This window comes from Zootoca vivipara, chromosome 5 (assembly GCF_965207765.1).
Source record: "Zootoca vivipara chromosome 5, rZooViv2.hap1.1, whole genome shotgun sequence".
In the NCBI taxonomy this organism is placed as follows: Eukaryota; Metazoa; Chordata; class Lepidosauria; order Squamata; family Lacertidae; genus Zootoca; species Zootoca vivipara.
Window position 1 is genome coordinate 15562070 of NC_142588.1, and position 288358 is coordinate 15850427.

The 288358-nt window shown below is 43.7% G+C and overlaps 7 protein-coding genes and 1 pseudogene across 16 annotated transcripts; 1 reads left to right on the forward strand and 7 right to left on the reverse strand.

The window, feature by feature from the left end:
- Positions 1–289: 289 nt before the first annotated feature.
- Positions 290–25626, reverse strand: LOC118096549 (uncharacterized). Its single transcript, XM_088669774.1, is given in 12 exon segments — positions 290–528; positions 6714–6817; positions 8196–8305; positions 9887–10014; positions 11329–11385; positions 19253–19271; positions 20485–20797; positions 21512–21720; positions 23793–23976; positions 24826–24906; positions 24908–24993; positions 25621–25626. Coding segments are annotated over 12 exon segments (1395 nt in total). The 3' UTR covers positions 290–430.
- LOC148685577 (disks large homolog 5-like) lies at positions 12000–18887 on the reverse strand. Its single transcript, XM_088670125.1, has 3 exons — positions 18702–18887; positions 14912–15082; positions 12000–13716 (listed from the first exon to the last, which is right to left on the reverse strand). Exons 1-3 carry the CDS (start codon positions 18734–18736, stop codon positions 13506–13508), a joined length of 417 nt encoding a protein of 138 aa, XP_088526251.1. The 5' UTR covers positions 18737–18887; the 3' UTR covers positions 12000–13505.
- On the reverse strand, positions 24826–33788 carry LOC118096620 (calcium-activated potassium channel subunit alpha-1-like). 2 transcript variants are annotated; one of them, XM_088670128.1, is made up of 3 exons: positions 33269–33788; positions 25647–25806; positions 24826–24993 (listed from the first exon to the last, which is right to left on the reverse strand). In XM_088670128.1, the coding sequence occupies exons 1-2, from the start codon at positions 33635–33637 to the stop codon at positions 25759–25761; spliced, it is 417 nt and encodes a 138-aa protein (XP_088526254.1). In that variant the 5' UTR covers positions 33638–33788; the 3' UTR covers positions 24826–24993; positions 25647–25758. The 2 variants fall into 2 exon arrangements, with proteins under 2 accessions (XP_088526254.1, XP_088526253.1); XM_088670127.1 differs by having other exon boundaries at positions 24844–25033.
- Positions 33789–37103: 3315 nt separating this feature from the next.
- On the reverse strand, positions 37104–38217 carry LOC148685578 (chromatin accessibility complex protein 1 pseudogene; annotated as a pseudogene). Its single transcript, XR_015950143.1, has one exon. The product of XR_015950143.1 is annotated as a chromatin accessibility complex protein 1 pseudogene (transcript).
- On the reverse strand, positions 37104–60781 carry LOC118096437 (calcium-activated potassium channel subunit alpha-1-like). Of its 4 annotated transcripts, XM_088670121.1 has the most exons (6): positions 59117–59903; positions 47574–47733; positions 46410–46671; positions 40627–40735; positions 39534–39630; positions 37104–38239 (listed from the first exon to the last, which is right to left on the reverse strand). In XM_088670121.1, exons 2-6 carry the CDS (start codon positions 47726–47728, stop codon positions 38227–38229), a joined length of 636 nt encoding a protein of 211 aa, XP_088526247.1. In that variant the 5' UTR covers positions 47729–47733; positions 59117–59903; the 3' UTR covers positions 37104–38226. The 4 variants fall into 4 exon arrangements, with proteins under 4 accessions (XP_088526247.1, XP_088526248.1, XP_088526249.1 ...); XM_088670122.1 differs by lacking the exon at positions 59117–59903 and having other exon boundaries at positions 47574–48866; XM_088670123.1 differs by lacking the exons at positions 37104–38239; positions 39534–39630; positions 40627–40735; positions 46410–46671; positions 47574–47733 and adding an exon at positions 52844–53852 and having other exon boundaries at positions 59117–60781.
- Positions 60782–61750: 969 nt separating this feature from the next.
- Positions 61751–167576, reverse strand: LOC118096142 (disks large homolog 5). Of its 4 annotated transcripts, none has more exons than XM_060275016.2 (33): positions 165735–167576; positions 120407–120475; positions 115565–115733; positions 114968–115111; positions 113931–114114; positions 104640–104899; positions 103431–103743; positions 102772–103002; positions 100861–101045; positions 99365–99490; positions 98259–98391; positions 97694–97821; positions 95207–95382; positions 94946–95049; positions 93359–93451; positions 92121–93146; positions 89077–89215; positions 88779–88923; positions 87964–88085; positions 86096–86188; positions 85006–85174; positions 79854–80016; positions 78390–78523; positions 77462–77626; positions 76430–76613; positions 75897–76045; positions 73184–73354; positions 72647–72843; positions 71933–72076; positions 70495–70622; positions 68547–68656; positions 65374–65483; positions 61751–63494 (listed from the first exon to the last, which is right to left on the reverse strand). In XM_060275016.2, exons 1-33 carry the CDS (start codon positions 166087–166089, stop codon positions 63391–63393), a joined length of 6123 nt encoding a protein of 2040 aa, XP_060130999.2. In that variant the 5' UTR covers positions 166090–167576; the 3' UTR covers positions 61751–63390. The 4 variants fall into 4 exon arrangements, with proteins under 4 accessions (XP_060130999.2, XP_060130998.2, XP_060130997.2 ...); XM_060275015.2 differs by having other exon boundaries at positions 86096–86185; positions 114968–115144; positions 165735–166234; XM_060275014.2 differs by having other exon boundaries at positions 114968–115144; positions 165735–166234.
- Positions 167577–175636: 8060 nt separating this feature from the next.
- Positions 175637–222452, reverse strand: POLR3A (RNA polymerase III subunit A). 2 transcript variants are annotated; one of them, XM_035137922.3, is made up of 32 exons: positions 221502–222452; positions 219267–219402; positions 218360–218497; positions 217612–217783; positions 216834–216988; positions 211566–211805; positions 210570–210732; positions 209817–209953; positions 208947–209050; positions 207759–207900; positions 205778–205918; positions 205211–205280; positions 204366–204493; positions 203129–203267; positions 200836–201000; positions 199420–199592; positions 198861–198972; positions 197593–197711; positions 195972–196109; positions 194751–194921; positions 194137–194250; positions 193667–193702; positions 188984–189070; positions 188436–188518; positions 184645–184815; positions 183634–183727; positions 183429–183521; positions 182008–182172; positions 180029–180193; positions 179012–179143; positions 177988–178120; positions 175637–177664 (listed from the first exon to the last, which is right to left on the reverse strand). In XM_035137922.3, exons 1-32 carry the CDS (start codon positions 221543–221545, stop codon positions 177516–177518), a joined length of 4209 nt encoding a protein of 1402 aa, XP_034993813.1. In that variant the 5' UTR covers positions 221546–222452; the 3' UTR covers positions 175637–177515. The 2 variants fall into 2 exon arrangements, with proteins under 2 accessions (XP_034993813.1, XP_034993814.1); XM_035137923.3 differs by lacking the exon at positions 193667–193702.
- A 196-nt stretch (positions 222453–222648) lies between these two features.
- RPS24 (ribosomal protein S24) lies at positions 222649–228600 on the forward strand. Its single transcript, XM_035138320.3, has 6 exons — positions 222649–222675; positions 223457–223522; positions 224021–224230; positions 225164–225274; positions 227992–228015; positions 228517–228600. Exons 1-5 carry the CDS (start codon positions 222673–222675, stop codon positions 227992–227994), a joined length of 393 nt encoding a protein of 130 aa, XP_034994211.1. The 5' UTR covers positions 222649–222672; the 3' UTR covers positions 227995–228015; positions 228517–228600.
- Positions 228601–288358: the final 59758 nt, after the last annotated feature.

Consider the following 288358-nt stretch of genomic DNA (forward strand, 5'->3'; position numbering starts at 1 on the left):
ATGTCTGTGAATTTGTTTTAATTCTGTAACCTGGTTGATAGTAGTAAACTGAAAACGGAGTCAGAGAAGGATTTATGCAACACTTCCATACAAGTCAAGTTATAGAAATTGACCTTTATTTTAACACAATACTCAGTGACTTTCTTTTAGTTCAGAAAATATATTGTAACAAAAAATAAAAAACAAAACAAAACAGACACACATTACATTTATTGACAGTAGCAAAACCAACAAGTTACAGGACCACACTAGAGGTTGTCAGATCCCTATAATAGAGATTGCAATTCTAATTAAATAAAAATTCCTATGGCTATATTACACACCAAAAGAACAAAGCTTGAGCAATGTAAGCTTCCAATTACATAGACTACCTAAATGTGATAAAAAAAGACTGGGGTAGGGGAACCTGAACAGGTTGCTTGCAGCAGTCTTATGAAAAAGGAATCCACAGGACCTTGTTTTGTTCTTGATCAACTGTTGTCATGATCTGAGTGCAAATGATCGAGAGAGGGCCTCCCTGGACAATCCCTGTGAAAAGAAGGATAACACACACCAATCCATCAGCATGCTTGTTTGCCAGGGTTGTGGGCTGAATTCGCACTAGTGCCAAGAAATCAAAACACAGAGAAGCAACAAAAAGGAAGGGGGATTAATACCCCCTTTCTTGGTGGTGATGATTATTATTTTCCGCCCTTTCTCCTAAGAGCTCAAGGTGGTCATATTGCCTCTTTGGCAACAGGAACCGATGCTGCAAAAAGAGGGAGTGTAATAGCACCTGCACTGCCTGTTTCCCTAAAAGCATCTCTACCAGTGGGTATATGAACTAGGCCTCACTCTTGATGTGGCCCAGGAATCAGGAAAATGAAGGGAGGGGCATACAGAGTGAACCTCTCTATGCGTTCTCACTGTATAGACTTTGGGTGTTGATGGGGCAATTTGTAGGACCCAACTCTTAGCATCTTTAATGGCATTCAGGCTTGCTCAGCTATGGTTCTCATAGGCCACGGTATCAGTTTGTCACTGAAGCACTTACGCAGATACAGCCACAAGAGATCACAAACAGGACATCAGGGAGGTGGGTGGGGAAGAGGGAGGCTTCAGCAATGGCAACTGGCTTCTTAGAAGAGAGACAAAACAGCAAGGCAGAGACACACACAGAGACACTTAAGATGTAAATTTTTCAGGACACTGAAACTGCATGTTGTTCCTTTCAGGGGAATAGCTTGAGAGTGACACGGGGAGAGGCCTAAAATAAGGGGGCATCTCTTTTTGTAACCCCCATTGAGCTTTGGGAAAGGAGAAAGGAACAACGGACTGGGCTTTCTGGCTTTCACTTTTCTTTACCGTTTGTGGAAGCAGAGTTCTTTTTGTGGTGAGCAAAATAAATCAGTGTTGAAGTAGCCAAGCTTCTGAGAACCTTCATTCCTGCTAAGAAAGCCTTTGCTGTTGCAATACAGCTAACAAAAACATGGCAAGAGGAGAAAGCAGCCAGGCCCCACGAGTATGATCCTCTAAGACAACTGTTTTGTTACTGAGCCCTCCGAAAGCTATTTTCAGTGGCATCAGGTGACAAAGTTTACACATTAAATCTAAATATGGTTAGAGGGACCCCTGTTATAGCATAATAAACCTTCATGGCTGAACAGAAGGCTAAGTTTAGTAGCAAGGCAGAAATATACAGAGAGGCGATGGCCGTAGCAACAAGCCACTATTTAAAAATATAAGATGTTTGTTTAAGGGTTTCGTTAATAAAACAGGCATGACTGGTTAATAATAATAATAGTAATAAAAAAAGAACTGGCAGGCTTATTCAAGGGATCAAGTTAACAGAAAATACAACACACTGGTGCTCAGCTAGATCCCATTAAATGCTTTTAGGGACATTCAAGTTGGATTTGCAAGGCAAAGGATCCAAAGCACAAGGGGAAATTGCCAGGAATTCCTACCACCCCATTCTGGGGGATTCAGAGTTAAACACTTAAAACTGCATTTATGATCAAAGCCTGTCATAGTTGCTTTGTTGTTCTACCACAGCAATATCAGTGGAGAAAAATACCAACACAGCAAGAGTCTATCATAAGGATACATTAGCCTATTGCAAAGCCTGCTTCTCAAACAAAGTGTTGCAGGGTATTGCCCCATCCAATTATGGTATCTTGCTGCACTCCAAAAAACCTGATTATTTAGCATTTCTCCACTGCACAAATCCCACTGATTCCCATAGATCTGCATGCATAAATGAAGTTCTCTGTTTCTCCCTCAGTTTATCTCTAATTCTACCAGGAAACTGAACTTTCTGTACTTATGGAGGGAAGGGGGGCAGCTAGTTCTTGGGCTTCCCCATAAACCTCCAGAAGCATGTGAACAGACAGCCATAAAGCAGAGGGGAAAAACAATCTTTGAGTGAAGGGCAAATAGAAAATGGAACCTCCTCCAGGGGAAAAATTTAAAATCATACTTATTGCAAAATTGTTTTGAGCTCTGGGAGGTGAAGTATTACTTTTGTGAGACCAACTGGACTCCAGTGTCTCTGGGTGTTCTTACGTCTACTGAGAATTCTGGCAAAATGGGACACCCAAGACCCTGAACTTGCTTATTTCCTTCTCCCAATCTCCCTCCCTCCCGACCCCTTTTCCTTTTGTGACATGTCCTTTAAGATTGTAAGCTTGAGGGCAGGAACTACATCCTTTTTTAAAAAAATAGTGATTTGTACTGTGCATATGAACCAACCACACAGTCCCAAGCACTCAGAAAAACCAGGATATAGACCAACAGACAGAATGGCTTCATTCTTCACACACAAACTAAAATTCTTCACACACAAACTAAATGCACACACCAATCAAAACAAGATCAACAACATTGTCAATCTTTCACAGCAAACACTCAGCCCAGCTGAGGAATCCGTCCTTTCACGGGGGCTATCATTCTGCCCTGCCAAATCCCAACACATGATTCAGTTCTGCGGGGACCTGGAAGCATTTTTCCGCCGCTTACGCCTGAAGGAGTATTTTCATCACACCCAAGAACAAGACAAAGTAGAACAAACTACATCCCCACAACACCTCTTAACTTACTGGGGAACAACCATCACCCTCCAAACGCATCAATGAACAGAACATTGACCACCAACTACCACCGAAAAGAAGTTACACAAAAGGGACTCCACGTGGACCCCTCCTGATGGACGCAATACCACACTAGATCTGTACATCGAATGCTTCCGCCACAGAATCCAAACGGATGTGACCAGAAAACAGCATCGCTTACAACAAAATCTAAACCATGCTGAAAGGAGAGCCATAGAAAATCTCAGGAACAACCCAGACATTATAATTAAAGAGGCAGACAAGGGTGGAGCTGTCGTCATCATGAACAAAACTGATTACATCCAGGAGGCCCACAGACAACTTTCCAATACTGCCTTTTACATGAAATTGGACTCAGACCCCACACAAGCATACAAAAAAGAACTGAACAAGATTGTCAAGGAGCTACCCCTACACATCCAAGAACAGATCCTCACAAACACACCAGCGGAACCTCGGCCAGGAACTTTCTATCTTCTACCCAAAATACACAAACCAGGAAATCCAGGACGCCCCATCATCTCAGGTATTGGCACCATTACAGTGGGTGTTTCCGGCTATATGGACTCTGTTCTGAAACCATATGCTATCAGTGCTCCCAGCTACGTACGTGACACCACAGATTTTCTGAGGAAAATACAATCTTTGAACAATCTTCCTAACAATACTATAATAGCCACTATGGATGTGGAATCTTTATATACCAACATCCCACACAATGATGGTTTACAAGCCATAAGGAACACCATTTCAGATAAAACCACAGCGGACTTTGCTACCAAACTCTGCCACTTTGTCCTTACCCACAACCACTTCAAATTTGGTGATGACCTGTTCCTCCAGATCAGCGGCACAGCCATGGGCACCCGCATGGCCCCACAGTATGCCAACATCTTCATGGCAGATTTAGAACATCGTTTCCTAGACTCCTACCCACTCAAACCTCTCTTGTACCTACGATACATTGACGATATTTTTATTATCTGGACACATGGACAACAGACCCTGGAAACCTTCCACCAGACATTCAATGACTTTCACCCCACCATCAACCTTACAATGAACCAATCTATGCAAGAAATACATTTTTTGGACACTACTATAAAAATACAGGATGGACGTATAGACACCACCTTATACAGAAAACCAACTGACCGACAAACATATCTACATGCTTCTAGCTACTATCCCAAACATACCAAACAATCCATCGTATACAGCCAGGCCCTACGTTACAACCGCATCTGTTCCAACTCTACAGACAGAGAATCTCACCTAAGAGATCTACAGCAAACCTTTTTAGAACTAAAATATCCACCTGATGAAGTTAAACAACAGATCAACAGAGCCAGACTGATACCTAGAGAGAACCTGCTGCAAGACAGACCCAAAAAAGAAAATAACAGAACACCACTAGTCATCACATACAGCTCCCAAGTTAAAACAGTACAACGCATCATCAGAGATCTACAGCCTCTCCTGGACAATGACAGCTCCCTTTCTCAAGCTCTGGGAGGAAGACCTTTCATTGCCTACAGACAGCCACCCAATCTTAAACAACTCCTCACCCACAATAATACAACCACCAGACTTAACATGGACACTGGTACCAGAGCCTGCAATAAACCCAGATGCCAACTTTGCTGCCACATACACCCGGACAACATCATTACTGGCCCCAACAACATCCAACATACCATCTCAGGACTATTTAATTGCTCATCTTCTAACATTGTGTATGCCATCAAATGCCAACAGTGCCCTTCAGCTCTCTATATTGGACAAACAGGCCAAACCCTACGCCAAAGGATAAATGGACATAAATCTGACATCAGGAACCAGAAGACAGAAAAACCAGTAGGAGAACACTTCAATCTCCCAGGACATTCTATACAAGATCTCAAAGTAGCTGTCTTACTACAAAAGAATTTCAGAAATAGACTGGAAAGAGAAGTTGCTGAATTACAACTTATCACCAAGCTCAAAACCATGGAGGGACCTGGTTTGAACAGAGATATCGGATTCTTATCTCATTATACATGATAAGCGATCTTCAGCCATCTCAACCCTTGCTTTTTCATGCAAAACCATTTGCAGTCGTTTTCGGTCATCAACAGCTATCAGTCAGTCAATCACCCACTTCCACCACCCTTCTGAGTGATCCCCCCTCCCCTCCCCATCCCCACCCCTCCCCACCCCTTCTCTACATAAGTGCCTGGGGACTTCTATTTCACTGTATCTGAAGAAGTGTGCATGCACACGAAAGCTCATACCAAAATAAAAACTTAGTTGGTCTTTAAGATGCTACTGAAGGAATTTTTTTATTTTACTTCGACCCAGACCAACACGGCTACCTACCTGTAACCAAAACTAAAATGCTATTCGCCATTCTCCAGTGTCTTCCGCAATCTGCTTGCAGTCGTTACTTGCTAATACAGTTGTACCTTGGAAGTCGAACGGAATCCATTTCAGAAGTCTGTTCGACTTCCAAAACATTTGGAAACCAAAGTGTGGCCTCTGATTGTCTGCAGGAAGCTCCTGCAGCCAATCAGAAGCCCCCTCAGACGTTCGGCTTACAAAAATAGTTCGCAAACCAGAACAGTCACTTCCGGGTTTGCAGCGTTTGGGAGCCAAAACGTTCAGGAACTAAGCTGCTTGAAAACAAAGGTACAACTATATTGGAAAAGGGTCTTGCATTAAAATGTTGCAGAGGCTGTATCTTGGGCATGTTGAGATATTCCGTTCCACCTTAAGTTACAGACATGTAGCTGTTGTATGTCACATGTCTGTGAACTTCCATTGTGTATAGCTTTCGCTTCTGCATGACCACGAAGGAGAGCAGACATGTTTTCTCTCTCCTGAGATATGCTTAAATAAACGCTTGTAAAGAATGCCACTACTACCACCTCTCGCCTGTCATTTCTGCTGGATAGTGGATCCTGCTACCACAGCGTGCTCTGGCTTCTCACGCTGCACCAGAGGTTGGAGATCGCCCGGCAGCTGGCTGGGAGGGCACACAGCCCTTGCGTCTCCCATGGTGCTTGTGAACAGGACATAGTCAAGTGCCTAAGTGACTGAGCAGGGGGCGGCAGGACCAGTTTGCAGCAGCAACCTATGTAGTTGGAAACAGTTATGGCATCATTCTCCCAAATGTAGCATCACTGCAGCTTACCTGGATCGGACTGGGCAGCTGCAAGCTCTGCCCCCCACTCCTCCCAGATGCTTTTGCCAGCCTTTAGCACCTGACATTGCTGGGTTTCCTATCCCTTGAGTTGACCATTTGGGAAAACCTAGCACGTAATACAGACCTATTGGTTGTTCCCTTTCTTTGAAGTAGAACATGCTTAGTGCTAAAAGGGAAGATTTATAATTCTTCTGGTTGTCATGAGGAACCATGTGCTATGCTGTGATCTAAAGGGGGGGGGGGATGCTGTTGCAAAAAAATATACACACACATAAACACAACCAGCCAGAGGAATCAGAAGCTAGCCTTCCACTTTGCTATTGTTTCCTTTGGCCATAGCTGTCAAGTTCTCCCTTTTTTTAAGGGAAATTCCTGTATGCTGAATAGGCTTCCTCGTGAGAAAAGGGAAAACTTGACAGCCATGCCTTTGTCATACAAACCTGTGAAGTACTTGTTATATTCCTGTTCTATCTTCTGAGCAGTCTCAAACTGTTCTTTGGAATGTTTCTGCGTATCTTTGTCTCTCAGAAAGTCTTTTTGCTCTCTAACAGAGAAATGTAGAAAAAGCTTGTTAAATGCTTAATTTTTCAGGGGGCACAAGGCAAACAATTAGGGAGCTAAACAGATTTGCAGCCCATTTTAATCAACATAGATATACAATGGTGTGTGCAGAGCGCCACCTGGTGTCCAGTATAGGAAGGCCGCTTGACACACAAACTGCAGCAGGAGGAGCAGCTAACCTTTCATCTGCTGCAACCAGCAAGGCAATCTGCCATGATCATCAGGCACCTGCACAGAGGCAGTGATGTCAACTGTGACCGGAAAGCACCCTTAGGGTGCTGGCTGGCTTTCGAAAACTTTTATATATAGGAAACATTGTATATGAATGTTGCTGAAAGTCCTAAATTTCAGTTATCCTTTATGAACCATAATTGTAAAGAAGCAAGCATTGAAAAATGTTGTGCAAGGCGGATACAGCTTATACACAGTGTGAGTGCAGCTGGCCACACAAAGCCCAGTGGTTGCTACTTGGCTCCCAAAGCTGGCTTGCCTCTGTTACTCCACCTGGGCCTGGATTCCTGTTTTCTTATCAGAGCCACTTTTCAAGTTACTTCTTCTGTACAGAGATCTCTTCCCTCTCTTCTCCCTCTCCTCCACTGGCAGTTTCATCTTGCCAAAACCTTGGGGTACTTGTCCAATTTTCACATCTTCATTCTCTCTCCAATGTCTCGTGACTTTTGCACCTCTCCCTCCTTGCAAGGGTTTTAAATATCATGCTGGCAGGGAACATCTGACGGGCACCTTGCTGGCTACCCCTGGTTTAAACAGCTTCTATGGAGCTGACCCGGCTTCTCCCTGTTCCCTTCCTAACTGGCTTACTTTTCTTTGCAAATCCCGCAGGCCTTTCCTTAATGCAATTATTGAACAGTACACCTTGCCCTCGAGGCATTTTAAAAGCATTATAAATATTAGCCACAAATGACTATATATGAATATAATCCAATGCAAATCTGTAGCCCACATATGGGAAAAAAACCACCCTTTACCAAGCATATATTATTTATATAGCATAACCAATGCACAGAAATCAGTTGTTCAAAGAAGGCACTTTGCCCAACATGTGCATAACTGGAAGCACAACAGTTGATCTGATTAAAAAAAATCAAGCCTTTGATAATGCAATGCAGTGCAGTCCCCATACACAAAATTTATAGAATTTCGAAGTGCAACCCACACACATCTACTCGGAAGTTACCCCTGAATGGGGCTTACTCTGAGGTAAGCAGATATAAGATTGCAGTTTAAATGGCATATCGAAGTAAAAGTAGATTTCCTGTTGCGCACAAGCACTGGAAGCACGCCACCCTCCAAGCACTACCTGAATCCCTACAGCCACCACCCAGCCCACATCTCACACTTACTTGATCTGCTTGGCATTCTTGTAACGGACAAAAATGACGATTGAGTAGATGTGAATGCTGTGGAGCCGCTCGATGGCATGAGGAGCAATGTCCAAGAGGCAGTGACAGTCCTATAAAGAATAATCGATTAATGGTATACAGCTCGTTTGAGTGTTCAAAGCATTTCACGTGCATTCACTCAGCAACCCTTACAAACAGCTAGGCAAGGCAGCTCAGTTTGCAGAGGAGGGGGCTGGACAATAACAGCTCACTTAAGACTATGGAGGAAATTCACAAGTGTTCCTGCAGCTTGCCTGCTCTCTCTGAGACAGTGCTCGAAACTCCCATTGTTCCAGGTGCATTTTGTGACAGGGAATTTCATTATCGTTAGTAGTTTCTGAGCTTGGCACAGTACTGCGCCTAAGATTTCAGATTAAAACTGCAGTGGAAGGAATGGGGGACCCTTTTTCTGATTTCCCACTTCCAGCTACTCTCTGAAGACTGGAGAAGAGACCCTCTTAAGAATATTAGGGGGGCGGGCAGGGGAAGGACTAGACCATGTGAAAAATGAACAGAATATTTTAGCTGCAGTTCATTCATTTTCAGCGCACCTAGACATTCCATTGTTGCGCCCATAACCTGGATTTAAGGTGCCATTTAGCTTCTAGCTTTCATATCTCAGTTTCTAGCACTGCTCTGAGACACCATTTTGGTTGCATTCCTATTCTTTCTCTGTATTTCTGTACTTTTTGCTTTCCCCATGCTACTTCTCACTCTCTTGCTTGGCTATCCTTCAATTTCCACTCCTCCCTCTCTCTCTCTCTCTCTCTCCCTCCCTCCCTCCCTCCCTCCCTCTTACTGTTCTTGTACTATTTAAATATACCAACAAAAGGAGCCAGGATGTGCAAACACCTGACTTACAACTTATCACCGACCTAATATTCTCAAACCTGCCTCTCCCGAAGCCATCTTTCCTATCAGTCCAGTGAACAACAGAAGGGGAGCCTGCTGGACCAAAGGCCCAGCATCTCACAGTGGCCAGCCAGATGCTTTTGGGATGTCCAAATGCAGAACCTGAACACCATAGCAAATTTACTGAGGCCCAAGCTAGTTGTGATGGAGGCAAGCTGCATGTTCTAATTTAAACATATGTCTCCATTAGCGGGGCAGGCAGGGCACGCTTTTTTTACCATGGAAGTTGTGGTCAGGAGAGGAGACCTGAAACTTCCAAATGTCCTAAAAGCACTTTTCTCATCAGCTTGGTATACTTCCAGTAGCAGAGGTGGCCTGAGATAAAAGTTCCTGTAGCAATGGGACATGGGGAGAGGAGGTAGGGAACTCAGATGGGTGCTCTTCCTGATAGAAGAAGCAGAAACTTCCCATTCCTCACCATAGATTAATAGTCTACAACCTTTTTAATTGTATCTGTGGGAAGGGGGGTATTGTTTTGCTGTTTTTACCTACTTATTTACTTGTTTTAGTCTGTATTTTATTCTTTGAACCACTGTACAAGAATGTAAATGTAATTGGGAAAGGGCCGCATTTCTATCTCCTTGTGCGCTGCCTCTTCTCCAAAGAGTTCAGATAAGTTTTTGTGTGGTTCCAGACAGTCTCCCACTTGAGAAGCTGGCAGGCCCAAACTACTTTAGCTACAGCAGGAAACATATAACCGATGGTAAAGCTACCATAAAAAAAGAGAAAGAGAGAAGCACCTTCTCTGTTATCTCCTATATTGAGGCAACAGTTGTCACATCGAAATGTCCACTCCTACGTTTATAATCTATGAATAAACAGTCTTTCACACCCCGCTTGATGGCTTGTTGAGAAGCTTTCATCACCTCTGTTTCGGGAGAACAAAAACAAAGAATGGTTTGTTCATTTTTACTTTCACAGGAAAGTGGCATTCGGATGCTTCACAACCAAATTTTCCTTTGCACACGAACAGTATATATATATAAAGCACACTCACATTTAAACCAGTTAAAAGCAATCATTTGGCCTTACGTCTACTGAAGGGCTTAACTGGATCATCAAGGAATATGCACCCACAGCTGCACATTCCCTACAATGCAATATTCGCACAAGCTAATACCATGATGTTTTCCCCCTTCTAGAATGGGGCAAGGTAGAGGGATGTTTACATTGCGGCAGGGAGAAAGCAGAGAAAATTGCAGGGGTGGGTGGGTGGGGAGGAGGAGCACTGTTGGCGTCTCTCCTGCCTCATTCAAAGTAGGACCACACACAGAGTCTTGGGGGAAAGCAAGGAGGCTGTTGCAGCAGCTGCCCAGTTGGCTCCGTAGCATGACAACTGCTTCATAAACCCATGCTTTAGTAAATCCAGGCCGGGGCAACTGTTTAATAAGTCCATGCTGTCAAATGAGGATTTCCAGGCTGCATGCATAGTTGTCAGGAAGCGCTCTCCCCAAAGGAGCAAGCAGATAAAAAGTTTAATAAATTGCACAGGAGGGAAGGGGGACCGTGATGCTAAACTTGGTACTTCTGCTTAACCAGGAGTGTTAAGCAGCACCTGTACCTTGGCTGATGATTGCCATTGTGGCTTGTATTTACTTTCCTTTTGAATTGAAAACAAGGTAATGGCGTTGTTCACAACTCATATTTAGCGATTTCCCACAATTGAGTCTTTCTGGCCTGTCTCTTCCCTATACACACTGGAAAGAAACAAAATGCGACTCTTGGATCAACTGTTCAATCCAAAACAAGGGATCATTGTTTGTTTCTCTCCCAAAAATACATAGCCCATATTTGTTCTTGATCCTAGTTTTTTGGGAGTTAAAAAAACCCCAATAATCTCTGGTTCGGAGATAACAGTAAACCGGGTATTGTGGTCTGTTTCCTCTGTGTGCTGGAGGGGAGAAGATGAAAGTACAGTAAGGAGAAGAGACTTAGAGGAAAGAGAGCAGAGGGAGAATTGTAAGCTGAACAGGGAGAGGAGGAAAGAGTACCTGAGAACGCAGAGCAGCATGATGGCCAAATAGGCAAAGAAAAATAGGTATTTTAGAAGGCAATTCTTGCCGATAGAGGGTTTGTGTCACCTGAATTACCCACAACACCTAAGCAACTATTGTTTTTCTACTGCTCCCTCTGGAGACCAACTTTTTGTTGCTAGGCGACCTTCAAGTGCTGGCATACTTACCTAGAGGACACCGGCAAAATTTTCCTGGAGATTCCTTGAATAGTACCGTGTTTCCCCCTTTTTAAGACGTAGCCATAATATAAGACATAGCAGGATTTCTAAGCAGTTGCGCGATATAAGCCATAACCCGAAAATAAGACATAGTGATAGATCCTTCCCCCCTCCCGCCAGCCAACTCCCCCCCCCATAAAAATCTCTCCCCATTTTACTGTCGCTCCAAAAACACGTATTTCTTTTAAAAGCTTGTAAAAATGCACCGTAGAGCCGTTCCTGCAGCCTCGTGATTCCCCCTCCCGTTTCTGTAAGCATTTTTTAAAATACCTGTAAAAGGATTCCAAAATATTTTTTTTTAGCTAGGCTGTGTGAGCTCTGCTTGCTTGAAGAGGAGAAAAGTGGCATTTGCGGTGGGGAGAAGATGAAAGCACGAGGGAAAAAAGAGGGGCGATTGAAGACGCTGCCTTCCCCTTTAGGGAGAGACTCTGTGTGCGCGTCTCTCTCTCTCCCCCCCCCCCGCCTCTCTCTCTCTCTCTCTCTCTCTCTCTCTCACACACACACACACACACACACACACACACACACACACACACAGCCCACCTCTCGCTTCCCCCCACCTTTCCCCCTTTTAATAGCCTTTTAAAAAGTGAGGATTCTTTTTTCTTTCTATTGCTTGTCTGTAGAGCTTCCCCTTTAAGGATTTGTACCGGTACCGGGATCGCTGCCGGTGGCGCAGTCCTTGCCTTGGGGATTAAGGACTTTCCCCTTCTCGCTGTTTAGGAGCTGCTAAACACTGCCCTACACCCTACACAAAAGTTAACATTTTGTGGGTAAGAGAAACACGGACGGGTTGTTAGGACCAGCAGATTATCTCACCCCGCTTTCTGCTGGCTCAATTGCTACTTAATTGCTACCATTTACCATCTTAATTGCTGCTCAGCTGCCTTCTTTGTTTTCTACAGTATCTCAGCCGGTAGCCTCTTTGCTATCAGTGCTACAAAGTGCTACATTGTTGGAACTTTCGCTCTTAAGTCTTGGGCAGTTGGCTGGCTGGTAGAGATCCTTATTTGCTTTAGTATAGGCTACTGCTATGACTGCATCACACAGATAGATTCCATTATACTGTACTGGTTTAAATTTAAGAAGCTCCAGTGTAGCAGATTGCTATTAAGTGAGTCCCCACCTGGGAGGGGAGAGAGAGAGAGCAGCCCTTCGGAGGAGCTCCCTCCCTCCCTCACGAACATCCCAGGGCCGGGGAGAGAGGGCTGGGCCAGAGATGCACACACCTCCCTTCCCTCAGACTCCCTCTCATGGAGCTTGGTGGTGGCTGTTGCCCGTCATTTTCTTTCAGTCAAGAGTCCTGCCCCGCAGGGAGACAGGGAGCAAGAGGGGCACTGCTCCTGATGTAATAAAAATACCGGTAAGACATTCCCTGAAAATAAGCCACCCAGTGTTTTTTTGAGGAAAAAAAGTTATAAGACGGTGTCTTAAAATGTGGGAAAGACGGTATGTCCTTCACAACATCAAGTAATGGCCCTAGAATAGGCACAGGCCTGGGAGATGTGCAGTCCACTTTCTGGACTCGTTGATAAGCAAGGTTTACAGAATTTGGAGAGAAATGGAGAGCTGCTTACATGATCAGGAAAATAAATAAATAAATAAATAAAAGAATACAACAGTTCAAGGGTCCATGATAGTGAAGGTAACTGAGATGTGGGACAGTCACTGTCTGAAAATTGTGAATCTGAATTCTCTAACAATACAAAATCTGAATTAAAAAAAACACCAAAGTGTGAACAGGCAATACTGAAAAAGTTCATTGGGAACAGCTGGAGAAACTCAACATTCTATATTTATAATCCAAATCCATACTTCTTAGCTTCTGTGAAGAGCAGATCTATGGGGACATGTGGAAATATACTTTAAGAAGGGTTATGGGACATGCTAATCAGTCTTGTATGTAAAAGATTAAATGCGTGAGAGAGTGGGACATGGGATACATGGCATTTGGGTAGCACCGAACAGCTTTGAACATGCAGTGGATATGGCAGGCTGACTCTCCCCTGCTCACCCTTGCCTCAACTGCTCTGTTTTGTTTTGTTCTGAAATCCAAAGTCAAAGGCCCTCCTTTACCAATGTGCAAATAAACCTAGATAATTTTGTTGTGGGCTAAGCAAATTCAGTTAAAGACACTTGCCATCCAAAAAAGGGATGGAGTCTGTGCTGATGGTGTCAAGGGCTAGCAGTTCCTTTCCATCTTTGGACCCGCTGTGTTTGTGCTTGTGCTTCCTCCTAAAGAATGACCTCCGAGCTGCTGCTGACGATGTCTTTGCAGAGCTGTTTTCATCTTTAGCTTCGGACATGCTATGCCTCCTGTAGAACTCCTGCTCCATCCTGCAAAGAGATTGTGGGCTTAATCAGGCAAAATCTGAAACGCTCTCGAACAGAATACAGGTAGCAGTAAAACCAACGATGGATCTTGAGACAGGCCTCACTATGGGGTCATTTGTAGTTGACTTGAGGGTGTAGGTTCGGGTTTTGAGCTAAACCAAACCAAACCAAACCGTGACTTACCATGATCGAGCAAACACAAGGGTTCCTGGGGTAAAGACTGTGGCCTCTGCACCCAACCCAGGCTTGTGGCATGTCTCACTACAAACAAACCATGAGCTGTAATTAAGACTCCCAACTCACGGTTTGTCTGGAGCAAGACAAACCATGAGCCCAACCTCAGATGCCCAACCTAAGTCACCTGTTCAGTGTGTGTTGGTCATCTAAGTGGGTAGGTATAGAAACTTTAAGCACAAAGTGAAGAATTTAAAAATAATAAGAATAATTGAGTCCCACGGGTCATGTTATACAAAAGAGGAGAGCAGGTATGGCCACACAAGAACCCCATGATTCTACAGTTCCAAGGTAAGATGGAGGGAAATAAAGTGAGAAGGTTGGTGAAATGCTATTGCAAAAGAGGGAGAAAGAGAATGATATGATCAAGCAAAAGACCTGAGAGTGAGTGAAAACCAAAAAAATACAGTATAAGCTGGCAGCCAAAATGAGGGACACCCCCCTCCCCCAATTGGCTGCATATACACCATTACATCAGGATATTAGCTGAGGCAGCAGTGCCCAATTCTGCCCCTTGATCTTGATCTCCTTGATCTTTATTAAAAAGCAAGCATTAATTTAGTGGATTAAAGGGGAAAATGTGGTGTTCTCTTATGTTCCAGCCCATGGACCAAAATTAAATATGGATGCCATCCATCCCTATCTAAAAGTGCTATGGCATGACAACAGGAAGCCACTTAGGCTGTCCCGGAATAAAAGCACAAAAACAAAGTCCTTTCCATTTTTAGGAAGTAGGCAACCATTGGCAGCACTAAAAATGACTTGACAGAATAGTTTCTTTAATTGAGAGTTATTAAAACATGCCACCTCTCTCAAGTAACTTTACTGGGAAACTCAATACCCCCTCCAACATTAACAGCAAGGCTTTGAAGAACGAAATGCTTGGCTTTTGTTCATACTTCATCATAACTGCCTGCTTTTAGCAATGAGGCAAATGCCATTTGTATCTCAGAGATTTAATTACATGTATTTGCTGGGAATCTGTCCTCTTTCCAGCTTTTGGCCATTTTCATCCAGCTGCCACGCCATCCAGCAGCCAAAGTTCCCCTGCGGCAGAGTGTCATTGACGTACAAAATGTCATCCTTCTTGAAGCTCAAATCCTGCTCCACTTCAGACATCCAGTCATAAAGTGCCCTGCAAAAAGAGAGATGAAGACACCCTTTATTTTATTTTATTTATTTTTGTTTTTTTTTGACAAAGTAATAATCATAAAAAAGAAAGAATAAAAACGTGCACCTTGTTAGAATCTCCTACTCACGAGTAGCACCTTGGCAGAGACACATGCCCGACTGGCATGTTCCCTCCCTCCTGGTCGATCGTTTGGGAGCTTCAAAAGCTTTCTCCAGCCCAAACATCACAGCGACTGATGCCTTGGAGACATCAGCACACTTAGGGATCCGCAGCATTTGGCTAATCTACATTTATTTACATAAAATACACTCGGAGCTGACGTTCCACCTTAAATTTTGTACATTTTCCAACTGAGACCTAATAGATTTCCTGCTTATCTCAAGCTTGCAGATTGGGGTCAAAGGCAAGTCCCAGCTTGAAAAAAGGCTGAAGGCTACTGGTCTAAAAGGCAGCAGTTTCTGTACTTAGCACATTTTCCCCACCCCCTTCCTTTTCTATTTTTTCCATTTACATATTTAACTGCTATTTCAACTAGCCCTACCTAAGACATTTACAGAATAATTTACTTGTCTTTTTAATGTTGCCCTACAGACACTGGGCTCACCTGGGCAGGGTGGAAAGCGAGTTCTGCAACTGGCTACTGGCAAAGGACGAGGTCTCCAGGTTAAGCGGCGACTGTGGTGGGGTGACCAGGCTGGGGCTGCTACATTCGGAATGATACAGTGAACCTGTATAGAACAGCACAGGAGCAGCCATGGCAGTTGGATGTGTTGCAAAGGTTATCAGGGAAGTCATACCATCCCTTTACGTTGGCTTCCAAGTGTTTTAATAGCGGGCTTCCAATAAGAACAACACCTAAATGTTCAGTTACGTGTGCTATTTTAAGACTACCCCACCACTAGGATATCATGGAAAATTGCATACAAAAACTGAGAGGTAGAGGGGGTAGAGAGAATGTTTTTAATACACATGCACTAAAAATATGGGATGGGGACATGTCCTTGCTCAAAACATGGACTGCCCAATGTGCCCCGTGGTACCTTCAGACTCCCCCTTGAGCCTCCCCTTCCTAACCCTCTCAATTAAAAAATAAATAAATCAGGGTCTGGTTTGTTTTTAATTTGGGGGTCGCCTCTCTTTGTCCCTGTGTTGCATTTGTTAAGGGCATGGGTGTTTTAGCTGGTGCTTCGGGGAGGAGGCTTTTTTCATCCCATTATTGTGTTTTTCTTCTGCAAAAGAGCTATGTTGTGCTGTCCATGCTAGTTTCTTAGATTTCCAAATGTGACCCCCCCCCCCCGCCGAGAAGGGAGGGTTCCTTGCTCAGTCTAAACATTGACAAAAATCTACTAGCGTGTTTCCCCTTTTTAAATCCGTAGTCAGAAAGTAAGCCATAGCAGGCTTTTAAAGCATTTGTTCAATATTAAACACCCCCTGAAAATAAGCCATACCTTCACGCAGCAGCGCCGCTCGCCTTGAGGCAGCGGGACCCAGCAGCAGCGCTGTCCTTGTCCTCCCGCTGCTGTTGCTGTTGCTGTTGGGCCAGGTGGAGGCGAGGCCGCTGCTCGCCCCTGGGGGCTGCATGGCCCAAGGCTGAGCGGCGGCGGGAGGCCCGCGGGCGCTTCTGCACGGCTGGAGTGACGGGCGGCGGCGGGAGCGCTGCTGGCCCCTTCCGCGCCGCCGGAGCGTCGTGGGCTGCATGGCCCAAGGCAGAGCGGTGTTGCGCCACCAGGGCAACAGGCGGCGGCGGGAGCACTGCTGGCCCCTTCTGCGCCGCCGGAGCACCCGGCAAGGAGGCCTGCCTCCCCAGCGCCCGGTACCGGCGGCTGCAGAGCGGAGCGCTCTGCCGCGCCGAGCGCTCGGAGCGCCCAGCAGCGCCTTGCAGAGCGCCGAACGCTCAGAGCGCCGCAGCAGCCTGGCCTCTTCCTGCCTGCCACCCCACCGCCCGGAACCGGCAAGGAGGAGGAGAAAGGGGCGCCTGGGAAGGAGTCGGGAGGGCCCTTGCTGCATGATCCATGGGCACCCGGCTCCTTCCAAGCGCAGTGAACGCCGTGCCTCGCTTTGAGCAAGAGGCATGAAAGGGACGCGGCGGCGAGGGTGTGGGCTGCGCGGGCGGCGGCTGCGTCACGTCTCCCGGCGGCCGTGGGGGCTCTCGGTGCTGCCTTGCCCGGGCCCCGCATTCCCCGGAGGCCGGCCTCATGCGGTGGGTGGAAGGCGCGCGGGTGGCCTGCCTAAGGCCGGGCGGGATCCCTCAGCCCTCCTCATCCTCATGCGTTTATTTCGCGAAACACCCCCCCCCCAAATAAAGCAGCAGGAACCTCGGAGCGGTTGGCAGGGGGTGGGGTGGGATTAAAAAAACCACGACAAAGGCATCACCGGGCGGAGCGCCGAGCCAGCGGCCTGGCCTCTTCCTGGCCATGCCGAGGAAGCCTGCCGCCCCACTGCCCGGAACCATAGGTACCATAAAAACATAATAAAACTAAGACACCCCCTGAAAATAAGACACCATGTGGTTTTTTGAGGGGAAAAAGTTATAAGACGGTGTCTTAAAAAGGGGGAAACACGGTAGCTAGAACGCAGAACTCTCCATTCATGTAGTAATTCCCAAGAAAGAAATAATATAAATATATATTAACCCTACTGGAGCCAATGAAGGTCCTCTGGTACTTTGGTGTCCATTGTATTTTTAATCCTTCTGTCCTATACTGCAAGTTGCTGGAAGAACCTACCTTTCTTTAAAAAAGGTCAAAACTTGCTATTATTTTAGTCAAATGGCAACATTTTTTCCCCTTTAAACTGCCAGTGTACCCACAACTTACAGATCCTTTTTTAAAAATAAGACTTGCTTGGGAATGGGAATATTATAGTTTTCCTCATTCAAACAGATGAAATAATCCCCCACTTTTATTCCAACTAGAAATTAAGTATTCCATTCCAACAAATAGTAAGAATACATGAATTTACAGCCAGACAGACAGTTGACAGCCATGGAGTCTTCAACAGTTTATTAGAAATAATGTAGACATTAAAAAATCCCCACTGCTTTGAACACAAATTGAGGTTTTTAGGCTTATCATACACTGGTCAAAAAACAACAACCAACAACCCCAAAAGAAGATCCTATAGTATATTAACATTTTGTCACTCGCTTTCACACCAATGGTGCAAATACAATTTGATCTAAATGTACAGATCCACAAGCAACAACTTCTAGGCTCTAATCCCTCCCTAGTGAGATGTAAGAGCTTTGAGGATCAAACATCCAAATGTATGGGCTTCACTCATTTAAAGTTTCAAAAGGAATTGCTAGTTTTAGCTAGGATATCTTGAACACTAACTAGTGATTTAAAACAACAAAGTGAAGAGCATTAAAAATTAGTGGAACATACCCTGAAGACACGCTTTTCTTCTTTTCATAAATAACATGTGACAGATCTGTCTGTTCTTTTATGCTTGGTTTCTTTTGGATCAATTGAAATATAAAGATCAATTTCATTTAAATGCTTGAAGTTATCATTTCCTCCAAGGCAACTGAATGAAAGTTTGGATTTCTCAAAATTTACATTAACATCTTTACTGTCTTCAACACAAAAATTCAATAAAGATGTAGTCCCTTCAGTCATACCACTTCGCAGAAGCAGGCTGCATGGCAGAAGGCATTGGTGGCGGTGGCGGCGCAGGTCCTCTTCCTCCTCTCTGAAGGGCTCGGCCAGAAAACAAAGGAGGCGGAGCAGGAAGGCCCTCAGGTAAAGGTGAGGAGGAGGCAGTGGTGCCTGGGACTCCTTCTCGGACTCCTTCTCAGGCTCAAAGGCTCAGGCCTGTTAACCACAGAGCACTGCACGCATGCGTTGGAAGAGCCTGCTTTTAAAGTACAAAAGGAAAAACAGCCTTAAAAAGAAATAAGAAATTAGGCCCTGAACTTCACAAGAGATCTGAAAGATTTCTGCTGTAAGCAATATAAAGTGGTCCTCCAGAACAAGTTTTATTATTACAGAGAAAAATCTAACTGCATTCCCTGGTAGTTATATGGAGATATATGAATCACATGGGGGACATTTTTAAAAAATTAAAATTAAAATTAAGAAACCCAAAGGGGTAGGTGGGTAAGGAGTGGGGCACCATTGTCCCCTCCTTGCTATTCTTCTCCCGAATGCTTTCCTCCTCAGCTGAGCTCACGTGTTGGAACGGTGCTCAGCTGGAAGGGAGAAAAACATTTGAAGAAAGGGTTCTGCACTCCTTACTCCATATAGCCTTTTTGTTCTTAAAAATAGGACCCTTCCCATCCCTGTAGTATCGAGAATTTGCGGTCTTTAGTTACAAACACACACCACTAATACATGCATGGCGCACACATGAATCACCATTAGCTAATGTGGCCCTTATCTTCATATTGCAGTTGCACTATTTTCCCTCTTAAAAACAAAGCCAACATTACTGGCTATTGTTTTCTTCCCATAGTTCAGGACTGCCATCCTGAGAACAGTTTCAACTGAATGCAGCAGGGCTGCAGTCCCTAGCAAATAAGTGGGCATCTCAACTGTACACTATCATTCCATGATCTCACCCTATCTGGATGATGGCTTCTGTTCTTTACTTCCTAGCCACATCTCTCTCTTCCTTCACAGAGTTCAGCTTCTGAAATAAAATAAAAATCCATCATTGGAGGTATATTAAGTGTACAAGAAAGTCTTTCTCTTAATGAAAACACACTGAATTTTTGAAAGCCTGTGCCATGCATAAGAAGGAATAATACAGCACACTGCATGCATTAGATGCAACTGGCAAATATCTTTAAAGCTGCAACACATATTTGCTTGCATCAAAAGTTGAAACACTGTGCAACCCCGAAAAAATACAGGTGAAACTTGGAAAATTAGAATATTGTCGAAAAGTGCATTTATTTCAGTAATGCAACTTATTATTATTATTATTATTATTTTTACAAATGCTTCATTTTGGAAATTCCACAGTAATAAAACAAATAGTTACAATAATACAAAAATAAACATCGCTATTACATTTTATTAATTACATTCCAATTATAACTGACTCGCATAACAACAAATAATTACAACACATAAAGGCTTGACATGTCTTGCTTTGCATGTCATGCATCTATCTCCTATATTGGTTTCGCCTTTTAAGTTGCGTTACTGAAATAAATGCACTTTTCAACGATATTCTAATTTTCCGAGTTTCACCTGTAATAGAGAAATCAGAGAAGTTAATCCTGACTAAGGGATGATTGGCATGGAGGGCAATACTTGAGACTATCGTTTTGCCAGCTGTAGTTCTAAATATCTGGAGGGCACCAGGATGAGGAAGGCTGGTCTAGAAACTTGCACAGGCAACACTACTAGGTTTGAACAACTCTTTCTGGCCAGAGCAAGTGCCTTACAATACCACACCTGTCTTAAGGCTTCCATTTCCTCACTAGCCACTCTTTTCTTCGAGGACATGTTTTTCAATTTGGATTCGGCAAGTTCCAACTCTGTATCCAGCCTATCCATTTCATTGAGGACTTCATCCCTCTCGCTCATGATGAGACAATACTCGTTGAAAACGGCGTCCCTCTCTTCCTTGTACTTCTCTGCATCCTTCACAGCTTTCAGCTGCACTGTTTTAAACCTCGTCACTTCTGCCTGCAACCGCTCCATCTCTCTCTGTAGCTCCTTGTTTTGGGCAGTGGCTTTGCTCAGTTCCTGCTGCACAGTCTCAAACCTAAAGAGTGGTGGGAGGGGAGTCACAGCAAGTCCTTTCACCACTTGTAAGGGAAAGGGGGCCCTATGAAAGCTTCCTTCCTCTTTTATACACCACACTAAACTGTGTAAAGGACTAAATAAGAAGTGGCAGAGTCAGCCATGTTTCCTTTGTCACATGACTGCCCTGCTCACATGTTCAGGGGGGAGAGAAGCAGTGATTCTCATCTCATTATAAAAGATATGTTGGTGAAAGGAGATGAGCTCCTTTCACTTCACAAACCATAGTGCAGGGGAGGGGAATAGTTCACCCACGTATGATGTTTTTACTTAGACATGGGACACACAAAATTATATTGAATGCTGTACAAGCAGAAATCCACTGCTGCAGCAGGACTTCAGTTTCCTCTCTATCTCCACATCTCTCCCCCAAATATGCTCCAGAGGAGAAAGAGAAGGTGTCACTGTGTGCACAAAAGTTTTTTGCATCATGGGATACAGCCCTCACACAGGCACACACACACTGCACTTTATATGTGGCTGGAGCAAACACATGAACAAAATGTGGCTACTCAGTCAGGTCTACTTTGTTTGTTCAATTTTTGGTCACTAGGGAGGCAAACAGAAAAACAATGACTAGAGCCAGGAAAGTTCAGAGAGAGAGGTAACTTGAGTGTCATTTGTTCTAGTAAAAAACAAAAACATGAAATGACTTTCTGGCAAAAGCATCTTCTACCTTCTGTTCAGCTTGTCAATCTGCTTCTGGAGTCGCCTGTTCTCGCCTTCCTTCTGCTCTAATCGGCTCAGATCAGTGTTGTAGCTCGCCATCTTCTCATTGTACCGCTTCCTCAGAGCGTCGTAATCCTTCTTCACGCCCTCCAGCTTGCCCATTGCTTTATTGTAGAGTTTATTGAGTGTCTCCGATGACCCATTCTGCTTCATCACCTGGAATAACAGAAGATATTATGAATAAGAATTCCTGGCAGATAAACTTCAGTCATATTGTAAACAGGAGGGGGGAAACCCAGGGAGATTTTATTTTCTGCTCACTAGGGCCCTCAAAAGAGCTGATGAGGTAACATATTTAAAAAATCTCAACTTGGTTAGAACCAAAGAACTGTGAGAAGGAAAATAGCTGTTAGGGCTGTGTTCCAAAGAGAATGTACAGAATCCTCAGGGCCCTGGAAAGCTGGTTTCATGGCACAACACATGGTTCTGCTCATGTAAAAAATTAAATAAGTTCTTGGACAATCGGAGTAACTTTTTAAGATTTAATTTCAGTTTTTTCCTTAAAAAAAAACCTCTAGTACAGAATGGAAGGAGAGGAATTCAAGGAATGAAAAAGGCCCATAACATCCGGGAAGGAACACAAACAGCAGTAACAGTACCCAGACTTTGTGCAGCATATTCCCTCCCTTTCTGAAAAGAAATCTCTCCATATGTATACAAGTGGCTGCTCTTAAGAGATTTAGCCTTTCATGATCACTGGGATTTATACTCAATTTATGAACATGGATCTTCTCCCACTCTGTCCTTTTAAGTCTGAATGGCAAAATCATCCCCCCCCCCCCGGCCCCAAGCTCCTCCTTTCTTTGATCTACTGTCCACTATGCAACTGCAGTTCCATTTAAGTCTACCACAAGGTGGCACACCAGTTACAAATCCCACCACAAAAGAGGAAGAGTCTGGAACTGCCTCTTATCAAGAATGGACTGCTTGTCTGGAAGAGGGTAGATGTACCATATGCCTAGGATTGGAATCATACACAAGGAATGTATGAAAAGGCACAAATATAAGCAGTTGCTGTTTGATCTGTGATAACATAGCTACTGCAAGTATACACATACCGTGTTTCTCATATTATAAGACATGTCTTATATTTATTTTTTCCTCAAAAAAACACACTATGGCTTATTTTCAAGGGATGTCTTATTTTTTTCCTCCTCCTCCTGCCGCGTCCGGCATTGCTGCTGCGCCTATCACTATGTCTTATTTTCGGGGTATGGCTTATATTCCTTGAATGCTTAAAAATCCTGCTATGGCTTATTTTATGGGTATGTCTTAAAATATGAGAAACAGGGTACACACACACACACACACACACACACACACACAAACAAACAAAATGCTTATAAAATTCACAGGTAGGTAGCCGTGTTAGTCTGATGCAGTCAAAAAAAATTAAAAAAAATCCTTCCAGTAGCACCTTAGAGACCAACTAAGTTTGTCATAGGTATGAGCTTTCGTGTGCATGCACACTTCTTCAGATACTGGGGCAGAGCTGGGGCAGGAACATTTGCATTTCTCATATTGAAAAAATTGTTAATTATCTGGTTCTAGCCAACAAGGTACGTAGGAGTAGGAGGTGGGCTACGAATTCTCTAGTTTTTCACCTTGTAACCTAAGGTGAGGGGAACTGGCAGAGACTAAGTGACTAAACCCAAAGTCCGCACCCCATTTAGAATGCCGAGTGCTGATTAATATCTGAACAAGCCCTTGAAACTATGTGGGTTGACAAAGAGACAGCTCCACGTGTTGACAAATGGATGTTATACAAGGACAGCAAGGTTAAAGAAGAAATGAATAAGCCTAGGCTCTCTTAAAGATACCTGTAGGCTGCATTCAAAATACTTTTTCAAGGCTGTGAAAGGAGAGGGATTTCAAGGACTCAAGCTGCCCACACCTCACTTAGAAAACACCCCTATGTAGTAGGGGCCGTCAATGTGGCACCCTCTAGATATTGTTGGATAACAGCTCCCATCATCCTTCACATCTCTGATATGAAACCAGCAATATTCCCTTTTTGCCTTCTACATGCAGTTGACATCACAGATAGTGGATTTTTTTTTGTCATCTATGGAAATTAAAGAAAAGAAATAAGCACTGCGTATTAAAGAAATGGAATGGAAGAGACACTCTCCTGAAGTGCCCCCTGAAACACTTGAGAAATCAGTGGGAGCGGGAAGAGAATAGAATGAGAAGCTGAACTCAGCAGGCAAAAACAGAGCAAAGGCTACCTGCTGCAGCTGACTGTGCAGGTCTGTTATCTCCTTCAGATCCTCATCATGAAGTTTCTTCATTTCCTCACATAACTGCTGGAGGTGATCGCGCTCTCGTACCAACTGGTTGTTCTTCTGCTTCAAATTGTCCATGTCCTCCTTCAACTGTGACTGGTCGCTCAGAGGACAACTGTGCAGTGTACTGTTCAGATATTAGAAACATACACAGGAAATGCTCGTAAAAATGCTCCAATGGCAATGAAAAAGCAATTTCAGAAAACGCGGAACAGCAACGTTGCTTTATCGAGTAAGCATCCCCATAAAAGAACCACCACAAATACAGCAAATCCGCCAGACTCAGAGGGGTTTATTAATTCTATACAGCTGTGTCTCTCCAGATGTTGGGCTCCCCATCAGCCCAGCCAGAATGCCAATCATCAGTTGTGTTCCAAGACTCTCTGGAGGACCATAGTTTAGTCACCACCATTATACACCATCAAACACAGAAATTAGCATGTGTAGTGTCATCTCCTCCATTTGATAAAGAAGTTAAATTAAGAAATATCCACCATTAGAAACCACCAGATTTTGCACTGTTGCTTGGTGTGGTGCATTTTGTTGATGTCTAGTTGCCCTTAAGAGAATTCTTCTTAGCAGTGTCATTTACTGCACTGGACTCCACCCTGGAACTAGTGAAAGCAGGGTTCTGAAAGGGGGAAGCAGGGGACAAGTATCATCAATTCACTGAAGTGAGAAGGTCATCCACACCAAGCTAAGCCTATACTCCTCACCATAATTTTCAGAAACTGGCTCTCCATCTTCAAAGATTTTTTTTAAACCAATCCTAAATCTGCAGCCCAAAGTTTTGAACATTATCTCTCTACTGATGTTAAAATGATGCCATTTTAAAAGTTGACTGAAGCTGGAGAAAAGAAAAAGCTTACGAAGGACCTTTGAACATTAAGTTCTAAAGGCAGCTTAACAGACACGTAGTCATGGTAAAAGAAAACCAAAATGGATTCCTGTGCATATGCTGTGAGCCTTTACTTACTGATAGAAATCAGCCTCTTCACATCTTTTTAGAGCTTTGGTGTGTTGGTTCTGTAGAGACTGCAGTTCAGGCATTGCCTTCACACTGAATCTTCAGCCTTTCATATTCATGGTTTGGCTTGTGGTTAGGTGCATAGCTGTCAACTTTCCCCTTTTCTCGCAAGGAATCCTATTCGGAATAAGGGAATTTCCCTTAAAAAAAGGGAAAACTTGACAGCTATGGTTAGACAGCCCACCAGGATAGATTTCAGATGAGCACAACCTTAGCATAAAATTCTCATGTATACACATCAAACATTTTAAGTACAGTGCAACCTCGGTTGCCAAACATAATCCATTCCAGAAGCCCGTTCAGCTTCTGAAATGTTCGACAATTGAGGCTCAATGGGGAGGTAGGCAAGCCCCATTGAGAAAAGAGAGAAATGCACCTTGGAAGCCGTTCGGCTTCAGAGGCATGTTCGAAAATGGAAGGTTATTTCATATGAAACAAAAATGATGCATTAAGCATACTCTATATCCACATGGAACAGAGTTGGCCCCTGGTGGTGTAAGTAATTTGCAAAGATAACATCACTAGCTAACAAAGACCGGGTCATCTAGTTCAACCCGCTGCAATTCAGGAATCTTTTGCCAAGCATAGGGCTGTAACCCACAACCCTGAGATTAAGCATCTCATGCTCTCTGACTGAGCCATCCTAGGCACCCTTAACTACCCCTGCCCAACTCAAACAGCTGTGCCGTGGAAAAAGCCAGAGACCCAAGCCCAAGTGCACATGCGTTAGACCTGGGAATATACCCTCATGTGACCATTCAGTCTTTTACCTGCAGTCATCAAAGGTTGATCCAGGAGACGACAGTGCAAGACGCTTCCTCAACTCATCCTGCTCCTGGCATGGCTGAAACAAAAGGGTCTCTGGTTTCTCATTTATCTGCATCACATTGGTGACTGCAGGGGGTGGTGATGATGGTTTATCTGTTGTACCTGTTGCCAAACACAAACAAGCATGGAGTTCGAGGGGTTAGACAAGAGCATTTTCAAACCAAGCAATACATTTGCCAGAAAAGGTGGGAATGTGAAAAGGTATTCCAACGGAAAAGACTGATACATTTGCCAGGGCCATGCATGGCTGCAATGAAGACAGACTTGTGGTCAAGTGCACACATTTGGGGTGCTATCCACAATGCTTCCACAAACAATTGGTTTTGTTGATTTATTATCTTCTAAAATCAGTTATCTAAACACAACATACTCAGAACTGCTGTCAGGTTTCTAGGCTAGTTTCCACTCTAGCCACCAAAGTAAGCTCACTCATCTAACTGTGGTGTGTCTCATCAACATAGTGAAAAAAGTAGGTAGTCTACCACCTCCCATTGCAACTCCCATTGCAAAGCAGATTTATTATCAAAATATACATACTTCCAGCTGTTTGCAATGAGCAATTCAAACCAAAGCAATTGAAATAGCTCAACGCATCAGATGCTTCAAGCAGTTTATCCAAATTCAGCTGAAAAAGCAACTTATACTGCCTTCTCCAGTCTCACTATTATTCAAACCCCTGAATGGAATTGCTCACAACAGCACAAATACAACAGGTTTTGAAATAAGGAGAACCCTTTTTCGGAAGACATATTTGCATGTGACAGTTTATATGCAAGGCCCTCTTCCACTGGAAAAATTCAGCCGACTTGTAACCTGAGCTTCTGTGACTGTAATCTGTGTCACTGTGATTACAGTTCATGTGCATTTGTGGTGTCTGCCTCAACCTTGTATCCCTATTGAGAGGGGGAAGATATATGCATAAAAGTAAAATAATTGCTCTTCACATCTCATTGGCATCTCTAAAAGCGCATGATTCAAGAGAGTAAAACTTAGAAAAAGGCACAGTGAACCAGGCCTATGCTCTTTGTGAACCACTAATCTGCAGGGAATAGCTCAACTGCTACCAAGTTCATCTAAAGCCTCTTGTTTTTGGTTCTTAGGTTATCAGGTGCAGGAAACTCCCATTTTCCATACGTTCAAAGCATGCGCGACTGTGCACGCAGGTGCCGCTTTCGGACCTGGAAGAGGGGAGGAATGGGATGCGGCGTAACGGGGTGGGCTTATATGCAATGATCTGGACCTCAACCCCCGTGCAAACTGGGGCCTTAAGAATTAAAGTTCAGTCTTGTTCGAATACAAAAAGGATGAATAAAAATATAAAAGGAATAAAAGTACAATTTCACTCTCAAATGTAACAGAAACCTTTGCCTCTGGTCTTGCACAGAATTAGAGAAGGTGAACTACTTGGATTTAGTTACAGGTAGGTAGCCGTGTTGGTCTGGTATAGTCGAAACAAAATAAAAGATTTCCTTAGAGACCAACTAAGTTTGTCATTGGTATGAGCTTTCGTGTGCATGCACACTTCTTCAGATACTTATCTGATAATTATCCTACTGGAAGGGATTTTTTTATTTTACTTGGATTTAGTCACAGTGGTTGGTGTAAAATAACATTTCCCCTTTTCAGGATAAGTACAGGGCAAAACTAACAAGGCAGCTGAATTTAAGTTTCCTAATTCACAAAGGAAGCACACAGCATTTTGTTTAGGCTGATACCGAGGGAAATATTGTACAAAGTACTTCTGACCAAACCATATGAATCAAATGTCCGCATTCTTGTTATTTATTAGTTCTGTATGCTGAAGGGTATGTGCACATGTGCATCCCAAAGCAAGCCTTCCTAAATTAGGATACTAAAAATTCAACCAAGTCTATAATCGTGTGCAGTGCTACCTGGATCACCTGTGATATACCTGTGTATGAATGTCATCATACCCCTTAACATATTCAATACAAGGGTACACCTTTTCTTTGCTGAAGCTCTCAGAAAAACGCTGGTTCTATTAGCAGGGCTGGGGAATCTCTGGCCCATAGGCACAGCTTAAATCCTGATTGGTGCAGTTGGAAAGCTCTGCTTGCAAAGGAGCAATCAGCTGACAGGAAGACCCATGGGGATTGACTGCATTAGGGCTGTGTTTTGAAGTAGTTTACATTGAAATTTCATGCTAAAAGAGCACACGCACACCCCAGTTTAGCCTGCGGTTCCTTTTTTTTCAATTTTTTTTTAAATTAAACACAAACAAAACAAAATATACAGACAAACAAAAATTTCATAATCTCAACTTCGTCTCTAATCATTGTGTTTGACTTCCTCGGTTCCTCCTTACTGCGATTCATAACATATTAATCAGTTAGCAATTTCTACTTCATATTCCTTTTTAACTTTGATTCCATGTTAGCATGCGATTTCAATGCAAGCTACTTTGGGCTAACGAAGCAACCCTCTCCTTTGAAAGTGGGTGTTCTCTGTCGCTCTCTCTGCCAGTGAGCTGATTGATACTGGAAGCACACCTTCAAAGAGGGTCACTATAATTGCCCATGAGCTGTCCAACTGTTGCAGCAAGACACACACCCCTTTGAACTCTGACAGGTGTCAGTCACCTGACATCTTTACAACATTGTGTGATGGACAGGGGGTGGCCCTGCCTTCAGGTCAAAGCTGGCCTGTGGCAGGCTGGGGACCGAGGAATCCAATTTGTTGAGCAGATCCAACTCCCCCACCCTTGTTCTATAGTATATAATGAAAATAAGCTTTTGGAAGGAAAAAAAATGACTGTGATATCACTGAGGCATAGGCAGCCCCTAATCTCAGTTTTTAAAAGGTTTTAGGTTTTAGGCATGGGAGATGGGCATGTAAAACAAGTAGCACTTAAAATATAAAAAGGAGGGCAGCTCACCTGAAGGTCTGGTTGCTGAACCAGCCTTTCTACATAACTGAGTGGAGGTCTGTTCTGCAGGTTGTGCAGGTGGATGGAGACCATGCACACACTGTGGATCAAGTCCCTGTTGTGTCTCCTCATCAAAGAAATGCACCGATTTACCTCTATCTGAACACGTTACTGTAGCTTTGGTACCACCACGCCTCAAACTGAGAGAAAGACCCATTTTCAGTAGAAAACTTCACCCTGTGTTCCGTACCAGCTGATCCTTCATTCCTGGAATCCAGCAAATTAACAAAACAAAGCTTAGACTGCAGTCCTAGACACAAGGACCTGGGATATTCTCTCACTCTAGTTAATTCAGATTGTTCTCTGCAACACAGTGACTGAACAACACAAACCCATTTATTATTTCTAGAGTGACCTTGACCTAGCTCACCTGGTTACTCCAAACAGCAGCAGGCTAGACTGGGGTAGGGGTGTCAATGAATGTGTAATCCTATTGTCAATCAAAGCACCATCTCCTTTATCCCTAATGATATTTAACATTCTCACAGAGCCACCGGGAATGGTGATTAGGAGTTTTGGGGCAAGGTCCCATCCCTATGCTGATGACACACAGCCCTATTTCTTCACAACATCTGAATCAGGAGAGGCAGTGCAAAACCTGGGCCAGAGCCTAGAGGTAGTGGTGGGATGGACGACGAAAAATAAGCTGAACTTGAATTCTGGCAAGACAGGGGTAATGTGGGTGACAGTTTCCTGCATCTGAAAAGCTGGTCAATTCCCTGCCCTGTATAGGATTACACTCTACTTGAAGGAGCAGGTACACAGTCTGGGGGGTGCTCTACCTGTCACTGGAGGCCCAGATAGCTTCAGTGGCATTGGTGATTTCAAGGTGGGATTAGTCTGCAATGCCTGTGTAATCTGGCAGTGCCTACCCCCTTCTGAAAGCAACATATCATGTGAACACAGCACCATTAAAACTGGTTCATAAGAGGCATGATTCTTTTTCTCAATGGGCATCCCAGCCCTACTCAGATGAGAGTCTTGGGTCTCTAACACCTAGCCCAGTGTTTCTCAAACTTGGGTCTCCAACTGTTGTTGGACTACAACTCCCATCTATGCTAGCTGGCAGGACCAGTGTCGCCCCAAGTTTGAGAAATGCGGACCTAGTCATTTGAAACCGTCACCTCCAAGCAACCAGCCCACCCACAGTATTATTAATTCTGTAACAGCACCTACAGTTACTAAGCAGTGGTCTTAACACTATATTAGAGGTTACACAGACCTCACCAACAGGTGGTTGCCTACAAAAAGGACTTGTCCTTTGGATTGGTTCTGGCCTAGTTGGTTTTACAGCTCTCGGTTTTTGGTTTTCTTTTTTTTAAAAAAGATTTTATGCTTATGTGATTTTTATTTATCTGACCTCTTTCATTACCTAACCTTTCAATTTCCTTAGATCGCAAGCCTGTTTGGGACAGAACAATTACATTTGGGGGGGGGGGGGGAGAACTGCTGCGAGTTGTCTTGAGTCCATAGGACAGAACAGAAAATTAAATTAATATGTGACAGATCATTTGCACACCATGCCAGCTGCTGCTAAATGACATAATACCAAAAAAGGGAGAAAGGAATGGGTCACGAACAGGAGAGCAAGTACCAACCTCTTTCATCTGTTATGGGATGAACAAGTGAAATAGTCGTTGAAGAACGCTGTGGAAAGGGGAGGAGCCAAATGGCTGTTGGTTCCAACAGTCATTGAAGGTTCCGTTAGCAAGGGGCCAAAGCTTGCTGTTGTCTTTTAAAAACATTTGAGTTTTAACAGCTAGCTTTCAATTCTACTCACAGCACAATCTGTCACTGGCTGCGAGGTTGGGAAACTCTGAAGCAAGAATACATACAAGGGAAACCTTTGGCAAACTACTGGGGGAAAAACACATAGGCACACACCTCATCTTTCTTCCCTCTTTTGGGAAACATTTATTAATTTTCCTTTGTGGAATGTGAGCCATTTAATTTAGAAATCAAGGGAGGTGATTAACGACTGAGCAACAAAATCCACCGTTAGGATGCAGACAATGAGGCGCTAATCGTAACTGTATGTGAATTGTGCCTCTTCTTCTTCCCCAGATTGGGATAGACTATGGCAAACAAATTTCCTCACCACACAGGCAGTCAACTACTCCAGGTGTCGAATTTCTATAGGGATCACTTTTTGATAACCGGCAACTTATTCAGAGTGGCAGGATTAAAATATATTTATGCTTTCTAGCATTAGAGGTGAGGTGGTGGGCCGGAGTGTGCACACACACTATTTCCGGCGCTCTTCCAGGTTGGAGGAACGGCCGTACATGTGCGCACACACTATTTCAATCACCCCCCTGCCAGTCTCCCCTCCATGAAGGTGGCATCTCCCTCCCTCACCCCAGTGTCCCCTGCCTGAAGCCAAGACCTCCCCTCAGCCACACACCCGAGTCTTCCTTACATGAAGCTGGGATCCCCCTCCCTCAGCCCCCCGTCTTCCCTGTGTGAAGGTAGCATCTCTTTCAGCCACATACCCCATCTTCCTTCCGTGAAGGTAGCATTTATTATTCCAAAAATGATACCTTCATTTGGTTGTAAAAATTAAGATTATACCAGCCAGCAAGAATAAGTCTTTTTGTAAAAAAAGTGATTTAAATCAAGTCTTACTGACTAGTGATTTAAATCATTATTATATTGATTTGATTCTTTGGCCTACCCTGTGATAGTCAATAAACCTGAAAAAACGGATATTTGTTGGCATTTTGACTTGTCCAGCCTCCTAGTGTTCAACCTATTCTGGATCAGGTTATACCACCCTGGCCAAAAGGGATCAGGTTTGTTATCTGAGAGTGCTTTTGGATCTAGCATTGTCACTGGAGGACCAAGTGGCCTCCATGATTAACAGCATTTTAAAACAAAACAAAAATCCTAGCTTATGCAAAGAAATCAATTGCAACTCTTATCTGGACAGAGATACCCCGAACCCTTGCTTCTGCCAGAAACCCCACAAAAGTCCATTGATTTAATTTCCTCCCCCTTCAATTATGTGTTTTCAAGAGACGTGGGAATACATTTTTTATGAGTAGCAAAGACCTGCCTCTGGAAAACAACAGCCTACAATTAATAAAAACAGTGCCCCCCCCACTTCCTTATCCCTCCTCTCTTGGCTTGGGTTCTGCTGGCTTCTTAGATGTTACCACAAGAAGCTCTGAAGGCTCCAGCAGCATCCAATAGAAAGGCAGATCGCACCCTGCTGCCTCCAAAGGGAGGGGGGAAACACATAGCCATTGGGAGGGGGAAGGACCCTGAGTCAGCCAAAGCAGTGGGGGGGGGGGGTTTGGGACAGGGAAAACTGAGTAGGCCGCAACATTGCCCAGTAAGCCACAGGCAAAAACAAACAGAATACAGTGGTACCTCGGTTTACAAACACAATTGGTTCCAGGAGTCTGTACTTAAACTGAAGCGTACTTAACCTGAAGCGAACTTTTCCATTGAAAGTAATGGAAAGTGGATTAATCTGTTCCAGACGAGTCCGCGGAGTACTCAACCTGAAGCGTACTTAACCCGAGGTATGAGTGTAATTGGTTCCGGAAGTCCGTACTTAACCTGAAGCAAACTTTCCCATTGAAAGTAATGGAAAGTGGATTAATCCGTTCCAGATGGTCTGCGGAGTACTTAAACTGAAGCGTTCATAAACTGAAGCGAACTTTCCCATTGAAAGTAATGGAAAATGGATTAATCCGTTCCAGATGGGTCAGCGGAGTACTTAAACTGAAAATACTCAAACCGAGGCATACTTAAACCGAGGTATGGCTGTATGGGGCCTTTCACAGGGTGGGGGAATCACAGGGATGAGGCACAACAAAGGGAGGGGGGAAACACATAGCCATGGGGGGGGGGAGGTAGGACCCTGAGTCAGCCAAAGCAGTGGGGGGTGGGGACATTTTCAGGAACAAGCGTGGGTGGGGGAGTCTTATTTTTGAAACTTACAGTAGGGGAGTCAGGGTTGGGACAGGGCAGGTGAGGGGACTCTAAAGCGAGACTCTGAAGGTCCATTTAACAGAAAAAGGTCAATTTAACACAAAAACCCACAGCAATGTGTGGCCGGGCCAGCTAGTTTTAAATAAAAGGACGCATTCTACTCATGTAAAAACACGCTGATTCCCCGGACCGTCCGCGGGCCGGTTTGAGAAGGCAATTGGGCCGCATCCAACACACAGGCCTTAGATTGGCTACCCTTGTAATAGATAGAGCAACTTGGCTAGCAAGTTTATTATTGTGACGGTGTGTTTCCTTGTCAGCCTGTTTGTGTGAGGTAGGGGGGGGGGAGTATCTGAAGCCATCATTCAACAAGATAAAGAGGAGCCGCCGCCACTGTTCTGAAGACTCCCTGTCCACTTCAGACATTTCTTCCAAAAGAAGTCTCAACCTTTGAATCTCAGCTCACCCATAACCACTATAATAAATAATACAGACATTCTGCAGGTGTCAAACCCTCGCCTTCCCCCCACTCCACGGCCATTCGCAACTCCCTGAGGAAGGCACCTTTAAGACACGCGAGTGTCCGCACTTCGCCCGACCTCAGCTTCCCGCCCCGCGCTAGGCAACGTGGAAGCGGCCCTCATGCGGGAGAATCCGGGAAAGAAGATAAACCCTTACCTTCTCCTTGCCCCCACAGTGGCAGCAGATGGTCCACAGGTACTTGAGGGTCCTCCAGAGCAGGATAAGAAAGAGTCCCCCGAAAAAGGTGACCATGGACGAGGCCAGGAAGGCCCACCACATGCGCTGGCCGCGGTCGCAGGGGACCTCCATGGTCATGGGGATGACGACCGTGTCGATCGCCGAGGAGACCGCGTTCAGGTTGCTGCTGGCGCTGATCATCTCGCTGGCGGCGCCGCCTCCTCCCGAGTAGTACCTACTGCTGCCGCCTCCGTCATTTGCCATGGCTAACAGCGAGCAGGCCGGGGCTCCGAGGAGCTCCCGCTGCTGCCGCCGCCAGCGCCCTCGGCCACGCCCATCCCCAGCCATAGCGCTGCTCTTCGGCGGGGAGGCGCGCAAGCCGAGCCTCAGCGCACGTCCAGGCAGGCGGCCGCCCCGGCCTCGGCACCTCTCGCTCTGGCGCCCTCGCCGCCGCCACGCGCCTTTCCTCCCAAGATTCCGGCGGGAAATCAAGGCGGCGGCGCCAAATCAGAGAGGCTGCCCCCTTCCCCCCATCCCAAAATCATGCCAGCAGCCACCGCTCGCGCAGGCACCTCACGACGCCCGCCACGAATGGGAGAAGGCGGGCGGGCAGGGAGAAGCGCCAGCAACAGGTCCCGACCAAGATCCGGCGCTGCGTCCCTTGGCCGCCTCACGATTTGACCCCTCGTCAGTTGCGCTAGCTCGGCGTCTCCCTCAGGCAAGTCCAGCTCCTTCCTCTCAAGCTGCTGCCTCCTCTCGGGTCTCTGCCCAGGCTCCCCCTCGCCTCCTCCCAAACGGCCCTGCGCGCTTCTCCGAGGCTGCCTTGAACAGATGGAGGCGAGCGAGAGAGCGACGCGCTTTACAGGTAGCGGCGCAACGGCGGCGGGAGGAGGAGCCAAAACCCAGGCGGCCCACGTGACCTGCCGATTCAACAAGTCCTTCTCGCGTCACAGAGGAGGGACACGATCCCCGCCGATTAAAGGCTGCTCTTGAAACCCAGCGTTCGGCTGGGATGATTGCCGTTGTTATTATTCTTTATCGCGGCCCAGATCTGAAAGCAATCTTTGGCTGAGGGCAGGGAAGGAGGCCGTGGGTTCTGGGAAAATGAACGAAAGCAGCGCGCCGGATCTTGTGCCAGAGTTGGGTTCCAGAAACAGGTGCTTCGCGATGCGAGGGGGGTTGATGTTTTGTTTTGTGCGGGCTTTTGTCGCTTTCGCTTTTAAAGCGAAACACCCACCAGGATTTTATTTTATTTTACAAAAAAATCTCCGCGAATACGGCTCATGGTTTTAAAATTGGCACAGATAACGGGAATGCAACATGACAGGAAGGGGGAAGGGAGAATTCCAGGAGAAAGTAAAGCGCATTGTCAACGTCACAGTGACTAGATTCAGCCCGAGCTTACCCTTGCGCGCAATTCTCAAGGCGCAAAAGCAGCACTTGATTTCACTAATGGAAAGTGATGATAGGTCTTCTGTCCCTTTGGCAGCTCTTAATGGGGACAGATGCCAAAATGGAAACCACCTGTGTTATAGGTTAAGTAACGATTTTTTTTTATAATGGTGGCTTTATGCAGATGCTACAAACATTTGACGCGGGTTAAACCACAGAGTCTAGGGCTTGCCAATCGTGTCGGTGGTTCGAATTCCCGCGACGGGGTGAGCTCCCGTTGCTCGGTCCCAGCTCCTGCCAACCTACCGGTAGCACTTCAAAAGCACGCCAAAGTGCAAGTAGATAAATAGGTACCGTACAGCTACAGCGGGACGGTAAACGGCGTTTCCGTGTGCTGCTCTGATTCGCCAGAAGCTTAGTCATGCTGGCCACATGACCTGGAAGCTGTACGCCGGCTCCCTTAGCCAATAACGCGACATGAGCGCCGCAACCCCAGAGTCGGTCACGACTGGACCTAATGGTCAGGGGTCCTTTTACCTTTACCTATAAACATTTGACGAACAGGAGGGCATGTCTGTCAGTGCACAGCCAGACTTGGCTGTGTTTACCGCTGCAGAGGGAGCATTAAAAGGAAAACAGTAACAAGGTATGCTGTAGCAAGCATAGGAATATGCTCGCACAGGATTTTGTGAAGCATGCCTCCCCGTTGCTGAAAGTGGGGATGTCCCCACGAGTGGGTTTTGATGGTCCTGGCCAGGAAGTAAGAATGGAAGGCTCACAGTGTAAGGCAGGATTCTTTGTACTTTCGCAGGCAGGGCCTTCTAGGAAGCGATGAAGACTAGCAGTGCCAATTCCTTTGGTCTTGTAGATGGGCAATAGCCTTTCTTGCATTGAATGAAGGGGTGGAGCTAACCCCTTTCCCTCCCAGTTCCATCATGTAGGAGCTGAACTTGGGACGCCCTTGCCAGGATATGTAATGGCATAAATCACCCACCTGAATAGGAAAAGTTACAGATAATCAACTATTTCCATCTTTATGTGCCCCAAGAATCCCCAATCATTGCCCAGACTAGCTGAGACTGACAGGAATTCTACGGTAAAAATACCTGGAAGGCACCTCATTAGCTAATCTTACTGGAATTACTTAATTATTTTATTCAATCTGAATTTAAGAAGAGCTGCAAAGAAATCAGGCAATAATACTAACGCTAGGACTGCTGACTACAAAGAAATGAAAAAAAAATTACAGAGGAAGTTTATTCAATAATATTTTGAATATCCCTGTAAAGAACAATATAATATAGAGAAGATTAAAATATGGATGTGTGAATTCCTTAATCTGATCTTAAAGCTGTGGAGGAAAAATAAATCCAAAATGTATCAGAGCCTCCAGCTACATCAGTTTTAGCTAAACTATTATGCAACTCACTGCAGTGTCGATCATGGTTCTGTCATTTTGTCAAGTCAAAATATAGAATTATAAAAACCACCTCATTCCTTGAGGTAACCGCATGCCCCATATAATAGCAGAAAATATTTCACTTAGCTGTTATGTAGAACATATGGCCATCTTTCAGTGTGATCACCAAAACAAAATCATGCAGATTATTAACCAGGGAGAGGAGGGAGACAGCTATTAAAATATTTCAGTAGCTGAAGGAATGCTAGCTTGCTTCATGAAGTGTGCATTCATTTGTATTAATAAAATGTTATTTCTTTTCCAAGACATCTGAACTCAGGTCCAATTAAGCCCTTGCACTGTCCAAAATTTGTATCCCCCATCCCACCCCATGGCTTTGCCATTTTAAGCCTTCTCTTAACTTTAGATTTTATTCCTTTATTTTTCCCAATCAGCAATCTGAAAGACCAAAATCTTTTGACCATTTAACCACTTCCTTAACTTCTTCCTCTTTTACTTCCCAATCTAGCAGGAGTCTGTACATTTTAGATAATATTTTTTTTTTGTATGAATAATAAATTTTTGTATGAATAATAAAATTTTGTATTTCCAGCCTCAATACTTCTGTCGCAAACCCTTTTCTTCTATCTAGTTTAAAAATATCATTTAGTTGATGATAATGCAACCAATCTGTAAGATGGTGTCTAATTTCTTCAAACCTTCTCAATTTTAGTTGGATTTCCTCCTCTAGTATTTCTTTACAGGTTTCCCTGTCCCCCCCCCCCACATTTTTCCTCTTTACAGAGATAGCCTCTAAAGGGGGGGATAACCACCAGGGTGTTTTTTGTTCTAATGGGTTTCTAAACCTATCCCACACAATGTATAATGATTTTCTTATTATGTGATTCAAAACCCCCGTGTACTTTGACTTTTTCATGGCCTAAAATAGGCGTGCCACCCAAATCTGTTGTCCCATCCCTCCAAATCTGTATTCTGTGAAATTATCCACTCTTTTATCCAACATAGGCTTTAAAAAAATAATCTTTTATTTAAAACATTAATTAGAACAAGTATTCTACAAATGTTGCTACTGTTTAAAAAATAAAGTACATCTCTTACTCAAAATGGGAAAGAGCCCTGCTGTGGAAATGTTACTTCTATATCATCTTTTCAAAATATACATATTAACAGGAGGCAGCAGAGCAGTTTTTTTTCTTTTAACAATATACATAACATCACTGCAAGTAGTAATTAGAAAAACCAAAAACCTGAAAAGAGTTTTCCCATTTGTTCCCAACTAGACAGTACATTTTGCATTATGAAAGAAGTTAGTTTGGTTTCTATGAAGCTGTTAAATGAATTGTTTCCTATTAAGAGGTCCATTGTCACTGCTGAGCTGCCCAATGTGGGCAGGAGGAAGAAACCTCTGTATTGGAGATACAGTATCCACAAGATAAGAATGTTTGATATGTAGTTAGTAAGCTTTTAATGAAGAGATGTATTCTGTAGGAGAAAAAAAAATCTTTTCACAAGTTCAGTTCCACACTTACGCCTCTTGCATATTTTGTAAAACAAACTGGAAATCCAGTTGTTCAAATTTTCAACCAATGCAGAGGTAACAGGACTTGAACACAAGTCATCTAAAAAAGTTAATGTGTAACAGGGATGTGTGTAAGTAGTCATTTGTCACCCTCAAGATACTTCTTCTTCTTCTTCTTCCTCCTCTTCACATTCTTCATCTTCCTCTTCCACCTCCGCCTCCTCCCTCTTTTTCTGTCTCAAGCATTTTTAGATGTTTGCTAACCAAGACCTTCTTTGGCAGGATATCTGCAAGGAACTGGAAAGTATCGTAGTTCTCTGCTGTATGGGACAAGTCACTGTAGGTTAATGTAGTTTTGTTCTTTCCCTAGCCGTGATTGTAGGAATGCATGGCTAAATATTGGACAAACAGCTCCGTGGTGTTCACCATGAGGAAAATGCTGTCCGGGTTGATGTTGGAGACCTCAGGCAAGCTCTTCATGATCACCTGGATGTGAGACAGCAGCAGCGACACCAGCTGGCTTTCTTCGCCGCCACCGATTCCACTAACCTTCCCGGACCATCTCCCTCCCACAACCGTGTGGCTGTTCTGTAGCATTCCGCAGATTTATTCCATTAAACTGTGGGAGGAGAAGGAGGAAGACACATGCACTCAGCAGCACATTCCTGCTGATGAAGTAAGTATAGATTTCCCCATTTAACTTCATATTGCTTTTTGAAACTTGATCCCTCCCCCCATTTATTGGATTTGTAGCGCAAGATATTTGTCGAGTTCAAGTCAGGGTGGATAGGAATGCCATTACTAATTCTATATTATTTAATTACCACTTTGAAGAAAAAATCAATGCCATCATAAAATCTCGACAATTTGACCTGTTCTGTAAGTGGATAATTTGCTGACCTACTGAAGTATAGAAAAGTTTTCCTAAATAGTATTTTTTTTAAATAAAAACCCCCAGCTTTTTACATAAGGAACATTTTAAACACACATAAAACGAAGTAAATGCATTTCACATTTGATTAGCTATTTTCTGAGGCTGGTGGGATACCAAAGACTAATTAACCTTAAATTTTAAGTAAATTCAAGGGCGTGTGGAACAGTAAATTCATGAAGCAAATCAACATTAGATATCTTTTGTGCAGCAAAATATGCTGGGCCACTGTTTGGAGAACAGTATAACCCCTCTGTGAATCTAGACGTTGGTCATCCCTGCCATGCCGGATACCAGAATGATGACTTTGAGTTGAAAGTGTGTGTGATTCTGAACTTTCCCCACAGGTACAGAAATGCACTCCAGAAAGTGAAAAGCATTTATAAGTTATCAGAGAAGTCACATCATCCCTTTATGTTGGCTTCCAAGTGTTTGAATAGTGGACTTCCAATAAGAACAACACCTAAATGTTCAGTTACGTGCGCTATTTAAAGTCTACCCCACCACTAGCATATCATGGAAAATGTCATGCTAACACTGAGAGGTTGAGGGGGTAGAGAGAATGTTTTTAATATGCATGCACTAGAAATATGGGATGGGGGCATGTCCTTGCTCAAAACATGGACTGCCCACTGTGCACCGTGGTACCTTCAGACTCCCCCTTGAGCCCCCCTTCCTAACCCTCTCAATTAAAAAATAAATAAATCAGTGTCTGGTTGTGTTTTAATTTGACGGTCGCCTCTCTTTGTCCCTGTGTTGTATTTGTTAAGGGCATGGGTGTTTTACCTGGTGCTTCGGGAAGGAGGCTTTTCTCATCCCATTATTGTTTTCCTTCTGCAAAAGAGCTATGTTGTGGTGCCCATGGCCTCCACAGGAGGAAGGGTGCCCTGCTCTAAACATGGACGAAAGTCTACTAGCTAGAACACAGAACTCTCCATTCATGCAGTAATTCCCAAGAAAGAAATAATATAAATATATATACCGGTATTTCCCCTTACTGGAGCCAGTCTTTGGGTACTTTGGCGTGCATGGTATTTTTATTCCTTCTCTCCTATATTGTAAGTTGATGGAAGAACCTACTTTAAAGGAAAAAAGGAAAAACAGTCAGGCTTAATAGGAAAGAGGGGGGAAACTCCTTTAGGCCCTGAATTTCACAAGAGATCTGAAAGATTTCTGCTGTAAGCAACATAAAGTGGTCCTCCAGAACAAGTTTTATTATTTCAGAGAAAAATCTAACTGCATCCTCTGGTAGTTAAATGGAGATATATCAATCACATGGGGACTTTTTTTTAAAGAATAAAAAACCAAAAGCAATGTATGGGGGTAAGGAGTGGGGCACCATTGTCCCCTCCTTGCTATCCTTCTCCTGAATACTTTCCTCCTCTGCTGAGCTCAGATATTGGAACTGTGCACAGCTGGGTGGGAGAAAAGCATTTGAAGAAAGGTTTCTACACTCCTTACTCCAGACAGCCTTTTTGTTCTTACAAACAGGACCATTCCCATCCCTGTATTATCAAGAAACTGCTGTCTTTAGCTATAAACACACACCACTCATTCTGCAATGGCCTATGGAGACTCACACCTTTCTCAGTATGAAGAATGCAATTGGGACAAACCAAAGAAAGTCATCACCAACTCCCTCAAGCACAATTAAGAGACCTTGCTCTGTTCTAGCTTTTGTAATTCTAGACAAGGATGCAAACACTCAGACAAGGAATCATGTGCAGTGGGCTTGTAATATGACATGGGCAGTGCATGGGGCCAAACACAGTCCTTATAAAGGCTGCACAAACCCAATGATTTACTCCTGTGTCTCATAGGAGGATGGTACATGAATTTGGGAGAATTCTAGAAATCTGCATGACAGCACTGCAGCAGCATTCCTGGCAGTTTTAATGGGGCTTATTACTGGGCCTTTGAAAGGCTGTCTCTGAGTGGCCAAAGCCAGAGAACAGAGTCTGAATCAAAGACTTGCAGCAACAGCTGGAGAGAAAGCAGAATATTTTCTTCTTAAATTGTGCAGACAACAGAAAGAAAGAAATGGCTTGCACTGTCCATTCCAAAATGCCACTTACCAAGTCTTATGCTAGAAGGCCGTGAATGTGAACCATGTTTTGGTGAATACATTGGCCATTCTTGCAGCTCAGGAGAAAGATGCTCTTCACTCGCTGTGCATTTTTGTACCTGCGGGGAAAGTTCAGAATCACACAAACTTTCAACTCAAAGTCATAATTGTTGTATAATAAAGGTTATTTTTAAAATTAAAAAAGAAAGTGGACTTCTGTTGTTTTGGCTTCACATTCAGTCAGTGATTCATTGCAGATAAATGGCATTGCACTAGATAATAAAAGTATGGCATATCAACCATTCAAAAGCTAGGAGTGGGTCAACACCTCGGCTGGCCGACATTCAATAAAGATAAATGCCAGGCTGCCTCAAGGCAATACCATCATGTGGTATTCACTATGCGCAACTCCTACAAACTGCAAATTAGGTATCAGACATGGGTTTCCTACCGGGTATCTGGATGACCACTATAAGAACAGGATTATTATTATTATTATTATTAATACCCCACCCATCTGGCTGAGTCTCCCCAGGCACTCTGGGCGGCTCCCAATTGAATATTAAAACAATACAGCATTAAATATTAGAAGCTTCCCTAAACAGGGCTGCCTTCAAGTGTCTTTTAAAATTAGGATAGCTGCTTATTTCCTTGACATCTGATGGAAGGGCGTTCCACAGGGTGGGTGCTGCTACTGAGAAGGCCCTCTGTCTGGTTCCCTGTAACCTCACTTCTCACAATGAGGGAACCACCAGAAGGCCCTTGGCGCTTGATCTCAGTGTCCAGGCTGAACGGTGGCGGTGGAGACACTCCTTCAGGTATACAGGACCAAGGCCGTTTAGGGCTTTAAAGGTCAGCACCAACACTTTGAATTGTGCTCGGAAACGTACTGGGAGCCAGTGTAGATCTCTCAGGACTGGTGTTATGTGGTCCCAGCGGACGCTCCCAGTCCCTAGTCTAGCTGCCGCATTCTGGATTAGTTGCAGTTTCCGGGTCACCTTCAAAGGTAGCCCCACATAGAGCACATTGCAGTAATCCAAGCAGAAGATAACCAGAGCATGCACCACTCTGGCGAGACAGTCCACGGGCAGGTAGGGTCTCAGCCTGCGTACCAGATGGAGCTGATAGACAGCCGCCCTGGACACAGAATTAACCTGCGCCTCCATGGACAGCTGTGAGTCCAAAATGACTCCCAGGCTGCGCACCTGGTCCTTCAGGGGCCTAGTTACCCCATTCAGGACCAGTGAGTCCTCCACACCTGCCCGCCTCCTGTCCCCCACAAACAGTACTTCTGTCTTGTCAGGATTCAACCTCAATCCGTTAGCCACCATCCATCCTCCAACCACCTCCAGGCACTCACACAGGACCTTCACCGCCTTCACTGGTTCTGATTTGAAAGAGAGGTAGAGCTGGGTATCATCCGCATACTAATGAACACCCAGCCCAAACCCCGATGATCTCTCCCAGCGGTTGCATGTAGATGTTAAAAAGCATGGGGGAGAGGACAGAACCCTGAGGCACCCCACAGGTGAGAGCCCAGGGGTCTGAACACTCATCCCCCACCACCACTTTCTGAACACGGCCCAGGAGGAAGGAGCAGAACCACTGTATAACAGTGCCCCCAGCTCTCAGCCCCTCTAGCTGGTCCAGAAGGATGTTGTGGTCGATGGTATCAAAGGACGCTGAGAGATCCAGCAGAACTAGGAAACAGCTCTCACCTTTGTCCCTAGCTCGCCGGAGATCATCGACCAGCATGACCAAGGTAGTTTCTGTCCCATGGTGAGGCCTGAATCCCGACTGGAAGGGATCCAAATGGTCCGCTTCTTCCAGGTGTGCCTGGAGTTGTTCAGCAACCACCCGCTCAATCACCTGGCCTTATTGGCCGGGTCTAAAGATGTTTTTTTAAAAAGCGGTTTAATGACAGCCTCTTTCAGCGGGTCTGGGAAGGCTCCCTCGCAGAGGAAAGCCTTCACCACCCCGCAGAGCCCATCACCCAGCCCTTCCCAGCTAGCTTTTACTAGCCAGGATGGGCAAGGATCAAGATGACAGGTGGTTGGTTTCACTCGTCCAAGCAGCGTGTCCACATCCTCGGAGGTAACGGATTGAAATTGATTCCATGCAACTTAACCAGACAGAGCTCCAGCACTCTCCCACCCCGGCCCTGCTCCCACAGTGGTGTCTACCTCCTTCCGAATCTGAGCGACTTTATCTGCAAAAAAACTTTGCAAAATCGTTGCAGGAGATCTTGGGGTCTTTACAATGGTGAAGGTGGTTCTGTTAAATTGCGAACCACCTGAAAGAGTCTCCTGTTACTATTTTCTGCAGATGCAATAGAGGCGGTGAAAAAAGTCTCCTTTGCCATCGCCATCGCCACTTGGTAGGCTCAACGTTGAGCTCTAGCCCGTGTCCGGTCTGATTCAGAGTGAGTTTTCCGCCACCGGCGCTCTAGCCGTCTCAGTGATTGTTTCATCACCCTCAGCTCCTGGGAAAACCACGGGGCTGTCCGGGCTCCATGCAATCGGGGAGGGCGCTTTGGAGCCAGACAGTCAATAGCCCTGGTTAACTCCATATTCCAACGGGTCACCAGGGAATCAGCTGAAAAGCCATCAACATGGGATAAAGCATCCCCTACCGCTCTCTGGAAGACATTTGGATCCATTAAGTGGTGGGGGCGGACCATCCGAATTGGTCCTACCTCTCTGCAGAGGGGAAGGGTCGCAGAGAAGTCCAGTTGCACCAGGAAGTGACCTGACCATGGCACTTCTTTTGTTTCACTTTTACTTAGTGTCAGATCACCCCCATCACTAGAGGTGAACACCAGGTCTAAGGCATGTCCATGACTATGAGTTGGGCCAAACTTATTCAAGGGCAGCCCCATGGAAGCCATGCTTTCCACAAAGTCCTGAGCGGCCCCTTGTAAGGTTGTGTTGGCATGGATGTTAAAATCCCCTAGGACATCCAAACTAGATGTCTCCAGGAGAACATCCGCTACAACCTGAAGCAGCTCAGGCAGGGAATCCTTGGTGCAGCGGGGAGGTCGGTACACCAAAAGGAATCCTGTACTGCCCCTATTGCCCAACTTCCAAAACATGCACTCAGAAAACTGGGTCTTCCCAATAGACGCCTGGTGCAAACTACTGCAATGACTTCCTAAAAATCACTGCAACCCCCCCTCCCCGCCCTGGGTTGCTGTGCGTAAGAGAAACCTGGTGGACAAGCCGCGGCAAGGACAGGCCGATCTGCTTCCTCCAACCAGGTCTCTGTCACACATGCCAGGTTAAATCCACCATCCACAATCAGGTCGTGGATGGCAGTGGTTTTATTCATCATTGAGCTGGCATTACACAGCAACACTTTCAGGTCATGTGGGTTTTCCTTGCTGATTCCAGTATCCTTCTGGCCAGACCTGGAGGCAGAGATAGTCCTCAAACAACGACAGAGCCTGCCTCCTCGGTAATTATATGGTTTGGTCTCAGCGTAACTCCTCCTCCTGCCCATGATCACTGAGATTGGGTGTCCCAGTACATCCCTCCCTGTGGAACCTGCCCCAGCCATCCTGCTGGTTGAGGCCCCCTTCCAGGCAGTCCTGGCCCTTTCCCCTTAAAAAGCAAAATACAAACTATACAATAACTTAACAAAATAATAAAATAGGAAAAAAGCAAGAAACAATTATGCTAAAATTAAACGACTCCCCACCCCAACTAAACACTTCTCCCACCCCAAACAGAAAAAATAATAAAATATCATAAAAAACACCATTCAAGGTGTAGCAAATTAAGAACACTTAAAGCATTTAAAATCATTTTTGCCACTTGCTGCAAAGAGCTGCTCAGAGTATGTGTGAGTGTGGACCCTGCCTCCTAGGCCTGATGGAGTTGGCTGGATGAGGGAGTGGGCTTCCCAAACACTCACCGGAGCAGCAACAGCAGCAGTGTCCCGGAGGCCTCTGTGGGCCTCTTGAGCTGTGGTGGTGAGCGCAGGCCCCGCCCCCTAGGCCTGACGGAGTTGGCTGGATGAGGAGCGGGCTTCCCAAACACTCACAGCAGCAGCAGCAATATTATATTATATCATAGTCTGTGTCAGGTAATCATCAGAAAAGAAACAAACTGAAAATTTGACAAATGGGGTTCAACCGCCGAGTTTAAAAAGTCTTGACTTTAGACTGTCCCTCAGATTTATTTCTGCAAAGCCTTGGATATATCATGAAACATATACCGTGTTTCCCACATTTTAAGACACCGTCTTATAATGATTTTACTCAAGAAAATAAGCCTATGGCTTATTTTCGGGGGGTGTCTTAGTGGTTCCTGCCTCCTCCTGCCGCGGCCGGCGTTGCTGAGGCTGGGCTGGCAGCACCCTGCGAAGTCAGGAGAAGCCAGCCAGACCGCTGGGGGGTTTAGAAAAAACGTCCGGAGCGCGTCCCAATGGCAGTGCTCCTCCTCACCTAATGGCAGTGCTCCTCATGTGCCGCAAAAGCCACTAAACAACTGGGGGGGGGGTAGAAAGGCAGCCGGAGCGCAGCCCGATAGCAGCGCTCCTCACGCACCACAAAAAGGACACAGAAAGCTGCCGGACAGGGGGCTAAAAAGCAGTGAAGCAACGGCCACAGCTTTAAATGGCTCGCAACGCCCCCCTCGCCGTCGCTAGGGCTGCCGAGGCTGGATCGTGCCTTTCATCCCGCGCCTGCGCTGCGCGCCGGATTTTGCCCAATCCATCGGGGAGCAGGGAGCGCTCAGAATCTGGCAAGGGGGGTCTCTCTTCCCATTCGGGCGCCTGAGCATTGCCGCTTGAAAGGCTGGAGGCTCTCGGCAAGGTGGTCTAGAGGAGCGATCGCGGAGCGCTCCTCTCTGCAGCTGCCGGTTGCGGTGGCGGGCGGCAGACAAAAAAAAAAAGAGGCCAGGCTGCTGCGCTCCGCCCAGCGCTGCAGGGCGCTCCGAGCGCTTGGCGCTGCGGAGCGCTCCTCTTTGCAGCTGCCGGTTCCGGTGGCGGGGCGGCAGGCAAAAAAGAAAAAAAAGAGGCCAGGCCGCTGCGCTCCGCCTGGCGCTGCGGAGCGCTCCGCTCTGCAGCCGCCAGTTCCGGTAGCGGGGCGGCAGGCTGCCTCGGGCAGGGAAAAAAAGAGAAGCTAGGCTGCTGGCTCGGGCGCGCGGAGCACCCCGAGCCTCTGAGAGCCAGCAGGACGAGGAGGAGGCTTGCCGGGTCGTCGCCCAGCAGCGCGCGCGGAGCGCCCCGAGCCTCCGGCAGCCAGCAGCAGCAACAACAATCCCAGAGGCTCGGGGCGCTCCGCGCGCGCTGCTGGGCGACGACCCGGCAAGCCTCCTCCTCGTTCTGCTGGCTCTCAGAGGCTCGGGGTGCTCCGCGCACACTGCTGGATGCCGACCTGGCAAGCCGCCTCCTGCTCTTGCCGGCTCCCAGAGGCTCGGGGCACTGCACCATGCCTCAGCCCCCACAGCACTGAGCGCGCCTCCTTCGCCTCCTCTTCCCTCAGCGGTCTCGCTCCTCGGAGGTATGGCTTATTTTCGGGGTATGGCTTGTATTTCCTGAACGCTTAAAATCCTGCTATGGCTTATATAATGACTACGTCTTAAAATAGGGGAAACACGGTAGTATGTCTCTTACTGGCACACAAAATTATGGTCAAGGAATCGAACTATGTTTTGGTGTGATATCCCTACAAAGTAGGGATGTAAAAACCATTGTGGCCTTATAGACTGTAGTGCCAAGCAGATGAAATTTTAAAACAGACTAGTAGCTCTTAAACCATGCATTGGCCAAATGTTTGGTGGCACAAATCACCTGTCCTAAAGCTTCCATTTTCTCACTAGCCACTCTGGACATGTTTTTCAGTTGGGATTTGGCAAGTTCCAGCTCTGATTTCAGCCTATCCATTTCATTGAGGACTTTGTCCCTCTCTTCCTTGTACTTCTCTGCATCCTTCATGGCTTTCAGCTGCATTGTTTTAAACCTTGTCAGTTCTGCCTGCATCCACTTTATCTCTCTCTGTAGCTCCTTGTTTAGGGCAGTGGCCTTGCTCACTTTCTGCTGCACACTGTCAAATCTAAAGAGAGGTGGGAGGTGTCTGCTCAGAGAAGGTCACCCAACAGTTGCTAACCCATGATTCATTCCACACCAAGCTAAGCTTATACTCCCACCATAATTTTCAGAAACTGGCTCTCCAACTTCAAAGATTTTTTTTTAACTACTGTAATCCTAAATCTGCAACCAAAAGCTCTGCACATTATCTCTCTACTGATGTTAAAATGATGCAATTTTAAAAGTTGACTGGAGATAAGAAAACAACAATGAAGGACCTGTGAACATTAAGAATTAAGGTAGCTTAGATTTGGTTTGGCTTGGGGCTAGGCAATTCCACCAGGATAGATTTCAGCCAAGAATGACCTTAACACAACATTCACATGAATACACATCAAACATTTTAAGTACAGTGGAACCTCGGTTGCTGAACACAATCCGTTCCAGAAGCCAGTTCGGCTTCCAAAACTTTCAACAACCGAGGCTCAATGGGGTGGTTGGCAAGCCCCAATGAGAAAAGAGAGAAATGCGCCTTCAAAGTCATTCAGCTTCAGAGGCATGTTCGAAAATGGAAGGTTACTTTATATGAAACAAAAATGATGCATTAAGCATACTCTGTACACACATGGAACAGAGTTGGCCCCTGGTGGTGTAAGTAATTTGCAAAGATAACATCACTAACTAACAAAGACTGGGTCATCTAGTTCAACCCCCTGCAATTCAGGAATCTTTTGCCAAGCATAGGGCTGTAACCCACAACCCTGAGATTAACCATCTCATGCTCTCTGACTGAGCCATCCTAGGCACCCTTAACTACCCCTCCCCAACTCAAACAGCTGTGCCGTGGAAAGGAGCCTAAGACCCAAGCCCAAGTGCACATGCATTAGACCTGGGAATATACCCTCATGTGATCGTTCAGTCTTTTACCTGCAGACATCAAAGGTTGACCCAGAAGACGACAGTGCAGGACGCTTCCTCAACTGATCCTGCTCCTGGCATGGCTGAAACAAAAGGGTCTCCGGTTTCTCATTTATCTGCATCACGCAAGTGACTGCAGGGGGTGGTGATGATGGTTTATCCATTGTACCTGTTGCCAAACACAAACAAGCACGGAGTTAGAGGGGTTAGACAAGAGCATTTTCAAACCAATCAATCTGTTTGCCAGAAAAGGTGGGAATGTGAAAAATCTATTCCAAAGGAAATGAATGATAAATTTGCCAGCGCCATGCATGGCTGCAATGAAGACAGACTTGTCAAGTGCACACATTTGGGGTGCTATCCACAATTCTTCCACAAACAATTGGTTTTTGTTGATTTGTTATCCCCTAAAATCAGTTATCAAAACACAACATATTGAGAACTGCAGTCAGGTTTCTAGGCTAGTTTCCACTCTACCCACCAAAGTAGGCTCACTCATCTAACTGGGATGTGTCTTATCAACATAGTGTTGTGTCCAATGTACTATACACACAAAGTCCATGAACTTTGGGGATGGAAAAAGTAGATATAGATATGGTGGCTGGGGACAAAGAGTGCAGTGTCCCCCAACTTGGCAGCCGCCAAGAAAAAAATTGTTGGCAGTTGCAGAGCCTGCTGTAGGTATAGATATAGGTATATATGTGGGAGAGACATATTTTGTTGCAGCTGGGGCAGATGAAGATGTCTGGTTGTGCTGATGCAGGTGTACCACTGTGTTTCTTCTCCTCCCCCAGCGGTCATTCCTCCTCGTCATTGCTAGGAATACACAATTTGACTGCCTGTCTCCAGGCACTTCGGTCATCTGCAAGAGATTTCCCCACGGTGGGGTTGATGTTGGTTGCCTTTGTGTCACATTTGCAGACATCTGTGTAACACAGAGATGGTCTGCCAATTGGCCTGGTGACTGAAGCCAGCTCCCCATAGAGCACAGCCTTGGAAATCCTGCCATCTTCCATTATGTGGACATGACAAAGCCAGCATAGACATCGCTGAGACAGTAGTGTGACCATGCTGGGAATATGGACATAGGAAACATCTTTGTTTGGCATTCTGTCCTGCCATGTGATACCCAAAGTCCTCCAGGCACATATGTGGAAGGAGTTGAGGCATCTCTCCTGATGGTTGCCCATGACTCACTTCCATAAAGCAGTGTGCCTAACATGCAGGCTTTGTAGACCTTCATCTTCGTATCACATTCTCCTATACCCTTCTGTGAAGGTGGGCCCTTGCCATAGCTATGTTGACAATACACTTGTCCAGCTCAGCATGAATAGAAATATTGCTGGTTATGATGGAACCCAGGTAGGCAAAATTGTCTACCATGTCAAACGTGTGGTCACCAATGCTGATGTGTGGAGTGCTGGGGACGTCCTGATCAGTTGACATGGGCACATAAATTCTTCCCAAGGAATAAACTTTGGGAACCATGACCCTTAACATATGTTTCCAGGCTCCTTAGAGGAAACTCCTTAAAATTACAGGCAATTACTGTTTTGCGCATGTTCCAACTATACATGACCGTGCATGCATGAATTAGTGACCCTGGAAGCAGCAAGAAAAGGGCTCCTCCATTGTGTGCCATGACCCAAAATGCAACCCCCAAACAATTCAGGGGTTGCCTGTACTACACAGATAGTACTGCACTCTTTGCACATGTCATAAATGCTTTGTTCCGTATCACCTAATTTTGGAGGGAGGATTGCAATAAACTTTGTAAGTATCATTTATGTTGGGCATGTCACTTGGTGCAAGATTTTTGGAATTTAATTTTGATAGAGTATTATTGAAGAAACTACTGTTGTCCAAATTTAATGTTGCTGAATATTTTGATGACAGCAATGAAAATATATTGTCAAAAGAACTGGCATTATATATTATCTTGGCAGCATAGAAAGTAATTGCAACTCATTGGGAAACAGCCCCAAATCTTAACACTGGATGCTTGGTACCACTCACTGAAATATATGGTAGCTAAAATGGAGTAAATTATGTGTAATCTGAGATTTTGACAAGGACTAGATCCTCCAGCCACTTTTATATGATTTGGCATTCCCTCATAACATATACAGTCTAACCATCATTTCCAAGACAACCCTCGTCACAAACCTGGCAAATCTGGAACTACTACTCCCATTGCAAAGCAGATTTATTATCAAAATTTACATACTTTCAGCTGTTTGCAATGAGCAAATCAAAACCAAAGCAATTGAAATAGCTCAACACAACGGATGCTTCAAGTGATTTCTCCAAATTCAGCTGAAAAAGCAACTTACACTGGCTTCTCCAGTCTCACTATTATTCAACCCCCTGAATGGAATTCCTTGCAACAGCACAAATACGACAGGTGTTGTCTCAAGCACACCTGATGCAACTCATCAAGGGCTTTGTGAGTTGCACCAGGGGTGCTTGAGGTGGAACACATGAAATAAGGACGACCATTCACTCTTCACATCTCATAGGCATCTCAAAAAGGGCATGATGCAACAGAGTAAAACTTAGAAAAAGAAACCGTAAACCAGGCCAACGCTCTTTGTGAACCACTAAGCAGCAGGGCATAGTTCAACTGCTACCAAGTTCGTCCAAAGCCTCTTGCTATTGGTGCTTGGGATATCAGGTCCAGGAAACTCCCATTTTCAGCACATTCAAAGCATGCACGAGCCACGCATGTGCTGCTTTCAGACCTGGAAGAGGGCGGAATGGGACGCGGCGTAACGTGGTGGGCTTATGTGCACTTTGCTGATGCGCGCAATAACCTGGAACTCAACCCCCATGCAAATAGAGGTCTTCAGAATAAAAGTTCAGTCTTGTTCAGCATCAGGTGTGAGGCAGGTATAAATGTGGCTACAAAGGAACAATCAGGAGATTAAATCCTGATTGGTGCTGTTTGAAAGTCCAGTTTGCAAATGAGCAATCAGCTGATTGGAACTGACAGGAAGACCCATGGGGATTGACTGCACTTAGGGCTGTTTTTTGAAGTAGTTTACATAGAAATTGTATCCTAAAAGAGTGCTGCCCCCCAATTTTAGCATGCAGTTTTGGGCTAATGGAGCAAGCCTCTCCTTTGGAAGTGCTCTCTCTCGGTCTCTCTGCCAGTGAGCTGATTGATGCTGGAAGCACACCTTCAAAGAGGGTCGCTATAATTGCCCATGAGCTGTCCAACTGTTGCAGCAAGACACACACCCCTTTGAACTCTGACAGGTGTCAATCACCTGACATATTTAGGACATTGTGTGATGGACAGGGGGTGGCCCTGCCTTCTTGTCAAAGCTGGCCTGTGGCAGGCTGGGGACCGAGGGATCCAATTTGTTGAGCAGATCCAACTCCCCCACCCCTGTTCTATAGAATACAACGAAAACAAGCTAATCTCAGTTTCTAATAGGTTTTATGTATCTTTTTTTTAAGAGGCATGACAGATGGGCATGTAAAACAAGTAGCACTTAAAATATAAAAAGGAGGGCAGCTCACCTGAAGGTCTGGTTTCTGAACCAGCTTTTCTACTTAACTGAGTGGAGGTGTGTTCTGCAGGTTGTGCAGGTGGATGGAGACCATGCACACATCGAGGATCAGGTTCTTGCTGTGACTCCTCATCAAAGAAATGCACAAATTTACCTCTCCCTGAACGCTTTGCTGTAGCTTTGGTGCCATTGCATCCCAAACTGTGACAAAGACCCATTTTCAGTAGAAAACCTCACTCTGTGTTCTGTACCAGTGTGCGTGAATACATTCACAGCTGATCCTTCAATCCTGGAATCCAGCAAATTAACAAAACAAAGTTTACACTGCAGTCCTAGGACCAGGGATATTCTCTCTCTCTCTAGTTAATTCAGATTGTTCTCTGCAATAGGGGGTGTCAATGAATGTGTAATCCTATTGTCAATCAAAGCACCATCTCCTTTATCCCTAATGATATTTAACATTCTCACAGAGCCACCAGGAATGGTGATTAGGAGTTTTGGGGCAAGGTCCCATCCGTATGCTGATGACACACAGCTCTATTTCTTCACAACATCTGAATCAGGAGAGGCAGTGCAAAACCTGGGCCAGAGCCTAGAGGCAGTGGTGGGATGGACAATGGAAAAGAAGCTGAACTTGAATTCTGGCAAGACAGGGGTAATGTGGGTGACAGTTTCCTGCATCTGAAAAGCTGGTCAACTGCCTGCCCTGTATAGGATTACACTCCACTTGAAGGAGCAGGTACACAGTCTGGGGGGTGCTTTTTGATCTACCTGTCACTGGAGGCCCAGATAGCTTCAGTGGCATTGGTGATTTCAAAGTTGGATTACTACAATGCATGTGTAATCTGGCAGCGCCTACATATAATGTGAACACAGCACCATTAAAACTGGTTCACGAGGGACATGGTTCTTTTACTTGATGGGCACCCCAGCCCTACTCAAGCATGAGTCTTAGGTCTCCTAACACCTAGCCCAGTGTTTCTTCAAACTTGGATCTTCAACTGTTGTTGGACTACAACTCCCATCATCCCTTGCTGGCAGGACCAGTGGCACCCCAAGTTTGAGAAATGCGGAAATAGTCATCATTTGAAACTGTCACCTCCAGGCAGGCAGCCCACCCACAGTATTATTAATTCTATATCAGCACCTACAGTTACTAAGCACTGGTCTTAACGCTATATTAGAGGTACATAGACCCCATCAACAGGTGGTTGCCTACAAAAAAGATTTATCCTTTGGATTGGTTCTGGACTAGTTGGTTTTGCAGCTCTTGGTTTTTTTTGTTCATGAGATTTTAATTTATCTGACCTCTCTCATTCCCCAACCATTCAATTTCCTTAGATCGCAAGCCTGTTTGGGACAGAACTATTATAAATTTATTTGGGGGGGGGGAGAGAACTGCTGCGAGTTGTCTTGAGTCCATAAGACAGAACAACAAAATTAAATTAATTCATGGCAGGTCACTTGTACACCATGCCAGCTGCTCCTAAATAATACTAAAAAAGGGGAGAAAGGAATGAGTCAGGAACAGGAAAGCAGGTACCAACCTCTTTCATCTGTTATGGGATGAAGAAGTGAAATAGTCGTTGAAGAAAGCTCTGGAAAGGGGAGGAGCCAAATGGCTGTTGGTTCCAACAGTGACCATGTAGAACAGTCATTAAAGGTTCCATTAGCAAGAGGCCAGTGCTTGTTGTTGTCTTTTAAAAGCATTTGAGCTTTAACAGGCTAATAGAGTTCTTTTGATTTTTATTGCTTTTATTTATTAAAGTAACAAGACATCCAAATACACAAATCAATGTTTGTTCATACTTAAAGAGGATACATTTGAAAATTACTACAATAAAACATATATATTTTACCGACAGTGTCTTGTCTCATTTTTGCCTCTCTTCTCATTTCTATACAGTTTCCATCTTTAACTTATTCTTTTGAACTAGACTTCCTCTTTCCTCTCTCTTGGTTTTATTCTTCCAACTTTCAGGTTTCGGTGCTTTACTTTTTCTTACCTGTCTTTCGCTTATATCAACTTCACATATACATTTTTGACAACGGCTAAACACATCCTTGTTGTATTTTATAGTTAACCTACTGGTGTTTTCCTATTTTACAATGTTCTTTTAGGATATTCCCCAAATTTGTTCCACTCTTTCTGGCTGGCTAGGCGGGTGTCCCCTTCCTCCCTCACCGCTCCATGTGCATCCCTCCCGAAGCTGCGCACTCGGTGGAAGAGGACGACCATCCCAGATAGAAGGAGTGTACCGTTCTTCAGTCAAGGGTATACGATAGCTGCGCTCCCCTGCTAGAACCTCCAAACAAACAGGCTAATAGAGTTCTGTCAAGAGAACAAGCTGGTCATCACAAACACTCTTTTCCAACAACACAAGAGACGACTCTACACATGGATATCACCAAATGGGAAGCATCGAAATCAGATTGATTATATTCTCTGCAGCCAAAGATGGAGAAGCTCTATACAGTCAGCAAAAACAAGACCTGGAGCTGACTGTAACTCAGACCATCAGCTTCTTATAGCAAAATTCCAGCTTAAACTGAAGAAAGTAGGAAAAACCACTGGGCCAGTAAGATACAATCTAAATCAAATCCCTTATGAATACACAGTGGAAGTGAGGAACAGGTTTAAGGATTTAGATTTGGTGGACAGAGTGCCTGACTGGAAAGACTCATGACATGGCAGGTCCGAGCCACAAGCAGAGTCAGGTGCACCTCAGGTCACCCTGACCTGGGTTCTGATGGTGCAGTGCAAACAGACCTGCTGGAAAGATCACAAGAAATTCAGATGATTATGGAATCAACCAGTAACCACAGACATTTCATTCCAATGCCGAAATGTCCAACTTCACATACAAATGGGCAGTGTTTTGTGGGACCTTCAACAACATGCCTGGAATGTGAGGAGGGGGCTTTCCTCCTTTCTCTCCCACCTTGAGGCCTTCCCTCTGCTGTGCTATATTAATGGGATCAGATTTATGGCTGACAACTCGTTGTGAACCTGAGCATTTAATTACTACACAGTAATGGGAAGTTGTGGCATGACAGTAGAGGCAAGTTAAACTACTGTTTTCTTATCTCTTCGATCCACCGCCATCAGTTTTCTATAAATCCTGCCAGTGCATATGTCCTTTTGGGTAAAAGTTATTTTTCTTTTAATTTACAGGTGTGTGTACGTCTGCATACCTAGGGATACCCAGGTAGAAACCACTTGCTTACTTCTGAGTAGTCCTGTTTTCCTTCCAAACAGATAATCAGGTGATCACCCAAGCTCGCAATTAGAATGATTATGGGCCATCTGATATGCTACTTCTTGCATTTATTCACTTTATATCACAATGGAATGAGCAACAACCCATGAATAAATAAGAACTCATCTAATTCCTCAAGAATTTTCCCATTTTTAGATACAAACCAGGACCCAAGTTAAGGAAAAAACATAAAATACAATACATATTTCTCCCTAGATTATACAAGCAAACAAACACTACTTCTTAAAATTGCACAGTTATACTTTTAAAAACTGACATGATTAATTCAATTCATATCTTTAATAGAGAAATCACTAGTACTCTCTCTCTATATATATTTTCAGAATCACTTAGCATGCAATTTTGACATGGATGAAGAAAAGGCAAAATTCCTACTGATTCCACAGACATAAATTTCAGCCATTTGTCTTGGCCCCTTAGGAAGATTGCCTTCTCCCAATTACCACAGACTCAGTGGGAGAGAAGGTACTGAAGCATAACCTGTAATACGGTGGAAATTATGAGTACTAGCTTAAAGTAGATTAATCAATTCTGTAGCTATGGTCTGTTTTTTAATGGGATGCCTCCATCCCCCCCTCAGTTTGGTCTACATTGGTTTCTTGAAAAATATGATTCAACAAGCCTGCAGGGTGTGTGCTGGGTTGTTGTTGTTGTTTAGTCGTTTAGTCGTGTCCGACTCTTCGTGACCCCATGGACCATAGTACGCCAGGCACTCCTGTCTTGCACTGCCTTCCGCAGTGTGTGCTGGGTAAGCAGCATAAAAAGAGAAGGAGTGGGAAAGAAGGGGTCTGTGCAAAACCATGTTCTATCACCCAACATCTTCCTGATTCGTAAACTGCACACTCTAAGAGCACCATGTAATCCTGTAGTAGAAGGTGTGTGCAGGGGGAGCACTTGCCTGCCTGCCACCCAGCAGGTAAATCACTGGTGCTTACTCAGGGCAGGGGGCAAGGGTGCGGTGAGGACGGCACAGAGCAAATGCACAAACATGAGTACTGGATTGACATGGCCAGTGCATTTGCACTGCACCAACCTCGCCACTGCCTCAAACCCATCCCACTGCAAGTAAATAGCAGCTATGCACCTGCTATGCATCTCCACCCCCACCCCCCAATGCTGCCCACTACTAATGCGATACCTCTATAGCACCCAGGGCTCTTTTGTGAAAATACAAACCAGTACAGAGGACTGACACCCATTTTTTCTGCTGACCATGGCAACCATTTTATGCACTTTAGCAAAACATATGAATATGGGCACCTCATTTTCTTACCAAAAACCAGCACTGATTGCACAGCCTCGGACTACATGAATCATGGAACTGTTGAGTTGGAAAGGACCACAAGAGTCATCTAACTCAGGGGTCAGCAAACTGTTTCAGCAAGGGGCCGGTCCACTGTCCCTCACACCTTGTTGGCTTGGCAAGTCCCCACGCGCTGCGCTAAATTGGTGTAGTGCGGTGCGGGGATTCGCTGGGCACCGCCAGAAATCGTGTCTGCGCAGAGGTTGGAAATCACGGGCTTACACCCGCCCATGATCTGGCCCACAGAAGGGGCTCTGTGGCAGTGAACCGGCCCAGGCAAGGTAAGCCTTGCCGATCCCTTCATATAAATAGAGGCGAGTGTTACAGCCCCAACAAATCTTTCTTTCCAAAAGTTCACATTTCCATTTCCCCTCCAAAAATAGAGAATCTCTTCAATGGGAAATGGCTATTGCTGTTATTTACTTAGCAAGTCAAACTGCATTTTAAAGCTTCAAATTACCCCATAGCTTTTGATAGCATCCGTTCCAGAGAAAAATTGGTTTGAAATGATGGCAATTCATCTGCTGGAAGATCACAGGCTATTTTAGGAAACTCTGACTGAACTACACCCTCCTCTTCAAAAACAACTCAGAAATTTGTAAGTAATTGCACAAGATGCAATTCATAAAACATACTTAACATAAAACATACTCCCACCCACTTTGATGGGGCTTAGATGCACCTAGCGCTCTCAAGGTTGCCTTCACAATTCTTGGCATAGCAGTGTTATTTCTGTCATCACACACACACACATTCCTACTTCATTACCACTTTCAAATTAAAATTAATAAAGGATTTCCCATTTGCAGAGCCTGCTGCTCTGGGGGTAGCAGGGAGGGTCGATATCTGAATGTCAAATCATTATAGCAACCTAGCAACCATATATATTTAAAATTTCTGGGTGCTTTTTGTGTAGGTGGGTGCCAGGAATAGCTGAAGCAGATCTATTCTTTTCTTTGTAATCCAAAAAATGTGAAAAAGGGAAGGGAGAGACTCCAGCTGCTCGTCTATTTTGAAGGGTCCAAATAGTCTGTCAGATGCCACGTTAGCAAATAACAGTTTTAGCTAAAAAGTATTCTTGCAAAGACTGGGATGGGTGGGTGGGGATCCTCATTATACTCTGTTGTATAATGGCATTTTAAGCATATTCTACCTTCTGGGTAGCTATATATAAAACTGGAAGGGGAAATATAATAATAATAATAATAATAATAATAATAATAATAATAATAATTTGTTATTTGTACCCCGCCCATCCGGTTGGGTTTCCCCAGCCACTCTGGGCGGCTTCCAACAAAGATTAAAAATACATTAAAATGCCACACATAAAAAACTTCCCTAAACAGGGTTGCATTCAGATGTTTTCTAAATGCCAGGTAATTGTTTCTCTCTTTGACATCTGATGGGAGAGCATTCCACAGGGCGGGCACCACCGAGAAGGCCCTCTGCCTGGTTCCCTGTAGCTTTCCTAACAAGGCAGCTGTAAGCCACCTTGTAGTTTGGAGTACACATGTAGTTTGGAGTAATCCTACTGAGCAGGAAATGGTTGTTTGCTTCACTGTTCACCTTGACAAGAATCTCAAATCCACAGTGGAGAAATATATTTATTAGGACCTACCCAAGCCTGACAAAATAACAATCAAGGTTTTGAGTTCTCCAGAACTCTTCATCAGGCAAAGGGGGAGTGGGACGGGGTTGAGAAAGAAACAGTTGGCATGAATTACAGGAAGTTGGCAGTGAAGAAGCAACACTTTGCTTCCCTGAGACGTCCCTTTTGAGCTCTTTCTTGATGGATTTTTTGTTTAAGCTGATATGCCCCAGGTCTTAGTGGGCCTCTAAAGCAGTGTTTCTCAACCAGTGTGCCTCCAGATGTTTTGGGACTACAACTCCCATCATTCCTGACCACTGGTCTTGCTAGCTAGGGATGATGGGAGTTGTAGTCCCAAAACATCTGGAGGCACACTGGTTGAGAAACACTGCTCTAAAGGTTGAGGAGGAAGCGAGATGGCAGGGTTGGCGCTGCTCACATTCACTGCCCTGATTCACACATATCTGCTCATCACTTGATGATAAAGGAGACGTTTCACATCTCAAATGCAACTGAGTCCATTCACATGCCGAGCTGCACATCTGGCAATGGCATGCATATGTGAATGGGCCCAGGGAGGGACAACCAAGAGGGAGTCACCAATGCAGAAGGATAACGATTATCCAAGTCAAAAGGTTCAAACAAATATATATGAAAAATAAGCTGCCTTGGAACAACTTTACTATCTTTTCACCTTTCAGCAGTGGTCGCCCCCATCACCCTCAGGTGTACGGGGAACAGAAGCAGCATGAAGCAAGAAATTTTGCTTATACCATGTTCCATCATTTGCCAGATTTGACTTAAGGATGGAGAACCTTTTTACTTTTACTCTCACAGCAACAGAGATGGAGTCAGGCAGCAAAACTAAGTGGCTGGCTGACTTGCTCAGTGTAGCTCATGGCTCAGTATGGCTTGTTTTGCGTAAGTGGTATGGGACTTCTTTTGCTCAAGTGGAGGGCAGAGGGCTCTAGAAGTGGTGTCTGTACATCATGGGACTAAGGCTATAATCCTGAACACAATGAGGCTGCTTAAAACCTATCAGAGTGAATGGGATAGGAGTAACTCAACTATGCACAGGATAGCCACCGACTGACCCAGTCCAGAGAAATTTACATAGCAATCCTTTGCAAGTCTACAGAAATCTAATTCTCACTGTGTTCCATGGGCTTACTCCCTAATAAGTGTGGTTTAGGACTGCAGTCCTAGCTATGCTTCCGTCCCACTGAAATCAACAGCACAAGTTAGTTGTGAGCTGCCATTTCAGTGGGTCTCAGGAGTGAGAAGCTTGCTCTGGATCAGGGACAGTACAGTATTTCCAAGACCAGCCCTGAGTCAGCTTCAGCCCAAGTCTCGGAGCCTAACACACAAATGCAGAAGAAAATTCCATTGAAATCAAAGGGTAACTGGAGAGACCTCAAAATATTTGGTCCACTAAAATCAATGAGCAAATCCTGTGGGAAGCCTTCTTGCCTAAGTGCCAGCAGGAAAAAACCCCAGCTGTGTGCTCCTCTGTAGCTCCCTGCTTCTTTCAATGGAGCATGGGAATAACTTTTCACAGGATTCTGCCCAAAATGTGTTTTCAGACAGCCCAAATCCCAAAATGTCTTGAGATAACTGAATGCAATGGGCAAGGATCCCATGGATTTCAAAGAGGGTGAGATACTCAAAATCCTGGCTCCTTCTCGATATCTGTTTGTGGATTCAGACCTGTCAAATCCTCGCCTTCCCCCCCACTCCACGGCCATTCGCAGCTCCCTGAGGAAGGCACCTTTAAGACACGCGAGTGTCCGCGCTTCGCCCGACCTCAGCTTCCCGCCCCGCGCTAGGCAACGTGGAAGCGGCCGGGAAAGAAGAGAAACCGTTACCTTCTCCTTGCCCCCACAGTGGCAGCAGACGGTCCACAGGTACTCGAGGGTCCTCCAGAGCAGGATAAGAAAGAGTCCCCCGAAAAAGGTGACCATGGACGAGGCCAGGAAGGCCCACCACATGCGCTGGCCGCGGTCGCAGGGGACCTCCATGGTCATGGGGATGACGACCGTGTTGATCGCCGAGGAGACCGCGTTCAGGATGCTGCTGGCGCTGATCATCTCGCTGGCGGCGCCGCCTCCTCCCGAGTAGTACCTACTGCTGCCGCCTCCGTCATTTGCCATGGCTAACAGCGAGCAGGCCGGGGCTCCGAGGAGCTCCCGCTGCTGCCGCCGCCAGCGCCCTCGGCCACGCCCATCCCCAGCCATAGCGCTGCTCTTCGGCGGGGAGGCGCGCAAGCCGAGCCTCTGCGCACGTCCAGGCAGGCGGCCGCCCCGGCCTCGGCACCTCTCGCTCTGGCGCCCTCGCCGCCGCCACGCGCCTTTCCTCCCAAGATTCCGGCGGGAAATCAAGGCGGCGGCGCCAAATCAGAGAGGCTGCCCCCTTCCCCCCACCCCAAAATCAAGCCAGCAGCCACCGCTCGCGCAGGCACCTCACGACGCCCGCCACGAATGGGAGAAGGCGGGCGGGCAGGGAGAAGCGCCAGCAACAGGTCCCGGCCAAGATCCGGCGCTGCGTCCCTTGGCCGCCTCACGATTTGACCCCTCGTCAGTTGCGCTAGCTCGGCGTCTCCCTCAGGCAAGTCCAGCTCCTTCCTCTCAAGCTGCTGCCTCCTCTCGGGTCTCTGCCCAGGCTCCCCCTCGCCTCCTCCCAAGCGGCCCTGCGCGCTTCTCGGAGGCTGCCTCAAACAGACGGAGGCGAGCGAGAGAGCGACGCGCTTTACAGGTAGCGGCGCAACAGCGGCGGGAGGAGGAGCCAAAGCCCAGGCGGCCCACGTGACCTGCCGCTTCAACAAGTCCTTCTCGCGTCACAGAGAAAGAGAAGGCGAAAGGTTCCGCGCGTTGCCCGGTGGCGGGGAAGGAGGCCGTGGGTTCTGGGAAAATGAACAAAGCAGCGAGCCGAATCTTGTGCCAGGGTTGAACTGCAGAAACAGGGGCTTCGCGATGCGAGGAAGGGTGCGTGTGTTTTGTGCGTGGCTTTTGTATAATGGTGGCTTTATGCAGGAGCTATAAACATATGACGAACAGGGGACATGTATGTAAGTGCACAGCCGGTGTTTACTACTGGAGAGAGGCGGCATTAAAAGGAAAACAGTAACAAGGTATGCTGTTGCAAGCATAGGAATATGCTCGCACAGGATTTTGTGAAGCATGCCTCCCCGTTGCTGAAAGTGGGGATGTCTGGCCAGGAAGTAAGAATGGAAGACTCATAGTGTAAGGCAGGATTCTTTGTACCTTCGCAGACAGGGCCTTCTAGGAAGAGATGAAGACTAGCAGTGCCAATTCCTTTGGCTTTGTAGATGGGCAATAGCCTTTCTTGCACTGAATGAAGGGGTGGAGCTAACCCCTTTCCCTCCCAGTTCCATCGTGTAGGAGCTGAACTTGGGACGCCCTTGCCAGGATATGTAATGTCATTAATCACCCACCTGAATAGGAAAAGTTACAGATAATCAAATATTTTCATCTTTATGTGCTCCAAGCTGTGGAGAAATAAATTAATCCATCTAATGTATCAGAGTCTCCAGCTACGTCAGTTTTAGCTAAACAATTATGCAACTCACTGCAGTGTCCACCATGGTTCTGTCATTTTGTCAAGATATAGAATTATAAAAACCACCTCATTCCTTGAGGTAACCGCATGCCCCATATAATAGCAGAAAATATTTCACTTAGCTATTATGTAGAACATATGGCCATCTTTCAGTGTGATCAGCAAAACAAAATCATGCAGGTTATTAACCAGAGAGAGGATGGAGACAGCTATTCAAATATGTCAGTAGCTGAAGGAATGCTAGCTTGCATTCATCTGTATTAATAAAATGTTATTTCTCTCCCAAGACATCAGAAATCAGGTCCAATGAAGCCCTTGCATGGTCCAAAATATGTACCCCCACCCCATGGCTTTGCCATTTTAATCCTTTTGTTAACTTGAGGAAATTGTTTTCTTTTTCAGCCTGATGCACATTAGCTTGAGAAAAGCTTATAAAGCACTCCCATTTCCAAACTGGTCTTTGGAAGATCATGGTTTAGGACTCCAGATCTGCAGGGTTGAGGTCGTAGAATTTTTACCTTTTGCCAAATGCCTCTTACACTGGAAAGAAAAAGGACCATCTACCAAGCCCAATTTCCATCAGGCAGATGTTTATCACTGACACTCTCAAAATGTATTATGTTTTTTGTTAAATGGGAAGGACACATAGAGTAGTATGTCAGCTAGCATCTTTTAAACTCAATGGTATCAAAACTGAAGCAAACTTTACTCTGCATTTTCTTTTGTAGTCATTAGCTCCATGGGTAATTGCAACTCTATCAACAAAATGCAATTTGGAATATCACTGTAATGGAATAACCATTACAAATGTCTGTGAATTTGTTTTAATTCTGTAACCTTTTGCTTGGTGTTCATAGTATGGTTGATAGCAGTAAATTGAACAACAGAGTCAGACAGGGAATTATGCAACACTCCCATACAAGTCAAGTTATAGAAATTGACCTTTATTTAACACAACTTTTTTGTTTTCATACAAAGTGACTTTTTTGAGTTCAGAAAATCCATGTTGCAACAGTACCGGTCTGTTTCAATCGTACCGTTGAAGTCCAACTCTGGCCTCCCTCTTTAAAAAAAATATATGTTGTCCCTCAACTTATAAACAGTATTTTAACTAAGAATTTATCAATAGCCTTTCTACATTTTTTTCCTCTCTCTCTTTCTCTCCTGTATTTTGAATTATAAAATAGTATCTGCAAAACAGAGGTTTAAATTTCCAACCAAATTTTGTCTTTGAACAACTGTGCAAGAAGAATCCCTTTCTTTTAATTAATGCAAATAGAAAGCAAAAACTAAAAAAAATGGAAGGGGAAAAAACAGATGAAAGAAAACCTATGTACATAATGAAATGTTAGGAGCAGTCATCACAAATATAGTCCTACTTAAATGATACTTGAACAATAAAGTTACATTACCTACAAAAGATGACATGCAATTCTTTACGAAGGAAAAGAAAGATAAACACACGGTTGGGAAATGAAGTCAGAAGTGCAAAAAGAAACATAGAATGGAATTTGGTACAGTGAGAAGATACATATTGTAACAAAAAACAAAACAGACACACACTACATTTATTGACAGTGGCAAAACTAACAAGTTACAGGACCACACTACAGGTTGTCAGATCCCTATAATAGAGACTGAAATTCTAATTAAATAAAAATCCCTATGGCTACTACACACCAAAAGAACAAAGCTTGAGCAATGTAAGCTTCCAATTACATAGACTACCTAAATGTGATAAAATAAAGCAGTCTCTAGACACAGCTATTAACCCTTATGATTTACTGCTTAATGTAGGCCCAGCAACCCAAAAATATTATTCTGAATACACAATGAGCACAGTTTGATCAGATACGCCATGACATTTAAATATTAACCCATGCATAAAAGAAGCCAATAACTTTTTTTAACAGACAAAGGAGTTTATGAGATACAAACAGTGGCCTCACCCATATATCGGAAGAGTGCTTCTCCCCCCTGAATTTACTCCCCAAATGGGTACCTATAAGAAAACCCATTCACAATCCACACGACCGATTGTTCTTGAAGGTAGAACAGCTGTTATGGAAGGACAGAACTTCATGAAAAAGTCATGCTCACTCAGCTGAGTAGGAACTTGACACTGTTTCGTTTGGTTTTCTTTGTATCAGAAGCAGAGGAGAAATAAGCAGGGGGTGACCAGGGAAGGGGAACCTGAACAGGTTGCTTGTTTAAAAAAAAAATTCAAGTAAACATGAACCACCAAATACTTGGGATTGGGGGGGGGAGGGTTTTGTAAACGTATCCTAAAGGTTCTCTCTTTCTCTCTCTCTTTGCAGCATCACAGTCTTATGAAAAATAAATTCTTCATTCATGCATTCATTTGTATAGGAACAAATGTGCAAGAATTCTGCCAGCGAAAGGCCTACCGCCTTCCACAAATGCCTCACAGATGTTGTCCGCGACGACCTCCAAGTTGTACCAACCATACAGGCAGCCAAGGGTGGACCAAACAACACCCACCGCAAGCAACTGTTTTATGTATGAATCTGTTGCAGAGTTTCAGTCACTTCACAGCATATGTCTATAGAGGGCCGGCTGGAATCCACAGGACCTTGTTCTGTTCTTGATCAACTGTTGTCATGATCTGAGTGCAAATGATCGAGAGAGGGCCTCCCTGGACAATCCCTGTGAAAAGAAGGATAACACACACCAATCCATCAGCGTGCTTGTTTACCGGGGTTAGGGGCTGAATTTGCACTAGGGCCAAGAAATCAAAACACAGAGAAGCAACAAAAAGGAAGGGGGATTAATACCCCCTTTCTTGGTGGTGATGATTATTATTTTCCGCCCTTTCTCCTAAGAGCTCAAGGTGGTCATATTGCCTCTTTGGCAACAGGAACCGATGCTGCAAAAAGAGGGAGTGTAATAGCACCTGCACTGCCTGTTTCCCTAAAAGCATCTCCACCAGTGGGTATATGAACTAGGCCTCACTCTTGATGTGGCCCAGGAATCAGGAAAATGAAGGGAGGGGCATACAGAGTGAACTTCTCTATGCGTTCTCACTGTATAGACTTTGGGTGTTGATGGGGCAATTTGTAGGACCCAACTCTTAGCATCTTTAATGGCATTCAGGCTTGCTCAGCTATGGTTCTCATAGGCCACGGTATCAGTTTGTCACTGAAGAACTTACGCAGATACAGCCACAAGAGATCACAAACAGGACATCAGGGAGGTGGGTGGGGAAGAGGGAGGCTTCAGCAATGGCAACTGGCTTCTTAGAAGAGAGACAAAACAGCAAGGCAGAGACACACAGAGAGACACTTAAGATGTAAATTTTTCAGGACACTGAAACTGCATGTTGTTCCTTTCAGGGGAATAGCTTGAGAGTGACACGGGGAGAGGCCTAAAATAAGGGGGCATCTCTTTTTGTAACCCCCATTGAGCTTTGGGAAAGGAGAAAGGAACAAGGGACTGGGCTTTCTGGCTTTCACTTTTCTTTACCGTTTGTGGAAGCAGAGTTCTTTTTGTGGTGAGCAAAATAAATCAGTGTTGAAGTAGCCAAGCTTCTGAGAACCTTCATTCCTGCTAAGAAAGCCTTTGCTGTTGCAATACAGCTAACAAAAACATGGCAAGAGGAGAAAGCAGCCAGGCCCCACGAGTATGATCCTCTAAGACAACTGTTTTGTTACTGAGCCCTCCGAAAGCTATTTTCAGTGGCATCAGGTGACAAAGTTTACACATTAAATCTAAATATGGTTAGAGGGACCCCTGTTATAGCATAATAAACCTTCATGGATGAACAGAAGGCTAAGTTTAGTAGCAAGGCAGAAATATACAAAGAGACGATGGCCGTAGCAACAAGCCACTATTTAAAAATATAAGAAGATGTTTGTTTAAGGGTTTTGTTAATAAAACAGGCATGACTGGTTAATAATAATAATAATAGTAATTAAAAAACCTGGCAGGCTTATTCAAGGAATCAAGTCAGCAGAAAATACAACACAAATGCAAAGGTACGACAGTAATGGAAAAGGGTCTTGCATTAAAATGTTGCACAGGCTTTATCTTGGACATAGTCAAGTGCCTAAGTGAATGAGCAGGGGCTGGCAGGACCAGTTTGCAGCAGCAACCTATGTAGCTGGAAACAGCTATGGCATCATTCTCCCAACAGTAGCATCACTGCAGCTTATCAGGATCGGACTGGGTAGCTACAAGCTCTGCCCCCCCTCCTCCCAGATGCTTCTGCCAGCCTTTAGCACCTGACATTGCTGGGGTTCCTAACCCTTGAGCTGACCATTCAGGAAATCCTAGCACATAACACAGACTTATTGGTTGTTCCCTTTCTTTGAAATAGAACATGCTTAGTGCTAAAAGGGATGATTTATAATTCTTCTGGTTGTTATGGGGAACCATGTGCTATGCTGTGATCTACACACAGCTGGCCGCTAAGGGAGGGGGGAAATGCTGTTGCAAAAAAATACACACACACACGCATAAACACAACCAGCCAGAGGAATCAGAAGCCAGCCTTCCACTTTGCTATTGTTTCCTTTGTTATACAAACCTGTGAAGTACTTGTTATATTCCTGTTCTATCTTCTGAGCAGTCTCAAACTGTTCTTTGGAATGTTTCTGTGTAACTTTGTCCCTCAGGAAGACGGGGTCTTTTTGCTCTCTAACACAGAAATGTAGAAAAAGCTCGTTAAATGCTTCATTTTTCAGGGGACACAAGGCAAACCATTAGGGAGCTAAACAGATTTGCAGCCCATTTTAATCAGCATAGATATACAATGATGTGTGCAGATATTCCAGCTGAACTATTTAAAATTTTAAAAGATGATGCTGTTAAGGTGCTACACCCAATATGCCAGCAAGTTTGGAAAACTCAGCAATGGCCAGAGGATTGGAGAAGATCAGTCTACATCCCAATTCCAAAGAAGGGCAGTGCCAAAGAATGCTCCAACTACCGCACAATTGCGCTCATTTCACACGCTAGCAAGGTTATGCTTAAAATTCTACAAGGCAGGCTTAGGCAGTATGTGGACCGAGAACTCCCAGAAGTGCAAGCTGGATTTCGAAAGGGCAGAGGAACCAGAGACCAAATAGCAAACATGCGCTGGATTATGGAGAAAGCTAGAGAGTTCCAGAAAAACGTCTACTTCTGCTTCATTGACTATGCAAAAGCCTTTGACTGTGTCGACCACAGCAAACTATGGCAAGTTCTTAAAGAAATGGGAGTGCCTGATCACCTCATCTGTCTCCTGAGAAATCTCTATGTGGGACAAGAAGCTACAGTTAGAACTGGATATGGAACAACTGAGTGGTTCAAAATTGGGAAAGGAGTACGACAAGGTTGTATATTGTCTCCCTGCTTATTTAACTTATATGCAGAATTCATCATGCGAAAGGCTGGACTAGATGAATCCCAAGCCGGAATTAAGATTGCCGGAAGAAATATCAACAACCTCAGATATGCAGATGACACAACCTTGATGGCAGAAAGCGAGGAGGAATTAAAGAACCTTTTAATGAGGGTGAAAGAGGAGAGCGCAAATTATGGTCTGAAGCTCAACATCAAAAAAACCAAGATCATGGCCACTGGTCCAATCACCTCCTGGCAAATAGAAGGGGAAGAAATGGAGGCAGTGAGAGATTTTACCTTCTTGGGCTCCTTGATCACTGCAGATGGTGACAGCAGTCACGAAATTAAAAGACGTCTGCTTCTTGGGAGAAAAGCAATGACAAACCTAGACAGCATCTTAAAAAGCAGAGACATCACCTTGCCGACAAAGGTCCGTATAGTTAAAGCTATGGTTTTCCCAGTAGTGATGTGTGGAAGTGAGAGCTGGACCATAAAGAAGGCTGATCGCCGAAGAATTGATGCTTTTGAATTATGGTGCTGGAGGAGACTCTTGAGAGTCCCATGGACTGCAAGAAGATCAAACCTATCCATTCTTAAGGAAATCAGCCCTGAGTGCTCCCTGGAAGGACAGATCGTGAAGCTGAGGCTCCAATACTTTGGCCACCTCATGAGAAGAGAAGAATCCTTGGAAAAGACCCTGATGTTGGGAAAGATGGAGGGCACTAGGAGAAGGGGACGACAGAGGACGAGATGGTTGGACAGTGTTCTTGAAGCTACCAACATGAGTTTGACCAAACTGCGGGAGGCAGTGCAAGACAGGAGTGCCTGGCGTGCTATGGTCCATGGGGTCACGAAGAGTCGGACACGACTAAACGACTAAACAACAACAACAGTGCAGAGCGCCACCTGGTGTCCAGTATAGGAAGGCCGCTTGACACACAAACTGCAGCAGCAGGAGCAGCTAACCTTTCATCTGCTGCAACTGGCAAGGCAATCTGCCATGATCAACAGGCACCTGCACAGAGGCAGTGCTGTCAACTGAGACTGGAAAGCACCCTTAGAGCGCTGGCTGGCTGTCCAAAACCTTTATATATAGCAGGCATGGCCAAACTTGGCCCTCCAGATGTTTTGGGACTACAACTCCATCCCTAGCTACCTGGACCAGTGGTCAGAGATGATGGGAATTGTAGTCCCAAAACATCTGGAGGGCCAAGTTTGGCCATGCCTGATATATAGGAAACATCATTTATAAATGTTGCTTAAAATCCTAAATTTCAGTTATCTTTTATGAACCATAATTTTAAGGAAGCAAGCAATGAACAATGTTGTGCAAGCTTATACACAGTGTGAGTGCAGCTGCCCACACAAATCCCAGTGGTTGCTACTTGGCTCCCAAAGCTGGCTTGCCTCTGTCACTCCACCTTGGCCTGTTTCCTTATCAGAGCCACTTGTCCAATTTTCACATCTTCAGTCTCTCTCCAATGCCTCCTGACCTTTGCACCTCTCCCTCCTTGCAAGGGTTTAAATACCATGCTGGCAGGGAACATCTGACGGGCACCTTGCTGGCTATCCCTGGTTTAAACAGCTTCTATGGAGCTGACCTGGCTTCTCCCTCTTCCCTTCCTAACTGCCTTACTTTTCTTTGCAAATTGCAGGGGCCTGTTCTTAATGCAATTATTGTACAGGACATCTTGGCCTTGAGGCATTTCAAAAGCATTAAAAATAATAGCCACAAAGGACTATATATGAATATAATCCAATGCAAATCTGTAGCCCTCATATGGAAAAAAGCCACCCTTTACCAAGCATATATTATTTATACAGTGGTACCTCGGTTTACGAACTAATCGGTTTAGAAACTCTGCAAAACCAGAAGTAGTGTTCCGGTTTGTGAACGTTACCTAGGTCTATGAACGGAGGCCAAACGGTGGAAAGCCACCGCCGGCGGGAGGCCTCATTAGGGAAAGTGTGCCTCGGTTTAAGAGTGGATTCAGTTTAAGAACAAACTTCCGGAATGGATGAAGTTCATAAACTGAGGTACCTCTGTATAGCATAACCAATGTACAAAAATCAGTTGTGCAGAGAAGGCAGATTTCTTCCACTTTGCCCAACGTGGGCATGACAACAGTATATGATCTGATTAAATAAAGCCTTTGATAATGCTGTGCAGTCTTCATACTCAAAATTTATAGAATTTCAAAGTGCAACCCACACACATGGGGCTTACTCCGAGGTAAGCAGATATAAGATTGCAGTTTAAATGGCATATCAAAGTGAAAGCAGATTTCCTGTTGCGCACAAGCACTGGAAGCACGCCACCCTCCAAGCACTACCTGAATCCCTACAGCCACCACCAAGCCCACATCTCACACTTACTTGATCTGCTTGGCATTCTTGTAACGGACAAAAATGACGATTGGGTAGATGTGAATGCTGTGGAGCCGCTCGATGGCATGAGGAGCAATGTCCAAGAGGCAGTGACAGTCCTAATAAAGAATATTCGATTAATGGTATACAGCTCGTTTGAGTGTTCAAAGCATTTCACGTGCATTCACTCAGCAACCCTTACAAACAGCTAGGCAAGGCAGCTCAGTTTCATTGGCCCCAGTTTGCAGAGGAGGGGGCTGGACAATAACAGCTCACTTAAGACTATGGAGGAAATTCACAAGTGTTCCTGCAGCTTGCCTGCTCTCTCCGAGACAGTGCTCGAAACTCCCTTTGTTCCAGGCGCATTTTGTGACAGGGAATTTCATTATCGTGAGCAGTTTCTGAGCTCGGCACAGTACTGCACCTAAGATTTCAGATTAAAACTGCAGTGGAAGGAATGGGGGACCCTTTTTCTGTCTTCCCACTTCCAGCTACTCTCCGAAGACTGGAAAAGAGACCCTCTTAAGAATATTAGGGGGGCGGGCAGGGGAAGGACTAGACCATGTGAAAAATGAACAGAATATTTTAGCTGCAGTTCATTTTCAGCTTTGTATTCTTGCTATTAAAAAAGTGCACCTAGACATTCCGTTTTGTGCCCATAACCTGGATTTAAGGTGACATTTAGCTTATAGCTTTCATATCTCAGTTTCTAGCACTGCTCCGAGACACCATTCTGGTTGCATTCCTATTCTTTCTCTGTATTTCCCCAAGCCATCTTTCCTATCAGTCCAGTGAACAACAGAAGGGGAGCCTGCTGGACCAAAGGCCCAGCATCTCACAGTGGCCAGCCAGATGCTTTTGGGATGTCCAAATGCAGAACCTGAACACCATAGCAAATTTACTGAGGCCCAAGCTAGTTGTGATGGAGGCAAGCTGCATGTTCTAATTTAAACATATGTCTCCATTAGCGGGGTAGGCAGGGCACGCGTTTTTTACCATGGAAGTTGTTGTCAGGAGAGGAGACCTGAAACTTCCAAATGTCCTAAAAGCACTTTTCTCATCAGCTTGGTTTACTTCCAGTAGCAGAGGTGGCCTGAGATAAAAGTTCCTGTAGCAATGGGACATGGGGACAGGAGGTGGGGAGCTCGGATGGATGCTCTTCCTGATAGAAGAAGCAGAAACTTCCCATTCCTCACCATAGATTAATATTCTACAGCCTTTTTAATTGTATCTGTGGGAAGGGGGATATTGTTTTGCTGTTTTGATTTACTTATTTACGTGTTTTTATCCTGTATTTTATTCCGTGAACCACACTGAGATCTTACGATGAAGGGCGGCATGTAAATGGCATGCGAACAACAAATGGCTTTGAGGTTTATTACGATCCCACACTATTTAAGTGTTGTTAAATAATAATAATATCAGCTGCATTGTCGCATCAAATGTGAAGTGTAAGCTGAAGAACAGGGGCAGAAAGTTCTTCATTTTGTCCAGTGTGCCATGGAAAGTTACTGCCATGTGCTCTAGAAGTCAACAACACCCGAGGTTAGACTCGAACACAAGACTTGCGGGCTCACCTACTTAGCCACTGTCATCTAGGGATTGCAGAATCAAAACTGCACATCAATCCAGGTTTTAAATACAGTGGTACCTCGACTTACGAAGGCGATCCGTTCTGCGTGTGGTGAAAAGACTTCCGGGTTTGCCGACTTCGGAAGTCGAGTCATTCGTCTGTCGGGGTACCACTGTACAAGAATGTAAATGTACTTGGGAAAGGGCCGCATTTGTATCTCCTTGTGCGCTGCCTCTTTTCCAAAGAGTTCAGATAAGTTTTCGTGTGGTTCCAGACTGTCTCCCACGTGAGAAGCTGGCAGGCCCAAACTACTTTAGCTACAGCAGGAAACATATAACCGATGGTAAAGCTACCATAAAAAGAGAAAGAGAAAGAGAGAAGCACCTTCTCTGTTATCTCCTTTATTGAGGCAACAGTTGTCACATCGAAATGTCCACTCCTACGTTTATAATCTATGAATAAACAGTCTTTCACACCCCGCTCGATGGCTTGTTGAGAAGCTTTCATCACCTCTGTTTCGGGAGAACAAAAACAAAGAATGGTTTGTTCATTTTTACTTTCATAGGAAGGTGGCATTCGGATGCTTCAGAACCAAGTTTTCCTTTGCACACGAACAGTATATATATATAAAGCACACTCACATTTAAACCAGTTAAAAGCAATCATTTGGCCTTACGTCTACTGAAGGGCTTAACTGGATCATCAAGGAATATGCACCCACAGCTGCACATTCCCTACAATGCAATATTCGCACAAGCTAATACCATGATGTTTTCCCCCTTCTAGAATGGGGCAAGGTAGAGGGATGTTACATTGCGGCAGGGAGAAAGCAGAGAAAATTGCAGGGGTGGGTGGGGAGGAGGAGCACTGTTGGCGTCTCTCCTGCCTCATTCAAAGTAGGACCACACACAGAGTCTTGGGGGAAAGCAAGGAGGCTGTTGCAGCAGCTGCCCAGTTGGCTCCGTAGCATGACAACTGCTTCATAAACCCATGCTTTAGTAAATCCAGGCTGGGGCAACTGTTTAATAAGTCCATGCTGTCAAATGAGGATTTCCAGGCTGCATGCATAGTTGTCAGGAAGCGCTCTCCCCAAAGGAGCAAGCAGATAAAGAGTTTAATAAATTGCACAGGAGGGAAGGGAGACCGTGATGCTAAACTTGGTACTTCTGCTTAACCAGGAGTGTTAAGCAGCACCTGTACCTTGCCTGATGATTGCCATTGTGGCTTGTATTTACTTTCCTTTTGAATTGAAAACAAGGTAATGGAGTTGTTCACAACTCATATTTAGCAATTTCCCACAACTGAATCTTTCTGGCCTGTCTCTTCCCTATACACACTGGAAAGAAACAAAATGTGACTCTTGGATCAACTGTTCAATCCAAAACAAGGGATCATTGTTTGTTTCTCTCCCAACAATACATAGCCCATATTTGTTCTTGATCCTAGTTTTTTGGGAGTTAAAAAACCCCCCAATAATCTCTGGTTTGGAGATAACAGTAAACCGGGTATTGTGGTCTGTTTCCTCTGTGTGCTGGAGGGGAGAAGATGAAAGTACAGTAAAGAGAAGATACTTAGAGGAAAGAGAGCAGAGGGAGAATTGTAAGCTGAAGAGGGAGAGGAGGAAAGAGTACCTGATAATGCAGAGCAGCACGATGGCCAAATGGGCAAAGAAAAATAGGTATTTTAGAAGGCAATTCTTGCTGATAGAGGGTTTGTGTCAGCTGAATTACCCACAACACCTACGCAACCATTGTTTTTCTACTGCTCCCTCTGGAGACCAACGTTTTGTTGCTAGAGGACCTTCAAGTGCTGGCATACTTACCTAGAGGACACCGGCAAAATTTTCCTGGAGATTCCTTGACTAGCATGTCCTTCACAGCATCAAGTAATGGCCCTAGAATAAGCACAGGCCTGGGAGACGTGCAGTCCACTTTCTGGACTCGTTGATAAGCAAGGTTTACAGAATCTGGAGAGAAACAGAGAGTTGCTTACATGATCAGGAAAATAAATAAATAAAAGAATGCAACAGCTCAAGGGCCCATGATAGTGAAGGTAACTGAAATGTGGGACAGTCGCTGTCTGAAAATTGTGAATCTGAATTCTCTAACAAACCAAAAAAAAAAAACCAAAGCCTGAACAGGCAATACTGAAAAAGTTCATTGGGAACAGCTGGAGAAACTCCACATTCTCTATTTATAATCCAAATCCATACTTCTTAGCTTCTGTGAAGAGCAGATCTATGGGGACATGTGGAAATATACTTTAAGAAGGGTTATGGGACATGCTAATCAGTCTTGTATGTAAAAGATTAAATGCGTGAGAAAGCGGGACATGGGATACATGGCATTTGGGTAGCACCGAACAGCTTTGAACATGCAGTGGATATGGCAGGCTGACTCTCCCCTGCACACCCTTGCCTCAACTGCTCTGTTTTGTTTTGTTCTGAAACCCAAAGTCAAAGGCCCTCCTTTACCAATGTGCAAATAAACCTAGATAATTTTGTTGTGGGCTAAGCAAATTCAGTTAAGACACTTGCCATCCAAAAAAGGGATGGAGTCTGTGCTGATGGTGTCAAGGGCTAGCAGTTCCTTTCCATCTTTGGACCCGCTGCGTTTGTGTTTGTGCTTCCTCCTAAAGAATGACCTCCGAGCTGCTGCTGACGATGTCTTTGCAGAGCTGTTTTCATCTTTAGCTTCGGACATGCTGTGCCTCCTGTAGAACTCCTGCTCCATCCTGCAAAGAGATTGTGGGCTTAATCGGGCAAAATCTGAAACACTCTCAAACAGAATACAGGTAGCTGTAAAACAAACGATAGATTTTGAGACAGGCCTTGTTATGGGGTCGTTTGTAGTTGACTTGAGGGCGTAGGTTCGGTTCTGAGCTAAACCAAACCATGACTTACCACGATTGTGCCACCTCTCTCAAGTAACTTTATTGGGAAATGAAATACCCCCTCCAGCATTAACTACAAAGTTTTGAAGAACGAAACACTTGGCTTTCGTTCATACTTCATCGTAACCGCCTGATTTTAGCAATGAAGCAAACACCATTTATATCTCAGAAATTTGATTACATGTATTTGCTGGGAATCTGTCCTCTTTCCAGCTTTTGGCCATTTTCATCCAGCTGCCACGCCATCCAGCAGCCAAAGTTCCCCTGCGGCAGAGTGTCATCGACATACAAAATGTCATCCTTCTTGAAGCTCAAGTCCTGCTCCACTTCTGCAATCCGGTCATAAAGTGCCCTGCAAAAAAAGAGACATGAAGAGACCCTTTTTATTTTATTTATTTATTTAAATTATATTTTTCTTTATTTTCTTGACATACTAATAATCATAAATAAATAAGAATAAAAATGTGCACCCCCACCACCGAAACCATTCCATTGTAACTATCCAACCTCCCAAAATTTCAACACCTCTTGCAATGGTTTGACCCCTTTTCGTTTTAACAGTGCAAATTCTGCAAACACTCTCCATATCTCCTCAGATCATTTCTCCTGCATATTCCCCGTCTCACCTTAATGGCACATGTAAATTTATCATTAATAGCAATATCCCTCACCTCTTTATACCATTCTTTCATTTTATATTCTGCTTGCCCCTTTCACTTCCTAGCTACAGTAATGTGTGCAGCTGTCAATGAATTTGTGAGCAAGTCCTTCATAGCTTGTGAACCTCCCACCCCATTGATAATAATGCTACCTCTAGACTTTCAGTCAGCTTTAACCCAGTGATTTCAGTTATCTCCTTAAAAACCCTTTCCCAAAATAATTGTACATATTTACGGTTTTTATTTTAACAATGCTTTATATCAGAGACTCCAGGGCAGGCATCCCCAAACTTCGGCCCTCCAGATGTTTTGGACTACAATTCCCATCTTCCCCGACCACTGGTCCTGTTAACTAGGGATCATGGGAGTTGTAGGCCAAAACATCTGGAGGGCCGCAGTTTGGGGATGCCTGCTCCAGGGTGTGAACCAGGAACCTCCAGATTTGAGGCTGGGACTTTGCCAAGTTGAGCTCCCTGGAATTATGCATACCTGAGCCCCAGAGGTGTCCTCAGGTTCAGGACAGAGAGGGCATGTCAGTCCTTGCAATTGGTAGACAGTAAGGAGCCTATGGAATGGCAAGGCCTGGTAGAAATAAATACTTCTTCTTCTCATGCCTGGTCAACAGAGTAGTAACTTAAAGCTCCCACTTCTCCCTCTATAGCCATTTCAAGAATCCCAAGTAGGAGGTGACCAGTTCCAGGGCTGATGTGGACATGATTGCCCAGAGCCTTTATCTACCTGGGGGTGTATATTTATATTGCTAATGGGATGGATTCAGACTAAGTTTGATGAACTTAATTCCCATTGATTTAAATGGTAGTTGAGTAGGTCATGACTAATTTTATCTCAATGGGACCCAAGTTCAACTAACAAAGTCCAGATCCACCCCAACAAGATGGATTTAGAGCTATGCTTCACCACTGTATCATTATGCTTCAGGGCATATAATACATGCTCTGGATGGCTCAGATAGTTAGAGCGTGGTGCTGGTAACATCAAGGTTGCCAGGTCAATCCCCATATGGGACAGCAGCATATACCTGCATTGCAGGGGGTTGGACTATATGATTCTTAGGGTCCCTTTTCAACTCCACAATTCTACGATTCTATTGTTTTACCCATGTGCTTCACATTAGAGCCATCTGTCAAAAGGCAGTCCAGCAAAATATCACAGATCCTTTTGGGGGCACAGATGTTGGGAATTTTACTTAGTTTATTCATTATTTTATATTATTAAATATACATTATTTCATTGTGTGCCTAAAATTACTTAAGGCTATTCAAGGAGTTCATGACTGAGATAAGCTTATCTTTTTCTCTTTTTTAAGGAAGTGCTCTCTCTGATACTTAGTCATCTTCACAAATCTCTGGGAGGTAAGGTAAAGGTAAAGGGACCCCTGACCATTAGGTCCAGTCGTGACCGACTGGGGTTGCGGCGCTCATCTCGTGTTATTGGCCGAGGGAGCTGGCGTACAGCTTCCAGGTCATGTGGCCAGCATGAAAAAGCCGCTTCTGGTGAACCAGAGCAGCGCATAGAAACACCGTTTATCTTCCCGCTGTAGCGGTACCTATTTATCTACTTACACTTTGAGGTGCTTTCGAACTGCTAGGTTGGCAGGAGCAGGGACCGAGCAACGGGAGCTCACCCCGTCACGGGGATTTGAACCGCCGACCTTCTGATTGGCAAGCCCTAGGCTCTGTGGTTTAACCCACAGCACCACCATTAATATTATTCAATTTTACAGGCTGTGGAATCATTCAAGAATCCTTAACAGCTCTGTGCTGAGCCTAAGGCCCACTCCCCTAATCATAGGATATCCACCCTTCAGGTAATTAAGGGGAGATTATTAAATTTGTGGAGAAGTAAGTATGGAATCATCATAAATACCGTTTGCCTTTTTGTGACTGAACTTTTGACGTCAATTTTGTAGGCGTGCTCTTGAGCTGTATTCATAAAAGTGGGATACATGCTTGCTTCTGTTGACTATAGCATCAAGTGACAACTTTTATGCATAAAAAAACCATTGCAGATTACCGTCACTACAGACAATGCTGTCCTATTCCCTATAGGCAGTTCAAACACAATGTACACAATGTTTTCAACACAGCCAATTTACAAATTCATCCGCAAGCCATCAAGTGCTGAAAGTTCAAGAGATGGTCGTATCTGTGTGAATTAGCCCACAGTTGTAGCAGATGAATAGTCTCCTGGTTTACCGATTGAACTTTTACATACCTGACATAGAATCCATCTCCAGGTAACTCTTTGATCCTGTTGAATTCTTCTATTCTGTACTGAGCTTTTATTCTAACATTTTCACCTGGCTTGAGCATTTCAAGATAAGCTTCTTCGGCTGTTTTGTTCCGCATGTCAACAGATCCATACTGGGGGGAGGGGGGCGCCAGAAGAAACAAAAACACTTGAAATCTCCAATCTGATGCACGCATCCAACAAACCAAACAATGAAAAGGATGTTATGTGGGACTAGAGAGTCTGACTATGCCAAAAGAGGGGAAAGGAAATACATTCACATTGCATTAAGAACACAGTGTCTTCGCTAATGGAAAAATGGGGAAATGGCAACCCAAGTCCAAAAATACAGCTGGGCAGCACAAGTTTTCAGAACAGTTTTCCCCTTTCCACTAAAAAAAACAAAGAAACCCAAGCTGCTTTCCCTTTCATGGGGGAAAATATGGATGTGTTTCGCATCCATAGATTCTGCAAGCGTTTGAACCACCAACCACCTTCATTTTATATCTACTGCTTACCTCAAGTATCATGTCTCCAAGCACCAGCCCATCAGGTCCTTTGGCAGGGCTGTCATCTTCTACATCGGACACAAAAATACCATGCAGGTTTCCACCACAGATCTGGATTCCGAGTTCCACTTGGGACTTTTTAATGGTAACTGTTCTAGGTTCAGGTGTCCTCTTGCTAGTGTCTACAGAATTCCTTTCAATGGCAAGAGACAAAGAGAAGACACCCAAGGCTTGTTTGACAAACTGATCCTCATCAGACCCTGCTCATCCATACCCTCAGCTCCAGCCAGCCCTTAACTCCTGTTCCCTTGCTAGCTCTCAGCAAGAGAGGCCCCAAAGATGTCCCAGCTGCCCCAATTTGAGTTCTCTGTGGCATTATTTGGCAGGAAGGATTCGACTCCTTTCCACCATGCGGGGCTTTTCCCCCAGCCAGAACTTGCCAGAACTCAGTACCAGCACCTCTCGGGTGTGCACCCCGCCATTATAAAAGAATAAAGGAGGCATTCATGGTGAGTTCCAGCACCTGTTTTTCTAGAAAAATAGCACTGCCACCATGGATCCAAATTCAGTGTTCCTCCTGGGAACTCCCACTCCTATTGGGTAGCGGCTTTTTATGTGGCAGAGAACGAACAGATAATTCACGAAGCAGTGAGACTAGACTTTAACAAGGTTTTATTACAGCAAGCGTAAATCAAGACAGACTTGTCTCTCTGTATACAAAGGAACGTTCCATCAGCGCTCATGACAACCAAACAGAACACGGAACTTACCAGACACAGTTCTTAAAGCTACTACACATCTTTTCTGTTTCTTTTTTTAGAATGATTCCTAACAACTCCCTCGTGCTAAATTGCTTGGCTCCAGAGAAGGGCAACGTAAGGACCAAGCTCCTTGCAGAAGTGGAGCCTTTGCTTTCAAATCTGGCGCTCAGCTTTCAACCCTATTCCCCTTGAGTCAGCCTAGAATATAGGGCAGCTGTCCAACCTCAAAGATGCAGACAGAGAGAGAATCTTCATGAAGTGAAATGAGGAAGCAGGTTACCTGATTGAATTGCGGGGACTGGTGGTTGGGGTGGTCTGCTTGGATGGAGGCGTCATGGTCCCTTCATCCTGTTCGCTCACAGTGTCAATTATGGAATGGCTGTCAGGGGTTGCAGCTCCGCTGCCTTGTGGAGTGGAATGGCTGCTCACGGGTTCTAGCCGAGAGCTAAAGTTAGAGGAAGGAAGAAGAATACCAGAAAAATTAAAAGCTGATCAACTGCATTATATCTGAACAGTTTCAGATATTTAGATATTCAAATGGGTGCTTAGATTTTCATCCCACAACCTGCTCCAAAAGCTTAAGGATGGCTGCCCCTGCTGCCTATAGAATATAGATCTATCCTGGTCCTGGCTAGCAGCTGCAGTGACTGGCATCTTGCTTATACTGGGATCAGCTGTTCTCCCCCAGCAGACAAAAGCAGCTGGTCCCAGAATGAGCAAGGCACAACTGCGGCAACCTGGACAAGGAAGGGTTGGTTGGTGTAGATGGCAGCAGCTCTGTAGAATGTACTGGATGCTGGTGGGATGGAATCTGCTCATGTGAATTGGATTCCAAAACAGGTGAGAGATACCTAAAAATACATGTGTTTCTTGTGTAACATATAAATTTGCTGTCAAGAATCCCATTCCCCTGCACACCCTTTTACTGCTTCAGACAAGTGTTGTGATTGGCTCTTGGTTTTTACACCCAATAAGGAGGTTCAACCTGGGGTTGTTGACATGGAAAACAATATGCCCTCTTCCCACCAGTCGTCCTCAGGGAGAGTATCTATTTTGCAGTGGTTCAATTCAGACATCATAGCAAACCACAACTAAGGAAGCTTAACAATTACAGCTATCTGCCAACCTCCAGATGCCTGATCCGAGAAAGCAAAAACTATCAGTTCACACGGCGTAGGCCAACCTGGATAAGGTCTAACCAATCTTACCTTGATCGTGAGTGATTGCCAAGTTGGAACATGTGTAGATTGTATTGTGCTAGAATAGTTATGGTGTCACACTGCTGTCCGATGATGAGCCGCGCTTGCTGTTCTGTAGCATTCCGCAGATTTATTCCATTAAACTGTGGGAGGAGGAGGAGGAGGAGGAAGAAGACACATGCACTCAGCAGCACATTCCCGCTGATGAAATAAGCTTCATATTTCTTTCTGAAATTTGATCCCCCCACCCCGATTTATTGGATCTGTAGCGCAAGATATTCAAGTTCAAGTCAGGGTGGATAGGAATGCCATAACTGATTCTATATTATTCAATTACCACTTTGAAGAAAAAATCAATGCCATCATAAAATCTTGACAATTTGACCTGACTGCTCTGTAAGTGGATAATTTGCTGACCTACTAAAGCAGGCATCTCCAAACTTTGGCCCTCCAGATGTTTTGGACTACAATTCCCATCTTTCCTGACCACTGGTCCTGCTAGCTAGGGATCATGGGAGTTGTAAGCCAAAACATCTGGAGGGCCGCAGTTTGGGGGTGCCTGTAATAAAGTATAGAAAAGTTTTCCTAAATAGTATTTTTAAAAAAATAAAAAACCCAGCTTTTTACATTAAGAAACATTTTAAACACACATACAAGGAAGTAAATGCGTTTCACATTTGATTAGCTATGTTCTGAGGCTGGTGGGATACCAAAGACTAACGAACCTTTAAATTTTAAGTAAATTCAATGGTGTGTGGAAACACAAGCCTTGTGGGCAATCCCTCTGATCCAAATAGGTGCTCTTTTAACATTTGCCCAGGCCGAAAAGTTTGATCCAGTAGCCAACCCCATACATTTGGAAGGCTGAATAGGCGAGTGAAAGAGGATGAGCACTACTGATGACAATTTGACTGGCTTTGTTTCCTCCTGTTGGATTACGCCAATATGAGTAACAACTTTGTGGGACCCCCATGCTCTCCTTTTAGGCATCCAAAACAGCAACGTTGTGAAATTTTATTGCAAACATGCCAGACAATTTAGCAAGGGGGTAAGTCAAAGGAAGCCCCCCCCCCGAATCTTTTAGGATTCTCACATTACAGCTTAATTCAAAAGTGCAATGTGTGAATGTGGCAATGCATATTTCTAAATGTGTGTTAACATGCAGGAATACTCATTGGGGACCCAGAGTGGGTTGCAGCTCCTCCAATGGGTGATACAGACCCAAATCCCTGTTTTCCCCAGGTTGGCTCATTTGTTTGTTTGTCATTGTGTTTGTAGGTGGCAATTTCAGGCGAATGTAGAAATAGCAACACACTAAGTATATTGTGATATCCATTCTGTTTATGAAAGCAAGTTGATCCGCAAATAAAATTGGCAGTTTGTAAATGCCAGCATCTAAACCATTCAGAGCAAGCTGCCCATGGTGTAAAAATAGCAGCATTGGTCAGCTTACAAAGGTCAGAAAACCTTTACCTCCAGTAACTGGTCACCATATTCAAGTCCAGCCTGATGGGCGATGCTGCCACCAGTCACTTTAGAGACAAAGATCCCACCATTTTCACCGCATACGATGGAGATTCCTAGTGGCTCTGAGCCCTTCTGCACTTTGACATGCCGCGGTTCTTCCATATAAGGCCTTCGAGAGGAAATGAGGAGGAGGAACCATCAAACCATGGACACCCCACACAAAACGGAACAAATTACATAAAAGACATGCACTACTCATTCCCACCCTAACCCTTAAAAGCAGAAGACCGCCTTAAAAAGAGAAATGCTGCAAGCAGCAGCATTCCCTTAACACCATCATGCAATGTATGGTGGCCAAATCAATTAAAACGAACGTTTTAAATGCATTTAGAGATAAGAACAAAAAGGGAGGGGAGGAAAATTAAAACACAAGAAGTAGAAATTAAATGATGAGTTTGAAACAAAACACATCTTTATCCATATTATATATAGGTAAGTGAACATATATAATATGCATTTTAGAAAATGTTTCAGAAGGAAGCCTTACGCCAATTTACAAAGAAATGTGAGATCCTTAAGAGGCAACAAACATAAATATAACATGGGAAGGCAAGAACAAGGAAAGCACAATACCAATATTTAATATTTGTATGCAGGGAACACAACATTAGTCAAAGAAAATTAAGCAGCTTTTTTAAAAAAAAACCATTAAAAATGGTCAAGCCATTAAAAATGGCAGCTTGCATGGTAGGATTGCAATTACCATGCAATTTTTCCTTTGGGGGGAATTATCCAAACATGTAAATAGCACAGGGAAGGTGCGCAAATACTGCTTGAGAAGGACAACCTTTATATCAAGCCAACCTCAAACTCCTTAGTGAACAGAACCTTGGCCTAGGAGCCACAGGGATTCTCAGAAAAGACCTATTACGGAACAAATATCTGAAAGATGCAGAGGGGTGCAGAAAAGAGAAGAAGAAACACTTAGAAAGAGAGATAGTAACAACAGAGACTAAATTGAGACCAGAAATCAAGCCCCATGAAAAGTGCAAGTCAAGCCCTGGTACCAATTTCCTACCAAACACAGCTCAACCCTGGTTTGTGTCAACTGTTTGACTGACAACTCCTAGAGCTGCGATGCATGCTCCATTCACCTGCATATGACACCAAGGCCCCCAACCTCTTGACTTTGGGTAGTTTCAGGCATGCAAAACCCTGGGCTAAACTTCCATTATTGGTAGGGAAGGAAGCCGCAGCTTTCTCGGCCATCTTGCTGTTTGCACAGGGAAGTGTCCACTCAGTGGGTGGTTGGGTGACAGCTCCCAGCAAATTGTTTTGCTTTTTACTCCAATTCCCCCTTCTCCCCAAGGTGCAAGATTAACCACGGACTCCTGATATCAGCTCTAAGGCACTTGTACTCTTGTGGGCACTCTTGTACGAAGAATAAACATAGTGAATAGAGTACACAATAAACACATGCATGAGCTGCGCAAGCCAGAGAAGACAGACCTGGCCTGGTTTCTGGGCAAAACAGTCTTTGCATAGGTGCTTTTTTGGCAAACAAAATGAAAAAAGAGGGGTGTGCTTTATAAACGTTATTTCCAAAGTATTATTTTTGTGAGAGTAGCAGACAGGGCTGCAATGAATGATGATGATAATATTCTTGTGACCGGTGATAGAAGCCTCTACTACAGTCAGTTGGTCTGGATGAGAGTCCATTGGCAGCCCCAAACGCTCTAGCCTCATGTACGACCCAGCCCTTGGTATATATGGCACCTTCCTCCATTATTATTGGGGGGTTGGGGAGCTGGGGAAGACGACCAGCCAACCCATTCACAGATTAATGAATATGCTCCAAAAATCCACCAATCTGTAAGCTACTTCTGTCCCTCCATGCACCTTTCAATGCTCTGAATGGGAGCTTCACAGATTTGGTCATGCATAGAAAGGGACATCAGTGCCTTTGCTCAGTGTGATGACAGGCGAGTCTCTGTGATTCCGAATTTTGTCATGTAAGAATCTTTCATATTCTCTGGAAAAGCTTTGCTCAGATGCAGTCAGCTCCTTTGGGAGTCTGTGAAACTGCCATGAGTTTACATAGCACCTGCTTAACCTTAAGTACAGAATATATATATATACTCACCACAACACTAACATCTTATCATACTTATCCCTCAAGCAGAAAGGATGGGGCAGATAGTTTGTTAAAAGGGAAACATTAAAAGAACAACTTCAGGCAATACCAATGAGACGGAAATATGGAAGGTGCCTAAAGAAGCCAGGGTGGCTATCTAAAGAACTTTTAAATGAGTTAAGATTTAAAAGGGATATGTACAAAAAAATGGGAAAAGGGGGAAACCACCAGAGAGGAATTCAAACAAATAGCCAGCACGTGTAGAGACAAAGTCAGAAAAGCTAAAGCACAGAACGAACTCAGGCTTGCTAGAGAGGTTAAAAGCAACAAAAAGGGCTTTTATGGGTATGTCCGTAACAAAAGGAAGAACAAGGAAACAGTGGGGTCACTTAGAGGAGAAGATGGTGAAATGCAAACAGGGGACAGAGAAAGGGCAGAACTCCTCAATGCCTTCTTTGCCTCAGTCTTCTCCAAAAAAGAAAACAATGCCCGACCTGAAGAATATGGAGCAGATGATTCAGCAGGAGAAACCAAGCCCAGAACAAGTAAGGAGGTAGTACAAGAAGACTTGGCTAGTTTAGATGTATTCAAGTCTCCAGGGCCAGATGAACTACATCCAAGAGTATTAAAAGAACTGGCAGAGGTGATTTCAGAACCACTGGCAATAATCTTTGAAAATTCCTGGCGAACAGGCGAAGTCCCAGCAGACTGGAGGAGGGCAAATGCTGTCCCTATATTCAAAAAGGGGGAAAGGGAGGACCCAAACAATTACCGCCCAGTCAGCCTGACATAAATACCAGGAAAGATTCTAAAGCAGATCATTAAGCAAACGGTCTGTGAGCACCTAGAAAGGAATGCTGTGATCACTAAAAGTCAGCATGGGTTTCTGAAAAATAGGTCATGTCAGACTAATCTGATCTCATTTTTTGAGAGAGTCACAAGCCTGGTAGATGAAGGGAACACTGTGGATCTTGATTTCAGCAAGGCCTTTGACAAGATGCACCATGATATTCTTGTAAAGGAGCTAGTAAAATGTGGGCTAGACAATGCTACCATTCAATGGATTTGTAACTGGCTGACTGACCGAACCCAAAGGGTGCTCATCAATGGCTCCTCTTCATCCTGGAGAGAAGTGACTAGTGGGGTGCCACAGGGTTCTGTCTTGGGCCCAGTCTTATTCAAAATCTTTATAAACAACTTGGATGATGAGCTTGAGGGCATCCTGATCAAGTTTGCAGATGACACCAAATTGGGAGGGGTGGTTAATACCCCAGAGGACAGGATCACACTTCAAAATGACCGTAACAGATTAGACAACTGGGCCAAAGCAAACAAGATGAATTTTAACAGGGAAAAATGTAAAGTACTACACTTGGGCAAATAAAAAATAAAAAATGAAAGGCACAAATACAGGATGGGTGACACCTTGGCTTGAGAGCAGTACATGTGAAAAGGATCTAGGAGTCTTGGTAGATCACAAACTTGACATGAGTCAACAGTGTGATGTAGCAGCTAAAAATGCCAATGCAATTCTGGGCTGCATCAATAGGAGTATAGCATCTAGATCAAGGGAAGTAATAGTACCACTGTATTCTGCTCTGGTCAGACCTCACCTGGAGTACTGTGTCCAGTTCTGGGCACCACAGTTCAAGAAGAATACTGACAAGCTGGAACGTGTCCAGAAGAGGGCAACCAAAATGGTCAAAGGCCTGGAAACGATGCCCTATGAGGAACGGCTTAGGGAGCTGGGCATGTTTAGCCTGGAGAAGAGAAGGTTAAGGGGTGATATGATAGCCATGTTCAAATATATTAAAGGATGCCATATAGAGGAGGGAGAAAGGTTGTTTTCTGCTGCTCCAGAGAAGTGGACACGGAGCAATGGATTCAAACTACAAGAAAGAAGATTCCACCTAAACATTAAGAAGAACTTTCTGACAGTAAGAGCTGTTCGACAGTGGAATTTGCTGCCAAGGAGTGTGGTGGAGTCTCCTTCTTTGGAGGTCTTTAAGCAGAGGCTTGACAGCCATCTGTCAGGAATGCTTTGACGGTGTTTCCTGCTTGGCAGGGGGTTGGACTGGATGGCCCTTGTGGTCTCTTCCAACTCTATGATTCAGAGTTGCCAGACCTTTTTGTTTCATGTGTCACAGAAAGGGGTGTCATCACAGTTCAGATTGTACTACTGCCATTCACCCTTCCGCTACCCAGAAATTGTTTTATTTGCAATGGATTATGCATGGATCACTGGTCACCCTATCCTTTGACCGCAATAAAGGCAGGAATGCCCTGGTTGCAGTCCTTCTTTTCTACAGCACAAGAGTGAAGCTTCTTCACATGCTGTTCAACCCTGCAAGAATTAAAGGTCGCACACACATATGTCTTCATTCAGAAGCAGCCCCCTCCCCCTGCAATTCTCTCTCTTCTCTCCATTTAGGCACATGCCTTGGCTCATCATACTGGCCATGTGCTGTTAAGTGAAAGAATCTCCAAAATGGAACAGTCAATTCAAGCGCAATCATGAAGCAAACCTATGTAAACTGTTAACATATTCCTTGTTGTGTTTGCTACCAGAATGGGGACATCCATGTGACCTGGCACCTGTAACTTTTCTGGGAGGGACTGTTCTCTGGAACATTGGCCCTCAACATCTTGGCCACCCTAATGTGGGCTGCACCAGGGGTCCAACCCACACCTTTGCCACTTTTCTCAGTTTTTTAAGAAAAAAGAATGCAAAGCAGAAAGATTGCGGGCACAAGGACAGCCAGGGGACATGGAAGAGAGGAGCAGAAAGGTATCATAGATAGTAGGGACTGGGATGGGGTGGGGTGGGAGACAATCAGTCAAATTTTGCAGACTGGGGTCAAAGGCAAGTCCCAGCTTGAAAAGAGGCTGAATGCTACTGGTCTAGAAGGCTGCAGTGTCTGTGCTTAGCACATTTCCCCCATTTCTCTTGCTATTTTTTTTCCATTTATACATTTAACCACTATTTTAACTAGCCCTACCTAAGACATTTACAGAATAACTTACTTGTCTTTTCGACGTTGCCCTACAGATACTGGGCTCACTGAGATCCTGGGCAAGGTGGAAAGCGAGTTCTGTGACTGGCTACTGGCGAAGGATGAGGTCTCCAGGTTAAGCGGTGACTGCGGTGGGGTTACCAGGCTGGGGCTGCTACATTCGGAATGAGACAGTGAACCTGTATAGAACAGTACAGGAGCAGCCATGGCAGTTGGATGTGTTGCAAAAGTTATCGGGGAAGTCACACCGTTACTTTACATTGGCTTCCAAGTGTTTTAATAGTGGGCTTCCAACAACAACACCTAAATGTTAAAGTATGTGCGCCATTTAAAGACTACCCCACCACTAGGATATGATGGGAAATGGGGAAATTTTTTAACTCGTCTTAAATACCATTGTAAACAGTTAATAGGATTGGAATACCACTTGTAGTTTAAAGATGAATTTTGGTCACAATGGAGAGGTAAAAGATTTGTTTCTATGTTGTATGTTGGATATGTGACTGTAAAATTATTACCTGAAAAACCAAATGAATAAATTTAAAATAAAATAATAAATGCTCTAATGAATTTTTTGGGGGGGTGGGTTCATACTAACACTGAGAGGTTGAGGGGGTAGAGAGAACGTTTTTAATATCCATGCACTAGATATATGGGATGGGAGCATGTCCTTGCTCAAAACATGGACTGCCCAATGTGCACCGTGGTACCTTCAGACTCCCCCTTGAGCCCCCCTTCCTAACCCTCTCAATTAAAAATAAATAAATAAATTAGGGTCTGGTTTGTTTGTTTTTTTAATTTGGGGGTCGCCTCCCTTTGTGCCTGTGTTGTATTTGTTAAGGGGGCATGCATGGGTGTTTTACCTGCTGCTTCGGGGAGGAGGCTTTTCTCATCCAATTATTGTGTTTTTTTCCTACAAAATGGCTATGTTGTGGTGCCCATGCCAGTTTCCAAGATTTCCAAATGTGAGCCCAGGGGGCCCACCAAAGGTGGGAGGGTTCCCTGCTCTAAACATTGACAAAAATCTACTAGTTGGAACGCAGAACTCTCCATTCATGTAGTAATTCCCAAGAAAGAAATGATATAAATAAATAAATTACCCCTATCGGAGCCAATGACGGACCTCGGGTATCTTGGCGTCCATGGTATTTTTATTCGTTCTGTCCTATATTGCAAGTTGCTGGAAGAACCTACTTTAAAAGGAAAAGGAAAAGGAGTCAGGATTAAGAAGAAAGATACGATAAACTCCTTTAGGCCCTGAATTCCACAAGAGATCTGCAAGATTTCTGCTGTAGCAATATAAAGTGGTCCTCTGGAACAAGCTTTATTATTACAGAGAAAAATCTAACTGCATCCTCTGGTAGTTAAATGGAGATATATCAATCACACGGGGGACATCTTTTCTTAAATAAATAATTTATTATTTGTATCCCGCCCATCCGGCTAGGTTTCCCCAGCCACTCTGGGTGGCTTCCAACAAAGATTAAAATACATTAAAATGTCACACATTAAAAACTTCCCTAAACCGGGCTGCCTTCAGATGTTTTCTAAACATCAAGTAGTTGTTTATCTCTTTGACATCTGATGGGAGGGCATTCCACAGGGCGGGTGCCACTACTGAGAAGGCCCTCTGCCTGGTTCCCTGTAGCTTTGCTTCTTGCAGTGAGTGAACCGCCGTCACTGGGGAACAAAATTTTTGTTGCATTGACACCTGCAGTTGTTCTAACCTAATTTCAACATGCTGATTTCATAGCTGAATTTGGTTTTGTTCTGTAAGCTCTAGGTGTTTTTTTTTTTTTTTGCAATTCATGTTTTTCACTTTTCACTATAATCTTCGTTTTTCGCAATGCAAGAATTCAATATTTTATTAAACACATAGCCAAAGTAGTACAATATGATTATAAATGTAAGTGACTTATATAGCATTGAACATGACGTGTATAGCATTGCAAATGACATGTATATCTATGTACAGCTGAAGGTATGCAAAAAAAAACGTATTCCCTTGGAATACAGTATAGACCAGCTGCTGTTATTCAGGTAAGAATTTGCACTTGTATTTGAAAACATTTACCTTCAGTATTTAATGCCTTTGCAAACTGTTTCATCAAGCCATCTTTTTTCATGTCTCCTATGTCAAATACGGACAGCTATATGTTCAGCCTTGAAGTAAATATTGGCTTATGACATCCTGATTCGTTATAATAAATCTGCAAGATCTCATCCTTACCTCCTATGTCACTTTTCAAACTCCAAATTAATTCTTTTAAACCCATCTCAGAATCAAATCCAGAATTCCTCCTTCCATGTCACAGTCAACCATAAAGATGGGTTAATGAAACAGTTTGTGAAGGCATTAAATACTGAAGGTAAATATATTCAACATATAGTTGCAGCTTTCCCCACCATGTCTTTTGAGAAGATCAAAGCAGGTGTGTTCGATGGACCTCAAATTCGTGCCCTTATTCGAGATGAGGAATTTGTCAGGAAGATGAATGGCAAAGAGAAGAAAGCGTGGCAGTCTTTCGTGGCAGTTACCAAAAACTTCCTTGGCAACAAAAAAGCAGACCGCTATGAGGTTGTAGTTTAAAAAAAGTTCTTGGCTTTCCACAATCTTGGGTGCAATATGAGTTTGAAGTTCCATTTCCTGAACAGTCACCTAGATCAATTCCCCAAAAACCTTGGGGCAGTCAGTGATGAACAGGGAGAGCACTTTCATCAAGACCTGAAGACAATGGAAGAGCGTTATCAAGGGTGATGGGACAAAACGATGATGTCAGACTACTGCTGGACCATCAAATGAGAATCCCCGGGCCTTGAAAGGCTGTCTCTGAGTGGCCAAAGACAGAGAACAGAGTCTGAATCTTGCAGCAACAGCTAGATAGAAAACCGAATATTTTTTCCTCAATTGCACAGACTTAGGAAGGAAAGAAATGGCCTGCATTGCCCAATCTGAAATGCCACTTACCAAGTCTTGCACTAGAAGGCAGTGAATTTGAACCATGCGATGACCTTGTGCGTGAGTTGTCAGAACACTCACTAGAGTGCTTGTGACTAAGATCCAAACTCAGACGGCCCTGGTGTTGAGCACTACAACACATAGAAAAACTGTGTGTTACTGGTTCAGAATCACCAATCACCCACTATGTGTGGTTAAGACACAATCCTGACATATGAAAGTGTTCATAACACAATGGCAGAATGGAGACGATTCACCGATTTGCTAGTGGGGAAATAAATGGAGACAAAATGGTAGCCTTCATGTGCCATAATAATAATAATAATAATAATAATAATAATAATAATAATAAAAAATAATAATAATAATAATAATATATTATTATTATTTATACCCTGTCTATCTGGCTGGGTTTCCCCAGCTACTGTGGGCGGCTCCCAACAGAGTATTAAAAACACGATAAAAGGTCAAACATTAAAAACTTCCCGATACAGGGTTGCCTTCAGATGTCTTCTAAAAGTCAGATAGTTTATTTCCTTGACATCTAATGGGAGCGCGTTCCACCAAGCGGGCACCACTACCAAGAAAGCCCTCTGCCTGGTTCCCTATAACCTCACTTCTCACAGTGAGGGAATGGCCAGAAGGCCCTCGGAGCTGGATCTCAGCTGGGGGTGGAAACAATCCTTCAGGTATACTGGGCCGAGGCCATTTAGGGCTTTAAAGGTCAGCACCGACACTTGTGCTTGGACACTGCTGAAAGCAGAATAGAAGAACAGCTAGACTTTCAGTTAGATCCAGCAAAGGTTCTTTTTTCTTTTACATACCTGGGATGCAGATGCTGATAACAATATTGGCTGGCAACAGAAGGGCAATTGCTGGTGTTAACTCTATGGCTCCAAGCAGTGTAAACAGGATTTCTCATAACAGCTGTTACTGCAGGACATGGTGCAATGTTTCTTGGTACCGTACCTATAGGTTGTAGAACAGTACATTAATTAAGTGCTGAAGGTTCATTCAACAATAATAAAAAAATGCATCCCGTAACTACATAAATGATAGTGCCTCTGCATACCAAGGATTCAAGATTTCAATTCAACACACAGTTTGTATGTTGTTACTAACCTGATGACAGGCTTCCAGGGTATAAAGAGGTAGGGACAAACCCATCACTGTGCCTACCAGACTGTTTTGGTGAATACATTGGCCATTCTTGCAGCTCAGGAGAAAGATGCTCTTCACTTGCTGGAGTGTATTTTTGTACCTGTGGGGAAAGTTTAGTATCACACACACTTTCAACTCAAAGTCATTATTCTGGTATCCAGCATGGCAGGGATGACCAACATCTAGATTCACAGAGGGGTTATACTGTTCTCCAAACAGTGGCCCAGCATATTTTGTTGCACAAAAGATATCTAACTGAGATTCAAGTAGGTAGCCATGTTGGTCTGCCATAGTCAAAATAAATTAAAACAGTTCTTTAAAAAGATAGTTAAAAAGACTCTTCTTAAAAACCTAAAAATTCCCTTAAAAGAATCAAGTCGTCAAGAAAGTTATATGATCTAAGGAAGTCTTTAAAAGAATCCTTCCAAAAAAATTAAAAATGATAATGTAGCACCTTAGAGACCAACTGAGTAGTTTCAGGTATAAGCTTTTGTATGCATGCACACTTCTTCAGATACACTGAAACAGAAGTCATCAGACCCTTATATATAATGGGGGCAGGGGGGAAGGAATGGGTGATTGGCTAATGGGTATGGTAAGTCTGTTAGTGACAGTCTGCGGGCAGGTAGGGTCTCAGCCTGCATACCAGATGGAGCTGGTAGACAGCTGCCCTGGACACAGAATTAACCTGCACCTCCATGGACAGCTGTGAATCCAAAATGACTCCCGGGCTGCGCACCTGGTCCTGCAGGGGCACAGTTAACCCATTCAGGACCAGGGAGTCCTTCAATACCCACCCACCCAATCCCCCCAAAACAGTACTTCTGTCTTGTCAGGATTCAACCTCAATCCATTAACCGCCATCCATCCTCCAACCACCTCCAGACACTCACACAGGACCTTCACCGCCTTCACTGGTTCTGATTTGAAAGAGAGGTAGAGCTGGGTATCATCTGCAAACTGATGAACACCCAGCCCCAACCCCCTGATGATCTCTCCCAGCAGCTTCATATAGATATTAAAAAGCATGGGGGAGAGGACGGAACCCTGAGGCACCCCACAAGCGAGAACCCAGGAATTAGAACACTTATCCCCAATACCACTTTCTGAACACAGCCCAGGTGGAAGGAGCAGAACCACTGTATAACAGTGCCCCCAGCTCTCAGCCCCTCTAGCCGGTCCAGAAGGATGTTGTGGTCGATGGTATCAAAGACCGCTGAGAGATCCAGAAGAACTAGCAAACAGCTTTCACCTTTGTCCCTAGCCCGCCGGAGATCATCAACCAGCGCGACCAAGGCAGTTTCAGTCCTATGGTGAGGCCTGAATCCTGATTGGAAGGGATCCAAATGGTCCGCACCCTCCAGGCATGCCTGGAGTTGCGCAACCACCCGCTCAATCACCTTGCCCAAGAATGGAAGATTTGAGACTGACCAATAGTTGGCCATATTGGTGGGGTCCGAATATGTTTTTTTAAGAAGCGATTTAATAACCGCCTCTTTCAGCAGGTCGGGGAAGGCTCCCTCACAGAGGGAAGCATTCACCACCCCGTGGAGCCCATCACCCAGCCCTTTCTGGCTCGCTTTTAGGAGCTAGGATGGGCAAGGATCAAAGAGACAGGTGGTCGGTTTCACTCATCCAAGCAGCCTGTCCACATCCATGGAGGTAACAGATCTGCGCTGATACGGCCGATCCCGGGTCGGCCTGAGGGTGAGCGCACGCGCGGGGCGAGCAAGAGAAAGCCCGCCGCTGAGGTGAGCGGGAGAAAGCGGGGTGTTTTGCCGCCTGCCTTCCCCAAGCCAAGGGGAAAGCAGGCGGCGAAAAGCCCCCCGCAGCACCAACAAATGCCAGCTCTGTCGGGCGAGGCGGGGGCGATCCTCCGCTTTTCCTCACCCCCGCCTGACAGAGCCGGCAAGCCCCGTCCCATGCTGGCTTTGTGCCAGGCGGCGGGGAGAAGCGGTTTCTCTGCTTGTTAGGCGGCTGCTGCTGAGGCAAACAGCTGTGTCACAGGCTGCGGCGGGAGAAACGGAGGAACCGCTTCTCCCGCTGCCTGGCACAAAGCCAACATCGGACGGGGCTTCAGAGAGGCGCAGTGCTTCTCCGAAACACCGTCCGATGTTCCTGGGTGTCCGTGGTGTGGCGGCGGGGGGAGAAGTGGAGAAACAGATCCGTTCCTCCACTTCTCCCCCCCTTCTTCCCGCGCTACAGCCCTTTGTGTTCTGCTGGTTGACCCTCATCGGCAGAGACCAGCGGAACACAAAGGGGAACCAGCTGCAGTGCGGGAAAAAGGCAAAGAAAAATCAGCTGAGAGGCGCTGACAGCTGTCAGCGCCTCTCAGCTGATCTTCCTTTGCCTTCTTCCCTTGCTACAGCTGGTTCCCCTTTCACTAGACAAATGCCCCTATCACTAGACAAATGTAGGTTTTGTGATCGGAGGTTTTTATGGCCACGCTTTGCAAGACGATGCGGCGGCCATAGAAAACCTCGTCCTCTTGCGAGGCAACCTCCGATTGCAAAACCTATTCGTATAGCGGAAAATTTGTCTAACAGGGCATTCGTCTAGCGAGGCACCACTGTATACAATTTCATATTTACATGCAAGACGTAATATCAAAATGGAGAACAGCTTCTCTTTACAGCTTGATGAATCCCACCCTACAAGTGGAACTGTGAGTTAATCTATCATAATCTGATTACAAATTGGAAGTTCAACCAAGGGCTCAAATGTAAACTGCCTTAGGGTTGGATCTTGACTACAGGTGGCTAATGGGCCACTTCTGCATTATGGGGTTTTGCTTCCTAGTAAAGGCAACTACCATGTGTGGAACTGCCCCACAAATGTTCCACTTCATTTCAACTTCCAATTCCTGGGATCTTAAGCATACACGTAGGACAACCAGTTAACCCTTTTCTTTTGCTCTTTGCCTTGATGCAGAAAAGGTACACCACACAAATAAATCACTTTGGAAAATATGTGCCAGGACCCACACTTCACATTCTCGTATCTACCTGATGAGGTGGATTAGGAATAGGCACAGGGGTTAGTTTATGTCTCAAGGCAGGAGCAGACTTGGGCCTTGGCCTTTTAATTTTGGGCTCTTCCATTCTTTGAAAACCAATGTCATCTTCATAGGATTTCCTTGAAGGCAAATGTGCAGTGTCAACCCCCTCTTCCCTGTAATAATGTCCAGAAGGTCTACCTCGCCCCTTATGAATACCACAATCTGGCTTGAGTTCAATGGACACAGGAGGCTGAGCTGTGGCAGGACTGGATGGTGGCGAGCCGGTCATGGCGGTGGAGTCCGAGGTGGAACTTGCTTGCTGTTTGTGTTTGAACTTAATAGAATCGCTTCTCTTGGGAGGGGTGGGAGGGGTGGAAATGGTTTCCGTTTTGGAGGGCTGGGGTGAATGTCCCAACACCTGACTGGGCGACAAGTAGTCCATCTTAGGAGGAGTCAGAGGCCTCTTGAAAGTGTCCGGATCAAAAATGGACTTCCGTTGTTTTGGCTTTTTGTACACAGAGAATTTTTCTGTTTCTGCAGCAGTAATGTTGACCATTATCTTGGGCCAAGTGCCACCACTGTGCTTCTCACCATGCCCTTTGTCCAACACACTCTCAATCACCATGCAGTCTGCTACTGTGGACTCAAAAGGCAGTCTCCTGCTGTCCAGACCAACAATGCCATAGCTTGGTTCCCGAAACACATCTGGACTAAAGGAGCCTAGGCTGTGTTCAGAGGTACTGTGGCACCCATGGACTGCACTCTGGTGAGACTCTGTGTGCAAAACCGTGTTGGAGAATGGTTTGAGATCGCAGTATAAGTTGCTGTCCTGATCATTCTGGTCCTTCTTGGTGTCCATTATGTCTGGATTGAAAATGTCTGTTTGGGTTGAGCTGTTGTGTTTTAAGTTTCTTTTATTCTGAGCCTGCACCTCCGATGCATGGACCCTGCAGTTTGATATTTTCTCTGAATCCTTGAGGTTTTCAAATATGTTTTGACCACTCCAAGATGAGCTTGAGCTCTGAGGAAAAACCTAGGTGGAGAAATAAAAAAGAACATGCTCTCAGCAGAATGCTAAGATTGCAGCATCTTGTTGTGCTCTGCCCTCTTCTTCCTGCTGGTATAATTTGCAGGTTGTTAGGCAGTATTTTTAACAGCTATGCAGTAGATGCAAGTAAGCCCATGTTTTAAAATGGAAGGTGTGTCCTTTACTCCCTTTTACCTCCCACCGCCTTCAACACTCACCTTCATCAATGAAAGCGTAAGTGATTCCCTGCAGTTTCGCAGCAAAGCTTCACATTCAGTCAGTGATTTATTATCTAGTGCAATGCCATTTATCTGCAATGAAAGTATGGCATGTCAACCATACAAAAGCTAGGAGTGGGTCAACAATTTGGCTGGCTGACATTCAATAAAGATAAATGCCAGGCTGCCTCAAGGCAATACTATCATGTGGTATTCACTATGCTCAACTCCTACAAACTGCAAATTAGGTATCAGACACAGGTTTCCTACCAGTATCTGCATAACCACTGTGAGAACAGGATGCTGGGGTACATGGGCCTTCTGGCTGTTCAATGTTCTTAGACTTGGATGATTTATGTTCCCACTCCCTCTAAAGAGCATTACTCCATCCCTTCACTTCTCATGTGTTTGCATATGAGCCTAAACTAAGCATGACTCCTTGGGAACCATGGAAACCTTGTGTAACAATGACTGAAAACTTGGACAGCGTTGGATTCAAAGCTGGAGCCCCAAATTACAAACCATGCTTTTCAGGGAGCCATCATTATCGGTGCCAGACTACATCATCAGAAAAGATTTATTTCTGCAAAGCCTTGGATATATCATGAAACATATAGTTTGTCTCTTACTGGCACACAAAATCATGGTCAAGGAATCTAATTATGTTTTGGTGTGATATCTGAATAGACAAACTATGGCTTTTGGGCAAACTGCAAGCCAAAGCCCGAAACCATAGTTTGAAGTAAGTCTTGCAAACCATGGTTTATGCAAAGTAGGGATGTGAAAACCACTGTGTCTTATAGACTGGAGTGCTAAGCAGATGAAATTCTAAAACAGACTAGTAGCTCTTAAAGCATGCATTGCCTGGATGTTCGGTAGCACAAATCATGGTTTTATTAGCACAAACTGTAAAAAGGTAAAAGGACCCCTGACCATTAGGTCCAGTCGTGATCGACTCTGGGGTTGTGGCGCTCATCTCGCTCTATTGGCAGAGGGAGCCGGCGTACAGCTTCCAGGTCATGTGGCCAGCATGACTAAGCTGCTTCTGGCGAACCACAGCAGCACACGGAAACGCTGTTTACCTTCCCGCTGGAGCGGTACCTATTTATTTACTTGCACTTTGACGTGCTTTTGAAATGCTAGGTGGGCAGGAGCTGGGACCAAGCAACGGGAGCTCAGCCCATTGCGGGGATTTGAACTGTAATTTGTCATAATATATGAATCTCAGTTCAGATACAGTCATACCTCCGTTTACGACCACAATTGGTTCCGGGGAGCCGGTCGCTCCCCGAGTTCGTCGCTCCCTGGGGCACGCTTCTGCGCGTGTGCGAAGCGCCGATAGAGCGCTTCTGCACGTGCACACACATGCTCTGCAGATCGCTTCTGCGCACACACGAGAGCTGCGCAGATCGCTTCTGCGCATCCGAGCGCCGCAGAACCCGGATGTAAACACTTCCGGGTCCGCGGTGGTCGGAAACCGAAGCAGTCGCAAACGGAGGCGGTTGCAAACCGAGGTTTGTGTGTATTTCTATATACTATACCTCAATTCTCAAACGTGAACTAAGAAACACTAAAAATGTGACTTACGGCAATTATTCTATCTCCCACTGCAAGGGATCCCTCTTTGGCAGCTGGGCTACCAGGCACTACAGTAGCAACAAATACTCCATTTTCTAGACCAATTCCACTATCTGAAATTGAGAAGATAGGTGCATAGGTTACTTTGTTCGTTACTATGGTATATATTTTTGTGTTTTTATATTGTGATCTTCAGATGAAGGGTGGTATAGAAATTTCACTGGGGAATGTGTGAAACAATACCATGAACTCATCACTGAAATTAATTACCTTTGTGGCCAGCGAGATTTATGTGTAGTGGTGTTATCACTTTCCCTCCTAAGGACTTCCTTCTGCGAACAACCATATTTATAACTCCTCCGCCGTTAAGTACCGCTTTTATTACTTGCTTCTTATCCTTGTTGGTAAGGTCCACATCGTTTATCTTCAGCAGCCAATCATTCACTCTGATTAATTAGAACAAAGGCGAGGAAATCAATTTCCGTTTATCCTACATGTGCTTATAAGCAATGATTAATCCAAGTGAAATGCAGACACTTTTAATGCCATGATACGGTATACAACAATATCTTAATTCATTTCTTGGTTTCAGGAGAACGGTTTGGTGATTGTTCTATTTTTGTCAGGACATCGATTAAGGATTCCTTAAGGATTGCAGCATCTTTCACATTCATCAGACAGAGAGAACATGTCTCATAATTTTTTCTGAATCAGCATTTAGGTACAGCTCATATGAAGTAGAAATATTTCTGCCAAAAGCTGTACGGATGGAGAATTTCTGGTTTACAGATCAGTCTCTTAGCTACTTTTTAAACAACCCCTTTCAGAGTAATTACTTTGAAAGCAACATTGAAAGATTGAGAGGAGCTGAAAACAAAAGAACCTTGGCATCTTCCCAAAAAACTCTGGATGGCGGAGTTGTAATATACTTAGGAATCAAGGTGTGTGCTGACGAAAACAAGTTAACACTCTTTTAACAGCACATGTCTTCACCAGGCAACGCTTTCAAAGTTTTCCAGAAAACATCTGTGCATTATTTCTCTTCCCATATTATTGTCTGATGGGTATGTGCTGTTGATGCAATTTGGAAAAAATGGGTGAAACTGCACTAAGTGCCTGGTCCATGTCTTGAGCAGCCCATCCACTGTGTCGGGATTGTGTTTAGAATTAGCACACCAGATGCTTTGGGTAGCTTAGAAACAGTCCAAGCCTAGATGCCTGGAGTCATCCACCTGCCCTTTCCCTAAGGAATGTGTGTCCGTGCAGAGGCGGATATAAAGCCAAGGCTGCATTTAGCAGCCTTGGCAGGAGTGTGAGGCATTACTGAGAAAAGGTTTTGCTCTGTGCAAGGTATCAGCGGAGAAGCTGAAGGCTACATGCTGCAGGGATCAGTATAGCATGGTGAGCTAGCATGGTAAAGTGCTAGCGGACCTCTCTGTATACTTGCATCTTCACAAGGTTAACGTCTAAGACCAGAAGAACTCTATTATAGTAGATTAGCTCATGATGTACCAGCATCTCTTAAAGCAGGCATCCCCAAACTCAGCTCTCCAGCTGTTATTGGGACTACAATTCCCATTATCCCTGACCACTGGTCCTGTTAGCTAGGGATGATGGGAGTTGTTGTTAGGTTTTCTTCATATTGATGTGGTCAATGGTGCTACTCAGAGATGTGTTTGTAATTATAAGAGAGGCTGGGGAAACCCAGCCAGATGGGCAGGGTATAAATAAATAAATTATTATTATTATTATTAAACCTCACATCTGTGAGCTCTTGACAATACAGCACACCTGAGGTATCTTAACAATTTAACTAATTAGCAGGGGGGTTTACCTGCTGCACCGAATGCAGCGATGTGATGGAATAATTGATTATTTTGAAAACTGTATTTAAGTTGATCAAATGCTTTGTATGGTACTGGCTGGTGTAGAGTGGGGAGTTGCAGCTGTTTGATTATTATTTAAAAATAAAGTAAGCAAAGATATTGCAGGCAAGTTTTTATTCCATCGCCCCAGTCGCTGTGCAAACTCTGTTGGCGAAGAAAGTCCAACAGTTGTAGTCCCAAAACAGCTGGAGGGCCAAGTTTGGGGATGCCTGTCTTAAAGTTCACGTAGCTGGCATGGTTATGTTTGTCTTGTGCCATGAGACAATAAACACTTTACAGTCTAAGCTGAACTGAGTGGGAAAGGAGTTTTCTTAACTGGGAACTCTAGAAAAAGCCAAGTACTGGAAAGCAGGAAAACTCTTGATGTTCTGTTGAAGCTGTGCATACTCTGCTGATCACACTGGTCCAAGTGTGGTGTAGTATTAACAACAGATGGTGGGCACAAGTCTAACAGGGTATGGGCCGATTGACTTTTACAGGTCATAAAAGGTGTGCCCTGCTCTTCAAAAATATAACCAGGAAAGTAACCTTCAGAATGCTGACAACCACTTCTCCTTTGCTGCCAACACTATTTTTTGGAGGGTGGGGAGAGAAAATCATATGCCCTATCAAAGTACACCTGTGTGTCAAACCCAGTAGAAACCTACAGATTGAAAGGGAGCCTATTCACCCAGCCCCTACCTCCACTGGTTGATTGCAATTTACATGTCAGCATGCATAGTGTCTGATAGCATTATTACCTGAAACCACAGTCACCTCCCCTGACCCTCCATGTCAACCCAATTTGTCCTCACATGACCAATATATTATACTTATAATGCATGTTATATATTAGCACTGGCTACTAAATGACAAACTACCGATTCTTTACCTTAATCGACCATCTGCAATGCTTCCTTTGTCCACTTTGGTAACAAATATCCCACAGTCTCCGGGAAGATATGGTTCATTCACACCTTCGGCCACATCAAAACCAAGGGCTTTCAAATCCATATCTTCCTAATGGATATGAAATGCTATATGTTATATGCAGTGATTCTGTATACATACGGAATGTAAGTAACCGAATTATTTTGACTATATAGTACAGTGGTACCTCGGGTTACAAACACCTCAGGTTACAGACTCTGCTAACCCGGAAGTAGTACCTTGGGTTAAGAACTTTACCTCAGGATGAGAACAGAAATCGCGCTGCCACCATGCAGCAGCAGTGGAAGGCCCCATTAGCTAAAGTGGTTCCTCAGGTTAAGAACGGTTTCAGGTTAAGAACGGACCTCTGGAACGAATTAAGTTTGTAACCAGAGGTACCACTGTACCTCCAGTTTTCTGTGCCTGTTTTTTCTTTTGGGGGGGGGATGAGAGAGAGGCTTTAACAAATGGGACACACTCTCTCACACACAAAAGAGAGTAACATTTGACTAGGACCTCAGTCTTACCCTGTCTTTCTCAAACTCTACTACTTCTGTTTCCCACTCTAAAGAATCCGTATCGATGGCTGAATCATGAGAGCTGTGGGCCATCAACTGCCGGAACCTTGCTTCCTTTTCTAACTGATTCTCCATCTTCTCTCTATGGGGAGAAACACACCTGAGTACTTCAAGCAAGGAAAGCAGATATCAACAGCATACAGTAAGGGGGGGGGAATGTAACAGACAGTGGAGGTTGTGTCTGCAATCCAAAACCTTACATCAAATGGGACTGAAGCAGCAAACGCAGACCAGAATCCTTTCTCTTTCATAAAGCGGTTACAAATCATGCCGACACGTACTTGGAACATTAATGCTATTCAAGAGGGCACCCACCCCACCCCATTCTGCTTGCCCAACCTGCTGCTGCCACCAGCACCAAGTCATCGCCTTCACTCTCCCAGATTTAGAAGGCTTTTAGCCCTTCAAGGCTAGAAGAAGGGAGAGATCTGTGTGCAGTGTTTCATGGACGCCATCTTGGCAGAAAGACAGCCCAGAAATTGAAAAAGTGAATATATTTAAATGCACAGGGAGTGGCACTAAACCAGTTATAGAGGTTGCTCTATTTCAGGCATCCCCAAACTGCAGCCCTCCAGATGTTTTGGCCTACAACTCCCATGATCCCTAGCTAACAGGACCAGTGGTCGGAGAAGATGGGTATTGTAGTCCAAAACATCTGGAGGGCCGAAGTTTGGGGATGCCTGCTCTATTTCCACTGCAGATGCTACTGGAAGGCTCACCTGGGAGGAGACTGGCTATCTGCGGAGATGGTCAGCACGGCCCACCTGTTCTGAAGGCAAGTACAACTGCCCTCCTGATTATACAACTGTTTTCTCCCATTTCTCTCTCTCTCCTGCCCTCTGATTACTTAAGCTATAGGCTATTTTGTGATGTAATTCTGGCACACACCTCCTCGGGTTTGCCAATTAACAACATTTTTAAAAACGGGAGGGGAAAATCGCATACACATTCTTTTCAGCCTTCTAGGTTGTCCTACCCCAAGGACTCAGGTAAGAAAACACTTAGCATACAATATCAAGTCAGAGTTACACGTTGAAGGGGTTTCTGGAACGCACTTCAGCTCTTTCAATTCACGCACAGCGTCGTTCTTTTGCTTCCTCATATCATCCAGATTGCGAAGAGCCTCAGCCAGGTCGCTCACTGCTCTGTCTCTTTCCCTCCTCAGGTTATCACACAGAGTCCTTCAAAATGGAGAAAAAATTGAAAGGAAATGTTAATCTATTGAGATACTTCTTTTTTTAAAAAAATATCACCAGCACCCAAGGTGTTGTTTTCAAGACAGCCTTGTGCTAGACAACGAATTAGATGCAGGTGCCAGACTGGAACAAGCAGCCTGTACTCCCAAGACTTCAGACTCTTTTCTACTTCACTCCATTGGCAGTGTGCTAGAAAGAAGATACTAAGTGCAATTAATTAATAGAGTCATAGAATTGTAGTTGGAAGGGGCCATGAGGGTCATCTAGTCCAACCCTCTGAAATGCAGGAATCTTTTTGCCCATTGTGGGGCTCAGACCCATGAACCTGAGATTAAGAATCTCATGCTCTACCGTGGACTTGTAAAAGGGTAAAAGAGTATTGAGAAATGATACATAATGAATTGGAAAAAAAATGTTAATAATTACATTTCCCCCCCAAAAAACAGGGTCCATTTTGTTGGGAAATTCCCAGGTGTCAAAAAAGAATATTTATTTATGCTACTACTGCAGCCCGTGTTTTTCTACCCCAAAAATGGAAAACGAGCAAGATCCCAACCTAAGAAGAATGGCAACTTAAACTGATGGAATATGCACAGCTTGCAGATTTAACATACAGAATAAGAGAACAAGAAGAACATACATTTAAAGAAGACTGGAAAATGTTTACTGAATATATGGGTGAAAATTGTGTTCATTTAAAAACGCTGGAAGCATTAAGATAATTTCAACAGTGTAAATAAGCTTTGATGCGATGTAACAATGGTTCATGAATGGTTTAGTTCATGTAAAATATGCAGGGATGTATAGTATGCAAAATGAACCACGGAAAGAGAAGAAGGGAAGTCATTGAATTAAGGTTGTCTAAAATGAATTATTTTGAAATGTAAATTAGAAAAAAATAATTAAAATGAGAGAGAGAGAGAGAGAGAGAGAGAGAGAGAGAGAGAGAGAGAGAGAGAGTCTCATGCTCTACCAACTGAGCTATTTTAAAAAAATGCAAATTTATTACTATTAATCTGGAATACCTGCAGAGGGATAAACTGGAGAGAGGGTATATTCTGATATAAAGCTTGCATACCACTCCCAGTTGTCCACATGCATGGAGAACACGTGAATCAATAGTAGCTAATTGGGCCCTTATTTTCAGATTGCAGTTGTACTATTTTCCCTCTTAAAAACAAAGCCAACATTACTGCCTATTATTTTCTTCCCCTAGTTCAGGACTACCATCCTGAGAACAGTTTCAACTGAATGCAACACGGCTGCAGCCCCTAGCAGATAACAGGGCACCTCAACTGTATATTGCAAATAAACTCCTGGGGAGAACTGTCAAACTGTTTGTTGTTGTTTTTTACCGTATGCTCTCTCGTTCTGCCACAATCTTGTCGCGTTCCTGAAAGGCCCAATCTCTTCTGCATTTTGCGACTTCTGCTTCCTGGACAGCTTCTTTTAACTCCTGTGACATTGCCTCGTATTGCTTCCGCAGCATTTCAATTTCTTTGTTTGCTCGTTCTATATCCAGTGTAGCAGAATCTTGTATCTGATTCGTGGGGTGTAATAATAATAATACCTTTACTGTCAATGTACAACCTGTGTGCAATAAAATTAACCGAGCCTCCCTCCCCCCCACACAAACACTCAATCTCATTGCACTCTGTGTGCTTGTCACACACCACACCACTTTGGGCTTAAGAAAACAAAAACCTTTTTACAGGAGTTTTAAAAATACACAAGAGTTCTGGATTTGGGATATGAGCACATTTCCCAGAATGTGTTCTATTATCATGCCATGGGCTCACTCTACCTACCTCCTACTTTAACTAACATAATTTCTAGCATTTTTTTCGGAATAGGCACATGCGCAATTTGTCAGCTTTCAATACTTCATGCACATTTTTTCTTAAAGGTTACTGAACACCACCAGTGTGTGCATGTGTATTTAGTCACTCAGGTTTCTGACACCCATGACTACCAATTGCTGTTACTGAACTGTTTGTAAGATGCCTGCTACATTACGCTTTTGTTTTACTTGTGCATCATTTCTTTTTTATTTTGAATGTTTTTATTTTTAATTGCATCTTTGTTTGTTGTAAAGGTAAAGGGACCCCTGACTGTTAGGTCCAGTTGCGAACTACTCTGGGGTTCCGGGGCTCATCTCACTTTACTGGCCGAGAGAGCCAGTGTACAGCTTCCGGGTCATGTGGCCAGCATGACTAAGCCACTTCTGGTGAACCAGAGCAGTGCACGGAAACGCTGTTTACCTTCCCGCCGGAGCGGTATCTATTTATCTACATGCACTTTGACGTGCTTTCAAACTGCTAAGATGGCAGGAGTTGTTTGTTGTACACCACCTTAATTTTCTTGGAATCAAAATGATTCGAGAAAATGATATTTTAAAAAAGTATGTCCACTGATTATATCAGTGTGAAGTAGAAAATGGTGAGATTTGTGGGAAACGTCAATATTCCTTTTTGTACACTAATTTAATCACAATGTGCATGCACTAGTACGTTCTTGCAACCTAGAAGATAGAGACAAACCAAAAACTACGGCAAATTATGCATTCCTAGCAGGCTGAATAGGAAAATAAATAAATAACAGACAAATGAGAGATTATTAATGTACTCTGGAAGCAAGGATGGGTAATTCAGAATGCCCAAATCAAGTGAGAAATTTGAAAAGAGAGAATCTCTTTAATATCTCAACTAGACGACAGATGTAAAATTTTGAGTAGCCAAGGAGTGGAAGCAGATTAACAATTTTATGTTTTTAGTTATGTGCATAATAATGTAATACAGGCACATGACAAACGTGGATTTCACAAAGGTACACGCAAAAGAGAGCTAGGGGACTCATTCATCACCTAATGATAATACGACTTAAACTCTACAATAATTTGAACAGCAACTACAATGATTTGAACAGCAACTCACACTGAACCCAGCCCAATGTCTACTGAGTCACATCCTTTTCCCACCTCTATCCTTGCCATTTGCCAGATTGTCACTTAAATAAAAAGCATATACTGATAGGGGCTGCAGGTGGAGAAGAAGGGGAGGAGGGAGAGAAAACCCACCAGCCCTGCAATTTTTAAAATGATTATTGCCTCTTTCAACCAAGGCTTTCCCCCTTATTTTCTGTTCCCTTTACCCTCTGTAGAACCCAAATGAGAAACTCTATTGATGAGCTTCCTTGTGATAGGTGATTGCACAAAGAGTCCTCAATGAGTGCAAGAGGAAGCATAAACTTGCAAACTTTGCCTCTACCTGGCGAGCTTGATAGTACTCTCTCAGTAGATGATCTCTCTGGATGATGGCTTCCGTTCTTTCCTTCCTAGCCACATCTCTCTCTTCCTTCACCGTCTCAATATCCTTGCAGGCTTGATCCAGCTCCTTCTGGGCTTCAGCCTTGTCTTTCACTTCATGGCAGTACTTTTCCAAGAGCTCATTCCTTTCACAGATTGCTCGATCTCGTTCCACTAGAGCAGAGTTCAGCTCCTGAAATAAAATAAAAATCCATCATTGGAGGTACGTTAAGTGTACAAGAAAGTCTTTCTCTTAATGAAAACACACTTAATTTTTGAAAGCCTGTGCCATGCATAAGAAGGAATAATACAGCACAAAACATGCATTAGATGCTATTAGCAAATATCTTTAAAGCTGCAACACATATTTGCTTGCATCAAAAGTTGAAACACTGTGCAGCCCCAAAGTAGTAACAGAGAAATCAGAGAAGTTAATCCTGACTAAGGGATGATTGACACAGAGGGCAATAACTTTCGTTATGCTATCGATGTAGTTCTAAATATCTGGAGGGCACCAGGATGAGGAAGGCTGGTCTAGAAACTTGCACAGAGTTACACAGGCAACACCACTAGGTTTGAACAACTCTTTCTGGCCAGAGCAAGTGACTTACAATACCACACCTGTCTTAAGGCTTCCATTTCCTCACTAGCCACTCTTTTCTCTGAGGATGTGTTTTTCAATTTGGATTCGGCAAGTTCCAGCTCTGTTTGCAGCTTATCCACTTCTTTGATGACTTGATCCCTCTCGCTCATGATGAGACGGTACTCGTTGAAAACGGAGTCCCTCTCTTCCTTGTACTTCTCTGCATCCTTCACGGCTTTCAGCTGCATTGTTTTAAACCTCGTCACTTCTGCCTGCAAACGCTCCATCTCTCTCTGTAGCTCCTTGTTTTGGGCAGTGGCCTTGCTCAGTTCCTGCTGCACGGTCTCAAACCTAAAGAGAGGAGGGAGGAGAGTCACAGCAAGTCTAAGGGAAAGGGGGCCATATGAAAGCTTCCTTCCTCTTTTACACACCACACTAAACTGTGTAAAGGACTAAATAAGAAGTGGCAGAGTCAGCCATGTTTCCTTTGTCACATGACTGCCCTGCTCACATGTTCAGGGGGAGAGAAGCAGTGGTTCTCATCTCATTATAAAAGATGTTGGTGAAAGGAGATGAGCTCTCCCCTGGATTACTTCTCTGGACTCCATCACTTCAGACACTTTTCTGTCAGCTCACTTCACTTCACAAACCATGGTGTAGGGGAGAGGAATAGTTCACCCACGTATGATGTTTTTACTTTGACATGGGACACATATGATTATATTGAATGCTGTGCAAGCAGAATTCCACTTCTGCAGCAGGACTTCAGTTTCCTCTCTACCTCCACATTTAACCCCAAATGTGCTCCCCAACCCTCAGGAGAGGATTTTGAGGGCACACCAGGTTGGGGTAGAGGGGGCAGGAGAGAAAGAGGAAGTGTTATTGTGTGGACAGAAGTCTTTTGCATCATGGGATACAGGCCTGACAAACAAACACACACACACACACACACACACACACACACACACAGAGAGAGAGAGAGAGAGAGAGAGAGAGAGAGAGAGAGAGAGAGAGAGAGAGAGAAAGAAAGAAAGAAAGAAATATGTGACTGGAGCAAACATGGCTCCAGTCTGGCTACTCAATCAGGTCTATTTTGATCCCGAGTGACCAAAAAATGAACAATGAAACAGAAAGACCAAGACACAACAAGAGTCAGACAAGTTCAGAGAGGTAACTTGAGTGCTGAGTTTGTTCTAATAATAAATAAATAAATAATGAAATGGCTTTGTGGCAAAATAATCTTCTACCTTCTCAGAGAGGTGGAGTACTGCTGCTGGAAGTGTATTGCTGTGTCCCGCTGTTTCATCAGCATGTCAATCTGCTTCTGGAGTCGCCTGTTCTCCTCTTCTGTCTGCTCTAATCGGCTCAGATCAGTATTGTGACTCGCTATCTTCTCATTGTACCGCTTCCTAAGTGTGTCATAATCCTTCTTCACGCCCTCCAGCTTGTCCATCGCTGTATCGTAGAGTTTATTTAGTATCTCTGACGACCCATTCTGCTTCATCACCTGGAATAACGAAAGATATTCTGAATAAGAATTCCTGGCAGATAAACTTCAGTCATACTGTAAACAGGAGGGGGGAAAACCAGGGGAGTTTTTATTTTCTGCTCTCTAGGGCCCTCAAAAGAGCTGACGACGTGACACCTTAAAAAATTACAACATTGTTAGGGCCAAAGAACTGTGAGCAGAAGGAAAATAGCGGCAAGTGCTGCGTTCCAAAGAGATTGTACAGAATCCTCAGGGCCCTGAAAAGCTGGTTTCATGGCACAACACATGCTCATATAAGAGCTTGAATTAAGTTCTTGGAGAAACGGAGTAACATTTTTAGATTTATTATATTTTTCTGTGTGTAAGACAACCCCTATTTTTTAGCCCAAAATTAAGTAATAAATAATTGCAACATTCCATGTATAAAACAACCCCCAATCTTAAAACATTTTTTGGGAGGGGGGAATATAGTCTTTATACAGGGGAAAATAGTAATTTTGGTCGTCTCCTAAAAAACACTCCAGCACAGAATAGGAGAGGAATTCCAGGAATGAAAAAGGCCCATAACATCCAGGAAGGAACACAAACAGCAGTAACAGTACCCAGACTTTGTGCAGCATATTCCCTCCCTTTCTGAAAAGAAATCTCTCCATATCTATACAAGTGTCTGCTCTTAAGAGATTTAGCCTTCCATGATCACTGGGATTTATACTCAATTTGTTAGTCTATGATCATTGATTATATATACCTTTTGGACACCAGAAGGCCCAGAACACCTCTCATGTATGTAATGCAAATGTTAAGATGTAAAACTACACATGGCATCAAAGCTGCCAGCAAGACGAAAGGTCTGCCCTGCCTGACACAATTACTGACGTATTCCTTCAAAATAATACAAATGTCTTGCACATACTCTCCCCCTTTCTTCTACTGATTTCTGACACTTTTAATCCAATATCTCTTCACGGGGGTTTCCTCCAATACATCACCTAAAGGTGTCTCCTGAACATGGATCTTCTCCCACTCTGTCCTTCTAAGTCTGAATGGCAAAATCATCCCCTGGCCCCAAGCTCCCCCTTTCTTTGATCTACTGCCCACTATTATGATACAACATGCAACTGCAGTTCCGTTTAAGTCTACCACAAGGTGGCACAGCAGTTACAATGTCCATTGCAGCCCTATTATAGATGCATAATGCTCAAAATTAAGCTAAAACCATTAAAATATATTCTCAACAAAGGAAGCATGGGTTGTTTTCGAAACACTTGTTTTTATGGTCCTGTCAATGTTAATACACGTTTATCGGGGTTAATTGGTAGGCATGCATCTATTTCCAGAGAGTGCTCATAAACTACTCAAAGAGAAAAAGAACCCTTTGGCAGTTTGAAAAGGACAGCATTCAGAACTTTTGGTAAAGAACACCATGGGGGAAAGAAGCCTCAGACTAGAGTGGTGGCAGTCCCATTCCCCGGAAGCAAACATCATTGCTATCACTTTCCACTGCACAATATCCAGGCCTGGCCCATGCATGAGGCAGGGTGAAGCAGAAGTGGCACCCCATTGGCCTGCCCCCACTGGCAGAGAAGTGGTACCAGCACTGGTGTCTGTTTGCAGTGAGATCTTGCCAAAAATCTTGTGAGCTCTCACGTATTGCGCAAGGCCTTCTGAGATTTCAGCAAAAGCTCCCCGGAAAATTGTCTCAGGTGCTGGTGCTGGAGGCTGCAGGGTGAGTGGCAGCAAGGGGGGGGTGGCACCTCATGTTTCACCTCAAAACGGGACACACTGGCCCTGGCAGCATCAGCGCAAGTCCAAACCAGACCCCAGGTCCTGAGTTTTTGAATGACTAATCAAGAACCAACAACCTGCTCCTCCTTGCTTGCCAGCGCCTCTGTGTGAGTGGAGGGCATTATATATGTAGGTTTCACAAAAAACTTTTGGCATTCACTGGCACAAGATGTGGCAACAGCCACTAGCTTAGATGCAGTTGAAGGCAAATGAATCAAGTTAACTTTATGGAGCACAGGTCTATCAATGGCAATTAGCCATTATGGCTGCACAGAACCTCCATGTTTCAATGTCACTACTTATCCAGCACAATCAAGGAGGGATGGATTTAGATGATTGCCTTCTGTTGGGTGACAGACTTCATATATGCACACACTTTCCTCCTGTAGCGCAGTAAATACGGTGCTTCCAGGGGGAGGTTTAAGGTCTGACAAGCTGACCATGAGCTATCCAAATTCTAAAAAGAGGACAAAATCAAGAGTGCCACATTCAGGCCCTACTAAACATGGACCTAAGGTAGTCCTAATGAGAAGGGTTCACTTCCTTCACAGTAAACTGTGCTCGGTCACTTCCAGATGACCTCTTTAGTGAGCATTTATCTTCATTTGTCTGTACAAAGTTTGCAAGGCGATGAGGACGGCATTGTGTTAAGCCACCCCACACTTCCCAGAGCATTTTCCTATTACTTTGAAAAGTCTGATTTTGGCGGGGTGGGGGGCATTGTTGTGCAAGAACAACTTTGGCTGTGTGAGTCAGTGACTGAATCCCACCACAAAATAGGAACAGTCTGGAACTGTCCCTTATCAGGAATGGACTGCTTGCTTGGAAGAAGATAGATGCACCATGTGCCCAGGCTTAAATCTAACTCCTGCCCAAGTAGGTCTACTTTTATAGGGGAGCGCCAACCCACCTCATTCACCCAAAGCTTAATGATAAAGCAAGTTTTTTATAAATCAAAGATGAGTCAATAGGGCCCTAATAGCTCCCCTACGCATGACTATGGAGGCCAATTCTGGATCCACATGTCCGTCTACAGTGAGGACATTGGTTTCCAGGCGGGAGTTGATCACGGTGTGGATTTGCTAAGCATGCTTCTCTTAGCACGTTTCTCCCTTGCGTCCTGAGATCGAGTTTCTTTGAAGCCCATGACACCTTTGGTAAAGGCTATTCTCCAACTGGAGCGCACGCAGGCCAGGGTTTCCCAGTTGTCAGTGTTTATACTACATTTTTAAAGATTTGCCCTTGAGACAGTCTTTAAACCTCTTTTGTTGACCACCAGCATCATGCTTTCCATTTTTAAGTTCAGAATAGAGTAGTTGCTTTGGAAGATGATCATCAGGCATCTGCACAACATGACCAGTCCAACGAAGTTGATGTTGAAGAACCATTGCTTCAACACTGGTGATCTTTGCTTCTTCCAGTACACTGATATTAGTTCGCCTCTCTTCCCAAATTTTCGGAGGCACCGTTGATGGAATCTTTCGAGGAGTTGGAGATGGTGTTTATGAGTGGTCCATGTTTCACAAGCATATAGTAAGGTTGGTAGTACAATAACTTTGTAAACAAGCACTTTGGTTTCCCTGCGAATGTCCCGGTCCTCAAACAATCTGCACTTCAATTGGGAGAAAGCCGCACTCACAGAGCTCAGGCGATGTTGGATTTCGGCATCAATGTTGGCCCTTGTGGAAAGGTAACTGCCCAGGTAGGAGAAGTGATTGACATTTTTCAACGTTACACCACTGAGTTGGATTTGTGGCGCTGTGGAGGGGTTATTTTGTACTTGTTAGTGCAGTACTTTGGTTTTTTGTATGTTGAGTGATAAGCCAAGCCTTTTGTAAGCTTCTGCAAAGATATTTAGGATGGTTTGGAGGTCATCCTCTGAGTGTGCGCACACTACATTGTCATCAGCATACTGAAGTTCTATGATGAAAGTTATGGTAACCTTACTTTTTGCTTTCAGCCTGTTCAGATTGAAGAGCTTTCCATCTGTTTGATATATGATTTCTACTCCGGTGGGGAGTTTCCTTTTGACAAAGTGTAGGATCATTGCAATGAAAATAATGAATAGAGTTGGGGCAATAACACAACCCTGTTTAACACCTGATCCCACTGTGAATGGTTCACTTTGAGAGCAATTGTTATCTGCAATTGTTGCTGTTATATTATCATGGAGGAGCCAAATGATGTTTCCAAATTTATCTGGGCAGCCAACTTTCAGAAGGACAGTCCACAGGGCATTACGATTTACAGTGTCGAAAGCCTGAGTCAGGTCAATAAACACCATATACAGGGGTTGGTTTTGCTTTCTGCATTTTTCTTGAAGCTGTCAAGCAGTGAAAATCATGTCCATTGTCCCCCTAGAAGGCTGAAAACCATTTTGGGTTTCAGGAAGGGTCACCTCGGATATTGTTTTACCATTGGATTGTTATTTTATATATATATATATATATATATATATATATATATATATATATATATATATATGTTGGCAACTCACATATTTCAGGGCAGACCCGAAACAAAAGGGGCTCCAGTTTGAGCCCCAAACCAACTAAGTAACTGCATATTTCCACACCAACATATATGTGTGGAAAGCCAGTGTAGGTTTTTGCTTCCTACAGAGGTGCAATTTACGGTAGGGTGAGGGGACTCCACCTCTCTACATTTCAGACTGCATATTATTCTTCAGGATCACCGTTATCCCTCACCAACTTCATGGGACTACATACTGGCTGTTGTTATAACTCAGGATTGGAATCATGCACAAGGAATATATGAAAAGGCACAAATACAGTGGTACCTCGCAAGACGAATGCCCTGCAACTCATTTTTCGCAAGACGAATGCGTCTTGCGATCTGATGGTGACTCACAAGACAAATTCGTTTTGCAAAAAATTCGTCTTGCGAATCGCGGTTTCCCATAGGAATGCATTGAAATTTAATTAATGCGTTCCTATGGACAAAAAAAGAAATTTCAATGCATTCCTATGGGAAACCGCGATTCGCAAGACAAATTTTTCGCAAAACAAATTGACTCGCGGAACGAATTAAATTAGTCTTGCGAGGCACCACAGTATTTTATTTCTTTATTGGAAAGGAAATAGTTTGGCTTTGGTAAGGAACTGGCAGTTTTTGAAAGGCCAAACTGTTTTCAATGCAATTGCAACCAAACAGAATCAGTTTCTTCAAACACCTCCTCCCACTGGCTTCTTCCTCTTCCCCCAGGTCCTGCATCCCTTCATTATTTCCTTGGCTCCTCTGCATCCTCTTCAAGGGTCCCCTTCTCCTGTACACCCTCTTTCTCTCCTTACCCCATTCCTCTAGCTCCTGTCTCTTCAGCCTTCCAGGCTCTCTTTCCTTCAGCAAACCTCAGCTCTCTTTCCCTAAGCTTCCATCTATTGCTCAGCTTCTTTGTGACATCATTCTTCTTTGTGACATCAATACTACTCAGCCAATGGGCACCAAAGGCTTCAATGCATTGAATAAATAGTAAGTGTGCTCACTGTAATTAAGAAAAGCCACCACCTATCACCCCTTCAAGCAAATTTAAGCAAATTTGTGAAGTTATCCTCAAGAGAAACTTTCCAAAGAGCTTCAGTAAAACTAACTCAGTACCCTGAAGGTTTAGCACCTAATTTATTACACTGAAAGGGAGAAACGTGCGAAGAGGAAGGCACGTTTGGCAAATCCTCACCGTGATAAACTCCTGCCCAGAAACCTATGTCCCCACTATGAAAGGCTGTGTGGATCCAGAACTGACCTCCACAGTAACTTACAGACTCACTGTAAGACCATGTTCATGGAAGACAATCTTATTTGGCCACAAGTGGAATGAATTAAATTCGTCTTGCGAGGCACCACTGTAAGAGAGGTTGCTGTTTGATCTGTGATAATAGAGCTACAGCAAGTATATATACAAAAAACAAACCAAATGCTTATAAAATGCATTTAGTACAAACACACACAAACTTTTGCATCCCTTTTTAGGTTACTTTGTCCTTGTGTACAGTGTCAATATTTGTGCACAAGTAACATGCAATTCAGCCTTATACAGGCACAGCAAATTCACTTAAAAACCGAAGCTTCTGGAAAGGGGGATAGAGGCATAGACTGCAGTGAAGAAACAATTGCTTCCACTGGGAACTGGGGCAAAAAAGATTGTGCCCCTTTAAAATAATTCTGCTGAAACTCCTTAATAAACAAATAGAAAACAAAGGCTAAGCCATCTCCATCTCTGAAAACATTTGTGTTTTCAACTGCTTGCTCTTTAATGGAAATAAATAAAAGTTGAGGCATGAGCATAATGGTGGAAGAAGAGGAGAGAAAATTTAACAAGGAGGGAGTTCTCCCATTCAAATCCTTGACAGGAAGAAGAGTAAATAATCCGAGCTGGGCCAAAGGGTGCCACCATGGCAACAGCAAGCAGGAAGAGACTTACAACTCAGTCAGCTGCTGCACGGGAAAATCAGTGGCCATCTCTGTCAGTGGAAGTAATCTGATCCCAACTTTCTGTCCTTTTAAGCCACCAGGCTCTTTGTGCCTTTTTAACGAGTTGAAAAGACACCAAGCTAAACGCACCTACAAAGGCACATGTTGCTGTTTGCCTCCCACCCCCACGTCATTCAGAATGAGACTAATCCTGATGGGCAGTGACAAAGGCATGGATGCACACTCGTAGCTCCTGTTCCAAACCAACGCGATTCACTTCGACATACTGTACTGAGAAAAGAAGCTGCAGATTCTTTCTTTTGCTATTGACTGTGGTGAGAGCAAACAGGGTGCAAACCCCGCCCCAAATGAAAATAAATGATGGGGGCCCCAGGTTAAGATTGGTACTGTCAAACCTCGGATCCCAAACACCTCCGTTATCATACATTTTGGTTCTTGTACGCCAAAAACCCAGAAGTAACTGCTCCAGTTTTTGAACCATTTTCGGAAGCCGAAGGGCTTCCGGAGAGTTTTTGTTTGTTTCCCCCCTCCATTGACTTTGTTGACCTCCCTTTGATCCTCGGTTGTCAAACATTTTGGAAGTCGAACCGTCTTCCGGAATGGATTATGTTTGACACCCAAGTTTTGACTGTCATCTCTTTTGGGAAAGCATCAGAACCGATGCACCAGATTTTGGACCTTTAGTTCACAGTGTTTCTTATTAGAGTATTTTTATTTTAAAGCTCTCAACAAAGATTTTTCACAACGCTTTCCCATAAGCAGCATTCATTAACAAGAGCCCGGCCTGGAGTAAAAACCAGCACCCTGCACAGAGGGTAGGATCATCAGCAGCCTATGCACATGCACAAGGATAGAAGCAATATTATTAATTTATTGTTATTATTATTTTCACTCCTAGTGAACACTCCTTAGTGAACACAGTTTCCTCTGGTTTATAGAGGGTGCTGCAGTGGTTGAAACAGAAAAGGTAGGTGACTGGAGTGGAAGTGGTTCTCCACCAATGTCCAAGCTGAGCAATTATGGTATAAATTCCAAAAAGAAGAAGAAAGGAAGATGGGATCCATGGTGGCAGAGGCAGTGAAGTATCTCACCTGCTTTGCAACAGCTGTCCGGGTACATTTCCTGCTCCAGGTGGTGAACGACCTAGCAAATCTTGGATCTCCATGCTCAACCTTCCTATCCAAAAGACTGAGGAGTTTTAACTAAGCTGTTTTTCCTGTGCATACCCACCATTATTGTCTTAAAATATCTGTTGCGTACTAACCCAATGCATCAACACCTCCCTGCAATTATGCTTGGGGTCTCTTTCGAAAATGAACAATGGATCCAGTGCCATTTCCACTTGAAGCGCTTTCCCGTGTTCCTTGCTCGGGTGGAAGGAGGCTACGCGCACTCCACCCAAGTTGCTCCCCATCTCTGGCCAGGCTGTCCAGTTCCCCCCACTTCGCAGGCTTCAACAATGGAAGCAAATTAGAGAGACCCCTCACTATCCTTGTCCCCCTTTCTCTACAAGGGTCAGGTTGCAAAGCCAGAGCTGAGACCCACGCAAAAGGCCGTTTCCTTTGGATTTGGAACAGGGGTGCCAAATTGAATGAAATATTGGGGTGGGTGTCAGGAAAGCTCCACCCTGCATAATCGTTCACAAGATCCTGCACGCACACATACACAGCGTTTGAATGGCAATGCCCATAAACATGGGGGGCAGGCTCCCTCAAATATTTTATGGGTTGTGACGAAGGGACCTCAGCCACTAGGAGCTGACTCCTATGATACAGGAGGATAACTTGGGGTTCTGGACCCAAGTATCAACTCCATCACGTGCTTTCAGGAGGTTCAGCTTGGGCAGTTTAACACACTACTAATATGTTCACATTCACATTTCGGATGCCTAGCAAAAACAGTGAATGAATGGGACAGAAAAGCTTGTGGGACTTGCACAGGTCAATGAGCTCTTTATGCCCCCATCTCCTACCTTTGGGAACCAATGAGACCAACCCTTCCCTTTTATGTTGCCTAAAAAGCAAGGGGCGTACCCAGGGGCTGGCCTCAGTAAAAGGCACAGACCCACGGGAGCACAAAAATTGCACCTGTCTATTCTGGCTCAGATCCTCTGGCCAGGATGCAAGGGACCCTTGTGCCAAGGGTACAAGGGAACCTACGTATGTGCAGTGTGCATAGGAATTGGTTCATACATTTTTTTCAAAATATAGTCCGCCCCGCAACAGTGTCTGAGGGACAGTGAACCGGGCCCCTGTTTAAAAAGTTTGAGGACCCCTGCTCTAGATATTGTTGGATTACAGCTCCCATCATCCTTCACATCTCTGAAATTAAGAGCAGCTGAAGTGTGAACTGAGCAGCCCACTTTACTAGAAATTACAGTGGACCCTCTGGATACGAACTTAATTCGTTCCAGGGGTACATATGTACCCAGAAAAGTCCGCAACATGAGGCAACGCTTCTGCGCATGTGGCAAAACCCAGAAGTATACACACGCATGGCAAAACCCGAAGATAATGTAACCCACTGTAATGCGACAGAAAATGGCAGCAGTTCTAATTTACACAACTAGGTGTGCGTTATAATCAAAAGTAAACTACTCCTTGTAGTAATTGGGGGGGGGAATTGTGGAAATTAAGGAAATCTATGGGAATTAAGGAAAAGAAATAAGCACTGTGTGTTAAAGAAATGGAATGGAAGAGACACTCTCCAGCAGTGCCCAAACAAACACTTGAGAAATAAGTGGGGGTGGAAAAAGAATAGAAAATACAGTAAATGAGAAGCTGAACTCAGCAGGCAAAAACAGGGCAGAGGCTACCTGCTGCTGCTGACTGCGCAGGTCTGTTATCTCCTTCAGATCCTCATCATGAAGTCTCTTCATTTCCTCACATGACTGCTGGAGGTGATTGTGCTCTCGTACCAACTGGCTGTTCTTCCGCTTCAAAGTGTCCATGTCCTCCTTCAGCTGCGACTGGTCACTCAGCAGACGACTGTGCAGTGTACTGTTCAGATATTAGAAACATAAACAGGAAATGCTCGTAAAAATGCTCCAATGGCAATTAAAAAGCAATTTCAGAAAACGCGGAACAGCAACGTTGCTTTATCGAGTAAGCATCCCCATAAAAGAACCACCACAAATACAGCAAATCCTCCAGACTCAGAGGGGTTTATTCATTCTATACAGCTGTGTCTCTCCAGACGTTGTTGGGCTCCCCATCAGCCCAGCCAGCAAGCCAATCATCAGTTGTGTTCCAAGACTCTCTGGAGGACCATAGTTTAGTCACCACCATTATACACCATCAAACACAGAAATTAGCATGTGTAGTGTCATCTCCTCCATTTGATAAAGAAGTTAAATTAAGAAATATCCACCATTAGAAAGCACCAGATTTTGCACTGTTGCTTGGTGTGGTGCATTTTGTTGATGTCTAGTTGCCTTTAAGAGAATTCTCCTTAGCAGTGTCATTTACTGCACTGGACTCCACCCTGGAACTACTGAAAGCAGGGTTCTGAAAGGGGGAAGCAGGGGACAAGTATTATCAATTCACTGAAGTGAGAAGGTCATCCACACCAAGCTAAGCCTATACTCCCCACCATAATTTTCAGAAACTGGCTCTCCATCTTCAAAGATTTTTTTTTTAAACCAATCCTAAATCTGCAGCCAAAAGCTTTGAACATTATCTCTCTACTGATGTTAAAATAATGGCATTTTAAAAGTTGACTGAAGCTGGAGATAAGAAAACTATGATGAAGGACCTTTGAACATTAAAATCTAAGGCAGCTTAACTGACACATAGTAATGGCAGGAGGAAACCAAAATACATCCCTGTGCATATACCGTGTGCCTTTACTTACTGATAGAAATCAGCCTCCTTAGCAGATTCTTCACATCTTTTTAGCGTTTTGGTGTGTTGGTTCTGTAGAGACTGCAGATCGGACATTGCCTTCATGCACTGAATCTTCAGCCTTTCATAATCATGGTTTGGCTTGGGGCTAGGCCTACCACAAAGATAGATTTCAGCTGAGCATGACCTTAACACAAGATTCACATGAATACACAAACATTTTAAGTATTAAGGTGAAAGAAAACATGCACCCCCCAAAGGTTATATGAAACAAAAATGATGCATTAAGCATACTCTGTACCCACATGGGACAGAGTTGGCCACTGGTGGTGTAAGTAATTTGCAAAGATAACATCACTAGCTAACAAAGACTGGATCATCTAGTTCAACCCCCTGCAATTCAGGAATCTTTTGCCAAGCATAGGGCTGTAACCCACAACCCTGAGATTAAGCGTCTCATGCTCTCTGACTGAGCCATCCTAGGCATCCTTAACTGCCCCTCCCCAACTTAAACAGCTGTGCCATGGAAAAGAGCCAAAGACCCATGCCCAATTGCACATGCATTAGACCTGGGAATATGCCCTCGTGTGACCGTTCAGTCTTTTACCTGCAGTCATCAAAGGTTGAACCAGGAGACGACAGTGCAAGACGCTTCCTCAACTCATCCCTCTCACGGGTAACCTGGCGGAGCTGAAACAAAATGGTCTCCAGTTTCTCATTCATCTGCCTCACATCAATGACTGCAGGGGGTGGTGATGATGGTTTACCCGTTGTACCTGTTGCCAAACACAAACAAGCACAGAATTAGGGGGTTAGACAATAGCATTTTTTTTAAAAAAAAAAACATCAAGCAATCTGTTTGCCAGAAAAGATGAGTAAGTGAACAAGCTAATCCAACGGAAAAGACTGATAAATTTGCCAGGGCCATGTATAGCTGCAATGAAGACAGACTTGTGGTCAAGTGCACACATTTGGGATGCTATCCACAATGCTTTCACAAACAATTGGTTTTGTTGATTTGTTATCCCCTAAAATCAGTTATCTAAACACAACATACAGTGGTAACTCTACTTACGAATAACTCTACTTACGAATAACTCTACTTACGAATGGAGCTCCGTCCGCCATCTTGGATGCCGTTTAGATAGGATTTTTTCTACCTACGAATTTTTAGATAGGGTTGCTTCGACTTACGAATTTTTTCTCCCAATGCATTCCTATGGGATTCGACTTGCAATTTTTTCGACTTACGAATGTGCGTTCGGAACGCATTAAATTCGTAGAGGTACCACTGTATTGAGAAAGTCAAGTTTCTAGGCCATGTAGCTTTGGAGATAAGCTTGAACACCACTGAGTGCCATCTGAATGATTATAAAAATAACAGGGCGGTAGAATTTCTTATGACGAAAGAATAAAATCTTAGGGCCTACTCTCTGGGCACAGTATCCTGTCTTCAGCTACCTATTCCTCTTACATCGATTTTGTACTTAATCCTAGGCTATTTGGGGATTATTAAAAAAGCAAATGCTGACAACTGGAGCATTATGGAACAAGCTGAAGCGCCAATGGCGACAAAAGCAATAAAACAAACAAACCAGAGCCAAAGGGATTCAAATTCTGCCTTTTCCATGGGAGGAAATTCTGAAGTAAGTCCCAGAGCCCTTCTCTTCATTAAGATGTCCCCCCAGAAACAGCTTCTCCCTGCTCAGTTTAAGAGGGAGCCTGTGTTTTTCATTACCACAAAAGGTTTCCTAGCATTGTCAAGTGTGACTTGGCATATGCTTCAAGTAGCCCTCTAGCTTCAGGGGATGGGGAAGATTTGCAACACTCATCCCTTTCCTTACAGAGGACATTTCTAGCTGAATGCTAAAAGGCTTTTTATTTCATCTGACAGCTCACTTCAGTGTGAAGGAAGTGACCTGGGCTTTAAGCTCAATCTTCTTTTTTCCACCTGACTGACTGTTTCATGCCACAGCATTTCCATCCTTCGCTCCAGCCAATCAAATTCCTTCCAACACGCTTGGGCCAGGAGACCGAAGCTCCATTTTCTAAATTATTCCCCCACCTTTCGGTAACGTGCCTCTTTTCAGACAAACTGGATTTGTCATAACATATTTATTACAACTGCTGCCAAGTGCAGCTTGTTTTGTCAGCTTAAATAAATGTTTCACAACTCAATTTTTGCTTCCACACTCAGCCCTGAGAACCAATCAGTATGTGGGTCACTTTTTCAGGCTTGCTTCCAGGTAGCCAGTTTCCACTCTAGCCACCAAAGTAGGCTCACTCATCTAACTGGGATGTGTCTTATCAACATAGTGTTGTGTCCAATGTACTATACACACAAAGTCCATGAACTTTGGGGAGGAAAAAAGTAGATATAGATATGGTGGCTGGGGACAAAGAGTGCAGTTTCCCCCAACTTGGCAGCCTCCAATAAAAAACTGTTGGCAGTTGCAGCGCCTGCTGTAGGTATAGAGACTGATGTGGGAGAGACGTTTTGTTGTAGCTGGGGCAGATGAAGATGTCTGGTTGTGCTGATGCAGGTGTACCACTGTGTTTCTTCTCCTCCCCCAGCGGTCATTCCTCCTCGTCATTGCTAGGAATACACAATTTGACTGCCTGTCTCCAGGCACTTCGGTCATCTGCAAGAGATTTCCCCACGGTGGGGTTGATGTTGCTAGCCTTTGTGTCACATTGGCAGACATCTGTGTAACACAGAGATGGTCTGCCAATTGGCGTGGTGACTGAAGCCAGCTCCCCATAGAGCACATCCTTGGGAATCCTGCCATCTTCCATTATGTGGACATGGCAAAGCCACCATAGACATTGCTGAGACAGTAGTGCGAACATGCTGGGAATATGGACTTGGGAAACATCTTTGTTTGGCATTCTATCCTGTCATATGCTACCGAAAGTCCTCCTGATGCCGATGTGGAAGGCATCGAGGCATCTCTCTTGATAGTTGCAAGTTGCCCATGACTCACTTTCATAAAGCAATGGGCCCAACATGCAGGCTTGGTAGACCTTCATGTTCGTATTGGACATTAGCATCACATACTCCCATACCCTTCTGTGGAGGTGGGCCCTTGCCATAGCTACCTTGACAATACACTTTTCCAGCTCAGCATCGATAGAAATATTGCTGGTTATGGTGGAACCCAGGTAGGCAAAGCTGTCTACCACCTCAAGCATGTGGTCACCAATGCTGATGTGTGGAATACTAGTGATGTCCTGACTCAAGATGTTGGTCTTCACTGGGTTGGTGGTAAGGCCAAACTCCTTCCAGGTTTCGGCAAAACAGTTGATATTGGCATACAAATTCTTCCCAAGGAATAAACTTTGGGAATCATGACCCTTAAAATATGTTTCCAGTTTTCTTAGGGAAAACTCCTTTAAATTACAGGCAACAACTGTTTTGTGGAGGTTCTAACCATGCATGACCATGCATGCATTGCTGTGAACCCAGAGGTAGCAGGAAAAGGGGGCATGGCAGGCTTATACACACTCCATTGCATGCAATGACACAAAATTCAACCCCCGAACAAATCACGGGTTACCTGTACTACACAGATGGTACTGTATTCCTCTGCACATATCAAAAATGCTTTCTTCTATATCACCTAATTTTGGGGGGAGGATTGCAATAAACTTTGTACGTATCATTTATGTTGGGCATGTCAGTTGGTGCAAGACTTTTGGAATTTAATTTTGATAAGAGTATTATCGAAGAAACTACTGTTTGTTGTCCAAATTTAATGTTGCTGAATATTTTGATGACACCAATGAAAATATATTGTCAAAAGAACTGACTTTATGTATGATCTTGGCAGCATGGAAAGTAATTGCAACTCATTGGGAAACAGCTCAAAATCTTACACTGGATGCTTGGTACCATTCACTCTGAAATATAGCTATAATGGAGCAAGTTATGATTTCGACAAGGAATAGATCTGGCAGCCACTTTTATATGATTTGGCATTCCCTCATGACATATACAGTGGAACCATCATTTCCAAGACAACCCTCATCACAAACCTGGCAAATCTGGAACTACAGTTGCAATCAAAATTATTCAACCCCCATTGCAAAGCAGATTATCAAAATTTACATACTTTCAGCTGTTTGCAATGAGCAAATCAAACCAAAGCAACTGAAATAGCTCAACACAACAGATGCTTCAAGTGGTTACTCCAAATTCAGCTGAAAAAGCAACTTACACTGGCTTCTCCAGTCTCACTATTATTCAACCCCCTGAATGGAATTCCTCGCAACAGCACAAATACAACAGGTGTTGTCTCAAGCACACCCAATACAACTCATCAAGAGCTTTGTGAATTGCACCAGGTGTGCTTGAGGTGGAAACCATGAAATAAGGACCACCATTTTTTGTAAGACATATTTGTGTTTGATGGATTGTATTTAAGACCCTCTTCCACTGGAAAAATTCAGCCGACTTGTAACCTGAGCTTCTGTGACTGTAATCTATGCCACTGTGATTACAGTTCATGTGCATTTGTGGTGTCTGCCTCAACCTTGTATCCCTATTGAGAGGTGCCTGCAGTTACAACACATGGCTAGCAAGGGAAGTGCAAGGCCATATGGTCTGGTGGGCATCAGAGAACCTTGGAAAGAGTTGCAGGGGTTCTTGCTTCTAAATAAAGGTATCTCACTGTGTGACCTTGGCTCCTAAATGCAAAACAAGAGTCCTTGTTCCTGCCATTTCTATCAGAATGATGTGATTAAAAAAACTACTTATGCAAGGGTCAGGGGTGAGGCACACAACAGTGGGGGAAGATATATGCATAAAAGTAAAAAGAATCACTCTTCACATCTCATTGGCATCTCAGAAAGCGTAAACCAGGCCAACACTCTTTGAGAACCACTAAGCAGCAGGGCATAGTTCAACTGCTACCAAGTTTGTCCAAAGCCTTCATGTTTTTGGTTCTTGGGTGGGTTTACAATATAGCGCGGGTGGTGCTGTGGTCTAAACCACTGAGCCTCTTGGGCTTGCCAATCAGAAGGTTGGTGGTTCAAATCCGCGTGACGGGGTGTGCTTCCGTTGCTCTGTGCCAGCTTCTGCCAACCTAGCCATTTGAAAGCACGCCAGTGCAAGTAGATAAATAGGTACTGCTGCGGTGGGAAGGTAAACGGTGTTTCCGTGCACTCTGGTTTCCGTCATGGTGTTCCGTTGCACAAGAAGCAGTTTAGTCATGCCTCAACACAATCCTGGAACTAAAAAATAGATCCTCCCCTAACCACCCACCCCCCAAACAAATACAATGTGCGGCATCACCACTCCTAGTTGTGCAAGAACAAGTACTGCACTTCCAACAAAGTTCTCGGCTATTTCACCTGTGTGTATTATGAACAAGAAGATAAATCTGTTCAAGATCAACATGCAACACAAAGCAAACAACCACAACACCACAGGCACAAGCACGGTTCTTACCAGTGCTGCTGAGAGAACTGCTGCTTTCAGAGTCTGATGGCATTATGGACAGTACGCTGTAAGTCGATCCTGTGGGGGGTGGGGAAGATAAAAATTTACAGATTAAAAAAACCATGTTGCTTAATTTACAAGGGATATGCAGTTAGCAAGTACAAGCAAGGTTAAAAGTTTTCCTACCATCTCCCAATCCCCCTTTCTCTAAAACAGCTACTCACCTCGTCACCTATGGCAAATAGCAGAAGGGATGGGGTGAGGATAAAGGGCTTTTTTTTTGTTCCTTTCATTCCATGACTGCAAGTCTAGGTAGGCCAGTCAAACCGAAGACTAAGTCAGCTGCCACCACTCCCCTTTATACCCCTAATCTTGGACAGGAGAGCTCTGAAGCAGAGATAGCATCCAGCCTTAGACACAAACACATCCACACACCTACTTAGCATAAACTAAGGAACTAGGAATAATCCTGGAAGTTTCCATACAAATGCATCCAGGACCCTAACAGTCAAATTCTACTACATTTATTCAGAATAGAAAAGAAAGAGGAAGAATGTTGCTTCAAGAAAATAAACAAGTGTTTATTACATCCTATCCTATTATAGCTACTTACAGCCTTTTGACTTTATGTATAGCAGCATAAATGGTCACTGTGAGAACAGCACAATTTTAAAGAATTCTGATCCAGGTGGGCCTTAACTAACAGCTGGCAGTGTCAAGACAATTACAAGCCAGGAGAATATCCTGGGGGCTGAAACTGGGGCGTATTGAATTTTTCAGCTTTCAAATTTCAAAAATGAGGGGCATTAAGAAGTTGCAACATGACTGGGGACTTCCAGATATATTTTGGTTCAATTCATATAATTTAGTTTTGTTCACTAAGTAAAATGTGTGTTAAATTGCACAGAAATCATGAAAAATGATTGTTAAGCAGTTAGTATATATCATTATTAATTTTTATTTAGCATTACCTGACATTTTCAGAAAGTAAAATTGCAATTATGTGGTTTTCAGAAATCAGTTTATGTGCATCTTTGTCAAACATAGACAAACATAGACTGAAGGAGCGTCTCCACTCCCATCGTTCTGCCCGGACACTGAGGTCCAGTGTCAAGGGCCTTCTGGCGGTTCCCTCGCTGCGAGAAGCCAAGTTACAGGGAACCAGGCAGAGGGCCTTCTCGGTAGTAGCACCCGCCCTGCTCCTGCCAACCTAGCTGTTCAAAAGCACGTCAAACTGCAAGTAGATAAATACTTGTTCGCTTCGGCGGGGAGGTAAATGGCGTTTGCATGCACTGCTCTGGTTCGCCAGAAGCGGCTTGGTCATGCTGGCCACATGACCCGGAAGCTGTACGCCAGCTCCCTCGGTCAGTAAAGCGAGATGAGTGCCGCAACCCCAGAGTTGCTCGCGACTGGACCTAATGGTCAGGGGTCCCTTTACCTTTACAAACAACCAAGGTGGCAATGAGCGAGAGATGGGCTACTTGGCTAGAGATAGGCTGGAGATAGGCAATCAAGGTGCAGAACAACAGTCTTTTTTCCAGCTCTTGGAAGTAACTCCTTACAGAAATTGGAGGAGTGGGGAGATTGAAAAGGCTCAAAGAAGGAAGTTTGGGAGAGCAGAAATATGCTACAACCCTCTCCTCCTGGCAACCAGGCAGGGGAATTTAGCTGGAGCAGGATTCTGGCTTACCCATGCTCCCTCACCAAACACAAAATGTCTGCAACTGGTCCCCAAATACATTCATCCATCTGTACATATTCCCACTCATATGAGTGACACCACTTTTACCAAAAGGAAATGAAACCCAGAAGTGCCATTCTCCTTTTCAATCTACACAAGGGTGTACCTGTCCATAAAGCGAAAAAAGGGAAGACATGTACAGCTTTCCTCAAGCATCCCTAAAAGCTTGAGAGTATCCTAAAAAGGTGTAAGCTTTTCCCTAAGATACAGCATTGCACTGCAGTGGCAATCCCAACGACCCCCACAAACCCCAGATTTTCAATACCCCATTGTGGTTGTGTATATTCACCCACTCCCACTACTCCAGGCTGCTGGACAGTTAAAAGCTTGATGGTTTTATGGTGTGTTTTTTGTTTTTTTAATACCCCTTTCCCTCAGGGATGCAGGTCTCTTCAGAGGGAAAGATCCTCCATATAGCCAAGGTCCCTGGCCTGATGCCTGGCTTGAGTCACATACTGAAAAAGGAATGTCAACCATTAAAACTGTGTATCCTTTCTCATCAGTGCAGCCAGATGACAGCCACCAGGCATATCGGGACCTGGCAGACCTCCGCAGAAGCAGCTGGTGCCACAAAAGCAAGAAATACCCATATGGGAGATCAACTGGCGACAGTGAGAGGAAGGTTTGGAAACGGAGGAAAGAGATTAGCACACGAATCCAAAAGTAATTAAACAGAAGGGCTTCTCTCCTTCCTTCTGTCTCGTTAACCTCAAATGGTCGTACAGCAAAAGAAAAAAGTCAACAGCATTGGTCACTGTAATTATTTGGAACAAAGACAGCAACAAGTACTTTGTCCAATGCAAGACTACTTAAATGGGAAAGGATGACCAATCCTTCAGCAGAAAGGCCAAATGAGGCAAGGCTGTAACCCATCACATGCCAACAAATGGCACAGTGGGCAAGAATAATGTAGCGTTACATAAAAAGGCTCAGGATGTCATGGTAATGAGTGGCGGTTTACTGAGCCGCCTCCTGCCTATCCTACATTAAGGTGGCAAAGGGAAATGCTCTCAGCGAGAGAAAACAAGTCCTCCCTCTTTCCTGGCCAGTTCTACCAACAAACTGCTCAGGTTGACTACGCGCTAGCTCCCTCCCTCCCTTGCCAACACCAGTGGGATTGAATCTGGCTCCAGGACAAGTAGCCAACTTTGGGCTCTTCAGTAATCAACAGCTGAATTGAGACTGACAACAAAAACAAGAAGAGCTGATTGTGCTAAAGGCACTCTCTTACCTATCACATACCCCTGATATGTCTTTACTTGGCATGTAAATACCATAATGGCAGGAAGCAGTCAGATCTTCCACGGCAGGAAGTTGCGCAGCTTGGGTGCCATGACCGAGAAGCAGTGTTTGAAATGTGTCAGGCACATTTTGCACCTGGCTTTCAACCCCTTGCGACCAAGTGAAGATGCCTGGGCGCAAGGATGGCGCCTGACATCTCCACCATCTGAGACGCATTGGATCTGGACTGCTTTCACACACTAATACCCCATCCTGTAGAATTCTATCAGTTATATTTTATCTGCACAATCAGAATGGATTCTGGAACCAAATTGCTTTTTCTGTGCAGCCTGAGCAGGAACAGTCACCATTACGAAAAACAGGTAGGAATAGCCCACAATATATTTGGACTGCCCCTGGATCAAGCAACTTTTCTGCTTTAACTTCTCAAAGCTCTTAAACTAGCTCAAGGTTGTCATCTGAACTAGCCAGATGTTTAACTGAGAATCAATCACAGTCAGTCCATCAATTGAAAAATAAGACTTTAGAGACGTTTTGCCCCCAAATGGCAACTAGACATTCTGTTTTGGCAACTGCAACCTTGGTTTAAGGAGCCATTTGGCAAAGTTGATGGCAGGAAGCCATAAATCAAAATAGCTGCATAAGGCCAAAATCTAAGAGTCATACTCTATTATTACAATTTCTGCAAGGATCAGCTCTCCTTCATTAGCATCTCACTATGACTAGACAGCATTAACACCCCCATCATATTACCAATAAATCCAAAACAACTGGTAGAAGCTTCCCATTCCTCCTTTTGATAAAGCACTTCTTACAAGTCTTGCACTGCAATTTTTTCAGTGAATTAATGGGAACTTGCGAAACACTGATAACCAAACAAAATTGCTGTTTTATAGCCTCTGCACAAAAAATAGATTGTTTAAAAGAATAAAAGTCTAGTCAAGCTCAGTGTTTGAAACTCCCATTGTTCTAGGTGCATTTTGTGACAGGGAATTTCATTAGCGTGAGCAGTTTCTGAGCTCTGGGCACAGTACCACACCTGAGATTTCTTATTAAAACTGCAGAGTGGAAGGAAAGGACCTTTTTCTGCCTCTCCACTTCCAGCTACCGTATTTTTTGCTCCACAAGACACACTTTTTTCCTCCTAAAAAGTAAGAGGGAATGCCTGTGCGTCTTATGGAGCAAATGCATGGTCCCAGGAGCCGAATTGCCCAGGGGCAAAAAGCATATCAGCATATCGTGCTTTTTTAAAAGAAAGAAAGAGCTAAAGGCTAACATGAGGGAAGGAGGGTATTTAAAGGAACCCGCTCAGCAGCTGATTGCAAGAGATCAAGGAGGGAGATAAGAGAAGCTAGCTCCCTTCCCGCCGGCCCCCTTGCCCAGGCCTCCATTGTTGTGTTCCCCCAGCTGACATGTGACTGGCTGATTAGATTATCTGTCTGGAAACTGTAGAAATGGCTCCCTTTCCTTTCCTACAGAAACTGCAGAACTGTGAGCTGATTCCCCCCAAAACGGGGCTTTCCCCCTTTGCAAATGAAGCTGCACAACTTTGAGCTGATGCTCAAAAAAATGGAGCTTTCCCCCTTTGCAAAAGAAGCTGCACAACTGTGAGCTGATCCCAAAAAAACAGGGCTTTCCCACTTTCCTCCTCTAAAAATTAGGTGTGTCTTTTGGTCAGGTGCGTCTTATGGAGCGAAAAATACAGTGCTCTCTGAAGCTGGGAGAAGAGACCCTCTTAAGAATATTAGAGGGGTGGGCAGGGAACGGACTAGATCATGTGAAAAACAAACATAACATTTTAGCAACAGTTTATTCATTTTCAGGTTTGTATTCTTGTTATTAAAAAAATGTTCCTAGACATTCTGTTGTTGTGCCCATAACCTAGGTTTAAGATGCCATTTAGCTCCTAGCTTTTATATCTCAGTTTCTAACACTGGTCAAGCTAGATTTTAAAACTCAAGCATTTCTATAATGCTTAAGGCAGGAGCTTAATCTTATACGTTCATTAGATAAGGCTTCCAACTGAAGTAATTTGGTACAATGCAAGATGTAGTTGGACCTGCTTACCTAATATTTTTGTGATTATCGGTAATTTAGAAAAGGTGCAGCTATTTTTCTATACGTACATATTTTTCATTGCACCTTCTCAGTAACAGCATCAGTAAGCATCTCTTCCTAGTTGCCTGCTGGGAATTTCCATTTTCAATTAAGCACAGATTTCCCCTTCCACCTTCTCTTCCAAACCACTTCTATTGCTGCCTGGTAACACCTTCTCTCCACTCCTCCTGGCAAAGGCCTGAGGTTCAGCAGAATGGCAAATGTTTGTTTATCCACATCTCAGTGCACCAAACTGAGCACCAAACAGGACTCCCATTAGCTTTGGGGATGCAAAGGAAGTTTGATTAAGATGGGAAATGATCCAGTTTATAAGGCTTCCGTTGCCTTTCACATCACCAGAAAAACTGCCCAAGGAGCTGAAAATTCACATGGATATGCCATGCTGTATCTTCTTTAGTTAAAAGCTTGTGTTGCCAGATTTGTCAGAAGCAGTAAAACTCATAGCAGTTGCAATTGCTAAGGGGTGGGGTTTTTTGGGGGGGGGAGTAAGTGCTGTGGTTATCAAAGCCAAATTTGTGCATTACTGATATTCATTTACAACTGCAAAACGCAGTTTGACATATGCATCAATTTCATATTGCTGTTTTGCTGCTAATATATATCTAACAGTATGCTGCTTTGCGGTCTCCCCTTTCCCAAGAAAATAGGAAGTTTCAGGGCAATCTTTTACAGGGTTAATTTCATTTTCCAGAGAAATAAAAGTACTGGAGACTAGGCATGTTTTTGCATATCCATGAACAAAAATGAAAGATGACCAGAAGACGCAGGCAAGTACTGTACCCTGTCAAAACTATGCTCGTCCTCTACAAGCATATTGTAAGAGTCAAATCTGGTCCATAGCTATTGCTGAAAAATTAAGGTATAGTAAGTCAAACAAAAGGCTTGTAATCAATCACATGGCAAAATATATACCGTGTTTCTCCAAAAATAAGACACCGTCTTATATTTATTTTTCCTCAAAAAAACACACGGTGCCTTATTTTCAGGGGATGTCTTTTTTTTTTAAATTAAGTATGGTACAGTTTAACCTACAAGGTTAACCTGCCTATCGTGATGGCTTATTTTCGGGGTATGGCATATATATATATATATATATATATATATATATATATATATACACACATACATACATATATATATATATATATATATATATTGATGCAAACAATGTTAAAATGTATCCAGTGAAATATGCCAGTATTTGGAATTCTTAGTGAAAAATATCATATGACCCCGACCGAGGACAACGTCCTGATATTTACAAATAAAGCAAGTTTTAACAAGGACATGCTCCAATATCAATAATTGTTCTACTTCCCAGGAACTGTGAATGCAACAACTCAAATTTGTACTTTTTTAAAAAAGTGCTAAATTTTAAACTTAATTTAATTGTATCCTCCTTTCTTATATGTTATTCAAATATATGTTACCAAATTTTATGCTTCTCTGCTCAGTATGGGATTCATCAGGATTCCATGAGAGTTAGTCCAAGTCACACAAATATAAGGAGTCAATCTCAGATGATCAAATACTGGGCTTTTGTACTTCTCCCTTTAAAAGTTTTATCGACCAGGTGTACAGAAAAATTTGGTACAAAGGAAAACACCTACTGTGGTTCATAGAATCCTTATAGAAATTTTTAATCATCACCAGAATGGGGCCATAGTTTACTGAGAAGTTAGTAAGCAAACCTCTGCAATCCTTAAATCCAACTCTGGCATTTCACTGCAGGTGAAAGAAGTTATGCAACTGCATGACTTAAGCACATGCTTTTCAATTCAAACAATAAAACTTAGACTGTTGGTTTTATTAAAATGAACCTAGTGGAAGTGGAAATAGTTTCATCAGACCACTGTTGTCAATATTAAAGTAACTACTCTGATCATATTGCAAACCATGGAATCAGCCACGGAGAAGCAGAAATGAGACTCACAGTATACTGGTGAGCAACAGATAGGGGTAAGGGAGGTGATCAGAAGTTTGAGGAAGTACATTCTCTCAACAGTTGCGAAAAAGAAAATCCACTCCAAGTATATCTACTTAACAGATCTCAGTAAATACTACCTTCATCATTATAAGCCATACAATACCAAACTTTTCATTGCTGTTCTCTTCGCACATGATGGATGCTAGAAACCAATACCTATGACCTGCAACACAACTGCAGTTGTGCAATAACCTCCCTCGTGTAGGATGATAATGCTCACAGTGCAACGATTGTCAATCTGACAACTGACCTTGGTTCTCGGAAAGAGAGCATTTCCCAGGGCAACGGCAGTATAAAAGGGTGTCTGACTCATCAATAGTTGGCAGACAGCTAGTATACATTGTGAAATCTGGTACCGCATTAAGGATCTCAACACTGCCCTATGAAAAAAAATGGGCACACAGTTATTATGCACTATTTTACACAGATTTTTACAGTAAAGGTTTTACATTGCATTTTCATTGGCTGTATTTGTTCTGCAGAGGACACAGATAACTTGCATTTTGTAGTGTGTATATAAAAACTGTTAATAAATAAATAAATGAAAGATGTTGGGAATTTTTCTACCTCTGCCATGACAGGACAGTTAAAGAACTATAATGTAGCACTAGGATGGAGAACATGTAATCCTCCAGATATTTTTGGACTAAACTTCTCTGATCACTGTCCATGCTGGTTGGAGATTATGGGACTCGGAAGTCCAAGATACAACAGGTTCTTAGTTCCTGGTGTAGTATGTGTTTGCTGCCCAAGGCCATGGTAAGAATCTCTAGTGGTAAATGTTCTTGCTTTGCCAGAATTTGGGTTCCTACTCTTGATAATATGCACTGCAGAACATTAATCATGCACATCAATACTTTAACCGGTTTAACAGTTTGTTTAGTATTTCTGAATGTCAGTTGCATCCTGACAGTTTGATATTAAAGCTAAGGCAATACAACCATATGATGAAAATTTGGCACACACCAAGGAGCTCAGACTATGGTAAAACAATCTTTTAAAAAAAATAGAAAAGGGAAAATATAACCACCTGGATTTTATTTTTCATTTGCAATTTGTACGTGGAGCAAGAACTCATCTCTGAACTGTGTACGTCTTGAAGGTTTGCTTGAAAGCTTCCCATATTAACAGCAAAACCACTTCGCTCCATTAGAGGGAAGAAACATTACCTCTATCTTAAATGCATTACAACTCAGTAACTCAGACAGGCAACCTTTTCTGGTGCTAATCAGCGAAGGGAGAGGGCACTATCAAATCTGCTCTTCTCATTCCTGATCCAAGCACTGACTGTTTCTTTTACATACAGCCTATCTGCATGTAGACTCTGTGGACAACCCAATCAACACATGGAGGAAAGCATGAGCAACAAGTGCAATACCATTGCTCCCTCCTACACCTGGCAATCTGTTCATTATCCCTAGAATTAAGGTAATCTGCATGGGGCATCAGACACCACACTGAATGAACTATGGTTTGCAGCAGACACGGTTTAGAACTCAAACCATGGCATGTTTAACAAACAATGGTTCAGAACCATTTGCTCTTATTCTCCACCCTTTTCAGCTTCACTCTGTCTCCATTGCAGGGACTTACAGAAATAAACCATAACTATATTTCGTCAATTCGAACACTGCACCAAACCACAATTCAACCGTGGCTGAGCCTTATGTTTGGGCTGGAAAACATGAAAAGTGTATACAGGAAGTAAAAAAAAAATTACCTACTACTATATAGATATATAAAATGACTGGAGGGTTAATCCTCCTTGCCTGCACAACATAAAATTTGCTTCTAACCCTTGTAACACAAAGATTTTTGCGCTCAATTTATCTGAACAGTAAATGTTGCTTGCCAGCCGTGCACTTGCAGAAGACATTTTCTTCAAAGCTTAAATAAGAGAGGCCATGTATTATACAAGCTTTCAGAAACTATTATATTCATTTGGTAGATAATGCTTGATACGCCAAAGGCAAAAAGAAAGAGAGAGGAAAAAAGTAAAATGCCATTTTTACTATGAGCTTTAGGGTTCCTATGATCTTTTTATCAAATTACACTGGTATATTAATATAATTTATATGACCTATTACATAAAACAAGCTGGTTCCAACCATTCTATTAGGAAGAGAGACTGCCCTCCAAGTCCTTGATGGCTTCCCCTCAGAGATCCAAACTCAAGAGTGAACTCATGCATGCAATATCGAGTGATGATTTCCATGTGTGAGACAGATTAGACCTATATAACAGAGCTTTCAGATCCCTGCATCTCATCTCAAGCACAATCTCTCTCATAGAAGGCACCTCATGCTTCTGCCGAGAGCCATCAAATGTGTTTTAATCAAAAGTTGATATCTCTGCACTGGAGATTCAACAGAAGCATTTTTGCTCACTAGATTAGGGTTGCCATATGTCCGGAATTTCCCAGACTTACCCATGATTCAGCAGTGGGAAGCAGTGTCCAGGTGGAAATCGCTGAAATGTGTGGGAAAATCCGGATGCATGGCAACCCATTTTGGAAGTGTAGATTTTGATACTTTTTCTTAAAAATAGCTCGTAAACTTCATGTTTTTAAAAAAAAAATTGGGGGAAAAACAAAAACAAAGCTATGGCAACCCTACACTAGATAGGAGAATTCAGTCTTGGAATAGCCAACATGGTGCCCTCCAGGCTATGGATGCTATGAGTTGTAGTTCAAAATAGCTGGTGGACACAAAATAGCTGTTCCTGGTTAAATTCCAGCATATTTAAGCTGCGAAACCACTGATTCTCTATCTTGAACCCAGTAACTTAAAACATGGATTATACGGGGAATTGTGTGCTACATTAAAAACTTCCGTAAACGAGGATGCTTTCAGATGTCTTCTGAAAGTCAGATAGGTGTTTATTTCCTTGACATCTGATCTGAAGTGTGTTCCACAGGGAGGGCGCCAGTACTGAGAAGGTCCTCTGCCTGGTTGCCTGTAACTTTGCTTCTTGCGGTGAGGGAACTGTCAGCAGCCCCTCAGAGGAGGACCTCAGTGTCCAAAGTGAGCGATGGGGGTGGAGACGCTTCTTCAGGTATACTGGGCCAAGGCCGTTTAGGGCTTTTAAGGTCTGCACCAACACCTTGAATTGTGCTCGGAAACACACCGGAAGCCAATGAAGATCCTTTAGGACTGATGTTATATGGTCCCAGTGGCCATTCCCAGTCACCAGTCTAGCTACCGCATTCTAGATTAGTTGTAGTTTCCAAGCCATCTTCAAAGGTAGCCCCACATACAGCGCATTGCAACAGTCCAAGCGGGAGATAACCAGAACATGTACCACTTTGGCAAGACAGTGTGCAGGTAGGTAGGGTCTCAGCCGGCGTACCAGATGGAGAAAATGCCACTAACATGGTTGGTGAATTTTGTACACCGTCAAAGATAGAGGTACATCTTTTAGTTAATTGCATTTTTCTCTTTTCATGCTCTAGGTCAGCCTTTGTCAACCTGGTACTGTCCAGATGTTGCTGGAGTACAGCAAGACAGCCCCGTTGTAGCCAAACAACATCTGGAAGGACCAGGCTAGTAAAGTCTGCTCTGGCACATTTTACCTTACATAATCACAAGGTCTTTTCAGCATCCAGGAGGACACTTCTGGATCCATTGTTCTGAGATGTGGTCTAGTGGCTCATTGGCCAACTGGGTGTGTTCCCCACCTGCCTAGGGCCCACCTCTTGACAAAGATCATGCTACCAAGACATCTGCCTGGCAGGTACGGCAAGGTGAACAGTTGTCATTGGGTCTAAGCTAAATGTCAATAAAATTAATTTTTCTTGGGAGGGTTATTCCACATGTCTTGTGGCAGGACTGACACTGAGTGCCCGCTCAGCAGAGAGCTGTAGTCCAGGGTAGCAAATATAGTGAGCCCTCCAGCTTGTTACATTTCTACACTTAACAAATTGTGTGAGATGTGGGCATTAAGAGGCTCACTATTAAAAAACTTAATTCCACAGAAGAATTTCCGATTTCCAGCACAACACCCACCCACAGAACAAGTATCAAAGGGCAAGAAATGCGCCATTAAATGAGGAGATTTGCTTGCCTCTTCTTAATGCCTGCATTTAATCAAAATGGGAACTCATCCTTTCATTCCCGTAAACTCATTTGATACTGTATAACTCACAGCGGAAGAACAAAGGAGGAGATTAGAATACACAGTTTGAAAATGACGAAACGGGTATTCAGAAGGCCCAGACCTCTGCTAGGTAAAAGCAAACATTACTTCTCCAAGATTAGGCAGCGAGTGAGTTACTGCATCCAGCTCTTTCATTAAATGCTGGGAACTGGGTATTTCCCACTGCAAAAGATGCCAGAGGGCAAGTCTGTAACTGCTGGCAGCAGGAGGTTTATCACATGTGTGGCTCAAGCTATTCTCCAGTAAATCAAACTTGAACAGTGGGGAGGGAATATCAACATTATAACTCTTCAAATGCTTTTATGTAAAATCAAAGGAAAATACTGACTTTTCTACCTACAAACATTTAACATTATTATTAGCATATTAACAAAAATGCCAGACCCAGTGATCATTTGGTCTGTGTAATGCTGTGTGTGTGTGTTTCAGGACCAGAAATGTATTGGACTCCACTGCACAAGCCTGGCCACGTGGATTGACAGTACTGCTCAGCAGACAGTACCACACTTCTAAAAGATAATGAGATTGAATCCTGACAAGACAGAAGTACTGTTTGTGGGGGACAGGAGGCGGGCAGGTGTGGAGGACTCCCTGGTCCTGAATGGGGTAACTGTGCCCCTGAAGGACCAGGTGTGCAACCTGGGAGTCATTTTGGACTCACAGCTGTCCATGGAGGCACAGGTCAATTCTGTGTCCAGGGCAGCTGTTTATCAGCTCCATCTGGTACGCACGCTGAGACCCTACCTGCCTGCGGCCTGTCTCGCCAGAGTGGTGCATGCTCTAGTTATCTCTCGCTTGGACTACTGCAATGCGCTCTATGTGGGGCTACCTTTGAAGGTGACTCGGAAACTACAACTTATCCGGAATGCGGCAGCTAGACTGGTGACTGGAAGCGGCTGCAGAGACCACATAACACCGGTCCTGAAAGACCTACATTGGCTCCCAGTACATTTCTGAGCACAATTCAAAGTGTTGGTGCTGACCTTTAAAGCCCTAAACGGCCTCGGTCCATTATACCTGAAGGAGCGTCTCCATCCCCATTGCTCTGCCCGGACACTGAGGTCCAGTGCCGAGGGCCTTCTGGCGGTTCCCTCGCTACGAGAAGCCAAGTTACCTCTGGAATGCCCTCCCACCAGAGGTCAAAGAGAACAACAATTACCAGACCTTTAGAAGGCATCTCAAGGCAGCCCTGTTTAGGGAAGCTTTTAATGTTTGATGGATTTCTTTATTTTAATATTTTGTTGGAAGCCGCCCAGAGTGGCTGGGGGGACCCAGCCAGATGGGCGGGGTATAAATAAATTATTATTATTATTATTATTATTATTATTATTATTATTAAGCTATTGCACTGCGCTGGAAAGAACATTACCAACATCTCCTTAACCACAACCCCCCCCGCCCCCCCGCCCCCCGGTCGCTGCTGAAGTCCTCTCACAAATTACACAAAAACAAGTTAGTGATGAGATTGCAGTATCTCCAAATCTGGGAGAGTTGTTTGCAGCTATTAACCAAATGAAAAACAACAAAGCCAGCGAACCTGATGGGATACCTGCCGAAGTCTTCAAAGTGGATGGGATCAAACTTACACAACAACTTCAGAAGCTCATCGAAAAAATCTGGGAGAAAGAACAGATCCCAGCAGACTTTAGGGATGCCAAAATCTTGCCAAAATTCTTGCAAGGATCTTAGCAAACCATCTCTTAACAATATCCGAGGTGACTGTTCCTGAATCCCAAAATGGTTTTGGCCTTCTAGGGGTACAGTGGACATGATTTTCACTGCTCAACAGCAAAACCAACCCCTGTTCATTGACCTAAGGCTTTCGACACTGTAAATCGTAATGCCCTATGGACTGTCCTTCTGAAAATTGGCTGCCCATATAAATTTGTAAACATCATTCAGCTCCACCATGATAATATGACAGCAACAATCGAGGATAACAATGGCTCTCAAAGTGAACTATTCGCAGTGGGAACAGGTGTTAAACAGGGTTGTGTTATTGCCCCAACTCTATTCATTATTTTCATTGCAATGATCCTACACTTTGTCAAAAGGAAACTCCCCACCAGAGTAGAAATCATATATCAAACAGATAGAAAGCTCTTCAATCTGAGCAGGCTGAATACAAAGATTAAGGTTACCGTAACTTCCGTCATAAAGCTTCAGAATGCTGATGACAACATGGTGTGTGCACGCTCAGAGGATGACCTCCAAACTATTCTAAATATCTTCACAGAAGCTTACGAAAAGCTTGGCCTATCGCTCAACATCCAAAAAAACAAAGTGCTGCACCAACAAGTACAAAATAACCCCTCTGCAGCACCACAAATCCAACTCAATGGTGTAACGTTGGAAAATGTCAATCACTTCTTCTACCTGGGCAGTTATCTTTCCACAAGGGCTGACACTGATGCCGAAATCCAGCATCGCCTGAGCTCTGTGAGTGCGGTTTCTCCCGATTGAAGTGCAGAGTGTTCGCAAGGAAACCAAAATGCTTGTTTACTAAACTATTGTACTACCAACCTTACTGTATGCTTGTGAAATATGGACCACTTATAAACACCCTCTCAAACTCCTCGAAATATTCCATCAACAGTGTCTCCGAAAATTTTTACACATTTTACACATCACTTGGGAAGACAGGCAAACTAATACCAGAAGCAAAGATCACCAGTGTTGAAGCAATGATTCTTCAACATCAACTTCATTGGACTGGTCATGCTGTGCAGATGCCTGATTATCGTCTTCCAAAGCAACTACTCTATTCCGAACTTAAAAATGGAAAGCATAATGCTGGTGGTCAACAAAAGAGGTTTAAAGACTGTCTCAAGGCAAATCTAAAAACATGTAGTATAAATAGCAACAATTAGGAAACACTTGCCTGCGAGCGCTCCAATTGGAGAACAGCCTTTACCAAAGGTGTCAATGGGCTTTGAAGACACTTGAACTCAGGACGAAAGGGAGAAATGTGCTATGAGGAAGGCATGCTTGGCAAATCCACAATGTGATCAACTCCCACCCAGAAACCAATGTCCCCACTGTGGAAGGATGTGTGGTTCCAGAACTGGCCTCCACAGTCACTTACGGAAAATAAAGGAATCCCCAAAACATAAGCAACACTCCAAAAGGATAGCACAGAATTAGGGAAGGTGAACTCCTACATGGATTTAGTCACAGTGGTTGGTGTAAAATAACATTTCCCACTAACTTTATATAATTTCCCGTTTCAAGATAAGTATAGGGCAAAACTGACTAGGCAGCTGAATTTAAGTTTCCAACTTCACAAAGGAAGCACGCAGCATTTTGTTTATGCTGATACTGAGGAAAATGTTGCACAAAGTACTTCAGACCAAACCATATGGATCAAATGTCCAAATTCTTGTTATTTATCAGTTCTATATGCTGAAGGGTATGTGCACATGTCAATGTCTTAGCAATTCAACTAAGGCTGTAATCGTATGCAGTGCAGTGGGTCACCTGTGATGTACCTGTGTATGATGATGTCATCATACACCTCATTATATTCAATACAAGGGTACACCTCTTCTTTGCTGAAGCTCTGAGAAAAACCCTGGTTCTATAGCAGGGGTGGGGAATCTGGCCCATATGCCTGATTAGGCACAGCACAGGTCTCAATTTGGCCCACAAGGCGCCTCCTCACTAGTCATGCCCACCTGCCTCACACCTGATATCACATGTGACATCAGGTGTGGGGCAGGTATAAATGTGGCTACAAAGGAACAATCAGGAGCTTAAATCCTGATTGGTGCTGTTGGAAAACCCAGCTTGCAAAGAAGCAATCAGCTGATTGGAGCTGACAGGAATACCCATGGGGATTGACTGCACTAGGGCTGTGTTTTGAAGTAGTTTACATTGAAATTGTATCCTAAAAAAGCCCCCCCCCCCATTTTAGCATGCAGTTTCAATGCAAGCTACCGGTATTTTGGGCTAATGGAGCAAGCCTCTACTTTGAAAGTGCTCTCTGTCGCTCTCTCTGCCAGTGAGCTGATTGATGCTGGAAGCACACCTTCAAAGAGGGTCACTATAATTGCCCATGAGCTGTCCCACTGTTGCAGCAAGACACACACCCCTTTGAACTCTGACAGGTGTCAATCACCTGACATCTTTACGACATTGTGTGATTGACATGTATTGGCCCTGCCTTCTTGTCAAAGCTGGCCAATGGCAGGCTGGGGACCGAGGGATCCAATTTGTTGGGCAGATCCAAGTCTCCCACCCCTGTTCTATAGTTCATAACAAAAACAAGCTATGGGTGAATAAATATGGACTGTGACATCACTGAGGCATATGCAGCCCCTAATCTCAGTTTTTAAAAGGTTTTAGGTTTTGTTTTTTTTAAAAAGAGGCATGACAGATGGGCATGTAAAACAAAATATAAAAAGGAGGGCAGCTCACCTGAAGGCCTGGTTGCTGAACCAGCCTTTCTACATAACTGAGTGGAGGTCTGTTCTGCAGGTTGTGCAGGTGGATGGAGACCATGCACACACTGTGGATCAAGTCCCTGCTGTGTCTCCTCATCAAAGAAATGCACCGATTTACCTCTATCTGAACACGTTACTGTAGCTTTGGTGCCACCGCGCCTCAAACTGAGAGAAAGACCCATTTTCAGTAGAAAACTTCACCCTGTGTTCCGTACCAGTATGGGTGAATACATTCACAGCTGATCCTTCATTCCTGGAATCCAGCAAATTAACAAAACAAAGCTTAGACTGCAGTCCTAGACACAAGGACCTGGGATATTCTCTCACTCTAGCTAATTCAGATTGTTCTCTGCAACACAGTGACTGAACACAAACCCATTTATTATTTCTAGAGTGACCTTGACCTAGCTCATCTGCTTACTCAAAACAGCAGCAGGCTGGACTTGGGTAGGGGGTATCAAGGAACGTGTATTCCTATTGTCATTCAAAGAACCAACTCCTTTATCCCCAATTATATTTAACATTTACACAAAGCCACTGGGAATGGTGATTAGGAGTTTTGGGGCAAGGTCCCATCCGTATGCTGATGACACACAGCCCTATTTCTTCACAACATCTGAATCAGGAGAGGCAGTGCAAAACCTGGGCCAGAGCCTGGAGGCAGTGGTGGGATGGACAATGGAAAATAAGCTGAACTTGAATTCTGGTAAGACAGGGGTAATGTGGGTGACAGTTTCCTGCATCTGAAAAGCTGGTCAACTGCCTGCCCTGTATAGGATTACACTCCACTTGAAGGAGCAGGTACACAGTCTGGGGGGTGCTTCTTGATCTACCTGTCACTGGAGGCCCAGATAGCTTCAGTGGCATTGGTGATTTCAAGGTTGGATTACTGCAATGCCTGTGTAATCTGGCAGTGCCTACCACCTTCTGAAAGCAACATATCATGTGAACACAGCACCAATAAAACTGGTTCACAAGGGACATGATTCTTTTACTCAATGGGCATGCCAGCCCTACTAAGATAGGAGCCTTCTGACTCATAACACCTAACCCAGTGTTTCTCGAACTTGGGTCCCCGACTGTTGTTGGACTACAACTCCCATCATCCCTAGCTGGCAGGACCAGTGGGGACCCAAGTTTGAGAAACACTGATCTAGCCATTTCAGACTGCCACATCTAGGCAACCAGCCCACCCACAGTATTATTAATTATATCACAGAACCTACAGTTACTAAGCACTGATTTTAACGCTATATTAGAGGTACACAGACCCCACCAATAGGTGGATGTCTACAAAAAGGACTTATCCTTTGGATTGGTTTTGAACTAGTTGTTTTTGGGTTTTGCAGTTCTTGTTTTTGGTTCTAATAAGATTTTATGGTTATGTGATTTTTTTGTTATCTGGCCTTTTAATATGTGACACACCATGCCAGCAGTTCCTAAATGACATAACACAAAAAGGGGGGAGAAAGGAATGGGTCAGGAACCGGAGAGCAGGTACCAACCTCTTTCATCTATTATGGGATGAACAAGTGAAATAGTAATTGAAGAACGCTCTGGAAAGGGGAGGAGCCAAATGGCTGTTGGTTCCAACAATGACGATGTAGAACAGTCATTGAAGGTTCCATTAGAGGCCAATGCTTGCTGTTGTCTTTTAAAAGCATGTGGGCTTTCAATTCTACTCACAGCACAATTTGTCACTGGCTGCAAGGTTGGGAAACTCTGATGCAAGATTGCATTCAAGGGAAACCTTTGGCAAACTATTGGGAAAACACATAGACACACACCTCATATTTCTTCTCCCTTTTGGCAAACATTTATTAATTTTCCTTTGTAGAATGTAAGCCATTTAATTTAGAAATCAAGGGAGGTGATTAACAACTGAGCAGCAAAATCCCACCGTTGGGATGCAGCCAATGAGGAGCTGATCGTAATTGTATGTGAATTGTGCCTCTTCTACTTCTCCAGATTGGGATAGATGGTGGCAAAAATGTTCCTCACCACACAGGCAGCCAACTAATCTAGGTGTCTAATTTCTATAGGGATCACTTTTTGATAACTGGCAGCTTATTCAGAGTGACAGGATTAAAATACCCTTACGCTTTCTAGCATTAGAAGTGAGGAAACAGCAACCTGTCGTTTCATTAAAAAATAATAATGCTACACTTTGATTTGCTGAATTTGTGTTAAGTCACCAGTCAGATTATTATTTATTTATTTTTGCGGTTGCTGATGTTGTTGAACTGGCTGCATTGAAGAAGAAAGCTATGCTGTTCTTGTTCTTTTTTAATACTGAATGTGGAAACAGACAAGAAGGGGTAGATTACAGGCATCCCCAAGCTGCGGCCCTCCAGATGTTTTGGCCTACAACTCCCATGATCCCTAGCTAACAGGACCAGTGGTCAGGGATGATGGGAAATGTAGTCCAAAACATCTGGAGGGCCGCATTTGGAGATGTCCAAAACATCTGGGGATGCCTGGGGTAGAACAAAAGCAATCACTGCACTGAAAAAAGCAGGGTACTTTTAAACCTTAGGTAAAGTCTTCAATTAGTTTTGTTTTCAATAAATGCACTTTTAAAGCACACACACATTTGCTCCAATGCAATATAACCTAATTGGGATCCCTCAATTGCCTGTGCCTTTCAAGTTAACTGCCTGGTGCTTTTTTATTATGATTATTATGATTGAAGGGCAGTCATCAGGGAGCATAATTTTTAAAACTAAACATTGCATCACTATTACATTTCATATTATCATGCACTTCAAGTGCCTCTCCATTAGATTGCTGTACTGCAGCAATTAGCACTTTTATTGAAATTATCTTCAAGCAAAATGGAAATTAAAAGGAGATGGGGTATTTACAGCATAATAAGGCTTCGTATACAGAAGCTCACCCATGCAATTTCCCATTCAACTGTGCAATTAAGATCTGGCTCAGACAGATGCCTGCCCTAAGACCACAGCACAAAGGAGGGTGGGATGATATCCAACCTGTCAGGAACAAGGTGCCATTTCTAGGGGAACAGGCAAGCAGACAGAAGAGGATGCTTAACCCTTTCTATGTCCATTGATTTCCACTTGCAAACACCCCCAATGCCATCCCCCCCAGCTGTGCTAAAATGGTCAGGGGGCATTTGCAGAAGAGAACCCACAAATATCTCCACACCAACCCTGCTTAGTATCTTGTTTCCCTTGCAATGTGTAGTTCAGGCCAGTCCTAGACAGTTCCCTGGGTCTGAGCCCTGAATTAGGCTGTGAGATTAACAATGCAATCCGCAAAGTACTGTATTGAGCTTGTTATGGAAAAGGAGCTATAGGAGGAAAAGGGTGAGGTGAAAGAGAAGTAGGTGTATGCAGGTAGCAACTATCCACTGAAAACCTTGGGCAAAATCCAATGTCAGTCAAGCAGGTCTCCCCTTCCTCTCCCACACCTTCCTCAGATCTGCTCCAGAGAGTCTCCTGATTCTCTGGAGCAGATTCTGCAGGAGCATAGGGGTCTGCAAGTGGGAGAAAAGAGAAAGGAAAAGCCATGTTGCTCAAGCAGAAGTCCCCCCCCTGCTTGGATGTGGACAGCACTGGACGCCACCCTCTTTAGAGACAGTACAAAGGAAGCATGGTGTATGGGCAGATGAGGCTTGCCACTCAGCTGTAAAGAGGAAAACCAAAAGAAATAAGGTACACATACAGAATACTCATCTGTCTATTTCATATTTACCCATCCTACTTGTATGTATATCATCCTCTCTCAAAGGAAACTTGGATACATGGGGTTATCCAATATTTTCCTCAAAGCAACCCCTTGAGACTTGTTAGGCTAAGTGTTAGTGAGTTTCATGGCTTGCTGATGCCAATCCTTCCCTATCCACTATACCCCAGGGGAGACTCTTCATATATACCCACCCAAAAGTGTTTTAGAATCTTCCCCTAAACTCAGAGGACAAGGGAATTAATCCACTGAAGTAAATAGACGAACCACTAAAATATACACAACTTGGAAATACGAGTGCTACAAATGGCCATAGCTGTCCTTTAAAACATTCATACTGTTTTGAGGTCAGCTTTTTTGTCTTATAAAAATTTAAAGCGGAACACCGCCGATGCTTTTAAAACCGCATCCCAAGCTTTTAAAGACAAAACATTTTGCTCGATTAGCCCTAATTATGGAAGCATCAATGAAGCTAGAATGTCAATGAGTGTAATAACTTGGTCCAAAAGTGTCTGTCAATGCAAAAGGACAACACAACAGGATCTCATGCAAAAGCAGAAGAATCTGGTCAGTACAGTACCGGTATTTCTTCAAGTAGTGCAAGGCAAAGCCACCTAACGGTCTGCTTGATTTCTAATCCCAAACCTATCACAAACAGCACAACAGATTGAAACCCAAGTCACTGGGATACCAGCTGACAGGTCCTCTAAAAATGGGGGGGACGGACACATAGCAACCTGCTGACAATGCACTTTGGACAGCCAAGCACACAACAAAGGCCTTTTGTTCCACATTAGCAAAGACACAGTGGTTGAACCAGTTGGCCTACTGCTTTAATGCAGGCCTGTATTGCAACAAAAAAGACTTGCTGTGACCTTAACAGAAAATTAGTAAGTTGGTGTAGAATTACAGACTTCTAATAGGCCAGCCAAGCTGTTGTAGAACAGAAAATGTACTCTTTGCTGAGGGCAGTGGGTGGGAAGATTTTCTAGAGCATTGGGGAATCTTTCCAGAGCAATGTTCAAAATCTCTACCTGCTAGAAATCCTTTCCCACAACAACTAATCCTGCCTTCCAGCACAGAACCACACTGCATTTTTGAAGTGAATTTTGTATCTAGAGGTTGCAAATTTATTGGGATAGATACTACCAGCAGCAGAAGGTAGCGGAAGTGCATTGGGAAAGCTTGCATTACATCCACTACATAAGATTGCTAGAACTCTTGCTGCATTAAAAAAAGAACACAAAAATTATTCTTCTTCTCTTCTTCTCATGGAACAAATGATTGTGTTCACTCCTGTTTAGGCTGGTGCTGAGAACAGTTTTGTTCTGGGAGCAAATTAAGTCCTGCATTGTTGGAGTTGGGTGCATAGAATAAAGAGTTTGCCTGGGATAAGACAGTCAGCATGGATTTTTAATTATGAAGGGCTGCTGGTTGGGCAGTAGAGCTTGGGGAGAGGGAGTTGTAGGGAGGCAAGCACAATGCTTCAGTTTAAAGAGGGAGATGGTTAAGGGACATACACTTTGTGGGAAGAGTGAAACAATACTGTCTTGACCCATAAGCTCTTTTCCTTAATTTGGGGGTTGGTGGGAGAAGGCAGATTTTAGTTGCTCAGTGGAGAAGGAAAGACACTCTGCATGTGCTCAGGGTGACTTTTGCTATATCCCCACTGGTTAGCAAAAATTGTGGTTGGCTATCAAGCCCAGATACAATTTGTTGATCCCAGGCAACAATGGTTGCCAAGGTCTCAGGGGAGCCCCAGCAACAAAAGGTTAACCTTAGAAACACCAGCTGCTAGGGAAAATAAAGGATGAGGAACAAACACAGTGAGACAGACAGAGGGAGCAGATGAATGAAAATCAAGAATTGCAATAAAGGCAAAGCAACACCTAGGCAAAGCTAAGGAGGAACGAATGAAAAACATATAAATGAGTGGCTTTGGAATGGGGATGTGATTTGGGAAGCAAACACTAGAGAGAAAGATGTGCCAGACACTCTGCACTTAGCAGCAGACAGGGGATCAAAACAATGGCCATCTTTAGAAACAGTTTTCACAGCGACTTCCCACAAAGCCCCTAACAGGGAGTTATCAAGTTGGGACATAATCAAACAGAGACCGACATCCATAGCTTAGTGCTTACTACCTGATGTGTCTGCAATGCCAAACACTATTATGATCTCACTCCTTTTTGGCTATGTAGGTTGGATCCCCACCTCCTGACAGGCACCTACCTACACAGAATATACAGTGGGGAAACCTAATTTTCTACACTCATTGCTACCGTTTCTGCAAAAACTACCAAATTTTTCCATGTATGGCTATACTTTTTGCTTAAAAAAATTAGGCACAAATTGGATGTCGTCTTATACATGGATAGTGAACGCAGGGGGGGGGACATGTGATTAATGGCAGCAGCAAGCAGGAGACTGGCAGTGGTGATTGGGCGGGTGATTGGTGGCTGTGGCAAGGCCTGCTGGGGACTGGCTGTGGCTGCAGCAATTGGCAATGCGACTGGCAGCTGTGGTAAGGCGCGCAGACAATTGGCGACTGTGGAGAGGTGTGCAATCGGCAATGGCTGTGGCAAGCGATCAGCAGGGGCGTGCAGGCAGGTGAGCAATTGGTGGAAGTGACCTCCATCACTCCCCCTAAAAGGTAAACAACTTAATTTCTTAAATTTGGGTTAAAAAAATAGGGGTCGTCTTATACATGGGGTCGTTTTATACATGGAAAAATATTGTAATTTGGGAGTAGCAGGGGACTGGTGGAAGTTGCACAAGCTACTTTTGAGGCCATGGCGGGCCAGAGGGCGGGCGCCAAAGAAAGATGGCAAATGGATCCAATGATTATATTTTAGGTCTACTTCAAGAAACTTGGAATAAGCCCCAGGTGGAACAGATAGTTCCTCAGATAATTTTTGCCAAAAAGTTAACAGCCCATGGAAAACCAGCATAATGTCTGCAGTTATAAGACTGGTTACTGAAAAGGTGGAATAACACAGGCCTTTTAAAACTGACTTGCTCCATAGGATTGAGAGAGGGAAGGAGACTTAAATCGAATAAAATATTTCATGAAGAACAGATTTGTTTAATGCTGGAAATTGCTACAACAGAAATAATATATAATAAAATATGAGCTTAAAAAATATCAAGACACGCTTTGCTCTATCGTCTTAACAGAGGAAGAGGAAGCTGCCACAAAACATCATCTTGCTACAACTTCCTTAAAATGTGCAACAGTAAACTAATGATATCACACCCGCCACTAGCTCAAAATGCTTTTCACGCAGAGCCTACAGTGCAGCCACACAATCCCATGACCCACAAATAACCTTGGCATTAGCGTTTCTTCACACATGCCCTATTTCCTTAGGCATCTCAAACTTCAAAACAAGAGATGCCTTTTAAAACCTTCAGCTGCATTCAAATTTCCTTCTCCGTAATGATACAAGTGCCAGGATGCACATTTGAAACCATCACCATGTTTTCAGCTACAACTTCAACCAACAAGTCAGCTGACCCTACAAAGCATAAGGAGAGATATAGTTTTCCCAGAAGTATTGGCTTGTTTCAAGAACTGAATGGAAAAGGCCTGAGAATTACATCACTACTGGGCGACTGGGAACACAAGAAATCTGGATTCTTGTTAAAAGCTTCCTACCCCTCTCTTGGGACACAGAGTTTAAACCACAGAGCCTAGGGCTTGCCGATTGGAAGGTCTGCAGTTCGAATCCCCACAACAGGGTGAGCTCCCATTGGTTGGTCCCAGCTCCTGCCAACCTAGCAGTTTGAAAGCACGTCAAAGTGCAAGTAGATAAATAGGTACTACTCCACCAGGAAGGTAAACGGTGTTTCCGTGTGTTGCTCTGGTTTCGCTAGAAGCGGCTTAGTCATGCTGGCCACATGATACAGAAAAACTGTCTGTGGACAAACGTCGGCTCCCTTGGCCAGTAAAGCGAGATGAGCACCACAACCCCAGAGTCGTTCGTGGCGGTACCTAACTGTCAGGGGTCCTTCTTACCCCTCTTTCCCCCCTAAAAGTGGCACACCATTCTGTCCCTAGAGCTCCATGAGCTGTGGTACAGTAGTTAGAGTACTGGACTCGGAGGTCTGGGTTCAAATTCTTCTTTCTCCATACAGTTTGCACAGTGATCATGGACTCATTGTTACCTCTCAGCCTAATACGCCTCACAGGGTTGCTGTAATTGGGGGGGGGGAGAGAAGAGAGCATCTTATGAGCTTGCTTAGAGGATCATCACTATATTAAATATAATAAATGAAACTAAGGCTGCACCCACTTACCTGGAAGTAAACCCTATTAAATACAATGTAATGGTTAGGAATGCACTGTAAATCAATTTCACTCAGTCTTCTCAATGTCCTTTAATCCCAGGTAACTTTAATCACAAAGTTATCAAAGCAACGCCAGGCTCCTGTGCACATTTTAACCCAGGTGAAACACGTGGTGAATCTAAATAGAGGGGTGCAAGGGGAATTCCTGCACAAGTGGAGATGGAAAGATTAATGGGCATGTGGAGAGCTTTGAAGTCTGAAGATAATACTCACAGTTCTCATTATAACAATTATGTGACTTAGTCACCAAGAGCAAGAAATCACAGAGGACGACCTGTGTCATTCAATTTAGAGTCCCGTTTTGAATTCTACACTTGGCCATATTGACAGCAACCTCAATACATGGACCAAACCTGACATGGACAATGATATCATAACTATGTATTCCATATCATAACTCAGTATTCCAAAGCATGCATTCAAGGAGGAATATTATTTAGTTGCACATACAACTGTTCAATGTATCTTCTCCCACTTTTATTTCTCTCTCTCCCAACCCCTCTCCACCACTTAAGTTTGGGCAGGTAAACGTGACGCGCTAGGAATAGAGATGTAAAATTTCTGGAAATTTTGAAGCTTGGGGGGGGGGGACGTTTTTTTCCGGGGGGAAACGGAAATTTTTGGAAAAATTGAAAAAATGCTACACTAGCACTTCTTTTTTCTTTTCCAGATTGAAAGTCATTCTGTTACTTTAGAAACATAAAATATGACTATGGACAATTTTAATTATAGCGTATCCAAACAATTATTACAAACAGAATTTACTTTTAAAATATTTATTTGTATTTGTAACAAATGGAGCAACAATCTCCTGAAGTGTTTACTAGTTTATGTGGAACAAAAAAAACTCCACATTTTTTTTAATCCAGAAGTTACAATTATTCATATTTCCTCTTCACAGTATTTTAAAAAACATTCTCATAAAAAGAATGAAAGTTTCAATGAATGGGCATGAAATTTAATCAGAATCATTTTCTGAGCTGTAATGATCTTCCAGTGCTTTGAGGCCTAGTGAAGAGGAACAGAACCAATTGATACGCATGAAAAACAAAACTGAAACCTTTTTCTTTTCTGGTAACAACAGCACCTCCTAAAGCAGGGGTGTCAAACTCAAATTCATCAGGGGCCGCATCAGCAGTATGGTCACCCTCAAAGGGCTGGTTGTATCTGTAGGACTATGTGTCCACTCTTTATTATCATAAATTATTGTCACTGCATTCAATTATTATTGTTTTTTCTAATAATGTAAGTAATAACTAGCTCTGAAAGCAGAAACATAGTCAGAATAATGGCAAGTAGATATTCAAATGTACAATTATTGTACAATTTATTGAAAAATGATTTTTGGTAACTGCACTGGGTGGTGGAGGCTCACTAGGGTTTCATGCAGGACCTTTGCAGAGCTACTAGTACCTGGAGATGCTGGGGTCCTTCTGCATGCAGGACAGATGTTCTGCCAGTGAGCCACCACCCTTCACCAAAGGGACTGGCTGAGGTTGACTCACTGGAGCTGCTCTCCTGGTTCCAGGGTTTAAGGGCCAGAAGTATAAAGCAGCATCCTATGTTTCTGAGGAGAGGGAGAGGGAGAGGGAGGGGAGGGGAGGGGAGGAAGGAAGGAAGGAAGGAAGAAAGAAAAGAGGGAGTGGGAGGGAGAGAGGAAGGAAGGAAAGAGGGGAGAGAAAGAAGAGTAGGAAATAAGGAAGGGAATAAAGAAGGAAAGAAAAAGAAAGAGGGAGAGAAGACAGAAAGGGAGAAAGAAGGAAGGAAGTAGAGGGAAAGAAAGAATAAGAATGAGGGAGAGGAAGAAAGATGGGAAGGACGGAAGGAAGGAAGGAAGGAAGGAAGGAAGGAAGGAAGGAAGGAAGGAAGGAAGAAAAGAGGGAGCAGGAGGGAGAGAGGAAGGAAAGAGGTGAGAGAAAGAAGAGTAGGAAAGAAGGAATAAAGAAGGAAAGAAAAAGAAAGAGGGAGAAAAGACAGAGATAAAGAAGGAAGGAAGGAGAGGGAAAGAAAGAATAAGAACGAGAGAGAGGAAGAAAGAAAGGGAAGGGGGGGTCGCCGCCTTGATTCAGCGCCAGAAAAGAGTGTGAAGGGACCCAGGGGCAAAAAGCGTGAGGCAGCGGGTGTCCGTTTTAGGAGAAGTGCGTAAAGCCTCAGAGTTGCACGTTCATGAGGAGGAGGCGGCGGCGGCGGCTTGCCGGGTCGGTGCCCGGCAGTGCCGTGCGGAGAGTCCCGAGCCTCTGGGACGCAGCAGTGCTCTGTAGCACTTTGAATCCTCCTCCTCCTCCTCCACGTGGCGCTGCTGGGTGCTTTGTCTGTGCTTCAGCAGCAGCAGCAGCCGTTTCCAGGCGCCGAGCCGTGGCAGGAGGAGGAGGATTCAAAGTGCTACAGAGCACTGCTGCGTCGCAGAGGCTCGGGACTCTCCGTGCGGCGCTGCTCCGGCCGCCTTTCTAACCCCCCCCCAGCACCAGCTGTTTGTCAACGCTTTGTCGGCGCGGCGCTTCAGCAGCAAGGTCCCGCTGGCTGGGGCGCTTGGCGGGACACATGACGAGGTCTGGCGGGCCGGATTTGGCCCCCGGGCCTTGTGTTTGACACCCGTGTCCTAAAGGAAGAAATTTATCTTGTTCTAGCATTGGAGAAAAATAAAAAAATTCCTTCAGTAGCACCTTAAAGACCAACTAAGTTTATATTTTGGTATGAGCTTTCGTGTGCATGCACACGAAAGCTCATACCAAAATTTAAACTTAGTTGGTCTTTAAGGTGCAACTGAAGGAATTTTTTTATTTTGCTTCGACTCAGACCAACACGGCTACCTACCTGTAACTAGCATTGGAGAGTTCAGTTTGTAACTAGGACTTGCTTGTCCTCACAGAAATTAGAATAATCTGATCCATACATATTTTTTTAAAAAACGATTTATAAAATATTTGAACCCCTTATCTTAAAATATTTTATTCATCGTGTTAAAATAAAACAATCTATTTTTTATTTTTCCAATTTTTCGGGGGGGGGGGGAGGCTTCAGGAAAAACACAGAAATAACCCGTTTTTCCCCTGGATTTTTCTGGGTTTTACCCAGGCCTTCACATCTCTAGCTACGGATAGAGTGTGTCTCTCTCTATCCCTGTTGGACTCTTATCTATTTGGAGGGAGGATACTTCCCTACATCCCTGGCAGGTAGGGGGATGAGAGCCTTCCCCCACACACCATTCATGTCTTCAAAGGGGTGGGGAATGGGGGCACAAAACGCACACATAGCGTGTCCTTGAGATTGAGACGCAAGATAAACCTTGACAGAGCTGAAAATGGGGACTATCATGTCCCACTGAGAGGTGGGGAGGAAAGTGCTTCAGATTAGGGAAGGAGACAGAATCATAGAATTGTAAAGTTGGAAGGGGCCACAAGGGGTCATCTTGTTCAACCCCTTGCAATGCAGAACTCTTTGACCCAGGACCCTGAGATTAAGAATCTCATGCTCTACCAACTACCAAATTGCATTGGAGTTAACAGGGGAGAAAAACCCAGTATTATTGCCTCTCCCACACTCAACAGCACATAGAAACTCTTTGCTATCATGCCTGGAGGGCGGCAGAAGCCACATTCTCACTAATGTTGTCTTTGGGGGTGGGATCTGGCCTTTGCATATGCTCACTACGGAAGCCAGGGGAGAAAGATGCACAGAAAGATACTTGAGTAACACGGCCTGGTAATACAGTGGTGCCTTGCTAGACGAATTTAATTCGTTCCACGGGTCTTTTCTTATAACGAAAAAATTCGTCTAGCGAGTCCCATAGGAATGCATTGAATTTTTTTCGCATTGTTTTTTGCCCATAGGAACGCATTAATTGAATTTCAATGCATTCCTATGGGAAACCGCGATTCGCCAGACGAATTTTCATTCGTCTAGCGAGGCAACCTCCGCTCGAAAAATCCTTTCGTTAAGCGGAAATTTCGTTAAGCAGGGCATTCGTTAAGCGAGGCACCACTGTAATACCTTTCTACTAATTTCTGTTGGGGGCTTCTACCTCCTAGAAGCATTTGAGGTGGAAGGTTGGGGTGGCAAATGAGCATAACTGCACTCCACACTTCAAACTACTACAAAGCACTCTACGTGATGTGGCCCTTGAAGGATACTGTACTCAGAAACTTCTAATGGTCCAAAACACAGCAGCCAAGATAGTGGCCAGTGTTCCACTTAGAACTCAAATAATGTTTGTTCCATTATAAGAATTTTATAACAATTTTTTTTTAAAAAAAATGTAGTAAATTAAATTAAGAGCATTTTCTCCCTCCTTCCACCGCCACCATACTGGTTACATAATGTTTTGCACAGAAGTTGCTTTCTGTTCCTGCAACACTAATTTAAACTACAGCAGAGATATATAATCAGTGGCTTAACGCCAGCTGTAATTACGCCCAGTTTGGGTTGATTTGCATGAATGGGGAGACTGTTGTACTCAAGTTGTAGCTGATAACCACTGTAGTTTATTATTCGTGTAATGACTACTTCAGCGGTTGTTCACGTAAAGTAGTGGTTCTCAAAGTTTTTTTTTCCCTCTGGGCCACACCTTCAGAATAAAAAAATGCTCATGCCACAATTTTTTTATTGATACCCTGGAAAACACAACTAGGATTGTCCTCAGTATCGCTTCATGTTCTTGCTCTCATTTTGAAAAGGTATCTATCCATAATCTACAAATAAAAAAATTATCTGATGCTATCCCATTCCATACTATTCTGTACTATACTGAAATGTTTCTTTGATTGTCCTTGAATCTTCCTGCCACACTTGGTAGTCTCTCCTGCCACTCCCTTCGAGAACTACTGATGTAAAGATACCTTACAGGATTTAGCGATGGTGCCAGTATTCTAACTACTGAGTTCAGGGAGGTAAAATGTTTTAGAACTTACACATAATACACGTTGGCTTTCTGATGCCACAGACTTCTGTCCAAAATTGCTCAAATGTCTCCAGCCTATTAGCTGTCATCATTCAGGAATATTAAAGCTCCACCTTTGGGACTGCGCTCAGAGGAGGAAAAAACATTGTGTCTGGATAACGTTAGGAGGTTTAATTCAGACACTACACCAAACTATGGTAAGGAAAGCTTAACTGCAGTTTAGTGTGATGTCTGAAACAGACAAACCATAGTTAACAGTCATTGCTCTGCCCTTGGAGGCCACTATCAATTGGACAGGTAAGCAGAGAGAAAATCAAAGAATGGAAGCATGTGCAGTATTAGGTTTGCCCACACATTTCTAAGCTACGGTATGTCTGAGTTCAAGCAATGATTTGGTGCAGTATCTGACTTGAAGCAAAGTGTATACAACTTACATACTAGGGGGAGCCAGATTACACGTTATTCCACCATCAGACATCTACACATAAGGCTTAGCATTTATAGGGCCTAAACATAGCATGTGACACACACTACGCAAAACTACATGATCACTAGCCCTCAATAATTAGTGAAACAACTGCTCTGTGGCAGTCCCAGAGGCAGAGCAGAGATGGCATGCCCCATAAACAGAGACTCAAGCAAAAACTGATATTTTTAGCAGCATAGTTTGTATTCCTTTTCATCTTTAAACTGTTTAACATGGTTGATTTTGAGATATATCTTTGTTTACATTAGGGCATGCGACAATCACATAAAATTAAAAACAATAAAACACTCAGATAAACATTTCTGAATATATTCACAAAGTTGTGTCAAGGTGTATATAGCAAAATTACAACAATTATTACCAATATGAAATGATGCATAGTGATGTGTATTTGCTTAGATTGGTGAGCATAAGTATTTTGTATCAATAACAATTAGCTTTTGCGTGAAATTATAGGGAGGGGGGAGGGGGGAAATTAAAATATATACTTCATGTATGCCAGACCGTTCTACTGTTCTATGATTCTATGAAATGCCTCATTATTTGTGTAATCCATCATCATCATCATCATCACACCAGACTGCATAAAAATTGTCATGTTTCTTTTGGCCTCTTGCTACGTTTAATTTTTATGTCAGTTTTTCAAATAATGCTGTTTGTGAACTGCATATCATTGGTCCATAGTTAATAACTGTAATGATTTCCATGTTCTGGCAATAGTTTTTCTTGCAGCAGTTAATATATGTGTCATGAGTTTTTGTTTCTTACTGGCAACATATCGTGACTATATAAGTTAAGCAGAGCCAGTCCTGGGGTCATAGGGATTGTCTGCCTTGTAATCAAATATATTTATGTAAATACATTAAAAAAGAACTGACCATATTTTAAGTTGAAACAACACATACATTGCATGGTATCTTTTTCAATGCAATGCCCCTGCTATAACTGTGATGGATCAACGGCACATTAAAATTCCATTTATAGAGAGTAAATGGATGGTGGTTCTATGGTTTCACACCCAACGTATTTTCAAGCCACTTCTCGTCAGGCATTTAAAGCACCCACGCAGAGAGAAGCAACAGAAGAAGCAAATAGGAAAAAAGAGAGCTTTAATGATTAGCAAGGTACTTTATCCAAACCAAGGAAATTTATAGCAAACAAGACTCCCTTCAACAAACCCACCTACAGGCATTTAACCCCTCCCCCCCCAAAAAAGATTTCTACTTAAACCAATGTTAAGAGAGCTAAAACCAAGAGAGTATTTGTTTATTTTCTTTCAAAAAGAGATGCATTCCCTGCTTTCATCCAGTGCTCAAGATGGCTTCTAACAAAGAAGCAGCAGCATATCTGAAGTGTTCCTGCATGTACTATGCAGAGTACAGTTTGGCTCCCTGGAAATCACAGCTAATTACAGTATGTCTCAAGTTTCTACCCCTTCAGGTTGTGAATGAATTGACCAGTTTACACAAACAAAAACAGAGCATACAACACTCTAGAATCTGTGAAATGTGTAACAGAGGGGAATAAGGGGAGGAGTTGCCACCACAATTAACAGTAATATCCAAATCCCTAACTTTTTTATATACAGTATATAAAAAAGGTTTCTAGCTTCAGATAACAAAGTCTGCATTCACATGACAGCTTTTTTTCCATTTTTGTGACTTTCCTCCTATTTCTACAGTATATATGAGCTTTCACATGATGTAAAAGCCACTTCCAGAACTATTGTGGAACAGAGCACAAGTTTAATAGTCATTTCTATCGATTTCCTCCCCAGAAGCAAATAAACATGCACTATATTCCACTATAGTTCCAGAAATGGTTTTTACATCATTTGGAAGCTCACATATAATGCAGAACTTAGGGTTAGGGAAAAGTGATGAAAACAGAACAAATTGCTATGTGAATGCAGCCAAAATATATACAGTATACAGACCAGTTAGCTTCATAAAATCATAGAATTGTAGAGTTGAAAGCAACCCCAAAGGTCCTCTAGTCCAACCCTCTGCAATGGAGAAATCTTAACTAGATCATGCATGGCAGATGGCCATCCAACTTCTGTTTAAAAATTTCCAAGGAAGGAGAGTCTATCATGGTCTACACCAGGGTTCAGCAAACTTTTTCAGCAGGGGGCCGGTCCACTGTCCCTCAGACCTTGTGGGGGCCGGACTATATTTTGGAAAAAAATATGAACGAATTCCTATGCCCCACAAATAATCCAGAGATGCATTTTAAATAAAAGGACACATTCTACTCATGTAAAAACACCAGGCAGGCCCTACAAATAACCCAGAGATGCATTTTAAATAAAAGGACACAATCTACTCATGTATAAACATGCTGATTCCCGGACCATCCACGGGCTGGATTTAGAAGGCGATTGGGCCGTATCCGGCCCTGGGCCTTAGTTTGGAGACCTTTGGTCTACACAGTGTCGTCTGCTCTAACAACTAGTTAATGCTAACTATGTGTAGCTTTGAACAAATGAACTTGAACCATAAACATTGGTACCTTGGTTCTCAAACTTAATCTGTTACGGAAGTCTGTTCTAAAACCAAACTGTTGCAAAACCAAGGCGCGCTTTCCCATAGAAAGTAATGCAAAACGGATTAATCCGTTCCAGACTTTTAAAAACAACCCCTAAAACAGCAATTTAACTATCTAACGAGACCATTGTTCCATAAAATGAAAGCAATAATCAATGTATTGTACTATAAAATAAATAAGACAGTATTGTAGATGATAAAAAAAATATTTTTTTTTCTTACCTGCACTGATGATAGCCATTGTTTTGATGGGGGGCTTTTATCCATTTTCGCAGTCACACAATCAATCAATCAATAGCTGAACTGGGTTCCACAGTGTCACAAAAACAAATTAACTATTTTATGCAAAATAAATAGCAAAAACAAAAGCGCAAAATACAGTGGTACCCTTGGCTCTCAAACTTAATCCGTTCCGGAGGTCTGTTTGATTTCCAAATTGTTAGAAAACCAAAGTGTGGCTTCTGATTGGTGCAGGTGCCCCGGAAACAATAGCCAACAACCGCATTGGATATTCGGCTTCCGAAAAACGTTTGAAAACCAGAACACTTTCGGGTTTTGGGTGTTTGGGAACCAAAGAGTCTGAGAACCAAGGTACCACTGTATTGTGATACTTTGTTTAATAAACCAAAGTCAATGTTAACCACAGTCCTGGGTTTAGAGGACAAAGGAAGCAACGAACGAACAACCATAAATGGAGGCTTCGGCTTCCAAACTCCTTTCCTCAATTGTGCAGGAGGTAGAGAGAGGAGGGAGAGGGAAAGAGTCAAGGAGGAAGCTCATTCATGTCACACTAAACCATGGTCTAATTTCTACATGCAGACATTAAATGGAACACAGGACAACTAAAACCTGCATCATGTTACTGAGTCACATAAAAACCAAATCATGTTATCCTATATAATAAAGTCCAAGTGTCCCTGCGTCCAAGTTTTCCCGTGTGTCCCTGGGTCACTGCACATGGGCCCCAGGGACACAGGGATTGGACAGCAGAGACTGCACGCGCTCTCTCTCCCCCCCCCTGCCTCCTCCAACCGCCGCTCCCTGCCGGACACCGCCTCACTGCAGGGCACGTCAGGGAAGCGAGGGTGGAGGCCGGCGGAGGCCTCCTCCTCACAACCCTCCCTGGCCCGTAAGAGGAGCGGCGGGAGGCCACGAAGCAGCGGTGGCGAGGTAGGCATTTGTGTCCCCCGTCCTTCCTGTTGGCGGCTGGGGGGCAGGAACGGAGGAGGAGAAAGCAGCGCTTTCTCCTCCTCCGTTCCTGTCCCCCTGCCGCCGACAGCAAGGACAGGTCCCAGGCTTCGGAGAAGCGCTGCGCAAGCTGCCCAAGTTTATAGTATATAAGAATTGTAGTACTAGATTCTCTTATACAGCATAGTTATTTGAAAGCATTTTGAAGAGGTAATGGGCAAGCTTAAACAACATTTTAAAACCTTGCCTTTAAGAGCATTACACTGGTCATCGTAAGAGAAAATATTTCATGCCATGTTTTTAATTTTTTGTGGTATTGCCAATTCTTTTCATTGGAAAAATGGAGGGAAAGTCCATGATGTGTGACAATGAACTCCGGGAATGTGAAATGTGCTGCTTCATGGCTTATATTCCCTCTCTGCAAAGCCCCCAAATTCTGCATAATCACCAATGCAGCAAGAATAATAATAATAATAAATCAAGCAAATTCAGACAAAACCCACATCATCTACATAATTTATTCCAAGTCAAGTGAGGTTTATTTATATATGTTTTCCTTGCAATTACTGCACTCAAACTGGTACAATAGAATACCATATTGTATGAGAAATCAGGTTTCTTACAAAAGTGAATACTGTACTCAAAACTATCAAATCACGGAACAATCTGAATAATCAAATTCTCAACAAATTCTCATTATACTAAACTCACCATCAACATTACGATGACAGAATTAAATAGTGATTCATTTTATCAACAGTAGAAAACAGCAGCAACAAAATATAGATTAAATTAAAAGGAGCAGAATCTGCAGCAAAATGTTATCATGCAAGACGCTCCTGTTCAGAGTTCCAGCAAGCCAGTCCACCTTGTTTCAAAGTATTCCATTCCATTTCTACACACCCTTGCAACAAGTCAGGCTCAGTCCTCAATAAACTGTCCACTTCCCCTCATCCCTACAATAGTTGTTTGGAACTTCTGCAAAACTCTCCTCTCACAAAGCCTGGAGATACCTCCTTTCTGTGCAAGATGTTTCCATTGTGGCAACACAAAAACCCACACTTGGTGAAATAGTTTGCTATTACCATATTAACTCGAATGTAATACACACCTTTTTTGGCCAAATTATGTCATAAAAATTAGACTGCGCATTAGATTTGATGATGCATTTACATTCACCAGCAAGTATGTTTTGGATTTCAAGGTTTTGAAAATTGAGGTGCACATTAGGTTCGATGGCACGTGAGATTCATGTAAACACTGTAGCACAGGAGCAATTAAGGTATTAGAAACACATAGCTAAAACTTCAGCTTTACGGAGAATATGTTTCTTTACAATCAGCGGCCCTGTCACAGGAACAAGCATGGCTCCAACATCTTCATGGCTCTCTTAGAACAACACTTTCCCAGCTCCTGTTTCAAAAAAACATCCTCTCATATACTGATGTCATCTTTATCTTCTGGACTCATAGACAGGAGTCACTCATACAGGGAGACTGCTGAGTTTACATCAAGAGATGTCAATGCTATTACCTTCAGACTAAACTGAGGCAGTGGATTTCCAACACACTATGTGTGCTAATCGGCAGACCAATGCCACAATGTCTGTGTTCTCAACCACTGTTTTGTGATTTGTCACTGTCCACAGTTTTTCACAATTCATTTCCCGCTGACCTTGGTGTTTATTATTTTCTCCAGCTGTGTGTGTGTATGCACACACTTCATACCTCCAATGTAGCCCACAAAAACATGTTAAGGTTCCCTGACTCTTTGCACCTGTAGCTAAAACCTTCACAGTGTGGTCCAAGTGCAAAATTTGTTTCCCCCCTGACATATGAACACAAGTCATTAACAGGTCCAGAGCCAGTCAATAGTGTGTGGTCTTATAAATAGATTCTCCATGGTGTCATCATTGATGGCTTTTAAAATAACTTTGAAAACATTTTTTATTCCTGGCTGTATTTAGCTAATTTGCTGTATGGGGAGTTAACTTTTAATTCTGTATTTGTATTTTATAATATTACTAGCTGGCCCTGCCATGCGTTGCTGTGGGTTATTTGTGTGATTTCCCCTACCCTGTGCCGATCCATGACATATTCCTGGGATTCCCCCACTCCTACCCTCAGGCTTATCCATGATTCCCCCCCTCATCCCTGTGAATCCCCCAACTCTGTCCTGATCCATGACCTGTTATGCCCCCTCTTCCCCCCAACCCCGGCTTATCCCTGTGATTTCCCTCCTCTCCTCCGTCCAAACCCCCTCCGCCCCCCCGGTTATCCCTGTGACCCGTTCATTTTGCACACACTCATTCCCCCAATGCGCGTGTTCTGTAAAATTTTGCCCTGTCCCAACCCTGACTCCCCTACCCACGTGTTATGTGAAATAACATTCATTCTACCCAAAGGCACGGCCTTGTAAAAGGCCCATATTCAGTTGATTCTATGCTGCGGTCTATTCGGCCCCTCCATCCCCCACCCAGGCAGGCCCCTAAATCCACTCAGCCTAGTCTGCAAAGCCGAGGCAAAATACTGCGGAGAGGGCAGGTTTCATCCCTGTGTCTCCCCCCACCCTGTTCTGACCCATTACCTATCCCTGCCCCCTATTCGCCCCCCCCCCAGTCAGGCCCCTACCTCCACTTGGCAATATTGGGTCCTGTTGCTGCAAAAGGTCTGTTTTCAGTTGGTTGCTGTGGAATTTTGTGATGTCATCTGGTGGCGCAGCTTTCGAGGCAGCAGTGGGTGATCTGCCTTTCTATTGGATGCTGCTGGAGTCTTCAGAGCTTCTGCTGGTGACGTCTAATTTGGGTGCCACCTTTTTTTGCATTTAATCATTATTTTAGGTATGAAAGGTTTGCTTTTTTGGAATTCTTTTTATGCCAGATTCCTCACTGATGGGCATGGAACGTTGTGGCCAAATTTGTTACATTATAGTTCAGTGGTTACGGAGAAAGACTGTGACCTCTGCGCATGCAATGCCTACATATATATATATATATATATATATATATATATATGTGTGTGTGTGTGTGTGTGTGTGTGTTGTGGTGTTATAAAGTGTTCTCTTAAAACTGACTTGCAAGGGGAATGGGCCCTGAGTGATGGGGGTAGGAACACATTACATTTTTTTCTGGTACTTTTATCAGTAATTTTGCTAAGCTGTTAAAAAAAAGTTTAATTTGGGGGTTGTTTTAATTCTGTTATGGTTTCATCACTTTTTAACTATTATCTTTAATATGTTTTTAGCTTTCTGTATTTTATTTGCAATAACTTGCACAAGCCACCTTGAATTCTGGCCTGGGAAAAGGCTGGATATAAATGAATGAATGAATGAATCTTTGAACCATTTCATTTCACCAACTATTGTTAAGATTAACCAGTTTAGGGTTAATATGTAACACTAAAATGGAACTGGAAGCTTCTGATCTCACTGCAGCCACGTTCAAAGACAGGGGAACAGAGTACATAAGCTTGAGGCTTGTTGCTGCTCATAGAATCATATAATTGTAGAGGTGGAAGAGACCCTGAGGGTCACCTAGTCTAACCCCCTGCACTGCAGGAATCTCAACGAAACCATCCATGACAGATGACCATTCAACCTCTGCTTAAAAACCTCATCTTCATGACACTAAACCAAGGCTGAGCATTATATGCAAACCAAGACATTCTCTTTCCCCACCATGGTTGTCAATGAGGAATTAAATTATGCTGTATGAACTAGTGACACGAGGAGTGTGATAATACACCTTGCCTACTCCCTCAGTTGTCTTCTATACATTCAGCTGATGAATGCAGGAAGGTGACTGATCTATTTGCACCATCAAGCCAATAGCAAGTGACACATGCAATCATCTCGAGGTTTGATTACTTAAACTGGGAAAAAACCAAACTATTTCATATAATGACTAGTTGGCCCTGCCACGCATTGCGGTGGCTCAGTTTGTTAAATGGAGCCTCAGAGTCCCACTTCAGACTCCCCTCACCTTCAGAGTCCCCGTTTTTCATGTGTTATGTTTACATAGGTGCATCCCTGTGTCTCCCCCCACCCTGTTCTGTCCCTCCCCCCATCCCCCAGTTCATCCCTGTGATTGGGCCCACCCTGTCCCAATCTATGACCTATTCACCCCCCATCCCCCACCCAGGCAGGCCCCTACCTCCACTTGGCCTAGTCTGGAAAGCGGCCTAGTCTGCTGCGGCCTATTCAGTCTGCTGGGCAATGTTGGGCCTTGTTGCTGCAAAAGGCCTGTTTTCAGTTGGTTGCTATGGAATTTTGTGATGTCATCTGGTGGCGTGGCTTTGGAGGCAGCAGTGTGCAATCTGTCTTTCTATTGGATGCTGCTGGAGTCTTCAGACCTTCTGCTGGTGATGTCTAATTTGGGCGCCACTTTTTGTGTTTAATCATTATTTTAGCTGGAAATGTGTGGGTTTTTTTTGGGGGGGGGAAATATGCCTGATCCCTCCCTGATGGGCAAGGTACGCTTTGTCCTAATTTGATGCAATTTGGTTTAGCAGTTACTGAGCAAGGCTGTGACCTCCGCGCATGCAGTGGGAACATTTTTATATATATAGATGATGATGTTTGGGAGTCTACAGGCAAGATTGCTAAAATGTATATACAGAAGCCCTATCTCCAAATCTGCATCAAGAAACTGCTAACGCTCAGAACACAGATTCAGGTTTCGTCCTTCAAAATGTTAATTTTGTATTTGGTCATGCTATAAAACTGCAATGCATCAGAGCTATGACTCAGGAAAAAAAACACATTATCAAGACAGAGTGTGTGTGTTTTGAGCAAAAATTTTGCTTTGTCATCCAATACACATTTCCGTTTGGTATTCCCAGCCAACCTACAAGGCTGTCAGACACAATGCCCTCAATTTAGTAACTTCACCATTGTTTTTAACTCTATCAAAGCAATTAAGTAAAGCTGCAATCCTATGCCTGCTACCATTGAGCAAAATGGGACTTACAGCCTAATGTACATTATTCAGAAGTTCAGTGGTACCTTGAGTTACAAATGTCTCAGGTTACAAACACTTCAGGTTACAAACTCCTGTAACCTGGAAGAGTTACCTTGAGTTGAGAACTTTACCCCAGGATGAGAATGAAAATCGTGTGCCAGTGGCGCAGCAGCAGCAGCAAGAGGCCCCATTAGCGAAAGCACACCTCTAGTTAAGAACAGTTTCAGGTTAAGAACGGAACTCCGGAACTAATTAAGTTCGTAACTAGAGGTATGTTTTACCAATGAAGACAAAAAAAAAATGTGACAACTGAGATGAGTCATCCTAAACTCAAGACTTATCAGGAGCGCCTAGTTGCCCAGCAACTCTTATTTAAGTCATAACAGTTGCTGGGCAACAAAACTGCATTTACTTATCCTCACCTTTACACCTCACCTTCTCCTTGGCTAAGTCCTGGGCCCTGTCTTCTTTAGGTAGCTAAAACTGGCTTCCAGCTCCTTAGTTGTAGTTCTGTATTTGACTGCAAAGTAAGTAACTGGGATTGGAACGGCAGCACAACCAAAAATATTTGGCATCCCCAAATGTTGGCTTGGCTTACTAGGTAGCCACTATTTGTGGTTGCCTGCAACAGGTGCAGAGGGAGCTCAGGAGTGACGTGGGTCTTTGCTCAATTACAATGGAATTTGGAAAAGGTAAGTAACTGAAATGAACAGCCTAAGAAGCTCTGGCTTCTTCTTAGCTCCTCTTCAATTTTCTAGGACAGTGGTTCCCAACAGGTGGTCCGGGGACCCCCAGGGGTCCGCGAGCTATGCCAGAGGGGTCCTCAAGATCCTATTAGAATAAAAAATATATTAACTATATTTCGTATGAAAACAGATTTTTTGTTTTGGCCGCTTCCTGCATGAGCAGAGTCTAGCGCAAAACTAGAATTAGATAGAGGCAGTAGTTCTGCTGTATGCCGCAAGGACTACAAGAAACTTGGAGATGAGGCAATGAAAAAGATCCTTCCATTTGCAACCACATATCGGTGTGAGCAAGCATTTTCTTCCATGTGTTTCATGAAAAACAAATATAGGAATCGGCTCAACATGCGGTCGGATTTCAGAGTGAAAGTTTCAAGTTTGGAACCTAATATTTCAGAAACAATGGACTCAAAGGACAGATTTAACTCATCTCATTAAGAACTGAAAATTAAAACTAACTGTATACTGATGGAGTACTCTGTTGTAACTGTAAAAAACGTATAAATATAAAATATAAAAAGACTCTTAATTTGGCTCTCACTTTTTAATTTTAGGATTAGGAATTAATGGGGGTCCTTGTCACAATAGTGGCTCGATGAGGGGTCCTCGAGAAAATTTTGTTGGGAACCCCTGTTCTAGGAGAACTCAGAAAGAAGAGGATTGTGCTGCCATTCCCCTGGCTAGCCAGGAGGCATTCACCCTTGCTAAATTTCTGTAGGACTGACCCTGGGCAACCTCAAGATCACAGAATTGTAGAGTTGGAAGGGCCCCTGAGGATCATCTATCCCAATCCGCTGCAATGTAGGAATATGCATTTGTCCCGTATGGGGATTGAACCTACAAACTTGGTGCTATCAGCACCATGCTCTAACCAGCTGAGCTACCCAGGCAGCTATAGCCATGACTGCTCCCTACCACATGCCCTAGCAGAGCTACACAAATAATAAATGCAACATATATAATAAAAGTATTACTTGTGATAGAAAAACAGGCCATGTCCTGCCAAACTTCTCAAGTCTCCTCCTACTGTAGGGCCAGCTCCGGAGGACTGCAAGTGGCTTCCAGGCTAGCTAAGGGTCTGAACCCCCCCCCCAAAAAAGCACCCCCATTCTCACTTCAAACAAAGCCCCAAAGGAAATCAGACACACAGAGAAAGAAGATTGCCCATGACATTTCTCTTTAAAATCAACGTGCCTCCCCAAATCCTAGATTTTGTGCCAACTACACAAACATGCACGTTTTCTTCTATGTGCGCCATAATACTATCCAAATAACCACGATGATTTTATGCAGCTATCATGACAGTGATACGGCAAATAGCAGCCCTTCTCTGACCGCACGACATTAAACGTTACAAACACAGAATACTCACAAAGGAGAGAAGAAGCCTGAACATTTTGGTTCCTGTCCACATATTCGAAGCACAGTAAACTGTTTATCACTTTAAACTCCGGCAAGAGCATTCAAAGAGATGATTGGCTGTCGCCAAACAAGCCTGTAATTTAATTGTGTTTGCCCTAAATTCCTTCATTAACTATACTCTAAATAAGGAGACGGCTGGCTGAGGGAAAGGGCCTTAGGCTAAGCCAAATGGAAACAAACGTGACACAGTCTGAATATATGCATTTTCTTTATCCTATAGATATGCAGAAATGCTTTCCTTGGCTTTTATATCTTTTTTTAAAGTTATTTAAAAAATTTAATTGCATTTTGACAAAGTAATGATCAAAAATAAGAATAAAAATGTGCACCCCACCACCGAGACTATTCCATTGTAACTATCCAACCTTCCAAAATTTCAACACTTCTTGCGACGGTTTGACCCCTTTCTGTTTTAACAGTACAAATTCTACAAACACCCTCCATATCTCCTCAAAATCATTTATATCTAACATACAAAAAAAAAAAAGACAAGTCAGGAGTTGCAGTGACCCAGTCACAGAGAACTGGTCACAAAGCGAAGGTTTGTCCTCAGGGTTAGGGACTTAGGTAGGCCTGAACTCCAAATTAAAAGGCAAGAAGACACTTGCAAGGAACCTCAAGGAACCGTGGGGATCTGGCAAAGGTGCCTAAATGTTCCCCTCAGAACAGATTTCCCTCAGCACCGCCATAGGAAAACAACTCCCACAGTTATTTAGAAGAAAGTTGCATCAGTTAAAAGCATATGAAACGTTTACCCCCCCCCCCCAAAAAAAAATTGGCCTCAGAATGAAGGAGCCTCTCCAAATCTAACACAAGGCTCTGTCAGCACTAACAAAGATGACAGTTTAGAATGATAACTGTCAGGGGTAGCCATATTAGTCTGTGGCAGCAAAGTCCACAAAGAACCACGTGGTATCTGTGGATAAGCTTTTGAGGCACAGAGTCAATAATCTATCAACTGAGGATAACACTTCATGCATCTGATGAAGAGGGTCTAAGACAGTCTACAAAGCTTTTGCCATGATCATTCTGTTTTTTTGGATGACAATATTTAGGGAAGTTTTTAATATTTGATGTTTTATTGTATTTTTTACTGTTTTGTTGGAAGCCGCCCAGAGTGACTGGGGAAACCCAGCCAGATGGGTGGGGTATAAATTTATTATTATTATTATTATTATTATTATTATTATTATTATTATTATTCCCAGTCCTTATTCAGACTGATCCCAAACGTGCGATTTAAAATCCTTTGGAGAAAGAAACCCAGCAGCGTCCTCAAGGATTGCTGGAACTGGAAATTAACTTGAGAGAGAAGTTACCACTTAGCTGCCTCATAGTGTCTTGACCACAGTCTACATCCTACTCAAGTCAGCGCTAAAAGCACCGCAGGAATATTTATTTTGAGGCCACCACATTCACAAGGTGTCATTTGAGTGAAATAGTGTCTCCACTAGAGGGTGAATATGGCTCTGAGGTATTTGCACGACAGATACCTCAGAAGGGAACCAGCTCCAGTTTACCTCAGACACTCGCCAACTTGTTCTGAGAGAGGGTTAATGGCCATGTTTGCCATTTTCCACTTGGTGTGATGCAGAGATGCCAGATCTAACATGGTAAATTACGTAAGACATTTCTATAATAAAGAGCGTTAGCCAAACAAGTCTAGGTCAAATACTACAGATAATAAAGCAAAGTTCCTTAAAATGTCAGAGGTGTTCTGGAAACTTTGCTCCAAACACCCTCAACACTATATTCACTGTCCCCAAGATGAATCAAGAGAGTCTTGGGCAAGTCTCAAGCTACCCAGCCTCACAAGGTTGTTGTATTGTTCCACAACTCTTCCCATATTGGCTGCTTCTCATGGAAACTCAAATATTGGCACACGATCCGGGACTTCCTTTGGAGCTCAGTTCACTACTCCTTGCGAATGATTCCTTAAGGAACTGGATGCAAGTTGCTTTGAGGGTCAAATCAAGATATAATAGTGGCAGACACACTCGTTTATAAGTCTGCCCTGTTATATATAAATTGGAGGCTGTTTTTTTTTTGAGCAGGAGACAGTCTGTTCCTTCAAGCACTTCCCAGTGTTAGAAACTCAGATATATAAGCTAGGCGCCAAATGGTTCATTAAACCAGGGTTGCAGTCGTCAAAACGGAATGTCCAGTTGCCATTTGGGGGCGAGACGACTCAAAAGTCGTCTTTTTCCACCACCATGTGGTGGACCTGTAAAAGGGTAAAGGAGTATTGGGAAATAATTCATAATGAATTGAAAAGAAATGTTTAAAAGTACTCCCCCCCCCCAAAAAAAAACCTCCAAAAAACCCCAAAGTCCTTTTTATTGGGGATAATTCAGATGGAAATTTCCAGGTGTCAAAAAAGACTATTTATGTATGCCACTACTTCTGTGTTTTGTTAGCCCTAAAATGGAAAACGAATAAGGTCCCAACTAAATAAAAATGGCAACTTAAATTGATGGAATATGTGCAGCTTGCGGACCTAACATACAGAATAAGAGAAAAAGAAGAGCATATGTTCAAAGAAGATTGGAAAATGTTTATTGAATATATGGGAGAAATTGTGTACATTTGAAAACAGTGGCAGCATTAAGAAAATTCAACAGTGTAAACAAGTTTTGAGGGATTTATTAATGGAATACTGAATGGTTCAGTTAATGTAAAATATGCAGGGATTTATGATATGCAAATTGAACCATGGAAAGAGAAGAAGGGAAGTGATAGACATTTTAAGGTTGTTTAATGAATATTTTAAGTTGTAAAATAGAAAACTCAATAAAAATTATACATAAAAAGTCATTTTTCTGAATACAACTTTTGGGTTCCTGAAATTTGTTCTGATTGTGCAGATAAAATATCACTGATGGAATTCTACAGGATGTGTTGCTAGTGTGTGAAAACAAGCAAGATCCAAGGATCCCCAGGCATGCACCTCCAGAGGGTGGAGATATCAGGCACCCAATCCCAGCACGCAAGCATCTTCACTTGGTTCCAAGTGGCCGATAGCCAGGTGTAAAATGCACCTGGCGAATTTCAAACGCTGTTCTCGCCCCTCAGGTACTGGAAATGGGTATGGGGGGGGGGGAGAGCCTGAAGTGAAGGAGAGAATCCTACACCCCCGATCTGCATCAGAACACTGTCTCTACAGTAGCCCTCTAAATCAGGGGTAGGTAACCTCAGGCCCATGGGCCGGATGCGGCCCAATCGCCTTCTCAATGCGGCCTGTGGGCGGTCCAGGAATCGGCATGTTTTTACATGAGTAGAATGTGTCCTTTTATTTAAAATGCATCTCTGGGTTATTTGTGGGGCCTGCCTGGTATTTTAACATGAGCAGAATGTGTGCTTTTATTTAAAATATATCTCTGGGTTGTTTGTGGGGCATAGGAATTTGTTTATTTCCCCCCCAAAATATAGTCCGGCCCACCACATGGTCTGAGGGATGGTGGACCAGCCTGAGGCTGAAAAAGGTTGCTGACCCCTGCTCTAAATAATCTATGCCTTTGTTTGAGACAATCTGCAGATAAGTGTCTTGGCAAAGGTGTCTTGCAGAAGGTTCCTGCATTGACGAATTGTGGACAACTTTCAAACTCATAATTAAAACCAAACTTCTCGTAGCTCCTCTCACTTCCCAAGAGAGAACAATCAAAGCACACCGGAAGGCTCTGTTGCCTTTCTACCCATGGATGAAGTCAAATCCTGTCGTATTCCACCAGACTACTCCAGTTCAGTCACCCACCAACAGAAATAATTTCAACACTGCAATGGGCCCTGAAGATTTTAGTTGCTCATCCACATTGGATGCAACAGCACTGCTGATGGAGGGCAAAAATTCAGTTTTCCACTTACCAACACATTCACTCCCTTCCAGGCACAGAAATGGTTAAAGGCATTAATTAAACAAATATGCAGCTTCTCCAAAAAAGTATATCAGGAAGCAATATCTGCTTCAACATTTGTACTTGCTCAACAAGTAGAGGCACCTTGTTGCAGAAAAGAAGCAAGGCTCGTCAACATAATAGTGAGGAGGAAAAAAGCAGATTAAGAACAATAACAACCCCTAAATCAGAGTATAGATAAAACTACCATCAGATCTAAATCTTCTGCCTGCCACCACTGTAGGGATCCTTTGGATCTGGACACAGTGACATATGTCATGGTCTTAGTGGAAGGGATTCACACATTTTGGCTTTGTTGTTTGCCATCTCCACAAAACCCTTTGGCCAAGTTCTGTGGCAGGTGCAAAGCACTCAGGGAAGGGAACAAAATTCGTCCCTGTGCTGAGTTTCTGTGGAAGGCAGAAGCAGTGCCTCATTGCTGCTGGCACCTTCGGCAAAGCCCAATGGATGAGAGACCAGTAGCCTTTCCTCCCCTCAAGCTCCCGATTTATTTATTTCCTGCCTCAACACTGCACTCGGCTTCTTCAGGAAGGACTAGCAGCACCTAACTGTTATAAATCTATTGGCCTACATGGTCATCAATATACAGGTGAAACTCGGAAAATTAGAATATCGTCAAAAAGTGCATTTATTTCAGTAATGCAACATATATTTTTTTAATTTTTACAAATGCTTTCTTTTGGAAATCCCACAGTAATAAAACAAATAGTTACAATAATACAAAAATAAACATCGCAAATAAACAAATAATTACAATTACAACATGCCATGCATCTATCTCATATACTGGTTTCACCCTTTAAGTTGCATTACTAAAATAAATGCACTTTTTGACAATATTCTAATTTTCCGAGTTTCACCTGTATATTTAAAAACTTGATACAATCATGTTGAAAACTGCATGCCTACACATGCACACCAAATAGCAGTAGAGTCGAAAACCATTTAGGTGACGTGTGTTAAATCTATCCCTCCTAGCCTTCTCCAGCCTGGTGCTCTCTAGATGTTTTGAACCACAACTCTCATCAGTCATATCCAGCAGTGCTAATACGTGACATCCTTTTCCATTGCATAGAAGTTTGACACCCTCTATTAATAACAACAGATTTTAAACAGAGCTTTTTCGCATCAGTTGTGTTTTCCTCTATTGCTCTTGGGTGCATTTTTCTCCTCTGGTTTGCATTATTTGCAATTGGCGCTATTGCTTCAACTTTATGTGTGTCACACTGCCTGGAGAGAGGGGATCTGCCAGTAATGCTACTTACTTCTACCACTGCCACCAATACTTTACACTCAGCCTGAAATGTGCTACCATGCATTTCCTCCTGGCTCCTGAATCAATGCAGGCAGGCAAAGCACTCCCTTGGTCCCTGTATCCCAGGCTTCCCCCACCACCAACATGCTGCCCCCCACGAACGATGCAAAGCTCCCCTCCCCACTCACCAGCGGCCTCGCCAGGCTGCGCACCCGTCACGCCGTTATTCAGGTACAGGATGGAAAGCAGGTGAGGCTGCGTCTTCTCCAAGGCCACGCGCAGGTCCTGGAAGTGATCGCGGTCCTTGGCCAGGAGCAGCTTGATAAGCAAGTCGGCCTTGCAGGCGCTGGCAGAGGTTCCCTCCTTCCCTCCATCATCGCTTCCTCCTCCCGTTACCATCCCGGCTTCCTGCAGCTCTCGTAAGTCGATGGGGCTCAGGGTCCCGGCAGCATCCAGCAGCTCGATCACCTTGTCCACCTCCGTCATGGCCTGGGCCAGACTCTGGTGACATTGGGCCAGCAGCTCCTTGTGCTTCGGCTCCATGGCAGCCGGGAGGCAGGCGTTGCAGCCCCGCCGAAAGTAACTCGCCAAACTCCTCGGCTCCCGGGAGGAAGAGTCGCGCGCCCGCTGGGCGCGCCGGAGGCACAGTTGCAAAGAGAAGATGCTTGGCTATGGTGCGTTGCGCCTTTGCCTTTCCTTTCCCTGTCTTCCTTCCTTCCTTCCTCCTTCCTTCCTTCCCTCCCTCCCTCCCCGCACAACAGGCCCCGCCCACCCCCTGCAATCAAAAGGAGCTGGACAACTTTTCTATTTCTTCCCCTGCTCTCCTCCCTCCTTCCAGACAAAGATCCAACGATCCCTCTTCCTTTTCCCACCGCAAAGGCAAGCGCAAAAGAGCGGCTACATTCCGCCTCCAACCCCCCTTCAAAGTCGCCACTCCGGGGGGAAGAATTCCAGAGAAAAGGGGGAAAACAGTGAGAAAAAAGACTTATTTTTGCACACACTCAGGGCAAAGTTATGCAGAAGGGAAAACAACTGTTGCTCTTTCGCTGCCTCCTCGATCAAGCCCACCCACCCCTCGCTTCCCTCTAACTCCCCAAACTCCAAATCAAACAGGTAGCTCTTAAAAAATACCTTTCCTGCACTGGGTCATCACGCGCTGGAGACGGCGGAGGGTGGCGTGCTTCCTGCGTTCCCTAACAGTTCGGCACCTCCTGCCACCCACCAACTCCCCCTAAGAGAGAAAAGGGGGGGCCTCTCCTCCCCCCCTTCCCCCTCTTCTGTTTCCTTCCCTGCCAAAGCTTGGAGAGTTCAGCTGCAAGCTCCGAATTGGCTCCGCTTTTGGCAAAGGGCTCCCCGCTTCATTCCGCCCTACAAAAAATGAAAGCCCGAACCAACTTCTCTCCCACCCAGTTGTAGGGGTATTTTCTTGCGGGGGAGAGACCCCGTTTATACGAAAGGGGGGGGGATGGCAGTGGAAAAGCGAGGGGGGGCGAGGCTTCAATTCCTCCCAGGGCCTCCGCTCAGGAGCCCCGGCAGCCGCACGCAGCCATATTTGCTGCACCGGGCTTCTGCCGCTCCTGCAGTTTTTCCTGGGTGCAGGAAATGCATTTCCCTGCGTTGCCTGCGGCCGCCTTCCTCTCGACTGCAGGAGAGAAGAAAGCGGGCACCCGCCCCGCCCCCAGCACTGGAGAAGCGGGGGGAAAGGAAGGAAGGGAGAAAAAGTGAGGAAGGAAAAGGGGTGCAAAAGCGGGAGGCAACAAGCACCTAGCTGGAGGAGGAGGAGGAAGGGATGAGGGCGATGGCCACTCGTGCTGCTGCTGCCGTTGTTTGCTCCATGCTTTGAATCCTTTCTGTTGCTGCTGCGCCTTTGCTCGGCTAAGTTTCGCCTTCCCTGCTCCCCGCCGCAGCTTCCTCCGCCATAGCTCGCCCTGGCCGTCAATCAAAAGAGCCTTTGCTTCGGCAAATGTGTAAGGCGAGGCAAACGGGAGGAGGAGCTCCCTCTTTCTCTAAGCCGCTCCCTGGCTCTGTTCAAGAGTTGCAAGGGAAAGGGCGGGGGTGGTGGGAGTGGTAGAAGCCCTCCCACTCTTTATTACCTTCCTCCAACTGCACCTTTTAAATAGGTACAGGCAGCGCTGCCCCCCCCCAAAAAAAACTCTTTGGGAGGGAAGTTATCATTTAACAAAGGCTGCTTTGGTGCTCCTTTGCTGTCTCCCCATGTGGACAGCAGCGGAAAACAACCTTTCTCCCTCCTCTATATGGCATCCTTTTATATATTTGAACATGGCTATCCTATCACCCCTTAACCTTCTCTTCTCCAAGCTAAACATACCCAGCTCCCTAAGCCGTTCCTCATAAGGCATCGTTTCCAGGCTTTTGACCATTTTGGTTGCCCTCCTCTGGACACGTTCCAGCTTGTCAGTATCCTTCTTGAACTGTGGTGCCCAGAACTGGACACAGTACTCCAGGTGAGGTCTGACCAGAGCAGAATACAGTGGTACTATTACTTCCCTTGATCTAGATGCTATACTCCTATTGATGCAGCCCAAAACTGCATTGGCTTTTTTAGCTTCTGCATCACACTGTTGACTCATGTCAAGTTTGTGGTCTACCAAGTCTCCTAGATCCTTTTCACATGTACTGCTCTCAAGCCAGGTGCCACCCATCCTGTATTTCTGCCTTTCAAATTTTTTTGCCCAAGTGTAGTTGAAGCACTATGCGTGCTTCAATAGGACCAACATGCAGAAGCCAGGTTTCTGGTTGAGGTTCCATTTAGATCTCAGATAACCGATATTTTAAAACAGCTGCACTGGTTGCCAGTTTGTTTCGGGGCCCAATTCAAGGTGCTCATGCTAGTATTTAAAGCTGTAAATGACTTAGACCCTAAATATCTGAAAAACTGCCTCCTTCCCTATGGACCACCTCAGGTGCTAAGATTGATAGAAGCACCCTCTTGTTGGTTCTTCTGTCCTCAGAGGCTCAGGGGATGGGTTTGGTCCAGGAAAGGGCATTCGCTGTGGCATTGCTAAATTGTGGAACTCCTTCCCTTCCAAGGTGGCACCTTCATAATACATCTTCTGGCAAATGCTGAAGATGCACCTTTTTAGCCTGGCTTTTGACACTTGATCTATATATTTTTAGGACTCACCTTAATTTTGTGATTGTAAGTTGCTTTAAAGTGTTTTTAAATATTGTGTTTTAATGCTGTGACCTGTCCTGGGACCTTAGAGTGAAGGATGGGCTAATATTCATCATCAACATCATCATCATCATCATCATCATCTGCTCAATTTGGAGTCAAACCATGCCTTTATCCACATGTTTGCCCTCCAGCCTATCATTTGTGCCCGCTCCTGTTAAAATTAAGAGGGTTTCAGGCATACAACACCTGTGTGGAGACTGAGATGGGAGGATGGAAATGGACAGGAAAAACTAGCATTCCTGATTCAAGAGATTTAAAAAGCAAGGGGAGAGTCTCTGGGTTGCAAACTGAGAACCCAACATTTCCCATGAACTGCTCCTAGAGCAACTAACCTCAACTGGTCACAACATGAGGTAAGCAGGTATATAGTCACAGAGAAGGAAATACTGTGGAAACCCAGCCGGATGGGCAGGGTATAAATTATTATTATTATTCTGTGTCACTGTGGGAAGCCCAGGGCAACCAGGGTAGATACCTTATACAGGGCTCTAAATCTCTTAGTTCCAGGCATGGAAAGGCTGAGCATGGGACCAGAGGTCTCAAGCAGTCATACACATGCCTGACCACTGAATTACATCTGCATTCCCACAAGTGACATTTGAATGACTTCTTCTGCCACATATTACACAGTCTCATCCTGTTCCAACTTGCATGAGCTGACAGATTGACTGAAGTATGACTGGAAGCAGTTCCCTTTTTAAGCTCATCTTGTGGAAAATAACTTGGTCAAAATGAAGGAGTCTCAAGGTTGTGCTTTTAAAAATCACAACAGATGCACAGATAGCAGCAGAGAATGACACTGTCTGGTGCATGTGCACACCAGCCTCCCTCAAGTCACTCTGCCCGCAGTATTTCCTGTCCCCTTTTTGTTCTTCTCATCACCTACACTGGGGTGGAGAGAAGGTAGACCAGGATTTATTGGTAGATTTCTGGGCGATTTGCCATAGACCGGCAAGGATTTCTGATTCTAACTGCTTAACAATAGCAATTGAAAAACCACTGTTCCCACCTAAGTCCCCATCTGCCCTATGTATTTAAAGCAATATCATACCACTTTAAATAGGCATGGCTCTTCCCAAAGAATAATGGGGATTGTAGTTTGTTAAGGGTCACCTAACAACTCTCAACACTCTTAACAACTAGTTATCAGGATTCTTTGGGGGAAAGTGGCATTTAAAGTGGTATGGTACTGCTTTAAATGCATAGTGCAGATGGGGCATAGTGCAGGCTGGTGAAATGAAGAAAGCTAATTGGGAGTAGACTTTTGCATGGAAAGGAATCTGAGCTCAATTAAGATCTGGTGCTGACAACAAGTTCCTGGACTCCGTATGTGCTCAGAGTTAGCCTGTTCTTTCATTGTAGTTAGCTGGGTCTGGATGGTAGATCCTGAGCAGGGATAGTCAACATAGTGTAATCCAGATATTGTTGACTACAACTCCCATCATCCATGACAATTGGTCTTGCTAGCTGGGACTGATGGCAGCTCTAGTCCAAAACTTCAGGCATTGCAGGGGGTTAGGCGAGATGATCCTCAGGGCCCCTTCCAATTCTACAATTCTATGACAACATGTTGGCTATCCCTGATCTTCGATCCAATTTTGGTTTTTACAAGAACTCCAAGAAGCCAGAGACCTGCCGACCTCTGTCTTAGATTGTCTGCCAGCTTCTCTCCCACTTCCCATTTTCCACTCCAACCTAATGACTGTTCTAACCAGGAGGAGGCTGCGAAAAACTGTATCCCTGTGATGGGTTTTCCAGCCTTCATCTGTAACATTGAGAAGATAGGACATTATAGGCAATTGGCAGTTCAAGCTGGTCCCCCAGCATTGTCCCAAGGACCTCTCCTATTATTTGTGCTGCGCTGATGAACAAACCTAAAAAATAAAAAAAATCTGGTCCAGCTGCAACTTTCTTGCCCAAGTTGTTTCTTCTGAAGTGAACCCTCAACATTTGTCTTTGAATTTTGCTTTAAGTGATGTTCTGGTGGCAACATGTATAAATACATTTATATAGCACACCAACCATTCCACAAGCATTATCATCACAATTGTCCTGTAACACAGTAACTATTGAAAGTAAGCCAGTATTATTATCCCCACATTTTGGATGGGCAGCTGAGACTGAGAATATATATGCCTTCCTTAAGACCACCTAATGAGTTTGTGGCTGTAAGATTTCAACCATTGACCTGGACCCACAGATCATTCTCTTAGCTACAATCTTACACCGGCACTTATCCATTCTTGCTGTATGCAAAGGACTGCAGAGATGCTAAAGGTGCTAAATGGAGAGCAGTTTGGATAAATATATATTTTCTAAAACCCTAAGTATGTGGTAGGTGATCACTTAGCATACCTGAATCATTGTCATTTTGCATTCCCAGAGAGAGAAGTTGGATAAACAATTTTTAAAGGTGGAACCTCCTCTTCTCACCCACTTTTTCATTTCAATGTATGTTTACCAATTGGGTAATCATTGCAATTTCAGAGTGGGATGGTAGTTATTACTTGTTTAGGACTCAGGGGGGACCTTATTGTTTCTTTTTCTTTTTCTTCTTGTTTTCATTCTGTATTTTGTGTTTGTTTTTACCTTGTATTTTTATGCTGTGAACCACCCTGAGATTTTCAGATGAAGGGTGGTATACAATTTTTAAAGAGACAGACAGACAGATTTATGATGATTTACAGAACGAAATGGTGGAGATGGGAAAGCTTTTTGGGTGTTCATGTCAAATGCTCAGAAAACCATTCCAGAGTTGTTTTTGTTTTGTTTTAAAAAGTTTTACTTGAACACTCAAAGAGCCCAATTAATTTTTGGGCGAACCAGAGCGCATCCACACATCCACACCTGATGTCTAGCTTTGCATGTGGAGGAAATATTTTTGTACAATGTAGTAAGTATTCAATCCTGTGACACCCCTCCTCCATGGTCTGAAGCGGTGCATCCCAACCCCAGACATAGGCTTGCCCCCTCAGCAAGGAGGAGGTCATGGCATGAAAATTAGAACACATTTTACAGTTGCCATGGAAATATACCCTGGTGGGCAAGTTCTCCACCCCTCACCTGCTATGAAGCTTAGCAAGTTGCATCGTGCAGGGCCAGTCATTGTCCCATGGTGGGTCTCTACAGCCCCACTAATGGTCACTAAGAAAATGGACCAGCAGTACACAGAGTGGTGGTAGTGGGGCGCTGTTGACAACTACTTTTTAATAGTGGCCAGAGAGATCCCAATGCATTTCAAGGAAATCCTTCTTCATCAAGGGAAAAAGTTCAGGAGATGCTTCCTGTGTTGCTTTCAAACTCCAGCTAAGCCATTGTGAAGGAAATAACCCCTGATCACGCCCCCCCTCCCCCCGACAAGAGAAAGTGCCTTGAAACACATTGAACACACTGAGCATTTATGAATAAATTACATAACCAATGCAATAAGTGGAATTTCTTTGTAAAATATTATATATATATATATATATATATATATATATATATATATATATATATATATATATATAATGAAGTAACATTTTTACTTAAAAACCCCAGTCCCCCATATCGTTGCTGTTGGCATCCGTCTGTTTTGGGAGACAATGGAAGAGTGTGCCTTCAGGGGTAAAGTCAAACCATTGGAGAGTTACAGTGCTTCTATTTTTCAATGTATTTGATATTATTTCTATTTTATTTATGATTTTCAGATTTATACATTTCAATAATTTTACAATAATTTTAACATTTCAAAACTTGACTGCCTGCCCCCCTTTCTGTGGTTCCTTAAATTTATTTTTAATATTTTCTGCATATCCAAATTAATTTAATTTGCTCATTTATTCATCTTCTTGGTTATTACAATAATCCTGCTAATGTTCTTATCTGTTTACAGTTTGTAAATATTCAGTAAACCATTTCCATTCTTTTATGAAAAGTTTGTTATATTGATTTCTTATTTCTCCAGTAAGTTTCGCCATTTCTGCATATTCCATTAAGTTTTTGTATCCATTCTTCCTTTGCTGGGACTTCTTCTTTCCATTTTTGGGCAAGTAACATTCTTGCTGCTGTAGTCGTATACTGTACATGAATAAATTTCTATACACTTTGGGTAGTTCTGTCCCTATAATTCCCAAAAGGCTCCCCACCCTATATGTTTGCCTCCAATCCATGATGGGGAATGGACATCTTCAGAGAACTGTCCTTTTCTGCGTTTATTGCTCTATGAAGACATTTTCTTAATTGCTATGTAAAATAAACAAGCACATATTCCACAAGTTCAGGGCAACTGATATGCAAAGAGGTTTGGGGTTTGGGTGTGATGCATCTTTCCTCCAAAGGCGTTCATATCAGGAAACCCAGCATGATTAAATATGATAATCATCTATAAAGGCGAGAAAATGATTCAAAAATGTGCATCCATAAGATTACAAGAACTTTTGGCAGGCAACCCACGCAATGCCTTTGGGTCCATATATTAATTTGAAGCAAGGCCCAGTCTTTAAACATCATGCTAATGCATTCATGATTATCTACGAGCAGTTGTGCCTGAAGTATAAATTATCGCTGCTCATCCAAAAGGAACACCTCTCTAAAGTTCTTTTTAAAACCTATCAATATGGTGCTTATTTATTATGCTGGCCTGTCCAAATGCTTGTAGCCAGTTCTAATATGTTCAAAACCAAATTATATAAAGCAAAATATAACAAGCAAGAAACAAGACACATGCGACGTTTAGCCGAATCACCCCCCCCCCCAATATCAGCTAAATGTGGTTGCTAAGCAGCCATTGCTCTATTGCCCAAACAGTAGACTTGTGCTCTGGCAATAAACCTCAGCGCTGGGGTGGCAAATATTTATTTCTTTTGACCCCCTCCTCCATCCCTCACCTGATACATATCCACAACCTCATCTGGGCCTTGCCCCCTACATCCAGGCCATGAATGACACAATATACCTACCCATCTTTTCATAGGGTTGTAGTGTGGCCATATCTCTCACTTTACAGACAAAAGTCCTCTCCCTGAAGGGCTGTTCAATTGAAGTCTCTTTTAGACATAAGGAAACATAAACAGGGCCTTCTGGTTGCCCCTCAAGTTAGTACCTGGACAGAAGACATGCAGAATACCTGTTTCTATCTAAATTACAATCATTCTGAGTTTGCGTGCAATTAGATATATAAGCATATGAAATTTGACATTTTTACTTTGTCCCCCTTTTGGTGACAAAGTCCATCTTTTTTGGCTGATGCATAAACAGCCACCCTATAGTGCTGTCAGCATAGCATCCTGGATACTATGATAAGCATGGGGCAAACGTAGCAACACGCTTTTGAAGCAAACGTGCGGGTCTCTTTCTATCTCGTCACCCCGAGTGTAAGCGAGTGCAAGCTCGCTTCCCAGCAGAGTCGGTCGTTTAAAGCCGAAAATCACTCAAGTCAATAGTCATAGCTGTGATGGCAATCAAATTCCAGCTTGTAATACACAAAAGGACTCCCACCCTCCTTTAGTGGCGATATTGCCCTGGAGGGAAAGAGTTCAGCATGAACCTGCACGCCTGAATTAAAGTCAGCCAGTGGCACAATGTGGCTAATGTAGCTTTGCTCAGGGGAAGTGTTGTCTCTACCAGTGACATCCAATGTGAGGCTAGAGGGCAGAAAAGTTCTCTGTAAAGAATAAGGATGGAGAGGGGAGGACACTAAATATAACAGGAAACTGTAGGGGATGAGATGGGAATGCAAAGATTTAGATAGAAGTATCGTGTCAAGGCTAGATTATACAAGCAGCAGTATGGGAGGGAAGACCAGAAAAGATTGCTAGAGAATGATACTGTGGACCCAAAGCTTTTTGCCCCAATGTTTCCAGAAAATGAGGCAATGTGCTGAATTTGTAGACATTGCTGCCATAGGGCTTACACACACCAGAAATACCTTATTTAAGCCCAACAGATCAGTTAAGACAGCATATTTGCAAAGCCCCTGTGCATTTACAAAGACAAAGCAGCAAAATCGTTTTGCTGAATTACAGAACACAGAGTTAAATTGGTGTTTGATTTTAAGAGGAAATGTGCAGAAACCACTCCACCCCCAGAGGAGTTTGTCAAAGCTTTGGGTTTTCAAGAAATTAACATCCCTTTTGACCAACTTCTATAATCTGTTTTGTGTTTGACTTGCTTTTATTTTTTTAGCGTTTGCAGAAAAAACTTGTTTACTTGAAGTTTCATTTGTGTTGTCAGTTCCCAAAGGCCCAGTTCCCGTAACAAACAAATGCCCTGTCTAGAAAGGATCTTCTGAAGAATGCATATGCTGTGTGTGCATGTCAACACCTTAAAATCTGGACCTGTCAGAATTGCTGTTCTCTTCCACCCCTTGTTTTAGCAGGTGGAGGGGGTCTGGCTCCATAATCTCTTTTTAAATCCCAAACCAGCTGACAGCAGCACTGAATGGAAATGTAGAGACAAGCTAGATGACAGTTCATCTCCAATCAACGTATTAAGTTTACTGACAATAATTACTGGTGCATACTATTATGAATTGGGAGCCATAATCTCTACAAACAATGATCATTCTCTGCATTATATTGTGTGTGTGCGCACGCAAGCAGAGTATGGTCAGTTGATTCATGCAGGGATGGAAGAAAAGATCCTTTGATTGGCTCATACATGATAGGAGCACATCACATGATGAATCGACACAAAATTGTGGGAAACAGCTCATGAGAAACATTGTAAATAAGGCAAATGGAGGTTTTGGCTGGGGGTGTCACATCTGTGTCAGTTACTGAGAGAGTCATTACTTAAAGTTGCCACAATCATATAATGTTCATGTGTGGATCAGCCCTTAGATCACTGGAAAGGATTCATCTTTCTGCATGATCTAACGAGTTACATAAATGCAACAAAATGGTATGCATGCATGTTCAAATAGTTATGCTTTATTAAGAATATTTACAGAAGTTTTAGGTAGAGAATACCATCAGTAAATGAACCTGAACGCACACCTTGAAAAATTATCTTTATTCACATCTACAGTACAGTATAAGAAAGCAACATTTTCTCATGCTACATGAAACTCTTCACATTTTGGAAGGGAACTTCCTTTTGGAAGCTTCTGGATTCTGAGTACCAACTTGTCTTGTACAGTGGTACCATAACATTATCCACAAAACTCGGGATAGTGATCTGACATTCCGACCCACTACTGGCTCAAAGAAGAATTTGCAAACTGCCATACGAAGCACAAACTGCAATCACACAGTGGTTGTTGCTGCCCCATAGCCTCCCAAATACAGAGTAGCTTGTAGTAAATTTAAGGGGGGAAGGGAATCATCTTGTTAGTACTCCAGCTTTGTACCTTTTAGTACTCCATGGTGCTATTAACAGCTCAGCAGAGCTTTTATGAGTTGTTACACTCATACACTGGTAGGAGAGATCTGGATCATCTTCTGGACTGGCTTCTACTCTAGTCTGGCTTTATCTGGAAGGCTCTGAAGTTCTGTCTCCATCACAGTCTTCACCTTCAAAAAGGCATCCAGAAAATAAGCAAATGAGTGGTCATGAATGCTAATCTGGCTGCATTAGCAATTTTTTTAAAAATAAATAAATTATTCACTATTTTTTCAGATTATCTTTCTTTGTATTCAGAATTTGTTTCTTTACGCCTAGCAAAAAATAATCATGCAATTTGCTGTACACTATTGTTCTTCTTTAACAAAAAAGCAAACAAGCCCAGAAGATGACCTTAATTCCTATGTTGGGGGTGATACTAACAAGCACACACAGATATAATTGCGAATCAGTTAAACATTTGCTCTCTGATAAACAATGTAGTTTAGGACCAACATGCAAATGCAAGAATCAATATGAACCAAAAAGGGATAATTTAAACAATTGGGGGGGGGCATTGCCTTCATTTCCTCATCTAGTTTTCCCCCATCATGTTACTTGCTATAAAAGTATTGAAGGGTTCAAAGTACCTTCATTTATTTCAAAACTTTACTCACAAACTCTTCAATATGCAGCAATATAAAAAGTGTCAGATATTACAAAAGTGAGTTTTGCAGCTTTCTTCCCTACAGAATATAATTGCTCTGGGGAGTAAACCCATACCCAAGGAATGTCTACTAGAATGAAATGGAATAGCTCCTCCCCATTCAATTCACTACCATTCAGAGCCAATTTTGATTCCCACCTCCCTGTCTTCCTCTCTCTTACTGTAGTTACTCTGGTGGAATCTATGTGGAATGGAGTTGTGTGAAATGCCCCCAAAATTTCTCGGGCCACTTTCCCCCCTTTTTTTCTAAGAAGTTGCCACACAAAGTGTACTTGGAAATCAAACTTTAACAGAAAAGGATATGCACTACATATGACAGCAAACACAACCTTCCTTCTATTCGACATCAATCCAACTGGAAATTACTCTGGTCACTCTGACAGATGTTTATCACAGCTGGTAGAGGCAGCAGAAATCTTTCCTATTACTATAGCTAATGCTTCTGACAGAAATCCAGGCAAAAACGTTAAGCGCCTTCCCTTTCATAGGGATTTGGTGTCCCACAATCCATGTTACAGGTTTTTGATGTAGCAGGGGAAATTATTGCTTTTAAAAAACCAAACGCCGTCAGCTGAAGTTCACTGCGGATTAAGTACACAAAAGATAAATGCCTGCAGCAGTGGTGGATCAGTTGCGCACATCATGATCTCTCACTTATCCAGCCTCCAAACCCTACTTGGAGAGGCATGCAGCTCCAGTTTAAAATATGCCATCTGCTTGCTGTTTGGTGCTCTCCATCTGCTACGTAGTAAGGGAAATATGGAAATCGGGGTTGTCAAAAATTAAAGGCCTTCTTGGGGGGTTTGCTTCCTTGTCAGCTTTATGCAGCAGCTTGAAAAGTCCAGTTCCAATGTTCATTGGGATACCCATAATGATGCACTCAGAAACGCCTAGAGAAGATCAAGAAAAAATGATTAAAGCCTCATATTTCCCATGCAATGTGCATCATGGACTTAAAGAAGCAGAGGCTGTTTAAGAGATGAGCTACAATAATATTACATATTACAATCGTGAAGACTGATCTAAAGCAATTATTACCTGCAAACCAACTTCACTATGTCAAAGCCATGGTGAAAAAAGGAGTAGGAAGAGAGATCATTCCCTATTATGGGGCAACAGCAAAAAAGGCCATGCTCCACTTCCCCCCATTTTCAGCCAGGATACATTTAGAGAGCTGTGCTTAGTGGCAAGATTCACCACCCAAGACACTTACCACACACCGAATCCTTCTGCCCAAAATATGCAGCGTCGAAGAGGTGATCTGCTGTCTTCTCAAACGAAGCAAGCATCAATACACTCTCCTTCATTTTTGCCAGGCCAAACCGAGTAATCCCCAGAACCTCACCCTAGTCCAAGAAAAGGAAGACAGCGGAACCTCATAAGCTAATTCATGCTCACCAAAGGCTTTGACTCTGTACAAAGAAGGCAAATCTATATGGAGGCTGAAGTTGCATTTCTTGTCCTGGGCAAGTGTACACTGATAGCTATATGGATGCATAATAATTTGTCCAGCATGGTTGTTAATAAAGGAGATTTGGAACAATTGTCTTACCCGCCTCCTCTCAAATACAACATATACATATACAATAGCCTAAGAGCTGCTATGCTTAGTTTCTTATTGTTCCACTGTATTAGGCAACTGATTCTTGAGTGCCAACTTCCCTTTCCCAGGCTGGTGGCCAATCAGGTGCAGGGAAGTGTCAATGTCTCTTGCAGTTGCTGGCAGCAGAGGCTGATCTCTCCCAGTCAACAAAGCAAGTGGAAAGAGAGTATGGCAGAGCAGCAGCTGACAGACCAGCCTGCTCACTCTGCCCCCCATCTCTCATGTCAATGGGCAGAGAGGAAGGAAACTGGGTACACCAGTGGGGGGAGGGGAGGGGGAGGGATATGTGTGGACATTCCTGGAAGGGCACATCCGAATGATGCAAATATTCCTGATTACTTGGGTGAAAGGAAAAACCACCACCCTAAACCTTAATTTGGGCTTAGAAGATGTATGTCAGGACAATATGTCAGTACAGTAAACAGATGCCCATCTTGAGGCTCTTTGCTACGCAGTTGCCTAGGAAGGGAGTAAACCATGTGGATATTGCAGCAAGCAACACTCGTATAGGTGTTTCCTTGGAAACACTCGTATAGGTGTTTCCTTGGTATTTTCTTTATTTACATTTATTTGAGGGAAGGAGGGCTGAGTGCGTAGGTGGCAAACCAAAACAATGAAAAAGGATAAAACCAACCTTGTATGTCATCAGGTCAGACAGCAGCATCACATGCCTCCGGTCAATGCTCATACCATGGTTTACCATAGTGTACTGAATCTCATTGATGATGGTGGTCCGGGCAGCCTCAATGCCCAAGGTTTTCTCGACCTAGTGGATTAAATTATGTGGGTTAGGGAAGTGGCAAATCATTGATTCCACTGGCACATAAGTGCTATGATTTTCCAAACTACAACCATTCCCATATATTTTGGCTTAAAAATTGCCCTGGCTTGCACCTGCCTCCTTACAGGCAGTAGCTTCCAGTGGTAGCATTTTTCTTCATTATCACACTTAGGGTGCCTATAGGATGCTGGTTATGACCAATAAAGCCTTAAACGGCTCAGGACCACAGTACCTCAAGGACCGCCTCTTTCTATATGAACCTACCTGGACCCTGAGATCATCTTCTGAGGCCCTTCTTCATGTGCCTCCTCCTTGAGAGGTCCGGAGGGTGGGAACACGAGAATGGGCCTTTTCTACTGTGGCTCCCTGTCTGTGGAATGCTCTCCCCAGGGAAGTTCGCCTGGTGCCTTCATTATACACCTTTAGGTGCCAGGCAAAAATGTTCCTTTTTAACCAGGCCTTTGGTTAATCTGATTGATATCCTATGCCCTTTAAAAGGGGGGGGGGTGCTATTGGGTTGTTGCTTTTATATTTATTATGTATTTTGTGGCTTTATTTCTATGAACCACCCTGGGACCCTTGGGTATAGGGCAGTATATAAATTCAATAAATAATTAATAATAATTAATAATAATAATAATAATAATAATAATAACACTTTCTGAGTGTTCAGAGTGTTTCACCATATTACCCTGTTGCAATCTGTATTAACCTCATATTGTAGATGGGGTGTGGGGAGAGAAGTGCCTTAGACCACCTAGGAAGTTCATGGAAAAGGTGGCATTTGAACCAAGAACTTCCACAGGCTCCGTCACTCAACCACTATGCCACACCACCAGCTCATTTTGCCAATGCCCTCTTGATGGCTACCTCGTAAGTGTTGTTCGAAGTAGTCCTTGTTCCTTTGACTCCATGCGTGGCCATGACAGCTCGCAGGTTGTCACCTTCCACCAGCAGCTTGTACTTCTCCTTCCCACTCTGCTCATCGATATGAATGACAGCACGAGACACTTCCGGGATACCCTGCACAACCACCTTTATGTAGGAAAGGAAATATTTTAAAAAAGTGTCTAGAAGACAGATACCCTGATAAATGCTTCTTGCTATAGACCAGATATCACAATCAAAACCCCACTCTTTGCCCTCCTTGCTCTTTCCTACAGTGACTGCTGAATATTGCCTAAACTGGAAGTGACACAGCTGTGGCCCTCCAGATGCAGGTGATTCCCGGCTCCCATCAGCCCCAAGCCTGCATAGCCTAACGGTCAGAGATAATGGGAAGTGAAATCAAGCAACATCGGGATGACTACAGGTTAGCCTCCACCCCTGCTCTTCATATTTGCTTGGGAGTTCCACGGATGTGTGTTGTGACTATGAAGGAAACAGACAGAACACTAGAAGGCAAGGAGTCCACGTAACTAGGGCACATAATCTGCAACATTAAAACAGAATTCCTACAAAGGTGGGTCTTCAGGGTCTTCTATACTTCAAGCCTTTTCATTTGGCGTGTGCATTTTTGCAATCCGAAGAATATGCATCCGGCATAGATCAGTCTACTTCAATTAGGCACTCAATTGATTTTGTTACGTAGTTATTTGATTTTTTTTATTGGAAAGGAAATAGTTTGGCTTTGGTAGAGAACTGGCTGTTTTTGAAAGGCCAAACTGTTTTCAATGCAATTGCAACCAAACAGAATCAGTTTCTTCAAACACCTCCTTCCACTGGTTTCTTCCTCTTCCTCTTCCCCCAGTTCCTGCATGTCACTCTCTGCCCTTCATTATTTCCTTGCATCCTCTTCAAGGGTCCCCTTATCCTGTACACCCTCTTTCTCTCCTTACCCCATTCCTCCAGCTCCTGTCTCTCCAGCCTGTCAGGCTCTCTTTCCTTCAGCAAACCTCAGCCCTGAGCTCTCTTTCCCTAAGCTTCATCTATTGCTCAGCTTCTTTGTGGCATCATTCTTCTTTGTGACATCATTACTACTCAGCCAATGGGCACCAAAGGCTTCAATGCATTGAATAAATAGTAAGTGTGCTCACTGTAATTAAGAAAAGCCACCACCTATCACCCCTTCAAGCAAATTTAAGCAAATTTGTGAAGTTATCCTCAAGAGGAACTTCCCAAAGAGCTTCAGTAAAACTAATCCTGAAGGTTTAGCACCTAATTTATTACACTGAAAGGGAGAAACGTGCGAAGAGGAAGGCACGTTTGGCAAATCCTCACCGTGATAAACTCCTGCCCAGAAACCTATGTCCCCACTATGAAAGGCTGTGTGGATCCAGAACTGACCTCCACAGTAACTTACAGACTCACTGTAAAGACCATGTTCATGGAAGACAATCTTATTCGGCCACAAGTGATTGCCAAAGAATTACACTGTGATCCCCAATATTATTTTTTGAATAACTGAAAGCATTTTATTGTACTGTATACATTTATTATATTATATTATATTATATTATATTATCTTATCTTATCTTATCTTATCTTATATTATATTAATGCAGGTCATGGCTTAGGGAGCCTTTGGGCTGAAAAATGGTATGTAATAAAATATAGATATAGATCTATATCTATAGATCATGATGAAAAATAGGCTCACCCAACAGCAAGAGGGCAATACCCAGATCCGCTTCTGTTAAATATGCACAAATTTATAAAGGTACAATATGTTTTCAAAATACAAAAGCTTCTTCAGGGGGAAAATGGAAAAAGTAAGAAATGAAACGGGCGTATTCTTAGCATAGGTTTTCAACAATTCTCACACTAACGCAGTGAATCCTTTGAATGCTGTGATCTGAGCACATACATTTGTTGTCGAGCATCACACACGGAAGGTGGAAAGTCCTTACTTTTGGTAGCTCTTCCTTCAGAGACTGCAAGACATAGTACATCGAACTCTTGCTGTTCTCTCGGGGAGTAACACAGACAACGGCCTCACCGTGAACAGCTACATCCCCAGGCTTCACTCTCAGCTTCGAGACACAAATAGAATACCGCACAGTCTCCGCATTAACCTGTGTCACAAATGTCACTTTGTTATTTGCATAATTATTTCGACACTGGACACAGTTCCGCGGGCATGTAATTTGTTACATGGTGTCCAAAACACTAGTTTGGCAAAAGCTCTGCAAGCGATTATTTGACGGCCTTCGCAAGATGCTATTCTATTCGGCCAGGCGCTGTTCGCTACTGCCCAGGAGCCGCAAAAATATTCAGTTCTGAAATGTGTGACAATTGAGGGGAATGTCCATTTTGGCCTCGTGCTACTGAAGACTGAGGGAGGCTTTGGGCAGCACAACTGACCCATACACCCTCTTCTTACATTTTCAATGTAACGTTGGAAGTAATAATTTTTTTTTTTTACAGATTTCTAATTCCCCCCCTCCTGAAATATGCATATAAACTACATATTCTCCGTAGATATCCAAATATGAATTTAGATACTACATTTGTACCTTAGAAGTCGAACAGAATCTGTTCCGGAAATCCGTTTGACTTCCAAAACATTCAGAAACCAAAGTGCGGCTTCTGATTGGCTGCAGGAATGCAGCCAATCAGAAGCCACAGAAGCCTGTCGGACATTCAGCTTCCCAAAATAGTTCATAAACCAGAACAGTCACTTGCGGGTTTGCGGCGTTCGGGAGCCAAAACTTTCACTTGCAAGGCATTTGGGATCCAAGGTACAACTGTACTGTTAATGGGCTTTTTTATATTAAAAAAAATGCTGATTAACGTGGAAAGGGGTCAGAAGAGAATTAGGGTTTTGTAGCTCTGGGTAGAGCATCTGTTTTGCCAAAGGCTCCAGGTTCAATCCAAGGCATCTCCAAGTAGGGCTTTGATGTCTCCAGTCTGAAACTCTGAAGAGCTGCTGCCAATCAATGTAGACCTTACTGAGTTACATGGACCAATGGTCAAAATCTCTATAAGGTACCGGTAGCTTCCTATGTTCCTGTGAATAAATGTGTGTGTGAAACTGACGCAGACTGGAAACAGAAAGACAGATAGACTGATTCATCTGCTCCCTGCTCACTTCAAATCTGGTTAGGGGGAAACTAGCAGAGAACATTAATTCTCTTTGAAAATGTGCATAGATGCATGCTGCAGAAGCAATTAACATATTGAAGGTACCACAGAGCAATAACTAGAATAAATTAAAGCACTACAGAAAAAGCCACGCTAATTTTCACTGCAGTATCTACCCTGCCTGAAGGCACCCCGGTGGCAAATCAGTTTCTCGAACAGAGTATCAATGGGGGGGGGGCACACTCACTTCCAGCCTCAGCAGCCTAATCCGCTCTAATGAAAGCTTGACAAGAATGAAACAATCATCAGGAAGGAAAACTTCTTCAATGTACTCCGAAATCTGAAAGTCAAAAAGAGAAATTCAGCAGTGCTCATTGTTTAATAAGCATCACAACAGTGCAGAACCATAATTGGAAATACTGTAGATTAAGCAACAATAAGGCACAGTCTACCTCTCCCAGTAGTGTCTTCTCTATTCTTCCTTTAACCAAACGGGCAAAGTCTGGATCATCGTCCGTGTCAAGGTGAGCTGTGATAATTGGCGTACTATAGATAAGTAGCAAAAGGATATCGTTGTGAAAAGCTTGCCGGCTTAGTACCTTTACGTACCATGAACATTATTAATAATTCTATTTTATATATCGAGAACTAAGCATTGTACAAAACAACTTATGATGCCCAAGGGGTTAAAATCTAAAAAACATCCATAAACCGCATCTCTGCAGTTATCTGCTGTGGCATTAACTCACTCTACTGAAATTTGTCGCTTTTCAGTAAGAAGAATCCCAAACCAATTATTTCAGGGATACTGAATCTTGCTCATAGCTTGGAAGACGTAGCACAACACTTTTGTGTGAATGGAGGTTCCTCTTATTAGCCTTGACCTTGTTCACAAAGTACCTTGACTTCGTTAATCAAGAGTCTACTAATTATAGTGCAATAAGCTACTAAATTGACCCCCGTTTATCTTGCTGTCTTAGGTTGAGGTAGCAAATGGCAGGGACACTGTAACTTTTTAGGTTCAGTTATTTTTGTGCTTTGATCAACAGGTTAGCCTAACAAATAACTCTCTACCTAAAAAAAAAAAGGTCTCATTTTGTTGGATCAAGAGAGCAACAAATACATCGAACCCCTATAAATGAGAGCATTTAGCAGCCATAAGGGATATCAACCTGCAGCTTATCTCCCCCCCCCCACACACAGTAGGCAACTTGCAAGCAGAAGCTGAGTTACTAAACTTGTTCCCTTTTCAGAAGACATTACAACAAATGTTTGCGTCATAGGCAAGAATTACGGGATAGATCTAATGTTATAAGTTATCCTGTTCCTGTCAGTTTCTGTTTATTATAGTGGCCAGACTCTGACTCCAGCTAGCAAGTTGACAAAGAGAGAGAGACCTCCCTCCGTTATAATTAAACCTGCCATTCAAATATCAAGATGAGAATAAAATCTGGCTTCAGTACCTGATGGCTTTGGAGGCGTTGATGATCTCTTTGATTCTCGGCACTCCTAGTGTGATGTTCATTGAGGCAACCCCAGCAAAATGGAAAGTTTTCAGAGTCATCTGTGTGCCAGGCTCTCCGATACTCTGAGCGCACAGCGCTCCCACTGCAGAGCCAGGTTCCATCTGTGCCCTAGGTTATAAAACCAAGAAAACTTTTCATATTTATTAATTTTCACACCTCTAGAGAGTTCCTGACTGAGCTGGCCTCCAAGGACCAAGATCCCCATTCTCTGTACTGGATAAAAATCCCCCAAAGGTTCAATGTGGCACTATGAAATCATAAAACCCACTTCTTTAAACCCTGGGTGGAAGACAAGAAGCTGTGTCGCAGCCTAGGAACACAGACAGATCAAAATCTTTCCATCACCTTTTTTTGAGTTCTGAGAATTCATCAGGCACCGGCTGCACACTTTCAACTGTATATTATATAATGGTTAAACACTTTTTTAAAAAAAGAAAGTGAAAGCACAGGTGTTCAGGAGAGCCGTGCATTTAATGCACATTTTGTTTTTCTCTCTGATCCTTCAGAATCACAGAGTCCCAAGATCAGCTGCCTGAAACTGTTCCCTCATAAGCCTCCCTGGCTAGCAGCTCACAGAACACCCAGTTCCATTTGACAGGGAGGCTTATTCAACTCTGGGAGAGCTGTGTACAGCTATTAACTAAATGGAAAACAACAAATCCAGCAGACCTGATGGGATACCTGCTGAAGTCTTCAAAGTGGGCAGAATTGACCTTACACAACAACTTCACAAGCTCATCTAAAAAATCTGGGAGAGAGAGAGGAGATCCCAGCAGACTTTAGGGATGCCAAAATTATCAATCTCTAAAAAAGGTGATAGAACAGATTGTGGAAACTATCGAGGCATCTCTTTATTAGCTGCGGCCGGCAAAATTCTTGCAAGGATCTTAGCAAACTGCCTCCTAACAATATCCGAGGCTACCCTTCCTGAATCCCAAAATGGTTTTTGACCTCCTACGGGGACAGTGGACATGATTTTCACCACTCAACACCTTCAAGAAAAATGCAGAGAGCAAAACCAACCCCATTTTTTGACCTCGTGAAGGCCTTCGACAATGTAAATCATAATGCCTGGGTGGACTGTCCTTCTGAAAATTGGCTGCCCAGATAAATTTGTGAACATCCTTCAGCTCCTCCATGATAATATGACAGCAACAATCAGGGTCTCCTATATATAATTATCCTATTCTGAAATGCCTTCGAAGGCAGACAAAAAAAAATTTTTTTTTACCCTATAATAAAATATATCAACTATTTGACAGCAAATAACAATATGGAGACAGTGAACACTAGAAGCATCAAGGCTATGAACCCCATGACATGAAAAGGGTGTCTTATTATATCAACATGAGTTGGTAGATGATATTCAATTGGTGCCCTTACCAAGGTCGCTGGACCAGCCCCGATGTGAAAGCCCCAATGAATATTATCAGCACTGTCGTTTTCTTGTGCACAGGCTAAGTGATCTCAGCCAAGGAGGTCAGCATCAAACAATTATTTTAAATCCCATTTGTTAACCATTCTCATCTGGCAGGGCAAAGCTAAGGCTCCAAGATGCACAGAGTCACAGCAGCAATATGCTTAGCTAGAGACCTTATGCAACGAAGCAAGTAGAAGATCAGAGGACAGCTGTCACCCTTAGTTAAATCCCAGCGAAACAATCCTACGGCATATTATGGACCTTCTCTACATAAAGCAAATCAACTCACAGAGCAGTAACAGCCTCAAGACTAGTACTGTCTTCTTCCAGTATTAAAAAAAGCCTCAATACCAATGTCAAGATTCAGGATAAAGGCAGTTCCGAAACAAAGGTAACTTCCTTTCCACTGATGCTGAGACAGAATATTTAGATTGGGGGTGGGGGGTGGGAACCAACACACCCCAAAATATCCACTCCATGAGGGCTGGGAAGGGAAATTGCTTCTCCCAATAGTCCTCTTTTGCTGTGATCTTGCAAGTAAATTCATTTGCAATTCAGTGTTTTATGTGCCCCTTTGCTGCTTCTGCAATACATTTTCAATATGGTTTTAGTCTTGCTATGCCTCATAGAAGTTGCTTTTATGTTGTTATGGGCTAAAAGCTAGCACAGACATTTAAAACAAGCATTATACTTATATATACTTCCTATTACAAAACCTAAATGACTGAGAAACCATAGGCATAATATGCTTAAATTTAATGGTTTGTTTAGTGGGATTTATTATTAGTTAATGCAGCAGCCGTCCATAGTTGGAGAACTTGAGGCCCAGGATAATGTCAGATCTCCTTTTGTTTCGCAATCTGGAGCCTTCCGAGTTTGCTACCACCTGGTGGAAGGTAATCAGCACATCCAAAGGCAAGACTATTTATAGTGTTTCACTGCAATGCAAAGATGGGGAAACTGAGGCCCTCCAGATGTTAATGGACTTCAACTCCCATTAACACTGCCAATGATTAGGGATTATGGGAGCTGCATTGCAGCAGCATCTAGAGCAGGCACCCCCAAACTCGGCCCTCCAGATGTTTTGGGACTACAACTCCCATCATCCCCAGCTAACAGGACCAGTGGTCAGGGATGATGGGAATTGTAGTCCCAAAACATCTGGAGGGCCGAGTTTGGGGATGCGTGATCTAGAGGGCAGCAGGATCCCCATCTCCACAATTGTCGTGTTTCATAATTACTACTGTTCAATCAAATGCAAGCATCCAATGTAATTTTTTAAAATATATATATAATAATAATATATTTGAATGTCATTCAGGATATGTCCTGCTATATAATACCATTAGTTTTGATAGCAGTAGTACTGGGAAATCTCAGGTGCTTGCATTTATATTTTGTTCGACTAAAACATGTGCAAGGACTAAAATGTGTGCTTCTTACTACTGGAGAAATCATAAGTACACAAAATTACGGCAGGTGGGTGGGGTGAAGGTGGATTCACCTAATGCAGTGGTTCTCAAACCTTTTTTCCTCTGGGACACACTTTCAGAGGAAAAAATTGCCCAGTTTTTTTTTTACTGGTAAGAAATACATTGGGAAACAAAACAAAACAACTCCCAGCAATGCTTGATTTGTAAGACAGAAGACAAACTACTTCATAGTATGATCATAGGACATCCGGAAAATAGAAATCATTCTGGCTACACAAGAACATGAATTATTCCCAAAATATAATACTGATTGTCCTTGAATCTTTCTGCCACGCTGCCCATCACCCTTTAAGAATCACTGACCTAACGAGTCCCATCAGTGCAAGCCATGAGTGAGGGTTTCTGCAATGGGGCTTCCCCCTTCCGCTTTCCCCCCAAATGGCTCTGGGGGTTGGGAGAAACCCCAGAAGAATGTAACGGGGGGGGGGGGTGTGATCCTTTAGTCTGGGAAGCTGCAATGCTTTTTAGGTTTGGGGAAATAGTAAGTATGCAAGGAATTTAACTATGTATCAGGGGAGAAGGGCAACTTTACAATAAATCTGAGGGAAGCTGGTCATTGCCATATTAGCATGAATCATGTAACATTTGCAGAGCCATCAGTACTTTCCTCTTTAACTATATTGACACCGACACAAACATCTGAGGGAGAAACTGAACTTTGGCTAAAACTTGCTTCCCGCTTCAGACCTCCTAAGTTCTGCCTGAGAAGCAGGAGTACTTTCTATCAGTTTCTCACCTACTTATAATCAGATTTGGCTAAATCAGTTCAAATGACATTCACTCCTACCCAGAGGGGGGGGGGGAATTATCCATACCTCATATACTTCTCTCTACAGGTCTCTAGAAACTTCTCCAGCTGGGTTGGAGTAATCCGGTCCAATTGGTATAAAACATACGGCTGAAGCAATAAAGAGCCAGAACGGTTAGGAATTTAATTCAATAGATGGGGCATGTATTATGCATTCCCCTTGTGCACAATATGAACACATTCACTTCTGTTCCCCCCTTCCCTGCAGTAAGCAAGATAATAAGCTACAGAATATGTTTAAGCCGCAGCTGTTATTCAGTACATATATCCAGAATCATTGGAAGTTAAACTTTAAGGGTTGGGTTTTTTCTTTTAATGAAAGCATTGTGTATTGAGTTTCCGAACCTCCCAGCTTCAGAAACAAGTGCAGATTATTAGACAAGGTGCAACACTTTGTCCAGCATTATGAAATGACAGTGGGAATGGGCAGCTCTGGCAGAGATCCCAGGTATGGGAATTAAGGGTGTGTTACACAAGCTTACATGCAAAAAATAGTGCCCTATCTCCATCTGTTAAAGGGTGTGGAATTAGCACATAACCCACAAGCAACGTTACCTCTGTTGTGCCGTTGTCATTAATGCCATACTTGTCCCTGGTTTTCTTGATCTTCTCGGACATAGCTTTGATGAATTTTTTAATTTCCTGCAACAACAGCAAAAAATGCACATTTTAGGGCTTCTCCGCCTTATATTCTGCAGCCGGGCTACTATGGATCTTATAACCATCTGGCAGTATTTTGCATTAGTAAAAACGCTGTAAAGCATAAAAGTGACTCAAAAATGCATTTCATGCCACAACTGCACACTTCAAGTTGCTTTTGGAAAGCAGTTGAAATAGGAGCAATAAAGTGATTACAGATGTTCTCTCTGCTAGAATCTTGGGGACTTTTCTGACATTATATACATCTCACAAAGCTGAGAGAGGCAGGGAGAGAAGAAGGATGAGATTCTGGAATATTTCTCTTATGCAAAGATTTCTCTAACATACAGAGACTTGGGAACCTGTATTAAAAGGAAAAGGTAAAGGGACCCCTGACCATTAGGTCCAGTTGTGACCGACTCTGGGGTTGCGGCACTCATCTCGCTTTATTGGCCGAGGGAGCCGGCATACAGCTTCCAGGTCATGTGGCATTTTAAGATGGCATTGAAAGGGGAGGGGAAATAATGGATTTTAAGAGTATCGGTGGCTTCTATATGCAACCTCCAAATTCAGAGGTGGTATGTCAGCGAATAAGTGCTGAGGGGTAACAGGATTGGCCTGTTGCCTTCATGCTCTGCTTGGGGGCTTCCTGGAGGCAGTGGATTAAATCACAGTGGGAAGCAGGACACAGGACAACATGGACTTCCAGTCTGAAGCTCTGATGCTTTTTTAGCCAACTTGCGTTATGAAATGGTGCCTTTTTTTTTAATGGCCAATTCTCTCTCAGCTTATCATTACATTAATGATCCTTGCTAATATCCAGCACTGGTTAGTGTCACAAAATGGACATTAAAACATGTACTCCATCATTTATATACTCCCCCACCCCGCCAATAAGTGTACAAAGTACTTTGCATGCATTTTCAATCTAACCACCACCCTGCTGTAAGGTAGACTAGTAGTACTACCCCAGAAAGTCTTCCCTCAACAGGATACTAAATGATTGTCTTTGAAAAGGCACAACCAAACCCAGTGAAAGTCACAGTGAAATGTGTTCTATTGCACTGAGTTATTTTCTGAGCTAACAGACAAGGAACAGTGCAACAGAGCAAAATCCGAAGAGGGTCAAAATACATTCCAGCAGTTAGGCTGCAATCCAGAGGGCTGCGAAACCGAGTTTACAGTGTCTGCTATGCCAAAGTAATACTCAAGTTCAAGGGAGCATGTGCATATTGTGCTTTGCCCGTAATGGCAATGGCAACCCCAGGCACTTGTAGAAACCAAGTTTCGGAGTTCTTGCAAAAGACAGTCATTCCACAAAGAAGAAAAAAGCAAGCTTTGCCTGGCTCATTATCACTTCAATATACCTTGTCAACAACCAGAAATGTTTCCCATAGGACAAAACGTTGACCTCTGCTACAATGGGGAATGTCCTCAGATTTCAATGTCAGACCCATAAGTTCACTCAATTACATTTTCAGCAGGTAGAGGAACAAGTATAACTGCTGCGTCTACTGTAGTTTCAGAAAATGTAGTTTAAAGTTAGCCTAGCAAGAGTGGAGACTGAAAAATGCCCCCCACTGACTGACACGATAAGGCCATCTCCACTCGGTTCCCTCAGCAACTGCTGAGAATAGTTTGCAACTATTCTATTGGGGTTTCACTCTTCTCATCTGCCTTTTTTTTTGGTACCTCTGCTGCCACCTGTTGTGAACAAACTACATTTTTGATGAGGTACAGTTTAAATGCAAGAATACTGTGATAATAGGGAGACACACAAAGTATGAAAATTGTAAATGTGCAAAGAAGGGGAAAACACTGGCCATTTACTCTTGGCTAGAGCCAGAAAAGTAAACATTATATGCAAGTTCAGCTGACTGCCTGCCAAGTGGCAGTTAGAACTGTGAGTGTTGCTAAGGGGAGGTAACTATGTAAAATGTGAGGTTTCAGTTAATCAGTGCACCTCAACCTTTATGCATCAGGCAGGAGCATCTAAAATAAGTCTGTTTATGATTGGTCCCTTTGTGAAAATTCCTTCCCAACAACGGTCCACAATTATAGGCCAATGAGCATTCAGAATTCCAGTGCAAATACCCTGGTTGGAGAGTTCTAGCTGGTGTGGAATGTAGAAGCAGATTCAGCACTCGGGGGGGGGGGGGCTGCTCCGTTTTGCCACCTGAGGCGAAATGGGATGGTGATATCCCACTGCCGAAGCACCCCTCACGTGGCTTGTGTGGTGACACCTGTGAAGCAGCAATGGGCTGCAGTGAGATCTCACGGAGCACACAAGATCTTGGCAACGTTTCACCGGTGGCCAAGGGGGGCAAGGCAGTCGCAAGTGCACCACCTCTTGGGATTCTGATGCCCAAGGCAGCTTCTTCAGACTGCCTCATGGGTGGGCCGCCCTGTAACACACTTGGGGGGGGGTTAGTTGTGGAGGCTGAGTCAAGAGGTGACTTTGAAGGAGGAAGAGGAAACCTGGAGAGAAGAGTCTGAAAGGAATAGCAGCAACTGTTGGGGAGGAGGAAGAGTGAGAAGCTTATGCGAGAGCTGAAATTACTGAAGGCAGAAGCTAAGGAGGTCTACGTAATAAAGAGGAGATGAAAGCTCCAGCAGCAGCCTTCGGGAGGGGTCAAGCCAGCAACTGGCAAATTCCTGACCAGAGAGAAGCCTTCTAGTGAAGCCCTCTGAACAAACTTGTGAGTTAACTGAGGTAGAGATAAGTAGCTAATTGGTTAATGGTTTCATGTAAGGATTAGAATAAGTTCATGGGAATCTTCTTAAAGCAACACTAACACCGTTACAGTTAATGTAGTATTTTCTGCAATCAGTAGTGACATCTGATAGTATAATACTTCGCTGTCTACCAATAAGCAAATCCATTATATTATGCTGTAAATAAGCATCAATGAATTCTCTTTAATTCTCAAAAATGAAATTCTTGAGCTGTCTGTCCCATACATATACCAAACAACAGTGTGCGAGGGATTCTTTTTTTTTTAATAAAAACTGAGTATGGTATTGGGTAGAAACAATGGTGGAAGCAGAACTCTAAATAAAAAGAGCAGGCTCCCTTAATATAAGGTATATGTGGTGAGGATTCACCAGGGAACCTTACATGTACAGACTATTTAAATAATTTTTAAAGTAAAACAAGATGAATACAACATTTTATACAGCAGAGGCATTGAAGGACAGACTGGATTACTGCAACACATTCTATGTGTGGCTTCACTTGCGCTTAATCTGGGAGCTAATGCAGAATGCTGCAGTACGATTGCTGACACGAATGAGGACTTGTCAACGTATAACATCTGCGCTCAAAGATCTGCGCTGGCTGCTGATTTACTACTGGGCAGAGTTCAGGGTGTTACCATTAGCATATAAAGCCCTTAACCACTTGGGAACAGTTTATCTCCGAGATCACCTCACCACCCACATATACCTTCAAGTAAGCGCCCCATAATACCTGTTCCACAAGTGTAAGAACTTGATGGTTTAGTGTGGCAACACCTATGCTTTGAAACTCCCTGCCTATTGAGATCAAGCAGGCACTGTGCTCTTTTTGGTGCCTGCTAAAAGCATTCTTTGTAAGACAAGCCTACTCAGTTACTTAAGAGTTTTGTTTTAGTCTGTTGTTGCTTAACTTTTTGTCTTCTTTACAATATTGTTGTAAACCAGGCTTCCTCAACCTTGGCCCTCCAAATGTTTTTGGACTGCAACTCCCATGATCCCTACCCAGCAGGACCAGTGGTCAGGGATAATGGGAATTGTAGTCTCAAAACATCTGGAGGGCCGAGGTTGAGGAAGCCTGCTGTAAACTTTTACTGTGATAATATCATTGTTTTATCTTCTTTGTAAACTGCTTTGAGGTTTTTCCTACAATCAAGCAGTGTATGAGCTTTGTGGTCCTCCAAAACATGTGTTTATGGTGTTCTATTCTTTTATTATTTATCGTTTGTAGACTGTTTTGTGATTCACCTGAATTAAAAGCGGCATAGAAATATGAATCAAATCGACTCAAACAGCTGATGGATCAATATTGATAGGGAAGTAGCCTCATCAGTCAGGCTCCCAAATCCTGTCAGGACCTTGAGGTAAGCAAACTGAAGTCTTTTAGATTGGGGCTCTGTTTCTCCAGCTGCAATTCAGTGAACCTCTCCTCCTTTTCCTGATTAATCTGAAATTACTTCTTGTAGTCCACAAAAACCTTTTCTTGACACAGCAGGACTTTTGAGGGTGAGACGGGAGTCCCAGGGACTCTGGAAGGTGGCTTGGGCAGAGCAGAACAGCATTCAGGGAGAGGGATTACTAGATCTGAATGAAAGGAGGAAAGTTCATGGAAGGTGTGTTGTCCAATGCCTTATTGTTCCTCGTCTTGCGGGGTGGGGTGGGGGGAGAATATCCAAGGTTGGGGAACTGAGGAGTTGGCAGTGGAACCAAAGGGCTGTCCAAGAACGGGGGCAAGAGGGAGGTGGTGCATGGAAGTTCTAGCACCAATGTACATATGAACTGGGGGTTAGTAATACAAAACAGCTTCAATTCCAGAAGCGTCGCCGCTATAAAGTTCTACATAGCGCACACACATGCTACGATTACCTCATTGTACACTGCATAACCTGTTTCAGTAAACGCCTTCAAGAAAGAACAGGGGGGGGGGAAACAAAGTAATAGGTATTTTGCTGTTATTGAAATAAACTATTCATAGGACAGCACACGTTAATGCACTTTCTGAACCAAATCCCTGCTATTGCAAACCAATAATTATGCCAGTCACGGAAAATCAAAGCAACAGAGTCCTGGCTCATCTTTACAAGAAAGTGCTGCCTTTAAAAGGGAATATTTAGGCACCTCATCAGTTCCTAACTGGCAAATAAGAACAATTCCTCAGAAGGCAGAGCACAAACACCTGCATTTTAACTCAAAATCTGTCTATTTAACCACTGAGATGGTGCTACCAAAGCAGAAAATAGGTAAGATTACTGAATCGTGCTGCTTTGTGTTCTAGGGAGAGCGGTTTGTAAAGGACTAATGATCATGTGAAAAAGAAAACGATGCAAAGACATCACCTGTAGGAAGCTGTCCTGGCAGCAAAGGAATTCGTTCTTCTTCATGATGGATTCAGCCGTTAACACCAATTCATTTTTACTAAGTGCTGGCTCACTTCGGCTTGGATACACTGCCTTAAACAACAAAGTAGTACACAGACACATTACAAGGGCCTTTTCAATTTAATTCCTTCAGACAATTTAATATGCTTTCAAACTGGATGTGCCCAACTCCCTGCCCGCTTTTTAATCAAATCCTATCATTTAGGGCAAAAAGCCCAATTCTTACAAAGATCCCCAGTCTCCATTAGAATCATATAATTGTAGAGCTGGAAGTGACCCTGAGGATCAACCCCCCTGAAATGCAGAAATATGCAGCCGTCCTACACAGGGAATCGAATCTGCAACATTGACGTTAGTAGCCCCACACTCTAACCAACTGAGTCATCCAAGCTCAAAGACAGATGAAAGAAAACAGATACAAGATTATTAATTCTGTAGCATATTTAATTGGTAGATGCTGAAATGAGGACTGGAAGGTCCATTCACTAAAATCCAACGTGATGATTTCCTTCAAGCTTTGTAGTATGTTGACATTTATTGATACCGTTTTAATGAGACACCCTCTTACTTACTCTGATGTTGTCCAGGACACGCTTGAACTCCAGAGGTTCATCTTTTCCCTCCATAGCTGCAGGATCTAAGCCATCTCCACCATAAATGAACTGTATGATGTCACCGGTAGAACTCCTGACAGTCAGGTCATACTGTGAGCACAGATCTTCAAGTGATTTTACCAGTCGTCTCTGGGAAGCAAGGGAAGACAACTCCTTCAGGACCTATCTAGTAATGCAGTTTACAAAACTTCTAAAATGTGGGTGGGGTGGCCAATTCGCACTGCCAAACGCAGGATGAGCAACTGTGCTGCATTTTGGGAGTCGTTAAAGGTCTGGAAATATAACCCGTGGTGTAATAAATAGGAACCATTGCAGTCTGGTACACTGAAAGTGCCCCTCCATTTGAATCTTTTATGGGAACGTTTCAAACACTTAATATTGCATTAAATGCATTCAAGGTACAATTCTTGAGGTCTTACTGCCTGGTTTGGCTTGGATAAATCTGATTAAATGTTATTTATCAAAGTCTCCATTTTTAAACAGCAGATTATTTGAAGGGGGGGAAGCATCACACCCCATATTTCTAAGCATTGAAGCCTGTAGAAGGGATGAAGGCAGGACCAAGTCATCTTTTAAAGTATGATGGTTTGGGGTGGGAAATCTGGAGTTTTTAGCTCCTTTGCTAGGTAGAATTCAGCTGATGAGACAGGAATCCTCTCATATGAAACAGCCTCACACAGGCTCGCAAATGACTACTTAGCTGGTTAGCTGCAACAAGAAAGAATTGACTCCAAGCAACCAGACAGAAAAATTGGATAAAATGAAATGAGTCTGGTCTCTTTCTTTCTAGTCACGAACATGTTACATGTGTATTAACACTGGTGAATATAGACAGCTTGCAATAAATGTCTGCTGTTTTTGCAAGGCTGCCCCTCATGGTAAAAAGACAAATCGGACAAAAAGGGAAGACCCACAAGTTTACCCACAATCACAATACACGTCTACAGATATAGGAATCTTTCTATAGATGTAGTATAGACATTTCCAGAGATACAGGATTCCTTCATCATCATCAGAATTGAACCTTGAGGAAGAATGATGCCACAAACAGGGAGAGGAACGCTAGTTATTTTCTAGACTAAGGTAAGGAAAATGAACCTTTGCATGTAACGGATAGGAATTGCTCATGAGTGTTCTGCTACACTAACATCGTCTCCTCCCACAGTATCCCCAAGTTACCTGCATGTATCCCGTTTCAGCTGTTTTTACAGCAGTATCAACCAGGCCTTCTCGACCAGCCATGGTGTGGAAGAAAAACTCAGTGGGCGTCAAGCCAGAATAGAAGCTGTTGGCAACAAAACCTTTCGCTGCTGGAAGCTGCAAGAGGGGAGAAAAAGACCTGAAATGTGCTGCAGTAGAAAATGCACTCAGAGTCAATGAGGTGCAGTGGCCAATAATGTCAAAGTAGGACCAGGGAGACCCAAGTTTCACACTATGAAGCACCCTGGGTGATGTTGGGCCAGTCACTGTTTCTCACTCCAACCTACCTCTCAGGGTTGCTGTGAGAATAAAATGAGAGCTGGGCAACCATACATGCCACCTTTAGCTCCTTGTGCCACAACCCCATAGTCGCCTTTGACTGGACTTAACCCTCCAGGGGTCCTTTACCCTTTTACATTTTTTTAAAATCCAAAATTAAGAAATTGGGCCAGAGCCAGAACCACCAGTGCCAGAGCCCAAACCCAAACCCCTGTGCATTCACCATCTGTGTATAAGACGACCTCCAATTTTTGACTAATGTTTTTAAGCAAAAAACAAAACAAAAAACATCTTATACATGGAAAAATACAGTATTACAGGTACGATAATTACAGCTATTATATTCAAGAAGTGCTGCATGAACAAATGAAATTATCAGCTCTAGAAAATGTGAGAACTCATCTCCTAGGAGTGCCAGTGAGGTCAAGAAAGGATGGAGGGGTGGCCCTTTTGCACACAGTAAAATACCCTATAGTAAAAGCTCCACTCTTTACCAAAATATTTCCTACAGGTTAACAGTTGTTCACAGAATTGCTTTCCATAGCAACGATACAGAGTGATTGCCAAACTTCTTGGAATTCCTTCGCCACAGGCCAATTCCCAACATTTATGTCCTTACACCAAGGGTGGAGAAATGATGGCCCTCCAGAAGTTGCTCGATTCCAGCTTTCATCGGTCCAAGCCAGCATGGGCAAGGGTGAAGGATGAAGGGAAATGGAGTCCAGAATAACTGGCAGGACTCCCCCCCCCCCAACTTCCTTGCTTTTGGTTCACCAATTCCTGGTTGGCTCTAGAGGATTCCAATTCCAGTACAAGAAGCCACAGGCCTCTCTGCTTCCCAGAGAGTGGGATAGAGAACTAGTTATAATGGACAACACAGAGGAGGAGAATGCTCTAAATTTGATGCCTGCCAACTTGCAGCTGGGGAGAAGGAAGAGGAGCGAGAGGGAGAAGAGACCAAGATCTGGGCAAGTTGCCCACTGGAACTGTTACATCCTTATGGAGCTACTCCAGTGGTCTAAAGCAAACGATTCAGCTTGTTCAATTGAATTAAGAGCAAATTATTTCACATTATCATGTATTGGTCCTTGTAGCAAGCCTATGGGGTAGGTCATTAGTATTATCCTCAAAGTGCAAGGAGGGGGGTGAGAAGAGCAGAGAGGGAGGTTTTCTCAAGGCTACCTAGTCTGTGAGTTCGTAGCAGAGTCAAGATTTGAACCGCTCGGACATTACACCGCACCAGAAATTCTGTCTTCATTTAGTATTCAAACCTACACCTCCCCATTTCATAAGGTTGTTTAGGCCCCGCAATGCTATTCACCTTGGAATGCTTCTTAAAATGAGGCAAGGATCGGTTCTCAAAGCCATCAGGCACGCGTGAGCCACTGATAGCCTGCTGTCCTACGCAAGCGATCATCTGGGAGATGTTAATGAAGGAGCCTAAAAAGACAACGCCACAAAGAAAGAGGTAGGTCACATCTTGCCTCCAGAGCAACATATTGTGATGGAGGTCTGCCCCACTCTACTTTATTTGCAGGTGCACGTGCGCTTTTAAAAAAAATAAAATAAAGTTTTATTAAAACTTTTCACATGACAACAACAACAAAGACAAACTAATCTAAACCAAAACTAGTAAAAGAAATATAAGAGAAAAGAGAATGTGCGTGCACATTTTCAAAATCTGGAGCAGATTACGAGGGTGTGCAGGAGAGAGCGCAAAATTTCTGTGGCACAACTGAAGTGGCAGCATTGGATATACCCCACTGCAGAAGTGCCCCATTATTTATGAATCACGGGCTTGCATTTAATGTAGATCTGTGCAAAAAGCTTTAGTACTCATTACCTTTTTTTAAAAAAAGAAGTGCCCAAAATGGAATTCTTATCCTATCAGAATGCCAACAGGGAGTATTTGGTTTGATTCACCCTCACATAGGAAGGGCTGTCACTCTGGCACTCAACATGCCAGTTCAACCCAGAGCTGGGGAACCAGTTTGCAATGTTGCATGGGCAAAAAAAAAAGCAGACAAAATTCCCACTCATACATGACAGCCCAATGAATTAAGAACAGTCTATCTAGAGTTGCACAGAGAGCAAACCGACCTATACACAACTGAACGCAAAATTAAGGTGCAGCTGCTTGATCTTTAAGCAACTGTGCTATGTAGGAGGTATAGAAATGATGTGGGAAAGTTTCCGATTTAAAACATGGTGCTGCCATGTGAAAACCAGAAGCAAAACTTACCTGTGCAGTGTTTCATGCTGCTAGCACGCCATTTAAGCCAGCCTCTGCAATGCGGAACATTGGCATGCCAGGACGATCTTTGCCCACGCCACTGATCTTTGGTTGCTAACTGTGCACAAACAGGCAATGCAACTCGGATTCAAATAGATGCTGGTCATATGGGCTGCCTCAGGTTCAAAGGCAACCTGCATGCACTTGGAATTAGATCTAAACCTGTGCTTCCTGCTGTAGATCTAAGTGTTGTCTGAACCGCAACCATAATCTTTTGCTGCCTTATTTATTTATTAGCAACAGAAAAAGAAGAATGGGCAGCAGCCATTTATTTTCCAAAGTCCTCGTGAGCTTACCTTTGGAACCACAAAGAGCCATGACGAGGGGGCTGTTACTCTTGTCTAGTTCTCGAAGGCAGGCACTGCCAGCATGGTCTCTGATCACAGACAGCTCTTTCAGAATCAGCGCCTGGGAGGAGACTTACAATTAATAAGCTGACCATTTCAAGAATTCACCTAAAGAAATTGTTATATCGTAACAGATTCTAATGACCAAGAAAAAGCAGAGTGTCCCAAAGGAAGGAAGTCTAGGTTGATCATTGATCAAGAATAAGTGGCAATCAGGGAAAAGGAGGGTGCAGAAACCTGAAGTCCTCAATCTTTCCCTGGGTACAACCTTGGGAAGATTAAGATTCTGATTCATCAAACTGATTTACTGTGTTTTGGCCACTTGAAATGTGGCCCATCTTCACGTTTTGGGACTGTTTGGCCAAATCACAGCAAATCAATTTGCTGAATCAGAATCTTAATAGTTATGTTTCACCCTTGAGAGGGTAAATAAGCAAACAGCACACAACATGACTTCTAATTCATTACTAAGAATGAATAATTCTCTATCAGATGGTATACAACTCACCTCCAATGTCTCTTCTGCTGTACAACCAGGTTGCTGCTGCAGTTTGCCAGTCTTCAAAGCGTCAATATATTCATCACATTTCTTGTACCCAGCATTCAGAAGTTCATACTTTGCCTTCAGCAGCCCCTGTCCTGGAGTCACATCGCCAATTCCAATTGAAAATCCTCGATTAGCTAAGTGTTTGGAAACAACAGCCAAATGTACACATCAGCTCACTGAGTACCACACAGAGAATTTTATCCGAGGTTACTTTCGTACTCAGGGTTTAACTTCTTATCAGTGCAAGATATATTTAGACTTTCCTAAAACTAGCAGAACTAGCTTTAAAAGTGTAGCATTTTTAGTAGATGGTCTTGCTGGCTTGTGGTACATTTTGACATTGTGTGCTCTCTTTGGGCCTTTCCAGAGAATCAATTGATTGGCATGGTTGTGGCTTATTTACTCATTGCACAGGACCCAGACAATTTTTGTTGTTGCAAGGCCAGTACTTATCCTGCACTCAAATTTGATTAACTTGTCACAGGGGTGTGTGTGTCACAATTATTCCCTAAACAAGTGGCATCTATTGGAATGCGCCTGTGGCATCACTAGGGATGAACAACTACTTTCCCTGCTGTACAAAGCCAGTGTTAGTGCTTTCATTAGCCTGAGTATAGTAAAAAGCCTTTTTTTAAAATAAAAAACATTTTATATTCAATCAACATAATGAAATCACATAATATAAAAAACAAAGAACGCAATTCATCCCTCCTATCCCTCCCCCCCACCCCCACCCCAAGGACTTCCCCCAACTTCCCCTTTTGGTTTTTTTGATACATTTATTCCTTCTGCTACTATTATTCTACCTAACTTCATAATCTCTTTTGTAGATATACTTCTAATTATTTTTCTAATTTATTTCAATATCTTTTTGCTATATTTTTCTTAATTGTGTTTATTCAAATCCTGCGTGAATCTATTCCTTTACAATTTTTTAAAAGACTGATCAACCAAAAAGGCTCTTATTAGAACTATTGTGGCATACTGGTTACAGCAGGCATCCTCAAACTTCGGCACTCCAGATGTTTTCGACTACAGTTCCCATCATCCCTGACCACTGGTCCTGTTAGCGAGGGATCATGGGAGTTGTAGGCCAAAACATCTGGAGGGCTGCAGTTTGGGGGTGCCTGGGTTACAGTGTCTAAATTAGGAAGATTTGGGTTCAATTCCTCATTCAGGCATAAAACCCAGAGGATAGCTCAGTCAATATTTCTCAGCTAATCTTCCTCTCTGGGTTGTTGTGAGGATAGATAAACAGGAGTGGGGAAGAACTGTACACCACATTGCCCTGAGCTCCTTGGAAGGAATGCGGGATAGAAACATAGTGCAATTAAAAATGAATAAAATTACTAGAGAGCCATTTTTCAAGGTACTTACAGAGGTAGACAGGAGCAAGTCTGGCTAGCCGTGACATCGCATCAGCTGCCTCCACTTGTCCCCAATCTCTCAGCAAAATGTAGAAGATATTATTCTTGGATCCAGACCCTAAAGTTCCTTTGTCCATGCTGCCAGCCATCAACTCACTATTGTGGATTGCAACGTCTGGAAAAAAAAAAGTCAGAAGCTTCTCAACCTAAGCTTCCCATTTTCAGCTTTTTCAGACTCACGACCACTTTTAGCCCCAACATGGCAACGTTTCTTCCCTTCTTTTAAAGAAACCCTTCTCAAAATAATGGTGGCAGTGCTACTTATGCAACCCAGTGTACATTAGGGCATTACCCGGTTGTGGTTCCTGGTCTGCAAATTGGAAAAGCAGTGCTTTAACACACCCAGAAACCTATATGATAAGATGCAGAAACGCTGAGAATCCAAGTTGTAAGATAGGGAGGGTGGGTGATGGAATCCAAGCATATTTCAGTCATTTCATATTTTGTAACAGTTTAAGGCCACCAGGGCATATAAACAAACACAAATTCTCAACCATGAAGGTCATGGGACCTCTTACAATTAAAACTAGTTACAAGAATATATACAAAGACTGAAACAAGGACAGACACATAACTGAGCACAGTCAAACAAGAGCCTGGCTTTCTGTATGTGAGCTATAATTCTCAAACAAGGGGATTCCTTTTCTTACTCTGACATGTCAAGGACTGCAAAGCTGAAGTTGGCTTTGCTAATTTAATAGACAAGACAAGCAGGACTGTCTCTTCATTCAACATGCACCTATAAGATGGATGTGCATTTTCACCTGGGGTCTACAGCATCCTTCAAAGGACTTTCTGCTTCAGCCACAAACAATATTGTGCTGCAGGCATCCACACCTTCCTTGGGAACATCTGCTTTTGGGCAGCAAGAAGACTTTCAAAGCAAGACTCAGCAGTATTTTCTACAACAAAAGGCCAACCAAGTAAACCTCTCCTTGTAGAACATGCTGCAAGCATTTGTCCAAATCGAGTTAACCTCTTAAACACGGCTCTCATTCCAAAAATAATCTAGGGATTGTTTAAGAGTTTGATTTCAACTAGAACAATGGTTTGAGTTTAAGTTAGTTTCAGAAATAAAAACAACCCTCCCCACAAAGCCAGATTGCTCAAGTTTTGCCCAATGTTCAGCTCCTATGAAAGGAACAATCTGCACTGTACTTGCCAAACAGTGATAATTTTCCTTAGAAATGACAGCTCTCAAGTAATTTCCTTACTAGTTGCAGATGCTGCAAGGCAGGCCAAGAGAGACTTGTACCACTTGAGGCCCATTCGTCTACCATGTATGGGAGCCACTTTGGTGCAAATTATTCTCACTTTTCTTAACTGCACAAACCAAAATGGCAGAGGCATCTGAATGCTTGGAAACTGACGTGGTACAGAAAGAGTTTGATCCATTTTCCTCTATCAGCCAGCGAATTCCTTAAGTTGTGTTATGTACACAAAGTTACTTTTTTTGGTCTGCTGAAAACATCTCACCTGTCCCAAATAATACAATAATTTTAAAAGGTCCTTTGAAGATATACTATCACTTGCTATCTTAAAAGCACAATTATTCTTTCTTTTTTCTTATCATATGTGGTGGTCTTGTGGTAAGGTTAAGGCTTACTGGGAAATGATATGCAATGAAAGGAAAAGGATGTTTAAAATAACGTTTGTAAAACAAAAAACAAACAGAAGCTTTTCTCTTGGGAATTATGGGGACAGAACTACCCAAACTGTATAGTCCCAGTAAAGGAAGAATGGACACAAAAACTTATGGAATATGCAGAAATGGCAAAACTTACCAGAAGAATAAGAAATCAAGATAACAAACTTTTTATAAAAGAATGGAAATGGTTTATTGGATATTTACAGATAAATTGCAAACAGATAAAAACACTGGCAGGGTTATTATAATAACCTACAGTTTCATAACAGTATATATTTAAAGAAGATGAATAAATGAGCAAGTTAAGTTAATTTGGATATGCAGAAGATATTAATTAAATTTAAGGAACCGCAGAAATAGGGGGAAGGAAGTCAAGTTTTGAAACGTCAAAATGATAGTAAAATCAGTGAAATGTATAAATCTGAAAAGTATAAATGAAAGAAGAAGAAGAAGGAGGAGGAGGAGGAGGAGGAGGAGGAGGAGGAGGAGGAGGAGGAGGAGGAGAAAGCACAATTCTCCAATAAACCCAGTGGCCAGTAAGTATGTCAGAAGTTACAGTTGCCAAGTCTCAGGCTTCCCCACTACCTCCACTTACAGGAATCGTTGCTGCACAAGTCTTCTCCCTTGCCACAATACTGCTTGCCCTTGGTTCGAAGGTTGGCTTTAACAGGACAACTGTCACTAGGCTTCAGAATGATACCGAAGACCTGCTTTCCTGTCCACAGGGTAACAGGCTGGAAGAGGACAAAGAATTATGAAGACAAGCAGAAGCGTTTCCACCAAAGTTAAACATTATACTTTAGGACTCCAGACCACTTTTCCACGTCTTTTCAACTATTCCAGCTCAAGGAGCAACATATAGCTCAGCTGGTAGAGGACGAGACCCTTAATCGCAGGGTCGTGGGTTCGAGCCCCATGCTGGACAAAAGATTCCTGCCCTGCAGCGGGTTGGGAAAGATCCCTTTATGGTCCCTTTCCAGCTCTTCAATTCTATGTTTCTAAGCAATGGGATGGTGCCACGGTTTCAATCTCTACCAATCAAATTGATTAAACCAATCAACTGAAGTTTTAATCACAGATTAAAACCTGCCCTTTGTTCAATCCATGAGGCAGAGGTCAAAAGATACAGCCACACAAATATGTCTGCTCCCTTCCACCAAGTGGGAGAAGACCCGTCTCTTTGTAATCAGAATTTACAACCAAGCACTGCAGGGATGGTTCCTTTAATGGGGAAACCCTTATGGTGATCCTTTTGCCAGTAAGAATTACATTGATAACTGAAGCAGCGTGTGCTCAGCTGAAGTCAACAGAAATTTTTACAGTGGTACCTCTGGTTAAGAACTTAATTCGTTCCAGAGGTCCGTTCTTAACCTGAAACTATTCTTAACCTGAAGCACCACTTTAGCTAATGGAGCCAGCCGCTGCGGCTCCGGAGCACAATTTCTGTTCTCATCCTGAAGCAAAGTTCTTAACCTGAGGTACTATTTCTGGGTTAGCCGAGTTTGTAACCTGAAGCATTTGTAACCCGAGGTACCACTGTATCTGGTTCTTCTGTAACAGCGATGGGAACATTCATTTTTGAAGCCCAACATGGTGTATTAACTGCAGTGTAACACATTTATTGTCACAGGGGAGAAAGATGTGTTCAGCTATTGTCCAGTTTGAGACTTTGCTACCCTCCAGAAAGGCCTCTTGCCCTGCCTCAGAGCTTGCCTTTTGATACATTGCACAACAACACCAGGGAGACCCGCTCCACGTCCAAGCAAAAGAACTTCACCAATTTATTACTGACTAAACTCAAGCGTGCACTCTTTCACCAAGACGTTCCATACCTTGAGAATTGCTGGCGGTGGGAGGCGAACTTTTATTTTCTCATCCTTGCCAACCAGAATAGAAGCGATAATCTGACAAGCTTTAGCTCGATCGAAGAAAGTGTCCTTGAGGGTGAGGAGGTAAGCCCCTAAAATGGGAAATACAGAACACAGCGCAAACATTACCGTATAAGAGGATAAGCTAGAAAGGGCATTGAGTAACATACGCTATACTAGCAATACATTTAAACGTAATTGGATCACACGGAACTGCAGTGGCATGAAAGAAAAAATGCACCTTAATTATCTGTATTAATATAAATAAATAAATTTCATGCGGGTTGCAATTTGGATGCTAAAGAGGCCAAAAAGTATTTAAAAAGTGAACAACAAAGGCAGCTCTCCTTGTACACATTCTACAGAGACAACAAGGCAATGATTAAGAATATATCAGCGGTGGCCACACTTAGGCCCAGGTCTTCAGTGAATAAGTTCAAATACTGATGCAATCCTGCAGACCATACAGAACCCTCCTTTGCAGAACGTTGCGCACCTCACCATATACACCCAGGCAACTCTGTGGCACACATAGCTGCCAAGTTCTCCCTTTTTTAAAGGGAAATTCCCTTATGCTGAATAGGCTTCCTCGCGAGAAAAGGGAAAACTTGGCAGCTATGGTGGCACGCCCAGAAGGGAAAGTGCTCTTCAGATGAGGCTCCACCATATCAATAACACCATGTTAATAATTCTTTTTTTACAAGGAGGTATTATTTGATCATGCATGAGTAAGGAAGATCTAAGAGGTCTTGAAAACAAATGAGTGTCTCATAACAGAGGTAAACACATATTTGACTTCAAATACAGACCTGTAAGGAAATCCTGAATTGCAGCAATAAGGGGCTCTCCGTTTCTTGGTGTTACCAAGTTTGCTTTAGTCTAGATGAGGAAAAATATATTAACTAGGGAAACACGGCACAATATTTTATAAACTCTTAATATGTACATGATCATACTACTACAAGATCTTTCTACTCCTCCCTGTGACATATATAAAAACACGTCAGATTCCAGTGCATTTTCTTAATGCAATAAATCTGTTAAGGGTTTGATAGGGCTTTACTGCCTAGTCAGTGTAGATATGATTCCATCCTGACAAGATTGTTCTACAAAAGGAATGGGGCCAAACTGTGGCCATAGGCCAAATCTGGCCCTCAGCAGTTTCTCTGCCCTGTTTTCTTTTAGGTAACTTTCCTCTGTACTTATCGCCGACTCCTTCCCCTTCCTCAAAAGGTGGAAGCATAAAGGAAAGCAGTTAGCAAAATGCACACTTTGTGCAGTTCTTAAAAGATTTCAACCAGTAAAAGAAATCAGGCAGCGAGCAGTGAACCTGCCCCATCTCAACAGGCAGTAGTACGTAATAGTAGTTTGCTTACCCCCATCAGAACAAGGGCTTCTGCTTTGGCTTCTTCGGTTTGAGGAAGATGAAGATTCATCTCATCACCATCAAAGTCAGCATTGTATGGTGTACAGACACATTCATTAAATCTGAAAGTCCGGTGTGGTTTTACTCTAGCCTGAAAAAAACATATCAGAAGGAAAAAAAATACTGTGTAAAACATACAAGGAATTCAGAACGCATCAACAGTATTTGGAAAATACTTGGAAAATTTGTGCTTTTGCCTTTACATAATTTCAGTTTTACAAAAGACAGAGAGCTGCATCAAATGACAAGTTTATTTCATTTTTGTCTGCTGGAGGCTTAAAATAATGTAATGATGTAGGCCTCATGAGCCATAACTTTACCCAACTCTTAGACAGGAGAAAACATGATGGCATTAGGATATCTGCGCTGTAAGTACAGCACAGATCTGGCATTAGGATGGGCTCACACCCTTCCATGTATCAGTTATAGGGGAAGTCTAGCAAAGAGCCACTATATGCATTAGCTTAATAATTTAAAGCATAAGGTGGGTGTACACATGTAGCAGAATGAGATGGTAGAATATACTGTACCACATCAGACTGCAAGTGGGGAATTACATATTTGAATGCTCCCCCTATGGAAGTTAGGAAAGTAAAACAGACTGGCCTAGAGACACCCCCCAATCCCACCAAAATGCTAGTTTTATACATGCAGAGAGGTCTGGGCATTTGAACCAGAGAAGCATTAAAAATGTACTCCTCGCTCCTCTGCAACCCAAAGGTGATTTTACTATCCCACTTTCCTGCATACACAGAACCAGCTTTGCTCGGGCACATATCAGAAAACTTGAATTTTAGATTTAACTGGCTAACATGGTCCAGAAAGAGAGGTGTGATCACAGAAGGACCTCCTCTGTGAATGACTACTCTTTTCCTGCGAAATGAAGAAGATCCTAGGGTTATTTTATTTATTTAGTCAAAATCCCAAGGTAGTGTGCAATATTAAGAACATAATCAATGGAGCATAATAATAAAAACATAATACGGTAGGAGACAAGGGTGGCGCTGTGGTCTAACTGAGTCTAGGGCTTGCCAATCGGAAGGTCGGCGGTTCGAATCCCCGTGATGGGGTGAGCTCCCGTTGCTCGGTCCCAGCTCCTGCCAACCTAGCAGTTCAAAAGCATGTCAAAGTGCAAGTAGATAAACAGGTACCGCTCTGGTGGGAAGGTAAATGCCGTTTCCGTGCGCTGCTCTGGTTTCGCCAGAAGCGGCTTAGTCATGCTGGCCACATGACCTGCAAAAACTGTCTGTGGACAAACGTCGGCTCCCTCGGCCAGTAAAGCGAGATGAGCACCGCAACCCCAGAGTAGTTTGCAACTGGACTTAACTGTCAGGGGTCCTTTACCTTTACCTTTTAAGCAACATAATAATAAAATAATCATAACAAAAGCTCTCCCCGCCCCACCCCCCAAATCTAACAAGCCATAGATTATTTAAAGGCATGGTTAAATAAGAGCCTTTTCACCTGGAGCCTAAAGACATGTAATGATGCTGCTAGGTGAGCCTTTCTGGGGAGAGTATTCCAGATGGGGAGCCACCACAGAAAAGGCCTGTTCTCATGTTGTTGCCCTCTGAATCTCTCAATAGGAACCAAGTCATGATCACTGCCATATCTGACTTGAATAATGTTTTACTTAGCTTGGATCTGGCGCAGTGGTAGCCATACCACACAGACAAAATTACAGAAGCTGTGGAATAGTTACTCAAGTTGGAGATGGTAGCAGGCAACATGTACTATTTGGATCATGTAAAAATCACACAATCACGCCCGAAGCCTGGCAGGCAGAAATCCGTGATCACGCTCCTTTTCTCTCGCACGAAAGCCTTAAGAACTAATGAATGTATGTGTTAGGTGACCAATTATTATTATTATGAATGGTAATAAAAATAAATACGCCCCAGGGAACCACAACAAGAAGATGCTATGCTTACTATATGAGCCATGATGCTGAGCTTGTGCAAAGAGGGTTGTCGATTGAACAGGACTATATCGCCATCTATGAGGTGTCTCTCCACAATGTCCCCATACTTCAGTTCCTGAGCCATCTTCTCACGATTTCCATATTTCAAAAACCTGGGGAGAGTGAGTGAGGGAGGGGGAGACAGAGAGAGGGGAAATCTATCATAAGAAAAAAACAATCTTAGAGGAAATGATTGCTTTCCAGTTATACAGCTGCTCTTCTACAGGACTGTAGAGCTTCCTCAGTGATAAGAAAGGAAACCACATTTTACAAGAGTGAAGGTAACTTTCTAAAGTTAGAGGGAGGATGAGAATCTATTCGTGCAAACGGGTGCAGAAAACACCAACAATTTATGAGAGTTATCACCATTAAAGAACACTTAAGACACATGTGCAAATAAAGATTTTGGAAGGGGGAAAAGCACCCATTTTTAGATGCTGCCTACTGCAACCCATACATGTGCACTCTCAGAAAGGGCATCCCCTCTTGTGTGAGAAGGAATGTCTCTTGAGACAGCACTTGCTAGCTGCAGTTTTATAAGGACTCACATTATACAACTCTTGACTTTTGAACCTATGTTGCTCAGTTAACTTGGGGTTTTTAGTTTAGTGTTTTTAATCACTTCACCTTCCCACTGAAAGGCCGCAGGCCCTAGTGCTAGTAATTATGATTATCAGCAGTTCATGGGAGAAGAGCAGAGCACTTAGCTTACCCTCTACACACTTTTGCAGAAGACCTATTTTTGAAGGTCACACGCACACAGCAACTGGATCAAAATTAAGTTTTGCCCACCAGATGTGCCACTGCTTTTCAATGCAAGTACTTAGTGAATTGTATAATGAACAAATTTTGAAGTTTACACAAACAAGACTAGCCTCTTAGGCAAGAATCAGTGAAACTGAAAAGAAGGGAAATAAAAAATCCAGATAGCCTCTCGGTATGTTCAAAGCAAGCCCTAAAGCAGGCATCCCCAAACTGCGGCCCTCCAGATGTTTTGGCCTACAACTCCCATGATCCCTTGCTAACAGGACCAGTGGTTGAGGAAGATGGGAATTGTAGCCCAAAACATCTAGAGGACCAAAGTTTGGGGATGCCTGCCCTAAAGTTTCAAATCAAGTGACTGAAGCAAAATGGGTCTATTTCAGATACAAGGCCGCACCTTTTCATCTGTGTGTGCCTCTGCTGAATGAAGTTGGCCCCAGGATGAAGCTCTGGACCATTCCGAACAAGTTTCCTCATAAAGTCAATGTTAGCTTTATTCACCTGTAATAGGAATGCTCCAGTTAAAAGTGAAAAACTCGCAAAATTCTTGTACACAGCTTTGCCAATATTTTTTTGCTGCCCTGGGTGAATCATAGTTATGTGATTTTCTGTGTATTATATACTAGGTAGCACAAACAATAACATATTAAATGATCAAAAGTTAAGTCAAGGTAGCATTTTCTCGCTGTTATTTTAAATGCCTGTCACTCCTTTGTAACAGAGATAATACGTCAATACCATTCCCTGGGCTCTCCCTTTACATCACACAACTGACAAGATGCCTCTGTTCTCTTCTTCTGCTTGGTGGTCTCTTCAAAGCATTTTGAAAACAGAGGGAGACAATTCTGGAATTCTAGCACTAGAAGACTTGCTAAGTTCCATGTTTGGGCTAGCCCAATTGCGCACATACTACAACTCTTTTCAATATTATTGGATGTAATCTATAAAAATATACATACTAAATGACCTTTCAGCTTGGCAAGAGTGCAAGGAGCAGGGGGGATGCTATTGTGAAGATACCAGATTAGCTTCTGAATTTAAGGAACAGATAACATACAGCTAAATTTCTATCAACAGGACATGGGCCTGTCCTTTACATGGAATGATACCAAGAGCAAGTCTGACATTCCTCTCTTTCCCAAGTAAAGCCTGGTGATTCAAACAAAGCTTGAGATCTGATCTTGATAGAACCATGAGCAGACTCTCTGGAAGCTACTACGCAAGGGATGGCACCACACAACAGAAGATTTCATTTTCTCCCAATTACCTTCTCAGGAAATGTTAGTATTTTTGCAACATGTACAGGCACAGCCACTTCATCAATGCGCAGGTTTGGGTCAGGCGAGATCACCGTTCTGCCCGAGAAGTCCACTCGCTTTCCAGACAAGTTTCCTCTAAACCGACCTTAAAGGAAGTGGAGGGAGGCGAGAAAAGAGAGCAAGTTGTATTGGTACAGGAAGGATGTGAAATTAAGGTGGGGGCAAAACCATGGAGGACATTAGGTATAATGCACAGCAGCCTCCATAGCACAAAATATAGCAGACTCAACTGTGCTCATTTCGATTTACCAATAGCATCAGGAAATAAATGTTAATGTGCACAAATACACTAGTAGCCCGTTGCCAAGCGCCTTGACAGTCAGCTGCAGAGTCCGCCTGGCAAGTCAAACAGACAAAAGCTACAAAGCCCATATAGACCGTTACGATATAACAGCACCGTTCGCAATACATGACCCCAGAGGGATAGTCTATATCCCACTTTCAGCAGTTGGTAACGGAGCTCAACACACAAATGAGTTTGCTTTCGTTACTTCCCCCTCAAAACTGCTTTGGGAAGCAAGATTAAAATCCAAGAAATAAATGTAATCCCGAACAGCGTTTGGAAAAGGTTCGGCCCACAGCTCCAGAATGAACATCTGTCAGACTAGCCAATACTGGGGCTACATGGACAAGACTTAGGGGGGCTTCACATGTTCAGATGTGATAGCTGCAGGAGCCAGAGATTATGCTGAAACACCTACCCTGCTTTCCCTTCAGTCTTTGAACAAAGCCTCTTGTCCACTTCTTGGGTGCCATGTTGAGAGGAATGCCAGAGAGTTCACTATTGATGTACAGAGCACATTGCAGCTGCAAGAAGTCCCAGTCCTCCATTATCATCTGAGTTTTGGCTCCTGATATTCTATGCTGACCAACAACAAAACAGCCAATTCAAGAAAGGAAATTTCAAGAAAAGCAACTCCATAGTTCTAAGGAACATTTGGTAAGTTCTGCAATGATGTTCTTATGAGAATCCCAAATCAAATTTCTTTCACAAAGTTTTATTGCAAAACAAGGAAAGAACAAAAATAACCAGTAACCATTTCAGAGCAATTCTGAATATGGACTTCCAGATGTGAACTCAAGATCTGAGAATTAAGAACTTTTACCAGACCAAATATATTATAGCTGCAGTTAAGATATTTGATTAGGAATATATTCCACCTTAAAATAATCACCCCTGCAAGGTTGCCCAAAAAGAGAATTCTCTGGGGTTGAGAAATGGTTTTGTCCCTGGTCTCAGCTGTGTTTTACTCCTGTGTAAAAAAAATAATCTTTGTGAATTTGCTGATTCTGGAAGAGCCTGGTTCAATCCCTGCCCCAGTCACAAGCTCATTAAGGATGCCTGATGCAGACATAACATTATATCGTAGATATAAGCAGAAGGGATAGGAGATTTGCATGGTAGGAAAGGAGCTAAGAGGTCAGGAACTTTATAGCAACCCCAGGCCCAGACCAACCTCACGTATATATGCTTAGAATAAGAATGCAACAAAACTCAGGCACTCACAGAGTTTGAAGAGGGCCTAAATTAAGGTCTCCTATGGACACTAGCCATGCATTTTACTACAGATTCAAAAGCTAATAGTATTTAGGAGGGCATTCTAAAAAGCACTGTTAAGAAGCACAATCCATACCTACTTTAACCACTTTAATATAAAATATTAATATACTTTAATATAAAATTAAAGGCAACTCACCTTTTTGATCACATCATTGAGGAAAATTATTTCTGTCAGCTTCATCGTTAAGTCATCCTCGTTGGTGCCGGATTTTAAGTCGCTCACCACAGAGGGCCTAATGCAGAGCGGGGGGACCAAGAGTCGTGTCAGGATCAAGTCCGAAGGCTTGCCGGATTCGGGGTTCATCAAAAGCAGAGGGATATCTTCTGCGGGAATTCTCTTTAGGATATTTAAAACTACTAAAGGATTCAAGTTCTCCTACAAAACATAAAAGGTTACAGCCACACTTTTAACATCGCAGGGTGGGAAACTCAGTTTCTGGCTAGACTCAAGCCATGCCCTGTCCACTGATTTGTCATGTAGCTTTAAAACCACAAGGAAGGGTGAAATGTTGTGCCAGCATTTCATGGGCAACTGTTTTAAGGATCACAAATGTGTTCTTTACTTTCTTTAGAACACAAACGCTTAAAAGGCTTAAGTAGACATTTCTCAAACTTTGCCTATTTCCTAAAGTTACTGGGCCATCCCCCTATACAAAAAAAGTGGGTAGAACAATGGTATAAAGTACAGTACTGTACTTTGTACGGTAGGCTATAAGCCAGCCACACATAAATCAGAGGTTTCTACACACATGCAAATGAGCCTTCCAGGCAAGGAATAGCATTGTCATACTGCATCCACACACTTCAAGTATATGTGGCTTCATACACACACAGAACCCAGTCTAGACGGCGTATTTGCTTATGAAGGCCAAGGACACTTGCTGCCCAGACATAATTGTTTTATGAGTACGAGGCAGGGCATCTAATGGAACTGCAGGCTGTTACCAGGGGACACACAAGGCTAAAAGCTTTCCTTGACAAAATTCAAGGCAGCCGATTACAGCAGTTGGGAGACTGTGCAAAATGAACATTCAGCTCTTCAAACGGCAGCCAAGATTTATAGTGATTCAGCCCACACAATAACTCAGTGATTCTGGTACAACAACACATGTACTTTCACAGACTCCTGTGCTACATCTCTCCTCCCTCCACGACAAGAAAATAAGAATGTCTGGCTTTTCGTCACCACCCACTCATCATCTCACACACATGGCAAATAACCATTATTAGAGTTTGATGACAGAAATGATAAGGGACCTCCTTAGACTAGTGATTCCTAGAGCCTGAGAATCCAAACTCTGACCATCTCAAAACAAATTCTCAAGGATCACACGCAGTCAAGCTCTTACAGGCTTGCTGCTAAAAAAACCCCTGCAACAATGCAACTGTCAGAAGTAAGCCTAAGTTCAATGGGACTTGCTCCTGGGTAAGTGTAAGATTGCATACTAAATTGGAAATGTTTTTAATCTAGGGTTTTGCAAGAAATCCGCGCACTCAGCTGCTATGCTACAATCTCTCCAACTTCTTTTAAGGTGCTGTGAACCATCTGTAGGTTGAGTAGACAAGAGAAGGTGCTTCACTGGTTTTATAAATGCTACGAGTAGCGGATGGCAGAGGGAGGCTGCGTGGCTTACCTGACCTCCCTCCCTCCGAATCACTGTTGCCTCCTGGGTGGAGAGGGGCAGGGAAGTGGTGAGGTTAATATGGTGCAAATTTGGTGGCAGAAGCACCAGATTGGTTCTGCTGGCATGTATCCTCCATACGGAACTTATCCCTCCCTGTATGCAGCAGCGTCTAGGTGGGAGGGAGGTTGGATAAAAGGCAAAACCCTGTTGTGCTGTCTGCTACTGAACACTGCAGAGCAGGGTGGATAGAAATCAATGATTTAAAAAATAATAATCAGATTTTTTTTATTGAAATCAGATTTTAATATAAAATGCTTTTTGAGGAAAAATCTTTCTAAAGATAGTTTTCTGTTTAAGTTACATTATAGTCCAAATGCTATGCATCAGGAAATAAGGATATGTTTTAAGTTTTTCATGTGTGCTATTTTTTTTTTAAAAAAAGTTTAACCACATCAGTTAACAAACATGGATACATATGCTATAATGTTATTGTTTTAGTTAAATAATTTGTTTACATTGTTACTGAGGAAATGATTATTTTTCTCCTTCCAATAAAGTACAGCAGAAAAGCTGTCCAAATATAAACAAATATAACAGAAGTTAATAAAGGAGGAACTCTCTGCACTGGACAACTCCATCAGGAATCACCCAGCCTGGCAGAAGTTCCACAAGGAAAAACAAACCATTTACCACTCTCAACTGGAGTTACTGAAGAACCAGAAAAATAAAAAACTCTGCAACCTTTCCAACCTACAGGCCACCAATCAAAACAAGATCAACAACATTGTCAATCTTTCACAGCAAACACTCAGCCCAGCTGAGGAATCCGTCCTTTCACGGGGACTATCATTCTGCCCTGCCAAATCCCAACACATGATTCAGTTCTGCGGGGACCTGGAAGCATTTTTCCGCCGTTTACGCCTGAAGGAGTATTTTCATCACACACAAGAACAAGACAAAGTAGAACAAACTACATCCCCACAACACAACACCTCTCAACTTACTGGGGAACAACCATCACCCTCCAAACGCATCAATGAACAGAACATTGACCACCAACTACCACCGAAAAGAAGTTACACAAAAAGGGACTCCACATGGACCCCTCCTGATGGACGCAATACCACACTAGATCTGTACATCGAATGCTTCCGCCACAGAATCCAAACGGATGTGACCAGAAAACACCATCGCTTACAACAAAATCTAAACCATGCTGAAAGGAGAGCCATAGAAAATCTCAGGAACAACCCAGACATAATAATTAAAGAGGCAGACAAGGGTGGAGCTGTCATCATCATGAACAAAACTGATTACATCCAGGAGGCCCACAGACAACTTTCCAATACTGCCTTTTACATGAAATTGGACTCAGACCCCACACAAGCATACAAAAAAGAACTGAACAAGATTATTAAGGAGCTACCCCTACACATCCAAGAACAGATCCTCACAAACACACCAGCGGAACCTCGGCCAGGAACTTTCTATCTTCTACCCAAAATACACAAACCAGGAAACCCAGGACGCCCCATCATCTCAGGTATTGGCACCATTACAGTGGGTGTTTCCGGCTATATGGACTCTGTTCTGAAACCATATGCTATCAGTGCTCCCAGCTACGTACGTGACACCACAGATTTTCTGAGGAAAATACAATCTTTGAACAATCTTCCTAACAATACTATACTAGCCACTATGGATGTGGAATCTCTATATACCAACATCCCACACAATGATGGTTTACAAGCCATAAGGAACACCATTTCAGATAAAACCACAGCGGACTTTGCTACCAAACTCTGCCACTTTGTCCTTACCCACAACCACTTCAAATTTGGTGATGACCTGTTCCTCCAGATCAGCGGCACAGCCATGGGCACCCGCATGGCCCCACAGTATGCCAACATCTTCATGGCAGATTTAGAACAACGTTTCCTTAACTCCTACCCACTCAAACCTCTCCTGTACCTGCGATACATTGACGATATTTTTATTATCTGGACACATGGACAACAGACCCTGGAAACCTTCCACCAGACATTCAATGACTTTCACCCCACCATCAACCTAACAATGAACCAATCTATGCAAGAAATACATTTTTTGGACACTACTATAAAAATACAGGATGGACATATAGACACCACCTTATACAGAAAACCAACTGACCGACAAACATATCTACATGCTTCTAGCTACCATCCCAAACATACCAAACAATCCATCGTATACAGCCAGGCCTTACGTTACAACCGCATCTGTTCCAACTCTACAGACAGAGAATCTCACCTAAGAGATCTACAGCAAACCTTTTTAGAACTAAAATATCCACCTGATGAAGTTAAACAACAGATCAACAGAGCCAGACAGATACCTAGAGAGAACCTGCTGCAAGACAGACCCAAAAAAGAAAATAACAGAACACCACTAGTCATCACATACAGCTCCCAAGTTAAAACAGTACAACGCATCATCAGAGATCTACAGCCTCTCCTGGACAATGACAACTCCCTTTCTCAAGCTCTGGGAGGAAGACCTTTCATTGCCTACAGACAGCCACCCAATCTTAAACAACTCCTCACCCACAATAATACAACCACCAGACTTAACATGGACACTGGTACCAGAGCCTGCAATAAACCCAGATGCCAACTTTGCTGCCACATACACCCAGACAATACCATTACTGGCCCCAACAACATCCAACATACCATCTCAGGACTATTTAATTGCTCATCCTCTAACATTGTGTATGCCATCAAATGCCAACAGTGCCCTTCAGCTCTCTATATTGGACAAACAGGCCAAACCCTACGCCAAAGGATAAATGGACATAAATCTGACATCAGGAACCAGAAGACAGAAAAACCAGTAGGAGAACACTTCAATCTCCCAGGACATTCTATACAAGATCTCAAAGTAGCTGTCTTACTACAAAAGAATTTCAGAAATAGACTGGAAAGAGAAGTTGCTGAATTGCAACTTATCACCAAGCTCAAAACCATGGAGGGACCTGGTTTGAACAGAGATATCGGGTTCTTATCTCATTATACATGATAAGCGATCTTCAGCCATCTCCACCCTTGCTTTTTCATGCAAAACCATTTGCAGTCGTTTGCGGTCATCAACAGCTATCAGTCAGTCAATCACCCATTTCCACCACCCTTCTGAGTGATCCCCCCTCCCCATCCCCACCCCTCCCCACCCCTTCTCTACATAAGTGCCTGGAAACTTCCATTTCACTGTATCTGAAGAAGTGTGCATGCACACGAAAGCTCATACCAAAATAAAAACTTAGTTGGTCTTTAAGGTGCTACTGAAGGAATTTTTTTATTTTTACAAATATAAACAGTTAACCTATTAAACTTCACAATAATTTCATAGTTATCTGTCTTTGTATTTCTAGTAATATAACCAAATCAGTAATTTTTGATATAACTGTAAAAACTACTCTGAAAATTTATTATTCCAAAAATGAAACCTTCATCTGGTTGTAAATATTAAGAAGCAAGAATGAGTCTTTCTGTAAAAAAAGAAAGAAAGATTTAAATCAAGTCTTACTGACTAGTGATTTAAATCGTGATTTAAATCGATTTGATTTAAATCAAATCCACCCTGCTGCAAAGCAAAAACATGACTAAGGTAGGTAGACGCTAAGCATCAAGAAATGCTAAAAAAATATATCCTTGGTTAGTATCAGCCTAAGAGAATCCCCCATTCTCAAAGGAAGAGAAAACAGAAAAAGTAAAAGATTGTACAGGTTTCTAATTATTCACCTGGGCTTTCCCCAGTAGGGATTCAATCTCTTTATTATGTTCTATAGCGGTGTCAAAGGACTGTATGAAGTTAGACACAATGGGGTCCACTATCTTCTTCGTTGTCTTGTATTTCTCATGGATTATCTTCAGTAAGCCACACTTCTTTACAGTACCTACAAGAAGATACAGGAAAAATTAATTGCACACACATTTTTGCATTTTAATAATTTATATTGGTCAGCAGAGTCGTGCTCAATGTTTTACAAACAGAATTAGAAAAAAGAGAAAAAATGAGGAGGAGACACACCTACCAAAACCTTCAGTAGAATAAGGTTACTGTATTGTGGTTTAGTCACTAAGACTAAGGATGTTTGGTTCAAATTAGTTTTTTTCAGGCATTACATAATCTCGGTTATAAAACAGCAACCAAGAAATTGCAGCGACTCTTAATGTCAAGCAACAATTTTAAGCACTGAGAGTGACAAGCACATAGCAAATCTCAACAGCAAAAATAGGACACTATCTGTAATCAAATACCAGTGATAATATGAGGCAGTATTATACTATCGGTCCGGGAAGTATTTCTGAACCCTTCTGAATACCAGCTGCTGGAAACCGCAGGAGCAGAGAGAGCTTTTGCACTTGAATCCCTGCTTGCAAGCTTCACATAGGCATCTAGCTGGCCACTGTGAAAACAGGGTGCTGGTCCCCTTGTCTGATCCAGCAGGCTCTCAAGTTCTGAGGCAGTTCCAAACTCAAGCTGCTTAAGGACCAAAGGGCAGTTTAATGCACTCACCATTAAAAGCTCCACAATATGGGCAGGTGTTCTTTTTTCTGCACTTTTCAGATATCTTTTTTTTCAAACCCCGTTTCTGGAGGTAGGTCAAGCCAGGTCTCTTCAGATAATCCAAAAACTGTTTCTGTTCTTCGAAGGTCAGCATGATACGGCAACAGGTCTTACAAATCATCTAGAGCAGAAGCAAAAAACACAATTTGCCATCAACCAATACACTTTTGAACAATCCATAAATTTATATGCACATACAGGGACACTGTGGAAGGTTGAATGAGTTGAGCTTCCCGTCATGTATTCTTCTTCAAAGCTATGCTATGCAGTAAATCTAAGGAAATGGCAAAAGCCCAAATATCTATATGAATGTTTATTTTTTTGGGGGGGGGGGAGAAGTCTATTCTACTGAGCACTTCATTAATAATAACTACTCAGAAACTTTATATATTGAACATCAGGTAAGCACAGTACTGTAATTAATTTCTAGTCCACCTTTCCTCCAGTAAGCTCAAGGCAGCATACATAGTTCTCTTCCTCTCCATTTTACCCTGACAACAACCCTGAGAGGTAGGATAGGCTGAGAGAGAATGACTAACCCAAAGGCACCCCGTGATCTTCATGGCTGAGGGGGGATTTGAACCCTGGTCTCCTATCAGAGGACATAATCACAGGCAATGGCCCACAACAGGAACAACATGTCAAGTGTTGCTCAATCTCTGTCATCTCCAGTCCTTGACATTAAATGCAACTTTACCTGCAAAATGCCTATCACGGCTTTGAAGTACCCCACATGGAAACAAGGCAACTCCAGGTCAATGTAGCCATAGTGACCCAAACACTCCGCCAGATTCTTTCCACAAGTTTCACATGGACGATCCTTCTCACTTGTACCCTTGGGAGTAGAAATGCATAAAACAATTAACAATGGCACCTTCTCTACATACATTTAGGTGGCAGGCAAAAATATTCCTCTTTTTCCAGGACTTCGACTAATTAAACAATCTATGGCCTTGTAAACAAACAAACACACACTTTCTCTGTGTGTATTATTTTTGGGTTTTTATATTGTAAACTGCACTGTGGTTCTCAAATGAAAGGCAGAATAGAAATTTAATAAATCAAAATAGATAAGATATTGTCAAGCTGCTCTCTGATAAATTAAGACACCCCACTACTAATTATGTGTCACAGGCAGTATATGGCCTTATTACTCCTTTGTAATCTTAGAACTCACAAGGATCTTAGTTCTCGCAAGCCCACATACACATGCATCCACACACAATTATCCAGCCACAAATAAGTGTGCATACCAAGTGCTCTTCTTTTCAGTAAAAGAAAACCAGACTACAGAAATCAAGCTTTATTTTAGCCTACAATTCTAGACCTTAAGTAAGTTTTTCGTCGACATACATTTTGCATGCTAGAAAAGACTGATATGATCTGAAAGTAATGGGTGGGTAAAGAAACGCTTTTGGAATGTAAGCATCCAAAGCTGTTTTATATTGTCAAGCCACCCATTTCTCTCCCATCTCCTCTGCCTGACAGCAGTTCCACAGGTTAAGTTTTTTCGAAGTCCTGCAACCCAGATCCTTTCTAACTAGAGATACTTAATACTACTTCTGATGCATTGTGGGATATGATTGAACAACAAAAGGTCTTACCATTCGATGGTCCAGTACACCATACTGCAGAGGTGAATGATTATTGTCTTGACTGTATAGGTTTTTACTAACCACCTGGATGTGAGCCTGCTGTCGCATCTCTTCTGGAGACTTCATCCCAAAGCAGATGTGGCTTCTAGAACAGAAAACAGCACCAGATATATCACAAAATGGAGATACCCTTGATGACTATTTTGAAGTCTCTGCTTATATAGAATGTGACTTGCCTCTGATAAGTAAGCAATACCAAGAATCCAGCACACCAGAGTTCTGTACAGTATTTATATCCTGCGGCCTTCCAAACACAATTCAATGTGCTGACTTTAGCATATAAGCCATGAGTGGCCTGGCCCCAACAGACCACCACTTTCTATGCGTCCCATTGTAATCACCAATATTAGTCAAGAGTCTCCCTTAAATGTACGATTCACATAAGACACGAAACCTTATTTGGCTAGCTCAAGACTAAGCCAAAAAGTGAATTAAAAACACATATTTTCCCGAGTATTGCACATGCCCCGATACCATAAACAAGCCCTCATGTACACAGGCAGCAAGGATGCTTGAGTTCAATAGCTGGATCTTCACTTCTATAGTCTATCTGTCAGAATGTGAAGTGAGGCAAGAAGCCTCTGTGGAAAAGTAGATTTTTTTATTAATATATTTTATCACAAATGAGTATGCCTCAGAAGCTTCTATTTCAGTAACTAGTTGCCATTAGATAATATTCAGAAATGTTGTTGGGTGGCTAGCAGTGCTGAAACTTCTAGAAGCACAGGCACAGGTGATAGAAAGCATGAAGTCCCTGATCCCTACTCACTTAAGAACATAAAAACAGCCTGCTGGTTTCAACAGAAGAGATCAGCAACCACCTGAGGTTTTCTGCTGCTTTGTCTTTTGTTTTGGTATTTTATCCAACATAAGACGAGCCTGCTGGATCAGGCCAAGGGCCCATCTTGTCCAGTATCCTGTTCTCACGGTGGCCGATCAAATGCCTGTGGGAAACCAGCAAGCAAGATTTGAGCCCAAGAGCCCTCTCCCCTCCTGTGACTTCCAGCAACTGGTTGGTATAGTGGCACCTCTAGTTACGAACTTAATTGTATTCAGAAGCATTGGTGCCTCCAACTGTGGAGACAAAGCATAGCCACCATGCCTAGCAACCATCAACAGCCCTCCACAAATTTGTCTAATCATCTTCTAAAGCCATCTGGGTTGGTGGTCATCCTGTGGGAGCAAGTTCCATCGTTTTAACTACGTGCTGTGTAAAGAAGTGCTTTCTTGAGAGCACATGCCGAAGAAACTGTGTATAAGGATGCAAATCTCATGCAGACTTATATGGGACTTGCTGCCAAGTCAACATGCATAATATAGAACAGGCATCCCCAAACTTCGGCCCTCCAGATGTTTTGGACTACAATTCCCATCTTCCCTGACCACTGGTCCTGTTAGCTAGGGATAATGAGAGTTGTAGGCCAAAACATCTGGAGGGCCGCAGTTTGGGGATGCCTGATATAGAACCATAGAATCCTACAACCAAGTACTACAGAAAATTACTTTTTTTGGTATTATTTTACTTTTTTTTGTATTATTTTACTTTATTCCCCACCCTAATAAAGTCCCAGGGCAAGTTACGCTTGCAAAAAAGAAAATGCAAGCAGAAAATACAGCCTCTAATGTAAACAAAATTGCTTATATTTAGATTTCCAAAAATACTTCTTTTCCTTTCCTTTCTTCTTTTGGCTGAGCCAAAAATAGATTTATCAGAGGATAAACAAAGAAGACAAAAACTTTAAGAAAGAATGGGGAAATTTTATTATTTATTTAGGAGACCACTGTAAGCAGATGAAAACAATAGCAGGATTTGAATAACACTTGTAATGTAACAACCACTATGGACAATATGGACAGATACATATTATGGATTATGAAATAATATGCAGTTGAAAATGTTGACAATAAAACCCATGGAGGCGATGGTGGGAAGTGTGGAGATTCGGAGAAATCTCTAAATGTGGATATTTACTTGGTACTGTTATAACTCTACGCTTGTAAAATCAAATAAATAAAAAATATTTTTTATAAAAAAAATTATCCCTCCTGCTCTCCAAAAGGGGCTCTCCGAGAGGTGCCTCCCATGCAGCTGGACCATTCCCCTCCACACCACTCAACGGACCGCTTTCCTCGCCCCCAAAACTTGGCAAGCTTGTACTTCGCTGCCCCCCAAGTCGCACTTACATCTTCTTGGCCACGTCGGTCTCGCGGAACTGCTCCTTCACCATGTCGGCGGTTCCCCTCTCACGCCCGGGGACGGCGCAGGAAAAGAGAGCGGAGCCGTGCGGAGCCGACGCGGCCTGAGCGAGCTGCAAAGCAGAGCCGGCAGACGGGCATCAGGCGCGTGCGTCGCCGCGAACCGCGAAGGGTCGCCGCTTTCGGAGCCGCTTCCGCCCGGCATCGCAGCGCCACCTAATGGCCGGAGGTGCAACGAAAAGGAAGGAGAGCGCGCTGGTGAGCGCGGGGGACCCTCCTGCCAGCCGCCGCAGACCAGAGAAAGTTGTACTATTGTTATTATTGTTGTTATTAAATTTCTACGGCTCCCAACACCAGAGGATCGCAGGGCGGTTTGCAACCACAACTATGTTGCGCATTGTGGTACTTTCGTATTGCAGAATATTTTTTTGCTTCCCCACCCTTTCATTAATTAGACCTTTGGCTGATTAAACCATCTATTGTGGCTTTTTTAAAGTGTGTGCATTGTTGGACAGGGGGAAGGTGTTTATTGCTTTCGTTTGTTCTTATGGTATGTGTTTTTCTTTTTAATATTTTTGATTTTTTCCGAATTATTACAAATCCGTCCAAATGACTTTAATGCAATTTCTTACAAGTCAGGTTTCCCGTTGCGACCATATCTCTTCCTCCGATTGCCACATCTTCTCTTGTTTCCATGTCATCCTTTAACAGTTGTCCATTCTTACAGCAAGCTGTAATTTTTGTGTTTTTCTACTGTAAACCGCCGTGTTTCCTCGGACGAAAGGCGGCATAGAAATTTAATAAATAACAGTCATCTATCAGTGAAGCTGTGAGATTAGCTGGCAGGCGAGCGGTGCCTTATGACAGCCAGCCTTAAAGCGTTTAAGGCCGACGTTGTTTGTCCTCACGATACAAAGAAAAGCCGACACGCAGGTCAGCGATTTGGAAACGAGTTTTGTTTTCTTTCTTAGTAAACAGGCACTCAGGATCCGAACCAACACTCGGAAGTCTCTCTGGTTTCCCGTCGACGGAAGTCAACGCGTTTTCTGTGCCCTCCCCTTTGGACGCGAAGGCCCGCCTCCTTTTCCTCCGCGCGAGCGCCGCTATATGATTGGCTGCCGAAAGTTCCTTCCTTCCTTTTGCCGGAGACGCCGCCAAGATGGTGAGTTCTTGTCGAGCTCCCCCGAGTTCCCTGGGAGAGGCGGCTTCAATCCGAATTAGCCCCGCGCCATCCTTTGCCCGCTGGCCTTCGGAGCGACTGCTCTCCCTTCAGCGGGGCTTTCTGGTTGTGCTGGGCCGGTTATTGGGCGGGAGGAGGGTGTTTTAGGGCTCCGGCTCGCGCTCTGAACGGCGCACCCCCCTCCACCGCTCTGCTTTCGGGCTTAGTGTGCGGCCTGGTCTAACGGGGATGGCGGAGTGTGTGTGTGTGTTATATCAAAATGCCCTCTCCTGTGCCAGCTTTCTCTCAAGGTGCTGCTGCTGTTTCTGTATCCCCAATTTCCATCAACCCTGGCCGGGGCTGGTGAGATTTGGGAATCTCAACCACTTGGAGGGCGCCGGATTTATGGAAGGGCTACTACAGGCATCCCCAAACTGCGGCCCTCCAGATGTTTTGGCCTACAACTCCCATGATCCCTAGCTACCGGTAACAGGACCAGTGGTCAGGGATGATGGGAATTGTAGTCCAAAACATCTGGAGGGCCGAAGTCTGGGGATGCCTGGGCTACTAGTTCAATGGTATCTTGAGCTCCGTTTGAATCGCTGTTTTATCTTATTGTTTTAATTCATATCTGCCTAAACTTCAGAGGCAGGGTGGGGGTAGGTATCAGTTTATACCCTTCCCTAAAAAAAGTTGAAATTTGGCACTTTAAGGTAGCTTCAAATCGTTGCTTTGGCAGACATTAATACAAACAGTGTCTTGGAATTTTGTTTTTTTGTTGCAGAACGACACGGTCACCATCCGAACAAGGAAGTTCATGACCAACAGGCTGCTTCAGCGTAAGCAGATGGTGAGGGAGATTGTTAATACTTGTATTTGATTCATTCATACTCTTAGCCTAATTTTCATGTACATAAAGTTCTGTGTCTGTGTTAAAGCTGAGCTTGGTAAATTTAGTGACTGCAGTGTTTTTCCTGGATTAGTTAGTAATATAGCATTATATTTTAGGATGCTACAGTGTGTTGATCTGTTTTTGTTACTGTTACTTTCGAAGTGCTTCCACTGACATTAGGTGAAACATACCCAGTAGATTTTTGAAGGACTGCCATCTGCACTATGTGGAAAAAGTATGTAAATATAAATAGGTTTTTTTATTGCCACCTGAATAACATCAGTGCTGGGGGACAGCTGTATTTCCATAGAGGACTTTTAGGGCCTACATGCGTGTGACAAGGTAAAGTGGTCCACGAATAGTAACTTTTGTGAAGCTCTTTACATTCATAGGTCTCCCCCCACCCCCCCAAATACACTAAAAGTGTTTAATGTTTTGTCAATTCTGTATTTTTAGGTGATAGATGTTCTTCATCCTGGAAAGGCCACTGTTCCCAAAACTGAAATCCGTGAAAAGTTGGCCAAAATGTACAAGACAACCCCAGATGTCATTTTCGTCTTTGGCTTCAGGACTCATTTTGGAGGTGGGAAGACAACAGGCTTTGGCATGATCTACGATTCCCTCGACTATGCAAAGAAAAATGAACCAAAGCACAGACTGGCCAGGGTAGGCTTCTTCAGTTGTTTACCTTGTTTGGACAGACTGGGGTGGTCATGCTAAATGGTTTTTCTTTCTTTCTGGGACCTTTTGAAGTGTTTGTTCTGTTAAAGGTGCACTCTTCCTGTTGAATTTTTTATTTTAAAATGGTATCTTAAACTATTCTTGTATTTAGTGGTATTAAGAAGGTTGATATTAATTATAAGTCGAGGTACCACTGTACATCAGTACTTTATTTATATCTATGTGTATCTTGTCCTTCCCCCTCATTGCAGTGAAACTTGTATGCAAAGCAGATGCTGTGCTCAGCTGGGATAGCACATCTGGTTGAGCATCAGACTCTTAATCTCAGGGCTGTGGGTTTGAGCCCTATATTGGGCAAAAGATTCCTACATTGCCCGGGATTGGACTAGAAGACCCTTGTAATCCCTTCCAACTGTGTACAATTCCACGATTCTCCCATGTTTAACTTGTAACAACTTCCTATTCCTATAAATGCTTGCTATTACAGTCTACTGAAATTGCCAATATTGCCACTTTTTAGTGTGTTGTCTACATACATCATAAGGGGCCTGCCTACCAGGTCTTGTGAGGAAAGGCCCAAATGATCTGGGTGTGTTAAGCCTGGGTTAGAGTTTAGAACATGATAATGACAGCTATCTTCAACTTTTGAAGGTCTAGCATATAAATGAGAAAGTCAGTTTGCCTTATGTCACTTCAGAGGCCACAACTGGAATTACAGTCGTACCTTGGAAGTCGAATGGAATCTGTTCTGGAAGTCCATTCGATTTCCAAAATGTTTGGAAACCAAAGTGCAGCTTCTGATTGGTTGCAGGAAGCCGCGGAACCCCTGTCTTTTGAGATCCTTTCCAATGCTATGACTGTCCAAGGTTAAATGCCGATGTACACTTTGAGTGATTTACTTTGCTTTCCCTTTACCAGCATGGTTTGTATGAAAAGAAAAAGACTTCAAGGAAACAGCGCAAAGAACGTAAGAACAGAATGAAGAAAGTCAGAGGAACAGCTAAAGCAAACGTTGGGGCTGGCAAGAAGGTAAGTTCAACCCATCAGTGCTCATAAGCGAAGTCACTGTTGTAACTCTATTGGATATTTCATGACAAAAATAACCTTTTCCTTTTCTTTCAAATTTCAACTTTTACTTCTGGATTGCAGAAGGTAACGCTGAGATGCTGCGTAGTTCTTAGCTTCTCAAGTAGTTTAGCTTTTGTGCACCTCTTATTACTTAGTAGATAACAAAGTAAAAAGGTAACAGTACCTAGTCTCCAAAGTCTTCATCAGAAGATGGAGTGTTTTGGAGTCTTTTTTCCCACCCTTTCCGCCTTGCGTAGCTAAAGTAGATCTTGCCTGACCCCATCCTGTCCTGCCTTACCCTCCAAATTAGCACATACTAATGGCAACTAAATGAGACTTGAAATGTCACTCAGTAAAGTGGGTACAGGTGAAAAGAAAAACACTTGCTGGCATTTAATGGAGTTGAAACGTGGAGCATTCAAGTTGAATACAAGTTTTGCTTAACATATAACAGTGCAGAGTAGGCATTATTAACATAAGCATGGTTTAAATTTGGATTTTAAATATCCTTGAGTTCAAACTTTTCATTAAATGACTGACTTACTGTAAATTCACGCTTTTGATTAGTAGTAATCCTTTACTTTCACCTTTTTTCCTACTTTCTTGGGATTCTTGTTGATCAGAAATGAAGTGCCTAGCAGGTACCGAGAATAAGCATGGATGTGATTGCGTGTATTATGCATCACTTGCTTGACTTCCTAATGCTCCCTTGCTTTGTCTGTGTGTTTTTGCTTTGGAACAAAGTTTTCCTGCCTCTATAAATTTTAATTTCCAGTAGGAAATACTTTGCTGTAGTATCAGGCAGGTTTGTAAGCTTAAATGTGCTGTAGTTAATATACAACATGTATAAATTGAGTAGCATCCCCCGTATTAAAAACAAGTGTGGCCCTAGATGTCTAAAATGTATGTTGCATGTTCTCACTTAGTGTGCAACAACCTCCTTGAAAGCGTGATGAAGTTTCATGCTTCAGGCTAACCATAAGCCAAGGCAAATATTCTGCTTATAAAAACACTACATTGCGGGCTGAATTCACATTTGAGAGCTGATTATAGCTGAACAAGTTGGTAACCAACACACTCGAAATCCTCTTCCCTTCTGTTGAATGGTGAGGATTTATTCCTCTTTTCTTTTTTAATGCAACTGGCAATTCATACACTAAAAATTCATATTGTTCTAGGCTTTAACTTTTATCTGAGACTTGCAAATAGTTAAATGTACCTCCTGCTTCACCACATCCACAGAACAGTCCCATTATCCAAGTGTCCCCCACGCTGGTTCAGGTGAAAGACTGCACCTGCTTCTGGAGCTCTTCACACCAGCATCCTTGTTTCTCCTTTTCTGTGATGCTACATCATGAGCCTGCCTGCTTCAATATTGGCTTACAACCATATGAGAACAAATAACATCGGTTTAGGCATCGCAATACCTTCACAAGGCACTTTCCCTATCTCATAGTTTGTAAAGTCTTCCTTAGAACTGTTCCATTCATGTATAACTTAAAATGAAACTTAACAATGCTGCTGATGCGCCTGTAAAGGTGGAAAACTGAGTGGGGATCAGGACCACAAATCCCTCAGTTTACCCATACTTTCCTGTATTCTAGTGGGAGCAAACCCTCTGGGTAAATGTGTACCACAAATCAAGGCCACGTGGGTGTGCACTTCCGTGTGTATACAACAACAACAATAAACTTTATTTGCATAGCCAACAGCCATAGCAACAAAATACATGCAATATAGAATTAAAAACAACAAGGATAAAAAGATCATATGACTATGGTTGACGTTTAAAAGGTAGCCCTTAGTCTCATTGCACCCTCGATAAATTTGGCAACTTTTGTTGTTCTCAGGTCATTTTGATCTGTATCCGTGTGTATACATTGCTTTCTCCTCTAGTCTGCTGAGCTATGGAGTAGAGAGGAATATGGCCTGGCGCTGTTACATAGCTCACATAGTGTGGCTCAGTGCTGCATATTAGCAATTGCATATTCTAAATGTCGTTGCAAACACACACAAAGTATTTGAATCCTTGTAAGTGTCCTGGTTTTCTGTGAGAAGCTTTTTTTTAGTAGTGGGAGGCAAGGAATTTTTGCCTTTTGTCTAGTTTGCAATAATCCCCCTTAAGTTGCGAACAACTTACCCTTAACCGTGGCAAACTGCTTCTTAAGGTACTCACTTGACAGGCAGCCAGCTCCTCAGCTACCTGTGGCTATTTTCTCTCACCTTCAAAATTGTCCTGCAACTTGACTTTTTCTCACCTAATCCTTTGTGTTTCATTGCTGTACTATTTATGCTGAAAACTTGGATCTTGACACAGCTGCAATGGGAAGCCTGCTAATAAGATTCCGGGCCTGATTCTTTAGTTAGCCCAAGCCTACCAACTAAAATTAATTCTGTATACATGTAAGGTATGGAAATAGGTGTGATCCAGTAGTGCAGGCACCCCCAAACTTCGACCCTCCAGATGTTTTGGGCTACGATTCCCATCATCCCTGACCACTGGTCCTCTTAGCTAGGGATCATGGGAGTTGTAGGCCAAAACATCTGGAGGGCCGCAGTTTGGGGATGCCTGCAGTAGTGTAAAAACAATGGTACATAGCCTAAAGGTGTGTCTTGTCTTTTAAATGAAAATGATGTGGTTAAAGATGTACTGACATCTTTTTCTCCCTTTCTTACAGTGAGCCAGCAGTGGATTTTGACAGGTAAAACTACATCCAGACTTCATTGCTGAGGGGCCTGCTTATTGCTAGTCTCTTGAGAAGTTCATTCCTCCTGAAGGCTGTCTGATAACTGATGGTTAACTTGCTTCATTGCAGTTCTTTAAAAACCTCCTTTAGGTGCATGTCCCAGTAACTCATAAATATCTGCACCAGGGAGTCGTTCTTCCTTGAAGGGTAATGTGGGGAGTGATCTGCCTCCTGAGCACAGCCTAACCCCTCCCATCTTCAAGGGTTGGGGAAAGAAGTGGGCAGAGCAGTCAAAGTTAAAATGCACCCCACATTATCTGCAGAGTCTTCTTAACAGTTGGGGCAACTGGCTGGATTGAAATTTCCACACAATTGAAAACTTAACATCCCTTTTAGACATGCTTGTCAAAATTTATTTACTTACAGTTGGTGGGAGGAGAATTCCTTGGCTTTATAGAATGGATGTATATTTAGTGCACAATACTGACTTGACATTCTCTTCCCTTTTCTTTTCAGAAATTAAATTATCCTGCCAGAAAATATATGGAGATTGTACTGTTGTGTTGCATTCCGGTCAAATAAATTCTGTGAAAACTCAAATGATGGGCTCCTAGAATTTACTTGCTAAATGTAGGATAATTCAGATCTGTAGGTTTAAAAAAAGAAAGAAAAGTATCTCTTAATGTTGCCCTGGCAGTTAATCAGATTGGAAGGTCTTGTAGCTTGAGTAGGGAGTGAAGCTTTATGCATAAGACTGTTACACTGGCCTAGAAACACAGTCATAGAATTGGCTTGTTGGATCAAAACTCAATGTGAACCTCTGACCTTGTATGCTGCTTTCATTAGATTTAATAGGTCACAGTGGTACAATTGACAGTACAAGCAACAAGCCATCAGAATTCCCCTGTCAACCCTGCTCTCCACCCAGTCCCCCAAATATCTCCTGCACAACCCTACCTGTGTCAACTCTGCAAGTGGTTCTGCCCGAGACCTAGTTTTTCAGGGAACTCCCTATTTTGTTTCCGCTTGCTACTCTTGTCTCTTAATCAGCTTTCCTAGTACTCCTTCCCACCCATAATATACAGCTCCTCTTCATTTTTAGTACTGTGAAGTTTCCTCCGCCTCAAAGTTGTGTGAGCTGCATAATAAAGAACTACTGGTGTAAATGGCAACACTCTTCTTTTTTTCCTTCTCACCCTGCCTCTTAAAAGTTTCCCACAATTCTTTGTGATAGTGCAGAGAAGTGGTTTTCAAGCAGTTTGAAGAACCCCAGGGTTCTTTTGAGAGATCCATGGTAGGTACACATGCTTCATTGAAAGATTCCTCCACACTACAGATGTTCGGTTTCAGGAAATCATTTGAAAACCGGAAGAATCACTTCTGGTTTTCGATCGTTCAGGAGCCAAAACGTTTAAGAGTTCAAAGACGTTCGGCTTCCAAGGTTCCACTGTACTGCAGACCTTTCTGCAATGTGCAATTGCAAGAGAGTGATGCATTCTGGGTCTCATTCTTTGGTTATAGCAATGAGGACTAGAGACTTATCAGTGCCTCCAACTCTAACTGTCACAGAACATGCCTTTAAAAATTCTACGCTGCAGTGGCTGACTCTCAGGTGCTCCTTGGCAGATATACAAAAGGGGTCCTCTGAAAGGATATTTTTAAAATCACACATAGAACATGAAGCAAAGCATTCTCGATAGGGAACTCAACCTATCACTTCCTCAGCATTCGAGCAATCTCTTCAGCAGCTGCAAGAGTCTTCACTTTTTAAAAAATTGCTTTTCAGTTGATGGATCTGATGTGGTAATGATGCCTCTGGGACCTAATTACTAGGAAAATGGCAATTAGCCCTTCACACCAGATTTTCCCAATGTGCTACCCCTTGGAAGTGTCTCACTCGTGCCAACATATTTGGGGTAGCTTTTCTGCTGAGAAGGAAATGGCAAAAAAAAGAGAGACTGAATAGTTATTTATAGAAGAAACAGCTTCTATTTGACATGTGACTGGTGTATTTTTAGGTTTTAAATTTGTTGAAGCCAATGTACTTTCTGTTTGTGAGTTCAATGGAGGTGTCTTGCTCCTGAGTTCAGGAATTACTAGATTTAGTAGTGTCATGTTTCCTGTTAATGCTTTGGGTTCAATATGTTGCTGTGAGAGCAGCTTGGAAAGGTTTCCAACTTCTCGCAGGGAAATCCAGCAGGTAAAAAAAAGTTTTCCCCTGTTACTGCATCTGTATATGGGTTAACATGGCCTGTCAGGGTAGGTCTCAAGAAGGTTGCTGATGTGTGATGCTCTGTGGGTAACCTTTGATACAGCAAATGACTTCTTACAAGTCACGCCTCTTGCAAGCGTATTTCCAGAGGAGGGATCAAAGCAATAGTGTTGGAAGATACTGATTTTTTTAAAAGGAAATTCAGTTTATTACCCCTGCAAGAGTGTCCTCGTTCATTGTCTCCTGAGACAGAAGGGTGCTAACCTCTTTCTCCCCTGCACACCAAAAGAGAGACCTTTAGATGCGCTCTTGGTAAACGTTTGGTAGTATGCCAGCAGTAACACTGCACAGAATAATTGCATGAGGACAGGCTGGTTGGTCTCTTTCTTACGCAGTTCAGAGTCCCAATACTCGCTTCCACTAGCAGTAATATTAAAAACGAACTTTGATTTGCTTTTGGTAAAACATAAGCTTTCTATGAAATTTTTAAGCCAAGCTTGGAATAGCTGTATTGGAAAATAAGGCAGGAAAAGTTTAAAAGACCTACTTAAAAGTAGCATTTTGTATGCACATATTCTGTTAGTTGTCACTAGGGGGAAGTGTAAGCACAGCAGTAGCTGAAGCCAAAGATAAAGTCTCTCTGAACAATACTGCAGAAGGCATGCTCTCTCCAGCAATAGAAAACCATGGTCTCATCTACCCCCAGTGGTGCTGAACTCCATCTCCCACCAGCATCACCAATGGGCAGGGATGACAAGAGCTGTCCCAACACCAGAGGGTCCCAAGTTCTCAATCCCTGTATTAAATAAAGCAGAGTAGTTTTTTGGTTGTATTCATATGTATATGTATATATGTATGTATATGTATATATATGTATTAATGTTTTATCCTCATTCCAAAGTATTAACGGTTTGAATAAGCATCTTTAAAAGGGGCCAGTGGATTTGGTGCAAAGTCAAATTGGTAGCTGTGTAGAGAAAATATGTTACTGGCACCTGTCAATTCAAAGGAATGTTTGTACTAGTGTAGCAAGCAGTATTCTTCCACAGGCACGGCTTCTGTGCAGAGAGCTAAAAGACAGATTGGTTGAAGGTCGTGGGAAAACTTGCACAAGGCCTAGGATGGGAGGAGAGATGTGCCACTGGCAGTATAGAGCTCTCCCACTTATTTTTCTGTCCTGGTTTTGGAGGTGGGGGGGGCAGTTTGGCTTCCGATACCTGAGAAATAACCATTTCCATTGTGGAACCTAATCCCTATTTGAGGGGAATGCCAAGAAAGGTACAACTCCTGCTCCTATTGCAATGAGGGCGAACTTTTGCAGTGGGGGTGTTTTGCAGCCATGGAGGTTCCCAACGTGGTTGAGAAGCCTCCTTGGATGCAAAGGGCTCTCTCATGAGAAAGTGTGAGCTTTCAGGGACAGGCTGAATAGGTCTGCTGCTCCTGTGCTCCCTCTTGACTCCAACCAATGCCTGAAGAGGACGCTGTGAAGAAGTCTAGCAGTGTGCCTTTTCCATTCTCAGTACTGTAAGAGGAAGGGCTTCATCTGGCGCAATTCTTCCCGCATAAGGAGTCCTCTCCAAGCATGGGCCTTGTGATCCTGTTTAACAGCGAAGTTTCACAGGAAAGGATCAAGTATTCCAAGCAAATGGAGTATGGCCGCCCCTGTGGAAACCCTTCTTGTCTTGGAGATTTTAAAGAACCAGATGATCCCTCCAGATGATGAGGTGGTAAACTTAGTGAGGCACAGACTTGTGCTTTCATCCTTTCTGATTTTTTTTTATAACCAAAAAACCAGAGAGGAATTTATGGTGCTGCAAGATCCATTAGGCAAATCATTCTGATTTTACCCCATGCTAACTGAGCATGATGGGATTTTTAGTCTAATACAGATGGAGAGCACCATGTTGGGGAAGGCTGTTCTAAATGGCATTATGAGCCAAAGACTCTGTTATAAGCTGAGATGATGGTTTCTCCAAGAGAGCTTATTTATTGAACGTTCATCCTGATTTGCTCATGCAAAATTTACACAGAGGTTAGATTATATCTGGTCTTCTCTGAGCATTTGTTTTTATTTGTTCGTGGACAAGCTATATGACAACGAGCATTCATCCTGAATTGCTTGTGAGGTTTTCTTTTTATCCCTTTCAATGTGTTTTCCCCATCACTTTCCTAACAGCAAATAGTTTCCTTTTTTCAAAGGTAGGTTTGTTGTGCTAGGGTGCCAGAGTGGTGCAAAGCTAAATTTCCAAGTATGCACTTCAATCTCTCCTGCAAAATAGTGACAGTCTGGAGATGCCCCATATCTGTAAGTTAAGAACAATTTTGTGCCTATGGGGATAGAAATGTTGCGGTGTAGTGGTTAGGAATGTAAATTCTGAGGTTCAAATGTCAGCTCACCCATAAACCTGTGGGATGCCTCTCATCCTGGCTTGCTTTACAGACTTTTTTAAAGGTTCACCAAGGACATAGTTTGAAGATTTTTAAGAATGAAATGGAAAAATCAAAGTATTACAAACAATTCTATGTATCTCCTTTTCACATTCTCCCAGTTTGAAAATCAAATGTGTTCTTCAGAACAAATGTGTGTTTAAAGCACAGCCCAAATAAGTATCAGCCTTTCATAACCTGGATTTAAAAAACCCACAACAACCCAAAAACCATGCTGAGTTTTGCAAGCTTTGTGCTGTGATGATGCTGTGGGTAACCCTTTTTCCTGTGGGAGGTGAAGCAATTATGTGGATGGTATTGATGAATTGGAGGCTTTTAATGCTGTTCCTACTGTGTGTTGAAGACACCTTCATATCTCCTGCTGACCTTGCTACATCTGTCATCTGCAGAGCCTGCAATCTTAGTGATAGCTGCCCTACTTCAGGCTCCGTTGTTAAGGCCGGGCCTTGCTATCATCTTATAAGGTTGTTTTTCATGTTTTACTATTTTTAATAGACTGCCTTTGAACGTCAGGTTTTCTTTCGGACTATTATCTGTAGAGGAAGCACAATTAGGAATGGCGAGGTGGTCAATACTCCTGCGGCTAACTTTGTTCCGGGACGCGGGTGGCGCTGTGGTCTAAACCACTGAGCCTAGGGCTTGCCGATTGGAAGGTCGGTGGTTCGAATCCCCGCGATGGGGTGAGCTCCCATTGCTCGGTCCGAGCTCCTGCGAACCTAGCAGTTCAAAAGCATGTCAAAGTGCAAGTAGATAAATAGGTACCGCTCCAATGGGAGGGTAAACGGCGTTTCCGTGTGCTGCTCTGGCTTCGCCAGAAGCAGCTTGGTCATGCTGGCCACATGACCCAGAAAAACTGTCTGTAGACAAACGTCAGCTCCCTTGACCAGTAAAGCGAGATGAGCGCCGCAACCCCAGAGTCATTCGCGACTGGACTTAAACTGTCAGGGGTCCTTTACCTTTTTAAAACTTTGTTCCACTGCATCTTCCCTGTCCGTTTTGTATTTACAATCATTTTACAGAAATGACTTGGATTATTAGAAAAGAAAAGAAAAAATGTACAGTGTCTGAGGGGTACATGCTATAGGATAACTGTCTTTAGAAAGCAAATTATGTCCAGGTGCCGCTAGAGCCTTGAGCCAACGTAAATTTTTGCTTAGCTTGTTGAGATGCGTGCACTCAGCAGAGCAAGGAACAAACCCAACTTGGCAAAGTACAAACCTGATTTCAGACCTGTCTGCTTTCCTTTTCTCCCCCCCCCCCCCCCAATGCTTTGAGAGGGCCCCGGCACTCTCAAAAAGCAATGCAATGACTCGGTGTGAAGTGATGCCCCCTTTCAAGAAGCAAACATGAACCAAGGAAGGGTCATGCTTTCTTTGCATGATGGAGCATTTGGCCTCGTGGGCCATGACAACCTATCAACTGATATGAAACGTCCAAATTTTTAGACAGTTCTAATATCGGGACTCCCCTGTCAGAGGCAGTCTGTCTCTGCATACCGGTTGCTGGCTATTGCAGGTAGGGAGAGTGCTGCTTGTGTTTTCCCCACTGGGGCTTCCAGTTGGCCACTGGGAGAAGAGGATGCTGGACTGGATTGGTCTTTGGATTGATCCAGCAGGAGTCTTCTGATGTTGGAGTATTTGCGTGCCAAATTTCAGGCCCCTGGGTACCCTCAAAATGTTGTGAGATTTACAAAAGGGACTAAAATACATTTTCAACAGGAGCAAAGCAGGTGTGTATCCAGCAGGGGGCTCCATAACGCTGCAACAAGGAACGATTGCTTCTAAAATATCCAATGGTAGGATGTATGTGTGTTTGGGGAGAGAGGGCTTAGCAGAAGGATAACAGAACCTACCAATCCATGATGAAATATTGCCAATTGAAAGCCTTTCTTTTTTATATATATATATTTTAAAAATGCTATTAAAATAGTTTCATTTGTTCATTCCCCCTCCCCCATCTCTCTCTCCCCCCCTCACCCGGCAGCAGCAGATTGATGGGAATTTTGTTTACATTTTGAAGAGCTTCGCTGAGAGTACTTCACATGCAAAGTCTACCGAGCTCCCTTTGCGGGGAATAGTAGCTTATTGAAATAGAGGCGCAGTCCCTAAAGGAAAACATACTTCATTTGTAATGAACGTTATGTCTGCAGAAACTAATGGCACAACCTCCTCTTTGGTTTATGCGAAATAAAGCAGGCCATATGCTGCTGCTTTTCAGAGTTTGGGGTTTTTAATTTAAATGTTGTTTAATGAATATTCAAGCCCATTTGCTCGAAAGTTGTATGTGTGTATGTGGTTTTCTCCCCTTCTCATCTCTCCCACCCCACCATCACGTTTTCCCATCTTTACCTAGAGGATTAAGCCATTAGAACCATGGTGTTATAACACACACACACACACACACACACACACACACACACACACACTGGTGCATCTCTTTCCTTGCTGAAACTTGGGATATGCAAATACTAGGGCAAATGAGAGAGTAAATAAAGGCATTCAGTGAGAGTCTAGTGTCTCTTTTTGCTTTTCTTTGTTTTGATTTGTCATTAAGGCAGAGAGGAGCTTTTTTTTGACAGGCCCTACCACTATTTAAGGCAGAGAAATATTCTTGGCACCATCACTGCAGCAGAGTTCCTTTGCCATACCTTAACGCTCTGTGCTTTCTGCTGGTTGGTGGTTCGAATCCCCGTGACGGGGTGAGCTCCCGTTGCTCTGTCCCAGCTCCTGCCAACCTAGCAGTTTGAAAGCACACCAGTGCAAGTAGATAAAGAGGAACCACTGTGGTGGGAAGGTAACTGGCATTTCTGTGTGCTCTGGTTTTTGTCACGGTGTTCTGTTACGCCAGAAGACTTCAGACAGTCTTCCATGTCTATAAATAAGGGAGAAGGACCATGTCTCCTTGCCTCACCCTCAGCTAGGGACGGGCCATATCCAAGAGTTTCAGATTTTTCCTTTCTTAAATTCAGTTTGCCTCACTTCCACATACATTTGCAATTCATTTTTTTAAAAAAAGGTTGTAGGAAAATTCAAATGCGTTTTCCTCCACGTGTATCATAATATGTGAACTTGGCCTAATGTATACATTTGGCAAGCAATTTTCTCTTAATGGAATTCATTTTGGTACATTCTTTTCACTAACAGGTGCATTTTGATGTGCACTTTCGCCTAACGTGTGCTCTCCGCCCCCCCGCCCCCGTTCACATCTTTTGGAGGCACAGGTTAATTCTGTGTCCAGGGCAGCTGTCTACCAGTTCATATGGTATGCAGGCTGAGACCCTACCTGCCCGCAGACTGTCTCGCCAGAGTGGTGCATGCTCTGGTTATCTCCCACTTGGACTACTGCAATGCGCTCTACGTGGGGCTACCTTTGCAGGCGACGCGGAAACTGCAATTAATCCAGAATGCGGCAGCTAAACAAGTGACTGGGAGTGGCCGCTGGTACCACATAACACCGGTCCTGAGAGATCTACACTGGCTCCCAGTACATTTCCGAGCACAATTCAAAGTGTTGGTACTGACCTTTAAAGCCCTAAACGGCCTCGGTCCTGTATATCTGAAGGAGCGTCTCCACCCCATCATTCAGCCCGGACACTGAGATCCAGCGCCGAGGGCCTTTTGGCAGTTCCCTCACTGCGAGAAGCAAAGCTACAGGGAACCAGACAGAGGGCCTTCTCGGTAGTGGCACCTGACCTGTGGAACACCCTCCCAGCAGATGTCAAGGCAATAAGTAACTATTCTACTTTTAATAGACAACTGAAGGCGGCCCTGTTTAGGGAAGTTTTTATTGTTTGATGCTGTATTGTTTTTAATATCCGGTTGGAAGCTGCCCAGAGTGGCTGGGGAAACCCAGCCAGATGGGCGGGGTATAAATAATAAATTATTATTATTATTATTATTATTATTAGACAGAGAACTGCATTGCAAACTCCGGAGGAGCGCTAGATTTGAAGGATTGCTGCATTGTGGTACGCCTATTGGATTTGGGTCGGGTGAAGCAACATGTCTCCCCCACCCTTCCCATCAGCTCTGCCTGCCCTGCCCTTCACCATCCACGCTTGGGTACATCACTGCAAAGGGTGACTGTTTGTGTGTATCCTATCCTATGTCTGAAACCCTTTGCAGATGTCACACGGAATGCATGGATAGGGCTGGATATCGGGGTTGGGATCAAGAAACCTGGACCCACTCCCTCCTCTGCACTTACTCTGAACACATTGAAGACTGTCTGAAGGCAACACCTGCATGTGGAGGTGCAGGGCCACTGGGAGTGTGAGTCTCCTTTTACACACTGATGGTATGCACAGATTATTAACAGTCCTTGCCTGGTTGCCCTTTGCATTCCAGATCTTCCTATGATCCTATTCGTTTTGTGGTTGATCCAGCTAAGCCAAATGTGCCTTGGTTTGACACTCACTGCCAACAACCTCCTCTGAAGCAATTTAATGTGATTTTTTAAAGCAGCACTTGCATTTCTGAGATCTATAACTCAAATGCAAAAAGCTACTTTGACTATTCTTTTTATCGATTCTAGCCCACCTTTCCTTAATAGAACTCAAGGCGGGGAGCATGAATGATCCAAGGTGGTCTCCTATCCAGGTTCAGCAGGAGGTGATGCTTCATGGGTCCTTCAGGCCATGCACTGGACTGGAATGATTTGATTTATGGATTTCTCTCGCATGCCATCTTGCCATTAACCACATTTACAAACGCTCTGTGACAGTAAGTGCTCCCATTGTCGCTTCTGAAAATGCCCCGAGCTAGTTGGGGACATAAAGCCCACAACCAGGATGGAAATCTACTCCGATGCTCCACAACCACAACGAGGACTAGGAACTCTCATGATGTTAACAAAGCAACCCAGGAACAAATGTCAGGCAACTAAACCCATGCTATCTCTGCTGTTAAATTATCACCAAGCTGTGTTCTTTCTGAGGGAGGCAACCGATGTGGCGGAACTGCAGCAATCCTGTTTTCCAGCCTCCCTGAGCCCAGGTTATGAAGCTTCGACGATGCAAGGTGGGGTGGGTGGGAATACTTTAAAAGGATGTTTATTTGGCTCCTCTGCCGTTCCTCGAGGAGTTTTCTTCTTCACCTTTCCTTGCCTCACAACAAACACAGACGAGCTGAGGGAACAAAGCAAACACTTGATATGATAACCAAGCCCTTCAGAGACGTGCGACATTAAGTGTGGAGGCAACCTGTTTTGTGACAAATTTAAGGCTCCTGCGCTGGATGCCACACTTGGGGGCTTTCTCATTCTGCTTCTTCCAGGGTTGCCGCATTAATGCTAAAGTGGGATTTACATGCTTCTCGCGGTGAAATCTTTCAGCCTCTTCCTTAACTCTGTGTAGACAAGATGAAAGGGACTGTCGGGAGCAGTTGTACCTCACAGTAGTAGCCCTCAGGATAAAGATGAGGCTGGTGACAACCTGTCAGAACACGGCGCTCCTGTTTACATGCGGATAGAAGAGAAGGGATGCAAATGAGAGGGAGAGAGAGACGAAAACAAAACCTGTCTGGTGCTTGGGGCAGAGTTGTGGGATTTCGCACACCCCTAGCAGCTAGGTAATGATCCGCCCGCCAGCTCACAAGCCATAGAAACAGCATATGGTTCTCTAATATTGACTATTGGAAATGCCTCCACAGTGTTCTCCATCTTCAAAATAACTACATTATTATTATTGTTTTCATTGTATAATAATAATAATAATAATAATAATAATAAATAAATAAATAAATAAATAAATATTTTGCCCTGGGCTCTTTTGACAGGAAGGGAAGGGTAAAATAAAAATTAATAAATAAAACATCATGACTTCCATGTTCTTACCATTTCTAGACAGCTTGATCAATGCCACACCAGCAAAGCTATCTTTAAACAGAGACTCGAGAATAGTTAAGTCCCAGACAACTACCAAGTCCAATGTATTTTTTTTTATGGTTGCAACATTGCCTTTGCTTCCTTCCAAGGTAATTAAGCAGCTTTGGTTTAAACTTCTTGAGAGATCAAGTGCTTCCAAACTCCTTTGTTTTGGCTGGGGGTTTGGATCATGGCTGCTTTCCTGGGCCTCCAGCAGATAATCTCTTATCAGCAGTTCCTTTCCGTATGATAGTGGAATCAGGCACCTATCCTTTGGAGCAGCCTCCCATAAGCTGTCATTCTGCATTGTCTTCTAAAGTGTGGTGTAGTGAATAAAAATAATGTATCTCTGTTCAGCCATCAAGTTTACCTCAGGCAGCTGGGCATGTGTGAATCTCTGTCTTGGTTTCCTTCAGTTCCTTGTTTTTCCTCACTGAAGTTCAGTCCTCCACATTTCCATATCAGCTTTGAGAGTCTTTAAAAAAGAAAAGATAAAGATCATGCCAATAAATCAGCATTTTTCAGTGTGAATTTCTCCTAATACACGTGTGCAACACAACACAACACATTTTTGCAAAACCATGGTATTGTGCAATATTTTCAGGAATATTTTATGCACACTTCACTGCAGTACATATGTATTTTTGTATGTATTACTTGGCTTAGAGAACTGCAGTGAAAAATTCAGAAAAGTGCGAATTTTGAAGGACGGCTGCTTTTAGGTTCTCATATCCTTTTGGGAAGTGTGAATTAGGGAGGTTCGCCTTCCATTGCAAACCGAGTCGAATTTCCACCTCATCCCTATGCTCAACCGAACGTGCCACATAGGTTTATGGTGAGAATAAAATAAATAATAAAAAAGGAAATTGCACTGAACACCTTAGATGCAGGGTAAGATGATTGTGGTTTTATGCATATATAGATTTTGGTGCCAAGAAAATTGCTGCCTGAGGCAGCCACCTTGCTTAGAATGCTCCTGACTCCTTCCCATCTCCAAAATTAATATAACATTTATGCAGTTGAACACTGGGTCAGGCGTCCATCTTGCTTCACCCTCATGCTTCATGCTTCCGGTGTGATGCCTCCTTTTCAGGTCCATAGCCAAAGGGCACCTGTCCTCCTCCCCAATTTTGTGAAAGTAAGTTGTGATCACGTTTACTTGTGGCAAAGCATCAAGGCTGTTTTCTATCCAGTTGCTCACTGAGAAGTAAACTGCGTCTTGAACAGGTCAAGTCGGTAATGATACACTGGGCAAAGGATTTGGGACATAATATTCAGATGGCAGATTGGGAAAGGTTATGGCAATCAGATTTGAAATTTACGGCATGTTGTACATTGAAAGAAAATTATATAAAAATTATGTACTGGTGGTATTTGACTCCTACTAAATTAGCAAAAATGTATAAGACAAGTTCAAATATCTGCTGGAAACGCAAAGAAAAAGAAGGCACCTTTTATCATACGTGGTGTACTTGTAAGGTAGTAAAAGCTTTCTGGGAGATGATATATAATGAAATGGGAAAAAATACTTAAAACAATCTTTGTTAAGAAACCAGAAGCTTTTTTTTTATTAGGAATTACAGGTACTGACATACCAAGGGAGCCAGGGGCGTACCCAGGATCAAAATTAGGGGGGGGCAAGGGGCGGGAGGGGAGGGGCCACAGTGGGAATGTGGGCGGGGCTACGTGGCCTGCGCCTCCCAGTTCTTCCGAGGAGGCGGCCCCAGGCTCCCGCTCCCGGCACGAAGCTCCAGAGGCGTGCGGGAAGCGCAAGCTTGTGGCTGCCTCCTCCGCGCCTCCAAGCTGTTTCAAGGAGGCGGCCCCAGGATCCCGCGCCCAGCACGAAGCTCCAGAGGCGCAGGGAGCGTGAGCTTGTGCCTGCCTCCTCTGCGCCTCCAAGCGCTTTCAAGGAGGCGGCCCCAGGCTCCCGCGCCCGGCACGAAGCTCCAGAGGCGCACGGGGAGCGCGAGCTTGTGCCTGCCTCCACGCCTCGCAGCTCTTTCAAGGAGGCGGCCCCAGGCTCCCGCGCCCGGCACGAAGCTCCAGAGGTGCACAGGGAACGCAAGCTTGTGCCTGCCTCCTCCGTGCCTCGCAGCTCTTTCAAGGAGGCGGCCCCAGGCTCCCCCGCCCAGCACTAAGCTCCAGAGGCGCGTGGGGAGCGCGAGCTTGTGGCTGCCTCCTCCGCGCCTCCGCCCCTCCCTAGAAGCAGGGCTGGTGGGCGGAGGCGGAGCCCAGCCCAGCGGAGCGCGAGTTCAGCGTTCCCGCCTGCCGCGCCGCGCTCTCTGGTTCCCCGCCGCGCTTGGCCTTGCCAGAGGGCGCGCCGGGGAGCTGGAGAGAGGGTGCGGCGCGGCGCGGCGGGAATGGCGAACTCGTGCTACGCCGGGCTGTGCTCCGCCTCTGCCCACCAGCCCTGCTTCTAGAGTAGGGCAGCTGCCCTAACTTGCCCCGTGGTGGGTACGCCCTTGAAGGGAGCAGAGGATAAAAACTTCATAAAAGAATGGAAAAAATTTATAAGTTACTTAGGAGACCACAGTAAGCAGATGGGAAAAAGAGCAGGATTTTGACTCCCTTGTAGTGAAAACACCACCATGGACAATATGGTTTGATATAAAAACTGGAGTATGGATGAATATGCAGTTGTAGATGTGTAAAGGAAGACTCCATGGAAGGGATTGGGGGGGGGAGTCTTGACATTCGGAGAATCTCCTTATACAGATACCGGTATGTTATTTCTAGTTAGTGTTTATTTGTGCTTTGTATTTGTAAAACCAATAAAAATGATTAAAAAGAAGAAGAAGAAGAAGAAGAAGAAGAAGAAGAAGAAGAAGAAGAAGAAGAAGAAGAAGTAAACTGCATCTTGCTTTCTAGACTGGAGCAGGCAACCTTTTTACCCCTAGAGGGCAAAATGTGGCAGTGGGTGGACAGACACTTGAGGAACACATTGCCAGTGGTTGTGGCAAAGCAGAGGATGGCACACACATTCAAGAGGTAAGAGCATTCATTCTTCGGCAACACTGGTGCAGCTATCCTTGTTATGGTTGGTAGCAACCCTTTGTTGGTTTGGGCTACAGACGTGCAGAACCATTTTAAAAAAAGCTTTAACCTTAGATAGGAAAAGTACAGTAAAGACTGCGTGTGCCTCCTGACCAGTGCCGGATTTACATATAAGCTAAACAAGCTATAGCTTAGGGCCCCACTCTCTTGGCCCCCCCCCTAAAAACTTAAAGGAAAAAACACCTGGATATACATTTCCAAAATATAAGATAAAAAACAAATAAAATAAAGCCTACCTACAGCAACAGTGTTTTCTGTTGTGTAGGCTCCTATGATGTAAGTCATGGCCTACTAAACATTAGGAAGAACTTCCTGATAGTAAGAGTTGTTCGGCAGTGGAATTTGCTACCAAGGAGTGTGGTGGAGTCTCCTCCTTTGGAGAATGCTTTGATGGTCAAGAATGCTTTGATGGTGTTTCCTGCTTGGCAGGGGGTTGGATTGGGTGGCCCTTGTGGTCTCTTCCAACCCTATGATTCTATGATTCTACTAGCCTGCTCCCTAAAATATCACTGGTTTGCTCTTTTCTATATATAGGGTGCCTACATTCTTCATGGACTGGTTGCAAATGGCTTCAGATACCTATAAGGTCCATAAATTACCATCTAGCATATATTCAACTCAAAAAACAGCGACAATTTGTTGTTGACAAAGGACAGCTGGACATATAAAGGGCCCCATTACCTTCAGCCTCTTAGGGCCTCACCAAACCTAAATCCGGACCTGCTCCTGACCAGTCTCATGGCTTCTCAAGTGTTACCTTGATCTTCAGCCAAAGAGAAAGGGCTAACAGGACCGGCGATCTTCAGTACGAAGAGGAAACCCGATACATTTCAGTCCTCTCACTCCCAGCACCCTCTGCCTCGCAGGAGAGGATGCTGCGAAAGGAAGCCACCAGAGCCGGTGAACCAAGAGCAACCAGCAATCTTTCCTGATTTATTACTTCATTCATTAATCCATATATGAAACGCAATTTAGGATAAGGCTCAGAAATCCTTGCTGTGACATGTTCTCGCATATTTGATAAATGATTCCTCCAGCAGAGGCTTGAAGGGCATCTGCAGTAAATTGTGCTGAGATCTATTTTTCAAAACACTCCTGCACTTTCCTATCAAATTAGAGGATATCCCTTAGATAAGGGTAAGCGATGAGATTTCTATCGCATGGCTGTGTGCCTTATAAGTCACAAAAATGGAAGAGAGTGAGAAACCCTCCCAATAAAAATGTTTAGCTTTTCTTCTCCCACCAGGGATGGACTGGGAGTTGGTCAACCAGTCAAGCAGGAAACAGAAGCAGCCCAGGGTGCTTCTGTCCCCCCCCCCCAATGGATGGGTGGGACTCCTGTTCCCTTTGGTCTGCTTATGTATAGTCAGTGTTAGTTTCAGGATCTTTTTGCAAAGGTGTTTGGGCAAAATGATCTTGGTGGACCCCCAAACCTGGGTGGGTCCACTTCTTCCTCCTCCCTCCTTTCCCACAGACAACTGGATAGCCACTGTGAGAGCAGGATACTGGACTAGATGGGTCATTGACCACAGCCAGAAGGATATTCTTCCTCTTGCCACTGCCTAGTCACTTGCTCTTCCTGTGGGACAACCAGCCTCATATAACCTACATAAGTCTAATTAATGCACGAAGGGGTTAACACCGCAGAGTAAGCTGCTTAGCTTTGTCACTTTTCCTCGCCTTGGGAGGATATAGGTAACCAAGCCTATTGTTGTATTCAGTTTACCTTATAATTCAGCGTGTGAACAGGTCTGAGCTAGTTGCTCCAGCTCAGCCGCATGGCTCTCACCAGCCATTCTTGAGTGCCTACCAATAAGCTAGGAATTTTTATCACAAAGCTAAATTTTACTGCCCATGCAACTTTTCTGACTGGTGTATAGGAAAGCACATGAGCCTGACCTTTGCGGAGTTTGCAAGAAGACCATTTTTTAAAACTTACCAAATGCATACCTTTGTGAAAACAATATGCAGAAGTGCATTACATATGGGAAGACGGCTTGCAAACATGCACGTATTAGGTAAAAATACATGGAGTAGGAAAACAATTGCATGTATTAGGATAAGAATATGCTGATATTTTTTCTCATCCCAGCTTTCTTTTTCTAGCAAACTGGAAAGGGGGGAATTGAGTTTATGGGTGGGGGGGGGAATGAGAAACTGGGAGAATCCAAAATTGGCAAATTCATTTATCTTTAATCACTGCTGGAGCTGTAAAGATAGCTGGTGTTGTGAGGCTCCCAGCTTTTCTTAAACATGTCTTCCCTCTTGGTCAACTGGCACCACCTGTTCTGTCTGTGCATCTCCGTCTTTTGTAATAACTCTGCACCTTTACTTTAAAATGGAGCAGTAATGCACCCACTTGGCTGGTCTTGCTTCGTGGAGTTAATTGTAGAGAGCCTTGCATAGTTACAATTGAATTAAAATATCCTGAGCCTGACTGGTTTCAGGAAGCATTAATTATATCTCAGTAAGAGGAAATGAAAACCCCATCAATTCAGAGTTCAGCTCTTTAGGCCCAGACAAATAACATTAAGGTGACGTTAAGAGTTCAGAGACTATATATCTCTGACTAAAGAGCAAACATGTTCTTACTTGCTTTGGAAACAATAAATGCAAGGCCTGCAAAACAAGGCACTGGGAGCTTACATGACTGACATCAAAACCTGAAATCCACAACATTTGTCTGTAGTACAGAAGTGCTTGGATTAACTGAGGGCAGGGGGGGGGGGACCCTTTTGGTATGAGAAAAGGGCAAGGCCCATGACAGTTTCACACTCAAAGCCCCACTTCCCAAAGCTTTTTTATTTTAATTTATTTTACTTACAAGGATGCAGGTGGCGCTGTGGGTTAAACCACAGAGCCTAGGGCTTGCTGATCAGAAGGTCGGCGGTTCGACTCCCTGCAACGGGGTGAGCTCCCGTTGCTTGGTACCAGCTCCTGCCAACCTAGCAGTTCGAAAGCACACCAAAAAGTGCAAGTAGATAAATAGGGACTGCTACAGTGGGAAGGTAAATGGTGTTTCCAGGTGCTGCTCTTTGTCGCCAGAAGCGGCTTAGTCATGCTGGCCACATGACCTGGAAGCTGTACGCCGGCTCCCTCGGCCAATAATGCGAGATGAGCGCCACAACCCCAGAGTCGGTCACGACTGGACCTAATGGTCAGGGGTCCCTTTACCTTTTACTTACAAGGAAACAAAGGCACTTAGGCTCAATTGCACATATTTGTCTGTAATGCTCAGTGAACCCCAGAAAATTTAAACTTCTCTTGAAGTTCAAGGGCCTTTTGTGTATGTCTTAGAGCAGGGTTGCGGCTCTCCAGAGGTTGTTGGACCCCTAACTCCCACCAATCCATCCGGCAGCGACAATGAGAGTCAGGGCCGGCCCAGTACATTTTGACACCTTGAGGTGAACCACAAACTCACTCGATGAATTTCAGGCATTGTAATTTACCCCTCACAGAATTACAGTTCCAAGAAACCCTTAACAAACTACAGTTTGAGGGAAGAGTGTGCTTCAAATGTGCTCTAAAGGCAGCAATGGTAGGCCTGGCAGCTGGCAACCACGGCAGTGATGGGGGTAGACACTCACTGAGAAAAGTGGGAACCACTGAGGATGGAGCGGGGCTAGTTAAACATGAGATGAGACCTTCCTTCCAGGCAAGTATCCCAAAGGTCTTGTTCAAAGGTTAGTCTTGCCCAAATGATGCTATGCTTTCTTCATTCTTCTGGCTGGCATCCTTCATGATATGACTGCACAAGACATTGGCTATTTGACCTGAACCTGTTGCAAGCCCCGACAGATGGCACTGGGTGATCTTTCTAGAGTGGATAAGAAAAGTGGTGCAGAGAAGAAAAAGCAAGAGCCCTTTCTTGCAATTGAAGGTCTCCAGCAGTTTGCTTGATAGCCTATCTTAAGCTCACCAGAGTCAATGAGCCATTCTAATCTAACTAATTAAGACCCTCAGCTTTTAAAGTTAGAAATGAACCAAATAATATTGGTTATCTGCACAATTCCAGTAAACATGAGCATCAACATCATCACTCTTTCCCTTCTCTCTTACATTGTTCAGATCCAAGACGCTTCTTCCTCTCCCCGTGCTGACTGCCTTATTCCCATAAAATCATCCTAATTTAGCAGCTTTTTAAAATAATAAATAAACCACACCTCAAACAAGCTGATGAGTATCAACTGAAATCTTCCCCCATAGATTCCAAGGGAGATCTTGGCACAAAATCCAGTGACAACAACCCATTGCATTTCACCTCTTCCAATAGGCTTTCACAACACCTGACCCTTCAAGCTGAATGTGGCTCTTTGCCAGCCCCCAGGGGTCTTGTGAAGCCTGCTGGTCTTGCTGTCTGCCTGGAATTGCAAGAATAGGGGATTGTCAAGCACTTGACAGGGCATCATATAAGGCTGGTTGACTGTGTTTGGCTTGGTGGGCCATAGGATGAGCAGGTGTAGAATGAGGATGAAGAGAGGAAAATGAAATCCTGGATTTGGGGAGCGTACAGAGAACCATGACTCCTATATGTTCAACAGAAACCAATGGTTTCCAGACTGCCCTGACGTCAATTCTAAGAACGTTCTTTTGTTGGAACAGTGAGATTCTCTGAGCACTGGTGTAGCATGCCAGATGCTGTGGGGGTGGCGGCCCTGGGCACATGATTCCGAGGGCACAAGAGGGCACAACCAGGTGCCCCCATGACAGATGCCCTGCGGGGAGACAAGCCGTGCCAGGGCCAGGCCTTTGGGTATGGGACAACACTCCCTTCTCCCAGAGAGAGAGGAGAGTGTGGCTCTGTGTTGGCCATCTGAGCTAACTGCCCCTACTGGAGAGAGGTCAACTGCACTAGGAATGGGGAACTGGTGGCCCCTCACATGCTGTTGGCTCCCCCATCCCTAACATTGGCCAGCTCTGGAGGACCATGGGTTCTTCATCCCTAAATTTCACTCAGCTCATCCAGATGCTGTTTAGCTATCCCGACTAATATCGGTTGGTAAACTTATCCTCTATTGATTTAAATTTTTTTAAGCCATCTAAGCAATCAAATCTCAGTTGTGGTGGTGTGCTGATGGGATATTCCTGTGCGCAGCTACAATGAGCAAATATGTCCATTTAAATTGCAGCCTTTGTTTTCCTCTCTGCAGTGCTTTTGTTCCTCTTAATTCCGAGATTTATGTAATATGTAAAAGTTTTGAATCCCCACCTTACGGACATTTAATATATGTTTGTAAATTGGTCTCGGCGTAGCCTGCTCTCTTATCCTGAAGGTTCGAAGGCTGATAGAGTAATTTCTGATCTCTTCCACTGCATCAATAGACATTCACATAAATTCATGTGGCAGTTTAGAGCCAATTAAAATTTATAAGCCACAAGGAGTGAGTGAAATTCTGAGGATTAATTTACTCACTGGAGTATTAATCTGTGTAATGTAGTAGGTTATCCTCCAGTAATCTTGGCTATGCAGAGATAGGGAGATACATTTCCTTGCATGTTTTACTGTAAATGCAGTAATTAGTCCCACTGGGCCAGCGAGCTCGAACGGCTACGGCGGGTGCTACCAGCACAGCCTCAGCATGAACTCTGAGAAGGAGAAGAAAAGAACCAAATCAGCAACTTGAAACTGAGCTGCATTCATAGGGAAGGAGCCACTTCGCCTCCCGTTACTCCTGCTGTGTGAGTGTAAGATTAGGCTGAGAGGAAAAAGCTCAAAAATAGGGTACAGTGATTACAAGGTGTAACCTCCCTTATGCCACCAGCGCAGAGCAAAAGAGAGACATGTCGGACACCCCTCCCAGAAAGATCTCAGTGACAGGGACTGAGGCATTGCCAAGGCTCAGGGTATCCTCGTCAACCTCCTCTATGAATGAATGGGATCAGCAGTGAAGCAGCTCTCCGGCAAAGGGACTTAATATGCCCCAAGAGCGGCAGCAGCGATAAAAGAAGTTCAGTCAGTAGAGCAATGGACTCTCAATCTCAGGGTCTTGGATTCAACCCCATGTTGGGCAAAGAGATTCCTACATTGCAGGGGGTTGGACGAGATGACCTTTGTGGTCCCTTCCAACTCTTATGATTTTATGGAAGTTCAAACCTATTCCCCCCTCTATTCTTCCTCTGTTCCTTCCTGCTTCCCCTCCAAGTTAGTCCAAGTGTGAGTTAACATGAGACTGTGCTGGTTTCTTTGCTCCAGCTTGGCCACAGGCAAAACCTACACTTAGAATGACTTTTCTCCCCCACCTTAAGCTTTCTTCATCCTTCCAACCGGCAGTCTTATCAGACTCTTTCTTTCTGCACTTCTCTGCAACCTATTTACCAGACTCCCAACATCTGGTGCCGCCTGGAAAGGGGTTGATTCACCCAACTGCATGACTGAACCAAGGACTAGCAGCAATCTGTTTTGTGGACGTGACTCTTTCCCTCTAACCCTTGGGCTCGTGGGACCAGTGTGTATGCAGACGTTAGGGAGGTGTGTGCCAGTATCGGTAATAAAAGATGTTGAAAAGAAAGAAGGGAAACCAACGTCTCTGATGCATTTGTTCATTATCCTCTGATTTTAATGGCAGACGTTACCTCTCAATTCTTGTGAGAAAGGTGGATGTTAGCCCAGCTTTCATCCTCCCTCTTCTTAAATCTCTAGGTGACTGCGGGTTGGCAAACGGGTTCCTGGGTTATTATCTTGCTTTATTGCCTTTATCTTGCATGGTCTTGGGGACGGAGATGTGGCAGGCAAAGGGCAGAGCCTGCCGAGTTGCCTTCATTATCTAGATGACATGAGAATTAGCCCCAGTGTCTCCCTTCCTTATAATGAGTGTCCTTCATCTGATACTGACGCTCCTTGCAGACCTCTTTTTAGCCACAAAACCAGGCAAATAATTTTGTCTTTCTTTTTTTTTTAAAAAAAGCACCCTGAAAACTGAAAGATGTATTTCTCCGTAACATTAAGTAGGAGACTGCGCTGTAGAAAACATGGAAGATATGAGGATTATTCAGTGGAATGGAACTGCATTTAAAATGGGATTTGCGTCTGCACTGTAATAATAATAATAATAATAATAATAATAATAATAATAAATTATTTATACCCCGCCCATCTGGCTGGGTTTCCCCAGCCACTCTGGGCTGGGCGGCTTCCAACAGAAATATTAGAATACACTAATTTCTTAAAGATTAAAAGCTTCCCTAAACAGGGCTGCCTTATAAGCCTTATAAGCATCCCTTGGGACTCACTGGGGCTTGTGTCTCAATACATAAGACCATAACCTGCTGGATCTGATCGAAGGTCTGTCTAGTCTAGCATTCTGTTTTCACAGCAGCCAACCAGATATCCACGAGAAGCCCATAAGCAGGACATGAAGACAAGAACCTTCTCCAGCTCATGACTGAAAGCAAGTGTTGCCCTTAAAGAAGGAACGAGATCCCAAACCCTCTTCCTGATGCCACCATCTCATCCACACATTGAGGCTGCACAGGTGTGCCTATCTAGGGCTTGGGACAGGTAGCATTTAACAAAAAAGTCACCTTGAAACCTAGCAACCAATTTTTGCTTCAAGGACTGCGCAACTGCAGCTTCCATGTCATCAGTGCCAACATCTAAATGATGGCTGCCATCTCATTCGTACACCATCACACTGGTTAAGGAGGTCACCACACAGCCCTCAGGCCTAAAGGTGAAAACACCCATTATCAAAAGCCACCCACGCTTGGTGGATATCCTGGTATGAGAGGATATCTGTCCATCCCACAAGGTAAAGTTAAAGGACCATTAGGTTCAGTCGTGACCAACTCTGGTGTTGTGTTGCTCATCTCTCGTTATTGGTTGAGGGAGCCAGCATACAGCTTCCAGGTCATGTGGCCAGCATGACAAAGCCGCTTCTGGCAAACCAGAGCAGCACACGGAAACGCATGAGTGTGATGGCAAAGGTCTGACATAGAGAGCCTCCTTTACGTGATGTCACAATCAGGGCTCTAAGTCACACAGGGCTGCCACCCTCCTTGGTCATGTTTCCATTGGGAAATCAAGGCAGAGCGGAGTCTGGTTTCTTTAAGAGAAATGGTTTATTGTTCACATACGTTAAAAAAAGTAAAGGACCCCTGAATGGTTAATTCCAGTCAAAGGCGATTATGGGGTTGCAGTGCTTATCTCGTTTTCAGGATGAGCGAGATGGCGTTTGTCTGCAGACAGCTTTCTGGGTCATGTGGGCAGCAGGACTAAACCGCTTCCGGTTCAACAGAACACTGTGACAGAAACCAGAGTGCACGGAAACGGCGTTTACCTTCCCACTGCAGTGGTACCTATTTATCTACTTGCACTGGCGTACTTTTGAACTGCTAGGTTCACAGGAACTGGGAGCTCAGCCCGTCACAGAGATTTGAACCGCCAACCTTCTGATTGGCAAGCCTAAGAGGCTAGTGCCACCCGCGTCCCATACTGTTCCATATTGTTCACATATTTACACCTGGGTCTACTTTGGAGAGCATTGCATCACAAGAGGGGCTTGTTCTACCCAGCAGTGATTGGAGTCCAAGGCATCCTGTACGCCATGGTTCTGCCCTGCATGACCTCTGCCTGGAGTTTTGGCTCCACCTTTCTCCTTCTCAAGAACCCTTGCCCAATCCCAAACCCCCAAAGCCTTGTGTAACATAACACTTTCATCATCTCTGGGCGCAGTCTGCCCCTTCCCCTGTTTTCCTAGTTAACTCACCCCCCAAGATCTATAACAATATCTTTACTTTGCTCCACCCTTTGAAAACGGCTGGGTGAGTTGTGCTGATATTTAAATCTGAAATGTAGAATTTGGGTCCTGGCTAGGGCTGGGCGATATATCGTCCAAAGCCGATCTGAACTCCATATCGTGATAATCGGTTTCATAATTTTTGACCTGGCAATATATTGTGAATCATGATGCATTTGTGTGTAGGGTTGCCAGACTCAATAGAGAACAGGACTTCGGTGCCTTTAATTGCCCTGCTCTCTTTTGAGTCTGGAAACCTTAATCAAAGGGTCTGCTGGTTTCTCTTTAAGGTTTCCAGACTCAAAAGAGAGCAGGGCAATTAAAGGCACAGAAGTCCTGTCCTCTATTGAGTCTGGCAGCCCTATTTGTGTGTGTGCATGCTATGCAAAAATCACAATGTGGGAAAATGCTGCTTTCAATTCCTGCAGCCCCTGCTAACTGCTGGCTTAGCTCTCCTCTGCAGGGGGCAGAAAATCACCATAGCAGGCGCTGGCAAAAATCACGATGCAGGAAAAACTGTAAAGCCAGCTCTATCCTTATTTCAGACATTGTGATATGTCAGTATACTGCAATGTTGAAAAACAGATATCGCCCAGCCCAAATTTCATTCCCATATACTATAGTATCTATCACTAATCATGGGAGACATCATGTTACAAGCAAGCAAGCAAGCAAACAAAGAGAGAATGCCAAACGGACAAAATCAGGTAACCGCTTTTGCAAATCATAGGCAAAGGAGCAAGTTCACACCTTGGCTAACAAGCTACCTTCTTGTCAGGGGAGTAAAACAAACAGCCATGTCCCCATTAGTGGGTGTCACCAAAGGCATCCAAGCAACAAGGCAGGAATGCAAATTAAAAGCAGGTCAGAAAGGTGATCAGGTAGCTCAGTAACCAGCAAACACAAGCATCGGCAAGTCATCTCTCACAAGATGCTGCTCATTGTCATTCAACTCCCCATAGTGTTCTAAAACCTAGATGATCAGATAATAAGAGGTTGAGTGGGATGCATAACATCAAACTGATTAAATTTGTTTACAGATAATTCTTTCAAGGTTCCAGGAATATCATGTAATTTTCAAGGTTTATTTCCAACCGATTTTGTGTAATGTATTATTGACAACATCCTTGTGGACCATTTCGACAATGTCATTCAGGATAATTATTTCACAACAGATTTTTCAGAGCTCCTGATTCCTGTTGGGATTTGCTTTTGCATAAATTATGACACAGAATATTTAATCAGAGCCCTGTTAGTACCCCATGGATTGGTGTTTTGTTATTATTATTATTTAGGAAGGAGGAGAGGGGCGGAGGACGAGAAAGGGATGGTTTTGTAGGATTTCAGCCACAAACACGTTTTCCTCCTCAGCGCGGTTTTCTACAGTGCAATGGGCAAAATGCTACCCTCCAGCATCTTTGATTAATAAAGCTTTAAAAAGAAAAGAAAGGGATAGAAATGCAGGCATTAATCTTCAAACTACTTTAAATTAAATATTAATGTAAACAAATCACAAAATGCAGTTGTTTTTTAAAAAAAGCCTTTTCAGCTGCATTTCTGTTTTGATTATTCCAATGAATGTTAGTCCCCTTTAGCTAGCAATGACAGAACAACAATAAAACTGAGAATTAAGAACTGTCTTAATATAAGTTGGGATCAGCTAAGCCAAAGTGCCATTCAGCAGACTAATGCACAAACAGGGATGCTGAGAAGCACCGAATTGGCTTCAGTTCATGGCTCGGATGTTGTGTTCAGCATGCTCAGTCAAAGGTTGTGCTAACCCGACATTTAGGGACCAGCTATCCCTTGAGCTTGACATATGTCTAAAAGACCGCCCCTGAACTCCAGACTTTAGAATGTATCAACAAATCTCTCACCTTTTCCAATAATCCTTTACTCAAAAGTCGGTACTGGACACTCTGTTTACAAAAGATAATTAAGCATGCAGATCAATATGGCGCTGGGATTTGACAGTATTAATGTATCAACGGCAAAGCCATATGGATTAATTTTCCTAATAGACAATGGATCGCTCCGTTTTTTTGAGCTATGAACTGCAACTCGCAGAAAGCCATGCAACGGATTCATTAGGATTTGGGTTCCTTAGAATAAGTCAGAATGAACCATGCACCAGAGGTGTCGATTTGAGCAGAAGATTAGGGGTGCTGATGATGCATGCATGTGATGCTGGGATGCCAGGAGGAGCCAGGGGGCAGAGCCAAATGCTGTGGGGGCACAACTTCAGTGGCCAATGGCTCCTCTTCTCGGGCACTTGACTTCCTCCTCCTCCTGCCACTGGCCTGCGGATGCTTCTCCCTCCTTCGCCTTCGTGGCAAGAGAAGGAGCCACGAAAGCCATGTCACACCACACTTGGCTCCTCATTTGACCACCTCTGCTCCTGATTGTCCTCAACATTGGGGGGGGGATGTTTTATTGGGGCCCCCGAAGAGACCTGGGCCCTTTAGAATTGGCACCCATGCATGCACCTAAAGCTTCCCAAAGGAGGATCAGACAGCCCTCTCCATGTTCTTAAGGAACATGGAAGAAGGTCCAGAGATGGACACATCTGTTACCCTCATGGGTTCTCGGAACATAGAGGAGGAAGGAGAGAGTCATTTGCCCCCACCCCACCCCACCCACAAACATGCACAACCTCTTCAGAGAAAGTCTGAGCCCCGGGAAAGGTAATGTTCTTGGACCATTCATTTTCCAGCTTCCAAACAGGCTTGCTTCTGCCAGATCCCACACTTTCTGCTTTGGGGTGTGCCACATCGTGAGTAGGTCAAGCAAGCAATGGGTCCAATTAGTTCGACCACAACTCCCCACAGAACATCCCAGCAGGAGGAAGCTGCTCCCCATCCCCACTCATTTTTGTTTCTTGTTGAATGCTCAGTGAGAGAAGGAAGAGAGAGCTACCAGCTTTTTTTTTTTTTGGCTCCCTGAAGAGATGAACCACGAGAATCCTTTCCAATAACCTTGCCACTTCAAGGACTTTGGTTATGGGAACTGGCACATTGAACAGCATTGAATTGTACAGAGATTGCAACGGAACTTGCTTCCAGATAAGTGTGGTTCGAATCATCACCTAACACCTTGATCTTACAGGTGTGCATAGGCAGGTGGTGAATAGAAGGCTTGCATGGATGTTGCTACAGTGGGATTTCCCCTGCTTTTCTGTTAGGGAATATCCATTTCATCAGTTACAATGACATCAAAATAGTAGCAGAATACTTGCTGCATGGGTGGCACAACCTGTGGCAAAAGCAGCAAGAATTTATGGCTCTCCTAGGCCCAATCCAAATGTAACCATTTCAGTACAGTAAACCATGTTCTACTGCATTGGGAACAAGCTCGATTCCTGCATGTTTCCTCTTCACCCCTCCTGTCTTCTTCTCATGCATCCAGCTTCAGCAAAACTAATAATAACAATCCATTTCTTATACTGTACTGCCGTTTCCCATGACATCTGAAGTGGGAAGCTGTGGCTTTACAGGTCCTTCCAAGGGATACATGGAGCCAAGAGTACACAGGCTATCCATGAAGACAGAAGGAACACAAAGGGGCAATAAGAAGGGAGCCACGTTGGCATTAAGGCCTAGGACAGGTTGTGGCCTCCAAGCTCTGATGTGCAAGAATGATGTCGTCACTAATATGGCATCCAGATTTGCTTTCCCAACATTTAAAGGGCATGCAGGAAATTGACCTGACTACTCCCAATTATTTATGAAATGGGCTGGAGCAGGGAATCTGCTTACCAATAGATAAACAAAGCTGACTGACAGTCCTTATAAACCAGCAGTGGGACCACATTTTACATTTGGAATTTTTGATGCATGTACATATTGTGGCCAATGTGGAATGCACAAAGAGATTTGTGCATTTAGGCATTTAAGTACTTCAGGAAGGACATTTTATGCTAATATTTGCAAGTCAGCTTCCATAATTGCTACTTAATCACCTTAGAGTTGCATAAATCTTCACACTGGCATTTCCCCATCTGCCTCCCCTTCTTTCTTCATTATTCTCCTCATTCTGAAAGAAGTGTCTGATACTTCAGTCTCCTCTTTTGAATGCTGCTACTCTGCGCAGCCCTTGAAAAGCACCTTCCTCAGAATAAAACCAAGTGGCCTCTTGGTGCGACCATTAAGCAGAATGCCTCATGTGTCAGAGGCAGTGATGTGGCAACAGTGTTTCTATTATTTCCCCGGTGGGCTAGCCAGTTCTGCACTTCATAAGCTGCCCCATTGTTTCAGCTGTGGTGGATAATATTGTTGCATTGCTCTTCTCCTTTGCTTTAGGCAGCAAAATGTGTTGGGTTGGCTCTGCTCCTGTCTGAGCCTGGTGTTTATTTGGGGGGTCAGGGACTGTGCTACAAATAAATCGATTACAGTCACACAAAATATTCAACCCATTTACCAACTTTTAAATTATCTATTTTGGATTTTGTAGTGTGTTGTTGTTGTTTCTTCTTCCTGCAAAGGACGCGTTTCAAAAACACAAATTCCAGTTTTGGTCACAAAGGGCACAATCCACGCAATTTTAAGCACCTTTAACCCTCATTGGTGACAACAGGAAGTACTTGCTGTGCAAATCTATTCTCCATGTGGGCTGGTTGAATAAGGATAGCATATTGACTGACTCCTTGCACCAGTGGAGCTCTAGTATCAGGGATCCATATGGGAATGTTTTCAGCACAGGACAGTATGACCAGTGGGAGCCAACAGCATTGCTGTCAGGAGTCCAGGTTCCCAGCTTGATAACATAGTAAGCGTAGGTAAGTAAAAAGGAGGATTTATTGCAAAAACAAACAGATAGCTCTGGATGGCTCTAACACAGCCACCGGCATTATCACTCAAGATGACCCTTCTGAAGACTCCTTCCAGTTTCTACAGAATATATTGAACTGTTGCCCCTTATGCTTCTTGTTTTGCTTCCTATCTACCGTGTTTCTCCAAAAATAAGACACCATCTTATATTTATTTTTCCTCAAAAAAAAACACGGTGGCTTATTTTCAGGGGATGTCTTATTTTTTTTATTAAGTATGGTACAGTTTAACCTACAAGGTTAAACTGCCTATCACTATGGCTTATTTTTGGGGTATGGCTTATTTTCGGGGTATGGCTTATTTTCAGAGAAACACAGTAGCAGCCCTCCCATTCGCCGACTCTTCAGACTTATTGGATTACCTCCAGCCTCTTCCTGTTCTGTCAGACTGTCTCTGGGACTGTTCGCACCTGTTTGAGCTTCCTGAGAGCTTTGGCTGTGTTCCAGCCCACTCTCAGTTGTTCCCTTGGCAACCAACATTCAAATGTCCAGAGGATTCACCATTGACTGCTGTGTTCTTTGCTCAGCCTGCGTCAAATCTAAGCCTCTCTGTTCTGCAGCAGGCTATAAACTTCCACTAGGAGCTGGCTCATTCCTGACAATTGCCATGGAAGCCGGGAAAGTGTTTGTTAGGTTTGTTGCATCAGCTCTTGTTTGCAGCAGTGCCATTTTGCTGCTGGGACTCCCCAGGACCCCAATTGCATTATGCTAATGTTCTGGTGCCATTGACAGCTGCCAGCATAATGGGACCATGGGATTGCCCAGTAGTGGATGACATGGTGGGACAGCAGTGCGCACCTGATCTCCAGTCAATCGCATTGCTGCTGCTTACGAGGAGGGTGAGGGAGTGAGGCTGCAGCGAGGTTGGCGCAGTGCAAACACAGCAGCGGGAGTCCTGGATTGGCTTCACCCATGTGTTTGCAGTGCACCAATCTCACCACTGCCACACCTTCCCCTTCAACCTCCCGGTAAACAGCAGAGCCACGACTGACCAGAGGCTGAGTGAGCACCACACTGTCTGCTGCTGGGATTGCCTTGCCTATCATGTGCTTAACTACAGTGGCAGAGCGTGGGTTGCCAGGGCCACATGGAGGTGGAAGGAAACAAACAGAGCACACATGTGCATTCAACTGCCTAACAGTGTCCACGTCACCCCAAAATTCACAGTCTCAGAGAAAAAAGAAGAGTCATTTTGTTGTCTGGAGTGGTCATTTCCTGGTTTGCATGGAGAAACCCTTTTCAACGGAGCCCAGCATGCAGCTGTATTGAGGCAGCATTGAGTGTTAAAATTTTGTGCCGGCAGCAACCACCCCTGTGTGCTCCCCCCACTATGTCACTGCTTTATTTTCCTCTTGGGATTAACTTGAGTGCTTCTTGCAATGGATCTTGCCCATAAATTCTGCGGTGCTACAATCTGATATTTTACAACATCACACTTTCTCAGTGCTTCCACAGAAAAGCAGTCCATATACAGAGCCCATAGCCTTGCTGGCTAGTGTAGCCTAAATGAAACACTTCCTGATAACCCCTTTTCATATTTACATGTGAGGAAATGACTGCCACCCTCCCCCAACTCCACACACACACACACACACACACACACACACACACACACACACACAGTGAATCCAGCCATTCTAACTTGCAAACCCCTGAGGGGTTTCGACTCATCCAGCTTTTACTTTCATTCCACATCACAGTGTCTTCAGTCAGGCTCACCTCCTTCAACACCCCACCTATTTTTCTTCATTATTTTGTATCCTGCAGCAGCGGCAGCAGCAGCAGCAATGGCAGCGGTGGGCTCTGAATGTAAGAATTGATTGACTTGGCCAGTGCCAAGGGATAACAAGCAAAAATTACAGCCAGGAAGTGACTGATTTGAATGCACACGAGAGCATTAAAGCTTGCCCGGCCTTCACAGGGGCTAAATCATTTGGTCAGCCAGTAATTGCATTAAAACGTCTCTGCAGTTTTGGAGCCACGATTCTGTCTGCGCCTGAGCACAAATACCTACTGCCAAAGGCACAAGTGCTTTATTGGGATTGGAAGTGGGCAACTAATGGAGCCTTGTCTGTTAGGGTGAATAGGCCCACCAACCTGAGTTTCCCCTCCATCTGCCTTCTTGCTAACAACAAGTTTCACTACCTGTCAGCTTCTACTTCCTTAGTGTGAGGGAGGCGGATGGGGGGGGGGAACCCAGAATTAGTTGGCTCTGGCTCCACCTACTGGTAGGCTCCTTGCCCTCCATCCTACCAAACCCACTGAGCACCAATGGGCAACAGACATCACTGCTGGCAACCCTTCCGGCCCTCCCACCCAGTCAATTCTGCTTTCCTCAAACACAAGGAAAGCTTGGTCAGAGCTGTTCCTCCTCCCCCGCCACCCCTTCAACACGTGAATTTCCTGCTTTCCCAGCTACTGGGAAATGGAAATTTTGACGATTTGTTCCAAACGATGCTTCTGTTGTCTCAGTCAGATCCCTGTGTATGTTCTCAGAGTCGGAAGTCCCTGCCTGTTCCGTGACTTATGTGGCTATTGGTACTGAACATGCCCAGATGCTGGGATCCAAAAAGCTACTTGAGCAGCACCGTGGGACTCCTGCAGGCCTGGTGGGGTTTTTTACCCATCTCCCCTTATAAAACAGCCACCTGCATATTATACAGTGGTACCTCTGGTTACGAACTTAACTCGTTCTGGAGGTCCGTTCTTAAACCTGAAACTGTTCTTAACCTGACTACCACTTTAGCTAATGGGGCCTCCCGCTGTCGCCGCACCACCGGCACGTAATTTCTGATCTCATCCGGAGGTAAAGTTCATAACCCGAGGTACTACTTCTGGGTTAGCAGAGTCGGTAACCCAAAGTGTTTGTAACCCAAGGTGTTTGTAACCCGAGGTACTCTCTAAAAGTGGCTTTAGAGAGTTCACTCAGCTTCAAAAGCAACATGTGACGGATCTGCCCAAAGCCCTTTTTGAGCAAAGGGTTAGTTCTTCGGATCCCAGCCAATAACTCAAAACTGTGCCTGCTTTAAGAGGCAAATTAAAGCCTTTATCTATATAATCTCTCTCTCTTGCAAAAGAAAAAAGAAAAAGGTGAGCTCCCAGCTTTCCATCATACTCTAGCACAGGCATCCCCAAACTGCGGCCCTCCAGATGTTTTGGCCTACAACTCCCATGATCCCTAGCTAAGAGGACCAGTGGTCAGGGATGATGGGAATTGTAGTCCAAAACATCTGGAGGGCCGAAGTTTGGGGATGCCTGCTCTAGCATAAACCAAGCAACAGAACCTTGGATGGAGCTATGTAGGTTAGCTGTTGCCATCTGTCTGTCTCAGGAGACAATGGAGGAGTGCAGATATGAACAAGATTCATTTTCAGTGCCTGGAGCCAAAAAGTGCAGTAAGTTGGCTCAGCTTCCATCTTAATGTAGTCTCTTTTTTGTAATGATTTTTATTAAATCTTCCAAATTATTGCATAACTCCAATCACACACCTCTCTTTTTTCATTACACATTTTCTTCTTGACTTCCTGTCCCTCCTTTCTTGATTTTTTAAAATTCCCCCTTAGTAGCTGCACTAAAACACATCTATATTTATTTTCTGAGCTCCCAATTTTCTACAAATACTTTTTCTTTCCTCTAAATAAGTAAATAATCATCATTTACACCTCTGGGGAAAAGTGGGTGGTATTCAACTAAGTTTTACATACACATTGAAATTAATGAACATGTCTTGTTGTACACTGAAAGAAAATTATGAAAATGATGCACCGGTGGTATTTGACTCCTAGTAAGCTAGCAAAAATGTATAAAGCAAGTACGAATACCTGCTGGAAGTGTAAAGAAAAAGGTATCTTTTATCATATGTGGTGGTCATGTAAGGCAATAAAAGCATTTTGGGAAATGATAAATAATGAATGGAAAAAAGTTTAGAATGACCGCTCCCCATATCAAATGGGGAGGCGACTTTTGTGCGGTCACGCGCAGCCCCCTGGATCCCAGAGCAGCCCCTGGTAGTTGGACTGGCATCCTCCCCAGGCTGGATACCTGGCGTCTCCGCCTACCTCAGCCAATCGGCCAATCCCGATCCTGCCTGGGGAGGAATTGCCAAGGGATTGGCCAGGTAAGGGGAGGGATCATCCAGCACACACAAAGGTGAATCTTACCTGGGAAGTGGCAGTCGGCTCCAGAGCTTCTCCCACCCTCCACTCCCTCAATTAAGTCTTGTAAAGTAGTAATTATCACGGACGACATGGAGAGATATAAAACATGGATTATGAAATAATATGCAGTTGAAAAGGTTGACAAAGGGACCCATGGAGGGGATGGTGGGAAGTCAGGAGATTCAGAGAAATCTCTAAATATGGATATGTATTCTACACTTGTAAAAATCAAATAAAAAATATTTTTAGAAAGCAGAAGTAATGATCCCACTAATGGAGAGAAATATAGGATGTTGGACAGGAAAACCAGGGAATCCTTTGGGGGTGGGGCGGAGACCTTTAGTGATGATGTATTATGACAATAATTTTTGATCTTTTCAAGTCTACCTTCAAAAAGGACAGGCATCGCTGCCTAAGCTTACCACATTATCCTTTTGTATCGGTCTGTTAGTGAGCCATGGAAATTTACTGCTCTGACCAAGATGGAGGCAAGGAGGTGTTTGCCCCTCTGATGTGATTTAATTGAGACCCAGATGAAGAGCAGCAGTCTAGCTGCTATAAATCATCCCTCCAGGCAAGCTGAGGAAATCAACCATAGACGGTCTAATCAACGTACAGCCGGCAGTTAACCCCCGGCGCCTTGAGGTGAACACCTCACCCGGTGGAAGTCAATGGGAGCTTTGCTGCGGACTTCAATTGGGGCCATGATTTGACCGCAAGCTTTTCATTGTGCTGGCGGAACTGCCGTCATTCCAGGTCATCCCTCTGAAACGTTTAAGCTCCTTGCACAGACACAGGGTCAGGCCGTGCCTGATGAGAGCTGACCTAGAATCCTCGTAGTGCAACCGTCCAATTGTCTGAGATCACGTCGCCTTGTTCCGATGCGCACCAGCCCCCATGGCGTACACACAGCCAATTTCAACTGCGTCTAGAGCCGTAGATGCAGCAAGAAAAGCAACGGCCGTTCCCCATGGCTCTGATATGTCAATTGGGCCATGCAGAGTTGGCCAACAAGAAAGAAATCCAGATTGTGAAAATACAATAATATGGGTTTTAAAAAGGAGAGGTTGCTGCTGAAATTCCACCAATCAATTGTGGGGGAACAGATGCCTATGCTCATCATCTCCCCCCCCCCAATAAAAAAAATCTAACTGGTAAGGTTTCAACTTTTCCATGCTTTGTTGCTGTCCCATTGCTTTGGCTCAGCCTTTGTATCCACAAGAGTCTCTTTCTGTTCCTTGCACTGATCCTTCCCGCTCCTAGTCTGCAACAAAATATTGATGCTGATCTTGCTTTTTTAACAAAATTAGTCTCGGGTCATTTACTTCCAATATAATTACTCTTGAGTTGCATTATCTGTAACTGGGATAAGAGCTATAAATGTTATGCGTCCAAGTATAATTTCATTTGCAGAGCTTTATGTGATCCTTGTCCCAAGGGACCTGGAGTACTTCTTCACATTGCGCAACTTCGAACTTCTACTTCTTTTTTTCCTGTCTGAGTGTCTCTTGCCCTTTTATGAAACTAACTGCTGCAGTATAACTGACCCATTATAATTGGCCCATCAATAATACTCAATGGGGATGACTCTCAACTGCCCGATTTTACAGTCAATTCTACAGGTGCATCAATTACATACTTAATATGTAGAAGAACAAAAATCATTGTCGCGGCTATTACGGTTTTCAAGAAAATGCACTTTAAATCTTGCTGGACAACAGGGAAGACTGAAAATGCCCTTTATAGGGCAGACAAGATCTTGAGGTCACTATTTGGTTCATCCATGTAGTAGTGATTCTACCCACCTAGAGCTTTCACTCATTTCCCCACCATTTTTGAAAGATCAGGCCCCCCCAAACATGTTTGTTTGCATGTTTTCTGAGAACACCAAACGGGCTATGATGTGACAGCAGCTGGTTTTGGAAGATCTCTAGCAGTTTGATGATGAAATGTGCTAAGAAGTAGCTCTGGAAGACTACCAGAATATCTCCATGGTTCTGGAGAACCGCAAGAATATCTCTGTTGTTTTGGAGTGGTTCTGGATGACTGCCAGAATGTAGCTGGCTACATTCAGATTGCGGAGACCCTATTGTACAAAAAAAGGTACCAGAATATCACATGAAAAGACTTGCAACAATAGAAAATGGCCTTGTCTACCCGTCAAGTTTTCTGAACTGCAAAGGGATTGACAAAGCTCCCTGTTTTTCAGACTCAAGCAGGCAGCAATACCAGATTTATTGAGCCTTTCATGAGCAGCCCAAGTGGTCAGGGTTCAACTTGAATAGAAGAAAAACAACATACCTGGGATAATGTAGGCTTACTGGTGAGACAGTATGGTTTCCAAGCTCTAATAGCTGTATTATTATCTTTTAGAAATTAGCCTGTTTGACATCACCTTGCAACATTATAGTAGAATCTTCAAATCCACTTAAAAATAAAATAAATTAAAAACCCTTATTTGAAGGGCTGCATTTTCAAAGGGCCCATTTCCAACGGCTCACTTGACTCCAAAACTATTTCCTCTCTGAACACATTTTTATTTTCTTGCTTTTTACACTTTTGTCCAAGACAGAGAAAGCAAAATATAAGAGTATCCACATGATCAAACCCCGGCAAACTGGAATCCCCTGCACATTTCCTAATGCATCAAGTGGCCCACCATGTCAATGCAAGCCTAGATAAACAGAACTCCTGTTTTTTCTGAATTCATGGCTCATTAAGTATTTTGGATGCTCCCCTCCAAACAGTTTGGACTAGTAAGACATTAATGTATTTTCATAATGAGGAATAGTGCACATTCTCAAAACTGGCCTAGCAGAAAAAACCAGACATTACCAGAATTTCAAAGGTGGAACTGACGTTTGGGGGTGGGGGTGGGGCATTTCTGAAAGGCAGTGCTTTGTCAATCAAGTCAATTGAAAAATTGTGCTCAACAACTTTTGGGGTGTCCTGGTTTTTACTTTTTGAAATATGGCAGCCCTGAATGTACAGATGCTGACTGGGCAATGGGATAGCAATCAGCAGGCTAGTTTAGAAGGTGTAAGGCACACACCTCTGATCTCCAAAAGGTGGGAATTGTTGGAGATCCATTCCCCGTGTCTGCAGTCATGGGATTGTTGTTTATCACATGACGGTGTATGTTTTGACTCCACAGTGTGGGAAGTGACGGAGACAGGATGTTTGTGATACTGTGTTCCGTGAAGTGCGACTATTGTCTTTCGTTCTTTCTCTTTGCCATGTTGCAATGCTCTGAGTGTATTATATGTAAATAAACATACACAAGCCAAAATGCTGAGTTGCTGAGGTCTGTTACACAAACTGCGAAGACTCTGCAGATCCTTATGTGTGCTGATGTCTCCAAGGCATCAGTAGCTGTGATGTTCAGGTTGGAGAAAGCTTTTGAAGCTCCCAAACAATTGACCGGGAGGGAGAGAACATCATGCCAGTCGGACATGTGTCTTTACCAAGGTCCTACTTGTGTGTAGGACGCTCCTGTAACAGGAATGGCTAGGAGGCTCAGGAGAAAATGCTGGGCAGGCTGTCATTGTGGGCTCCCAGCATCTGCCTCCTGAGGTGAATGCCTCACTCTGCTGAACAGTAGGGCAGGCCCTGGTTACTGTTGTCTTCTTCATGCCATTCATGGTTTGTTCAGGCAGGATGCTAGTTACATTGTTGGCTGAACTAATTAAAACTGCCAGGAGCTCACTGATGTTTTGGGGCTTGCTGCATAGGATTAAAAGCGAGTGAGAATGAACATGAAGTAATCAATTGCTTGGTGTGTATGTGTGAGTTTGTGAGAGAGGAGGTCCCTTCTAATATGTCTGTTTGTGTTGGTCTAAGGGCCAACAAAAACATTTCATTATTAAGAAAGAAAAGGGTTGCTGAAATAAAATACTAATGCCCCAACTAATCCTCTACCCTGGAGTTATCCTGGAGAGGTTGTGCTAAAACATTTCTGTTAATTATCATCACCACCACCACCATTTCTTTTCACCGTTCCACAAAAAAAATCATGCTCCAGGTGGCTTACAACAAAGAAAGCAGGAATATACAGTGGAACCTTGGTTGTCAAATGCTTCGGAAGTCGAACACTTTGGCTTTTGAACACTGACAACCCACCCGGAAGTGAATGCTTCCATTTTCGAACGCGCCTCGGAAGTCCAACAGCTTCTGCTGACTGGCAATTGTGCCTTGGTTGTCAAATGTTTTGGAAGTTGAATGGTCGTCTTCCGGAACGGATTACCGCCAAGATGGCCACAGGGCATGCGTAGAAGCGATTTCCGGTGCCGCTCTGCCCTATTTCCGGTGCCCACACTATGGGAATGTTAGGGATGTGGATTAGGATATATTATTAGATAGATCCTATCCAAGCTTGTGTTAGCAAGCTTCCAATATCAGCAGAGTGACATTCCCCTTTTGTGCGCAGCAAAGCATGTGCGTTAGATTCGCTAGAATCTCTATAACAATATTACACTTTATAGTTCAATATTACACTTCCTGGCAAAGGTCCCCTTTGTCCCTCTTAAAAGAAATACACAACACAGTGTTTATAAAATAAGATAGAGTTTACTTACAGTTTCATCCTGAGTTACAGCATAATCTCAGAAAGGCAGGCTTGCTTAGAAAAGTTACAAGTACATATATATCTAGAGACTACTTAGTAAAGTAAGACTCCATTTGGTCTCACTCTTGGCTGCAGGCCTAGAGTGAGAACCATGCTAACTAGAGATTCTCTGGAGATGTGTCCTCATCGAGGGAGGAAGTAGCTAAGAGAGAGAGTGATTGCAGGCTAGGGCTTTTGTCTAATCCAACTCATTTGCATGTCTGAGGGAACAGGAACTGACCTGTAGTCAGGTGTCCCTCCAGGTGAGTTCCTGTTAGTGGACACTCTAGGAATTGTTGTGACTTGTCTGCCCCAGTGTTCCATCCCACAAACCCCTTCTCAGGCAATTCACAACATTCATTACATACAAAACAAAACATAAGCAACTTTATTCAACCACCCAAGAGTCCCAGCTTGACACGCAGGTTCTGGAAACTCTGTCTTGGCAGGGGTTTCGTCAGGATGTCTGCTGTCATCTCCGATGTGCAGCAGTACGACAGTTCGACAAGTCCATCTTGTATCATCTGGCGAACGTAGTGGTACCTGACCCCAATGTGTTTTGAGCGTGCTAGGAACTTCTCATTCTGCGCCAGCTTTAGACAGCTTTGGTTGTCCTCCAGCAGGCTTATAGGTTCCTTTCTCTCCACGCCAAAGTCTGTTAGGAGTTGGTCCAGCCAGGAAATCTCTCTGCACGCTTCTGTAGCCGCAACATATTCCGATTCTGTAGACGATAAAGCTATACATTTCTGTTTATAACTGCCCCATGTGATAGCTCCGCCCCCATACATAAAGACATGCCCGCTTGTGGATTTATAATCAGAATTATCACCCGCCCAGTCAGCATCAGTGTACCCAATGAGCTTAGGGTCACTGACAGCTGGTAACTTTAATTTACAATCCATTGTACCCTTAAGATATCGAACCACCCTCTTCACACCAACCCAATCATGCTCAGTGGGACTACTCACTTTCCTGCTGAGAATCCCTACTGCATTGGCTAAATCAGGTCTGCACGTGGTAACTAAATACAAAAGTTTACCAATCGCTGAACGATACTCGGTGTTGTTTGGCAGCAGCTTCGAATCCTCTTGGTTCTTTAAGAAGTCTGTAGCCATCGGGGTGTCGACGGGTTTTGCATCCTGCAATTGCATACTCTCCAACAGTTCAATTATCTTTTGCTTCTGATTAAGTAGAAATGAACCATCCTGTTCTCTTTCCACTTGAATCCCAAGGTAGTACTCAACTGGTCCTAATTCCTTCACTTGCACTTCCTTGTTGAGGTGCTGGACTACATTTTTATAATCCCTGTCATTTGACGTTGCGATTAAAAGGTCGTCAATGAAGGCAAGAATATAAGAAAATTGTCCATTACTCTGCTTAGTGTACAAACACTTGTCAGCTTCACCTTGCTTGTACCCAAGTTTCACCAGCATTCCATGCAATTTTAAGTTCCAGGCTCTGGCTGCTTGTTTTAAACCATACAGTCCCTTTTTAAGCTTGCAAACCAAATGTGCCTCATTTGGCTTTATAAAACCTTTAGGCTGCTTCATGTAAATTTCTTCAGAAATTTCCCCATGCAAAAACGCAGTAGCTATATCGATGTGTTTCACCTCCATCCCTTTAGATGCTGCGATGCTTAAAAGTAATCTTACGCTACTGTATCTCACTGTCGGTGCAAAGACTTGGTCATAGTCGTGGCCATATTGCTGTGAAAAGCCTTGTGCCACTAGTCTTGCTTTGTAACGTTGCACCTCCCCTTCTGAACCCCTTTTAACCTTGAACACCCATTTGCTCCCAATTGCTTTCTTACCAGCAGGCAATTCTGTGAGTGTCCAGGTCTTGTTCTTGTGCAGTGCGTCAATCTCCTCCTGCGCGGCTTTCCTCCAGAGACTGGCTTCGGTGGCTGGCATCTGCTCTACCTCTTCCCAAGTGGAAGGTTCTGGTGGAGACGCCGACCCTGCAAAGTAGGACAGTCGTAGTGGCGGAACGCCCTTGTTGGTTCTGGATGAGCATCTGACCTCTGGTTGTGCAACCGCATCAGCATCCTCATCCTCCTCCAACGCTGGCATGTCCACGTACAGCTCCTCCTCTTCGTCTCTGGTGTCGCCAGGGGTCTGGACCTCTGCGTCTTCTGGGGTGTCGCCTGTAGGGGGTGTTGTGACACTAGAAGGTATATTAGTTCCTTGTGCTAAAGGAAAACTTATAAACTCTTCATCTGGTGACTCTCTAGAACAGTCAATAACAGTGTTCTTTGTATCAAACTTTCCTAGTTCATCAAAATGAACCACATGGTATGGGTCTACTCTGCCACTCTTTGGATCTAGAACTCTATATCCCTTTCCTCCAGGAGCATATCCAACCAGGATACCTGCTTTTGCTCTGGAGTCAAGCTTGTGTCTGCGCTCTTTGGGCACGTGGTAATAACAGACACTTCCAAACACACGTATGTGCTGCAGACTTGGGACTCTCCCGTGCCAAAGTTCAAATGGTGTGCGTTCTGCACCCTTTGTAGGCAATCTGTTTTGCAAATAAATCGCCGTATTCGCCGCTTCACCCCATAGCTTCTGTGACAAGTTGGCCTCTTTTAACATGCACCTTGTCATCTCCATAATAGACCTAAACTTTCTCTCAGCAATGGAGTTCTGTTGAGGCGTGTAAGCAACTGTAGTTACATGTGCTATGCCTTCTTGTGCCATGATGGCCTTCATCTGCCGTGAGCAAAACTCTCCACCATTATCCGAAATTAAGGTGGAAGGAGCTCTCTGGAATTTGTTCTTCACCATGTTTAAGTACAGTTTGAACAATTCCGGTGTCTGACTCTTTTCTTCTAGAAAATATCCAACACAATATCTTGAGAAGTCATCTATAAATATCAGAATGTACTTATTGTTTCCTAGGGAAGGTACATTCAGCGGACCACATAGGTCAGTATGAACAGTGTCCATGACTTTTGTGCTTCTCTTCTCTGTACAACGTGGGAAGGAAGGCTTGACTGCCTTTTCAGTTATGCAAGTTGTACAGTTTGGCATTGGTGTACTGCAATTCTTTACCTGTAGACCTTTTACCAGATTTTCCTTCTGCATTTTCAGGATAAGGTTGGTATCCCTGTGTCCAAGCCTTTTGTGCCAGAGTTCCAGATCTGGTTGATCCTTTCTGCTGGGTTGTGCAACCCTTGCAGACTCATTCTCTGAAATATCAATCTCATACACATCATTGATTAGTTTGGCTTGAATAAACACTTCACCATCTTTTATCACATTGCATTGTCCATTTTTAAATATAATTTCAAAACCTTTCTTGTCCAAGCTAGACACACTTATTAGATTACAGTTCAGCTTTGGTGCATACTTAACATTACTCACTGTAGTATCAAAAGACTCATTGTTCACTTTGAAATTCAAGTTCAAAGATCCTGCACCTATTGACTTTATAACATTTCCATCAGCAATTTCAATCTCAGACTGTTTATTATTGTCTATTTCATTGAAATATTCCCTTTTATAACAGAAATGGCTGCTTGCTGCACTGTCCAGAAGCCACTTATTGCGCTTTCCTTCACAGCTCTGGAAAGCTACATTTCTTTCTTGCAATATCATTGCACGCCCACGACCCCCCTTCTTTTCGCCTTTTGGTGGAAAGGGGCGGGATTCATTCTTTGTAGATGCTCCATACTTGCGCTCAATATCCTTTAAGATTTGCGCTGCATCATCTCTGCTATTAATTGACGTTAGATGCTTATTGCGAAGTCCACTCAAAATTATGTGTCTGGCCTCGCTGTTCATGCGTTTCCAAGTTGCTATCTTTGCTAAATCCTCTTCTGTTTCGCCAGTAGGCATAGGATTTTCAATGGCATCCAAAACATTCCTTGCATCTAAAAATGCTATCAGGCGTTGTTTCCAAAATACGTGATTGTGGTCATCTAAAGCCATTAATCCTAGGTTAACTCCACTATCAAAATCTGCAAAAGCCATCTTGGAATCTCAAAATTCTAAAAATTTCTCAAAATTCAAAAATTTGCCAAAAATTCCAAAATCAAAATCTCTAAAAATATCTCAAAATGCAAAATAATCTTCAGTGCCTCTGAGTTCTCAGTGCTGTAAACTCTGAGGGAGGGGAGGGGTAGCTAATCCCCTAGGCACACTGGAGAACAATAGACCATGTGCTTACCAGGAAGTTCTAACTGAAAAAATCCTACTCAGTTCAAAAATCACAATCCTAAGCAATCCTTCAAAAATACACAAAAATACGCAGTCCTGGGCCGTAATAACCCTTTATGGGAATGTTAGGGATGTGGATTAGGATATATTATTAGATAGATCCTATCCAAGCTTGTGTTAGCAAGCTTCCAATATCAGCAGAGTGACATTCCCCTTTTGTGCGCAGCAAAGCATGTGCGTTAGATTCGCTAGAATCTCTATAACAATATTACACTTTATAGTTCAATATTACACTTCCTGGCAAAGGTCCCCTTTGTCCCTCTTAAAAGAAATACACAACACAGTGTTTATAAAATAAGATAGAGTTTACTTACAGTTTCATCCTGAGTTACAGCATAATCTCAGAAAGGCAGGCTTGCTTAGAAAAGTTACAAGTACATATATATCTAGAGACTACTTAGTAAAGTAAGACTCCATTTGGTCTCACTCTTGGCTGCAGGCCTAGAGTGAGAACCATGCTAACTAGAGATTCTCTGGAGATGTGTCCTCATCGAGGGAGGAAGTAGCTAAGAGAGAGAGTGATTGCAGGCTAGGGCTTTTGTCTAATCCAACTCATTTGCATGTCTGAGGGAACAGGAACTGACCTGTAGTCAGGTGTCCCTCCAGGTGAGTTCCTGTTAGTGGACACTCTAGGAATTGTTGTGACTTGTCTGCCCCAGTGTTCCATCCCACACACACATGGTCAGAGCGGCCCCAGAAGTTGTTTCTACACAACTTCCGGTGCCGCACCGCCACTGATCCCACACTTTTCAGCGGGAGACTTGGCAGGTATGGTGGGAGATGAACTGGATGTCAGAGAAATATGAGGCTTTGACTTGCAGAAAAGACAGCCTGTCATATCAACAGGTCAGCCCTTGTAATGTTCAAGGACCCTGTCTTGAAACCACTTGAGCAACGTCATGCACAGGGGGCTTCCTGCTACCCCACCTGCTACCTTTGGAAGCCTGATAGGGGGACTGTGAGCAACATCATGAAAGAAGTGTTTCTGGGACCAAGGTGCAATTGTCCATCTCACTTCTTGTTTTGGCCATTGCCCAGGAGGTTTAATGTAATCTTGTTATATCTATAGTGCTGAGATGTAATTTTTTGGGTATGTTGGTATATTTGCTATTATGTCGTTGTTTTATTATGTTATTATGAAAGTGTTCTTGTGGTGGCTGATTCTGAGATGTACTACAGTGGAACCTCAGTTGTCAAATGTAATCCGTTCCGGAAGACGACCATTCAACTTCCAAAACATTTGACAACCAAGGCACAATTGCCAGTCAGCAAAGCAGCACCCAAAATGGAGGCTCCCTGGTAGGTAAGAAATCTGGGGGATTTCCGGGATTTTTCTCCATTCGGGAGAACAGCGGGAAACAGATTAAAATCTGGGGTTTCCCCGCGAAGAACAGGGCAGCTAAATCTCCCACCGCACTGCAGACCTCAGTAACCTCACTATAGTCTTTTTCCTCCATTAAACATTTTGTTATCGTGCCAATGTTCATCTAAATTTCACACTCAATCTTTCAAACGTTCAGTGTTGCCCAGCATGTTAAGGGAAAGAGGCCTTTGAGTTGAGAAAGAAATTCTGCAGAAAGTAATAGAAGATCACATACTAAAGGTCCCCCTAGTGACCAACTGCTTCATGTTTAACAGGATTATGTGCCTCTGTGATGTCTGGCATTTGCATAGCTATTTCCATCTCTAATGCCTTTTCTCAGATGATTCCCACCTTACACGAACACTTTTAATACCTGTAGCCTCTTGTTTTCCCCATGCTTAAAACTTCATGGTCACAGTGCCCTTTGTGTAGAGATGCTCTTGAAATATGTTCAGAAGCTTTGGCTGGTGCAAAATGCACCGAAGACTCATCTCGACAGCAGTCTCTGTCTGACTGTCAACTTGCTTTCCTTTTGCCAAGACTTGGAGCTTATCCCATTTATGACATCATACATGGCATCAGAATGCCATACTTGCAGTTGACCTTGGCTATCTCCATGACTATGGAAGAGGCTTAATAAACCTCTGCAACTAGAAAACAATGAAGCTGACTCGCCAGCAAGTTTGATCTTATACTCTAGGGATGAAGAAGAGTTTAATGTAATTTAAAATCCTAATCCCAGTACCAAACCAACCCCAAACATCATTTAATCCAATGGAAGATAGCACCTCACTTTTGTGTATTAATACTGAAGCGTGAGTCCATTTTTACAAAAGGGATTAGTCAATGTAATATTCTTTGTGTTAAGGATAAGCTCTTGATCGGACATCTTCATTATCTCGTCTGGTTGTCTCAAGTCCTTTGTTTTAAGGAAATATCGCCTCCAACATGAAATCCTACAGGCCATTACAAAGATATCAATGGAGTTCAATCTTAGATTATACTGTAGAGTTTAATGCAGCCTTTACTATGGAGCACTTGGGTGAAGGTTTAAGTTAGCAGGTACTTTGTGGTTTTTTAAATCGTTTTTATTTTATTTTTCAAATATAGTTTTATAACAAAACCAAATACATTTCCATCCCCTCTGTGGGTCCTAATGTCAACATTTTCAACATTTTCAACATAATCTACTGTATATTTTATACCTATCCTTATTGTCCACAGTATTTGTTACATTACAAGTGAGATTAAAATCCTGCTAATGTTTTCATCTGCTTACAGTGGTCTCCTAAATAAATTATATATTTTCCCCATGGTTTCGTAAAGTTTTTATCCTCTTAGTTCCTAAGCTTTCCCGGTCAGTTTTGCCATTTTGGCATAGTCCAACAGCTTAGTTTGCCATTCAGTTACCAGGTACTTTGGATGAGGAATGGCGACTTCCATTTAATGACAGCTTCAGTTGCATAGTTGTATTCAACAAGCTATCAGCACAACAACTTTTGCCTGCACAACAGAACTTCACCCCTCTCCTCTCCCCACACAACCCAAACTGCTATGGGGTGGCAGTGGTTCCCAAACCCTCAAGAGCAGATTTGGGGAAGGAGCTGGAGAGAGGCAAAATTCTTGTGCTAACAGAATAAATCCATTGGATACCCATGGACTCCATGTGTCTAAGCAGTGAATGGGAAAACATGGGAGTGAATTATTTGCAAGACTGGGTGGGCATAACTTCACTCCAAGCTCCTTCCCCATGTTGCTCTTTCCTCCCTTTTCCCTGATGCTGATCTTTACTCTTCCCCTGAGATCTAGTGAGCACTTTCCATACCCAAACCCTTCTCCATTCAAACTGGAAATACTCAGGAAAGCTGCAGTGGTGCTCTGAGAGAGAAGGTGTGCTGTTAATAAAGGTTACCAAAATGCCCCAGCAGCACTCTTCCCTGCTAAAATGAACCACCTCATTTTGGGGATCCTTGCTGGCTGAAGGACAGGATATAAGGCGTCAGCCAACTGAGCAGTTTAACTCGCGTGAACACTTTGAGCTGCGCAACAGAAACCCCCCTGCCTCTCCTCTCCCTGTGTAGTCCCCAACTGAACTCTGGAAGGCTGGAGGGAACCCCAGAATATATTTCAAGGGTGCAGCAGGCTGGGAGGGAAAGGAAGTTCTGTTGTGCACCAAAAGTGCTTGCAGTAGCAGAACTGTTTATTTGGACGTGAGTGGCGCTGTGGTCTAAACCACTGAGCCTCTTGGGCTTGCCGATCAGAAGGTTGGCAGTTCAAATACGCGCAATGGGGTGAGCTCCCATTGCTCTGTCCCAGCTCCTGCCAACCTAGCAGTTCAAAAGCACACCACTGCAAGTAGATAAAAAGGGGCCGCTCCGGCGGGAAGTTAACTGCCGTTTCCATGCGCTCTGGTTTCTGTCATGGTGTTCCATTGCACCACATACGGTTTAGTCCTGCTGGCCACATGACCTGGAAAGCTGTCTGTGGACAAACGCCAGCTCCCTTGGCCTGAACGCGAGATGAGACTTAACCTTTTTTTACCTATCTTTATTTGGATAGCACCCTCCAATATCCACATAGGTACAGCCATACCTCGGTTTAAGTACGCCTCGGTTTGAGTATTTTCAGTTTAAGTACTCCACGGACCTGTCTGGAACGGATTAATCCACTTTCTATTACTTTCAATGGGAAAGTTTGCTTCAGGTTAAGTACGCTTCAGGTTAAGTACGGACTTCCGGAACCAATTACACTCATACCTCGGGTTAAGTACGCTTCAGGTTGAGTACTCCGCGGTCCCGTCTGGAACGGATTAATCCACTTCCCATTACTTTCAATGGGAAAGTTCGCTTCAGGTTAAGTACAGACTTCCACAACCAATTGTGTTTTGTAAACCAAGGGTACCACTGTACAGTAAAAGGAAACAAAGCATGTGTTCTGCAAATGAGTAGGAACGTAGGAAGAGCCTGCTGGATCAGGCCAAAGGCCCATCTAGTCCAACATCCTGTAACTCATGGTGGCCGACCAGATTCCTGTGGGAAACCCATAAACAGGAGCTGAGCACAAGAGCACTCTCGGCTCCTGCGGTTTCTAGCAACCGGTATTCAGTGACATAGAACAATAGCTGGTGGTCCGGTTGGAGGAGCTGAATTTCATGTTACAATGCAGACACGATTTTCCCAACCCAGTGTTGGCTTCATAATACTAATGCAGAAATGGGTGGCATTTGCAGGGAAGGATCAGTGGTCAGTGTTGAGACTGTGCTTCATCCATCCCTACCGACTCTCCCTGAGAAATGCCTCCTTCCACAGCCACTTTTGTAGTCTGTTTCCACTCAGTTGGACTCTGAGGTGGAAGTAAACGTGGATACTGGGTGAGGGAAATGGCCTCCATGGGCACCTATCAAGAGAGAAACAGAAGGCAGGGAAGGGTTAAGCACTCTCACCCAATGATTCTCCCCTAGAAAATTCACTTCCGGGATTCATGTCCCCTTGGCCAGTGTGGCTTTTGAAACACGTGTTTGCCAAGGCCAAATATTGTTCTACCCCACTAATGGCCCAAGCAAGAACCACACAAGAATTCTTTTGGGGTTCCAGTGAACAAGTTCTCATTCAGAATATTATTCCTGCTCCTAGATTTATGGCCCTTCCTTTAAATGAAAAAGGGAGGGAACACTAGTGTTTGGGAGATGAGGATTTGCTAGTAGATTTCAGGGTAGCTTTAGAGAAATATATGACGGAATTAGATGTGGCACCATCACAGTATTGTTTTATTGGCAATTAGGTTTCGAACTGGCAAGGCTGTGTGAAAATAAACCTCAGTTATGGGACTGTGGTGTTTCAGCGCCATCTGTCAACAGTTTGCTCCTTATGCCTCAACATGTGTATCTCTGGAAAGAGGGGGAAATGATTTAATAGCACAACTGAAGAGGTGAAGCACACCAAATTGTACTTCAGTTTTTACAACAAAAGCTTTCATTTATGATGTTTGATGTGGTACAAACAAATGTAAATTTATCACAATGTTTAAGCGTTGCTTACGTTTGCCAAGACTCCAGACTTTGGAAAGTGTATTATGCTGTTTTCAATTTCTCTGAGTGGTAGGAATTTGCAAGGCTTGACCTTTTACGGTATCCGTTTCGTTTTGAGGCAAGAGTACTGGAAGCTTGTAATATTTGGGAATAGGCAGGTTCCTAGCATTAGCCATTAAAGCAGCAGCACATTGGACTTTGACAATGCCTGCTTCTTGCCAGCCTGGCGCGAACAGACTTCTGCCTTCCCTAGTGGTTATATACTAGCTGGCAAAGGGTTTCTCTCCAGCCCCTGCTGGTGAAGTACATTACAGCTAGTAGCCACCAGCCACCAAAAGCCAGCAATGCTCATTTAAGCAAACAACTGTGCTCCACTGAAGCAGCAGCAGCATTAGCTGTTAAGCCAAAGAAAAGCTGATTCCCCCCAACTGTGATATTTTAGAGAATAACAACAGACCCTCCAAGTGCCCCTATTGTCCAGGGACAGCCCCAGATTTACAGAAGCCGTCCCAGTTTCTGATTTGATACCGGAATTTCCGGTTTTTTTCCTTAGGACATCCATTTTCATCAGGAAAATGTTGGAGGGTATGGAGGTATGCGACCCCCGAACCAGGGAGATAAGTAACTATATAACCTTTAGAAGACATCTGAAGGCAGCCCTTATTAGTTTACCCCTAGCCTATCTGACTAGGTTGCCCCAGACACTCTGGACGGCTTCCAATATACATAAAAACATAATAAACCATTAAGCATTTTTTTAAAAACCCTTCCCTATAGAGGGCTGCCTTCAGATGTCTTCTAAAGGTGATGATGATTTGTTTATTTATATGCCAACTATCTGACTGGGTCACCCCAGCCATTCTGGGCAGCTTCCAACAAATTAATGGGTTCCAACATAGCTACTTATCTCCTTGGCTCGGTAGTCACCTAACTCCATACCCTTCAACATTTCTCTGATGAAAATAGGGATGTCCTAAGGAAAAGCGGGACATTCCGGGATCAAATCAGAAACCGGGGCGGCTTCTTTCAATCCGGGACTGTCCTAGGAAAATAGGGATGCTTTGAATCGTATACTTGGAAGGTCTGACCGTGTAAGGTAGGTTAGACTGAAAAAGAATGACCGGCCGAAAGTCACCCAGAGAGCTTCATGACAGACTCTTCATTTGGCACTCGAGTCATTTCACCACCTTTAGCTGTAAGGACTAATAGGTCTAGATCAGTGGTTCCCAACCTTTTTTTTTGGCCATGCCCCACTTAAGGGATAGTTTCATCCTTCCCCATATTTCCAGGTCTCTCTTAATTCCATTCCACATCGGTGTATAATAATTTTGGAACAAATCTATATTCTTTGATGTTAACCAAATTCCTAATTTTTTTTACTGCCTCTATACCAGTCTGCTGTTGCAACATATCCACCAAATCTTGTTTCATATTTCTAACTAACATTTTCATTTTCTTTTTATTTAATTAAAAACCTGCTACTTGTCCGAATTGTTCTATTTCCTCTAAAACTTCTTTAGCGCTAATTAACGGTTCTTCCATTGTTAAAACCAAGTCATCCACAAAGGCCTTCACTTTATACTCCTTCCGACCGACTGGTATTCCTTTTATTTTTTCATTTTTCCTTATATTCCTTAGGAAGACTTCCAGTACTGAAATGAATAATAATGGCGACAATGGACACCCTTGCCTTTCACCTTTCGTAATTTCAATGTTTTCTGTTACTACATTATTTACTATCAATTTCGCTTTTTGATTAGAATATATAGCTTTTATTCTTTTTATAAACAATTACCCAGTGTCCATTAATTCCAAATTATTTATCATAAACTCCCAATATATATTATCAAAGGCCTTCTCTGCATCTTCCAAAATTAATGTAGCTTGCTTTTCATTCCTGGCTGTCAAATATTCAATGATATTCACTATATTCCTTATGTTATCCTTCATCTGTCAGCCAGGGAAGGGATGTGCTTTAAATGTATGGTGTATACCCTTCATATTTGCCATAGCTGTGGTATAAGTTCTTGAGAGTCCGTTATGCCCCATGAGGGTGTTTCCCCCCCCCATATCAACACATATTTGGGAGTGGGACTGTGGATAGAAAACAAACAGAGAGAGGGAAAAGAAGAGCGCTCCAAGTAGATCATGACAGATGGTTGTAGAAAATGAACCTCTCTTTGGCGCTACAAATGCTCCCTCAAGAGGCTCTTCAATTGCTCTCCCCCTTCCCCGCATTCATTCCCCTCCCCAAGCCAGTTGCCACTTCCTTTCATTTGCCGTGATTTAAATGAGAGCATCATAAAAAAAGAGAGAAAAGACACAATTTGTTTTTAATAAGTAAATAGGTAGCTAACTCTGTGGGTTTGGGGCGGCCGTTTACCATGCAGGGGGAGCAAGAAGGAGTGGGGAGGGGGGGGAAAGCCTGAATCTATATCTATCTCTTTTTTTTCTCTCTCTCTCCCCCCCCCCCCAATTCTGGCAGTCACTCAATGGCACTGCTTGACTGCTATCAAAGATTCAGCGTGGGGGGGGGGGGGCAGGAGGCAGAGAGAAGTTGCCATTTTGTAGGCAAAAATAACAGATGGTTGCTCATGTTTGCCTCACTCCAGGGGCCTTATAACTCTGTGGAAGGTCCAAGAGAATCTGAATAACTTAAGGGGGGGGGAAGAGTGCACACATGCATCATTTATAGTTTAAAAGATTTTTTTTTATCTTCCCTCCTGCTTTTTTTTTTTAAACAGCTAATGAATTTGATGGTGCCCATACATTTCCTGAGACACTTGGAGGACACATTTGTTTTCCAAAGCAAGTTTTAATTAATTTTTCCGCCACTCATCCACAAATTTAGCACTCTTCTGTTGCAAAAACAAGCAGCTTGCCACAGGTGGCGGGGCACTGATGTGACTTTAAAAGCATCTCTCCACACTGCCAGCCTAAATAAACATATTTCTTTATGGGAAGATTACCCGGAATGCAATTCTCATTCCCCCTCTGTGAAACTGTGTAGCGTGAAAGCAGAAATCAGTCTGTGTGCCAGTATATGGGGTCAGGAAGGCTAAAGTAACTGTGGTTATATGGCATAATTTTGAATAATGCGTAACACCCAAGCAAGAAAGGAATGTGGACTCTGAGGATGACAACTACATTTTGTGTTTACCATTCATGTCCTCACAAGCATTCACCAATAAAGTGGGTCATGTTTCTTCATGTCCTTGTAAAATGTTACGTCTATCTCTTCCCGGTTGTTGCTGCCCTCCATCATGCCTTAGTCAGAATTCTCTGTCCAAAAGCCAAGGTGTGTGGAAAATGGGCCATAGAGCTTCTTACAGCTGCCTGGGACGGTCATCCATGTAGACCTGCATTTTGCAGAGGACCCATTAATCTTGGGCCTGACCCTGTCATGCCACCAGGGGTGCTGTGAGGCATACACACCTAATGCCTAAGCCGAGTCCAACCTACATCTGAAACCAATAAAGTTGTGGCCAATCCCAGAATGTTGTCCAGTCCACTTATTTCACCTTCACAGACTGGGCCTTACTCATCACAAGAGGGTCCACAATGTCTCCTCTTTTACGGCACAACTAAAGCGCAGAATGCTGTGTAAGTACTTCATGTTTTTCACGAGGCAAAATACCCAGACACTCTCTCTCTGCAGACCCACAAACATTAAAATGGAAAGGAAATTATCTAAAACATTTAAGTGAAGAAGAAGAAGAAATACTCGCAGCTATGATGGTGGCCAGCCCCTCCTCTTCCAAATTTATCTCATTTCCATGGTCACTGGAGGCAGCTATGGAAGATAACCAGATGTTCAAGCATCTTTGTCTTTTTTCAGAAATTGCATCTGACGTACCTGCATCTTAGCAACAACAGGCAATGTTTAGAAAAACCCATTTGTTAGCGGAAAGAAAGGCAGAGCATTTATATGCACAAACAAATCCAAAAGCTTCATAAAAAGTTCCCCTGGTTTCAGGCCGTGCCGAAGCAAAGCATACAAAGTGCACCTTCTATCCAGAGCCCCTCTGGTCCCTTGTTGCCAAAAACAAGCTGTTAGCAAAGGCAGGAAGAAAAAAATAATCTTTTGATGACACAAGAAGGCATCTGAATAATGTAAATAAGGAACCGGGTGCCAAAGTAGGAAACTGTTCCTTTAAAAGAAAGGGGGGGGGCGCAGTGAATGCTTCCCTCTCTTTCAGCTTAATATGAACACCTTTTCCCAATGGTCTTTGAAGCCCTATCAGTATAACTGCAAATGATCTCCAAGGATGTTCTTCACAGAATCCACAATGGGGAAGCAAGAGCAGTAGTACAGGGGATCTTTAGGAAAGAGGACAATTTTCGCATTATAAAAATCACAGCATTATTTTACACACAACAACAACAACAACAACAACAACAACAACAACACGAGTTGCCTTTTTGAGAATGGCTTGAGCATCGTGAATTGTGGTGCATGTCAAGTTCATCACATATAAACACAGATCCATCTCTCTCCATCTCCCTCTCCCACAGCGAAGAGGAAGGTTTGCAGCAGTTGAAGACCTGGATGCCTGCATTGTTGTCTGCAGGTTGCTGTTATCATTGCTTTTGATCACACACAAAATAACCACAAATGTAAAAAACAACAACACCCACCACTAAGAATTATTTCCAAAACTTTGGAATGCAATGCGATGTGCCCTGAAGATGTTGTGTAAAAAGTGGTTGACTTTTTACCACTTTTACCATGATGGCAACGTGGGAGTATTCTCTGCCAAAGTATGCAGTATGGTCTTCCCTGGGGACTGCATTTATTTCAGCCAGAAGGAAATAGGACTGGGCAGCGTAAGTGTGATTGGCCAGGTCTGTACTTTCTGATATGAATAAGGCCCTGTGGGAAGAGTTGCGCAATGATGTCCACCTGTAGGCTTTTAATTGAAGGGTGGGCACTCAGGAAGGTCACAGAGTACAGACTACCCATGAAATGACTCGTAGAATGAAGGCAAGGGTGCTCAAAATGAGCCCTGAAAGGTAAAGTAAGCCCAGACACTGAGGTCCAGCTCCGAGGGCCTTCTGGCGGTTCCCTCACTGCAAGAAGTAAGGTTACAGGGAACCAGGCAGAGGGCCTTCTTGGTAGTGGCGCCCGCCCTGTGGAACACCCTTCCATCGGATATCAAGGAAGTAAACAACTATCTGACTTTGAGAAGACATCTGAAGGCAGCCCTGTTTAGGAAAGTTTTTAATGTTTGATGTTTTATTGCGTTTTTAATATCCTGTTGGGAGCCGCCCAGAGTGGCTGGGGAAACCCAGCCAGATAGGCAGGGTAAAAAGGTAAAGGTAAAGGGACCCCTGACCATTAGGTCCAGTCGTGACCGACTCTGGGGTTGCGCGCTCATCTCGCATTATTGGCCTAGGGAGCCGGCGTACAGCTTCCAGGTCATGTGGCCAGCATGACAAAGCCGCTTCTGGCAAACCAGAGCAGCACATGGAAACGCCGTTTACCTTCCCGCTGTAGCGGTTCCTATTTATCTACTTGCAGGGTATAAATAATAAATTATCATTATTGTTAAGCACGAAGAAACCGCTGCAATTGATCCATGAGAATTTCACTTGAATTTTCTCTCCCCATTGGTAATTTTTCAATGCAATTTCTTTTCTCATTAATTGATGGAGAATGGTGGGGTTTTTTTTGCCGGGGGTGGGGGTGGGAGGGAGAAAATGCAGGAGAAATATTCAGCACAGCATTAATAAATACTGAGAAGCCTGCCGCCTGTTTTTTGTCATCTGTGGAAAAACTGAGGTTTGTGTGGTTTGTCTGAGGAAGAGTGTACTTTAACAGGCTTCCTAAGAAATCCCAATTCCTCGTTTGCCTGGGGTGCTGCTCTTCTAGCCTGGGGCATTAGACTCGAACTGCTGATGGAGATCTGTAAGGGCTTTGCCGTTAGAGTTGAAGGATTAAGACAGCATGCCCTCCAACATTTCTCTGGTGAAAATTCCATGATTGGGAATGTATTAGACATTTCCCCATAGGAATCAGGGGAAACAGTCCATTTGTCATGCAAACGCTTGCCTAAAAAATGATTTCCTGAGAAAGCAGTGTGTTCAGAGATTGAGACCTGCGTGTGGTATAACCTCCCCACAAAGGAATCCAAATGAATGCTCAACAAAGAGCAGCAGACATCACATCACCTCCCTGAAAGCTTTGTGCAAACAAATCAGGATGAATGGTCAATAATCAGGTCATCTGGAAGTGACTCGGGTACCAGGCAACACACACCAGCTTCTGGACAGAGAGTCAATAACAGGGAGAAGTTGAGTTCTGCAGAAAGGTCTACTCAATGGAGTTTTGCTCTACTCTCGTCCCTGTGAATTGTGTGATATTTAATGCCATGAGCATTAGCCAGACATGAACTGGAAGATCAAATAGTATCAGCAGGCCTCTGATGTCATGCTTCGCGGAGCAGCTAACAATTGCCCTGGCGCCTTAGTGTTTCACTACATTTGCTATGTGATAATGTGCTAGCGGTGGCAAGTCAGCCCACTTCTTTGAAATGTCAGAGTCTTGCTCAGGTTCTGGGGCAAAACAATAGGAGTGTTTGAGATTAGTTCAGCTGCAAGAAAACACACAGGAATATTAAATGAGACACACAGAGAGAGACTATAGGCTTGATCTTGACTTCCTTCATCTGCTCCCCAGTTTTCCCTTTGCCGTTCCCAAAATACTAGCAGAATCGCCTCCCACGCCATCCCTTTCCACGCAGTCTGGAAGCACATACAAAGATTGCATAGAAGAGGGAGCTGATTGAGCTTGGTGTTCCCACCCCTGACCTTCACACAGTCACTGCTTCTTTGGGAACCGAGCCTACCAAGGTATTAAGTTGTATTTGCCTAATGGGGGAACCTGCACTTTGAGGAGTCAGAGATTGTGTGTATAGGGTCTGCACTCCCATCTCAACTAGTGATGGATGGAATCCCCCTAGTCTGGCTTGGAACTGGTCTGTAAAACCCAAATTGTTTCCTCTTAGATTCTGGGGATATTTTGGACTCTGTTGCCCCCCCAGTGATGTTATTCAGAGCAGAACAGAGTCCGATAGGAACAGAGGAAGTTGCCTTATAATATTTGGTCTGATTATTTGGTCTAGGTGCAGGGAATAATTTTGGTTGGCCATACCTGTATCTCCCTCCCTCCACTTCCATGTGCCAACTTTGGCAGGAGGAGTGGGGCCACCCTGATGCCATAATGATGTCAGGTGACCGATACCTGTCAACTTGCACTTGCTCCCCAAACACCTGACAATCAGCTGCTTGTTGCGCCTTTGGGAAGTGTTGTTGTGTAAGGGGCTTTGCATTTTGTGAATTTTGTGCAGCACTTCCCAAATGCCCAACAGCCAGCTGGCCAGAGGTTCCTCCTTACCCATGATTTGGGCTATCTAGCTCAGTATCGTCTACACGGATTGCCAGTGGCTCCCAATAGGATTTCAGATGGGGCAATCCCAGCCCTACCTGGAGATTCCTGGGGTTGACCCCAGAACCTTCTGCATGCCAAGAGATGCTTCACCACTGAGCTACAACCCTTCTCCTAAGGGTCCCCAAACTCATCTATATGTGTCCTCCTTTGCAGTGCACAGTGTTCTTTGGAGAGTCATCAAGAGACAGTCCTCTGTTTGGAGAGATCCTCTGCTTGGAGGGCTGTCCTGTCCAAGTCTGGTCTGAAGACGATGAACCACTAGGAGGGACAGCAGGCACCCTGATGTTGTTCACCAGCAATTAGATCCCGGACAGCAGACTGAGTAGTCACACAGGCCACCTGCTCACAGTCTGTCCCACTGTGGTGAGGTATATTCGATTTCTTTTTCTTCTTTCTTTTCTTTTTTCTTTTAAGCAACATTCGGTCTCTTTCCACTTGCATAAACTTGGCTATTATTGTTTACATCTGAACTATGTCTTCAGGTTGGGGGAAAGGGTATGTTTGTATTCCCCCCCAAATTAAAAAAAATGAAAACTGTATTGGATTTCTACCCCCTCCCCAAATATTTTTAGCCCTATATACAGTAAAAAAAATTGGTACGTGCAAATTTAAGGCAAATCTGTGCCCTCTTGTTTTCTTTTTCGGCACTATGTAAGTGGCCCCCCTAGTTTTCCCTGCTTCTGGAAAAAGGCAAACAGTGAGGCAAAGTGACCCTCCAGGATTCATCAAGTGAGCATCAAACATTTTGTGACATTGGGGCAACTGCTGAAAAGGCCCTGCTCTGAATGGAAGCTAATCTCGTGTCCACAAAATTAGTAACCCAAAGAGAATAATGGAGCTTAAGTTATATGTGCAGTATACTGAGGAAGGCTTGGATTTTTAGTTACCTGGACTCATGATCTCCCAAACATCTGTGGCCAAATTAAGGAGAATTTGGGCTTGTTTTTGGTTTTTTCAGTTATCACCTTATCTTATGAGGTGCCACACAATTGCTTCTTTACTTCAGTGTGAAACGAATGAAACTACCACTGTCTATGATGCAAATAGCTTTGGCTAAGCTTGATAAAAATCTTTCTTGATTTATTAAGTTTAAGTTAAAATCTTCTAATTAAGCTTAAGTCAAAAATCTCTTGTCTATAGTTAAGCCGTGTCATCCTCCTAATTGCTGACTGATAATATAACCTCTGAAGTATTGTAATCTTATAACTGCTAATAAAGGCTTTTAACTATTAATCTCATATTTCAGCTGCTAATTTTTACTTCTATATTGTAATCTCATTATATGTTTCCATTTCTTGATTCATTATGGTCCCATTTTCATTTATGGGAGTTGGTTATTTGCTGTATTAAGCAAATTTCTTTAATTTTCTAATTATTATTTTGGTAAGCAGTAATTGTATATTTCTATGAATGTGGGGGTCAGTCTGGATGATATCCATGGGATCCTTCCAGGCATACAATTCTCTATCTAGTGAGGTTTAGAATATAGTAGAAGAGGCCGCTGAACTAGTCAGACCAGTTTCTTTAATAATAATAATAATAATAATAATAATAATAATAATAACAATAATTTATTATTTATACCCCGCCCATCTGGCTGAGTGTCCCCAGCCACTCTGGGCGGCTCCCAATTGAATATTAAAACAATACAGCATTAAATATTAAAAGCTTCCCTAAACAGGGCTGCCTTCAAATATCTTTTAAAATTAGGATAGCTGTTTATTTCCTTGACATCTGATGGAAGAGCATTCCACAGGGCGGGTGCTGCTACCGAGAAGGCCCTCTGTCTGGTTCCCTTTAATCTCACTTCTCGCAATGAGGGAACCGCCAGAAGGCCCTTGGCGCTGGATCTCAGTGTCCGGGCTGAACAGTGGGGGTGCATGCACACGAAGGCTCATACCAATGACAAACTTAGTTGGTCTCTAAGGTGCTACTGGAAGGAAAAAAATTATTTTGTTTCAACTACGGCAGACCAACATGGCTACCTCTCTTTTTGTAGCTGCTGTTGTTTAGATTTGTCACTCAAACGCACAATGAAAATCCCAGGGGTTCCTTAGATCAGGATCTCCTCCATATGTCTGACCGGCTGCATGAGCCAGATTTGTAGGGTGGAGGTTGTGCTCATGACTACAAGCGCAGGTGGAGAGCTGAGAGATGGTAGCTACTGCTAGCAGTTGCCAAAAGTGCAGAAAGAGAGAGGGAGAGAGAAATTGGACCTTTCAGATGGAACAATAAGTGCTTGGAAACTTTGACTCCTGTTATCCAAAGGGAAGGAACACCAACCTTACTAGATTTTGATCTGTGGGTTGGGGATAAACAGTGCACTAACTAGACCGAACGCCAAGTCTGATGTGATACTGACAGGAACAAGAGGGTTAAAGTGCAATGATAACTAAAGTTGAAATTCACTGGAAATCACAGGAGGGGAGAGTTCTGCTGCACTCAGGTCCTGCTTGTGGGCTTCTCATAGGTTAAAGGTAAAGGACCCCTGGACGGTTAGGTCCAGTCAAAGGCAACTACTGTATGGTGTTGTGGCGCTCATCTCGCTTTCAGGCTGAGGGAGCCGGTGTTTGTCCACAGACAGCTTTCTGGGTCATGTGGCCAGCATGACTAAACCACTTATGGAGCAACGGAACACCATGGCGGAAAACAGAGCGCATGGAAATGCCGTTTACCTTCTTGCAACAGCAGTACCTATTTATCTACTCGCACTGGCATGCTTTTGAACTGCTAGGTTGGCAGGAGCTGGGACAGAGCAATGGGAGCTCTGTTTGGCAAGCCCAAGAGGTTCAGTGGTTTAGACCACATTGCCACCCACTTCTAACTTCTCATAGACTTCTGGTTGGCCACTGCTAGAACAGGATGTTGGGCCAGATGGGCCCTTGGTGTGCTACAGTGGGGCTCGTGTGTGTGTGTGTGTGTGTGAGAGAGAGAGAGAGAGAGTGAGTGAGTTTGGGGATGTGAGAGAGAAAAAGAGATTGTGTTACATAACTGATCCAGGAAGTTCTGGACATTGCAGGGCAGGGGAAAGTCATGGAACAGAATTACTTAAGACAACAGAAGACTTTTGGCAGTGTAGGATGATAGAGCAGAGGGAAGTCACTGATAGAATCATATATGTATATGATTCCACTGTTGAACAGCTCTTTTTGACAAAAAGTTTTTAGTCGGAGATAGTTCCATCAGCAAAACTTGCATGGGGGAAATTCCTGATGGATTAGGCTCCACAGTAGTCAAGAAATCTGAACACATCAGTGTATGGCAGGGGTTGTCAACCTGGTCCCTACTGCCCACTAGTGAGCATTTCAGGATTCTAGGTGGGCGGTAGGGGGTTCTACGGCATAAGCTGAATCCTCCTTCCATAGAGCACTGGTGGGCGGTAAGGAAATTTTACCATCAAGAAAGATGCATTAGTGGGCGGTTAGGTATAAAAAGGTTGACTACCCCTGGTGTATGCTAAGGAAATCTGTTTATTTTGGCAGCAGCAACTCTGCCCAGTGGATTCCACAGGGTCCGTATTTAACTGGCAGCTCAAAGAGTTTCATTCATTGGCAATGATGTGGGGAAGACACATCACTTCTAGAAAAAGGAGCTGTGTCATGGCAGTGAAAACACACACACCTGAAGCTGCTTAATGATTAAATTCCCTCCTGCTGTCCCTAGTTTTCTCTCCCTGCAGTGCCCACCCTCTTTCTGGCTTTCCCTTCTGCATTGCACAGGTTCATTCTTCAGCCAGAGGCTAAGAACCCATGTCGATAATACACCACGTAGCTGCAAGAGGAGTGAGCAATTGGAGTGCTGCAGCTCAAAAGAACAGCATCTGTATTGTACAGACAGGATCCTACATCTCCTGGCCTTCGTTCCGTGTTATTTGCATCAAGTCCCCGGCATGAATCAGTTCACTGCGGCAGCCGACTGGCCGATGTGACTTGCATTCTTAACAGGTCCCCGATATGTGGTCCCTGGATGGATGGAGGACTGGGATGTGACTGGCATATCAAAGCAGCCTGACATGGCGACGGCTGTGTGCGAGAGTCGTGGGCAAGGAGAGGCAAGCCTGCTCAGCCCTGAGGAGAAACTGGGCGTTCCTTGAGATCACAATAACCCTCGTCAAAGCCCTGGACAGTCAAAGGGGATTTCAGCCTGCCCACCAACAGACACCAGCAGCAGACACTGTCTGGGAGAGGAAAAGTTCCAGGAAGGCTCTGTGGATAAGGAAGTCAGTGGGAGCTGCAGAATTGCAAATCCAAATGCTTTAATCTCCCCTAGAATTAGGTTTTGTGAATATAATCCTTTACTGTTTTTCATTCTACCTCTTTCAGGAACCAACTGCTGCTACGGTACATTTTTGATCTTCTCCTTTGAGGAAATACTCCAATCTTCCCATTACAAAAAACACAGGGCTGCTGCTTAAAATTTTGGGTCAAGCTTTCCCTTGCTCCCTCTTGAAGGTCTTCTTCAATTTGTCCCGAGCCCTGACACTATTTCAACCAGTGCTTTTTTTTCTGGCAGTATGCAATGGTATGGGGGATGGCGACTTTTTTTGGGGGGGGGAAGGAGGCGGGAGGGCTCATGAACCCTGTCAGAGCATCATGCCTCCTTCCCCAAGCCCAGGAAGTGTTTGCCCAGCTTATGGAAGGAGGTGTGATGCTCTGACAGGATCCTGGACCCCTGCTGCCTGCCTCCTTCCCAAAGCCGAGTGAGGGAGACCCCTTTACCTGGGTGGCACCACCCTAGCGGGCGGGCGGCCTGCTCCTGAAAAGTCGAATGCCGCCCTCTGCCTCCATCTGGGATGCTTGCTGGTCCAGCATCACCAAGCTTCTCACTGAGGACTCACAGCTTCAGGCTTCTGAGGAATCCCAGAGTTCCTTGGGGCATCGTTTGAAAACCACCCACTGGTGCCATTTGTTTGGTGCCCGTACAGCCCTGGCATTTCTGATGAGCTGTCGCGGTTGGGGTGGATGTAGTTTCAGATTTGGGGGTGTGTGAGAGAGAAAAACTCATAGGGGTAAAGAGATGCTGAGGGGGAAATGCTAAGGAAATAAATGGCTCTGAACATGCCGGCTGCAAGAAAGAGAGCAGCTTTTCAAATATGCAAGCCATGCGCAGGCTGGCAGATAAATAGCTTCTGTGCTCAAAAGAGCCTCCGGCTCTGCCCCTCCTTGTACAATAGAATGCCACACTCGCTGCTGTGACCCTGGAGAGCCAGTCTGGAGGAGATACTGCTTACTTTCCGCACCGAGCTCCCAATCAGCCATTTTAAATGGGAAGTCTGATCTTTGCTGAATGCGGGAGGAGAGGATGATCTGAAAGACTTACATTTATAAAGACCACTTGAAGGAGCTCTCTGAGCCACAGGCTTATCATTGACAAGCAGCACTTACGCTCACCGTGCAAGGAGGGGCGCGCGGGGGGGGGGAGATGTGGGAGAAGCGATAAGTGAAACAATGGGGGAATTTCAGGGACGCAAGCAGGTGGGTGGGTGAAACAGGGCGACACCCCCCCCCCCCGGTTACTGACACTCGTTTCTGAAAACAGTTGTGCCAAAATGTCTGTTGTGTAACAAAACTCTCACGGCTGGCAGAGGGAACCGGCACAGCCCTCACGGTGCATTATTTATCTCACCAGAAACCACTTACCATTTATCTCCAGGGCTGCCAGGTTGCAACCCAGAGATTACCTTTGCAAACTGCTGCTGTAGGGAGATGAGTCAGAAGGGGCTTCTCTTGTCTCTCTCTCCCCACCCCCGCACAACCCAGTCCTTTCAGCCCCCCCCAATTTCCTGTGACAAGCAGGATTCCACGTGTGCTGCACATGAGGGAGAGGATGACGATCCCAGGTGGAGTGGGGGAAAAGGAAGAAATGGGTGAGAGAATTATCTGGGAATTAAAGACTACTGGACTGGTCTTCCAGGTCAGGGGGTACTATTTTCAGCTATGCTTGACCTCTCTATCTCTCCCTTTCGAAAATAACTAGTGAAGAGGTAACCAACATGATGACCACAGGTGCCAGTGTGCCCTTTCCATGGCACCCATGAAAAGGAGTCATAAATACACCCATAAAAATCCACAACACACAAACTCTCCTGAAAGAGTTGATTGGCTCATCCTTGGGAGTCCCATGGAGCTGAAAAGGTTTCAAAACTCCATAGCTTTCAGTGGCAGCTTGGGCAATGGCTTGACTGATTTTGCAATGGTACAGGCCTCCCTGGCATAGGAGGGAGCTGAGGCTGCTGAAGCAACTGCAGGCAACTAGAGCACATGGGATTCAGCTCATGCCAAATCTCATCTGTCGTAACACCGTGTCCACCCCCCCCAGTGGTACCTCGCAAGACGAAAATAATTTGTTCCGTGGGTCGCTTCGTCTAGCGAGATTTTCGTCTTGCGGAAACAAATGGCAGACGGGGGGGGGGGGGGAAGCGGCAAAAAAAAATCGTCTTGTGAGACGTGGCCATAGAAAGTTTCGTCTTGCGAGGCAACAAAGTTTTCCGTTGTGCGAGGCATTCGTCTTGCGAGGTACCACTGTATATGACAAGCCATAGTAAATTTGCCACCAGCTTGGCATCTTTGAAATAGGTTCTTGAGGTTTCCTTTCAGGTGGTGAAGTGTTTAGTCAATCTCCTTGGAGCCACTTTGTTTTAGATGGTTTGGTGAGTGGCTTTTGCTTATTCTCAAGGCCTGACATCTTGCCATCTGGCCTCCAGAAGAACTTTCCCCCACCTAACCGCTCCAAAACAAACTGGCTAAAAAAACACACCTGGGAGCGAGCAGATGTGCATTTAGTTTATTCAATGCTTGAGATTCATTTCACTCGCTTATTGGGCAGTAATCCAATTTGCATGGTGGTCATTCTAATTAAATTCAATTAGCAATAAATAAATAAATTTGGATTTAAGAGGTTGTGTCAAGGGCTTTCAGCATTCACTCAAGCTCCAAAATGCTGGGCAATTACTGCTGCCAAGGGTTTTGCCCTTATCAGACGTGTTATTTAGCCAGTATCAATATGGTATGGCATACTATCTTCTGTCTAGTTCCAACTTCACCACTGCTTTGGTGCTGGATGGCTGTCCATGGCAGAGTGGTGGACCTAGGTCCCAGATAGGTTTGATCACTAGAACAGCCACATAGAGTTGATTCAACTGAAACTTTCAGTTACAAGCACCTAGCTCAGTGGCATAGCATGGGTTGCCAGGGCCCAGGGCTGTGCGGAGGGCTGTGCGGAGGGGTGGGAGGGAAACAGACAGAGTTTGCAGGCACATTCAATTACCTAACAGAATCCGTATCACCCAGGAGATTACATCCACAGAGATAAGAAAAGAAGAGTTGTTCCATTGTCTGGAGAGGTCACTTCCTGGTTTGCACGGTGTTATAAGAAAAACTGCTCCTTTCCCCTTATGGGGTATTCC

What these genes read in the sequence shown, in the direction of transcription:
- POLR3A (XM_035137922.3), bottom strand. Translation starts at nt 221,545, where the DNA reads ATGGTGAAGGAGCAGTTCCGCGAGACCGACGTGGCCAAGAAGAT. An exon ending in AGGCACACACAGATGAAAAG is followed by an intron (nt 207,901 to 208,946) that starts GTGCGGCCTTGT and finishes CACTCTCCCCAG; the next exon opens with GTTTTTGAAATATGGAAATC. An exon ending in AAGCCCTTGTTCTGATGGGG is followed by an intron (nt 205,281 to 205,777) that starts GTAAGCAAACTA and finishes TTCCTCATCTAG; the next exon opens with ACTAAAGCAAACTTGGTAAC.
- LOC118096437 (XM_088670121.1), bottom strand. Translation starts at nt 47,728, where the DNA reads ATGGATAAACCATCATCACCACCCCCTGCAGTCACTTGCGTGATGCAG. An exon ending in TCAACCTTTGATGTCTGCAG is followed by an intron (nt 46,672 to 47,573) that starts GTAAAAGACTGA and finishes ACCTCTCTTTAG; the next exon opens with ATTTGACAGTGTGCAGCAGA. An exon ending in GCCTTCTAGCATAAGACTTG is followed by an intron (nt 39,631 to 40,626) that starts GTAAGTGGCATT and finishes TTTCCTTTAAAG; the next exon opens with TAGGTTCTTCCATCAACTTA.
- RPS24 (XM_035138320.3), top strand. An exon ending in TGCTTCAGCGTAAGCAGATG is followed by an intron (nt 223,523 to 224,020) that starts GTGAGGGAGATT and finishes CTGTATTTTTAG; the next exon opens with GTGATAGATGTTCTTCATCC. An exon ending in CAAAGCACAGACTGGCCAGG is followed by an intron (nt 224,231 to 225,163) that starts GTAGGCTTCTTC and finishes TCCCTTTACCAG; the next exon opens with CATGGTTTGTATGAAAAGAA.
- LOC148685577 (XM_088670125.1), bottom strand. Translation starts at nt 18,736, where the DNA reads ATGCCTTCTGCCATGCAGCCTGCTTCTGCGAAGTG. An exon ending in CAGCCTGCTTCTGCGAAGTG is followed by an intron (nt 15,083 to 18,701) that starts GTATGACTGAAG and finishes CTCTTTTTGCAG; the next exon opens with GGCACTTTATGACTGGATGT. An exon ending in CAGATTCCCAGCAAATACAT is followed by an intron (nt 13,717 to 14,911) that starts GTAATTAAATCT and finishes ATCTCTTTGCAG; the next exon opens with GATGGAGCAGGAGTTCTACA.
- LOC118096620 (XM_088670128.1), bottom strand. Translation starts at nt 33,637, where the DNA reads ATGGCTGGGGATGGGCGTGGCCGAGGGCGCTGGCGGCGGCAGCAGCGG. An exon ending in ACTGTGGGGGCAAGGAGAAG is followed by an intron (nt 25,807 to 33,268) that starts GTAAGGGTTTAT and finishes GTTTGGCAACAG; the next exon opens with GTACAACAGATAAACCATCA.
- LOC118096142 (XM_060275014.2), bottom strand. Translation starts at nt 166,089, where the DNA reads ATGGAGCCGAAGCACAAGGAGCTGCTGGCCCAATGTCACCAGAGTCTG. An exon ending in TTACGCTTTCATTGATGAAG is followed by an intron (nt 93,147 to 93,358) that starts GTGAGTGTTGAA and finishes TTCTCCACCTAG; the next exon opens with GTTTTTCCTCAGAGCTCAAG. An exon ending in GGGCAACGTCGAAAAGACAA is followed by an intron (nt 80,017 to 85,005) that starts GTAAGTTATTCT and finishes TTCCTCTCGAAG; the next exon opens with GCCTTATATGGAAGAACCGC.